Genomic DNA, 288,358 nt, shown 5'->3' with positions numbered 1-288,358 from the left:
GTGGGATCTGATTCTGGCTTCATACCAGCCACTACCACTGTAGTTTAACGTCAGTGGTATTGCACTTGATATTTTTCAGTGTGCTAACAAAATCAGCCCCTGAACAGTTACATTCATTATGTAATGGTGGTCCATTAGTGACATCTGAGAGCCAGATTCCACTAACCATTTATTTCAAACTTAAAAGTCTTTCTGAGGCAACAGGTTTAACCCCTAAAGATATTTTTGATCACTGTGGGTAGAATTAATCCACTTCATTTTAGATGCCTGAGGAGTAATCCAGGTGTCTAAACACGGGTGTCTAGAGCCATTTGAGATCTTCTAGGATAGCTAAGCCACCTACATGCAGTTAGCAGGAATGACACAGAACCTACCAGAGACCTGTATCTTTCTTTACTAGCGACTAGAGGTGGGGTGTCTGGGACCCTTGAACTGACATTCAACACCTAAGTTTCAGCAAGAGAATCCCATTTTGAAAAATATTTATTAGTACCAGTATTAGCATTAGCACTGGTATTATTTAAGTCTGAACTGGTTTCATCAGTGTCCTTTTAGATTCAATAGGAAGAAGTAAACACTTCAGGATGTAATTCTTATTAATTATTTTGCATATCTACACCTAGGTCAAATGACATACCAGCAGCAGTCATTTCTTTGCACTGAGTACAAAGAAAACCCCAGTAATTGCTGGTCCCTCGGTGCTTTCAATCACTTTACATCTACTGAACATGTAACAACTGAAAGCATTATGATATCATAGGATTCAAGTAACTTCCTTTCTTCTATCTAATCTAAATGGCCTGGCCATTAGTTACTATAGCACTGCATGATGAACACAGAGGAAAAGAGTAGAGAGATAGTTAAAAGATGGCTGTTATACACTGATAGCACACTTGAAGAGACAGAGAGAAGATTCATAACAAGGATGAAGGATGTATTTATTCTGCTTCACCATGTGTTATGTTACACTGAAGCATAATCACAATGATATTACCAAAATAAAATACATCAACAAACGTGCAGTATCTCCAGGTGCATAGTAAATGTAAGAGTGTGATACATGAGACAACTGATAGCCTCAAGTGTACCTCTCAAAAGGGGTTATTTAAGATATTCTGTTCCTAGATGAACCATTTGTGATCACATGCTGGTTTGTAAATGGTTTACATTGAAAGATTTGTAGATTAGCATTTTAATACAAGACACTTTTTCCATCAAAGACCTTCACTCAAATCTTGGTTTAAATAAATGAAGTGTGTTTGGTATGTCACCCTAACCCTCTGTAGATACTGACTATATTACATATGCTAGAAAATTGCCACCACTGGCAATCCAACAAGGGAAGTCAAGCTCTGCTGATGAGTCAGGGACGAGGTTTGGTGAGATAAAATGAACAGAACAGGCTCAGCTCAGGACACTGATTCCATTCTGCCATCAGATGTACATTATTGATCTCAGCAGTTTAAAAGAAGAGCGTGCATTTGATGTAGCTGGCAGCAGCCTTCCAGTTAAATTGCTCTTCAGCTGGCAGACTATTCTGTGAGCTTTCTTACAGAGCAGAGCAGTAAATGCACACATTTTTTTGTATTTCTCGCAGTAGCTAAGACAGTGAGTAATCTGAAGAACTATTTAAACATTTTCAGTCACTGCCTTAAACAGGTGTAAATGAAGCCTGCGTGCTTGGATCTTGCTGCTTACCAACGCCTGGTCACCACACTGAGTGTGGTCTTCAGCCCAACAAGATGTGTCAGAGAACATGCTATAGAGAAAATTAGTGAGTCCATCACAAATTTGGGCCTAAAGTGTTTGGGAAAAAAGTCTTGGGGATAGGATATTGTTCATATGTGATATACTTTGGTCCAGATGGTTCATAAATAGATTTCTATTGTAAAAGATGCAGTCTTCTTCCTTTCTTTTTCTTGTCACTCAGATAAATTAAGAAGAAAGGGAAGAAGACAAAGACAAGAAAGCTTTTCCTAAAAAGGTAGAAATGTAAAATATCGCCAGAAAAGTATTATGAAAGAGGTAGACTTAAAACTTAAAGATACTTCTGTGCACCTATTTGTACCCGCTCCTTACAAAACCACTCCTGCCTCACATGTTGTTAACATAGTTTGTGTAAAGAAATTGAAGCATGTGCTTGTATGAAATTATCCCATTATTCTCTAAAAGAATTCCCAGCTGAGGTCTTAAGAATGGCATCACAAACAGCTAAAATCTGAGGGAAAGCGGAGAGAAGAGAAATACCAAGGTTATGCAGAAAAGGAGAGACAGAGAGGGTGAGGAGGCTCAGAAGAAAAGTAGCAGTTAGGAGTAGCGTCTAAGAAGGAAAAGCCCAAAAGACAGAAATAGCTCTTAGAAAAGGGAATGGGAGCCCAGCCACGAGGACGAACAGCACTTGTACAAACTCTCTAATGAGAGCACAGTTCAGGTGTCTATAAGAGATTTTCTTGCAGGAAGATCTTAATGGACAGGGAATCCATTGATGGAGACAAATACAGGTGGTGTGAAATGAATCTCCTGGGCAGAACACTACCGCCCCTACAAAGAACTCCCTTTGAAGTTGTAGGTACATTTGTTAAGACAGTCTACATGCTTATCTGAGCAAAGACCATGTTTTTGTTTTGTATATATATATATATAACATCCCACACAGGGGCCCTGATCACTAGGTACACCCTCTCGGTGTTAACATGATACCAGTGATACCTGACAGAATCAAATGCAGTCAGCAACTGAATGGCAGGAGAAAAGGGGGGGTGGGGGGGGTGGTGCTGGATGGCTGTGCAGATATTCTCCATCCAAGCACACCGTAACAAAGAAGGACTAAACGGGAGGAGTTTTACCACCTCCCCTTACAGCTCCTTCCTGGCCCAGGAATGCCACACCTAAATAACAGCAAATGTTATTGCAACTGCAGAACAGGAATTAGCACGGTCGTGTGCCACATGTTTGTAAGCACTCATAAAATGATTACAAATGTAAGAAAGTAAACAGCATGGTTATGTCATAAATCACTGTAGTTTGCAGAAAAGGAAGCTGAACTCAGATAACTTAGGAGCCAATTTTCATGGATGCTTATCACTGCAAGTACATTGTGCCATGTCTTTCAATTGTTCCTCTGCAGAAGGCTGAAACCTTCACAAGCAGGGTCTAAAAGTTTGGGCTATTCTGCTTATATAATTTCCAAATCTGTTGTGCAGCCACTGCTGTTAACTGGCTGACATGATGCATGACCCCACCAGAGGGTAATAGCTCAGCATGCTGCATAAAGCCCACTTGAACTGTTCTGGCAAGAACAAGTGAGTCATTAATTATCCCACAGCTGAATCTATTGAAGACTTATTAACACTAATTCACAAGAAAGGGGCTTGTTTTACTCCCAGCAGGGATGGAGGAGCTGAATTAGACTGTTATTAAAAGGCACCTAATATTAAGGCAGTGTCTCCCAAAGTAATGCAATTTTAAAGTGATATTAGTAAGATCATCTGAAATGTCCTCAACTTCTCTATAAATATTACTATTGTATTACTATGCAATTACTGTTCATTGCCAAACCAAACTTTCCATATGACATTTAGAATAACCTTTAGAGCACCAAAAATTACCCGAACTTATTCCAGTTATTCATGGCCAAAAGCTAAGTCTGCCTGTTAGGATTTCTTTAACATTTGGAAACCCAACAAAACACTACAAAGTTAGGTTTAATTGTATATTTGCATTAAAATAGCAGTTTCTGCTCTAGTTGCACCTGTTTCATCTGTGTAAATCTACATGAAGGCATTATTTGGGGATTAAAAACACCTTTAAAAGTTCTTTAAATCAATAAAAATGAATTAACAAGAATGATATAGCAACTTGGAAGTCTATAATGAGCTACATTTTCAATTTTTTGAAAATATATCTTTAGACCGTTAATTTAAAACATTTTTAAATACTTCATAATAAAAATACCTTAATTTTACTTTTTAAAATTATTCATTGCTTAAACAAACTTTACACTTTTAACTTAGATATTCCCTGCCATGATCCTTTAATACAGTCTGGTGCCTGTTGGCATGTTTTGAGAAAAGCTGAAGTATCTAAAATAGAGTTAGCTGAAAGTTGCAGTCCTGAAAAGCGTGTGGATGGTGCACAATCATAAAATTGCAAAATCCTAAAGAAATTTTCAGTGCACCTCACTTTTCAAGTAAAAGGTTCCCAAATTATTTTTCCGGCCAAAATTTTTAGCATTTCATTCAGTCTTATAAGCAGCCTGGTACAAACCTCATGCCTGACAATGAAGCATTCCTTTGCTTATATTCATTAACAAATTATTCTCAGGGTGTCCTTAACTGTAGTTTAGGAATAGAGTATCTATCTAGATCTCAAAATCCTGAAGAAAGAAATGGTCCCCAGCAGAGGATGGGATTCAGACACTTAAACCCTCTCGCTTTCTCATACTTCTTGTGCTAATGCTTGGAACCATTAGCCTCCCAAGCACACCGTTTGCTGGAACCCTGTCCTGCGATCCCTAACCCCTGCCCTGCTCCGCTCCGGGAGCCTTCGTGCCTGACACACAGCTCTGGGGTCTGCTTCAGGGAGCAGGCTAAAAGTCAGGCTCCTCAAAACTCACTGACTCAGTTCTTTAAATGAGATCATTTTTCCTGACAAAAGAGAAAACCTTCCTTGTAGGATGAAATAACTTTGTTATTTGAATCACAAGGTTTTTTGCATCCAGATAGAAAAGATTTCATAAGATTTCTTTATCATACCAAAAATGTGGATAAATACTGCAGTTGGCAGCTGGATTGACATAATGCTGTATTATGGTTTGTGGAGTCAATACTCTGTAACACTTAAAGCACTATTTATATAGTGGAAGGCTGTGGTTCTTTAAGAGAGACAGAATGATCACTTTTTAAATCTGAATAGATGGTTAAAGAACAACAAAGCTTTCTCTGAGCTGTTCGAAGAGCCTCATAATAAAGTGATTATGTCTGGTTGTCTATTACAAAATCTTCCTGTTACTGAACCACTTTTAATATCCCATACTGAAGCTGCACACTCAGGATCTGCAAGCATTTCCAAAAGTGGCCATGAATTTTCAAACTGATTATAGCAACCTGACAGAAACATTTTTAAAACTTTGACCCAGCAAAGTGCTGAGCAGTTTTCTGAGGTGTTGGGCAGTCTCAAACCCAACTGTTTTTAGGGAGAGCTGTGGCTACTCGCTGAATTTTAGGAATACTCAGCATTTTGCAAGATTTAACTCTGAAGATCGTAATTGAAAGTCAATGAGAGTTTGTTTCCTAAAGCTCAGTGTCTCCAAGATATTTCAGTACTTGAAATCAATGGAGTCAGCTCCCTAAGTGCCTTTGAAGCTCCGAGTTTTCACTTTGCAGAGTGCAGTGCCATGATGCCTGGCTCCAGCACAAGTGTCCATAATATCTGAAGGATATACTGAGGGATTTGCATGCCTGCCATCTTCTGCAACATATTTATAACTGCCAAGGAAACAATAAGGTGGAGGGGGCCCTTAGTAATAAACACAGAAAATTAATCTTTTATGTGTGCCATTTGTAGAAGAGATATCACAATTTTGCAGCGTTAAAGTAAAATGGAGAAAAGGAAATAAAGTTGACATTGGAAGATGACAGAGGAAACCTGGTTTAGGCATCCAGGTGTGTTTGCACTCCTTATTAAAAGCAATACAGGTGCATTCCAGTTATTTCATGTGGAAATAGTATGCTACTGTTAAAAATTTCAGCTTTACTTTGAAAAAAATGCATCACTAACAGTACTTTTTCATAGGTAATACTAGAACCAGGCATTCAGCAGATATGGCTCATTGCCCCCAAAAGAGTAAGCATATGAAATCTGTGTACCATCTGGCAGTAGATAAAACTAACCAAAAATTCACCACTGCCGTGTTTGAAGAGCCTGATAAGGCATTCACTGACGGTACCGGCTCCAAGACCCTCATCTTCCACGACTCCCCTCTTCAGCCCTTTGCAAAGCAGAGGGGAAAAGGAGGCGGCCACCATCAGCCCAGTAGCCAACACAGGGAGAAATTCAAAGTCTTTCCCAGATACAGTCTCTAAGGTTCTGCCTGGCAGATGGACCGAGCTTTGTCCAGAAGCTTCCTCAGGAACTGCCTCCTCCAGTTACACTCCCAGCAGCACAGGCTCTGCCCTGCATCTCTCAAACAGTGGAAGAGGAACGCTCACAATCCAAGTATTGGTAACTCCAGCAGTATTGCCCCCAGCAAGGTCATTATTAATCAGAATATTTTACAAAACCTTTGTTAGGATGTACTAATAAACCCTGTTGTACATGTGCCAAGACTTAGAGAGTGAGTTTGGGTGTTAGTCTGAGCGTCCCTAAGGAATGACATGCCCTCCAGAGAGGCACCCAGAGCACCGGGCTTGCTGGAGCCCCAGCCTGGTGGGGCTGCCCTCCTCAGCCGTGTCCTTGTGGAGAACATGTTCAGGAATGAGAAGCTGAAGCTATGAGTTTGCAATGGTTTCTCTTTTTACAAAAGCAGAGTTTAGCACTACAGTTTTGAATTAATTTGGGGTAGGCATTTTGTCATGCAATTAAAATGCAATTAGACCACTGTCCTCTTGCAATATTGGTTTTATTTATAATCTGCTGCTTAAGTCAAATTGTTTTAATATGATCTGTCTCTTGACTCTTTCTCCAAATACTACTTTTTATTACCACATGTATTTTAGGAGACATTTAATCTCATTTTAAATAAAAGGAAAAGAGAAAGTGAGTGCAACACACATAAAAGCAGACATTAACAATTTATGCAGTAAAACTAACCAGAGTACAATCAGGATGACCTCAGTAGCTATATTAGAACCATATCTAGGAATGTCCTACGTGGCTACATGTTGTTTGCTTCTGTCCCCCAAATGTTAGCATCTGGACAAAAATGAGCACAGCCTACGCTCTCGGCAAATAAGACCCAGAGCACTCAAACCCAGCAGAAATGCTCGGACACCTGGAGCAAAGGAGTGAAGTTATGGTTCCACCTGCCCTACCTCGTCAGCCGGCAGACCGTGGTGCTTGCCATGAAGGGTTTTGGCAGCTGTCACTGCTCTGTTCTTTCCTTCAGGGACATTGCATTTGATTTCAGATAATGCTTCCATCAGCTGCCACAGGAGCTTCTCTTCACGCAATGCATAGCAACCTGGAAAAGTTGTAAAGTTACAATTTATCACTAAATATTTGTGAGCTTAGGTCTCAGCTGAAGATGATGAGTCAAACGAACTCTAATGGGTGACTCTCGTCACTTAACTCCAGCCTATGACCAGGGATATCTGGGTCTGCTACATATGGATGGGATTCACCACACAAACCTCACCAGCTCAAGCTACACCTCATCGTACAGCCTCACGTGGTTAGAAATTAGGATAGGAAGGAACTCAAAACTTCAGCCTAGTTGTCTGAAATTTGACCTCAGCTAGCTCTACTTCCCTTTCACTTTTAAAAGCAGGAACAAATCTTTTCTAATTAATTTAGAGACACTATTGAGGATTTCTGTTCTCTAGTATAAACAATTAATGGTGAAGCACATAGGTGTCTATCAAAGTAATATTTTTAATATGTCCACTTCTACATATCTTTTTTCATATGTACAGTTGAAAATATTTATGTAATGCAAAGACAATTTAAAAAATAAGTGTAGATATTTGTGTATAAAAAACTAAGCAAAGCTAAATCTGAAAAGCTTACTGGTTTGGGAAAAGCATAGAATAATTTTTATTGCTCTCATATTTTTTTGAAATGATTTGAACAAAGCAGTTCTCTTGTCAGTATTTATTTATACAGTGCCCAAAAGTGCGCTTTCTGCTCTTCAGTTGCTTGTCAATATGTTTATTTATTTAAAAATCAATCTTTTCACCATTAAATCTACTGTCGGTTGCAGGTTTTGTACATGTAACATTGTAGTGTTGCTTATATATTTTTCAGAAAAAAAACAGTTATCTTGTATTGTTGTAACCACTTCAGTGCCATCTTCTACATAAAGCATTTTTAATAAAACACATTTTAAGGGTGGTTTGAGTCACATGGGACCAGCAGGCAGTTCATTGTGATGGCTGTGAAGAGATAGCTAGTACACATTGATTTTAACTTCTGCAGTAATAAACACAGTAAAGATCTTGATTGTTAAAAGCCAGGATACTACAGAGGAAAAAAAAAAAAAAAAGAAAATAAAGTTTAAAAACTAGTTATAGATTTTTCAAGGCTAGAGCTCCCTGCTTCTGGCATCAAACGCATTTCACCATCCAAAAAAGTTTCACTCCTACTTTACCTGTTAGCAAAAATCACACCTAATGGCTTCTACAGACTCAAGTAACAAATGTAAGACTCTGCATTCCTAAACAAGCACGGCATATCACAAGAAGGAGTAGGGAGCCTTGATCTAGCAGCAACTGAGGCTGAGGTAGCTGCAGAGAAACAGAAAGGAAAAAAAGCAGAAACTGAGAAACAGGAGTGAAAATTCAAGGAAATAACATGCTCATCCATCGGCGAGTAGAGGCTGGTGTTAAATGAAAGGAGAATATCTTCAGAAATGCCCTTGATAGATGGATCTCCGTGCTTTAAATAAAGCCATAAAACATATTATACAGTGAAAAGTGTTGAGGGAACAGCTGAAGCAGCAAAACATTCCCAGAGTTGCTCATGAGAAATATATTTTCAGAATGGAACACAGAAGGCGCAAAATATTATACATGCCTTTTTGTATTAGCAAGTGATATCTGGTGTTAGATTTACCCCTAAACTATGTCAAATAGTTTCACAGATTTTTGAAGGATTACCTGATGATAGAATCCTAACTGATAACAAAGACAAATTTTGCAGGGAGCTAGAAGTCACATAGCACAACACTCCGAAAACTGATCTAGTAGAATATATTTATCTTGGGCCTAATATGAGCTGTGGAAGCCGATAATCAGGCCACCAAATTAGAAGCCAGGGTTAGAGCTGCCGATCCCTAACCGTCAAAGATTGCAAATATTGGCCTTTGTCTGCAGTACCACCTAGTGTCAAAAACTCTTATCTCTCAGCTGAAAAGAACTCGATCGAACTCCATCTATTCTCCTTTATTTCCTTGGTCCAAAACAACACCAGACTCTGCAGGAAGGGTGCCTGGAGGGCCTCTTTCATGATGGCGAGCCCAAGGAGGTGTCTTTCACACTTTTGCTTGCTTTATGGGAACAGAATTTGGGGCCGAAAAGAAGTTTGCATTTTTGGCACATCAGACAAAAACCCCTCCAATATGATGCACAATTTTAAGTACAGTTAGCTTTTTCCACGATATAAAGCAGCAGAAATGCTGTAGGGCTTCTCTGAACTGGAAGTGCGAGAAACCCTACAGTGAGCGAGGCTGTTGTGGCACAGTCCACGCGTTGTTTTGCATTTGTGGGCAAGCCCCAAAGCGGAATCAGAGAACTCTCAAAAGAGATGCCCCCCGCCTGCACGCCGAGGGAGTCCTCGCGCAGAGCCCAACAGAGCCGGCAACGCGCCGAAAATTCACCCTTCCGCTCCCCGCGCAGTTAATTTGCCCGTGTACGTTTTCTTGCCAAAACAAAACGTTCTCCCGGAGATCCCGGTTTTCCAGATTGCCTAGGGAGGTGGCCACGCAGGGAGCCTGCCTCCCCCCTGCCCATCTGGCAGGGATGCCTGCGCAGCACGGGAGCGGGCGAGCTGGGCAGCCCCGGAGCCAAATCTCCTGCCTGCCTGCCAAGACAAGGCGAGCTGCCTGCCTGCCAAAACTGGGCACCCTCCAGTATACTGGGAGCTCCCGGGCAGCTGGCAGGCTGTGGGAGAGGGGCAGCCCCGTGTTCCCGGAGCCCTAGGGTCGGAGGAGTGGGAAGCGGAGGGAGCCGGACTTGGTGGTCGCCCACCGTGGGGGGCTGCCAAGGAGCTGGGCAGGTGCTGAGCCTGGCAGCGGGGAACTAGCCGGGTGGGCAAGGTGGTGGCTTGCACCTCACCCAACGTAAGCAGGGCCTTCTGGATCTCTCCTCTCAAAACCTGTCTAGTGGAAACCAGTTTCATCCCAGAAATTCTTACCTGCTCTGTTTGGGACTGCCCAAAAACGTGGTATCTAGAAGAAAAGTTCATAAAGCGACCGCAGGCACAGAAAGCTCACAACACGGATTCAAATTAAGCTGGAACAGATACAGCAAATGTGAAAGGACACACAGCAGGCACATTTACTAAACCAGAATGGAGCGTGTTGACTGTGAATTCCCTGGAGATGCAGCCAGCCTATGTACGTGGGCCTCGTGACTAATGAGTAACTGTCGTGACGGCTCCATGCATAGTTCGTAGATTTATTTATAAATTTAATACAAGAGCAGGCCAGAGAAACGAGATAAAGATTAAATATATAACAAAAATTTGTAGCAACATCAGCTAATTGCATAGCTGAGGCAGGAGGTGTTAATTACAATTATAGATGAGCCAGCTAGTAATTCACATTAGTGAGCATAGAACAATTATCAACCTGCTGGTTTTCTTGCTACTCATAACATACATGTTTTCCCATTTTTGATGGAACATAATAGCTGCATTGAACAATATAACAGAACAGTAATAGATATAATGCCTATTTAGGTAACCTACAGCTGTGATGTGCAATATTATCACAAAGATATTCTGTTTCATTTGGAATAAGTCACTATCCAGAAAGCTAAGTATTTCTACTGCTAGGCTTGAGTAGAAAAAAACATCATGAGCATTTCACAGATGGACAGACACACTTTGTTTCTTGCCTTAAGATTTACAAACACAAATTAACCTTGACTGGACTTGAGGCAAAAGTACAGTTTAAATTACACACCAGTAAAAAATTAAATCTAAGAGTATCAACTACAGTACATCTGTTTCTAAGTGATAAATTGGAAGAATTTCACTGGCATTTGATTGAAAAAATATAGTCTCCAAGCCTGGCAAATGTATTATTCTTATGAGCTTCCGACTGGCTTGGTTTAACATGGCTTACCCAGGAGAGACCGTGCCATCATTGTGTTAGCAGCCTTATCATATAACCCATCATCATATGGGGTACTAGAAAGAAGGCATTAAAGACAAGGTGACCTTCTCAGGAATAGGTCCCTTAGTGCTTACAAGTCATAGCCATGTTCTTCACCATGCATCAATTCCACTGTCAAAGCACTGGACGCACTGTTAGTGTACAGCTTCCCAGGGGAAGGCTGAATGCTGGTATAACCCAAAAATCCTGTAGATAGGGGACTGGCAAAACTATCCTTTCTCCATTTACAGAAAAGCAAGGGTCTGTTTTACTCTACCAAAAGTTTGTGCTTTGTACTGTGTACACGCTACAGTGAAAATCCTTTTCAGTCAAAGGGGAGATACGCATTGGTAACTAGACTTCTTTGGGATGAACTTTGCACATTTGTACTTAGAAGATGCTCCACTGGTACATTCCTGACAGTGCTGTACCCTTGATCACTCAAGCCTTAAACAAATGTTAAAAAAAAATACTATTTACTTCATACTGAAGCAGAATATGAGTCATATTTTGAAGATGTAACACTGTGATTTCACATGCTTTCCATATATTTATGCCATTAGTTCAGTCACATTGAAATTCAATACGAGGATATCAAGCAACTATGCAATTTTTGTCTGAAAACTAGTATCTTTCTGGGCAGATGTTTATCAATTAACAGGTACAAGTGGGATATTAGAACTAAGCTACATGTTTTCTGCTTGTTTAACAATAACTGAAGCTGAATTCAGTATTGTATATGCATTGAGAGAAAATGAAATCCCTCCTAGGTTAATGCACAAAACAAAACTTCACAACATTAGCAACATTATTTTCTTACTATTCATGATTTGAAATATTTGTAAACTTCAGTAGAAGGAATAATGGCTAGAACCAACTAAATATTTTGAACAAATTCCATGACTATTTGCTCAAATTTTAAAAGAAATTTGTTTTGAGTTGCATCTGCACCACTTCTGTGTTTCATTTCTGGATTACATTCAGCAAAACCACCTGCCCAGCAGAAGATTTGTGTGTTACATAAGTCAACATAGCTGCTATTTTGAGAGCTTAGCTGAGATATAAAGGGAGCATACCCTTCATACTTTCTATGCAGCAATAAATATACTTAGAAATATGATATATCTATGTGTGCTTTTTCCTGCAAGTATATGTAGGTTATCACCCTGTCTTAGTCTGGGATTTTTTGATCATCATGATTGAAAGGAACTGATCAAATATTTCTGACATTATATATTGTCCTGGACTTCCTAGATCCCTGAAGGTCTGACAGTGGAATGGGGATCACATTAGTGCCATAAGCTGATAAATACTCATGGACAATGTTAAATATCCAGAAAGACTTTGATACCAAAATTTTCTGTGAACCTGAAAAATGATAGTTCATAGACACACTGTGTGTTTTTCTCTCAAGAAATCTCCAGATGAGGCACTAGTATTTTCAAACCTTTGACTCTGAATGTGTTTCAAAGCATGTTTCCATCATCCCTGTGTTGAAATTCTCAGTATCTCCATGGTGGCACTGGAACTCGTGTGATGCCAGAACAGAGGGCTACAAATGGGTTATGATTTTCATCTCTACTTCTTCCCTTTCTAACACTCAGATTTAGCAATGTTTTTACTTTCTTTGTTGTTATTGAAAGATAATTTTCTTGACAATAACTATAACTGCATACATCTCAAGCCTTGTAGATACTACACTCTTAATCCAAGGAATAATTCCAAGTGCAACCTCACCCTACCAAACCCCATAAATCAAACTCCTCTACATTCCATTTCACCTCAGATGAGTGATCTGTTAGAGAAGGTGAGTGAAATTCAAGTACCATTGTTGCTAGAAATGGTAAAGGCACAGAGACTCTGGGCCACTAAAGCAAAAACTCGCTGCTGCCCCGAGTACCACTTTCACTGGAGACAGATGAAGACAGAGGAGTTGTCTTATTCTTAGGTAACCCCAGGTAACTCAGACAAGTCCAAAGTTTAGAGGAACATGAGAAGGGTCCTGGCTGGCCAGAAGAAGTAAACAGGAAATTTGCCAAGTGTAACTATCTCAAGATAACTAAAGAGGTATTCGACACACTTAAATACTGAAGAAAAGGACTTTACAGAGTTTAAGTGTGAAGTGCTTTCCCTGAGTCACTGGAAAATTCTTCACTGACTTCAGCAAAAGCAATATTTTACCTTTTCTACTCATGCTTGATATGGATGTAACTACATGTTCTATAGAGACTCATGAACAGCTAAAATGTAAGGAGAGTTTCAAATTGTAAATGTTATTAATACAGAATAAACTTTAGAAGTAATACATTGGGATATTTGTTATAGATAGTCAAGCATAAGAGATGATCAAATCTAAATAGAGCTTAGAGATTAGTATTGGCTATAGCTCAGATATAAGTACCTTCCTCTGTATCTCAGCATCATCACTGCCAGTCACTGGAAATCAAACCCCACATCGATATATTTAAAAAAGGAATTATTTGTCACTTTTTCTTTGGTGCCTGTTCAGGTAGAAGTTGCAGCTTCCAAGGTATTTTATAGTGAATGAGGTTAACTTTCTCATCCTTGGACAACTCCCTCCCTTGAAGAAATTGTGATGCCTACAACTATGCTAGCTGAGTCCACCCCAGCCATGAGTTCCTTAATGACATTCTCAACAGCTTCTTCATCCCCTGTCTTTCAGTCACGTATAAACTTTTGCTTCCTATTCCCCCAAAGCTGACAGGTACTTCGTATTGCTGTGTTCTGTTCCCAGTTCTAATTAGCTTTGCAGACCACCAGATAGTCCTAATTCTGCCCAGCTGAGGATGTGGCCCCAAATGCAGCTTTTAAGACCACCGCACTCACATACCACCATGTACTTGGAAGGCAAAAGTCCAAGAAACATGAGTTTGATACATAATTATAATGCCATCCTAGGACAACAACTAAGTAGACCATCTAATGAGTCCTTAGTTTGGCCATACAGCACAAACCCCTTGAGAAACTTCTGGGGAAATAAAAGCAGTAATGGAGCCACTAAAGAAAAGCTAGATCTCCAGCAATGCATGATAGACAAATTCCTAAAAACTTTCCGTTTTGTGTGCGGCTGTAATTCAGTTCCAGAAACTCCAGACATAAATTCCAGAGCAAGCGTAGATGTCATCAGGGGGTGACGTGTGAGAGGCGAGATAGTGCTGAGTCACAGGGGACTTTCCACACAGGCTCTGAGTCATAACACATGGGTATCTTTCACTTGTGAACATCACATAAAAACGGGCAAAATTATTGTTGCTTTTTAAAATTGTTGTTGCTTTTTGGGGGGTAGGAAGACACCCATTGTTAAGAATAGGTCCAGTGTAATTCTCATGGGGTGACACCACAGATGACCCAACCTGCAGTAGCTAGTCATCATTTGCATTTTGTTTGTCTAGGCACAGTTGCATTTGGCTTGGCATTGCCAAATGTTATAAAAAGTAGTCCAATGGCAAGAACCTATACTACACCAGAGGAGTGATCTGAGATAGCTGAAACGCTGAGCACAAGCCACTTCCAAACAGGAGCTGCCTGTGTTGAGGAATTTTTATGGTACCCCTCGAGGTGAATTAAACATATTTGTGCTTAAATATACAAGAAAAATTTAATGAACAATGCATTGGGCAGTTGTACCATGATATACGGTTCTACATGGAGTCTGCAGAGATGTTCACAAGCAGATTCCTCATATATGTTTGCACCAGCACCAATCCCAAGAGCGGTTGCATGGGGCACCTCAGCCCACTGTGAGCCCAGCTCCCAGCCCAGCTCTGCAGCCCAAAGGTGGCCCCTGAGCTTGGACCACTGAGCGTTCCAATTCCAGGATGGCTACAAGACAATGCTGGGGCTGTTTCTTATCACCAAGGGAAGCTTCACTCCTTTGCAAGGACTCTGTTCTGTCTCTGGCATTCCTGCTTCCAGCCATTTTAACCTCTTCTTGAACTTAAGCCTTCTTGCCCTCCATGCCAGATCATTCCTCAGTCACAAAGCATAAAAAAGGTTTTGACATTTTGAATCCATGTCTTGACACAGGCGTATTACAGCAAGCACATATCAGGCAGGCACAGCAGAAGTTCAGTGCTGTTTAGATGAATGGAAAAAGAGGAACACAAAATGCATTACAGAGAAAATTAGGGCAGAATACATCTGAAAGCTTTTAAAGAAATTAGTAGGGAAAAAAGCCTGATCACAAGACAACAAAAGAGGTAATTTTAAGACTTATTTATATGTCCTAGTTACAAAATACAGCACAAACTCAGAGTTACTAACCAGCCTTTTGGAGCTCTTGGTGGCTGGGGTTACAAGAGCATCCCTGTAGTGATCCTGCCCAGAAGACCACTGTACCTTAAGGAATTAGTGATCCAAACAGCAGTTAACCTGAGTGGGCACAGGCCAGTGCTGCGCTATCGTGCGTGTAGAGCCTGGTCTTCAGACCTGTCTTGTGCTGCCCATACCCCTTGGCTGCAGGATAACCTCATCGTAAGAGAGGAGCCTGTGGGCAGCTCCCACACGGTACCACCAATTACACCACCTGCGTGACCTTGCCTTTAAAAAGTGCAGCATGGTGCTCTCATGCGAACATCCTTTTTTTCTGAAAGTAGAAATGGTTAATAAAATTGTTTTCTTTTAAGAAAGACCGATAAGATCTCAAATGACCAAAAAGGAGTAACCTTTCCATGGATGGGATCCGCGCCATGCCCTGGTTGGAGACCTGTTTGATGCCGTGCAGCTAAGGGTTCCCAGCATGTGAAGGGACATGGGATTATCTGCACTATCCTCTTTTCCTTTATAGTGTTAACACCAAAAAAAAAAAAAAAAAAGGGATTTTAAGTGATACTTTACAGACTCTGAGTGCCTTTCTTTCTGGGATCATAAGAAATCAGCACCTTCTGGTCCAAAACAATACCACACTTGATTTCTGTAGCCTGCAGTAGAAAAGGAGGATTGTTTTTCATTTGTCTAAGTTTATGGGGCTTCATTTTCCTTCATTTTCAAACCTCTTAAAATGTATCAGAAACTACTTACTGGGCTAAATCAGGTTTTAAGGGAGACAGTGGTCATCGGTGTTTTCTGAGCATCCAAAATTCAGTTTTGCCAGCACTAGGAAATAGAAATGTCATTTTGTTTTAGCTCCTTGGCACTTATGATCACAGCATGTCCAATTGCTGGCAGAAAGACAGGCAACTGAAAAGCCCTGACACACTGTAGTACAGGCATCCATCATTATGTCACCTTTCGCTTTCACCTTTTATTAAAAACTAAATTAGAAAACTGACTTAAATGTTATCAGATTTGGTCAAAAGCTAACCTCTGGCCACAGATCTTGCATGCAAATTTTGAAGTAGAAAGAACAATTTCTAAGGATTTCATAGGATAAGACATGGAAGGCGAGCTTATAATGAAAAACTACAACCCCTCTTCAGTAAGTGACAGTGGTGTGAAGCATTATTAACAGCTCTATTTACACTATGGGGAAAAAATAGACCAAAAAAAAAAAAAAAGAAGATGCAGGAAGTTTCAAATAAAAGCTAACATGAGTTTTGTACCTAAGATAACTCTATTTCACTCCAAAAGTTTAAAAGTTGAAGTTAAAAGTGGCTGCTAAAATAGACATTCTTTTGATATAAGACGAAGTGAGAGAAAAGATCTAAAGTAAAACATATTTTCAGATTTTTCTGGAGCTTACCATGGTATCATTTTTGCTATTAATAACTATTCAGAAGTGCACAGCACAGACACTGAAGCCCTAAGGACTTGACTAAGTGTGCAGAAGAGCATAAACAGCATGTCTCAAGTTGTTCTCTTTCCTTCTCTCCTAGTTCATGGGAGAAAGGAAATTAGATCTACTCTGGACCATCACTGGTAGCAGACTATTAGCCCTTGATATACTTGCTCAGGTAGGACTCTGCAGGCAGAGATAAGACTTTGACTTCTAAGACAGAGCCCTCGCCCCTACCACTGTGCTTACAATACTGACATAAAACTCCCTGACCATTAGTGTAAGTCCAATAGTTTGGCCCAGGTAGTTTTACAAAACAGGTCTGAAAGAAACGTAATTTTATTTTTTTATTTTATGTATCACCTTATAGAAAAGTCTGACTGTGACATAAAATACTCAGAGAGGTTCAGAAACAGTTTCCATCAATCATTGGTGTTTGATGGGGGGTGTTTTTTCCCAGTGTTTATATTATTATTATATTATTATTATTATTAATTTTACTTTTTAAAGATCAAGACAAAACTTGGTCTACAAAAATTAAGCCAGAATTTATAGGCACTTATTAGTTTTCCTCAGCCCTTGGAAGCATACAAAGTTTAATGACCTGTGAAACATTAGGCAACAGGAAAAGATGAAAGATGAAATCCATGCTGGCCTTTATTACTCCCATATCCTCAAATATAATGCACACAATTTATGTAATATAATTAATAGTGATTTCTTCCTCCAAAGGTCCTAATGACAGCAAGACAAAAGGCTTGCTATTGTCAGATCTTATGTTGCTGTAATTAACTGTTCAATCTATAAGCAACTCTAAAAAAGGTCTGCTTACAGGACCTGCTCCTAGTATTTAGTAGTATGTACTACACACAGGTTCTGCCCCTATCTGGAATGCTACAAACCCGATATGAGGCTAAGAAATGTGCTTTTTTTTTTTTTTTTTTCCTAAATTGAGCCCACAGAGCAACCAAAATCACCGAAGGCAATCTATATTGTTCTAGTCCTATCACAAAGAGCACTTTCAAAATGACCCATTCAGAAAGCTAATGTTCCCTGTAGTACAGGGAAGAGAAAATATAATGAATTGGAACCCTATAATACTTTCTGATAAAAATCTCATTTATTAGACTACTTCAGCAGGATCAATCTTATCAGAAATCAGACTGCTTTCAGAATTGACTGGAACTGCCATTACCTGGCCCACCAAGCAGAGAGAAAGACTATGTTCATTTAAGCATGAAGTGTCCATCGGCTTCCCTGTATTTACTATAAATATGACCTGAGCTTTCCAAGAGGTCTTCAACCATTGTTTCACTAAGAAAAGAGCAAACAGATCACTTCTCATATGGCTGATGGTATTACTGAAGTGCCTGCCACATGGCTCGCTGCTGGACCTGTAATGTGTAATAAGCAGCTCCTTTTTACAGCAGCAATGCCTCCAGACGATGCTTTAAGATAGCTTTTTCTTGTGGAAGGCTGTTCTGGTTTACAGGCTCTGTACCGTCATAGCTGTATCGGCACAACGGCACTGGAAACCAGTCCCCTTCTGAAGGAGATACAATAACTATGTCCACATTAGCAAGCCCTTAAGACAAATAGGAGAAGATCTGTGGAGTGAAACAGTGGCAGGGACTGGATATCCATGGCTTTTTTATATTGGACTTTCCTTCATCTTGTCCCATTACGCAAATGCTCATTTGCAGCTAAACCTCATCTTCCAGTTTTTATTTCATCTAAAATCTAATTCATGTGTACTAAGGCCACCACACAGTGTGAACTGAAGAAAGCAATTGGGGGATGTCAGGAGATTCATTTCAAAAGTTCACTCCTGATCTGAACTAAACCACTATGTCCATATTGTCCATAAAAACAGGAGTTTTCCTGCTGGTGTATATTTACTTCCTCTTTAAATGACATAAAGTCCATTATGTTCTTTTTTGCTCATACAAAAGCTGAGATTTTCCATGCCCATATTCAAGGCCAACCTGCTAGACAAGTAACTTCAAAGGCAAATCAGCACAAAGTATTTCTAAACATGAGACAAAGACTCCTGCATGTACATCGCTCTTGTAAAAATGGTAGATATATTCATCATGCCATAGACAAGCAGACCTGCTGACACTTAATGCCATTTCTGTGTTTTCTGATTTATTAACATTATGTAAAATGCAGCACCAACCATTCAGTGCATAAAATTTTTATTTGTTGGACATTCAGGAGAAAAAATGCATAGAGAACATAAAGCCTCTATAGGTATGTGTACGTATATAATCTTTTAAACTATGGTTTGCACAGCAACTATCACTAATTTTAGAATTCATCCAGTCATATTCTTTCACAGAGCTTTGAGAGTATAAGAGTAATCTCACATGTACACAGGAATGATAAATGTATTCCTCTGCCTCACAGATACTATTTATACTCACCAGTGCAGTGCCCATCATTTTTATGTAATGCAATGCATTGTAATGACTTCTAAGTAAATAAATACTTTAAAATAATATAAATCAGAGAACTTCAGGCAAGAGCTTGTTGGAATTTTCAGTGAAACTTTATTATTTAGGAGAGCCCATTTATCAAAGGTTTTTGTAGGATTAGCATGAACAACACTTACTGGGGAAGGCTTTTGGTATCTAATATGGACACACTAGAAATACAGAAAGAAATGTGGACAACAGAAGCACTTGCAATCGCAGGAGGTCTTTCTATGTACCAGACTCTTAGGAGCCCTTCTTTCTCATGATACTTTTTTCTGTGGGTGGTACTTTTCTTATATATGCAATTAACTATTTATTAGTCCAGAGACAAAGAAAGGCTATCACACGTATACTAGAGCAGTGGTGTCCAAAACTGTTTTGATTGCACACCCCATCAGAAAAAATTTCTGAATGCATATACTCAATATAAGTTTATTTATTTATGAATTATATACATTTACTCCTGCACTAATATATTACATATATTATAAAACATACACCAAAAAAAAAGAAATATAAAAGGATGAGATAAAGGTAAAATAAACACTATTTTAGAAGTTATTTTATTTTATTTGTTAATGGTATAAAAAATATTTTCTTCCTACACCTCAATGGATTGTCTTGAGCACCCCTGAAGTGTATGCACACCCTACTTTGGAGACCACTGAACTTGAATACCTACCTTGAAGACATGAGTCCAACTCCCTTACCTGCATCTAAAAGAGCAGGGACTTGGTTTCCCACAGAAACTTCTTCCAAGGAGTCCTGACTTTGCTATGGCAGTTAAGATGGTAGTACCACATGCCTTTTGTCCAAATTCTTCTCTCACACCACTAGAAAGAACATGAGTTGTTGTTTCAGCTACCATGAGCCTGGATTGTTTGCAAGACAACTCACTAGATTTTCAGTATGAAGTAGTGATGACATGTCTATATTCAGTAAAACTGCCGTTATCCAACCGAATGACTCAGAAAGAGTTATCTGTCTTTACTTCTGTAAGAGCATCAGTTACTCTCAAATTATTATTACCCAGCCACCTTTCATACATACTCAAATAACTCTCAAATGTAGATAATTGCTCTTAAAGTTGCACACAAGAGAGGTTATTCAGTCTTGTTTAAGCTCAGACATAGTTGCTTAATACCCTTCTCTAAATCCCAAACAGTAAGTCCCCAAAAGCATACATGACTTTCTTCACTGGATGCCTGTCTCTGCTTGCCTGATTTCCTAGCTGCTCCATTCGAGTCGCTAATACATGCGCAGAGTGCCTTTTCCAGAGAGATGGGCACCTCTCTTTTCCCTAATGGGCCATTGCTAACCAGGTTTAGCACACGGTAACCCAATCTCTGCCTGTGTAATGGGAAGCCTGAAAAATTAGTTGCGGTCAACAATACAACTAATTTCATCTGCTGTGATGGTAGGTTGTACACCATTTATATAATGACTAGCTGTTAGAGAACTCACCTATGGTTAGAAAATAGAGCAGCCTGAGCTCGTCCCAGGGGATGTGGGATTAACCATCTGGCTTTCAGTTATCGTGAGGTGGAAGATAGGCCATCTGTCTTCAAAACTGATCTCCTGAGAACAGAAAACAGTCAGAAGGCGGGCCAGGCTAGGCCTGGTCTTTAATGGCTAGACAATTCATGGAACAGAGACATTTAAAGCTCTGATTATGGTCCTGACACATGACTCAGAATCTCTTTTTTTAATAACAAGTGTTCTCACTGCTACAACCAGACCTACCCCTGGCTGGCTCTTCACCTGGTCCTGTGATACTTTTCACAATATAAGGGTTCAAGATGCAAGAGAAGGCATGGAAACTTCATTTATACGTGCTGGAAAAGAAAATAATGCTACTTTTAGTCAGTAAATTTTAAGTCACATAATACATGAATATGAAAAACTACTGATGAAACCATAACTATAGCTTTTTAATACATCATTGTGAAATCCCAGATATGATGCAAAGTCATAATTTAATCATGGCAGTAATAACATTACCTTCGGTAATCAATTAACACAAGGAATTTTACATTGCTGATATAAAATCATTAATATATCTTGTCATTCCAGTGTATCAGCAAGTACTTCATTTTGCTATGGAGTCATCCTACTCCGCTAGCTAAGAGGCAGCTCGCCATAGGGGGTTCTTGCTTCCAACGGAGAGCCTGGTTCCAGGCAGGTACTGAGTACTCTGCCTCCCTCTTAGGTATGTAAAATTGTAGAGGTTTAGCTCAAAATACAGAAAAATGGTCCTATTTAGAAATTAAATTCTGCTTCACATAAGTTCACATTGTGTTTACCGCTGCCTTTTCTGAACATTTGGGTGAGCAAAGCTTCATCTATACAAATGCCCACAGAAAGCCATTTCTGAATCCATAAAATCCATGTATTTTAGTTTGGTGCCAAAACAATAATTGTCTTAAGTGCAAGTAGAATTGGAGACTGGTTATATGCTTCAGAATGAATCAGAAACAGTAAGATAGGTTTTGGCTGACCAGTCATAGCCTGCATATGAGATTGTGCTTATGAATTCCTGAAGGAAGAAAACACTATTTTAGTCCTACACAAAGTGATCTGATCACATGCTCTTTGACCACTTTGAAATATTAAGAATTATGTTAAAAACCGTTGGCATGTACAACAGGTAAGCCATGAATAGGCACACTGTGTCCTCCCAATAATAAATAATCCAGAATTCATTCTCTGCCACAGAATCTTGTCTAGAATACTATCATGCAGAAAAATCCTGGAGAGTTATTTTTAGAATAAGGATGACTTTGGATTACTTTTCTCCCATACTTGACTTCCTGAGGCCCCCTGAAAGTATGAGAAGAGATGGCCAATGGCCAGTTGTATCACACAGCTCTTCCTATTCAAAAGCACTTAATAAACATAAATTAATCACTTCAGACACCACCAGCGTGTAGCAGTATACAGGCCAAAGTTTGTGGAAAACATTTAAGTGTTTGTATATTGTCTACCTACAATATTGCAATTAACTTCAGTATACTCATATATGGATACTTACTTAGATGAATTTGCATATGAAGCTCTTGCTTATCCTGCTTGCATGCATTCTATGTATTTATTCAATGTAACTAACTCATTCATCATTCACTGAACACTCAGTTGCAATAAAAAAAGCTTTCTTCCACTGACACAATATGTATGTATATCTTCTTGCCACAACTGTCTCCAACTGCTTATCCCGTTCACTCCATCTCTCCCACTCACATATCTCTTGAAGCTGGTCTCTGTCTCTGATCTCCCTCATGCCTGTCTCAGATCTTCCTTAAGTAACTAAAGTTCTGATTAATTCCTCCCCAAGGGCTGCAGGGCAGGTGATGAACAGGGGATTTACAAATGTTGGAAGCAGGGAGGAGCAGCAAGAAGGAAATCAAAAACATGCAAAGGATTCAGAAGATCATGGAAAGGAAGACAGTGCATCAGGTGAATGGCAAAGTATCAAGGATAGTGAGGAGTTTATCTTCTAAGCATTCAAATTTTCAGAAATAAAAAGTTATGTATTAGTGGCTTTCAGATTAGATCTCAGACTATTGTTCAAAATACATATACATACACATACACATTCCTGTCTTCAGGGCAGGAAGCACATTTGCTTCACAGTCTGTGAAGCTCAAAGAAATCCTCAGTCCTGAGAAAACAGAAGTACCTATCGACACCAGCATGTCTAGTTCATCTCTAGGAATGATGATGATACTTGGTCTCACTGACTGCAGCAGCAGCCTTTATTGAAGAACTGCTAAGAATTCTAAACGTAAGACAAACCCCTGGTTTGTCAAAAATGAACATGGAGGGAACAGGGGATAACAAAGAGAGCAGGCACAAGCAGAGGCCCACTGCTTTAGCGCTCTTCCGAGCACCAAGAAAGACAGCTAATGACCTTGCCAGTACACCTCAAGCCTAGACTTGAAAACATCCACGGCCCCTGTATTGTGTCAGGGCAGATATTGGTGTTGGGTTTTTGCACCTCCTAATATGGTCTCCTCAAACTTTGATGGTTAAAACGTCTCATAACACTGAAGTCAGAATATGTTACATGTTATTTCCATTTGTAATGTCAAAGTTACACAATAAACCAAAATAACATTTTTCTGTTTTAAAATATTTCTCCAGTAGCAAGCCACAGATCTGCAACAGTAACTGGCACTGTGATTTTTTTTTTTTTTTTAGATCCATTTGCAGAAAATTAAATATGTGTTTTATAGCCACTTTTATGCTTAACATAACGGCAGCTACATCAAAAAGTTAGTATAGCTCTGGTCCAAGCTTTCATACGTTATTCTCCAGATGACAGAACCAAGTCCCTTAGAAATGTTTTCAAATAAATATAAACATTTATTTAAAGTAGTTACTCACAGAACAGGTTTTTTTCCTAGAAATATTACCTGCAGTCTGTTTCTGGAAGCAATACCTTTGCTTTAAGTGGTTTCTGTAGTGTTTGCAAACTCTTCAGACTTACAGTCCATTGAGAATACAACTGAAACTGCATGTTGTCTCACCCTACACCACTTTGTAGTATTGCCTACAAACGAAAGTCAGACCAATTATGGCTTGAATGCTACCAGTGTCACACTGATAACTGACTACCCTTCTTCGTTCTTTTATTTTTCTAACACCTCAAGCATAGGATATGCTTCCCTTTCAAGCTCCAGCCCGTTCCTGACCTAAGAGCTCGAATTCAGTTTGGAAATGGTAACTCTCACCCCCGTTTATTCCATGAGGTCAGCCTCCACTGTCCACTTACTCAGTTTTCTAACATTTTCACCTTGTCCCATGCCAACTTCATGTAGAATTTTCACTAAGCATTTGCAAAGACTTTCTTTCTCCTCCTTCAAGTCACTTGCTGAAACTTTGATTTCAGCTAAAATCACTCTCAGTCATGCTAATCCAGATCTCACTGTGTCTTTATGCTCACCCATCTTAAGCATCCTTTCTCCTGTCCTGTGCATATACTGTAAACTGCTTAGGAACTATCTTTTTGTTCTGATTTTGTGTACTACCTGACACAGAGATTATGAGTAGCATTCCTATGTGCAGATAGGAAGATAATATATGATGAAAAATAGTAAATTTTGTGAGGAACATCAAGAAGAGAGGCCTTCATAGGAGAAGAACAGTATTTCATAATGCCCGACTGAGGCTTTTGATCAGTATCTACACAAAAAGAAGAATGCCATCCACTAAGCTGATAATACAGATGAGTCATTAAAAGCATCCAGGAGACTTTTTATGGTAATCATTTGACTTAAGTCAGACAAACCTACGTAATATGTGGGGGAAAAAAGTTCAAGATAGCAAGGCAGAAGAAATAAAGAGGTGGAGAGTTTTTTTTAAAAAGAATTATTTTGTTTATCTAACATGGAGTTACACCATAAGAATGTGATTTTTTTCCACAATGGTTATTCCACATTCATATCAAATTACTTGGAAGATAAAGAGCTCATTTTATACAGTCATTGTTGTTTACACTGTTTAAAAATTCATGAACTTACTCTATAAGCCCACTTGCTGAGATTCATGCTAAATATTCTTCCCTGAAAAGTGCCATACCTGCATAAAAGAAAATCGGTTATAAATTGGGAAAAAAGGTGCAAAAAATGATGCGCAGAACTGTTTCTGTACCATATTTACCTGTCTCAACTTACACTGAAGAAAGTACTATAATTAAATAACTGTGGGCTTTATCAGAGTAATTTCTTTTATAACATTAATGTATATCAGACATATGGTGGTACATAATAATAAGCAGGATGTGCCACAATGCTAACTTCCCATGAGTCCTAGTTTGCATGTATGCTATACAGAGTGTTCTACAGAAATAATAGAATAGTTTCATTGTTTGTTTGTTTTTTTTCTAAATGGAACACTCTAAATATCAAGCATTCTTTACAGAAAGCATAAAGTTAAAATAATATTTGAGGGCAGCATTAGAGAGAAATGATCAATGGGAAGAACAGTTTTTCTTGTTTTATTTATTATGGTAGCATTTGGGGACCCCACACTTGGACCAGAAAACCATTGTGCTTGGAACTGTGCAAGATTATTAAAAAAAAGAGAAGAAAACATTGCTGATCCTATAACCCCAACTTCATCATGACTTGATTTTGATTTTATAACACATAGGTATTCTGAGCTTTGTACTCCACTCAGAATGCAAAGAACACATGCGCTTTGTAGTCAAGTGTAATTTTTTTGCTTTATTCAAGCTATAACAGGAAAGGTCTGCTTATATGTACAAGCACTTTCAAAAGGTTTAGATAAAAGCATCTCTCTTAGGTAATTCATAATACTTTTTACACAGCAAGATGAAAGAAGTTTGCTTCCTAAAATTGGGACAGAACATCAAGAAAGCATGTAGATTTGGTTCTATATGCAATCCGAACAATTTTTCAATATTAAAAGTCATTAAAATCTTGAAAATCTCTGATACGTTCAAACCATAAGGGTACATCAAAACTATTTATCTGGAACACGACATTACAAGGAATTCCAGCTGTGGTAGACCTTTAACTTTGTGAAGATATAGCAAAAATATTGAAAAAATAATGGTATGGCACCAACCTCAATGTATTATTGTCTATGGACATTAAACTTGTTAAATACAGCTAAGCCTGGGGTTTGCATGATGGCAGAAATATTTAAGAAAAGAAGAACGTAAACAGATGAGGTAAGTTAGTCATTGTATTGGACTGAGAAAGTCCTCCAGAAGTTTCATCAGGAATGCTGTTTGCTAAAACATCTGCCAAAATGAGAGTTTTCATCTCCTTGGAGCTTTGCTCACTCTATGCCTGAATGACTCCAGGAAAACAAGATTCTCTGCTTAACTATCTCAGAAAGCAGAAAGCATGCAAAAAAGTTACTTTAATTACCACTCAATAAAAATTAATATTCAATTTTGTTGAGGTTTTCTTCATGCTCACAATACTCCGGTGGCAAATACTGCTCTATCTTATGTACCAAATGTCTTCTTTTTCTTGTCTGTATAAATATTATTTTCAGTCTGGCCACAAAGAGGAACTGACATTAACTTCAGTAAATAATTTACCACCAATAAAAATAGTTGCTTTCTGGAATTTGGCAGAGCAAAACATTGAAACCATAATCTTCTGCAGTGGTCATAACCTGAATCAGAAAAATCACCATATAGATGTAAACATCCACACTAAGTTTATGGCATGTTTATCACTTTATTCACATGCTCAGCATAGTAAACCATGCACAGTTGTTGAGTTCCCCTCTTGTATGTGATCGGGCAAAACCATAAACCTCAACTTGTGATATTATACATCATTTTAATGATCATGTTAACAGAGTTATGATTAGGACATTATTTAACTCAATACAATCTGTCCACTTGCCTACTCACTAATTAGGGGGAAAAGATAGAAGTAATTGTGATGAAAAGTATCACAGATAAAAGGAGAATGCAAGGCTACTTCAAAACCGTGGAAGTTCCAATAGTCAAATGTTATTGCTTCTGAGATACTGACTTCCAAAGCAGCATTTGTGATGTGTGGTGCTGCAATAATGTCTCCTTAAGGGCTAGGAGATCGGTAATTATTTTCTGGTCAAATCAACCAGTCAAGTCTGCAAACAGCAAATCTTTCTTTCTTGCTGCTGCTCTCCCTTGTCACCTTGTCTTGGCACATTTCCCTTTCCCTTCCTAGCCAGCAGCTATTTGAGTAGCATACTATTGCAAATGCCAGTGAGGGTTGTTTTAAGCTTTTCCGAAGGTGTTTCTCATTTTTCTTTTGCTGGTCAGACAAGTTAATTTGCAAATATGTAATAATTTAAGCAAGATGGGAGAATAACTGAGAAGGAAATTGAGTGCTAATAGCGTGATTCGTTCTGATACACAATATTCAAGACAAACCAATTTCTTTCTTCCCACTCTGCGGGACTGATTGGACATACCGAAGGTTAAGATACCAATATGGTTGTTTCGGTCAACACTCTTCTTTTGGAGCTAGCAATGACACTCGCTGCTGCGTTCCCAACATCAGCTGGGAGGCTCCCAAGGAATCAGCAAAAAGGTTGCAACACACTCTCCACTGGCTTCATTGCACTAACAAACGGGAGTTTCTGTCACACGCCTTTCTCCCTAGTACGAAACCCAAGTGAAGCTGCGGTAGCAGTGCTTCTTAGCAAGGTACTTCTCTGGGGTACCGGAAAAGGCAATTTTTGCCTTACAAATGCGCTATGGCATCTTTTCCAAACTGAATCCTTTAGGTTTAGTTGAGAATGCCTCCAATGCCTATCCACTGTGCCATGGTCCAAGGCAGGGCGAGAAGGCAGGTGCAGGCACAACAGAACCCTCTTCTCGCCCAGAAAGCCATCTCCGATGGCTCCTCCTTTGCACATGGGTAAAGAGAGGCAGAATGGCTGCACCGCTTAGAGACTTTGCAGACTTTGACAAAATTATCCAGGCGAAGAAGTTGAAAAAAAGCCTCTAAGAACGGGGTGGACAACGGTGGATCAGTTAACCTTTTGGATGAATCACAGCTGTGCCTTCTCCATAAGTTGCTCAGCTGCTGAACGCAGGCTGAACACAAGCTGAACGCTCAGTGAATGCACCGGTTAGTTAACTGATGTTTCACTTGAAAGGTATATTCCTCAACTGACCTATCAATATCAAAGAATTTTGTGAATAGTTTTCTTAAACCTTTTGTGAAAGTATTGCTTCCTCTTTTGGATGACTGCTTATTGCTGGTTTACATCTTTTGTAGCCGCTAACCAAAATAACTCTGTGGAGTTTTAAATATTGCAAAGATATTTTTAATTCAGAATTACCAGTGTCTCTTTCCTTGCCTCTTTTCCTGTAAGACCCTTTCACTATCATGTATCAAATATCTGTTGTGACCATTTACACAAAAACTGCATTAGCTATTGCTTTCATTTGCCCTTCATTTCCCTGCACTTCATGAATTTACAAGGAAAGATGTGTTGGGGAGCAGACAAAGGCATATATCTGGCATATCTATTTCTCTTTGGCTCATGTTAGGAGTGGAGAGCCAGGAACTCAGTGGTAAGCATTAGAAGTACTGCATCTGAAACATTATTTCTGAAAGCAGAAAATTAAAAACTTCAGCTGGATTTGTGAAGCCTTTGAATGAGTGTCAGAAATCGGACTATGCAGCCCTCACTAGTACTTTATTTTATTTTATTCTTTCTAAAGATATGCTGCTCAATCCATCCTCCCATGCACAATCACACACACACAAAAAAAAAACGTATTCTAGTCCAATGATGGAGTAAATCCCATGGCTAAAAAACCCAATATACAGCTGTGAGCAAGTGATAAAGCTACCTGCCAGCTCAGCTGTAAAGGCACGTAGGAGGGGTTTTTTCCTCCCTCTGGAACAATGTGAATAGGGCTGTGATTGCTACCTGTGGAGTTTTATCACATAAAGCAAAATGCCCATGTTGTGTTGCAACATTTCATCAGTGTCTCATCACTCTTTATTGGATATGTAATGACAGTTCAAAACTGCATGGCAACCTTCCTTTGAAATATGATGATGTCAGGGAGCCTGACACCATGGCAGTTCCCTCCCTCCTTTTAAACCAAAAGTCCAGTCCTGCAGAAGTTTCATGTGAAAAATTCTGAATCCAAAGCAAGGGTTTTGTCAAAAAATGCTGATTTGCTGAAATAAAAATACTTTGTATAAGCATCTTGGTTTCAGCAATGCATAGCACAAACATAGGCTGGCTTTTAAGCAGAAAAAAAATCTGGTTCTGGTATCTGATCTCTTCCTAGCTAACCTGGAAGGCAACTTGGACCTTGGGTCACAAGTTTAATGATTTTAAGAGGTTAGCGATATCTGTATGAAAACTGGAGATCCTAAGGTTTTCAGGTCTGGATCTGAAGAAGACCCCACTATGTATACAGGACTGGGGTCAGAGATCGTGGCAATGAATTTCTGTCACGACTGGACTCCTGAAGTCGGTGAGTGCTAATCCACAGCACACAGCTTGGGAGCCTGGAGAACACAGGTTAAGCGGGGACTCAGGGCCTCCACACCTCCTGGTTTGAATTTGGGAGCCTAGAGAAACTCAGAGCAGCAGCCTAAGCCAAACTTTTCAGTGTTTATAGACTCTCAATAGTTAGAACAGGAGTTCTTGGTTTCAGAAGGGCTTCCCGAGCTGTACTCCCCCAAAACCACTGGAAAAATAATTGTTCACAGTGACAGAACATGTAATGAATCCTTTGTTAGAGGGCTAAACTCAGCCGTTATAGACAGTGTGCTTCCTCAGGCTGCGAACAAGGTTCACAGAGCCTATGGACCATACGCCAAACCATTATTCTTCTGAGACTTTTGAAGCCTTGTATTGTCTATCATGCTTGGATTGGTGTCTGAAGATTTTAGATGTTGGTAAGCTCCTGCAAAATGGTTACTCACGATATATGGCCATTTAGTGATTTCAGTGGACTCCACGTGAGAGCCTAATGTGCTTCTGGATTTTTAAAAGCATTAAAAGTTGCCCTCACTCTATTCTCACGTAAGCCAAAGGGGCACCAGAGACATTAAGTCAAGATAGTGTTATGTATCTTTAAATATAGACCTCTATATGCTTCTAGGGATATGGTTAGTAACTATCAGTCATGATTTTACAAGGATAAAGATTTTACAGGCTGGGACCTATCTAAATATAAATAATCTGCTGAATTTCATGCAGCACAACTGCATGTAAAAGTGTACATAGGCCCCGAAGAGAGTAAAACTCATCATTCAGCAAGGTGCCACCTTATGATGGATACAGATAAATTAATTCTTACACTGTGAACAACAGGTTGCTTAGCAACAGGCAAACGCAAGATAGACTAAACTGGTATATTATATCCAGCACTTCAAAAAGGCCAATTTTACAAAGCTCACGGAAATTTGAACACAGACAGAGCTGTTTAAAAGGATTCCAAAGGAGGGTCTCACCAGTGCAGTGTACAATGGCACTAATACTCACCTCTCTCTACTGGAAATACTTGACCAGACACATCCTTCGGTCGCATGCCCTTTCCACAGACTTGCCCTATTGTCACACCCTGGCTGACCCAGATCATTCTCTGCTGTCATTTCTAACTGATCAGCCCCCAGCTTCTGGAAGAAATTCTTGTTATTAGTCCCTAAATGCATGACCTGGCACTTTTCATTATTAAATGTAATCTTATTCTATTACAGCTGTCCTTGAGGTCATCCAATTTCTTCTTTGTATTGATAATACTTCCCAAATTCTGTCATCAGCAAATTTCATTACCACATTCCTACTATTTCTGCCAAGATTGTTAATTAAACTATTATATGAGATCAACCTCCAAAACCAATCCTTGAGGAACTCTACAGGCAACCTCCATCACAATTCTTCTTTCAACTAAGGTGTTGTCATATTGTCTTTAGCCAGTTCTCCTGTATTTCTCTCCATTTTCACTATTCTTCATTTTAACTAATATCTTCCCAAATGGTGGTGTACTAAATGCGCAGATGAAGATCAGATAGAATGTATTGAATTTCCGTTATTTTCCAAATAATCTAAGAGTGATAAAGAGCTTTACATTGGCATGGCTCATAGTCAGCAGTCTTAAACTGGTTAGCTGGTAAACCTAGTATGATTCATGTTCATATAACAAATACCAGGACAGTGGGGAAATTTCAGAAGAATAGGTATGTGATCTTCTCTGGTAATATCCTTAAAGAAGTAAATGTTTTAGACACCTGAATAACTAGGTTGTCATCAAAACCAAGCAAAATTGTGGAGAAACCCAGAAATGCTGAAAAAGGATTTCTCCAAAACCTTAAGATAGGAATATAGTCAGAAATTTTGATTTCATGGAAAACGGACCTCATCAAACAAAAGTGATTTCATTCTTTCATAAGACTGATGAATGGAATTGTATACACTTAACATGTAGACTTGGAAAGCACTTGGCGTGCTCTGCATTGCACTGTGTTTAATAAATGAGCATCATACAATATCAATAAAGCACATGGTAAATAGGTTAAAAGCTACCATGGATAGTATATGCACTGAATCTTAGGCTGACCTTGGAGTCACCTAGAAGGATGTGTACTGCCCTCTCTGGTCTGTATTACACATTGTACCACCCAGCAAAGCCACCCAGGTTATGGTTTTTTTGTTGTTGGGGTTTTTTTTATTTCATGGATTGGAATCAGAGAGATGAACGGAGATTAATTGGGGTGCAAAAATGCCAGAAATCATTGTTATTTGGAAACTTTTAATACTCAAAGCTTGCATATGCAAGTGAACTTGAAATACCTTTTGAAAAGGTAGGAACTTATTAAGGAAGCAAAGTCAGATTCATCCTGGAAATTCAAGAGAGTCTCTGAAAGGGGGCTGGACCATCCCTGTGATCAAGCTAAAAGACTGACAGACAAGGACATCTGAGAACTTGGACACAAGGGCAGTCGGGTTAAGATCCAGTATAAGATGCTACTTACTGAAATACATTCAAGAACCGTTGTCACTGAACAGTTTTCCATTGTCTGGGAGTGTTTTTCAGGCAGTCCCAAAGGAACTGGCTCAATGACTGATTCTATTCAACATTTTCATTAGCGAGCTAGTTAAAAATGATTACATGTGACCATACAGTTAGCAGAGTGATAAATAATGATGAGGAAAAGGAATCATGCAGAACAATCTGTCTCACTTGCTAATTTTGGCCTCTATTTAAACAGCATATAATTTAGCAATGCAAAATGCAAGGTTACATTTGTAGAAACCAAGAATAGAGGTAAAGCCTACAAGTATGACAGACTGTATCCTGAAAAGCTGTGACTAAAAAGCATCTAAGAATCATAGTAGACTAGCAACTAAACATAAACTCCTGGTGCATTGCTGTCACTGTGCTGTATACAGTACTGGTGAGAGTAATCAAAGGAGGTTGCATCTAGGAGTTTAGGAGTGCATCTAGGACGTCTACAAGTTACGTCCAGAAAAAGTTGTTGAAAATTCAGCAGTACAGAAAGAATACAGAATAATTTGAAGGTTGTAGAAAATGCCTTTCAGTGAGGGACAAAACAGATCCATCCAGTTTTATCAAAAAGACAAAGCTATGAGGTGATTACAGAATATAAGTGCATTTGCAGGGAGAAAACGTGAGGCACTCGGGCTATTTAATCTAAGGAGAGAGTAAAGCAGGAACCAGTGGCTTGAAGTTGAATCCACAGAAACTCATGGGAAAGCTAAGGCACAAAATTTCAGTGATGAGAATGTGTAACCATTGAATTTTCCCATTGCTGACAAAAAGCTTCAATTACAGAATTGATCTATTTTCAAAGGACATGTCTTAGAAAAACAATGTGAAATGCAATGACCTGTTATGAGCAAATAGATGATCTAGCAATTTTGGCCTTAAATTTATGCATGCCAAACAAATGAAAACATAGTCTCTCTATCATCTGTCTGACATTCTCTGTATTTACCAAAAAAGACTATGCAAATATTTTTTGTATTTAAGAAATATTATTAGTGTCACTTTCATCTTTCTCCAGCAGTAAAACAAATCCTCTAATACCAGGAGTACAACGGTGCAGACATCTAAAGAAGAGTGAAACGATCACTATCACATTGTAGATATGTAATAATTAAGTATAAATTGCTTTTTCACAAATAATATGACAAGTGCAAGGTCTGATATTTCAGCAATGACACGTTTGATAGAAAGTACTGCACACATTCCATTTCCTTTCCAATGATCTGCCCTGCCAATGGCATACAGCTCCCATTTCTACACTGATGGATTACGAAATACTGGACCTTAATCCTGTCACTGGTACATTACAGAATATTGCCTGTTCTGGGCTTCAGGCCATATTGAAAGAAATTCAGTATTTGTGGTGGAAGTAGAAAGAATGAAATATTTCTCTAGCAAGATATTTTATTCCCCTGCTTTTCAAAAAAGAATGTGCATCCTGAAACTAATCAGTAGCTTAGAATGTTAAAAGAAATCCCAACAGAACTTTATGGGCAAAGTGGAGTAACAGAAATCGGTATCAGATGGATATTACAACCACATCATCATCTGTGGTATACGAAAGACTTATGAAAGTATGCATTTAGGCCTTAAAAGAAAAGCCAGTGGATACATCTGAAGTGCAAATGAAGTACAGAATTACTATTGATGGCAAAAGAGAAGAGAAGAGAAGAGAAGAGAAGAGAAGAGAAGAGAAGAGAAGAGAAGAGAAGAGAAGAGAAGAGAAGAGAGAAGAGAATATTTCAGTTGGAAGGGACCCACAACAATCATCTTGTCCAACTGCCTGAGCACTTCAGGGCTGACCAAAATTTAAAACAAATTATTAAGGGCATTGTCCAAATGCCTCTTAAACACTGACAGGCTTGGGGCATCGACCAACTCTCTAGGAAGCCTGTTCCAGTGGCTGACCACCCTCTCAGTAAAGAAATGCTTCCTAATGTCTAGTTTAAACCTCTCCTGGCGCAGCTTTGAGCCATTCCCACACATCCTATCCCTGGATCCCAGGGAGAAGAGCTCAGCACCTCCCTCTCCACGTCCCCTCCTCAGGAAGCTGTAGAGAGCAGTGAGGTCGCCCCTCTGCCTCCTTTTCTCCAAACTAGACAAGCCCAAAGTCCTTAGCTGCTCCTCACAGGACATTCCTTCCAGCCCTTTCACCAGCTTTGTTGCCCTCCTCTGGAGGCATTCGAGGACCTTCACATCCTTCTGAAATCGTGGGGCCCAGAACTGCCCACAGTACTCCAGGTGAGGCTGCACGGATGTTGAATACAGTGGGATAACCACCTCTTTTGACTGGCTGGTTATACTCTGTTTGATGCACCCCATTATGTTTGTTATATGATGCAAATACATAGATTGTGTGATCTATGCCAGATGTGGGATAGATATCCATACAAGTTATTTAGAAAAAATGCAGCAGATTGTGATGGGATCCACTCCTGAGCGGGATGGCAGACAAACTTATCAAAAAGTGCTGCCTTACTAATCTTCTCCTGAAAATCCTTAGGTTAGTCCTCGATACTGTACTTACAAGGACAGGTAATGTTTGGAAGAAAATGACATTAACAGTTATTTTGCAAAGTCACTCCAGGAAGCTAGAACTAGTTACAGAAAGCACTTGCCACTGGTTAGAGGTCTTCAGGAGTCAAGTTCAAGGAGTACTTTATACCAAATATTAATACTCCACAAAAAAGCATATGTGCCTCGAGCTTCTGTTGGAGTGGATTAAAAGACATTAAGACACTATAAAAACATATAGAAGTACTTTTATGTTTCTCATGAAAATTCCTCTTCAATTAAATGCTTTATAATGGGTAAAGGAAAGACTATTTTTGCTTCTTTTTCTAAAGTTAATGTCTGGGTTTTCTTCTGACAGGTTCACGTTGAAAGATTAGCAGGGTCTGTATCAAAGGCATATAGCAAACTTAACAGCAAAAGTTACTTTTGGGGAAAAATGAAAACAAACGCGGGGGGAGAGAGGGAGAAAAGAAAAGGGAAAGGGAAAGGGAAAGGCAAAGGCAAAGGCAAAGGGAGAGGGAGAGGGAAAGAAGGGAAGACTCCCCAGTGGCCAACTGAGAAGGGAAGTGATGGGAGTTTCCAGGTAAGTGTCCTCCCCTAGGAGGAGTCCAGCAACTTGGCTGAAAGTTTACAGAGCTGCAAGTGAAAAAAGCAGACTACAGAAATGGAAAGAGATGGCCCTTAGCACTACAAAGGCACTGTGCAACGTCATGGATACATGCCAACATTAAATTATAGAAAAAAAAATCTCAGTAATTGTGAGGAGCAACAGAATTTGAACTCAAAGAAAGTTTCTTTGTTTTGTCAATTAATTCAACAATTCCAGTCATTGGGGAAAAATGTGTCTTTTCATTTGGCTTCTCAGGTGCTAATCGATTCTTAATTATCTTTAACTCTATTGACCTGCTCCCACTGTTTGTGCCAATGATATTCTACAGAACACAATATCACACTTGGAGAGAGCAAGGGATTCATGTATTATTCACTCTACATAAATATATACTGTTACCCCTTTTTGACCTAAGAAATTAGCCAGAATTTGGGGCTGGCAGGTTGCTTGTGTGAGATGCTGGTAATGCAATCTTGGTTTTTCACATCAACATTAAAAAAATACAAAATCCTTTTTCTGTGGACATTGAAGGAAATAAGTCTCTTAGTTTACAGCTTTGCCCTGGAGTTCTCAGTCCCAAAAGCTGCCTTTCTCAGGACCACATTCCCAAGACCGGCTTAGGCTATGCATGGTACTTGCTTGGTAGCTCCTCTCTTTTCTCCTCTGAGTTTTCTGCCTTAACACAACAGCCAAAAAAACCTCACCAGCCTTTCATCTGCTTTTCTTTCATACCCAGAAATATGTACCCAGGTTTGGGACTGAGGCCGCAGTCTGGTTCTTTGAAGAACTAACTGCTTTTTTTTTCCCCCCAGTGGTTGTGCTCCTGTCTCTTGATGCAGAAACAACACATTGGGAGGAGGTGAGGGGCTTGAGAGGTCGAAGCACAAAACATAAGAGGGAAAATGCTGTTGTGTAGGCAGAGTAGGGAAGAGGACAGAAGAAATCACTGTACATAAACAAAGAAAAAATAGATGCCTCTGGAAAACCCAGGAAAGAAAGAAAATAAACTTGAAGAGATGAAACTGAAACTGCAGATTCATTTGAGCACTTACCCATGTTCACAAGTCTTTTTCTCCCATGGTACCCACAGCCAAATGCAACAAGCTTGTAGAAGACAATCCCTTCCAATATGCTGTACTGAAAAAAAGTATTCCTAGTTTTGTTTGTAATGCTGAGAAAAAGGGGAAGGATATTCTGAATTTGTGCTTTGTTCAGCTGAAGATCGAAGTACCTTTCTGTTTTCTGCTGTCCATTTCCTAAGCTAACCTGATTTCTCCTGATCAGAGATTGAGCGATTTATTCTGGCTTCTGCCAAATGTCACGGCAGCCAACAATCTGACAGAGCCTACCCTCACCTCTTTCATGCTCTGCGATTCCTATGAGGGCAGCTGGGACAGGTGCTTGGAGAAGGGTATTCTGACTTTATCGAAGGGAAAGGTTGAGGTCCTTAGGTCACATTTTTTTTCTTCAGCTTTAATGGTTTCATACCAAACAGGAATCTGGCTTCAGAATTATGATGGATGAGTCCTTTGTCTGACTCGCCGATCTGGACAGGAGTGAGATAAGTGAGAACCGGTCTAGCATTTTAAACCAAGGTCTGTAAAACAAAGAAGCATTTTTTTTTCTGTTGATGTAAATAAAAAAGAAGGTTACAGGGAGACACACTGGATACACAGAAGACTCGGTGATATACCTGTAAATGTGCACAGAATGAAAACAACCCCTGCACACAGAAGCCAAAAGGAAAAACCCTGTCTGACATTTATGCTCATTTAGAGCCTGTTTCGATAGATGAGGTGGGATTTGAGCGGGTACTTAAATTCGGTGCATATCCTCTCCTGAGGTCTACTCTAAAAGTGCAGTTACTCTAGTTCTCCTGTGCAGTACAAGCGCAATAACAGCTTTCAAAGACTGCCAGGTAATAATATCGTGCCAGGAGACATGTCACAAATAAACACTGAATCGAAAGAGCATTCGTAGCACCTTGGTATATCAAGCATTGATCCAAGTACTTCTCACAATTTAGAAGTTTAACCCTGAACTGTATATATTTTCAGAATTTAATACTTTGAAAGGGATAAATCCCTCATCAACTATTGTCTTCCTCAAAACTTTGGACTTTTCCAAGGATAGTTACATAACTTTCTGTGTGGTAACATGAACGGTGATAGCATTTACAAATCCCTCTCCAAAGCAGAGATTCTATTCTTTACTATAGATTTTCCAGTGTTTTAAGTACCTTCAGATATTCTGCAGCATACAGTCAAACTCTTTACAGGAATGTGTGCTTACGCAGCTGTTGCTGCATCAGGGCCCATAAGCTTGCTTTACTGTATGGGAGCACGAATATTCTACTTTAATTCTCTCTTTACTGCTTTCATCTAAACAACATTTTCTCCTCCTGGTCCATGACTAAATATGCAACTAGAACTACTATAACCTGAAAAGAAGTGAAAGCCAGGTGGAAGATGAGGATGTGTCCAGAGGAAAACATGAAAGAGGAGGTTCTTGCACTCTAAACGCAGCATGAGTGGAGACCTGTATCAAGTGCCCCTACACAAATGGATGCAACGTGGGCAATGTCAAGAGGAATTACAAGTTCTTGCAAACCTGCAGAGAAGTGTTATCACTGGGATAGAGAAATGTGATGGGACAGCTCACATGACTAAAAGTGCTGCAATGGCTTTTTGTCCGATTTTTTTACATCAGAGGACAGACCAACACGGCTGACATTGTGGTATGTATCTGTTACCTATTACCTGATCAGGAATACAAGAAGATGAAAGCTTCTTTAGATGCATCACTTTCACATGCCCTGGTATGGGTGGGGACTTCAGCCACTCTGACATCTGCTGGGAGGACATAGAGCTGGGTGCGAACAATCTGGGAGATTTCTGGTGTGTGTTGACAAGTTGAGTTCCTCCTGATGAAGGGGATAAACTGACGAGGGAGATGCTCTGCTGGACCTATTACTCTCACATAACTAAGAACTGGCGAAGGATGTGAAGGTCAAGGGCAGCCTTGGCTGCAGTGACCTTAAGATCACGGAGTTTAAAATTCTGAGAAAAGTGAGCAAGACAACTAGTAGAATCACAAACCTAGACCTAACGAGAGCAAATTTCAGCTCATCAGGAATCTGCTTGGCAGGATCCCATGGGAGACATTTTCAAACAAAAACTGAAAACTTGGGGAAGCAGCTATTCACTTTTTAAAATATTTATACATTTATACAACTTCTACTATGCGATGCCCATACTTTCACTACAGTGATAATAGTACAGAGTAGAGAGAGAATCGTTAATCACCATCTACTCAGCTCTTCAAAAATGTGAGCTGAAATTAGAAGACTATGCTAGACCCTAAATATGAAGACTAAGTGGTGGTTAACATTTGCATAATATATGTAATATAGACAATATGGAATATATAATGCATGTATTCATTATAACGAACATCTAATATATCCATGACAATTTAAAAAAATCCATGTGTCATAGTTGGGCCCTAAATATTATACAACCATGAAAACCAAGGCAGGAAGGCTGTTAAGAAGATGTAACACCTGTAAATGCTCATCAAAGTGAATTTGGGGTTTTCAAGACTTTTGAAAGTCTAGCCCTTGTTAAAGTATAGATTAGGAAACATACCTCAAGTAAGCAAGTATGGACAGAGGGTGGGGCAGGCTATACAGGAGTCGTAAGTTTTTAAGCAAGGAATGTTACTTCTCTAGGCTTATTGTATACAGTAGAGGGAGAACATTTTCTCTAGAAGGCACCTCACAGCAAACTAATCTAGGCTGCTACTCTGAAGTATTTCATGAAGGGATCTCTACCAATACTGAGGAAGCCTAGAGAAATTAGCCTCCTGTGCCTGAAGTTAGTCATTGTAAATACCCCCCGCTGTCCTGCTTTATACTATGTCTTTATATGAAAGTAGATCAAATAATTGGACTGTTATAAAAATATGGCAAAGGTACTTGTGCAGATAAGGAAGGCTTCTTTGATGTAAATTTGAATTTTGAACTTTAGGAGATTCATGATGATATTAAACTAAATCAGAAAGAATCCCTGTGGCTGGAAAGACAAAGATAAAAGCAGAGTATGGATTTATTCTACCTCCATTTCTCTCTCTTTGACCATTAGTTGAAATCCTAAACTAATGAGTAAAGGAAGAAAACTAATGGTAATATTTAAATATTAACATTTTCTTACTTTAAAAAGCTTTTCTTACCTTTATTTACCATTTATCATTCCATTTGTGTAGGGAACATTTAGACCCTCATTCTAGGATACTTAAGAAGACAAGAAATACACATTTACAATTTGCTTGGGTACAAACTTCAGGATCGGATTCTTTGTAAGTCAGAATTTAAAGAAGAAAAAAAATTTTACTGGACTGTAAGACAAGCTAGCCAAATGTCTAACGAAACTTGTTTACACAGCACTGTAATAAAAATACAGATGTTATGTATGTGTATCCTAAGCACGTCACATCACCAGTCTGAAACATTTTATGTCACTCTGAAGGTCCTTTAGACAACAGTTTGAAGCCAATTTTTTGCTTACACTGTGGGGTTTTTTTTCCTATTTACGTGCCTTAAATATGTACAAGGTTAACTTTGAGAGAGGTGATGCATTCCCTCTGTGCTCTCCATATTGGGAAAGATATTTTGGATATGTATCTGTTTTATCTTTATTTGAAAGGATTTCACAAATAGATTGTTTTATACTTCTCTTCATGATCAAAAGAGAAAAAGACCTGAATAAGACATGATCAAAAGAAATTTAAAAAGAATCCCATAATAATACATTTGAGCATAAATAAATAAATAAATAAACAAATGTAAGCCAGATAAGACTGAACAGACAGATGGCAAATAAAAATCATAAATAAATAACAATAAACTTATGACTGTGCATAAGACCTTTCATGCAGTACAAAGAATCTACAAAGACAAAATCAGGAGCAAATAGTGTTTTTACTCCTTCTATGTAAAAAAAAATTTTCTGCTTAGAATTGAAAAGATGTTTAGTAAAGATATCTTGTTTCTGCAATTTTGCATGGACTATTGCATATCTATTATAACTTGATATGCAGAACAATTTTTACAAGGGAAAACCATGAGAATAGCCAGCATCCATGTGACAGGAATGTCCTTGGATTCATAAAAGAAAGGCAAAAAAAAGAAATGTTGTAATGCCAGTAGCTTTGGCGCAACATTTGGTATAAAAACATTGAAATTAAAATATTGGTAAGTGCTTAAGCTCAACAATTTAATCAATACTGAATACTGTTTCAAGGCTATGCCTATGTCTTTAGGAAGTATGACAGTGCAGTAGATTTCAAACCTGTAAAGATTTAGGGATACTTTTTTTAGTGAGTAATTGTACTGAATTCCATGGAATTTACAGGATAGAAAAGTTTATTTTGCTTACTATGCATGGTCTAAGGCAATTAAAATCCTGTAAATATTCACTGATTTATCACTGGGGTAGACCAATAATAAAGACAATCAACATGAGGTAACAAACTCATTGTCCAGTATTTATTTACTATTTTAAATAATCTCTAATATGCCCTAGACAATAACCATATTATGACATGGAATTCACTCAATATCAAATAGGGGATGACCTGCTTGTATAGGAGGTGAATTTAAAAGCTTTATGAGAACAATCTCTATGGATTCTTACTAAAATCAATGGATAAAAGAAAGTTCTCAAGTGAAAAAACAGAGCGGTTTAATTAGGGTCCAACTCTGAACCATCCATAGAAGGAGCCTTTCAATTAGCTATAACACAAGCCTAGGGAAAGTAGGGAAAGATAGTTGTTATAAACACCCTCCTCTGTCAGTATAAAATTGGAACCATGGCTGCTGAGTGGTTATTACAGCTTAGGGTGCAAAACCTTAAATTAATTATCATTAGGTCTAAAAAAGAGAGCAAAAAATCCCCTAAGGTTATATCCAAATGGATTAAAGTACAATGGGCAATACATGGTTACTCACACCTTCTAGTCCTGAACTTCAAAATAATGACTAGGGAATGCATTTCCTGGGATGTCCCAAGTGATTTACAGATTTATCGTGATTTACAGATTTATCGTTCTTCTCCAATATTATTATTACCACTGAACCCTGAGGCCACTGTCAGACCATTCAACAGATAGTGTTCAACATCTTCAACAGTTTGAAGACAAGAAAGACAAGTAACATTTAGAGTAGGGGATAGAAGACTGAAGTCATATAGGTGTATGCTAAATTACTTATCTACATCTGGCAATGTCTTGCGTTTTTATAGATAAGATTGGTGGGACTGCTTGTTATTCAGGTTGGTTGACATTTCCCATTATGGTATTCCACACTTTGCTGCATATAATCTTGCTAAATTTTATCCGTTTCAACTGAATCTTTTCAATTCAGAGGCCAAACTCTTTCGGAAAATCTTTGTCAAGCTGATTCAGCTCCTCCTGAGGGTAAATATAGGAAAAGTTATACTGCAAACTCAAGGAAAAACTATTCTGAGGGCTACTTGCCCTGTAAAGATCTGGTACTGAAATGCTTCGACTTAAGGCCTATTTCTAAAATGTGCCTTATCTAACTTCATCCAAATATATCTAGAATTGTCCAGGTTGGAAAGCTCGGGATGTTGCCATTTACACGTGCTCTGTAGAAACTTTTGATCTTAACAGCTTTGGCTTGGTGTAGATGCTTTCTTTGCTGGGTGAGCCTGCTTCAGTCAGTGCAGTGTAACACTTTCCATGCAGCTGCTAATTTGGATGCCTGTGGGCCATGAGGAGTCCAGGAGCAAATTCTGTACATCTGTACACAGCGCAGGAGCGCTCTCCTCTGTATTCACTGAGCACTGAGGAACCGTGGACATTCAAAACTGGAAGAGAAACAAGCTGAGCCTAAATGGGTATGAGAGGGTGAATTAGGGCCAAAAAAATCCCACCTGAGGGAAGGCAGTACAAAATCGGAACTAGGAGTGCTGTGGGTAACAACAACCGTACAATGGTCGAAACTAGAAAGTGAAGCCACAACTGCATTGGCAAAGACACAGCAAGACAAAGAGAAAGCCAAGAGCCAGAGAACAGGATGCAAGCAGGTACAAAGAAAGAACCAGGGAGGTTAGTGAGCAAAATTAGCTGGCAAGGCATTGGGGCTGAGATTGGGAAGGGATCTGGAAAGGGCAAGCATGAGGCAGTGGGACAGATCTCAGGAAGAACTGGGGTACTGGAGGGAACCAGGGCAAGGCACACACCGTGCCACGGCTGTAGGAATGCACGCACAGGAGGAACGGGAAGAACAGCTGAGAAGCAAAGACAGACCCGGGACTAAGCAAAGAAACTGGGGAAAAGATAGGGTCTGACTGCACCAGAAGGTTAAGAGTTGGGTAGAGAGTACAGGAGAAGTCTGGAGTGAGGGCAGTAGTTGAATAATGCCCTGCTGCATCCTCTCACCATGGAAAAGGCAGAGGAAGAGTTCTGGGTAAAGCTCACCTGGTCAGCTGAACAGTCTCCTGTTCAGGACCTATTTAATAAATTACTTAATAAAGAATTCATTTGACCATCAGGTAATGTAGTCAAGTGGCCAGAGAAGGAACACCTATTCTTTCTGTGCTAATTTCAAAGCTCTAAGCATAATATCTCAGATTCTCAACTTGCAAAAAAAGGCTGCACCCCAGTGCCAAGATTGGGGTCTACAAGATTGAAATTCACTTTATTCTCCACATCTGGCAGTGACAAATGACCAGTATGGCTAGAAAAACTTAATGTACTACTTAATCACAAATTACTATAAACCATTACTGTGGGGTCGCTATGGAAAAGATGATGTAAGTTTTTTGATTGGTTTATAAACATGATTACTTGACTTGGTCATCAGTAAAAACAGGAAGTGGCCTTAGTAGCAGCTTCAAAAATTCTCTGTTTCTCTCCTGTTTTTAGTAAAATTATACAAAGCTACACTTTTCCTTTGGAAAATAACACACCTTCTCAAGCACATGCAGCAATACAGTAGTATTTTCTCATTTTCTGGTTTTATACCGGGGATGTATTTATCTTTCAGTATGATAAATAACAAGTTCTACATAACTCTGCACATTAAATGACGCCACATAGAAGTGGCAATGCTGCTTCATATTACAAGAATATAAATAGATAAAATGTACGATACTTCAAAGTATTTTCGGGAACTTCAAATTTTATTATTGATATGTAAATAAGTGGTAAAACATGACAAAGATAAGGCAGTTTTCAGTGCTATAAAATTTATACAGACTAAATTATTTTCATATATATGTGAGTGAGAGGAGGAAGAGGCAATGCCTCACAGATCAAACACATTACCATAATTTTCTACATGCCCTAAGTTAACTACACTGACACAGTAACTTTCATTCACTTCTTCAAAACATTTCAGCTTTCTGATAAAAGACCTGAGAAATGCGTTCCGCATTTCTCTTTAAGATTTGCTTTCTAACCCTCCAAGAGACTTTCTTATCTTTCTACCATGTAAAAAACAGGGTTTGTGCATTACTAAGACAATAACATGAACCTCTGGCCCTTTCTACTGCCTTCCATCAGTCTGTTTGAATATCCCTGCCTACAGGTTTTTATCTTTGCTGTTAATGTTGCCACTAAATACCATACCTAGCAAAATCTGAGAAAGTAAGCACAACTTCCCAAGTCATAACATGAATTTCATATAACATATAATCAGGAGCACATAGTAAATGATCAGAAAACAGAAAAAATCTGTTCTCTCATCTTATAATGGCCTAGCATTTTAGGAGATACTTGGACTTACACAATTTTAAATTGCAGTTGTGATTGTCAGGTTAATGGCATCCTTTTGAACTTGCTATTTCACTTAGAGATAGTTTAAGTTTTGGGCTTCATTCAGATATTGTCACCGTTGCAGGATTTTTCCCCTCTTTGTCATTGCAACAAGGATTGCTTTTAAAAAAGTCGCATAATTAATTTGCTAAAACCTCTTACAGTAAAACCTTTTAAAATGTTTTTAATGTATTTTTAAAAGGAATGCTACAAAGTATTATACTTATGTTACAATACATATATGTGTGGATAATTACTCTGCTAAGCACTCAGTTTAAAATAAGAAAAGGCTGTAACATTTTGCAAAGCAGTTGTTCTAGCTTTGCTAAATTACAACCTTAATTGTAACTCAGCAAGTGTTTCTAGGCGTCTGAAACAAACACTATGAACAGGATGATTCTGATTACACATTTTTTTTCTAGAGATCATATCTTCCTTCTCTACTTCACCTGTCTTGCAGCCCTGACAAATTCCAAAGCAGAGGAGCACCATCTAGTTGTTTCTATACCAAAGCTGCTGCTCTTTCCATTAGAAGTATGTACTGGTTTTGATAGTATTCTTTTCAGACATTGTTACTAACAATAAGATGTTAAACAATCATAATTGCTTTAGGTATATTTAAGCATGAACTCTCTTTCTACCGTTTAATATTTATTTCTACATGAATACAACAAAATACTCAAACAAGGAAGAATTTAGCACATTTGATTTACTTGGCTCTATTGTGTGTGCTTGCAAGTAGGATTTCGTGGCTAGACAGAGGACACCTCAGTATCTTACATCGCAGGAATGATCTCAGGAATTCCTTTGTCCTGTTCTCAGACATGTGAGTGAGACCTGCTAGCACAGTCAGCCTCTGTCAAAGTCCTCAGCGAAGGGGAAAGTAGCAGATGTATGAGAAACACCTTGCTAATGTGGGATACACCCCCGTGACTCTTCAGCCTTTCCTAAAGCAAACACCTCACTCAGGTGGGTTTAGCTTTTTCACTTTTAAATTTAACCCTAATATTTTTTTACAGTTTTTAGGGCAACACAATTAGGAATTTTAGTCCTAATTTTAGCAGCATTCTCCTTATTGAATACAGCATAGGTACAGCAGATTACCCAGACTGCAGAAAAGTGCAGAGTCAGGATGTTTGTTGTGATCGACTCACCTGCAGACTAATACTGCAAACTATCCACTAAAAAATTAAAGTGGATAATTTTGCCTATGAATTCTATAGTTTGTCAGCATGCTTCCATGCAGTACAGTATTAGTACCAGAAGAAAATAAGTACTTGGTGAAAATGTAATACCTAAAGAGACCTATATAAGTCTGCCTATAAAAAAAGTCTGGCAGGAGAACTAAGAAGGTCATTGTATCATTTTTACCATTTCCCAAGTGAAAATTATCTTCATCCTGAAAAACTTCCTAAGGCTGCATATCCAAAGGCAGTGGAGACCTACACTATATTCTAGACATTAATTTAAGAAATCCAAAAACACTACAATACACAGAAGAAAAACTATCTTGTCATAGGCATATTTCTTTCCCCTCGGCTGTTAAAAAAAAAATATCTCCAAGTTACAAACTAAACAGGCTCAAGTGTTGGACTGGGATGAATAAAATCAGCTATGTATTGACCTATTCTCAGAGACAACAGAATACAAGTAAACCAAAGGTGGAAAATTGTGCACAGGTCTGTAGACTTAATGAGTGAGTTGCTATGGGACAGCAAGGAAAAGCACAAAGCACATTTATATATGTCTCCAGTGTTATGGTAGAGCTTGTAGAGCTAAAGAATTAGTAATTGACTGAAGAAAAAAAGGGACTAAAAAGCTTGAGAAAAAACACTCTAAGTCATTCAAGGTAGAAGTTTGTCTTAACCTGTTATATAATTCACTTTATAGAAGTTGGTACCCTGGGAAACAGATGGATGCTACAAATTCAATTCTTTGAAAGAACTGTTAGAAGCAGCTTTCCGTGACTCCTAATGAGGTCAAGGTTTAATATGAAATGAGCTAAAGCATTCTAATATTGGAAAAGAACACTTAAAGTTAAAATCATTAAAATGTATTTTCATGAACTAGTGCTAATGGTAGGAGTGTTGTCCTTCTTTGGCTTTGCTTCTCTAGGAACCACTAAGCTAGAGAGACTGCAGAGATTGAAAGAAAAAATCTTTTAAAACAGCAGATGGCATCTCATTTTCTATTCGGATCCTGGAACCCTGCTGAACTTTCATAATCTGGAAAGTGAAGATTATCCTGACCTGTCAGACAAATACAAATAAAAATAAATAAACAAACCCAATAATAATAAACACAAATATAGGAGAGCTGGTAATTTCACATTTAAAATAGTTAAAATACCCAACACGTTTTATAGAAAAGTATTAGGACCATTGTGCCAACACCTCCTATGCTTCTTAAATCAAAGCCTGGTAACCCTGAATTAGTGAAAAAGAGCCAGAAAAATAAACAGAGGAAATACTTCAATACAGGTATCAGTCATCTACCCCCACTGGAAGTAGAACAGTGTGTCGGGATATTAAAACAAAGTCACTGGCAAATCTCCAAGATAACAGCTGTACCATCCCCAGCAAAGTCATACATCATAACAAACAATCTCTGCAGGAATGGAGACCATCTAAATAAAACCAAAAATGGTTCCCATTCTCTGCTTCTTGGGAAGATCTAGAATGTTAGCCAAGACTTGCTAGGTTGCTCTTGAAGATCAGCCCAGCCATGGTGCCCCAGATCACTATGTGTTTTGAACATCTGACTTAAACCCTAAAGAGTGGGGTGTCCTTGTACAAGCAAACTTTTCCACAGATATCTGTAGGATGCAGCAAGGCCTTCTTATTGCTTTGTCAACCCCTTTTTGTCTATACTACACAAACTAGTTGATTCACCTCACTGTCCTGGATGCTGCTGCCTTTCACCAACTGCACTGACCACATCGTGTCACTATGTGAAAAAAAAGAGGTCATTTGTGAGACAAAATCCAGCATGGTAATGTCCCATTTTATCCCACTCCCAGTCTTTATTCAGAGTGAAAGGTAAGAATTGTCCCATGCGTCTCCAATGGCGTGTTAATTCCATATCTACTGCCAAGTTGAGGAATGAATATCAACCTTGTTGCAAGCAAGAGAAGACTACAGTACAGATATCTCAAGCACTCAGAAATGCCACAGATTCTGCAAAAACACTCAAGCCCACTCTGTGGGCAGCAGGTTCATACCAAGGCACCAGAGTTGTATTTGTTTTGAAGAGGAGAGCCGTCACTCCAGAAAAACTACGAGAGAACAGAAAGAACCTAGCTGTTGAGCTGTGCCAAGGGCTCAAATTTTCTGCCTAAGCTATGGGTACACTTACCACAAGTGTCTCACTTTCTCTTCGCGTGACGCGGACTGCTGCAAACTGCTGTTCACTCTTGGGTTCACAGAAGCAGCCTGGGCAAGGAGAATGAATGCTCTAGAACTGACCTCCTCCCTCCCACACCTTCCTCTTCCAACAAACACCCCAGTGGGCTGCTGGCTAAGAACCAAGGGGCAGGAATCTGCAGAGGAACTGGCATTGCTGCAGCTGCTGTTCCTGGTCCAAAATGAAGTTTCCGGGCTTTTTTTTTTGTTTGTTTTTCAAGAGGGAAAAGGCAGGACAATGGCGAGGTCAAAAGAGCAGCAAGGGAGGTGTTATGACAGTGTGTCAAAGGAAAGTATACTCAGCACTCTGGCAATGGGGGATAGTCAGTTCTACTCTGTTAGGGGGTAACACTAACATTTTTGGTTGATTTCTGGGCTTGGGTGAGGGTTTTTTATGGTCTGTACAAAGTCTCTGTTAGCTTGGCTTACTGCCACAATGTTTGTTTAAGGAAAGATTCAGTTTAGACCTAAAGTAGCTGCTACGGTGAGCAGAGACTGACCTCTTTCAGGTAAGAGAGAGAGGTGGTGTTGCTGGTGGGCAGGAAGCATCAAGGACATCATTGGTGGTGCCAGGCAATACTAGCACATGCAATTTAACACTTTTCATTTCTGATACTAAGTCCTTTTTTCTCTCCTTTGTGTAACAGGAATTTAGCTGAGAAATGCACTCAGTTAGTGGTGGTTTTGCTTTGTAAATGCAGTTGGCCAATTTGGTAAGTTTACTACGTGGCTGATGATTCTAGTAACATATTTTTTTCCCCTAAAGATTTTTATTTTTTTAATGTTTATGAACAAGTGTCGTAGCCAACAGTCATTGCCAAAGACTTGCTTCCTTACTAACAATCTTACCTGGACCTCAGCCATGTTCCTTCCCTGCTGCTCTCTCATTTCTCTGAAACCGTCTTGCTCTCTCTGCTTCCTCTTTCTCTGTTGAAAATACTGTTGATGAGAGAGGAAAGCACTCTCTCCTCAAAGAATATCTACAACTCTATCCTGTTTATTCCATGTTCAGATTGACCTCCTGGTCAAAACAGCATAGCTGCACCATTTTATCACAATAAATTACAGCCTCTTGAAACAATGAAACTTGAGTTGAAATGTTTCTGCTGAGTATTATAGGACATAAGGGCACCTAGGAAAAAAGCAATGAACAAACATTAATTAATTCTTGCAGCATTCCTATGCTATAGGGAAGTAGGAATGATTAAATCAGACTGAGAAAACAGATGCATCTCCTGTTATCTTGAAAATATATCATTGCAGGTTTCTCACATTAAGAAGTAAAAAAAGTTTACATAAACTCCCCCCACACTACCTTGTTGGTACCTGTTTATATTCAGAAATGAAACGCTTTGGTCATTATCTATGAATCACTTTGGTTACCCTTGAATTTAGTAAATAATGTCTTTATCTCTGTTGGTCAGATAGCCTACTTTCAGTGCAGGAGAGAAAGAGCAATGTTCCTATGATGTAAAATAAAACTACTGCAAAAATTGCTAGCTGTGTTTCCTTTTTAGTTTCTAGGTGACTTCTGAAACTCAACTGAGATTGAAAAGTTATGTAAGAATAGTTTTTAAAATGAAGAAACTGCTTTCCCTGCAGCATTTCAGATTAATGATGCTGCTGATTTTCTCTTTGTAACCAGAAGCATTGATCAGCTTCGATTCATGTAAAGATCATCTTCTGGTGTGCTTCTTTCTTGTGATGTGATGGATCTAATCTAATTTTCTAAAACTCAATATGCTTGTTTTACTAGCAGAAGTTTTTTTGTTGATTCTTGCTTCCCCCCCCTGCCCCCAAATTATGTACATTTCTTGTTTTCACCAAACATAACTTTTGCAGCAATCCATGCTATATCCTGGCTTCATAGTCTGGCTGTAGTGATCCTGATGTTATGATCACAGACAGGTCTGGGACAAGGACAAGATTTTCCTCTTTCTCTCTGAGACCAGATATGAATGAAGTCCCGAATTTCTTTCTCATGCAACATAGGGTCAATCTGGAAAAAGCAAGGATCACCACTGAATAATGCAAAGAAGAGAGGCCATGTATAACATAGCTGTCAAAAAAGAGGCTGTAGTTCATAATATGCTGTCTTTAACAATGAAGCACACTTAAGAAGTTCCTCATCCTCAGGAGCTCCTTCTGGCCCCTCCTATTTTCTCTGAATCAGATCACTAAAATGAAATAACATTGTTCAAAAAAAATGGGTCTTTAAGGAGAAGACATTACCTTTAACCTGAACCCAGCCAACAATGCATCATGAACATCTAACAGCTTACTGCCACTAAGAGGGGACAGCAAACAACAGTGGTATTACCATATGTGTATGGAAGGGATAATTTCTTAAGCCTGTTTCACCTTCAAAGTTATTTTATCATGGATGTACTGCATGAAAATTGTGTGCCCAACTACTTAAGGACTCTGCATTTAAAACAAGATGAGCAAAATGTTATCCCTGGTGTTGTCGTAAAGTTCAAAATGCCCCTGACATTTATCATCCTGAGAATTACAATGAGCCTAATTTGTAGTAGACCCGCTAAACTGTTAGAAAGTATACAACATCCCAGTAGTATTTTCTCCATGTTTCTAGTAAGACATACACATACTGGATTCAAAATTCTCCCCTTACAGGGAGAGAAAAAGACACAGACCTCACTCATCCTATTGTTTCTCCTGAGCTTTGCTGCTCCTGAAGTTTCTGTAAGAACACTTTGTCTCTTCCTCAGACTCAGGAAACATTCACACCATTTTTATAACCCAATATATTGCCAGTAAGAACTCCTTGTTCCAATAGGAAGGCAAAGCAGATGAATTTCACATCGCTGAGTATATTCCTAGAGCATGAATCCTTTTACAATCCCATTTGAGACTTAATATACTACTTTTTATTCAAGCAAGTACAGTGATGCAACTTTTTTCCTAATAACATATTCAATTCCTTTTTGTCTGACACAATTTTGCTGCTATCTGCAAGCCATACCTGAGAGTGCAATGAATTATTTCTTTGCCCCAGCATTCTGCCATTTTTGTGAATGTTAGGTTTAGGCCTAATTTTTCAGAACCAATTAACAGTTTTAGATGCTCAATCCAAACTTCTCTACATGTCTTGCTTCAGAGGAAGGCAGATTCTTATTCTAAGAATAAGAGCAACTTCCCAAGATAAAAGAAGCCAACATAGGCCATGAACATGCAATGAATTTGTCATTCCACTGTAGCAATACGTATACATACTTTGCCTCTTGTAAACATTTCCCTGCCAGCCAGTGAGAAAGGTTAATCAATCATTCACTTTCTTCTAGGTTAAAAGCAGTTACTTTTTGGCAGTTACTGGACAAGTTGCTGTGCTGTAAATTAACAGATTAATACCATAGTGACTTCTCTATAGGCCTATACCTTAACAACAAAAATGTTCTATACAGTTGCCACACTGAAATTTAGGCACCCAAAATTATCATTAAAAGTCTAATCACAGCTCTAGAGCCTACTTCCTGTGCCCAAAGTGTTTTTACTGCTAGCCTGAGTCTCAGGCCTTAATTTCCAGCCAACAAAAAACAATGTAAAAATTTCAACTGGATGAACAGAAATGACTTTTGGAAATGTTCTGTAGCACTGCTGAGCTGCATGAAAGAATAATTTTTTAACTTTACCAACAGGCATATAGAAATGCAATATATGTGTGGCAATTTAATACACAAGATACAGCAAGAACAAGGTAATCTTTTAGTTCACATGTGTCTAGCTTCGTGTTACACAATATAACAGAACTGCTTTATGTGAAAGAATACAGAAACTAAAGTAGCTAGATAACCACCTCAAAATTATCCCATTCTTGGACTTTGTCCAAAACAATCTTTGCTCTAAAACTTTGGGATGCCTAATGAAAGTCAAGTAACAGTTCTGTTACCAGTCTGTAGCTTTCAGTATTTTCCACTCTGCGGACCTCTACAGCTTTTCCAGCAGATCTATTTGTCACTTCAAATTTTCACATCCATTGGATTACTGCATAACAAATACTGTTCCTATTGCAAATCCCTAACAAGCGTATCTGTAGGTCACAGGGTAGAAACACTGTCATAATAAATATAATTCATGTTAAGTGTTCTGCAAGCATTAAATTAATGACTCTGATCACTTTTAACTGGGGAGCACCCGTTTATCTTGTTTCGTTATGTTTTGAATAGCCTGACAAAGTTGCTTACTCTTCTGGTAGGTTTTGTTGTATTCTGATGATCCAAATATATTCTCTCTCTGCCTTGCTGAAAGAGAAATTTGAATCTAACTTCAAAAAGCTGAAAAGCAAATGGGTTAATCGTTAGTACTCCAAGTCTCCCATTGGCCATTTACCTTCTTCCTTATAATCCACTTCTGAATTTTATTCCATTTAATATTAGATGGGCCATATTCATTAGTGACTTCACTAGAATTGCATGAAAAATGAGTGTGATCCCTGATTACTAAAAACAGATGATGAGCAACAGGAACAACCAAAATGGATTTGCTCTACTTGAACATAAATGGACGTTTATCTAGCATTTGACATTTGTTCTTTTGTTGCTTGCCTACTTTCTGCTTGCACATGTAACAGTACTGAGAGTTATACTTAGTACTGTTGCGCTTCTTCCATCCAATTACTGTGATAACAGACTAACTAAGCAGAGCTAGAGGCACGCAAAAAACTTTTTGCAACTCTTTTTCTAGATACTGTTTAAACATATTTGAGGGGGAGAGGGGAAATGGACAAGCAGAATGAAAGAAAAAATACCCTTCCAGATCAATTATATTTATTAGAATGTACAGCACTAAAAGGCTATAGATAATGAGAATGCCAGTTGACTCTATCAATAATTTTTGTAAATGCTGCACTAGAAACGAAGTGCTCCGTAACATCCTGGAAGACATCATTGCCAATGGTGATCTGTTCATAGAATCATAGAATCACAGAATATCTCAAGTTGGAAGGGACCCGTAAGGATCATCAAGTCCGACTCCCTGCTCCTCGCAGGACTACCTGAAACTAAACCCTATGACTAAGAGTGTCAGCCAGATGCTCCTTGAACTCTAACAGGCTTGGTGCTGTGACCATTTCTCTGGGGAGCCTGTTCCAGGGACTGACCACGCTCTCCGTGAAGAACCTTTTCCTAATGTCCAGACTGAACTTCCCCTGATGCAGCTTCATTCCATTTCCTCGTGTCCTATCACTGGTCACCAGAGAGAAGAGATCAGCACCTTCCCCACCACCGCCCCCCTTGAGGAATGTGTAGACTGTGATGAGGTCACCCCTCAGCCTTCTCTTCCCCAAACTGAACAAGCCAAGTGACCTCAGACGCTCCTCATAAGTCTTGCCCTTGAGGCCTTTCACCACCTTGGTTGCCCTCCTCTGGACACACTATAATAGTTTGATAGCCTTCTTGTATTGAGGCACCCAAAACTGCACACAGTCCTTGAGGTGGGGCCGCACCAGTGCAGTGTCAAGTGGGACGATCACCTCCCTCGACCGGCTAGCTGTGCTGTGCTTGATGCACCCCAGGACACAGCTGGCCCTTTTGGCTGCCAGGGCACACTGTTGACTCATATTCAACTTGCCGTCAACCCAAACCCCCAGATCTCTTTCTACAGGGCTGCTCTTCAGCCTCTCGTCCCCCAATTTGTACATATAACCAGCATTACCCCATCCCAGGTACAGAATCCAGCTCTTGGTCTTGTTATATTTCATACGTTTGGTGATTGCCCAGCTCTCTAGTCTATCCAAATCTCTCTGTAAGGCCTCTCTACCCTCGAGGGGGTCCACAGCTCCTCCTAGTTTAGTATCATCAGCAAACTTAATTAATGTAAGTTCGATTCCTGCATCCAAATAATTTATAAAAACATTAAAGAGCACTGGCCCTAAAATGGAGCCCTGGGGAATCCCACTGGTGACCGGCTGCCAGCCTGATGTAACCCCATTTACTAAAATTCTTTGAGCCCAACCCATCAGCCAATTGCTCACCCAACTGTGTGCTGCACAGTTTATCCAGAAAGATACTGTGAGAGACAGTATCAAAAGCTTTGCTAAAATCCAAAAACCCCACATCTACTGGCTTCCCTTGGTCAACCAGATGGGTGACCTTGTCATAAAAGTAAATTAAGTTGGTTAAGCAGGACTTCCCCCTCATGAATCCATGCTGGCTATGACCAATGACTGCGTTGTCTCTCAAGTGCTTTTCAATAACTCCCAGAATAACCTTCTCCATAATTTTACCAAGCACTGAAGTGAGACTGACAGGCCTGTAACTACCCGGGTCTTCCTTCTTTCCCTTCTTGAAAATTGGGACAACATTTGCCAGCTTCCAGTTGACTGGGACCTCTGCAGGGTCCCAAGACCATTGAAAAATAATGGACAGAGGTCCCACAGTGACACCAGCCAGCTCCTTCAGTACCCTGGGATGAAGCGCATCGGGCCCCATAGATTTATGCACATCCAGATGGACCAGCAAGTCTCAAACAAGTTCAGGGTTGGCTGGGAGTTTAACATCGCCCCAGTCACAGTCTTCCAACACAGGGCTCCAGGGGTCCCAGGGCCCATCATTGGTGTTGAAGACAGAGGTTAAGAAGGCATTAAACATCTGCTTTGTCTATGTCCCTATTTGTGAGGTGACCAACCCCATCAAGCCACAGACCAATGTTACCTCTGACTCTCCTTTTGCTATCAACGTATTTTAAAAAGCCTGTTTTGTTGTCCTTCACAGTGCTGGCCTGCTTGAACTCTAATCAAGCTCTGGATGGAAGAATTTTCTCCCTAGAGTGGTGAACAGCATCTCTGTAGTCCTCCCGTGTTGGTGTCCTTGCTTCCAATGTCCATGCACTTTCCTTTTCTAAGTTCTAGAAGAAGATCCCTGCTCAGACAAGCCAGCCTTCTGTGCCACTTGCTTGATTTCCAACACTTGGGAGTTGCCTGTTCCTGTGCTCTTAAGAGATGGCTCTTAAAAAGTGACCAGCATTCATGGACACCAATACCTTCAAAAGCAGATTCCCAGGTGACGTTACTAACTAGCTCCTTCAGCAGCCTGAAGCCTGTTCTCCCCATATCTAGGGTTGAAGTTTTGCTGGCAGTTTTTCTCCTATTGCCAACAATTTGAAACTCAACTACTTTGTGGTCACTGTCACCAAGACAGCCACTAATTACCACTTCACCCACAAGTCCTCTGTTTACAAACAACAAATCTAGGAGGGCACCTTTCCTAGTCAGCTCCCTTAGTACCTGCACCAAGAAGTTACCTTCAACATGCTTCAGAAATTTCCTGGATCTGTTTGTGTCTGCTGTATGATATTGCCAGTGGATGTCTGGGAAGTTAAAATCACCCATAAAGACAATGGTAGTTGATCTAGACATAGCCCTTAATTCCTTGTAGAATAATTCATTGGTGTCATCACCCTGGCTGAGTGGTCAATGGTAGACTCCCACAACAACATCCACTTTATTTGCTTTCCCCTTCATCCTTACCTGAAGGCTCTCAACTGTGTCGTCGCCAACTGTAAGCGCCACACAATCCAACCCCTCTCTTACTTTCAGCATCACCCCCTCGCCTTGCCTGCCCTGCCTATCCCTCTTGAAGAGCTTATAACCATCCATCACAGCACCCCAGTCACAAGACTCATCCCACCAGGTTTTGCTCATGCCAATGATGTCATACCCCTGGGACCGGGCCAAAGCTTCTAGCTCCTCTTGCTTACTCCTCATGCTGCACACATTAGTATAAAGACATTTCAAATGCGCTCCAGTGTACTGAGTACATTGTGGACCTCACTAGCACACTGTCCCTGAAGCATAGGTGTGCTGCCCACACAGTTATTTCTAGTGAGCCTGATTTTATTCCTTTCTCCCTTCAAAACTAGTTTAAAGCTCTTTCAATGAGCCCTGCTAACTCCTGTGCAAAGATCCTTTTCCCTCTTTGAGACAGGCATACCCTGTCTGTTGCCAGCAGGCCTGGTGTCATGTAGACCAACCCATGATCAAAAAACCCCAAATTCTGCTGGTGACACCAGTCTCAGAGCCAGGTATTGATATGCTGAGTTTTCCTGTTTCTTCCCTCGTCACTCCCTGCAACTGGAAGGACAAAGGAGAACACTACTTGTGTTCCTGATCCCTTAACCTTTCCTGATTGCCCTTGGACTTCTTACTGCAACTTCATCACTGCTTACATGAAAAATCAATAACGGATAATAATCTGAGGGCCATACCAGGGTAGGAAGTTTTCTCATCACATCTTTAACTCAGGCCCCAGGGAGTCAGCAGACCTGTTCTCTAAAAGATCAGGTTGCAGGTGGTTTTGTTCCACCTTTAGAACACTGGCCTGATCTACAGCACGAGGTGAAAGATGTCATGGATTGCTGTGAGGGTACAGTTCCACAGCAGCTTACACTGGTCCAAGTCAGATGTGCTTCAGCCCCTCCTTCAATCACATGGCTCTGTCCCCTGGTTCACACAGGCACTGTTGCTCAAGAAGTTGTGCGGTAACCTAGTTCGGGGAGGTGATCTAGCTGAAAATTCATAGAATTAAAGGATAAATCCAGTTGGAAGGGATCTTAGGAGTCTGTCTAGTCAGGTGCAACACTGAACTGAGACAATGTTTGCTTGGGTCTTTGTGCACTCGGCTCTCGAAAACCTCTGAGAACTGATATTCCACAACCCCTCTGGGCAACCTGCTTCATTTCTTGGCTACCCAGCTCCCTCAGTCTCTCCTCAAAGGACTCATGTTTCAGCCATCCTGATGGCCCTTCACTGAACTTGCTCCAGTTCACCCATTTCTTTCTTGTACAGGAAGAACCCAAACTGGACTATATTACTGCCAGACTATATTACCTGCCCAGGTGTAGGACTTTGGATATATCCTTGTTGAATTTAATAAGGTTCCTATTGGCCCATTCAGGTCCCTCTGAATAACAGTCTTACACTCAGGAATACTGACCACACCTTCCAGTTGGAGTCATTCACAAACTTAATGGATTCCTTTCTTATAGCATCAAGGCTCTCACAAACTGGAACTTCAGAAACATAAGAATATGTATTCTGCATCAGAGTTTACCTAACCCAGTAACCTGTCTCACATAAGAGTCTCAGCCTATTTATGGATTCAGGATTTCCTGAACTAGGCATAGTTGTGATATATTTAGTGGCTCCCAGTATATTTTCCTTCCAGTCTCCATCTGAATTCTTTGACCACTTCTGTCATCCACAACACCTGGCTGCCAGGAGTTCGACAGTTTAAGTTCCTCTTGTGCGGAAAACCCCTTTTTTCATTTTGTTATGAATCTGCCTTCTGCTGATTTCTTTTGATGCCCCTACTGCTTTACTGGGAAGAGAGAGTAAACAGCCTCTCCTCAGTCTCCCTCTCCAGGCCACTTATCATTCTATACACCCCTTTTTATATGCTCCCCTCAGTTGACTGTTTCCAAGTCCATTTTGAGGCCCACTTAATCATACAGAATCTACCACATACCTTTGATTATGCCAGTCACGCTTCTCTGAACCTGAACTCTACTATACCCTATGTAACTTAGGAGACAAGATCTGCAGACAGGATGTGGGCAAACTATAGTTACAAGTGTAGTAGTGTTCCTTGTTTTGCTGTCTATTCCTGAAGAGATAGTAACAGAGCGCTCCTTTCCTGTGTGTACCACTTCATCCTTAATACGTGTCAGAAGCTCCAGTTAGCAAGTAAAAAACTTTAGATGCCTTCAAATGAGTTTTGGTCATTCATGTCAGGGAGATAGAAGAAGTTCACACTTACCATTGCTCTCTTTGCTGCTATGGGCACTGCTTCAGGAGCTGAGTCAGCTGCAGCAAATGTGAATCAGTGCCTTTCCTGCTCAGTTCACAGCCTGAACTCCAACTTTACCCTACCATCACTTTTCCTGAGACTCACATAAACTGTGGAGCTCACAGCAGGAGATGGAAACCTCTTAAACTGCTCTCACATGGATCACCAAGACCTGCGTGAACACACACAACGGGACAGTGTTTTTAAACGGTACCTTCTGGGTTGCTTTGCCAAGTGAGAATAGGATCATGAAGCATTTTGGATACTTGTCCTTAATGCTGTCTTCCATAATCCAGATCTGCATCTCCACAGAGTTGTATGAAAAGCAAGCAGCCTGTGCTCAGTAGTCTAGTTCTGCATTGCTTGGGAAAAATCACAAACCTTCGGCACAGAATATTAGTACAGAGGTCAGATAAACTGGCTTTCCCACCCCTTCACAGCTGCAGTCATAGCCTGAACTGCAGGCAGTGAAAACTGTTCAGAGGGCAGATGCATAAGCCTTCCACACCAGCACAAACAACACAGACACCTGCTTATTAGCATGTTGTTGAGTCATGCTCTCAATTACATGATGGGCTGTTATTTTTCAGCATGGTGCTGTGTTTTTCTTCCGTGATAGGCCTTTGGGGTCATAGTATGTCAAAGACATTGTCTTACTGGGTGAGCTAAAACTTAACAAGGGTAGGTTTCTATTCTATTATCAGTGTTTCACAAACTCAGAATAAAGCTAGTGCTGTGTCAGCAGATTAGCTGTGGATCTGAAAGGCATGATTTCTTAAATTACAGGGCAGAAAGAGAAAATAAAATCGGTGTCACTGCCTCAGCAGAAAGAAAAAAAAATTAACTGCTTTTTCCTTTCCTGAAGAAGGTCTCATACTTCATGTCATTTTCTTGATCATGAACATCAGTACTGGAAAATGAACAAAGTCATCTCATTGATGAGAACATTTAACAATTTGGTAAGACTACATGATCCATAATATTACACTTTCTTTGTGACAAGAAATAAATGTCTCTCATAATTTTTTCCACATTCCATCAAACACAAATAAGGAGCGAGACTATCAGTAAAGGTTTTTGACAATGATAAATACATATCCATCTGACGAGCTTATGGAACTTTTTTTTCCCCCAATATTGCTCACAATGGCTATTAAAAAAACTCTATTTTTTCCTTTGCTTGTTTTACTAATATATACTAAAACTCTATATAATATATACTAAAATAAATAGGGAAAATAAGTGATAAGAATTTCTCCTTGTCTGTTTAGATCGAATTACTCTGTAAAACAGAAAAGCTTTCATTGTTCTGTGGAACAGAAGTGGAAAGCTAAAATGTGCTTTTTTAAGCATCGGTCAAAGAAGGAGAACAGGAAAACAAACAAGCCACTATTGGCAATCTCAGGAGACATTCTGCTTGTGGAGAAGCAATGAGACTACATTGCTTCTGAAACTACTGAGGCATGACTCCTCTATCTTATTTACAACAGTTCAACACAAACTACTGCCAGCATGTGTGCCAGTTTACTATGTGGTACGAAAAATGGCAGCGTCAAGTTGCCTGTCACTAGTACGGCCTCAATTTTGAGCTTTATAAGCACCACTTTCAGCTGGTTTCCTGGCCTGTAATTCCACTGTCATCAAAATTCAGTTCTATCCAGCTGGAGGTGGCCATTCCTGGGCTCAAAGATGTGTTCCTGGTGCTAACTGGTCAGGAACAATTTTGCTGACTTCTATAACAACTAGGACAGGAGAAAGGAAAAGGCATTTAGGGGCAATGTGTGGCACAGGGAAGGGACAAGAATTGTCAATTGCATAAATTAGGATTTCTGAGATCATGCTAGCATATACCTCTTTTTCATAAGAAAATTGTTTTCTAGACAAAGGTAATAAAGATCAAACATATGTTGCTTTAATAAACCATTTGATGTATGTTAAATTATTACTGCACATGAAGGAGGTTTGTTCAAGTCCTAAATGGGGAAGGCAGAAAGGGATAAGACACGTCACAGCAGAGGGAGAACTAAACAAGATTCTAATGGAGATCCTGAAGGAGCAGTTAAGACCCAGTCATAGCTCCAGTTAAGTCTTAGATCCAGTTAAGATCCCATCTTAATTACTATTTTAATTATGAGCTTGGAAATAAAGAAAGTGTTTGCTAATGAGATTTGCAGATGGCTTTATTAAAACAAAGGCAGACAGGAATACAGAAACAACTGGATGAGCTCACATACTGGAATGCAATGAAATTAGAAACTAATAAACAAGCAGCTACAATGTCAGATCTCATCAGCTGGAAATACTAGTCTATCGCAGAATGATTATGTGGCCCTGAGAAAAGGCACATACGATCCTAGGGTTGATTATGTAAAGTATGTCTAGAAGTCCAGTATTAACGTCATGGTACATGGCAGCTAAAACAATATACAATTTTGTATGCTACTTAAGAAAGTGCCATGCAAACTGAAACAGGCACAGACAATAACTGTTAGGGTTACCGAGAAAATGAGTCTACTTTGTCAGAGGAGACTATGATAGTTGACGTGGACAATCAGAGGTGCTTTCTGGGGCTTCCTCCATGAAGGCAACATGCAAGTTTATACCTCCTCCAAGCACTTTTTCCCCATCTCTGTATCTGTAATGGTCAAGTAGCATTGTAGAGAAGATTAACTCCAAACATGTTTTGGTATACAAGCATTGAGGTGTTAAATACACAGATTGGCTGACTGGGATTTACTACTTTAGGGGAAGTAATACACTCCAGCTTCTTAGGTTTATCTGAGACTCATGACTCACACTTGGAAATTTAAGAATGAAAAAAAATACTAAAGGTTAAAACTGTTGTTTGTCCAAATTGGAAACAGGCCCATAAAGCCAACCAACCAACGAAACAAACATCTCCAATCAATACACAGAATTAGATTCTACTTAATAATAGCAAACCTCCTTAATTGTTCGAGGTATCTTTCACATGCTTAATGTCCAGTCTTAGGGAGTAATTCATAGCCCACCATCTGAACTCGGAAATTTCTGAGAAATTCACCTTGTCTCTGTGGTACAGCCTTACAAAAATACCATCCCAATGATCCCTTCCAATTCGTATCAATCAATTAAGGACTAGCTGAGAGGGAATCTTTTGAATTGCCAAAGAAATACTTGAGAATATAGCTCCTTTTTATATTTTACTGAATTTAAAAAAACACTGCATTGTAGGGTTTTTTTTAGACCTTCAAGATTGTTTGGATGCCTGGGAAACATTTAGGTGTTCACAGGACTTTTACTTCCTTGGGACTACTACTTCTTTTTGATTAGGAGCTCAACTGAAATGTAGCTTTCACCAGTCCTTCCTTTTTCAATATAATGTAACCTGTAAAACTCTTTCTTCCCAGTGCAGCATTCTATAACCTACCCTAGTAAGTAGACTGTACAGAAACCATGTCAATCTAACAGTTTATGCTACATTCCTAACTTTATAGACACCATGAAATTGCGCAACATCAACCCAAACAACAAGCCTATTAGAGGGCACTTACATTAAGTTTATTTCCGCCCCATTTGTTGTAATTTTCAGGAGTTCATTATGTCACAAAAGCTAAACCAGCCTGATGTATTCAAACTGGTAAAGTAGCAGCTGTAAAAATATATTGCTGCTTTCTGTAAGTACTACAGGACAATAAATGCTAAGGAGGAACTGACAGAAAGACAATACTGGCACAAGAACAGACAGCTATTTAACTACCAGTGGAATTTTCAAGTTTTGTCACCATTAAGAATGAAGTTTTTGTAAAGCTTAAGTACCTGTGAGGTCAAAACTTGACCAGTTTAAGACAAAACTGTAAATTCATTGTATGTATAAATTGTATGTATTTGTCTCTGCAATAAAAAGGTGGGTATCCCAAGTCCAGTGTTCTCATGAGTAGTCCTAGTCTGCCCTGATAACAAGCTGTACCATCTTGCAGCTACTACTCTTCATGGTCTCTACCAAGGTAGAATCAGAGCATACAGGTATAATTGTACATTTCAGCATATTTCCCTGTAGAGTCTAAAAATCCTGGTACTACTTTTCACTTAAAGGCTCAAATACAGCCTGCATTTTTTTTACTGAAGGTCTTCAGTCTTGTATCCTAGATTAAGTACTAAGCCTGGACACGTAAGTACAGATTGATGGATTTTAATTATGCTGAAATTTCCCTCTCTCCAGATTTTACTTTTATTAGAACCGCTGGCTGTAGGATCCTGTTTCTTGTGTCAGCTCTGGTCATGTGGATTGAGTCGAATGATCCCACTGACATGGCTGGAAAACTAGCCACAAAACCCGTAGTTTTCATGGACATGGTGAAGATAGTACCACTATTTTCTTATGGTGGTGTCACAACCCGTGCTGGACAGACCAGGGAGGGGTCATGCTGAGTCCAGAATTCCTTCAGGCTAAATTAAGGTGAAGCGACACCAAACAATCAATTAAACATTTTATTTATGGCAGAAGCAGCCTTAACTTGGAAAGCATAACAGTAGGTGGCGGGGTTTCCCACAACAGGAATTGGCATGAAACTACCTCAGTAAACCACAACTGCATATATATCAATTCAGGGAAGAAAATAAGGAGAGCCCTCCTGTTGAGTCACAAGGTTCAGAGTGGACCCCCTTGCTTTCTAGACACCTTCTCAGAAAGGAGCCTTGGGGCAGCTAGATCCACTCCTAGTCCCAGACGTAGTCAACAGTTTTATGTCTAAAGGGATGAAGTGTAGCACTTATGGAAAAAAAAGAGAAAGGAAAAGAGAAAGATTTCACCAGCCCTGGGTCCAGCATCAGTCCCGCCAGCCTAGAGGTCCAGTTCCTAAGGGCACATACATTTAGTATTTCAATTTGTGTCCTTTTATCATCCTTGCCCCTTCTTCTGGTGGGCACTCAAACTCATTAGGCTAATTAGGTGTCATGCATGATTTGTGTTTGCAGAACCTTTGGGAAATGGGTTGGTGGGCTTGGGGGTCGTTTGGGGAGTAACTTCTCCCTCCCTGCAGGCATGACCACTGTTTGATCTTTGGCCATACATGGTGAGCTGCCCTGCTCAGCACATCAGAACAGGGAACTGCGCATCCACTGGCACCGCCTGGCCCGGCCTCCACGTCCTGTTGCTGAACAGCATCTTCACCTGAGGTTCACTGCTATGCAGGTTCGTTGTTATGCAGAACTTGCCCCACCACAATGTTTGAGACATTAACTCTTTCAGTCTCTCACAGGTGGTAGTATCCTAGCTGATGTGTTAGCACATTAGACAAGTTCCTATCCCATACCAGTCCAAAGAGACTGTGTGGGTGTGCCCAGTTTTGAACTAATGTTATTTACACATACTTAACAGCATTTGATCTGCTTGACAATTTCCTGAACACCCCAGTTTCATGACCTGTGTTTCCAAACTCCACTGAAAGCTCACAGCTACTTATTCTACCCATAATCACCAATTTAGAAATGGTTCTGAATCTAAGGAAGCACTAAATGAGTGACAAGACTCCCATTAATTTTAGTGGGACCAGAGTTTCAGAGATTAAATGCTGCCTCTTCAGTGTTATCATTTCTATATCCCCATACACAACAGAGCTCTCAAAGTGTTGAGAACTGAATCCCTCTGACAGCGTACATTTAAATCTCCCCTACCTCTACTTCTGGAATTGCCTTCAGACCAATGTTCATAGACGCTGCATTAAGGCAAGACTCCCTTTTCCTTGAGCTACAGTTGAGAACCTTTGTAAAAATATTTTATTATCGCCTAGCAAAGAGCTGTGTAACATACTGACAGAAGTACAAAGGATAACTAAATACATACAGACATATATATACATATATTGACTGGTCGCTTTATTCACATAGTGAATACATAAGTGAAAGGAAGTCTGTCACAGGTTCAGAAGACCTAAGAGCTTGTGCTCAACACATGCCATAGATCTGGGGTCATATTAATGCCCTGGAAATTAAACAAACTGTATCAATGCTAAAATATTACATACTAGATGAAGATATCTTAAATAGCATCGGTATAGCAACCTGCTTGGTAGACTTCTAAAGGTCAAGATTTAAGTTTTGAGACTGTCCATTAAAGTAAGAACAAGTGTAACGGACCACAGCAAAGCCTTTTTAGGTCAGCGCTGTCTCTCCAGTGGGAGATGACTGAAGAAAGAATGAAAGAAAAGAAAAACCCAAATTGTTCACTATACCTTGTCAGAGTGCAGCAGTCTGCATGCAATTCAGGGCTTTACTGAGGTGAAGGTGGTTTTGTATGGTTTTGATAGTCCTAAGATGGATTTCAAGAGTTTGCTGAATTTGCTTCTAGAAACCACATGGTTTGCCAGCACTCTGGACACACTTCCACAGCCTGATGAAGTGCAATGTGGAAACATCTCTTCTGAGAAGACCCCATCTGCTAGTTTCATTTGGTGCCTGCTAGTTCTTGTTGGGAACGCACCGCTCCGTGTTCACCTTCTCCACACGCTCATGATTTTAGGGACCTCCAGCACATCTGCCTTCTGCCATTCCTTTTCCAGGCTGATGAGTCTATGTCTAAATAGCTACTTCTCATACGGAAATCATGCAGTATTCTTGTTTTGAATCTCTACTGTTTTTCTATTTCTGCTGTATTATTTTTCAGACGAAGAAATGAGGACTGCACATTGAAGATTTCAGAACAGCACTGATTTATACAACTATATAGCAACGCCTGTGCTTCTGAGCTGTGAGTTGCATAATAAAGCTATACAAGCTGCATAATAAAGTTGTGCAGCATCGTTTTCCTTTAAAAAAGATGTGCTCCTTCTTTCTCATTATAAACCCTATACTCACTAAATCCATTATTTTATTATAAATTTTATCAGGTTTTCCTGGGGAAGACATCAGGTTTTCTCTCTCTTATTTCCCTCTGGTACCACATTTGCTACTCTAGCGCCAAGGCCATTTCACGTAACAGTGAGCTTACTGTAGCTAATAGTACAGTTGCCCTCAAGTAATTTTGGATGCTTCAGTAAATACCGCCTGGCCGTGCCCGTTTGCTAATCCCCATTTTGTTGGCTTTCTCTATTACCTTTTTCACGTCAGACACTGCAGCTGAGCCACCAGAGAGTTGGAAGGACACCGGCTCTCTGACGCACCTTCCTGCAAACTAAAATTCTTCAGAGAAGCCTCCTGAGGACTCCTCACGGTGGACCTAGACCCAGAAAACTCACTCATCGTTTGCCTTTTCAAAACACTGTTTTCAGCAGCGTCCGGCCGTCCAGGAGACTCCCCCAGCGCTACCGCTCGGCTGGAGCTGACCGGACAGAGCACGCCTATCCCCCACAGAGGACTTCCAGGACGCCAGAACTACTCTGCATCCCTGACTTCGGTGTCGCAGAACGCGGCACCGGCGCCGCTCCCTCACACCGCCCGCAGGCTCCCCCTCACCCGCCAGGGCCGCTCAAGCCCCCACAGAACCGCTCCCGCCACACCGCCGCCAGCGCGCGGGCCCAGCGCGACCGTTAGCGGCGCAACGCGCAGGCGCGGTGGTGGGCCCAGCGCAGCATACAGCACGCAGGCCCGGCGGCGGTGCGTGGAAGGGCGTTTGAACGGTGGCGGGTACCGGAGCCCCTGGGTGCTGCGCCGCTCATGGAGCCCGTTCTGAAAGGTACCGGCTCGTGCGCCGTGCGGGGCCAGGGCCGGCTGAGGGGAGCCGCCGGGCTGGGGCGGGCCGGTTTTCCAGCGCCTGGCCCTGCACCCCCGTCGCCTTTGCGGCCCTTTTTTTCCGGTGGTTGCTGTCAGAGAGCGGCCGGGCCTGGCGGGCGAGGGGCCGGCTCGGCTCCTTCCCCGCCCGGTTCTCTCCCTGCGGGCGGCCCAGCGCCGAGTCTTGTCTCGGGTGGGCCTTCAGCTCGATCTGGTGGCGTGGCCGTCCCCGCGGGTGGGAGGCAGTCCTTCGCCGCGGAGCCGCTCTGACTGATTCCGGGCGAATCCGCCCGAAACCCGCGGCGGGGCCTGCCGGTCCGCGGCCTGCCCCGATGGGACGCGGGCTGTGCCCGGCGGCAGGCCCGGCCGGGGCGGGTGGCCGCTGGCTCGGGCAGGGCTGGAGGCCTCCCTCAGGTCGGGGAGGGAGCGAGTTCCCCTTGGGGGGCTCCCGGTACGGCGCTGGCTGGAGCTGCCCCCCCCCCCCCCCCCCCGCGCCTCTGCCGCCACGCGTGGGTGCCCGCCTGGCTCTTCCTGGCCTGGTCAGTCGTGGCTTGGCGCTGTGTGGTTTCTTCCGCGTCTTTCTAAATTTCAGCCTCACTAGGTTGCCCCTCTGATGTCTGTTTTTCCCCCCCGCTATCGTCGCCTTCGCTGATTCCTTCTAGCATACGTTGCCCTTTGCAGGAACTGAGCTCTACGCAGAGCTCTTCTAGTTGAAGAAAGCTCCAAACCCTTCCTTGTTTTCCTTTACATCCACTGTACAAAAACTACAAAGTGCCTGTCTTTTGTTGGAGTATATTTGATTAGCTAAAATTAGCTAATTATTGTAAATTATACCTTTGATCCTATCACAAGCGCAGGCAGCTTTGAAGTAATGTTCCTCCGAGTTCCTAGTTTGACCTTCATTGAAATGCTCCAACCTGTTTTTCTAGGAGAGTTATGACGGTTCTAAAATATTTGATGTTAAGAGGAAGGTAGTGTTTTTTCAAATGCAAGTGCGATATTTTTCACAATAGAGCAATCAAGAAAAAAAGGAACTCTGGCAACAGCTGCCCTGGTCCAGTAGTAGAATGAACGAACACAATAAAAAGCGCAGTGGAGTAGACTTGTCTTAAGTTCTTATGTGCACCTGAAGGCCTAGTACTGATAATAAGATTTTTCCCTGTAGTTTGGCTAAGGAGGTGGTTTGTGTTTCATATTTCTCTTGTATGTTAAAGTATTTGTAGCACTTATAAAAAATGTTAATTGTTATATAAGTACTTCAATTGTTGGAGCATGAGCCTGATTTTCATTTAGAAAGAAGACAGATGACACTACGTAACAATGAATCAGAAGGACATACCTAGTAACGAAGAAAATTAAGCAGTGTTTGCTAAGGATAACCCTTTTAAATTGACACTTTCAATTCTGTTCATGAGTTTTGAGAGTTGTCTGGCCTGCAGTCTCTATGAAGTTGGTTTTGTTGAACTGGCATTCCTCCGGTTTTCTGTAACTTTCCTAATTCTTCATTCAGAATGGGAAATGGATGTGGCCAATGGAGCTGTATGTCACTTTAGTGCTGGTCCCGAGTAAAATTAATGAAGGGATTGTTAGGAGTTTCATTTGTTTATCCCTCCATGTCAGTACATCTGGGTTCCTTTGTTTGAAGACCTTCTCAACAAAAGCTGATTTAATTCCTTGAAAAGATTATTAATCTGGTTGATAAAGGAAGCTACTTATATACGGTATACCTAAAGTTACGTAAAGCAGCTGACATGAAATTGTATTAGGCCCTGTGTAGTTAATTTGGGGTGATTCAGTATAAATAAGGTGGAATTTGAAGACAACTGGAAATTGTTAAGTAATATTCCTGCAGTTTTCTGGGGGTTTGGGGAAGGCATAATTCGGTTATGTTTATTTCATTATGTTCTGTAACTTGTGTTACATCAACCTGTCTTAAAATTTTTGATTAACCTGAAGATTAGCAGTGATTAAGTAACGATAAGGGTAAGCAGTCATGTAAAGGTACTGTATTGCTTGTTAAGCTGGTAATGTGTTTTAAAAAGACCAAGTGAAAAGTTGTGCAACTAGTGTCAAACTACTAAGTTTGTTCCATTACAACTAATTTAAGGGACAGAAGTACTCTAAAAAGAACATTCTACTGCTAACATCTGATACTCAGTTTATTAAAAGCTGTGTTTGCTACTGAATGCAATACGAGTAAAAGCAAAATTTTGCTGGAAAGGCAGTTTAACCAGTTTTACCATAGTATTTTCTTCATTAGCTGTTGTTTTCTCTCTTCCGATCCAGGTATTTCTGCATTTGTAGAAGTTTGGTCATCTAACGGAACAGAAAATTACTCGAAAACCTTTGAACAGCAACTTCTTGATATGGGAGCAAAAGTAAGGAAACTGTTTTGAAATAAATAGAATAAGAAAGCTCTTAATTACAAGCTAGCTTGCTTGGTCTGCTTGTCATGTATATTTCTTTGTAGTACGAGTTTTTAAAGTGCAGGAAGGAAGATAATCACAGACCTAAGAATAGGGAAATGCATTTAAAGCCTCCCTATATCTATAAACCTCTTTGTATATTAATATGATAGCATGCATTTGTCGTGAAGTATTGGGCTTGCCACGTGCTGTGGGCAAACCAAATCTTAAGTGTTAAAAACATGTGGTACAAGTATGTATGTTATGTTGGTTTCTTTTCTTTAACTTCTAGGTAGCTGCTCTGTTGTTAGTACAATGTTTTGTAACCCAAGTACCACAACATTTGATTCTTCCATTCACTTTCCTACAGATGTGGTTCAAGTCCAGAAAGTGCTAGTAAAAATACATCTAAGAGTCTTTGTATATGTCTCAGTGATTTTTATTCCCCGCGTCCGTTCCCCCCCCCCCCCCCCCCCATCATGTATGGTTGACTTGTAGGTGCAAAACACAATTAATTGCCAGCTGTATGATTTGAATCGGAGACCACAATCAAACTGGCATCTTCCCTTCTTGCACATTATCACCCATTAATGGAGATTTTTACAGCCCACATCATGCTTTAAATAATACTTGCGTGAAATCCCCCTGCTTTTTAAGTGGGCATGTGTAGGCGTATCCTACTGTAATGTAGGAAGTTTTGCTTATGTCCCCAAAGCCTCTCTTTCTGTATGGATTTAGCTGAGACAGTGCAACAAAACAGTAGAATAACTGGTTTTATTACAAATACAATTCTCAATAAATAACTTGAGTAAAAAATATTGTTATTTTGTGCTGTACTGTCAGATCTATGTAATTCTGATGATGTTAGATTTTTCTCACAGAAAATATGACAAAGCATAAGGCTTCAAAATTCCTCAAGTTGATCAAAAAGTAGCTGGATATGGTGAAAGGTATAGGCAGATGATACAGATGAGCCTAGTTAGCAGATCCCTATGACTGAAGAGGGGTGGTCCCGCTCCGTCAGTACTCCAGACACTTCCTTCCCTGTTATTGGGCTGAGCACATGATAGTAAACTGACTTGGCTCAGTCTGTAAGGGAAGAAAACTCTCAATTAGTTTTTTGCTTTTTTTGACATCTCAAGCTAAGGTCAGGTGAGCGGTAGAGGATGTCCAGGGTAAGGGAGGAGACAGGAGAGATGAGAGGGAGGTGTAAGGTGGTGCTCCTCCATAATTTGGAGGCAAAGCTATATCAAGCATCTGTCTCATTAGGACATGGGCTGTGAGCTGGATACTATCATAAGTGAGTAAGCATTTGTATCTGGAGTCATAACTTACTCCAAAAGAGATTCATTGATCCTGTATACCTAGATACTTAACAGTCATGGGTTTTTATCTTCCAAGAAGCAATAAATCAGCTTGCCACCAGGAATTTTTAGAAAAGCTGAATAGTGTTCTTAAAGCCAAATACAGATCCAACATGTTGGGAGCCAAGTATAGTGATGCAATTGAGACCGCAACAGACAGCTACACACCTATTTCCATTTGGCTGTTCTGAGAAGATGCTGCTTCAAAATATGAACTGTACTATCTCATCATGTCAACAGCCACAACAACCGATCAAACAGTTTTATGCATAGGATGTTTAGTCTCCACAAAAGGAAACCTTGGTTGTGAAGAACGGAGTATCTAGAACTAAAATGGTTATCACTTAGCTGTCAATAGAGGCTGATAACTGAAGATTTGATCATTGTATGACACAATGAAAATGTCAGATATGATATTAGCTGTAGTGACTTAAGTTTTCTGTATTTCTCACTCTTTAAAGTGTTCCCATATAAATTTTTTGTTTGTAGTAGCTTCAGCCTTCCCTCAAAAAAGTGATCTTTACTGATGAGAATTAGTTTAAAGGATAAGGTTAGCTCTACTTTTTAAGACTGTGATTTCTTTGCTAAATAAAAGATGTAATTTGGCGTTTCTTTGGATAGTGGCAGCTACTTTCTGTACTGGCTGTTGCTTAAGAAATGATGTTGGGCTACATAAATAAAAACGTTGTAAGATTAGTGATACAGCTGGAGTAGGGAGATAAAAATGGTAACCTAGAAAAAAGAAGTTTGAAAACAAAAGGCTACTCTAGCCCTCTAGCATGCATTGCATTGGCTTGACTAATGAGACTTGAGTTTTGATTGCTTGAGGCTTCTTGAAAAGATGGGAAAGATCAAGAGTCCTTGACAATCTCTAGAATAACTTTTTATGCTAATGGTTTATACATTAAAAATGGACTGCACTAGCTAGTTTCATTAGCATTTTCTGATTATCAGACTTAAAGATGAGCTCTCTGTGTACTTCTGCAGGTTTCAAAAACTTTGAACAAGCATGTGACCCACGTAGTCTTCAAAGATGGACGTTTGTCTACATGGAGAAAAGCACAGAAGATGGATGTAAAAATAGTTTCTGTACTCTGGGTGGAGAAGTGAGTACTTGTAAATATAATGAATGTGATACTTTCCAGAGATAATGGAGTCTAGTATTGTTTTATTTAAAAACTTAAGTACAGTACCTGTTTTTTAAGGTACTTGAAATAGTGATAAATCAATGAGTAACTGATAAATTTCCTATGACATTATTCCTATTGTAAAGCATGTTACTTGCATAAAAAGGTAAAATGTTAACTCTTGAAAAATGAATGTGTTGAAGTAGTTCTGTAGTATATTTGTTAATCATTCAGTGTTCCATTCCTTTGCTCTCAGGTGGCATGAATAGGTACTGAAGAACAGATATTTATGTTGAATAGAACTCTTCCATTTTCATACGAAAAAGCACATTTCATCAGGGACATTGTCCCGTTTCTGTACTTAACTCCTGTAGACAGAATATCCCCTAGTAAGAAAGAAAGAAATCCATATGTAGTAGTCTGTCTTTTAAGACATTTGGCAGGTTCAGAACAGCACTGCTTGAAGATTCTCAACTACCATATGGAAAAAGTTAAATTAAAAAAAAAATAAAAAAATTTCAGCTGTGCAGCCAGTCCACAAGAATTTTTTAGTCCATAGGTGCTTCTCTGAGTTTACAAAGTGGTTGTGAGGCCTAACTTAATTTCAGATGAAGTATAAAAACACTTACAGTGTTTAAGAATATGTATGCATTCTACTCAAACACTCCAATGGATAAATTGCTGTGATGATGGAAATTAGAATAGAAATCAAGTAAAGAGGCCCTTTCCTATACAAATTGTTATATGCATGGAGAGATAGAAGTGTACTAAGTGCAAAAGTAAAAAAGGAAGAAAAAGGGGGGAAAAAACCAGGGCGCAAAACTGAGCTCTGTAGCCACTTAAATGTAGGTCAGTACAACCACAAAATTTGTGATGCAAGTCTGTTAGTCAAAAAAGAAATTAATGCAGTTCTGCAGAAGCAGGACTTTTCTTTTTTTCTTTTTAAGAATATCAGATATAGAAGTTACAGCTGCACAACCCAGCCAGCTTTAGTACTGAGGGAGAAACACCTTAAGCTCTCAAAAATGAGTGATGCAAAATTTTATTTATGTAAATATATCTTTCTGTCACCTGGTGCTATATGAGTGCATAAGAATGATGGTCATTTCAGTAGAAATCTTTGGTTATAAAATTAAATATGCTTTTCAGATGGCTAAGTGTATAAATACAGAATTTGAAACCTTAGTCACAAGAACTATAAACTATTTGAGGACTTGGATGTGCTGTAGTAAAAAGGATCCCAGAAAAGTCCAGGTGAGTAGCATCTGCAATGGAAGAATGAAAGCACCTTACAGGGGAAAGCCGAGGATGTGTCATGCAGAAATGCTGTCTGTGTAATAGCGGTTCCACCCCAACACTCTCTGCACTACTGGAAGGTACTAAGTGGATGAATGTTCTAGAAAGCTCAGACATAGAGACAGCTGGGTGTGTGATACTGTAGGGGACAGTGTGGAGCTTTGAGATCCAGGTGTAAAAGCCTCACGAAACTTTTAACTGTTTGTTGCTGGATGCCAACAACGAAGGAAAAGACAGGAGAAAGGATCTGGAGGGAAAACTTAAGTTGTTTGGTAGGAAAGAGAAGGCTAACATCTTCCTGGTATTCTTTTGAAGTGTTCCTGGTATCATGCTCTGGACAAGGCAAGGCCTTGCTATGTGGTTAGAAGATGAGGTTCGTTGGAATTGGGGAAATAATCAGAAATAGATGTATTTTATTGCAGGGGGCAGGGATGACACCCAAGCTGTGAATTATGATTGAACTTCTTGTCGTGGTTTAACCCCAGCCAGCATCTAAGCACCACACAGCCTCTCACTCACTCCCCTCCCATCCAGTGGGATGGGGGAGAAAATTGGGAAAAAGAAGTAAAACTTGTGGGTTGAGATGAGAACGGTTTAATAGAATAGAAAAGAAGAAACTAATAATGATAACACTAATAAAATGACAACAGTAGTAATAAAACGATTGGAATGCACAAATGATGTGCAGGGCAATTGCTCACCACCCGCCGACTGACACCCCGCCAGTCCCCGAGCGGCGATTCCCTGCCCCCATTTCCCAGTTTCTATACTAGACGGGACGTCACCTGGTATAGAATACACCGTTGGCCAGTTTGGGTCAGGTGCCCTGGTTGTGTCCTGTGCCAACTTCTTGTGCCCTGGCTGGGCATGAGAAGCTGAAAAATCCTTGACTATAGTCTAAACACTACTGAGCAATAACTGAAAACATCAGTGTTATCAACATTCTTCTCATACTGAACTCAAAACATAGCACTGTACCAGCTACTAGGAAGACCGTTAACTCTATCCCAGATGAAACCAGGACATTCTCTGTAATCTTTTTCTTCTGGCTTTTAGTTTAAAGTTAATGCCGAACGGTACACAAGAACCTATAACTTATATTGATGTATACTCTAGGCAGAATTCATAGGAATATTATATCCTTGAGCGAAGTATAGGTCAGGAGTGGTAGAAGCTTACATAAGAGATAGTAATGAATAGTCTTGCTAGTCAGGATTATTCAAGTGAGGCACAGACAATATAAAATTAAAATGAGTCTGTCCTAGCATATATGCTAAAGTTTTTTTGTAATAAGATGAGGGAACTGGAGTGCCTGACTTTATAAGCCTAGTACATCAATATCTCAGAAATTTGGTAGGCGGAAGACAGTCTGTTGAACCCTGGGACAATGTAAATGGTCTGTACGAGTAAGATACTGGTCCTGTATGAATGAAAGCTTAGTTTGAAACCGATAACTGTGTAAGCAAATAATGCAGAGTTCATGTGAGTTGATGTTTTAGCATCACGAAAAGAAGATGGCTTGAGTAACCGACTGCTCCATTCAGTAGCAAGTGGAACATTCTCAGAATAGTCAGAAATGCTATGAAATGTCATTTCAGGAAATATGATAGTAAAGGACAACTTTCTAGTGTAGCCTGGGGTTTGGGTGACTCCTGTTGGAGTGCAGTGTGAAGACAAATAGGTATTGCTTGGTCTTAATTGGTTTGTGGATGGTTGTTCAAATTATTTCAAAGAACTTCTTGTAAGTATGACCACAGTATAAGAGCAGTGTTCATGCTGGAACAGCAAAACACAAGTTCTGTGACAGTGCTCAACTTTAAAAAAGGAGTCTACTTAAAATGAAAGAGCTTCTGTTAAGAAGAAGCTAAGACAGTGAAAGGAATAAAATTCTTGCTGGTGTCAAGGATACTATTTAAAGCATAAGTCCTCTTAAGTGTATTAGAAGGAAGATGGTCATCACATTGTGTAAGGGGAAAATTAAGATTTTTGGGGCTTAGAGTAAATGTTTTCATGGCATTATCACCTCAGCAGTAGTCAAAAATTAAATTAAATAGAACATAAAACCTCATGTAGTGGGATGACAGCATTTTATAGTGGAATGTTGTGAGAGGATGGCAACGAGCATAACTGAAGTTATAAAATAGTTTTCTCACAAGATGTGATTGAAGAGACAAGAATTCTTCAACCTGGAAAAGAAGTGGGAGTGGAGGGGGAGAGACTTTTGTGAACACAAAGGTTCATATGGAGAGGCTGAATAGGGAATGAATGTATATTTTCCTTTACAATAGAAGAATTGTAAAGCATCACATGAATCTGTTTGGAGGCAGATTCAGAGAAAACAGTAAATTATGGGTTTTAGCAAAACATTGTTAGACTGTAGAACTCCTTGTTGCAGAATCATAGTCAGCAAAGCTTTACATGGGTTTAAAAAAAATGCTGAAGCAATTAAACATTTGGTTTTATCAAAAAACAAATACAGTGTTGCATCTGACCATCTCTAAACCAGAAATCTGTGAAACGTAGCAAAGTAAACTGGGAATGTTTGGTTGTGTTTTCATGTGCTCTTGGGAATCTTGATATTGGAAACAAGATCCTGCAGTACATGGTATTTAATCTGGATGCTGCTTTTTGATGTTTGAGCTCTAAAAACAGCAGACAAGGAAGCAAATCATAAACAATTACTGCAGCGACTCTTCTGCTTTGTGCCAAATACTTTCCCACTTAAAAGCTAGTGGACCCCTACTTCCAAACTGTTATGTGTGTATACTAGTGTTATCTTCCCCTGAGCAGTGCTTGAGCGTCTCAGAGGAACATGCCCTATGATTTGAAAAACACGGTAATACTCGCTTTTCTCCATAAAAAACAGCACTGATTATTTGAGTACAAGGGTTTGTGCAGTATTTAGTGAACATTGCCTTGTTGAACTCCTACTGGATTTCCAGTGCTCTCTCCAATGATCTGCCTCAAACTTGTATTGGAAGCTTCTGCTTTATCGTATGAGCATCTATTTGAATCTAAACTGAATGCAGTTCTACAGTTTAATAGGAAGTAATTTGATGGGGAAGACAATTCTTTTAAAATAAGATAACAACTGAAATTCCAAAAAATTCATAACTCCACAGTAAATGTATTTTTAAATTTAAAAAAATGAAGTGTGTTGTTTCCTTTTTTTTTGTTTTCTAAAAATGGTAGATATGTCTAACTTTAAAAATAGTGCACAAAATCATGGACTAAAAGTCATGCAAATAAATTGTAAGTTTAATGCAAAATAACTGACAGCTTTGGGTTTACAGAAAACAATTTTTTAGTGCTTCAACTCAAATACCTTAATGAGCAACCTAAAGATATCAAAACCCACAACAAAAAGAACCCTACATAAACTAGAACTGCTACAATCTGTGTCCAAATTAAGAACACTTAATACTTCCAAATCAAACCCATAATTGGGAAACACTGCCTGTGTATTCTTAGTATGGTAACTCATTCATATCACAAATAAGATACATAAATCTTTTACATTCAGATTTGTCTACAAAGTAAAATATTCTTCTAAGATATTTAATGGCCAACTTTTCTTCTGTCAAATTCTGTGAATCAATGAAATCTCTGAATTAATGTAAATTTTAATGTTGTCTACATCTATGCTGATTATTTTCCAGAATTTAATAATAGCTACTGAAGTCCAGCATGTTGAATTATCTTTTCTATTTGATGCACCAGAGAACTCTGAATTCACATTTGTAGTTTCACAAATACATGTAGTGGTGTGGCTTTTTGTTCAAAACTCAGTAAGCATTAATTACAATTCTACAGATACTAACTTTATAGTGGTTACATCACTAGGTGTCACTAGAATCACAGTTTAGAATGACTTCTGGGGAAATTCTAATGTAGTCTATTTAGGTTCCGTACTCTTTCCCATAATCAGTTCTATTATTTATTGTTTGAGAATAAAACTGTATTTACCTATTTTGACCAAAAGAGCTTTAATTTATGTATTAATAACCAAATTCTTGTCTCAGCATCATCCTTAGTGTTCACATATACAGTAGATTGTATCATATTCCAAGATAACATTGGTCCTACTGTTCTCAAGTCAGTCTTTGAATATGAAAAGACAGGAAAATCGAGGGGTAAGGTATCAGTTGGATTTTTGGGTTTGTAACTTAAAAAAAAGTTCACATAAATATAGATTGCTCCTCAGTAAGGGGCTGGTTTTCGCATACAAAGAGAAGGCAGAAAACTGAGACTAATAGGCAAGATGTAAAAGCCAGGATCAGATGAAGCCTCCTCCCTCATTTGCCCAAATAGAAAAATATCCTGCCCTCCCTGCCCCGCCATGACATTCTGTAGATTGTAGTTGGGAGTTTACTGTCATCACAGTGACCAAGTTAAGGTTAAGTTTACTAGCTAGTGAACAATGAAAGCCTACAGTCCTCACAGAAGTCAGGGCAAGATAAAAGCTTCATGAGAACCTGGCCGGAAGGACTTAATACAGTGTTTTTTTGAATGCATGGAAAATAACGTATGAGTGGGAATCTTTGAGTTTCAAACCAGCAATTTAGAGGGCATCATTAGTACAAAAAGATTCTATCATGTCCTGTATTTAGTGTGTAATATATAGGGGTTTTTTTTCTTTTTTTTTAGCATTACAGTAGTTATGCTAAAGATACATACTTAGGAAGGGTTGGTGTTTCATTATTACAGGGCTCAGATGACTCTCCTTGCAATAAAGGTTCTCAGTCTTACAAAAAAAAAACAAAACCCAAACCAAAAAACCAAACCTGCTCTAATTTATTATACAGGTGTCGAGAAACTGGAGTACATGCTGATGAATCCTTATTTCCTGCAGTAGACACTAATGAAGGTTTACCACTACTAATCAAAAAAGTGAGTATGTGATTTTTTTCATTTTTTTTTTTTTAATATGCCTAGAGTAGTAAACTTTTAAAGTTTGAAATTTACTTCCTGACCTCAGGCATTTGAACTCTTTATTGTCAGAACATTCTGTAAACTCTGCCTATCCATCTGAGTAGGTTTTTAAAGGTAGGCTGTGGCTGTGGTGATGTGACATCTTATCTGAAGAAAGGGAAATGAAAGTAGGGGTTTTATATTTGTGAATAAGGAAACGGAAGATTTAAATTAAAATTACATAATGATTAATCAAAAAAATATGACTGCAATGTGGCTTGTGTTTCACTGAGTTGTAACAAACCCTTAAATCCTGATATTTGAAAAGAAAATCTTTCAAGCCTTAGCTTTACTACAAGCAAAAAAGAAAAGATGGTGACTTAGTCTCCTTTTAACTAAAATCTAACCTAAAAAAACCTGTTGGATTATTTCTTATTTCATATTAAAGTTTGCTTTGGAAAACGTTAACTTCTACAATTATCTGTGACTTTCAAGGAGGTGATAATAAGTAGCATAAACACTAATAATAAATACTGTGATAAAGTGGTAGGCAAATAAGAAGTGTAGTTACTTCTGACAGTTTTATACCATGTAACTAATAGTTCTGTGTGTCTTGTAGCACAAATGTATGCAGCCAAAAGACTTTGTTGAAAAAAATCCAGAAAATGATAGAAGGCTGCAGAGAAGACTGGATGAGATGGCTAAAGAATTAGCTCTACAAAAGACGGCAATTAATGCTGGTAAGAACAACTTTGAACTCGGATTGAAATATCTTCAGTTACTTCTTTAAAGCACTTGATGGGTTTTGGCTTTTCGTTTTTTTTACTTTAATGCATCTCACCTTAAGAAATAAACTTGACTTACTTTTTACAGAGTTCTTTGCAAGTTTGTGGTATTAAAGCATCTGTGGTGATGTTAGGTATAAGGAACCTAATTTTTTCAAGCTTTTTTGAAAAAAAAATACAACTTCTTAAGCTGTTACAGCATGTAAATATTAATGTACAAATGCAATTTCTTTGTGTAGAAACTGATGTACCAGTTTTACTATTTGAAGACAATGGTTCACTTATATACAGCCCTGTTAATAAGATCAAAGATCGATGCAGTGCAAGGGAAAGAAGAATGAAAGAGATGAAGGAAAAAAGAGTAGATCTTTCTCCTACTGGTAAGAAGTTAAATTTTACTTACCCGTGAGCATGCACAAATGGCTACCATCTTTATTATGGAATTTTTCGTGCACTTGTCTTGCTTTGGCCTTCAGAATTTTTTTCATGTCTTTCTTGATTGCATGGCTTCCCTTCTTCCCAGGTTTTGAGTAGGTGTGAATGCCTTTAGTTTCTTTCTATTGAAGGGCACAAGAAGTCATGGAAGACAATGATTTCAAAAAGGAATTTCTTAATCACTAGCCTGCACAAGAAGACTAATGTTTAAGCTAGACTTTCTAAACTTGTAAACTGATATTGTCACAGCTTGGTTAAACTTTACAGTGAGACTCTAAAACTTATTTCCTGTTAAGTTTTAATGCGAATGCTGTACCTGACAAAGGTTGTAATATTATTACTCCCAGGCCAACAGTTTAAAAAGGAGTCCAGAATTTATCTATATAGGAACTGAATAACAGGATTAAAAATTAAATAAATTTGAATTACCTAATTGAATAAATCTAGTTGACTTCAAAATGTGGATCCTGGTGAATTAAATCTAGATTGCAGTTTTCAAATATTTTTTTAGTGTTTGCATTACCTTACTGTGACAGTATTAAGGTCGAAGTCATTAGGTTTTGTCAGTTACTATAACAACTGTTGAAATGTGGAACATGTGTTTTGGGATGGGGGGAAATCTGTAGTGTTTGAAGTTTTAAGTCTATGTCAACTAGACTGTCAGCTTATTTCAAAAATAATGGTGGGAGGAAAGTAAAGAACCAGTGACATATGGATGAAAAATTAAATCTCATTTAGGTATTTGTTTTCTCTTTGAGTTTTAAGGTAGTACCTTCAAACATTTTGAAAAGCATTTCTGCTACATCAAGGCTTTGCTGCTAATTGCAGAGTTTGACAGATTCTTTAGTAAAATGCCTCAACTGGCTTAGAAATGGCTATAATATTTTCTAAATGGTTTGCCATCATTCTTTAGTTTCAGAAAAATGTGTTGCTGAGTTATCTAGAAGAAAATTCATTAAAATTGTAGAATATCTAATAGCTTTTTTTGTTAGTATGTAAATTTGAGATACTGTTGAGCAGTCTATAATTATTTATATAGTTTTAGTTAGTTGGCAAAGCAATGACTTGTCTCTTACAATTGAGCCGTTTTGAAGTATGAATAGATGGTGTGGAAACCTGTATGTTTGCAAATAGGGCTAACTAGTTTATTATTTACAAATTTCTAGCTTCACAAATGTCTCAGATACCTCCAAGTAGTTCACCAGGAGACTGCCCGCTGTCTACTCGTGTCTTAACTAATTCAGAAGATGCATTGTTACCAGGTAACTAACACAACTTTATATATTACAGAAATTGAAAATAATACATGGGCTGTATATCTTTTGGAAAGTACTGTATAATGAAATGGGAACTGTATATATTTGCTCTATCATTTATATTTAAAACTGAATTATTTTAGCTTTTCTTTTGCAAAGTACGTGGCAGTAAGAATTCAAGGAAAATGGAGCATGAGGAATCACATTGGGTGAATGCTCTGCCTTACTGCTGTGTTGCTTGCCTCGCTTCCTCCTCTTTCCTCACACCATTCCTCATTAATGGCTTCTTGTCCTGGCATGGTGTCAGTCTTCTCTGCTCTTACAGTGATCTCGTATAGAACACAGAGTGCACACTAAACAGTGTGATGTGGGAAGCAAAAAAGAGAACGGAATGAGAGACACCTCAGAGAACTGAAACATCTTCCAAATTTTCAATCAAAAAACTTGAATTTAAAAGGAAACCTGATGTGTTCTCCAGCTTAAGTGTTCAGGGATTGAAGAAATAGCAAGAGTGAAAATAAATCAGCTTTTAAAATGTTTTATGGTTGCAGATGAATTCAAGTCATTTGTTATCAAGGTTCTTATTCTCATAAAGTTAGGGGTTTGTTCCTGTGTTTTGGCATAGTACCAGGATGTAAGGTAGAAGATCATTGTCAAGGCTGTTGAGCTACGTCAGTGGGCATCTTAACAGCATTAATCCTGTATGCAATGGGTATGTACTTCAGACCTCATGTCTTCTGTCAGTCACATGAGCAAAAAGCTGAAGTCAGATGACTGGTGTTTGATCTCAGTAGAAAAGTAAGGAGAAGACAGTCTTTAGAATTCATAATGAGGGCCAACTGAGTGGTCTGCCTACTCTGTTCTACCTCAACAGTAAGCTACAGCATTGTCTTCACGCAATGTTAGGGAGAAGTAACAGCTCAATATTGGAAGTAGCATAGCTGTGCCAACAAACTGTTTTATTTTGGTAACTTAGTTGGATGTTGATGAGGTTGAACATCGTGATTTGAAAGCTTTACCTTGAATATGTCCTTCCAGCATTACAACTGCACAATGTAATTTTACATTAAATAGACCTCTACATCCTATGACAATATTCAGTGTAGCTTCCATCTCTGAATGCTCTGTGACAGTGTCCCTTTTGTTTGTGCTTGCGAGACACGTGAGAGTAGGTTGGTTAATAATGGTTAAATAAGTTCAAGAGTCCAGTTTAATTTGGGGATTGAAGTTAAGGTTTTTTCAACTGTCAGTATGGGAGTCTGATAATGTCATGTGAAACTTCTTTCACCTCCTTAGATTTCATTTTTCTGAATTTAGCGAGCTACAACATATGTTTAAAAATATTATTTATATTGAGTAAACAAATAACATCAAGACTTCCTGTAAAACCTACAGGAGCACTTACAGAAGGAGTATTGCTGAAATTTTGCACTCAATGTATATTTAAGCAAAAGCATCTCTTGCAATAATCAGATTGTAGAACAACTGGTTTTTTAAAAGTGTATTCTGAATAATCAAAGATACTAGCTTGTTTCAGAGTAATTTATTGTGGAGAGTTATAGATTCTGTATATCACCTCCCCCAAAAATCTTTTCACAGGAATAGCTACAAGAAATGATCAATTTTTCCACATTCTAATTATTTTTCATACATTGTGTCAATGTATGTGGTATGATACTATGATGTTATATTTCATTTCATCTTAACTGCAGAAACTACAAGGTGGTGGTAATGCTGTGGTAGTAAAAATTATTATTGAGTTTCCAGTATTACTATAGCTAGCTTTATCAGTGTAAAATCTTGGTGGTTTTCTCCACAATGCAAGAGTGAAAGGGAGTTCCTCTGCTGCTTTGTTTCAAGAAAGCAGAACAGGACTTACAGATACTTATTACCACATACGAAGATATGACAGCTAAAGCTATTGTACCTTCTTATCAACATAGAATGTGCTTTGTTTCTAATCTATTTTCTGTTTAGTTTTTGATGAATTGCATATAATATCCAGAGAAGTGGCCAAATCATCGTTTTTGTTCAGTAATTTCATATGTATTTTACTAAGAAATTTGGTACTCTTTCTGTTTTTTTAAATGCATTTATATTGCCACTTTTCATATTTTGCAGGAGAACAAATGGAAGACTGCTTGAACTCAAGTTATGATTGTATTTGGGGAACTGGTAAATTGAAGAGACAGAAAACAGAGGCCATAAAACATGCCTGTGATACTTGGACCGATATTCATTTATCCATGAGTGCGTCGGTGAATTCTCCCTCATACAGCTATGAGCAGAAGAGCTTGACACCAAAACAAGATAGCAGAAGAAGCTTAAAGAAATGGATATTGCAGCATAATTTGAATGATAAATTGTCTTTAGAAAAGAAAGATCTAAAAAAGTTTCCACAGAAAAATCAGAAGGATGAAAAGAGCATGACTACTTCAGTTGCAAGAGAAAGGTCCCTTCTCCCCATCAAGGGCTTGGGTGATATTACTCCTTCCAAAAAAATAGTCAAGTTAAATACTGTTCCTGCTTTGATTGGCAGTCTCGCTAATTCACCTATGAACAGTGAAGACTTAAATTCATGTTCATTGGTTAGAAGCGTCCCTGTTGACAGAAACAATTGTATTCTTAAAGACAAGAAGAGAAAGAAAGTACAAATGCTATCTAGTTTGAAACTGGCTACCTCAGAACTGGGTTCATCAGAGTCTAAAGAGTTCTTGCAGGCAGTAACTACATACAGCAAGTCTTTCTGCACTGAAGACGCATCTTATGAAGACTTCTTTTCATCCTCTGATTTGAATGAAGATGAGGTACAGGTACAAGTACCAAATGAATCACAGAATCATCCTGAATTCTGTTGCAAAGATTCTTTTACAAGCATGGACTCACTCAATGTGAGTTTCTCTAAGCCACATGCTATTTCCAAAAAAAGTAGGAAAAGGTCTATTCCAGCAAATGGTGTTTCAGTAAAGAAAAACTTCAAACCAGCTGAACATCCTGGAAGTGTGCCATTAAATTATATGTCAGATGGCAAAAAAGCTGACACTGCAGAAGCTCTAGATTCTGATGATGTGAATAGGCTGCATCAGCAGGCTCATGAAAAATCCTACAGAACTGATGTGAATTACTATACTCAGGCTACTGGTAAGTTGCTACATAGAGACGGAAAATGAAAAGATACCATACTGCATTAGGTATACTCATGCAACTAAATGGCAAAATGAACTGCCATTCCTAAGGGAAAAATATTTCTGCATTACACCCAAAGAAGAAAATGCTGCAGTACTGACTTACTAATTTTACTCAAAAATAAAGTGCATAGGATCCAAAAGAACATCCATTTGTTTTCCCATACGTTACAAACACAAAGAAGTTACCAAGAGATAAGGAAACTGTGCTCACAAAATGCAACAAAAGTATGTGAGCATTCTTTTCTCCAAATGCTTCGTATTCTGTAAACTTTCTGCTAGTACTCAAAATCTGCTTAAGAAACCAAGGTCTGTCTGGTTTAAATGTTGTGGTGCTCTTGTAAATTGTTTATAAGTAATTCTTCATCATAGGATCTCTTGTTCAAATTATTTTTATTTCACAAGTTAAAATTGCTACTTTAGATTAATTGCAGTTAAGGGCATAAAATCTCAGTGGAAAAAAAACATTTGAGTTAGCAATTTCTAACTTGTGCTATGGTGAAGATTGAATTAGACATTTGAGGGCATGTGCAACAGTTGCAATGTAAGCAACCATGGCTTTTTTATATGGAACTGATCTTAGATGCTAGTAATAATTTTAAGAGCTCTTTTTTATATTTGAGCGTTTTCAATTTGGTTTAGCCTAATTATTTCAGTGTAAATGTGTACTAGAATATTGAATCTCGGGAACTTCCCTGCAAAATGTTCCTAACTTGCACGGGGGTAATCACTTTCAGATTTTGATATTTTTGAGCTCTGTTTGTCAAGCTTTACATAGGGTTAAATATTTGTAATTTATGATTGTGTATTTTAGTAATTTGTTTTCCCTAGGAAATCATGAAGCAGTGCATCAATAAATTATATAAAATTAATTATTAACTTAAAGGGCTCAACAGACTTGGTATCAGACTTATGAAATAATCCAGTGGAAATGTCAAACAGTGACTGTGCCTATATCTGTGGGTGATAAGTTGCTGAACTGTGAGCTGCTGTTTTGGGTTCACTACATCTGCATTTTAATACCTGGAGTGCATCATTATAGCACAGTTTAAAAAAAAAAAAAAGATTGATGCAGGTGTATGTTATACAAGTATAAATGTACACCCGTAAATGTATGAACCCACTGTGTGTGGTTTTTGCCATGTGGCAAAGCACTAGAAGATGATCCTTGAATTATGTATTTCTTAATGTCAAAGAACAGTCTGTTTTTCATTAAGCAATCATGAAAACAAATGGAGAAGGAGAAAAGGTATACTACTTTTAAACTTAGGTATGCCAGTTAATTTTAGTGTTAATTCTAACTTTTAAATTCTAGTGATTAAATTATGTTCAATGTTCTAGCATGTTATGCTTTTATTTTCTTGCTGGACAACTTGTTTAAGATAACAGATTTTGGAGGAGAGGAAAAGGAAGATTATTCAGCAAACAAAAGTCATCTCATGTTTATACTTTTTATCCTTTTTGTTAGGAGCTTTTGTAAGTCTCAATTTGTGTTTGTAGTGATTTTAATAATATTTGTGATTTATCAGTGATGGCCATCTTCCCAAGTATAATTTATTCAGCTTCATGCATGTGTTGTGTAGTCAAGTAGAACCTCAAGTTTGACAGCTCAAATGAGCTCACGTGAAAATGGAAGGAATCAATAATGAAAGATGAGTTGTATTTTCCCTAATAATGCAAGTTCAGTGGAAGAAAATTAAAATCTTGTTTTAAACTTAACTACTGTGACACTGTGTGATAGAATAGTTGATTTTTGTTAAATATAGGTTTAATATTTCCTTTTTTTTTTTTGCTTGAATGTAAGTTACTTCTTGTCTGTGTTAATTAGTAAATAAATAGTGAATTGCTTTGTTTTTCTGTATGTTGTACGTGATTTGAAAACTGGTAAATACAGTGTATTATTTTTAAAAGCTAAAGAATTCTTTTCATTCATTGTGTGTATACAGTTAGGAGTAATCAAATATCAATATAAAATTTAATTATATCTGTATGTTTTAAATATCAAACATTTTTCTTGCCCATTTTTTACTTGTGTTTTTAGGTCTATGGCACTAATGTCAAGAAATGAGATTTGATGAGCTTTCTTTCCACAGACTACTTGGAACATTTGATTTTAAAGTAGAAGTATAATATGCAGGCCAATCTGAAACTAACTTTGAAGTCCTAATGCTTATGTTGTAGCAAGCTTTCAGGTCCTTTGGTAGGGTGCACTCAACACTGAAGGCTATCCAGTTGTTCAGCTGAACAGCACAGGCATAAACATGGCTACTTCTTTTCATCTTACTCCAAGCCATAAATCAAGTAGAGAACGGTCACAGATATAATAGTTGAAATCAATTAGGTATTATAAGTATATTAAAAGATGCTTGCCTATTCAGTTTCACTTTTTCTTTCTCAGCTTTGTTTCTGGAGATGAAATAATTTTTCTATCCTTCTGATTAAACCAGCCATACCTGGCAAATTTCAGTGCTCTGTAATCAATAAGTGCTGTGTAACTGGCTTTTGTATGTCAGTGCCTAAATTTTTAGTGGTTATGAAGTGAGGAAAACGGTGGCTTTTCATTGTCATGAATGTAAGTTTATGGAAATGCAATAATACTATCTTTTGTGAAAGTTAATGATCTACATTACTAGGAGAGTCTAAGAACTTTTTTGTCATTTTATAAATTTTGTCATGTTATAAATTGCTTTACTTTGAAATCCAGTCCGTCTGCTTTTAACGTTTTTTTAGTAGAGCTGTTGGTAGGGTAACTAAGTTGGCACTTGAACCACATGGCTTAGAATGCCAATACTTGCTCAGATTTGATGAAATTTGAACTGGGACTTGGCATTATTTCCAGTCTTAAAAATAAAGTTAGGACTTAGCCAAGTAAATTTTAGATATATATGGTGAATGTGGGAAGCAAGTATTATCTTATGTGATAAGATATGTGAGTGACTGTGTGGTGCTTAGTTGCTGGCTGGGGTTAAACTATGACAGTTCGCCAAAAGACATGAACTAAGACCCGTTATACTGTAATTAATGTAGTTTAATGTTAAGATAGGGAATCTGGAATACCATTCTGTTATTTGGTGCAAAAATGATGAAGTTTAATTTAGATTAATGAGTTTTACCTGAGGTTCTAGGTGCTAAGTGCTTAAATAGTGTTTATGTCTTTAAAAACACACGTGACAACTTCCTTAGATTTCATGGGCCTTTTTTTTTTTCTTCAGTTTTGGAAGAAAAGCTCACTAAAAATATTGAATTATGTCATCTATTGACATTTTATTACATCCTTTTAAAGAACAAATGAGGGATGAAGAAAACTTTTTTGCTTGATTCTTTGTTTTGTTTATCTTCACAAAAAGTTTAATTGTAACTAATTATTAAAACAAAAAAAAGGACAAGTATTTCAACAGAGGAACAGCTTGAGGATTATTTTTATGTAGTGTAATTTACAAAGCATGATGACACTTTTCCTAGAACACAAAACAAACTAGATAAAATTGTTTTAAACCATTAGCAGGTTCTTGAGAACCTAGTGGGCACACAAGCTTTCAGAAGACTGGAAGAAATTGTGTTCTGAATAGCAAAAACTTGGCATTTACCCATGCTGGAATAATAACTACAATAATGATAACAACACAAGTTATTAAATATTCTGTGCATATGTACCTGAAAGTTTACCAATAATGACAAATTCAGACTTACTTTCTTCATAGTTGTGGTAAATAACTCTGTGGATAAATACAAAATAGAAGATATGATATAGCTTAATTTCAGTGACACTTTGTTATGATATTCTTAAACCAGAACACTATACTATAGATAAAACTTTTATTAGAGAGGCATGATTGATTTGATTGAACAAAAAGTAGCCCATTGTGCCTAATCATTACTTTGCTTTAACTCAAAGGAAATATCAAAGAGTTTTAAAGATAATATTCTGGTTCAAAACTTCACATGATCATGAATAAGTAAAAGCTTAAATTGCAAATTAAAGTCAGCCTAATTTGTTATAATACTTGAGAGGTATCAGAGTTGTTGATTTTGATACCAGTCATTGAGCAGTGTTTTAGAAGAGAATTTAGGGGATCTGATAGACCACAGTGGCATGAGTTAGCTGCATATTTGACCTAAATTTGGGGATAACTAACAATGGATGGAATTGCTTCAAAAAATTCTGTCGACTTTATCTGAAATACCCTAGGAAAACCTACTAGAGATGAAAACTCCTTACTTGTGACTGAGCAACTGCTTTAAAAAGCAGCAGTAAGGGTAAAGAAGACAATAGACAGTGAAGCTTGAGACGTACAGGATGGAAAAGCTGGAAAGTGCTTGAGAAGTCCTGATAGGAGGGAAGTAGGAACTGGATTGCAAAGAATAGTCCTTATTTATGTAATGTAGAGGATCCCCAAGCTGATAATCAGAGGACATGATGGACCTCGTCCCCTATTCCTACTTTCCTGTAAATATGAAGAACCAGTGAGAGTGAACCATAACTGGAAGGAGGTCCAAGCATACAGGTCTTGAAACTTTAATCCCAAGTGGGACAAGGGCTATGGAGCTTGAGTATTCAGGCCAAGACTGGCAAAAGGAATATTGCCCCACTTCTCGCTGCCCCTGCAAACCCACCCCTCCAAAAAAAAAACCCCAAATGGTGGGTCATCCTTTTACAGTGACTGAAATAACTTACTGGAAATTAACAGAGACATATCTTGGTTTACCCCCATGTGCTTGGGGTACTGCAGTGGAGTAGATGATCTCCTGACATCCTTTGCAGTCCTGTGGTGGTTGTGTGTTTGTTTTTTAAGATTCAAAACACATGTTTAGAAAAATCTGTTTTCTACGTAAAAGGAATTAAATTTAAATTTCTTAGCATTTCTTATTGCGTGGCAAGATCTTTTCTCTTCTTCTACTTGCCATCAGTCTTGCTCAGTGATTGAAGATGATGGCCCTCAGTGCAATACTAAATAAAATTAACATAGTTAAGTAATTAGTTTCTCCCTTTGTTAAATGACACTTTGTATTTAAATATTGAGTTTAAATTAACAATTGTACCCCAAAGCCATGTTTACGTGTATTACAGAAAAATTACTGTAATACTGTGTAAATTCACATGAAACTTGTAACTTCAGTGGTGAGAAGTGATTAAATTTTTACTAGTTTAAAGGTTTTAATTTTAAAACAAGTAACCAGTAATGGAAGATGTTTGTCATCATTTTTTGTGTTGTAATTTGTTGTTCTGTCACCTCAAGGATTAAGAGTTAAAGTAGCTGACAGAGGAAAACCAAATGATTCTTAGTTATATATGCAGTCAGACTAGTAAATATGGATAGTACCCTATGGTATTTTCTAAAAGTAATCAGAAGAAATTTATTTGGAAGGAGGCTGAATTTAGGCCACTTTCATCACTAATTATTAAATTTTCTTTAACTGGTCTCTTGCATTTCTCTGAAATGAAAATTTAACAAATGTCCTAAAGTAAACTCCATTGAATTAATTTGGGAAAAATGCTCTACTTAAATCTTCAGTAATTAAAACTTCATTGATCAAAAGATAGATCAAAGTTTTTCAGCTTATGCAAGCAAGCTAATTTCTCAAATGATTCTAGAGTTTATTATTTAGTGCTTATAAAAGTCATCCTGACAGCAGTGTTGAAGAGTTAAATATATGTTAATTCACAAAATACATGATGAAAAATACTGCCTTTGGGCAGCCACATTAGAGTACATTCTTATGGATGGTGCCTTTTTATAAATTATAGGACTGATACGCCTGCATGTGCACACAATCCTTGCCTGCTAACAGCTTGCTAGATTTGCTTGCAAAGTGTTTGAAAACATGTTTGAGACCTTCGGGTCATTTCAGATAAACACAGTGTGTACTGAAAGCATTGACACTTCAGTAAGAAAGGAAAAATCTAGCCACCACTGCGTCAAACTTTCAAATATCTCTGTATTCAGAGAAATTGCGTATTTTGTAATAAATAGAAAGCAATTTAGCTGATTCTCTACATGTAGTTAATGTGTGGTTTTCAAAACACTGGAAATTGGGAGTTTTACAACTAGTTTATTTACAAGATCAGATACTGAAAGATGAAGTCAGATGCTTGAGTGTCATTCTTGTTTCCATAACTGAAATACAGTGGAAAAAGAACTGGTGCAAATTATTAACTTAGGTATCTTAGTTGTACATAGCTCTATATGCCCTGATAAAATAATTGGTGGCAGTTTCATTTCACAAGATTGCATTTTTCATTTCAAGTTTCTAAATTTGGTTTCTAGGTGATGAAAATGAAGTTTCAGAGTGTCATGTTACTGATGGCTCTTGCAAAGTTTTTAATGAACAAAAGAAAAAGCATGATGAGGGGTTAAGAAAAACTAGAAGACTCCAAAAGGTCAGTTTAACAGGACATACTGTTTGTTAAGCTCTTTCTTTTTTCTTGGAGGATCATTGAGTGCCTTTGTATGTACAAAAAAAAAAAAAAGCATTGTCTATGCACTACCAATTTTAAAACTTGCTGAATCTCATTTTCCTTGAAATGTTATGCAAATGGTGTTCAAAGACAATACGTATAAACCATGGAACTCAGCTTTCTGGTAACTTGTGGTGGCAGAGTGTGCCAAGTTGATATGGTAAAGGAGGTGGGTAAGCCAGCTCAGACTGGCTTAGTTGAAGAGCTGCTGAAGTAACCTGAAAAGATGCCTATCCTTTTTGGAGGAGGTACGGGGTAGGGGTTTTTGTTTGGTTTATAGTAGATCATCCCTAGTGGATGTTTCCGCAAAATAAAGATTTATGCGATATTTTCTTCTAGGTTCAGGTAAAGCTAAATTTCTTAACTTACTATTTGAGCTCAGTTTGCATGTAAAAAGAAAAAAAAAAAAGTGAGAGGGTTGGGTCAGCACTGAATCTTTTTTAGGTGTTTTTCCCTTGTAAAAGTTTTTTCTAAGCAAATATAAAACCGATCAAGAGAATAAATAGCAGTTCTTTTTATCAGTAAGTAGCACGTCATACAATTAAAATAAGCACTGAATTGTTTTGAGAATTGGAAGTCCTAAAGCACTAAAAGATGTCTGAGGTAATTATGTGAAATAAATGAGACGTTTTATTGGTGGCTATTGGTGGCATTTCAAGGAGACTGATCACAGATTTTGATCCTCTTTTATGTAAAAGTTGCGAGCAGGTGCAATTACTAGGCTGTTCAACCTTTTAAACATCCTGAGGATGAGATATTAATCTCCATGGACCAGTGGTCTTCTCTGGGTTAAAATTATTATTTGACTTCTTGCCTGCATCTTACTGCTTCTTACTTTTCTTAAGTATTTGTTCACTTCCTTTTCCTAAATATATTTGTATAACTAATAACTGTAAGCATTATGTAGAATGTATAAATCAACTTCACTCTAGATCCATGTCCTATAGAAACATTGTAAGACAGTCTACTTTTTAGGCTAAAGCATCTATCCAGAACAGTTTCATTTCCTGCCAGAGAAATCTGACTAAAGCTGCTAAATGTATATCCGCAACCTACATTCATTTGCTCTTCCTAAGGCTATCTGCAGAAATGGTGCTTGGAGGTTTATCAGATTTGTTGGTACCGATTCCTTCTCCTGTGTAGTTATGCTACAAGAGCGTTATACAGTAGCGCTAGTTTTGATTCATTTCTCTTAAGATCCCAACATAACTATTACATACTGAAGAGAAACAATAACAATATGAAGTTCTTTTTTATTATTCCCCTTCTTCAGACCTGGCCTTGCAGTCAAAGGTGGTATCTTTGAATGGTTCTGCTTGGTGTCTGCTTGCAAAACGTGCTCCGTGAGGTTTTTAACAGTAGCAAAAGCTAAGTAGTAGCTGGAGAAAATTCCTATTCAGTGTTTTGAGATGGCTTCTTTCATCCATCTATTTCAGCTGGATCACTTTTTCAGTCGTTGCAGCTTAAACATTGCAATATTTTGCTAACGTTTGACAACATGAAAGTGAAGTTAGAACATTTTTGTTTGTTTCCTTTGCCCAAAGCAAAAACTGTATGAGAGAAATAGCACAAATATGTTAAAAAATAGAATTTTATTGAATCGTATTATTATGATGAATTTTTTAGGGTTTCATTTAAATCTTAAAGTTTATGCTAAAAATACAAGTGCAAAAGAAATGCCATTTCGTAGCTATTTTAATGGACTAATGTTTCCAGAATTGTGACTGAATCTCCAGATCTTTATATCTAAAAAAAACCCCCACCTTTTAATTACAGTCATTGTAGAGTATATGCAGTTTTGTACTGAATAGTTCCAATATGAGGCTTTAGATCATATTGCTGGTGTTCTGGGAATCTGTTTTAAGTGTAGTCTGTTAAATTCATTACTTAGCTGTAAGTCTTTTAATTTGGGAAGCAATGCAAATTGCAGTTAGGGGTTTTTTTTCATAGAGTTTGAAATCTAATACCTCTTTTGAAATATTGTAGATGTTTGCTGAATGTAATTCCTAGACAATGTCTGAGCTGAAACTTTAGTTATAACTCATTCACTACAGTGAACACTACAATTATAACTCATTCACTACAGTGAATGCATGTCAGTAGGCATTTGGAGTTCACTATGTGATAGTAAATATTGAAAAAGCCATACAAAAATATCTTTAGGAAATATGACTAGGCGTAAGTATTAACATTATTTGCTTCTATGGTTATTTCAATTTGTCATTTGCAGTTTCTTTAATTTAATAGAAATCAAGCCATAGATTCTGTGTTTCTCTGCTGTGCCATTGTGTTATGCATTTGTTTTCTTCAAAACCTCAAGCAGGTAGAGTTTCTTGTATTTTGTTTTAGCTGAAGTTAAAATCAAGAATGACTTTGGTCAGGTACTTTCGTATCAACATTTTAGATTACAAGTACTCATTTTCTTTCTTTATCTATATAGGCATGATTATTGTACTCTTAACATGGAAGACTTCAAAGTTATCTGAAATTGTACTGTCAGCTAACAAAACAGTTAACAGTTTATAATGGCAGCTGCAGGCATGTTGGGGGAAGATAAGATTTTTCAGGAATCTTTAATGGCTTCAGGAACAAGCTTTTTGGATTTAAAACACCACCCCTCCCCCCAAAAAAAATCCCAGGAGTTTTGGGGTATTACACATATTCAAATACAGTGCATAAAGATAGGCTCATAAAACTGGCCTATAGGTTTGAACTTCTTAATTTTGAGACACAACAACCCATAACTGAGGATAGTTCCAGATTCTTTTCATTCAGGGTTGGTAAGGATAAACACTGGGGATTAATGCCTATGAATGTCAGCACGTGGCTTCCCTGGTCTAGCAATCTAAGTTGATGATACTGGATTGCAGGGATAGAATAAATCCTTTGTGCATTGTGATGCGTTTTTCAATTATTCCGTGGAATCGAATACATAGTTCTTTGTTGCTTTGCATAGGGAGGACAAAGTGAAATAACTAAAAATCATAAAGCCAAAAATGTATTCAAACAAGTTAGTTACAGTGGTGTTAATCTGTTGGTATAAGGGTTGAGTGCTCATTTCATTGCTTCATGTCACAAAAATATTTGCATTTATTACAACACCTGTTGCATGTCACAAATGTAAACATTTCGTTCTTTAAACAGATCAGAGAAAGACTTGTGAATAACCAGTTAACTGCCATTTTGCTTCAAATAAAAACTTGTTTCCTATTTTTAGAGGGATATGAGAGGTGACATATCTTTTAAAGGATCTAACAGTATCACAACACTAGAAATGCAAACTGCAATAAATTTTACACTCAAAAAACCCCTTAAAATACTGTCTTCTGAGTGAATACAAGAAACTCTTCAACCATGTGAAAAAAAAAAACCAAACGCGTTAAGCATCATGAGGGATAAATAAAACCATATTTTCACAGAGAAGGCAGTATGGACTTAACTGAAATTCCTTTGGTCTTGTTTTTAAACAGATTAATCTTGGCTTGTATTTCTGTAGCTCTTGGTTTTGGGTGAAGGTAAAGTTAACACTGAACTTAAGAGATTTTTTGAAAGAAGAGAAAGTTTTTACAAAGAACCTAAGCTCGTGCTGTGGAACAATTAGTGGGAAGCAGGGCATCGTTAGATCCTGTTCCCAAAATCCTTCCTTTTGAAAATATTTTATTCGTGTTGAAACAAATTTTAATATCCTGAAAAACCTGTAACTATAAACCATGAAACATTTTGCCAGATGTTCAGGAAAGTAACTTTATGTCTGTTTGATATGTGCAAGGTTTGTAGACTGTCTTAAACAGATTGTATCAGTTTAGGGGACAACATCTTTTTGTTTTCCTTCCAATTTTGACTTTGTAGTTGCTTTGAGTAGGTATATATTTTAAACACTAATGCTTGAAATGTTACTGACTTTGAGCCACACTGAATATTAAACTAGTGTCAATTAGACAAGGTGGAAGCATGCAAGCTCATTTATAGTTAACAGTGAAGAAGCTGGAACTACCTACACGTTTGTGGTCTAGGGAAAATACTTGATGTAATGGTGGTGGTGGACAAGTGGTTATTGAAATTATTCAAATTGATTGCTTCTGGGTGTAGTGATGAGATGAGTGACTGAAGCTACAAATTATAATATAGAGTGCTTGCATGGTACCATTGAGAAACCTTGATGGTATTGACCAAATGTCTGGTGGTGTGATTTTATGCATATCTGATTTGATCCTAGAATGTTTCTTGTTTAAAAGATGTCTCATTTTACATGAAATAATCCTGAAAGTTTCTGACCAACTCTAGCTGATGACAACTGAATAGTTGATTATTGTTTAATTGTAGTTACCTAGCTGACTCAACATAAAGTTGAAGAAACAAGTTGTTGGGAAACAAGCTTTTGAGAAAACTATATTGTCAGACAAGTAACTTTGAAAGTGTCAGTGACAGAAGGATCTAATGTTACACATCACTGCAGAAAACTTGCTTCCTTGGAATGTCTGAAATATGCTACTGAACGGGACATTGAAATCCAACAAGAAAGTTTATTTTTACTGGCAAGACACAGCGTATGCTATTCCTATAGCCCAAATATAGCTGTGGTCATTTGTTTGTTCCAAATGTCCAGGTTTTGTAATAATATTTGCATTTGAGAACAAAATGTCATATCAAATAAGTAATGTTAGTATTTGTTTCATATAAATGGAATATGCAGATACTAATTTGATAAAATAGTTTTCTTTCTTTTGCTATAAAGTAATGAAAAAAATCTAAGAACTTCATATTGGCCTAATGTATTTAAAAAACACTGAATACTCTAAGAGTGATGTATAGGAAAAACTTAAATAAGTATCAGCAAGGTTAATACAAGATGGCTGAAAGCACTGAAAATATTCTTAGTAAATATTTGAAAAGCAGTCTCAAAATACTGCCTGTGACTTAGTACTTACTGGTCATGCTCAAGCTTTTCAGAGAATAGCACTGTAAAGGTTGCCTAGTATCCCATGGTTTGAGACAGTTTTAGAAGTCCTGCTGTATGTTTAATCTCATAAATATTTTCACTCAACCTTTGCAAGGCAGTTCTGGTTCTGGACTTTGTCCAGCTTGTGAATTTGTCCCTCGTGGTTCTCCCGCAACTAGTTGAGGGCTTCCAGAACAGAAGCTGTACTCTTGGCATCTGCTGCTGCACCTTACAGTGCGTGTCCTAATGGCAACAGTTTATCACCACTTAGGGATGCTACCATTCCTGCCAGGAAAATCTCCTGTAAGTGGACCTAGTGGGCTGATTCATGGCCTTGGGTCCCTAGAAACCATTCTCTTTATGATCGGTTTTGTGCTACCTATTCTGGACTACCTACTGAAGTGCTATGGTCTATTTCTTAACTTGAAAAAAGTGTCTTTTCAGGTCAGTACCTTTCTATGGCAAAAGGCACAACCTCCTCTCAACTCAAGTTTAGGATGTTTCCTGTTGTCCCAGGGACACTTGCAGCTGTTGTTCACACTCTTGTATGGGTTGCTGTTTGGAACATTGGAAATAGGTGCTATGACAGTAATATAGGAGGTGGTTGACTTTGCAGTTTGTCATCTTAGCAGGCAGGGTAGTTCAGATCAAGGAATTGAATTTGCCCAAGTTTTTATATAAAATTGTCACTAAATTTCTGTTCAATAAACAGATTAACGTATTGGTTCTTTTTCAGAACCTTATTCAAGAAATAGAAGCTTAAGTATACAGAGAGTTTTGATTTTTGTCTGCAGAGAATTAAGAAAAAAAACTTCGCTGTTTCTTCACTCCCGAAGATTGGTAGGTGTGGTGATTTTTGGTCCAGAGACTATTTATGAGGTCTCACATAAAGTCAGAACATATTTTTTTATTACTACTTTTAGGCAAGTAGGAAATTGCTTGAGAGCTATCCATGGTGAACAGTAGATCAGGATAAGCACCAAGCATAAAATCCTAGAATTCCAAGTTATTTGAAGTACATCTATACCATCTCTATCCTTTTATTTTAAAGTCTATGGCTTTCTTGGATTTGATGGTGGAAGGGAGGCTTAGGTGCAAGAATGCAACTCTTTCGGGCTCAGAGCATGAGGGGAACAGTGCGTAAACATTGTTCAAGAAGTGAGAGCATACAGTCTGTGCTTGAGACATCCATACCTCACTGCTGAAGATATGTATGTATGCTGTAACTTAACTCTAGTTACTGGTAAATCACAAGTCTTTTCTAGTTTTGGGGTGCACTGTTACATTTGACACCGAGGTCATTAACTGTCATGCCAGAAAACCAAATGATCCACTGGACTGCAGCTGGTTTGGCAAAGAATCAGGGTAAAAACTGAAACTATTTTCCCTCTTGGCATCAGAAACTACCAGGAGGAAAAGCAACTGCTGGTTAGATCCTCTTTTTTTTTTTTTTTTTTTTGGCAAATTTAACTCTTGGAAAAATGAACGCCCTACATAAAACTACTGGTATCTGGCATGACTCTATAGGCCAGAAATCCTTTAGTTGATGGAACTGCTTTCTAAATTATAGCCTCACAGCTCTTAAATTGTTGAAAACCAGTCTGAAAGAAAGACTTCCTAAACTCCATTTCATCAGCATTTGACATGTCTTCATTAACAATTCTTTAAAATAATTTAACAAATAGAACCATTCTTTTCTACACTGAAATTAAACTTTTTATGGATTAGTGGTGTGATCTTTGTAGAATTGAACTATGAGCTCATAAGTCTGCGTGGAACAGAGTATAAATATGCAATCAGTTAAATAGAAAAAAATCTTGCACCAGATTACTCCTTAATAGATGCACTACTTCCTACTAGTATAAAGAATCAGAAATGCTGAAAACAGTGGCTGTTGATCATAAGCGTGCACTACAAAGATTTGAAAGATTTGTGTGCATGTATGATTAGTTTGTAATCCTTCAAGATCCTAAAAATAAAAAAGTGCTTGTTTCTTTTTTTTTTAATTATTATTCTACCCTTCATAATATTGCTGTTGCATCTCAGAGCCTGAAATAAGTATTGTTCGGTTGTTTACCGTATTGCCTAGAGGGCAGTAAATCTTTAACTCGGGTTGTCGACTATCGTCAAGTGGGTTACAATCTTGTCAGCAGGGTATTTACTGAAGTTTAGAGTCTTGTATCTTAACACAAACTTAACATAAATCCAGGCATGACGTGTTCGGGAGTATCTTCACCTGAAATTCCACTTACAGTCGGTGATCTCCAGAAGACTTCAACTATCCAAATTGACTTCAGGGTGTTAATAATTGTGCAAACCCGGTATTTAACAGTTGGGGTGATGCAAAATGGTTCTTTCCCTCTTAAAATGGTTCCATCCCTACAGCCTGTGCAATGCAAGTGTGTCTCTTCGTGCCTCAGGTGCTTCTGCCCAGTGTGTGACCCGTTGTGAGCAGTGTTAACTGAGCCACTGATGCCATTTTAATGAGCCTTCCATAATGGGTGGCAGCCACCATTACCAAAAATGGGATGGCTGGCTGGTGAGGGCTTAAAAGTCAAACCATCTGTTTCACTGAAGCTACTCTACTGTTGCCCACTACCCTTGTGGCTTGGTTTTTATCTCACAGTTAGGACATAGGGTATCTCAGCTGAAGCTTTTATGAAGTGCTTTTAGTTGGCCATAAGTTAGCTGTCCAAAGAAGTTGTTCACTTCATTGGATCGTTATGAAAGCATAAACAGTTTTTAATGTCTGAATAGATGAAACAGATTCACTCGTACATCATGCATAATTTTTTGTTGAAATTATTCACAGAAGGATACTAACTATTTCCGTTAACCTTGGTGAAGCTGGCAGGCGGGGGGAAGAAGTGCATGTTGCTTAAAATTTCAGCAGAAAAAAATTAACTGCCTGGCTTTCTTACAGATCATTTGGAAAGGTGAGTATACATAGGGCATTATTTGGTGCTAATGACAGAATTAATTTATGCCTTAGTGGGGTCTTTAAAATGTTTCTGCTTACATGTATGAGTTTTCTCTGTAACATAGCATTGCCCCATGATAACCCTCGTTCCTCTTTCTCCCATCTTGTGATTTTTTTGGGGGTGAGGTAGTGTCTTCCCTTCACCCAAGCTTTAATTTTCTGTTGGAATCTATACTATGAAGTAGCTTTCTCCTCCCCTTAGCATCTCACTTCTTGAGATTCCCTTCTGTCACATTGGCAGTCTCTCCCTCTCTCTCCTCATGTTTCACATTATGGTCTAGAGGTGAAACTTTCCTAATAAAAGACAGTTGAGAACTGGGCTGCTTCTTTTCCTGAGCGATGCAGACTGGGAAACCAACCCCTAATTTGTACCTGTTGGAAAGGCTTGAGCTTCCCATCAGAATGGGAATCACTGCTGCCTGTGCTTGCAGAAATATGATATAATGCCTGTTGGCTTTTTTCATGTCATGTTTGATTGACTTGGAAATTTTTGGTTGCAGTCGAAGGGGTGGAAAGGATCATCTGCTCTCCCCTTAATCTTTGTCCTACCAGAAACAGTCAGTCTCTAGTTTTGCTAATGATCACAGCCAGATAAACCTGTCCTTTGAAGTTGCAGAATGCTGTGAAAGCTGTCCCTTGCTATAGTTTTGTATCCCCCATGGCTGATTTTTTAAGATAATTGTTAGCTATTATGGTTGCATGTGGAAAACTGAAAATGTCAGTAAGTTGTAAACTGTGACACTGCTAATCTGAAAAGTCTGAAGCTATTCATCATCCTTAATCTTGCCAACAGAAGTTCTAGGGGTTCCGATATCTGTGATTACAGGATTTCTCTTTTTTTCCTCATCTTTGGCAGCAAAGGAAAGCTGATGCCCAGGCACCTGTCATGGCATCTTATTTTTCTGTCTCCCTATAGCCTGCTTTGTTTTTTCATCTTTCCCCATGGTAGTATCAATTTAGTTAGGATGGGTGCATTTTTCACATCTTTTAGGACCAAAGCAGAGGTGCTATATTTAGTCAGAAAATTACAGTTGAAATTGAGATTGCAGCCAGAGGAAACTGGAAATATATCAGTATCAAAGGACTGATAAGAGGAGAAAGGCCAGACAGAAAGTAAATTGCAGCTTTGAATAATTGCTGTATATAACTACTGAATAGTACTCATTCATTAAAGTTACCAATTATTTTCAGCTATGAGCCACAATTACTTGAATAGAATAAATTAATGTAGCACAATTTATCGATTGTTTCTAAAAACAGCCTTAAAGTTTTGGATCCTCATTACAACCTTCCTAGATTAATGCAGAGTGAAATTAACCTGATTGTTGAATATTCCCATGCTACACATGGCTCTGTTTTTTGGCTCATGTATTAATAGGACTGAAGATTGTTACTTCTGAAATACAGTTGCAAAGATCAAAAGTGAGTATACGAGTTCTGAACCAATTTCAGAACCATCTGATTGACCTGCAATAGCCAGAGAAAAAAGGATTGGAAGAGTACAAAGCAGATAGCATAATAATATTGTACTCTCCCTTACACTTTATTTGCACGTGCATGCACTATTTCCCCTTGCCTCCCTCGCCCCAAAAAAGTCCTTTATCCCTGGTATATTGGGCAAACTACATAGGGTATCTTGTTGAGTCCTGAAGGTGAAGGTCTTTTTTTACTCCATCACAGCATGCATCTGAGTTTGAGAGTATGCTGAAAGTTATTTCTTTCAGAACTTCAGTCAACTTTAAGGCATACGAGGAGCGTATGGACTAAGTAATATACAATTCAAAAGTCGTATTTATTGGTTGAAATCCATTCTTGAAAAATATCTGAGGTCTGAGTTCTTGACCCAAAGACAAAATGAGATCTAATATACTTAGGGTAGAATTTAACCCATCACAAATGTAAAACTATTCTTTTCAAGTCAATTCTTAGCATGAACACACTTTATTATTGAGAACAGGCCTGGAAAATCATATTTCATGGTCACATTTTAATTCACTTGTCACGTATGAAAAATGGTTCATGACATTCTTAAGGAAGCAAAATTTGAGTTCACTTTCTTGAAAAGCAGGTTGTACAAAACAGGACTTTTACTGTCCTTCAGCTCCAAGATACACCTGCTCAAACCTAGAAGAAAGAAAGAATACAATGTGAGGTTGGATGCCTCTTGTGCTGTAGGTCAGTTAACATACAGAAAGTATCATAATGTCTTTTAAGTACTGGGAAGATTTACAAATACTGTTTCTTTTGAGCTACCAAAATGCATGTTTTATATTTAAGATGACTTAGAAAAATCTTGTTGTCAACAGACTCTAAAGAAATACTTCATGCAACTGTGCTTCTAAGAAATAAATAAAGGAAAGCTGAAGCATGTCATTTATAACACATCCTGTATTCCAGACCTAAAAAATAATTCAGAAGGAAGTATGTTCTGATTTAGAGTACAGATATGCAACTCTTCAGGATTCAGAGATTAATGATAAATAAAAGGAGCAGTTAACTTAATACCACCTCTCGCAGTGTTTTATTAATAATAATCCTGCTACAAATGTGTATTGGAACTCATAGTGATGCTCACCAGATGTCTTTTTTTGCTGGTCAGAAAAGAAAATGCTAACTCAGAAACATTTTTTGCAATAAAAGCAATGTAAAATAAAACAGACACAAAGAGCATAGAAGAAAAATTGCATAGCAAGGCAGGGGAAGCAATTAACTTGAAAAATGTACAGCTGAAAATTAAAACATAGCTTGGCTAAGTTCTCTGCTTGTTTTACTGAAGCAGTAAAATACTGTCTGCTTAGCAAATGACCTCTAACTTGCAAAAATATGCCGTTCTGAATGCAAATGAAATAATAGTTTGGAAGAAATTAAATTTATTCTGGTTGCTACCTTTTGTATGCATCCTTCTGCATTCTTGAGTCTTTGAATCACTTTGAAGCTCACTGACAGGACATTTGCCCAGAATACTCACTGTACCATCTTGTATGCTATGTGTTGTAGCATAAAAGGTATAATTCAAAAGCTGGCTTTGCAGGGTAATGTCAGGACAGGCTGCAGGTTCCCCAGTTTGTGCAGATCCAGTATTTTCACTTCCCTATAAATAAGGTATTAAGGAACTGTTAACAAACATTTCTGCTCTGAAGCTGAAGAAGCAGCTGTACAATCTCAAGCTGCTCTGGCCTTGGTAATATGCTGCTTTTTTTTTTTTTAATCCAAGTTTGGCACAAGTGGTGGTCTGATTAGTAATATTTCCATGACATTTCATTTATAAAAATATGTGAGGAAGGGTATTTTTCTGCACATTCTGAACAGGCACATCAGGATGTGGCTTTGGAGCTACTACTATACAAGGACCCCAAGAACTTAGTGCAATTCTTTCGTGTGGATTTAACTCCAGACTTGTAGCCAAAGAGCTTCTTTCCGATGGCAGTAAGGCTTAGCTTCAGATACTGAAGGAGAACATCATGACCATGCTGAAGCATACATAGAGGAGGTTTTCAGCCCAGAAAGATTGGAGAGAAGAGTAAAACCTTGCTTTTAAGCCATGTTTTGTGCCTTTCCAGGCTGTCACATCCCAGGATCCTTTAATGTTTGGTTTATGCAAATCCAACAGCATGTATTAAGATGGTATGAGGTATGTCCACTCTTGTATAATGTGGCCCCATGTCCGATTTCAATGATCTCACCTAACCTGTGCAGTAGAGTGCCTAATATTGCAGTCTTTCTGCCACAAGAACCCTTACTCAAAGTCTTACTAGATGTCTTTTTCAGTGTATATACTCCAATTCTGAGTTGATATTACTTTAATATTTAATACTAGTTATATTAATGTTATGATAGATATATTTAATATATATTGCTGCATTGTTGTTATTTTTGCTCATACTCTTTATGTACAAAACTCAAATGTGGAATTGAAGCTGTGAAGTTCTTAGAACTTCCAAGAGCAATTCAATGTGACTGCTTATTTGTAGTTGAAAGTAATGTCGTAGAAGGTCTTTTGGCTAAGAACACAACAAAATTTGATTACAGGCTGTTAGGCCTGTAATCACCTGTTAGGCTAGCGGTAGGCTAAGGCAACATCAGTAAGTATTGCTGGCAACATGTTAGAATTTGGAAACTTACATTTTCAGAAATACTGCATAGAATTTCTCTCAAAGAAATATTTCAGTATAAAAGTTCCATCCTTTCTTCATTTGGAGTTTTATTCCATTCTATTTTTGATTGTTTTTACATTTTCACATTGTATATATATTCAGTTCTGAAGTATTGTATAGCTTACATAATGTTGTCTGAGAGCATGTTTATCATGAATGTAAAAAATTATTCAATATACTATATTTTGTTGCTTCTGAAGACTTTTGAAAACAGTATCTGGGTTTTATGTTTTTCAGATTTACTCAACCCCAGAATTAAATTACCATGTGTATGTTGAAAAGACTATGTCTTATGTTATCTTTAATATCTAGCTTGTAAATGGTATCTAAATTGTTTTATTTATGCAAAGATTGTTCATATAATGAACAGTCATGGTGCACGCTATTAGTCTACAGTCTGTTAGTCTACAGAGATAATTCCAAGGAACTCCATTCTTAAATGTGACAAATTGCTTGAACACTTAATGGAGAAATGTTCTGTACTGGTAAGAGAGGACAGATGGAGTTGCATCAGAGTATGTTCTCTCTTCTGTTCTGTGATTCATTACTGGGTAAAATGAGTTGCCCTCGAGTCTTTTTTGGCCTCTGCTACCAGCTGTAATCTGATTCAAAATATTTTTCTGGTCTCAGCTCAGTACATTACTCAAAGGAAACTGAATTTTAGCAGAGACTTTGGCAGCTTACCCCTTGTGGTTGTGGTAATATATTGGGAGGGGCAGAAATGAGAGTGATTATTTCTTATGGAACAGTAGTTATCTAGAGAAATAATTTGAAATTCATATATTGATTTTGAAAATTAGGAGTTGTTTGAAATCATTGTATAAAAGTCAGTCAGTCTACTTTTTCTACAACATTAAAAGGTGGATGTATATGTACCTGTGCATGTTTATGTAGCTACAAGTAATTCTTAGCTAAAATTTTCAAAACCTCTTCTTACATATATTTGTTGATAACCATGTTATGTTCAGTTATATATTTCTCTCATACTCTAAAATTCATGTTCAGTCTTACCTTTGTGCATGCTGGAGGCTTTCATGGTCATTGCTGATGAACAAAGGCTACTTCTTCCTCTTCTGACTTCTCTAATGCTACTTCTTAAAAAGCTTATTTAAAGTCTGCATGGGGCAAACTCCTACTTTGCACATAAGCAAAGGGGGGTGTTGTAGAGGAAGGGGAGGGGGTGCTTTTTAAGGTGTCTCAGTCGCTGGTTTGAGGATTGGTGTACTTTTTGAGTATACCTTGTGTGTTATATTACTTGGAGAACTTTTATTCACTAGACAAGATTTAAAAGTGAAAGAATGTTTACTTAAAAACTGGACTTAAAATACTGAAGTTGTGCCAAGAAAAAAAAAAAATTTAAAAAAGCTACACTATCAAAATAAAAATAAAATTATTAAAATTATACTTTAAATAGGCTCTTGTTTCTGCAGCGTCTCAGCCAGTTTCTGCCTTTCTTTTGGAAGAAAATGGAATAATTTTAAATTACAGGTTTTCTTTGTTGAAGGTAAGCTGCCTTTTCCTTTCCATCTGATCAGAAGGAAAATGCAGAAGACAAATACTATCCTTTTTTCTGTGGTGTCACAGACTAGAAATCCTTTGCTTTTTGTTTTTACCAATGAAGACTTACATTCCTGTCTTCTGCTATATTGGATGCTTTGATACTGGACGTGAAGAAAGGCTTTCCTTCCTTCCTTGTCCTCAAAGTTTAATGTTTCTAGTAGATGTGTTAATTAGTACAGCCTCTTCCCCAAGTGATACTGTAATTATGAAGTTGTTTAGTCCTTTTAATGGAATAATTTCTAATTTAAGGTTTTTTTCAAAGAGGAAAATTTTTCAGGTTTTTGATGTTTTCTTGTTTCTTTCACATCTCTAGCCAACAAGGACACTAGTTATGACGAGTATGTCTTCTGAGTAAGTATTAAACATTTGACTCTTTAGTCAGCACACTGTTTAAACTTGAATGTTGATAATCTTTTTATGTCTATACAAAATGAAATTTATCTTTGGGCTGTATATTAAAATTCTTTATTTCATTCTGTATTCTAGCTAGAAGCACATACATACATGTATATGTCATTGCTACCTATAATGCGTGTGTATGTTTGTGTTGCTATGGTGCAAACTGAAGTAACTTTCTTAGGTGAGCTCAACCGGGCTTCAGAGCAATGAAACTAAAATCTTAAGCAAGTTTTGTATTTTTCTGAAGGAAGCATAAAAAGGAATTTTATGTAGTAAATGATTCAGACTTTGAGCCCAAGACTTAGCTTTTTCCTCATACATTTTAATTATTTCTATTTAAAAAGTCATAATCTGAAACATCAGTTCAAAATGTTTTCTTTCATATAAATAGTTGCTGAAGAAATATCATTTGTAGGCCTTCTGGCCACTTAGCTTCAAAACATTAGAAGCAGCTGCCACTGCATATTTTGGGGGAGAGTTAATAATTTTCTGGCATGCTCTTATCGTTCTCTTAAAAGTCTTACAACATAAAGAACATCCAACAAAAATACAATTCCATATTTTATACTACACTTGGTCACAGTTTTTTGAATTCTTTTTCAAAACTCAAGATATTTCTACTACCCACAAATCTGTTTCAGGTTTGAAGTAATTAAATCTTGACAGTTAGATAGATATAAGTACTCAGAAACAGCACTTAGTGGCTATCCTTTTAGAAATTCTTTGTAAATGGTTGTCAATAGCTGTTAACAAGTATACTAATATATGTCAGAAACATAAAATGGAATTAATACTTTTCTTGTCTTTAATGTGACTGGATGCTGGTGTGCTGTAGTTCAACTCCAGCCAGCAACTGAGCACCACGCAGCCACTCGCTCACTCCCCTCCACCCAGTGGGATGGTGGAGAGAATTGGCGGGTGGGGAAAAAGTAAAACTTGTGGGTTGAGATAAAGACACTTTAATAGGACAGAAAGGAAGAAAATAATAATGATAATAACAGTAATAAAATGACAATAATAATAATAATAAAAGAATTGGAATATACAAAACAAGTGATGCACAATGCAGTTGCTCGCCACTCGCTGACTGATGCCCAGTTTGTTCCCAAGCAGCGATCCCCCCCAGGCCAACTCCCCCCATTTATATACTGGACATGACGTCACACTGTATGGAATACACCGTTGGCCAGTTTGGATCAGGTGCCCTGGCTGTGTCCCTTCCCAACTTCTTGTGCCCCTCCAGCCTTCTTGCTGGCTGGGCATGAGAAGCTGAAAAATCCTTGACTTGGTATAAACACTGCTTAGCAACAACTAAAACATCAGTGTGTTATCAACATTCTTCTCATAATAAATCCAAAACGTAACACTATACCAGCTATTAGAAAGAAAATTAACTCTATCTCAGCCAAAACTAGGACATAGTAACACCAAGACTCTAACATGTACTTTGCAATTCATGCAATACAGGATCACTGAGGAGGAGGTAAAGATAATAGCTACAGTGCAGATAGAAGTCGTGGAAAATAGAGGCTGTGATCTGCTGAAAAGAAGAGAACAAATCCTGGTAGAGATGGGGAAAAAGTTCTTTTGTTGAAAGACGTTATTAATATATTATTACTTTTATGTTGCTTGTATGTTGATTTTTCCCAGCCAATTAATTTTTCATTAAATAAAAATGGTGATAACAATTGCTTTTCTTCAGAGCTTCATCAAGATTGTGCTTTTGGCTGTCTACGGTTGTAGGCATTTGTCGACCTGTAAATGGGTGATAGGAAAGGGACTCCTTCTGAAAGAACTAAAGAATAGAAAACAGTCCTCCAAAGTACAACCCAATGGCCAAAAGCCAGTTCAACTACCCCATAGCTACAGCCTCAGAAGTGGTTCGTAAGAAATTCGGTTTAGAGATCATGAGTTCAATGGCTTCATGGCATTGGGTTTTGAGATTATATTAAATGCTACTCACTGATTCACAGCCAGCGGCTACCTGCTATTCTGAATCACAAATTCAGTGAGATTTTGCTATAAATTTGCATCCATCAGTTTTTCCAGCTGACTGAAGTATAAACTAGTGAGTTTTCACTGTAATTTATAAAATATCTTAGATTCAATTTTTGTACAACAGGACTTCTTCCTCTCATTGTAAGGAATTTTGTGTAGACATAAGCGAGAACTAAGAAAATGTTCAGGCAGAGCGTGGAAATGTGGCCCCCGAGCATGCAGTCTAGGCAGGGGCATTCCCTATGGGTTGCAGCATTGCAAAAAAATTCACTTGTAGGCTATGTCGAGTTAAAACTCATAAAATCAAAAGGGAATAGTAAATATTCTAGTAACATTCAAAGCCCTATAGCCAAGGCCAGAATTCACACTGGACTGAGGATCAGTGGTTTGATTTTCTTTTTTAAGTGTCTGCACATACAATATCACCTTTTGACTTAAGTGTGAAGTTAATTTGTTACACTGCTTTTACTATTCATTTATTTCTTTGAAACTTCTTTAAAAACAGATTGCTGCATTCTCTGTGAAGAGTTTATTGCAGTTTTGTTAGAGTTCCTCTAAGAAGTGTTTGGTTTAGCTGGGGTATTTGGGGATTTTTAACTGAGTTACTTTCTTTGGAGAGAAATGTAGTGAGAATGAAGTAACCCCAGAGGCTTCTGGAGATGTTCTGAGTGCGCTTGCATTATGTCAGTAATTAACTTAAATGTTTTGCCTGAGAGGATCACCATTGTGATAGATGTGACTGTGTTCAAGGTTGTGCTTAATTGTTTTATCTTGTATAGCACGCTATGGACGTTTCCAAGTCAGCTGGGGGGAGCAGACAGGGCACTGAAACTGGGCTTTCATTTACAGATCTTTAATGATCATTTATAATAATGATTTATAAAAGTAATAATTAATAAGAACAATACATTGTTCTCATGCAACAGCTTTTCTCTAGTGATACCAAGATCTCAATGTTTTCACGATGATGTATTTATGTGCTTCAGCGTAGCTATGTAGAGAACTTAAATCAGAATTCCAGTTATAGGTGGCCATTCTGGATTTTATATTTAATTTTATACTTTTAATTATAATTGTATTTAAGGATGAGTGACTTTTTAATTGAAATATTGGCTCAGATATATAGGTAGCAAGTCAGAACTTTAGGAATTGTCTCTAACTTTAGACATAGTATTATATTCTGATGCTGAAAATCTGATGCTTCCTAATGAAAACCTCTCAAGAGTGCAGTGTCTAAATGTTTACATTTCCTGGTAATTCTTTTGTTGATAGCACTGCAAAAGCAATGAAGAATGAGGCTCTGTTGTACTAGGCATTGTACACAAACAATATGTTAGATCATTTCTGCCTCGAAAGCTTCTCTTTAAACACACAAGATCGATGTGGGGCACAAAAAAAGCATTGACGTCCAAGTAGATATCGTTGTGTGATAACAGAAAAGGGTCTGTTTGGACTCTGTGGGAAGGCTAATGAATTTAGGGCTAGCAAGTGGGTAGAGGCTCAGTAAGAAAAGGACAAATGATTAGTGAAGAAAGAAATTAGGTGAGTTTGAGTTAATTTGTGTTGTGTGTATATGCTTTTATAATTCTGCATATCCATTCAACATTGTATGTTTTTCTTTTCTTCTTTTTAGGAAGCAAAACACAGTAATTCAGGTGGTGAATAAACTTGGAGACTTTTTGTTCTCAGATGATGTATGTGAAACAACAAGTCATGTAGTTACAGGGAGTCCTCGTCGTACCTTGAATGTTATGCTGGGAATTGCTCGTGGGTGTTGGATTGTTTCTTACGAATGGGTAAGAAATATTTTTTAATTTTATTACAGAATAAATTAAACTTATTTTGTATAGCTGAAATATCATGCTATAGATGTAGTTATCTGAAGACTGTTACGGTCTACTTTGGGGTTCTCAGAAGTTCTTGGTGATTAATTTCCCTTGGAATAAAGGGGTTTGCATCTTTGGTCACCTTAACGATCCAGTAATATGCCTTTGTGGCAGAAAAGACCAACAGCATGCTTGGCTACATTAAGAGGAATGTGTTTGAGTGGGGGGTTTGGACAAAACAATTTCCACAGGTCCATTCCAGCCTCAACTATTATATGACTCCATGTGTCCGTGAATGAAATACATTTAAATATCTGTCCCACACTTAGCTTTGTATGGAGTTTTAAACAAGTAGCAACATAATTGCTACAAGTTACTTTCTTGTAACAGGGTAGTCAAACATGAAAGCTGTATATTTCCTTGAGAAAAAGCTTCAGATAACTACTAAGATAGCTAAAGATGTAGATAACTACTATAAAAATCCAGTAAAATAGTATCCTATCTTTGCACATAAGGCAGCATTTGGATAATCAGTATTCAGGCAATTGCTGTCCTGGAATTTCATTGCCCATTTTATGCATTGCGCTTCTCTGAACCAATCCACGGTGAAAACATCAACACCAGTACTGACTAGTAGCAATGCCAGATTTTCTCCAGCTGTCCTACAGTCTACCTTTCAGACTCATCACAGGATCAGCTATACCCTTCATATAATACCAATAAGTTCAATGAAATTGTTCCAAGGATTAGTTTGTTCCTGAAAATATTATTGGATCAAATGTTGAAGCTGTCTTCACTAATTTTATTGGGCTGCTCTTTAGACAAAGTTCTGAAGTTACTAGGAGAGTCACATGAGAAGGAACTAGAGGAAAAACTTCAGAATTCAGTTCTCCAATTCACAAGTTTGTTCACTCTTACAGTATCTGCTTATCTGTGAATATTGCTGTTTCAAAATTTTTAGAACTGTGCTTAAATCTTTCACTGAGGCTGGGCACAACTTTGTCCATAAATGTCTAATCCCTCAAGTAATTAAGTCATTTATTTCACTGAAAGAAAATATTGCTTTGAACTCTTTTAAAAAAAAAATTTCTTAATCTGGTTAAATCTATGCATCTTATCATGTAAGAGCATTATTGTCTTATTTCTAATTGTGTCACTGGCATAATTTTGCCACCTTTTTACCCAAATTTGTTAACGGAATACTTTAACTAGAGAAGAGAAAGCTGAAGCCTTACTTAACCTTCATGAGGAATTCTGTAGAAAATTAATCAGGAGAATTTCCTTCAAGCAAAATAATCTCTTCCTTTTATTACTGCTAAAATACTGAATCCTTTAAATGCCTTCCTATACTGTAGTCAATCCTACCATAAGTACTTTCATTGGTAAAAAACTTCAAATTGGATATTAAATTCAGTTCAATGTTCACATAAAATAATCAATCAGTCTGGAGAGATCTGTAGTACCTTTTAAACCAGGTATTAATTCTGAGCAGTGATGACTGTCTTTTTGAAGATGTTTCTCAACATTTTAAGAAGCTGAAATATTATCTACCTCTGCCTTTTGACTTGTAACATGGAGACATAATATAGGCTGCAATATTTTTTTCTTCTTCTGAGAAAAACCTAAAATGGTCTTTTTAAAGATGGATTTTGGAATAATAGCGTATTTACCATTAGACATTTAATCTTCATAGCACTCTATTTACATATTTCAAGATGAGTTATACAAGTACAAATACGGTATGATCATTCAGTGTGCTAGCTGGATGGGTAAGAGGCTTTAAATAATGATTAGTCAAAGAGTGTGTTTTCAGACCCTTGAGAACTTGTTGTTTGACATAAATTTTCCTTTATAGTGTGAATGAAAGAACATAGCTGGTGTGGATATGCAAAGGAGAACTTTGCTAACCTTACAGCTGTATAACACACAGGACACTTGTTGGAGCTCCATGCCATACAGGTTGCCTGCTACTGAATTAGATAAAATAGTCCATACTTGAGGACAAAATTACGGAAGATTCATCAACATGACTCTAGAGTCCAAAGCCAAGGAAAACATTCTTTAAGGTTGTAAGAAGTCCACAGAAAAACTATGTTTTTCCCACTCTTCTCTTCCCTCCCTATTTCCTCCTTTGTTGTGTCCTCTGTGACCAGCAAGACTGCATTCTACTAGAATCCGATACATTCTTAATATCTCAGTGTTATCAGGTGTATTTTTCCTAACTTATGATACTCCTATATCCAGCATTAATGCTTGATCCATACTGTACTGCTTTGTCGTTACATTTTAAGCTAAATCTTTTGTAACTGCAGATTTGAAAAATTCTAGATAGCTCTTACTTGTCAATATAAACACTTTTATTTTCTGAAGTATTTCAGCTTTTCTTAGTCTGTTTCCACATTCTAAGGAACTGTTGAATATGAAGATATTACTGACTTATGAAGAAAAAGTACTTTACTCAACAATAATATTGCAAATCATAACTTGGTTTTGTCCTATGTGAATTTGAAGCACTTTTTTTAGTGTTGCTATGCAAATACACTGCTTGAAAATTTCTTTGGCAAAGTCAGAAGCAAACTTTCAGTGACTTAGAATGGAGAGGTCTTGCCTTTGTGTTCATGAAAACTGAATGTTTTAGTGAGTGGTGACCTGATTATTTACTGCAGGACCTGTTCGTGAACTCTGTATCTAATTTTCTTTTTATCTATGCAAGTAGATATGATGCCTTTGTATTCAATTCCAGAACCACAATAGACAAGCATTAATCCATCTTGTGTTAAGATAAACAAAATTAATTTCCAAAGAAAATTCTGTAAATACTACAAGGATTGATAGAGGTTGTTACTGTAGAATTGGCCTGGAAAATGAAATGGGATTACTTAATCATAACTAATCTTTTGGGTTTATGTTTTAATCTATTTGTGGTGTTTGCCAGTTACTCTTGGTACAAACATCATTTTGGCGCTATAGGACATGTTGTCCACATTATACAGCATGGTACATCTGTTCCTGCTCAACGTTATTTACAAAGAAATTATTTTCACACAGCATGTCTCTAAAAATTGTATTAGAATTTACAATTTTCTTGGTTCAGTTAAAGCTGATTTATACTGTGATTAAAGGAGAAATGGCTTGGATTAACAAGTTTCTTTTATTTGCAATAAATATATACAGCTATGAGTATAAAGCTAACAGCTTTCAATATTCTTATTGTAAATTGTAAAAAGTAATTGTAAAAAACATACACAGGTACCACTTTAAAATTTATAACTTAAAATCCTAAGTTGCCGTCTTAACTGTATGTTTTTAAGAAGTTAGTATACTTTCCTTGGCTAAAAACAGCAACACATTACTAGGTTTTGAATATTTTTAAAGGTCCTTGATTTATTGATGTGCCTAACTCTTATTTTTTAGGTTTGGTTATGATATAATGACTATAGAAATTATTTTTGCTTTTTGTACAGTTGTTGCATTTTCAAATATTTGGTTGTGCGTTTTCTAAAAGTAAACATAATATTCTTTGAGTTTTTGTTCTAAAGTTCAACAATAAGTTTGAAGATATGCTGCCTTTCATTATCAACAAAAAAAATCACTGTTCGCTTCCAATAGCCTGCAAAATTGGACACCTCCCCTCACAAGTAAAACACCACTTGCCACATCACACAAAACTCCAGCTTTTGTAGCAGTTCATAGTAGAGGTTGATGGTTCCCTTGAAAGTTGTCAGGCATCAGCTACTTTGGACTAAAGACTGCAGAACTTGGTTTTGATAACAAAATTACTTTCTAAATTCAGTCTGCAATGTGCTTCTTGAGGCAACAGATTTGGGGCAAAAGAACCCTTTACAGAAAGTTATTCTTCTACATATAATTAGGCCATTTTATGAGATTTACATTACTAGTTTATAATCAGTCAGGTCAGCTTAGAATCTTGTTTAGTTACTGAGCTGTAACATTGTAAAGGATAACTTTATCATGCTTGATAATCTGTGATGCCAGTTTTTGTCTAAGGGGATTATCTCTTAATACCACTTCCCAAATTTCATGAGGTAAAGTTTTAGAATTTAAATTAAAACTAATAATATATGGATTTGTGTGGCATCTTCCAAAAGAATAAAAAAAATACAGAATATTTCAGTTAATTGTGAATCAAGCACGGGGATAATTTTACGCACTGATGAAATTCTGCTTGTTCTAAGGTGAATAATACAACAGTTCAGTGGTGCATGGCTGTGCTAACAGTGAGAAACAGATGTCATCTATTTGAAACGGCTAGAGAACTGTTTAGGGAAAATGTGACTGCCAGAGGTAGAATTAACCTAAACGCAAGGATTTACTTTCTAATAAATTCCATATATCGCATTTTGGGGGTATACGTACTCGTCTTGTTCACTTAATACTACCTGTTGCTGTAGGAGCAGCAGGGTGTTGGGGGGGTTGCTGTGGTTTTTAAGGTTGCATGTATAGATCGTGTTGTGGACAAACCTGGCAAAGAACTTACCAGTCTCTTACCTATATGAGAAGCTTTATGGCTCAGCTCACGTTGATGAAGCCAGAGAAGAAAATAAACTCCTCTTCCATCAGAGCGTGCTTCAGAATTTAGACTATCTAAAAATTAGTAGGAAAATGCCCCTTATATGACGCAAGGGCAGACCCATGGTAGGAACATCAGTCTTTTTCCATCTTCCCACAAAAACAAGGCTCTTGCCACTTGAGGGATAGTCTCTGAACACTCTTTTTGAGACTTTTAGTATTATAGTCTACCAGCTGTGACTTACAATGATAAACTGTTTTGAAGAATGGTTTAGAAAAATCAACACAGGAAAAATGATGGATAGAGAAGTTTTGGAAAAGTTTTACCAAAAAAACCACCCAACCCTAAATATAGTGTATTGCAGAAACTGAATATATAACCATTTCAAGTAAGTTTTTTTCTGTTAACCATTTTGTGATGGTCTCGATGAGAACAGAAGTCTGCCAGTAGTCCAAAGCGCTAGGATTGCTAGTCTCCAAGGCATCCAGCTGGATTGATACTGGTTTAGGGGGTTGATACTGGTCAAATATTGCTTATCATCTTCATTAATGATCTGGATGATGGGGAAGAGTGCGCTCTCAGCAAGTTTGTGGATGTTACAAAACTGTGAGGAGTGTTTGATAGACCAGATGGGTGTTCCCAGAGGGACCTCGACAAGCTGGAGAAATGGGCCAACAGGAACCTGATGAAGTTCAATGGTTAGCTGAACCAAGAGAACAGAACTGATAGAGTAGGACTTCCCTTTTCAAATCTTTACTCTAATTTTATGTACCGTGATGCAAAAAATTGACTTTTCTAATATCCTCACAAGGTTTTAAAATTTAATGTAGCTATGCATAGAAATACAACTTTGGTATTCTAATGGTTTGTTTCTGTTGCAAAATTTGTATCTTTCTGATTGTTTGATTTTTCAGCAAATCATTTGGTTTGGGTAAATGAAATATCAAACCAACTGTTGCAACTGCACTGTTACTTCTACTTAGACATTCAAAGAGTTTGCTATTTTAAAAATTATGAGAGTTCTACTTACCACTTAATTTATTTTAGGTTCTGTGGTCTTTGGAATTGGGCCATTGGATCTCAGAGGAACCATATGAGCTTTCATCCATCTTCCCTGCAGCTCCTGTAAGTTTAATGGCCCTTTAAGCTTGTGAAGTTTCTTTTGTTTATCTGGAAAATGACTGACCCTCTAAATAGGTTTTGTGAACAAGAAGGCCTACTAGAAATCTTTTTTCTTTTTTTTTCTTTTTTTTTTTTTTTTTTAAGCAAATACTGTAAGGAGTTATTTTCTCCTTCATCCACTCGTTTTTGAAGGGTGTGCAAGAACTTAGGTATGCATGGAAAATGCAAAAAATTGATTCACCAATTAATGTCTTAATAAACAAACTTCTTATTTAAGTACAAATGTCCTATAATTTCTTTGTGGCATAATTTATTTCTATCCGTGCTTTTATATAAACTGAAGAGATGTGTTATCGCCTAATGGAAAGATTATTCAGGTCATGGCCTCAATATTTTCAGTCCAAAAATGACTTTGGCAATGTAAAATCACTGTGGGCTTCTAAAACTACTAAATAGGTAAAATGAAGCATTTTTCCTGCCTTTAATGATCATTCTTAAGTACTGAATTGTGAACTAGTGCAAAAGTGTGTATGTGGGGGTATGGTGTGTCTGTGTATATCCAGGTGTATCTGCACTCCATGTGTTGTAACTGATTAAACTAATTTTATTTTGGTTTTAAAACAAGTAGAATTCTAGCAGGTTACTAGTCAATCACTCTAATAGGTTTGCCAAAAAAGTTTTCACAATTTCTCCTATATTATAGCAGCTAGTTAAATATATTATCATCTGCTACTTGTTTCTCAAAGTTTCATATGGGCTTTGAAGAAAGAACATTTAATGGGGTTTGAACTTTATTTTTACTATAATTTTATTAAGAACTTTTAACTTTCTAAATTATAACTTATGTAAATTTACATCTTTGAGATGAAGACTTTTCATGATTATATGCTGTATGTTCTCAAAGTGTAGGGAAACTGTAACAGTTATTCTGAAATAAGCCCAAAGAAATTAATCATCTATTATAGTGTAGTATTTTTTCTAAAAGGCGAAAGCAGGTGTTTTATAATAAAGCGAATACGTTAAGAATGGTAAAACTTAATGTGAAAAATGTGTTCTTTCCCCCCTTTTCTGTAATTGTATGAAAAAAGAACATAGTACTTGAAATTAAGCTGTTTTGAGTTTTCTGTTTCTTCTCAGACTACCTTTTTAATAACCAAGTATGCTATCAGTAACGACATACATGGCATTCTTTGGAAGTGATTCCTGCTGGGGTTGTTTTTTAAATTCTGTTTACAGTTTTTATTCCTAAAGCAGAAGTAAGGAGGGCTTGAGAGATGGTGAGAAGATAAAATTGAGGGAAGTTACGGTTGTGCTGAGAATGTGAATGGTCTCTGTTTGCAGTGTGCTCCTCTTGCAGAGGAACAAAGTCAGTGTCCAAGGTGACATTTCCATCACTTTTCCAATCGTTCCCTTCTTGAGTCATTCTGGTTTCTTACTTTAACAGATATCTTATTTCTAAAGATATGATTATTATTTGAGCATGAATGGTGTCTATATTCCCTTTCTTTTCTTGTTATTTCTTTTCTGCTTCCTAAGAAGTATTTAGAGAAAATGGAAGTGCATTCTAGTCTTATATACTGTTTATTTGATTACAGGAAGGAATTAAAAGAAGGGGTTATCTTCCTGTTATGTTTTAATTATTTGTACCAAGTCCAAAGCAGTTGTTGCAGCCTTCTTTTTCCTATTATTGCATTCCTTCAAAAATATCCTCCTCCCACTTCACTTTGGTGTTTGCAGTTTAAGCCATGCAATCTTATTTTGATAAAATGTCATTTAAAAACATCTTCACTCTAAAATTTTACATTTGTGTTGATAAATTACTCCATTTTCCCTAAAAATGAAAGTCTCATTAAACAATTGATCTGTTCAATGTCTAACTCAGTATCTTCAATCACTTTCCCAAAATAGTCATCAAAGAGCCTTAAGCTTTATAAAGACCTTTTTCCAGGAAATTGAAACTGCCGTGCAATATTTAATTATTCTTGTCATATAGTGTTTTCTTACTAAAATCATGAAGGTTAATATCAACCAGAAGTTAGCAATATTTTCCTTTGCCAGGTTGAGCATTCATACTGTGCCAGATTCCACAGATTCCATCATGGGTTTTAAGAAGCTTTTCTTTTTTTTTCTTTTTTTTTTCCTTTTTTTTTTTTTTACATTATTGGGCTACATATGCTTACTCTCTCAAATACTGGGAGTATTTTCTTTAGTTGTCTGATTAAATGCAGTGAAGCAGGAAATACAGTAATCTAGACTCGGCATTTCTATTAAATTTCATAGAATCATAAAATATTTTAGATCAGAAGGGACCCCTGCAGGTTGTCCAGTTCAACGCTTTGCTCCAAGGGACTTGTCCAGTCCACCTTCATGGTAATAAATGAATAAATTAAAAAGAAAATCTAATTTCCCCAATTCCAACTTGTGGTTGCTGCTTCCTGTCCCTGTCTCTTGTCCCATTGCGGTGCACCCCCCAGAAGCGTCTGGCTCAGTCTTCTCTGCGTCCTCCATCAGGCAGCTGTAGACAGCAGTAAGGTCTCCTCTTTCCCTTCTCCACGCTGAAAAAAGCCAGCTGTCTCCGCCTCTCTTGGTATGTTGTGTTCTTCTTGGTATGTCGAGTTCCTTTACTAGCTTGGTGGCTGTCTGCTAGCCTTGCTTTTTAAGACATTTCTTAGAAATAAATTCATGAAAGCAATTTTGTGAAGGTTTTGGTTGGTTTTTTTTTTTAGTTTGGGATATGTATATCCTTAGAAGTTTGCTAGGAGAAACAATAAAATACTGAAGAGTAATCTTAAATGAATTGAGATTATTTTATGCGACTCTTCAGATGATGACTGTTAATATACATTTGTTAGGTTTATTTAAAATCAGATCATGAAGTAATTGGGAAGTATTTTTTGTTTCTGCTACCCTTCAGTAACGCTGACACACATTTTCAGTGAAGAAGAATGGTGGTGGAGTGGTGGGGTACTCTGACAGCAGCTTTAATAACTGTCAGTATAAAATGAAGAGTCTTCTTCCATCTTTCTCAAAAACATTTACTGTTTTTTAAGACACAATACCTTTTGTTAAGTAAGCCTCCAGAAATGTTGTCTGGGGTTTTTGTTTTGTTTTGGTATGAGATATGTTCTTGCCTTGTAACTAATTCAGTCATCTGCTGAAATTAGAATTTTACGAAAATATTACTTTAAGGCAAAGACTAAGCATGAGAATTAAAACCTAAAGTTAATTTGGGGGAAAAACTCCACAAAATTATTTTCTGTGATTTATGAAGAAATACCATTTCAATCTGAACAGCAGTGTACAGTATACAATATTAAAGCATATAGTAATAAAAAAAAGCAAAAATCACCCAGTAGAGTAATTTATTCACATTGTGGCATACATTGAGGGCCTACCTATGGAGAATTCCTAGGGAGAAGTCCTAACCTTACTGAAAAATAAAAACCAACAACAGTATGACTTTAGATAACTTTCAGGGGGTTTTTTTCTGCTGTTTTTGAAACATAGTAATTTGTATCTTAAGTCGTGAGCATAAATTTAATTGTATCAAAGTATATGCATACATATTTCCTTTAGGTTATTTTTACAAAATGTATAGATGTACTACAGCACCAGGTGATAACTGATTGTCATAGACAACCGGACATCTGGTGTTAATGCCGTTGTCTCGGTTTATAAAATACTTATCAGTTATTTTACAGGTAAATGACAAGGAAAGAAAAAAAGTGCATTCTTCATAAAAATATAAAGAAATACATACTACATCGTAATTTGCAGGGATTTTTGTAACTTAAAGATAGAGACTGTAATAAGTACAAACTGAAAGAAATGGTGATTTTTGTACACGGTATTTCCCAAGAATAAATGCAAAGTAATTAAATGCTATTTGTCCTCTGTTAAATAAAGTAATACAGACTATTGGAAAAAATCCCCAAATAAGAGTAAGAAGTTGTTTAGGAGACTATGGGGGGGAAAGAATGTATTCTTTAACTACAGTATTGAGCTAATTACAGAACAGTATTTTTTATGTACATAAAAGGCAAACATGACACAGATAAATAGTTCTAGATCTAGTTAAGTGTTTTATATTAGAGTAATGTTTAGAGTTCAGTGATGAGGCAAAATGCGTATTTCTAAAACTATTTTAGGTATTTTTCACAGTTCCAGTTATTTACTAACACGTACGTAACATAAATGATCAGTAAAACAGAGTCCTTAAGTTGTCTGACAGTTTCTTCTATGTTCTTTTTATTCAGTCGTTTGGCCAAACCACTGTTACATCAGGTTGATACTTTAGACTTTGTGTCTGGTTGAATTATATGAGCTTTGGGTGATCAAGGCTACTGCAATTCAGGAACTGTACGGAACTGATCCTTTCAGAACACTAGCGCATGTTTTCTGGGCTTGAAAGTGAGACAGTTTGCAGATGTGTGTTTATATGCTCAGCAAATGAAGTCTTTGAAGACTATACAATACATAATTCACATAATGCAAAAGCACTTAGAAATCTGCTGGTCGAATCATCATAGTTGTGGCTTTGAGAGAGTATCCCGAGCCTTTCCAGTAGTACCACTTGATACCATTGAACTTGTTGTTGTTCTGTCGTAATGGATAATACATTCCGTTGAGGTTAGAAGGACCACATGCATCAAACCACCATCCTGCAAGACAGAAAGCAAAGAAAAACATCAGCAGAGGTAATTTTCAAAATAGTATATAAGGACGCTTCGTTGTCCTGAAATGAGAAAGAAATTTAACCCCAGGTTTTCATTCTTACTATTTGGAAGTGTCAGTATAAAATACTTGCCTCAAATGCGGAAAAGAAGGGTGTCTATGCATTAACTACATATTCTTGAAGCTTATGTAATACATTGTAGTTTAAAATTGAGAAGGCAAGGTGTTCAATCAAGCTTAATTTATAATCGCCATCAAACATTATTGTTGGCAGTCTGAGGGCATAGTTCAACTTGTGCTACAATGATATTGAGTTGTCTTTGGTTTTTATCTGCTCTTTGAATTTCTGTTCTTCACAGATTTGAACTCCTTTCTTTATTCTTTTTAGAGGATTAATTCAGTTATCTGTTTCGGTTCTCTGCGCAGATCAGTTCAAAACCTCTCTGCTGAAGCTTGGTAAGAAGGAAAAGGAGAAAAAAGCCGCCCAAACTTATTTTGTATCCTTATGGCCCTGACCTGTTAGTGGGTCATAAGGAAAATTTATTTTTATTAATAAGATAATATTTTTATACTTCTGTTATGATGGCGATAATGTGTGTGTTCTGTTTTGCAGGGCAGTAATCCAATTATCCTTTTGGATAAACTGAAGCTGTCTTTTGTCTTGCCACTTGTGCTATAGGGAAATGAACCATTGCTTAAGAGATAACAGGAAGAGAAGTCAAATTCACAAAGCAGTTGTTTACATTTCAGAATGTGGAATTCTAGACTGACAAATTACGGAATGGCTTGTGTGGTTCCAGATAAAAATATCACCTGAACCTCCAATAACTAGTGAACAATCATTAGAAAAATGTAGATATCTCATGTATGTGGTCTATCTTTGCCATTTCATAATTAAGTTGAAATATGGAATTAAATACTTGTAGCCTTCTGTGGCATGTACAGTATACAGCAGCTTTTGGGGCTTCTCTTCTCCTCTGCATAGTTAGGGAAAGAGTTTGTGCCTAAAGAATCAGGAGCCATTTCACTGACAAACTGACTCTCTAAAACAGGTTTTTGGGGGAGAGTTAAATGTTTTGATAACTGAATGTTATCTCGCTCCTTGGAAGAAGAATCTGCTGTCTCTCTGATTAGTTCCACAATTACAAACTTTCTTGTACACCTACTCTAGAGACTTTTTTCCCCTCCAGTTTTAACTTCTCGTTTTACTGTAACTAACCTTTGTCAGATGATAAAATATTTCATTTGGAGACGCCCTACTAGTGTTTCTATCTGTGAGTTTTGGACTTCTTCAATAGTCAAAATTTACTAAGTCAAAATTATCACTATTTATCTCATAGACAATTTCAGTGCCAATAAAAATAGGAAGACCGAGAAACAAAAAAACATTCCTACCTCCTGTTAGCATTTGTGAACATTTGCAAATACATTTGTCATTGTCTGCATCCTTTGTGCTAAAATCATTTCCTGGTTGGCTTATACTACTTATTTTGCCCGCTGTCCCAGTAAGTCCTTTAAGGTAGATCCTGTAGGAGTGAGGAGTGGAAAAACAATTATTATGGGGAAGTTAATGGTAGCTGATCTGCAAAATAATGATGGAATAGTTTGCAATAAATATCCTGTTCAAAGAGTTGAGTTCTTTTCTGGCCAATGTGCTGTACTGCTGTAAGCTGTTTTGCAGCATGTTTTCATATAAGCAGAAATGGTCAGCACGATAATCTAATAAACAGCCTCCACATTTGTAGAGATGACTGTTTAGTTCATGTCATATAAGAAGAAAATGAGAGCAGGTAGATAAGAACTCCTGGACTTTTTCATATAGATCATGCATTTCTTAATACTGTAAGTACAGTGTGTGCAATTATTTTTTTAATCAAGTTCAAAAGTTTAAACCAAAACTTTTTTGATTCCTATTTTGCTGTTAGCAAAACATGGCAATGTAGCATTACAACTTTGCATCTGTGAGAGCTAATAGCATTACCTGGATTACTAATTACCAACTAGAAACTGATATTTTAGGAGTTTCTCGATATTTCCCCTTCTGCTTTCCTAATTACTCTTCCTTGTCACATCCTTCATGGATTTATTAGTGTTACCTCATCACAGGTATTGAAGTTTGCTTCAGTTCCCTGGTAAGGAAGGCTTTCAGTGAGGCTGCTGCCGTTTGGATCTGCTTATCGGGTGCAGATGCAGTCTCAGTGGGGAGAGACACAGAGCACCGAACTAGGGAGGCGATTACACAGCTGTTACTGTGTTACCTTGAATTGGAAGGACTTGAACCCTCTGCTCCCACAGTTATCTCTTTGGTGATTGCATTTCTGTATCAAATAGCTCGTCCTTCTCAGAGGTATTCTATTTGCTTAAGGAGGAGATCTGACTCTGTGAGGAGAATTAACTTGTCCCTGGATCAGTCTTCATCTTGCATGTAATTCTCTGCTTATGACAGAAGTTGTCTTTGGTAGTTTAACAGATTATTTTAAGCCATTTTGTATTCCCTATTTGAAAATATTAAGAATGAATGAATTTTTTTTCATTTAGGTTTCAAAAGATCAGCTCATTACAGATTTTTCTCAAAAATCTCCAAGTTAAATATTCTGTTTTTTCTTAAGCTGAGTTCAAAATTCTCTAAGCCAATTTCTAACATAAATGGTATTAAAGGTTCCAAGTATAATGTACGAGCCTAGGCTTGATTTTCAAATACCATCTGAAGTCTAATCTAAGCAGAGTATTATTCATTTATTATTATTATTCCATTTTTAAAAGTACAGCTTAGTGTAACAGAAGATAAGAGGCAGTGGATGTAAATTGAAACGAGAGGCTCTGACTGGATATCAGGAAAATATTTTTCACCATGAGGACAGACAAGCAGTGGAATAGGTTGCGCAATCTCCACCTTTGGAGGTCATCAAGACCCAAGTGGATGAAGCCCTCAGCAGCCTGGTCTGACCTTACAGCTTTGAGATCAGGAAGTTTGACTCAAACTAAGTGCATTCTGATCTCAATTTTTCTATGAATCTGTGAAATTTCAGTTTTATGGCTCAACTCATAATCTTTCCAGCATTCAGAATGTATTAATGTTTTTAATGTAATGGAAGATGCTCTTAATTGAATACTTTCTTAGGTTTATTCTCTTCATAATGTTAAATATACTTTAAACCATTGCTTTTTATGATGCATTCCATGTTTGGTTGCATATTAAAATAAAGTATCTATTTACAGACAACCATCTTAGTTTTCAGTAATTATTTTTTAATATTGTAAATGGACAAGGGTAATGACCCATTTTGCAAAGGTTGCCTTTATAAGTATTTTAAAGCATTACTTTAAAAAAAAATCTCTGCTGTAGATTCTGACTGTTTCCAGATGAAAAAATATTTGCTTTGGAATTGAGACAACTGTATACTACAAAGGCATTAAGATCTAACATTTGGGGCCGGGGGTGAGGAGGGGAGATGCTGATAGTTTTGGATTGCTTTGCATATAAGATTTGAGTTGAAATAACAGCATCAGTTCTCTCAGGTGTCAGACTGACTTTGTTTACAACAAATAGTTGCCAGAAATCTTAGAGGAATTCATTTTAATTTAGACAATTTTTCCATCCAGTCACCTAAAGATTCCTGAATCTGTAAGATTCTTATGAAGAAACGTTTCATGGAGCATGTAGTAGGAAAGCATCTGTTATACTGTAGAGACTCTAGTTTCTTCTATAACCAATTGAACGATACCTACTGAATTTACAGAGAGCCTGGAGAATGAAGTATGAACTCCCCATATATTTCAGCTGTGGCTGATACTATCAAAATGTATAATACTATGATACTATTTAAAATGTATAATGCTATGATAATATTTATTTATATACAAAATATTTATTTAAAATGTGTATTATTTCCTATTTTAACCAAATATGTAAGCAGAAATTGTGAAGCTTTACATTTTACGGAATGATGGGAGCTTAAGTAATAGGTCCATTAAATTCTGGTGTTCAAATTGACATGTTTGTTGGGGGGTGAGACTGGACATTTGCTATTAGCTTTATTTTCACAGGTAGGAGAGTTATTCTTTGAGAGTCCAAGTCAGTGGGTCACAGAAGAAGGTAGCATTGCCTCAGTGTACTCTTTGTGACAACAGACCCAGCTCCTACTAGCCACTGGCTTGAGTGGAGAATCTCCTCGCAGTATTATTCATCTTAGTCATCCACTTTCCAGAAATGTATTTATTGTGGGAAATCGGGATTTGATAGCAACTGCAGAGAGGTCCCTATTGCCCTGAAGACTGTGCGCCGACATCCGCTATATTGGCACATATATCCTATCTTATACCATACCATCTCTTCATCTTTGTGTATCTTGTGTGTTACACTCACCCAGTGTGCACTAGTAAAATACACATTCTCTCCATTGGGAAAAAAATTATTGTTTTAGGCAAGAGGTGAAAAATGGAGGAAATACTATTTTCTGAGTGAACTGAAAAACAGTCATAATTTTTATGAAATAAGGTCATGAATCTACACAGTCTAGACTGATTATTATCAGATCTTTTTTATTCAGATCTGATTTTTCTGCTTACCTGTATTTTAGTTCTTCACTTGCTAGAGAGAAGTGGTCATACAATGAATATGCCTCATTTCCTTCCCAGTCTTTCAGTTGTATCTTAAGAACGTAACGCTTCTGATTAGTCAGTTGAGAAACAAACTCATTTCCCAGCCAGTACTCCCCAGCAGGATCACCAAATCCCTGTAATTCAAGTTGTATATTTAAATAGCTTTGTTTTGGGTTTTTTTCTGAGTTTGAAATGATTGCTTTATCAGTTTTTAGGTTTAATAGTTTTCATCCTGTCAACTAAGAATTTTACTGTGTCTGTGAGGGTTATAGATCTGTGATATTTCAAAAAGTTAATTTCAGCAAAGACAAACTCAGGAATTTGAAATCGTGAATCAATATTACTTAGTAGATTTGGAGCAGTTTCTACTGTTGCCACTAGAAACACAAATATAAATAACTCAAAAAATGTGTACATATCAGGGAACAGTTGATTAAAGGAAAGTGAGGTTTCTCTTTAAAAACAAACATCACACTTGCAAGTCTGCTTAGGCAAACAACTTGTACTGCTGTGACATTTTCTAAATGAACGTCTAAGGACAAAGACAACTTTTTAAACCTGCTTACATTCTAAGGATGCTATCAGTGTAACTTTATCATATGAGATTTCAGATAATAATAACTAATATTAAGGTTTCAGAAAACATCGGTTACCATCTTGTACTCTCTCCATGTCCGGTGGAAGTCCACACTGCCATCTTCACGTCTCTGAATAACTGTCCAACCTCCTCCACCAGTTTCCATGTCACAGTAGGCCTACCAGAGGAAGCGTGTAACAGCGTAAGTCCATGCAGTCATGGGAAAACAAAAATACAAAGCATGTACTTTGCATAATTCGATATAGTGGCAAGTTTTAAAGTGTAAAAATTCAAAATGTGCATTAAGGTAAAAATGCTGGTTTTCATAGCTTTCATACAAATCCATTGTGGTTGTCCACAAATAAATGTGATTCCTCAGTGGATATCAGGCTTAACAGAACACAAATGACACCTTGAAAATAGCTGATAGCTGGTGTTAAAGGGAGAAAAAAATGAAGGTAGATTCTGATTCTATACTTCCCTGTAGCACTGATATTTTTGTGAGTTTCCTGATGAAATATTTCTCCTAAAAGTTGTTTTCACTTCTCAATCCTTTTTGTGAGAAACCCATTCTAATTTCCCATGGCTTGCCAGAGTATACATACTGTTAAATTCAGGCACTGAGCAAACTGAAATATGTTTTTATTTCCACTGTTATTGTTCACTGCTTTTGCAGATGTTCTGACCCCAAAGTTAAATCTAAGTGTAGAACAATTAATTACTATCTGAAAGTTAAATCTTGAAGACATGTTATTATACAAACTGCGATGAATCTCTTATATTCTAGAACAAAAAAGTAACAACTATCAGATGTTTCCAAATATTCATAAATCGTCTTTGATTTTACCAAGTTATTGCTAAACATTCGAAAGGATTAACACGTAATAGGCAGTTCACTGAACAGAGTTTTAGAATACCCAATAAAGGCACCCCTGGCACAGTAAAATTCAAGTTTATAGGTGACTTGTTCAGTCAGTCTCCTCCTACATTAAAGTAGAAAGTGACTGATTTAAATAGAATTCTGGTGTATGTTCACTGTAGTGGCAGAGATAAAAGGTATTACTGAAGGTGCCAATACACTGGGGAGATACTGATGGAAAAAAAAACTTTGGAAAATTTAGAGGGAATTTTGGAGCGATGTTTGGGAGAAATAGGTAATAAAGTAACAAGAAAATCTTGTGAATACTTAGGACCATTTTTCTTGAGAAAGGATTTTAAATTGTTGCTTCTAATTCTGCTTTTCTGTAACTAGCAGAATTTAAAAGTAGATGTGTGAAGTCCGTGGAGTTAAGCTGGTGTGAAATAGTATAATGAAAGTCAAACTGAAATCAGTATCTGTTTAAATTGCATGTTAGTACTGATACTAATTTTAAGAAAAATCTTAAATTTCTTGTACAAGTATTCCTGTCTGGAGAGTTCACAGTTAATGCTTTAAGGTCTCTCATTTGGAAGTTTAATATCTATTTTTTTTACCACTTTCTGCCAAGATACTGAAGTTCTATATCCTCTTCAGAATTATTTCACATCTTTGAAATGTTTTCGAATTATAGTTTGAGGATTAAACTATGTTAACTTCTGACCTGTATTCTAGATCTTCTATCAATTAAGTGAAGTTGCATCTTCCCATACAGTAGTGAGGCCAAGATTTGGCTTCTTACACTTTGATAGGATATTTCATCTGTGCAGATTAATTAAAAAAAACCCACCTAGACTGGAGTGTTTCGTTATGAATTTTGATGTTTCCTTCTTTGTTTAAAAAAAAAATCTCAGTGATATTCCTTCTTACCTAACTTACTACTGCTGCTTGTCACAATATGCCTATAAATGCCCCAAATCATGACTGAAAGACACTGAACCTGTATGTCTTTGTCATCCTCTTCTACGGGAGACTGTCTCAGCAGTGTTAGCAGATAGCAATTTTTAGTTCTTTGAAATTCAATCCTAGAAATTCACTAAAAATGTGGGACTTCAGAGAAGCCAGAGTTTCCTTCTGTCCTGTGGCAGTGTTTTGTGCATCTTCTTAGGAAGAAAAGCATGCTCCTTACTAAGTTTTCAATATAGCTGCCTCTTTTAGGGTTTGCATGTATGTGTATGTGTATGGTACATATGTTATACACACACATATTTACATGCATCAAACAGGGTATTTACAGTGCAAGCAGTGGCATATATACTGTTTAAAGACTTTTGAAAGGAAAGAAAGCCCTTAGAGCTGCAAATAATAAATATGTTAGTGTTCTGCAACACATTGGAAATCTGAAGCAGATACTGTATTTTGAGGTTGTATCTAGACTCTCTGTTCAACATCAGAGAATCCTGAGATGTTCAACTGGAGATTTTTAGGAAAGATAAAAAAAATAAAGAAAAGAGTTGGATTAGGGATTACTTGTTAAAGTATGTCATGTGAATGGAATTTAATTGAAAGCAACTTTAATTTGTACTGATGTATGCAATTCCTTGCACCTCATAGCCTGTTTTTTGTTTGATTTTACTAACCTCTGTATTTAATGACTGATAAAGATTTGGTAATAGTATATAAATTAAATTTAGTAAAAATAAAAATTGCCTTGAAAAGGAAAGGTTGAAGATAAGGTATTGTAAAAGATGATCAATCTGCTCTAGAAAGCTAATTCATGTGATGTGTAATGCCTATGAGAAAATTAATTTCCACAGGAGGCTATGAAGAGGGGTACTAGGGATGGGCTAAAGCAGATGCAGATACTTTTTATTAAGCATCGCTACAAGTTAAAATGCTGATTTAACAGTGGTCAAATATCATTGGCTGTAGAGAAAGTTGTTGACTCTGAAGCTTCACCCCCTGAAAGGACAGTATAAGCAGCCAGACTGAGAATAGAACTGTTTCACCCTTCTCTAAAACACGTAGTTTTTAACCACTTACAGAGGGAGGCCAGGTATTAATTTACATGGGCCACTGGTCCGGTCTGATGTTGCTATTGTAGACGTTAGTTGATGGTTTTGAATGTTACGTGCAATTTCCTTGATGCCTATCATCTAAATATCAATTCAGCTGGAACTATTACTTTGAAGATATAAATGCTTTAAAATAGCACTTTAATTAGTTCTAATGAGATTAAAATATTCTCAAACAGAGAATGACTGTGAATGTCTTACATAAAATATTCCTGTTACAGCCAGTATCCATTTTGTATGTGAATGGTAAGACAACTAGCTTTTATAGACACTATAGACTCTTTGGGATAAATGCTGGGGTACTGCAAATTTGTTCCCAAAGGGAGAAGCAATTTAGTAGGAACTGAAACACATAATAAGAAATTGAAGAAGTCCATAAAAATCTCACGTAGATTTTTCTTACCAGTAATGATTTTAAAAAGTTTATGTGAATTTGGGAGTATAATTTTTCCACACCAAAAAATTTCATGTCAGCCATCTGTAAGTACTTCTAAAAGATGCCACTTTTATGGCCTTAGGAAGGGAAATTCTCTTCTTTCTTGGGTGGAAAGTGTGGCACAGGCAAAGAGAATATACTGGTTACATCATCTCCTTCTAGTGTCATAGTAACTGTTTTAACAGATGAGAAGATTATTGCTGTTTGAGATTTCAGTGTATGGTTTATAACTGCTGTACTTCGTGGTTGCACACTTGCTCCCCTGAACTAGCTAAAACGTGAAAATTCTTTTTATCACCTATTAGGTAAGCATCATACAGCAAAACGTTTTCCTTTCAGGCTTGACTGGCAATTCAGAACCCATCTTTCAAGCCCTCACACATGCAGCTTTGCTTATGAAATCATTCCTTTGCTTTCCAGATCATTTCCCTAGAAATCAATTCTCTGACTACTTACTGTAAAACCAGGAACTTCAAATTTACATACACACTTGATTTTTCATTTGGGAAAAAATAAAGTCAATGAAGAAAAATGGCAGTAAAGATTACAGAAAGAAAATTAATGAAATAAGTTGATCTATTTTTATTACTCTTTACTAAAAATACTTAAGTGAATGATGTATATTTATAAGTAATTTTAAGGAGGGAGATGGGTTATTCAGTAAAATGAAGATTAAGGAAAAGATTTGCTTAGTTTAAAATAAACACAATAAATTGCTGTGTCAGTCTGCAGAGGGAACAATTTCTTTATGATGTATGTGAAAGATGAGGGGAGAGGAAGCATTTATTTGGACTATAACTTCTTTTTTTTAAAAAAAAATCATCATTCTCCAGTGAAATGATATGCATGTAAGGCCTTCTCTAACACTCATTACTAGAACAGAACTCTTCTGACCTTTCAGCCTGGCCTAGGTTTTATATTCAAAAGGAAGAAATGTAACGTTTCATAAAACTAATAAAAATAGATACCAAGATTAGGCAGGCAGCAGGAGTCTTCAAACAGATGCCAAAAAGAATAAAGAGATTAGCCTCTTAAATTACCACAAATTGGCAGGGGGAATATTTGATTCATCTTGTGAACTGCTTCAGTACTTACAGTTCTAGCAGCTGTAGCACTGTGAGAGCCAAGGTCAGCTGTTTATGTTTTTCACCTTCAGCTAAAGATCAGTGCTGTAGTTTTGAAAATGCTGTAATGTACGTGCAACCAGCAGTAGCCCCCTTTCCGAAGATGATAGGCATGTAAGCTGTGAGCAGTCAATTTGACGTCTTCACTGTCTAGGAAGTTGACTTTCAGAGCAAGTAATTTTTCTTCTTTTTTCTTGTATATTAGGATATTTGGGGCATAAGTGTTTTCAGACCTACTTTCTGAATGAAGATCCACTACAGTTCATACACCAAAGCAAGTGCGGTTGCCACATCAGTGCAATGTCCCTTTGCATCACTTTTGGCTGTCGTCTGAACACTTTTGAGTCATGATGCTCAATTATTTTCTATTCTGCTACCTCTAGCCCTAGAGATGTGACTAGATAAGAACTGCGGTCTTAATTTCCTTTTTCTGGAAAAAATAACTACAGGTGTGGTTTATAATGTAATTTAACCTAATGCCAAAAGAAAAGACATTGTCTGAAAAAGACAGACAATGTAAAATTCACCAAAAAAAAATCTGACCTTGTACTGTATTGGAGAAGCTATGGGTATGCTCCTTTTTAATGTTTGGGGTTGGAAACAATTTGTGTAGGTGTATTTTAAACGTAAGCTCCGTGGCATGGGCTGCTTTTGAAATGACTAGCTAGTTGTCTGGGTGATCACTTTTTAGGAAAGTTATGCAAAACCATTTTGTTGGTAAATTCAAATTTGCCCAAATCGCTTTCTGCAAGAAAGTTTTGGTTAAAAAGGCCTTGGCTTGGAATGTGTGTCGGTTCTGGGACAAAAATTCAGCTCAACAGGGGTGAAAATGGGGAAGAGCTTAGCCACTGCTTCAGCCACTGTTCTAAGATTCGGGGTGATTCATTGGCAATAGTTGTGGTTAACGGCTGAGCTAATATATTAGCGTCATCCAGACTCAACTATTCTGCCTGGCTAAGACCAGGAGAGGTTAATTGGTTCAGGTGACTGCTGTAAACATGAAGCTGTCGACTTGTCATGGGTTTGCCTCTGCCATTTTTCCTTGTGTCAGCAGTCTTTTGCTGTTTTTCCTCAGTGTTTTTAAAAGGACTTAGTTTTTGTCCTGGTGCAGAACAGGAAAGCTTGAAAGCTTGAAAATATTAATGGAATGAAATAATTGTTTTCCTCTCAGCTCTCGTATGTAATTCTTTAGTTTTGGATTATGATGGGAGACAAATTAGTAAAGTGGGATCAGTTACAGATTACACAGAAGTTGTTTATAAGCCTGTTGGGAGGTCAGAAGGTGTTACAACAGGAAAAGACAAAAACATAAACAGCAGCACAGCACTTTTGGCAAATAAAAAAGGTCATTCTGTTTCCTGGTCTGTGTGGCCATCCACTTCATAAACAGCTGAAAACGTTGTAAGGTGTTGATTATCCCTAAACCTTCACTTCCCCTGACAACTCCTCTTATGTATTTGTATTTGTATAAAAAATCTGCATCAGATTAAAACTTTTTAGTCTCTTTATTTTTCATGCCATATAGTAAGTAAAACCTTCACTGTCTTTTTAAGTGTCTTTTTCATTCTATCTGAAGTAGGCAGACTAAGATTGAAATTCTTTAATATTATTAACATAATTACATTTTAACTACTTTTTTTTAACCTAGTCAATTACCAGAATGGGTATTTTTGTTAAGTGTTTTAAGCCTCCGTGTTCAAATGTAAAGCATTTTATATTTTATAGTCTAGGAAATTTGTGACTGTACTTTTGTTTCAGTGATAGAATATTTTGGTAGGCTTTAGTTTCATAGAAATGTGTGTTACTCTGGCTACTCAGATCATATAAATTGCCTAAACGTTTATGGCTTTGAAAATACAGTGCTAAAGTTTGACAGAAATTTTCATTCTGTAATATAGCACGCACTTGTGTCTGCTTTTAGAAAATATGTATGCTCTGTATATTATATTTGACAGTAAAACTAAAACCAAAGGTAGAAGCTTGTAACAAGTAATATTAAGACATTCAAGGAATGTAACCGTTCCTGAGACGTCCAACAAAGACTGCTGCAACCTATTACTTTAGAGCTGCAGTAGCTTGCATCTCCTTTAGCATTTAAAATTGTGATTGTAGATATCTATCTATGCTATTTAAATACCATTCTGCTTCATGTGTAATAAAGCACTTTATTGCATCTTATATAACTAATCTTCTTGTGAAACAGATGTATTGACTATAGACTAGAGTATTCCAAAGGAAAATCAGCCTCTTTTCTTTTTGTATTTCTCAAGAGAAACAGACTGCAGATATCATCATTTCTCTAGATATCATCTGAAAAAATTGCAGGGTTTCTGTATTGTATTTTATGGAACTTACCAAACAAATTGCTTGTTACCTTTAGTTGAGAGCTTTGTAACAGTAAAGATCACTAAGTCTAGCTTGGGCTAGATGAAGTTCTGGCACTTCAAAGACTAGTCACTGGTGAACTTAATTTCTAAACCTTCACTATCAAGACTTGCTTTCTCTGTCAGAGTTTTACCAATTGCTTTGCCACACGGGGCCTCATTTTTCTCTGCTTTTGTACATTTTGTTAGGGTTTTTTCCCCAAGTATTTCTGATACAATAAACTAAAGCCTTAGGAATTCCATAAAATACTTCATTTTTTCTAAGGAAGTGTCTACAATATGAAATAATTAAATAACAACATTAGAAAATTGTTTAATGTTTGTCTAAGAAATATATTAAGCATTTTTGCTATGTACATATGTCCCTTAGCCTCCTCAGCCTGCTGTGTCTGAAAAGTTGGAAACAAACATTCATCATTTGAGCCCCACTCCTCAGAATGCTCAGTGCAGTTTTTGGTTCTTTATCCTCACAGTCTGCCTGGGACTTTTCTCCCTTTCAGATTTTCTTGATTGTTTCAACTGAATTATACTATCTGAAGCTTTATCATTTTATTTACTGCAGTAGACAGAGCATCTGTCAGGCATCCAGTGTTTCATCCGCTGAGTGCCATTTTTAGCTGAAGGTCTCTTCTATAGAGGTATGATGTATTGCTTTAACTTAAGTTGACGTTGAAGTTCATTTCAGTTAAACACACAGGGGGGAAAAAAAGTCCATAGAGGAATTTAAACTGATCTAGTGAAACCACTGCAAACTCTCACCTTTTATTTAAATCAGAGCAGTATTTTCCTAGAAAGTCATCTCTGTTACCCAGTGTTAGTTGTGCTGATCTAATTGCTAATCTAATTGTTACACAAACGCCCTTAAAACTCTGCATAACAAAGAACTGGAACCCATACTTGAGTCCAGTAGTAGTAGATTGCTTACATGATTATGCACCCGTGAGTACTCTTCCATGCCCCTGATTTTACCTCCTTTTGACAACTGAAAGGACTTGGGTATATGAAGCAACTAAGAACTTAGAGGAGGCAGGAGATTGCTGATCATGCAGAGCAATTGGAGTTGGAGTTGGAGATTTTATAAAGAAATTACAGTACTATATTGCTTTAATTGCATTAATTATGTGGAAACAAAGAATGAGATTCTGGCATGCTGAGGTGAAAAACAAAACACTTATTTCAACTGAGCCAAGATTTCACCTGAAGGACTTTCTTCTTCCTGTGAGACACTCAGATCTGTAAGTGATGAAACGCTCATAAAAAACCATGGTAAGTAATAAACTTCACTCTTAACTAGCCTTTAAAATAGCATATTTAACCAGATCAAATAACTTTTTCACACACAGTATGCCTAGGTAGCACTTTATAGCCACACTACCTTCTTTTCTTGTACAGTGTTTGGAACTGTTAAAGTGTAGATTCCACTTGTTGTCAGTCCAGATTTGAAAGCTTCAGCGCAGTCTTTGAAGCTGATTTGTTCCTCTTTAGCTATGAAGTTGTTCTTTGCTGTTAAAAATACAATAGAAATTGAAGGCGTTAAGAGGAGATGAATAAAAGTTAATGAGAAGCAATTAATTATGTAATCAGCTTAAAGCTTTGCAGTTCCGAAAAATATGCCTGGTCCTGAAAGAAATGACAGATCAAGGTATTAATTATATGTATTGTCACTTTATGTTATTTAGAGACGTTATTCTGATATGGGCATGGCTGCTTGATAGGTTGAAAAGTGCTGACACTACTATGTGGAATAAGACAACTTAGGACGTAGCATCTCATTCAGTTGAACACTTTCTGCTTCTATTCTGCCTTGACTCCTACATCCATTACAATCTGGGCATGCATTAACTACTATTACAAACATATCTAACTAGTCAACCTATTACATTAATAATGGCCTTTGGCCAGCACTCTAATATTGTCAAATCTAACGTAGGACTTGTGAAATCTAATGTTAAGTGTTATGAAGTCTTTTATAATACAGCTGACTGGAATAACTACTCTTACAAAGTTTTAGCTAGTATTTTTGCCCCTATGCTGAGCAGAAACAACTTTGTATGTACCAAGCTGAAGCTTGGTAGCTCAGGCCAACCCACTGAGGAGACATCGCTTCTGGAATTCATTTGTGTAAAAAATACATTTTAATATGGCTAAGGCTTCTTATTTTACAGAACAATCTAAGGCTCATCTTTTCGTTCAGTTCTTTATTAACTATGGAGGTTGGAATTTCCTGGCATTTTGCCTGTGAACTGATATTTCATATTTGACCCTTTTGGAGTTGGTTCTGTGTATTTTCCCTTTTAATTTAATCTAACAAGCACAGCCAGTTAGTACAAAGTTTTAGGTGCCATATAAATACATGTTTATATTACAGTTGTTTATTTTGTTCTTTTTAGCTTGCTTATTCATTATTTACCTGTTTACATGCTTTGCCTTAAATATAAAAATAACACGTTCAGTGTTTTAATTGCTTTTCCACACTCTATTGTTTGTATACTGTCTTAGAAGCTTTCCCTGCTAATTTTGTCTTTTTGGCAAACATTCATTATTTTTTCCACTCTGGGTTTAACAGTGTTGTAGCCAACATGACTTTGACTTGTTTACTTATTTGTGCACTAGCATAGCAGATAACATCAGTAGGAACATGTACAGCCTTGGTAATGGTATTTAAGGGGATAGTGTCAGTTATTAAGACAAAAAACTTGGGATTTACTTTGTTTAGAAAAACCTAAAACATCATATCATTTAGGGCACTACTGAAAGCGAGGACTTCTGAACATCCTTTTCCTTTTTTGTGATCCAACTTATAGTAACGTAGCATAGTCTGTCTATACTGTCTTTTAAGTTGCAATGACAGCTATTTTAAAATCTTCCTAGTATTTAATTTTAAATCTTTTTTTTCAGAGATTCTACATTCTTGTGTATTTTCCACCCTGGGAACTTTACGGGCAAGCATTCCAGATTCTTTACTTTTTTATATACAACAGCTCTACCTTCTTAATTTGTCAAAGTTCCATATCAAACATAAAATTCAAGGTAAAGAATTCGTTCATTTGTTTCAATCCCATTTAGCCATAACTTTCAGTTTATGGTTTGTGTGGGTTTTTTATGGAGCCTGTGAATCTGCATAAATTTGGAAGCTATGCTCAGTGGCTACGATTTGTTGCAGGGCTGTCAGGCATTCAGGGGTGAGATTATTGCCTATAAAATTTGCCAGGCTGAGGAATTTTTAGGATAAACAGGAAAGCTTCAGTGAAAGACTGTGGAGGACTTTTGGGAGTACCTGCTGCCCTGGGCTGGTGCTTTCTGTTCTTTGGGTGCTAAAAATTGGGCCAGTGCTGATTCCTTTGCCTTTAATAGCCACTATAATTTGTCCTTTCTTTGATCAACTCTGTGTGCACAGAGCAATGAGAGGTGGCAGAAGCAAACTTTGTGAGCCAGGAAGAAAAACTACAGGCCTACATCATGCAGTCTAACCGAGATATATGGTCAAGGGAGCGTATACTGCCAGATGAATGAATGCCATGTGAGATGAATGGTACTTGGCATCTCTGTATTTTGTTGAACCGCTGGAGAAGTGGGCAGGCAAACCAATATAAACCACAGAAGATGAACAAGATGTTGAAAAGAAACCACATAAATCTTGTGGTTGTTGTTGTTCCCCCCCCCCCCAAAAAAAAAAAAAAAGGTTAATTTATTCAGATGCAGAATTTAAGGCAAAAAAAATTATACTTTTTAAGAAGCAGAAGTGTGGCGAAACTGGCTTTAAGACTTTATAGGTAATAAATGTACACAGATTAGGGAATGTCACTCAAAGGATATAAGCATGTCTGCTTTTACTTACAGTTTGGTGTAGATATCATAGTAAGCAAGTTATGAACAGTCTCCATCAGGTCATGTTGCTGTTTTTGCAGAACTGAGTTGTTTACTGTAGCTGTAACTAACTGTTTTTCTAGTTCTTCTATAATAGAATTCTGTCTGGCTACTAGGACTTGAAGCTGATCTTTTTCATCTTTTATTGACTTCAGCTGAAGTGTGTGCTTGTCTTCCATCTCAAGAACTCTTTTTTCTAGAAAGCTAAATAAAAGATTACAGTTAGGCTCCCCAGAAACAATTTTGAGCTGAAGTAAAGAGAATCAAGCCTGTTGCAGAAGTTTCTTTCTTCATAAGTACTCAACTTCATTCTCTGATGCCATGCATGCAATAGAAAGCTAAATGAAAGCTGAGTTTAGTTTGATATATATGCTTTAATTTATTATAGTAGTACATCAATAAACAACATTAAAAGCCTGCAGTACAGACTATAGTAGATAAAGGGTAACAATTTGGTGTTTGATAATTCAACACTGTGAGAGGAAAGATACAGTGAAAGATTTCATGGTTTTACCCTATTAAAAGATGAAACTTATTCAAAGATGAACCTATGAACTCTTCAAATAATATTCAAATTATAATAAAATATATACTTAACATAAATACATGTTACAGCATTAAGACAGGGAACCGTGCAAATAGTTACTTGAAGATGTGTTACCCATCTCCAGTTCTGGAGCTGGTGTGAGTACTGGCTGGAACATTATTTCATTGGTAATTGTTCTGATGTAGACTCTGGGAAAGCTGATGTTAAAAGGTGCGTGGCCAGAAGGGAGAAGTTCACCTAAAATCCATTGCCATTATTGAAAAAGAATCCTGAAACTTATAATTATGTTTCAAGCAGATTAGCTCAATGTCAGATTGTCTTTTGTTAGGTGAGAAACAATGCTTTTGTGTTTACGTGGGTTTTACAAGGGTAGTCTAAAGTCTGCTGAGTTCAACACACAAAAAAAAAAAGGTGACATTTTACAAGTCAGTATTTAGTTTGCTTTCCATTTGATAAGGATGCTTGTTTTTATTAAGCTGGTAGATAAAACCTTTAGGGAGCATATATAAATGTAGTAGAGTAGTGAACAAAAATGTCAAAACACGTCTCCTGGGTTTTTAAGCTAATTCTTTCAAAATAAAAAGCACTTTGCACATATGGTTCTCATTGAAAAACACGGCTTTGAAGGAGAAAACTTACTGTTATTGCTGCTTTTAGATTTCTCTGTAAACTATTTATTGCCAAAAGTAAAATAAGCCCCTGGTGATATGAAAATGAAACTAACTGGAAAAAAGGTATGAGCCTTTGGACAACAGCTGAGTACAGAAACTGATAGGAGTAATAGTTGGATATTGGTCTGAATTTCAAAAGATTGACTAGTAAGGAACGTTGAATTTGTGTAGTATTTGCCTTTTCTCACCAGGTTAGAAAAAAATTGTGGCAATGACCCAATCGTGTATTAGGATAGCTGTGTACTATATGGAAATAAAAGTTCAGAGATGTGGTTGCACCGGGTTAGTTTGACTCAGGTTACAAAATCCGCAACTTCATCTGGGTAAGTCTAAAGAAGAATATAAATTGGCTACAATGGAAGTGCTGAGAAGTATTTCAGTTCTAACCTGAAGTTCTTCATATAAATGAGAACTTTAGAGAGTGAAGAATTATATATAAACAGAACACAAGAAGAATAAACCTGCATGATTCTCTAGGCCTTTAATAATATATGACCTTTGTAATGAGCATAGCTGGGTGTGGGGAGCTGCTGTACAAGGCCTTATTTTCCTACTTGAGTACATTTGTTTCTAAAACCGTCAGAAGGACACTTCAGGGAATAGCATTTTATTGGGTTGATAAGCAAACTTACCTGTTTTTTTCTTGTAATTTAGTTATCTCATTGGTCTGATCTGAAATCTGTCTTTCTAGTTTGTTTGTTGAAAGAGAGTGTTCCAAAAGCTGAAGTTCAAGTCTGGTTGTCTGGTTTAATACCTAAATAAAATTTATAAAAATATTTGGAAATCAAGATAATTTTTAAATAAATTGTAATTTCTTTATGTTGTGAAATCATGCAAAAGTCTACTTAAGCCTATAATTAAAAGAATATTTTTGAACACTTGATTTGGGCACAAATGCTCATAGAATTAGAATGAAGACGATGACAGAGTTGCACTAATTTTGTCGTTACACTACCATATACCATTGGGAATATTTCAGTAGTTTGCTACATTTCTGATCAATGGATAAGAGTTGCTGTGTACTTTAGTTTTGTTGTCATACCTTCCCCTCTGTTATGATATTCTTATTTCATTACTGGAACTATTATCGTTGTTCAGAGAATAATTTAAGTTGAGTTGCTTTCTCAATCTGGTGTAGAAAGTAAGCACTTTGCGTATCTCACTGGTTGAAATCTTGGCCCAGTCCTGAAATCATTAGATAGTTCCCTCTTAGCTATTTTCCTTAATCCCAAATTATATTTTAAAGTGTTTATCAGGTGAACCACACTTTTGTTGATTCATTCCTTGCATTTTCATGTTACCTTTTCTATATGCATTGTTTACTGTCTAAATTTATTTGCATCTTTAAATGAAGAAATGCAGATATTAGGAAACATGGAAGATACTTTTTGGTTTGTATTGGGTTGCATTACTTTGAGGCATGTTTTCTAGAAATATTTTCTCATTGTTTTAGAACAGCTTTTTTTAATTCAGCAGAATTTGGCTTTCCTTGGCAGGAAGAATTGATTACTCATGTCCTTCATGTTAAACAGTCATTCAGGACATGATTTCACACTTAAGTGTAATTGAAAACTATTGCCAAAAGTAAGTGTCCTTGAGAGAGCAATTGTTTGGTTAATTTCCTTATTTTGTTAATTAAGCCCTTAACCCAGTCACCAGTAATTTCAAGCAGAGAAGGAAAGTTACAGTGATGATTTTCTTCCTCTAAGCAGAAAATAATTGAATAATTTCCATAAAGACATTACTGTGAATGAGTAAATACATTCCCCCAACATAGGCAAAATACTGGGCTCGTGAATCATGCAGTTAGAAAGTTGAATTCAGTACGCCTGTGAGCTATGAACTATCAGTTTATCAAAGAGTTCACAAAGGCTTGTCTTAGGTTAAAAAATATAATTTAATTCATCGGATGAATTCTACAGATAGTAAAACGTCTAACAAGGATTTTAGGTTTTGCATGCTATTTACATTATATAAAATGTTATGTGCTGCATGCTTTATTCATTATTTGTTTGGGGAATTATCTGAATTTTCCTACTGTGTTAGCAAAACTACAAATACGTACCATTGTACATCGATTATATACCATACATATACCATATTAAAATCTGCATTCTATTTCACATAATGTCTTATTGTAGTTAATGCTTTTCAATTAAAGCAATAATTAAAGATAAACACATTAATTTGTTTAAAATTATTTAGAAAATAATATGTACAGTAGCCAAGTTTACTTCTGTGTGAATCTACTTTTCTAGTAGCCTCCTCCTAATCCCTTTTTTCTTGATTCATATCTGATTCATTTATTTATCCCTCTGTTAAATAACAATAATTGTGCTGGAACTGAATTTATAGTATTTGCGAAAAGATTCATTAAAAAGACCCATTTTTCTTGACAAGAAGTTTAAAAAAAAAAAAAAAGGAATTAAGTTTAAATATAAAAAAAGGAATTAGCTTGGTAAATGGAACAAAGGCAGTTTGAAGGAACTCCCTTTTAGCTAAGATCTGGTGGCGAGAGGTGAATAATAAACAGAGATATACAATGAGGGTTGTAGAAAAGCATACTAGTACCCAAGTGATGTTTGGATATAGTATAGTAGGTTTAAGTACTTTATCTATAAAGATGAATGTAACAATTGTCTTGCTAGACATACTTCAACCCCTGCTGTAATGGAAATCTTCAAGAGACAACAGTGGAACTCTGTATCACCGAATACTAATGGTTCCCTAAGCTGAGCAGAGCTGTTGATTGTAATGATTGACTTCTAATCGTCGAACTGAATAGTGTAACACTAAACTGTGTTAAATGTATAGTTGTGGGTGTTTGGGAAGCAGAAGCATTTTTAGGTTGAAATTCATTACTTACTTGTGCTTCAACATCTGTTAATTTGCGGGTCTGTTCAGCTGTTTGATTTAGTAAGTTTGTGCCTATTTCAATCATTACTGCAGTCTGGTTCTGCACTGCAGTTTGCTGGATCTCTACCATTTCTTTCTTCATACTGTCTTGGATGTAATTCTCAAGCTACATGGGAAAGGAAAGAGAGAAGATAGTTGCATTCTTTAAATGTTGGAAGGGGGGGGAAGTACAGTAAGCCTGCTGGCTGCCTTGCTAAGCAAATTTGTTCCTTGTCCTTGTCTGCTATGCATTTATGTGAAGTTTCCCAATGTTAAGCTCTCTGAGAGGAAGGGTGAACATGACAAGGAGTGTGTGGCCACCCATTTTTCTAAAGGCAGGAACGAAGATTTGCAGGAGGTAGGTGGAAGGCGCGGCAGTGAGAATGCTCGCGGGCACTCGGAAGCTTTTCTGCCTTAGTGCTCCCACCATCGTCACCGTCAGAGGAGCTTCACCAGCTTTGGCAACAATGGGAACTTTTTAGAAGACCAAAGCTTAGGAGTTTAGTCGTCTTCCTGTATCTAGACTTAAATATTTTCAAAAGCATTTTTCATCATGTGACTAGAAGTCAGAGAAGAGGTCTTTTAACACTGTTATGTGCGCATTTTTATCAGAGAGAATTTCAAATAAAGACATGAAACAGTAGGAAAACTTATAAATACTTTAAATGCTTAGTATTTAGGAATGCAAGAACTGTTTTAAATACTTCATTCTGAAGTCATTTCTGTGTCTAAATGAATAAGGTTTTTTTGGTAGTCTTTTTGTAACAGTACACTGCTTTCGAGGAAAGCAAGGAGAAAATAAGTAGGAAGGAGAAAATTCAAGTAACCTTTCACGAAGTCTTTCTTTCCACATATCTGGATTACCAAAAGCAGGCTGATTTTTCTCCATGCTTCTTTAGTATCATTTTCTCAATAACTTTGCAATTATTTCATATTTCTTTCATGAGTCATTGCTTATGTTTGAACTCTTAAAAATCCAGGTCATGTGATTTATTTATTTTTTTTTTTTACTGAGGAAAGTTCTAGAAATTTCTAGAATCAAACTTCTACTTCACTCCAATATTGTTCTAGCAAGAGAACCATAATCATTTTGGGGCTTCATGCTGTACCTCCAAAAAGGATGCTAGCTAATAACAAATTCCTAGAATCATTTAGCACAAATTATAAAACATCACCAATACCTAATCTAAGAAAAATGGCTGATAGCTTGATTCTTTAACAAATATTATTTTGATAATGCTATCCTGATATGAGTAATGGCCTGTTGTGAGGAGGAGCTTTGGACATTATTGTATGGCCATTTTCCATATCAGTGAAGAAAAAGCAGCTTATGATTTAATATTCTATCAAACCACTGCTGAGATCTAGCTGTTCCACTTCTGACCAGCTAAGGATCAATTGGCAGATCAAACAGCTTGGAATGTTTCCCCCTTAAACACTACTTGAGCAAGGACTGGATTATTTCTTTTCTGACTTCACAGTTGTTTTTTTAAAAGTGGCAAATGAAGAAAACGAGGTGTATTAAGTTAAAACCTCTAAAACTGGAAGTATATTCTCAGTTTGAAGTAAGCATTACTCTTTTTGTCCGGTGTGACCAAACTTCCAAAGCAGTATTTGTTCACTCCATTCTCCCCTTGCAGCTGGTGAACTGCAATGCACAACAGCTATTTCAGATCTGGCACAAGGTTTGGCCCACACCTCCTATACTGCTGCATAAGTGTACTTACTTCTCAGGTGTACCACAGGGATTTAAAACTAGCTTTTAAACAGCCCTTAGATGCTCTTTGCGTAATAACCTTTTAGAATACCAAAAGTAAGCGTGCAATCAACTGGGTTTTGGCATGATAATTTAACAGGGTTGTCTTCAATTGCCATCATACTAAGCAGTTAAGGCTTTTCCCTATTCACAGTTCTTAAGTGTTACGTTTTTGCTTCTGGATATTCCGCATTTTCAAAAACTTCCCCACCCAGAGACATATCTAATTTGACCAAACATGTTGGAATTTTTTTAAAACTTTGGTGATATCTTTTAGGTCACCTTCTTCTTTTCTGCTGAACTAAGATCAGTGGCTGTTAATTGTGTAGTAATGGTAAGACATCTTTGGTCCTTGATGATTAAGCTATGAGATGTCTGAGTATAGTGATAATTTAATTCAAAAAGCAGTGCAAGATGGTTTTTAGTGCACCATAGTCCAAGGAGATGTGCAAAATTCTGAAGGCTTTTATATAGATAAAAATAAGTAAATTTTCACTAAAGTTAGATGCTGCTCCGTGAAGACCAAGAACGACAATTAATATGTCTCCCTCTGAAAAGGCTAGAAATCTGGGGATTAAACAATCTATATGAGTCCAAATTAACTTTAGCAACTGAAGCTGGAGAACTGGACATCACTATAGACAACTTGGAAAAGACCTTTGCTCAAATGCACCTCTATTAAAAGAAAATTAAGGGAGATCTCCAGAACTCATTTTATTTGCCTTAGTACCACAGTCAAGTATTGTAATGCTTTTATAACGATCGAGGATATGGCCTCGCCTGGCAGACCTAATGCACATCTGCCGTTAGAAGGGACATTGGGTTAAAAAAAAAGACATACAGAGAAAAAAAAAAAGAAAAGTGAGACATCTCAGGTATCACAGAGCTACCATATGAGAAAGCGTTGAAAATATTGCATCTTCTTTAATTTAGAAAAAGGCCCACAAAAAAAAAAAAGAAAGAAGGCAGTAAATAGATGACCAAAGAAAGACTGATCAAGAGCTTTGTTTTTTTCATAAAATAATTGTGGATATTAAACCTCATTCTTCAAGGTTGGTTCCTTGTTCCCTAGAGAGGGATCAGAATGAGAATCTGAACAAAGTCATCTCTGCAAATAGGATTACAGTACTGCATGACTTCTTTGAAAATGTTATCACTGAGTTATTCCAAAGCAGGCTACTAGAAAATGAGTTAATTCTGGGCTTAAAGGTAAGGTAAACATTTTACAGTAGACTAAGGCAATTGCCCAGTTCAAACACCCAGCTGTAAGGTTGCTCTGATTACAGTACACAAAACCTGTGATTACAATTTGAGGCATCTGGTGGTTCTGGTTGCCAGATTTTTATATCCCTTGTTACTGTGCTTGCAACCTTAGAAAGCAGTTCTGTTTGGACACACAGTTCTGCATTTTCATAATTTATCTTATTTGAAGATGTGTAAGTATAAGCCTATCTGCAAGTATCTAACCTCTTTCATATCTCATTCATGTGATGTATTCTAAACCATTGAAGTATTCTTTTGACTCCAGTTTAACGGTTTGTCTTCACATCCATTTTTCAACTTAAAACATTAAATCAGTAACTTAGGGAACATAGCATTTGTGCTTACTTGAAAGCATGAAATATGAACATCAAACATTTTTAAGATTTAAGGCCAGTTTCATGATCTGGTTTATTTATGCTTATTTAGAGCAACATGAAGCATCAGAATGATATTGACCTATCAAGTGGCTTTGGAGCTTCTTGTGGGGTTTTTTTGCCTAAAAATCCTACAAAGCATGATTACATAAAACTCTCTGTTCTTTCCTTCATATTCACTAATCCTGTCCCACTTCTGTGCATTCTCTGCATGTACACATCATAAAATCTCTTTTCCTGACCTGAACCAAGACATGGACTCATCTCTCTTTGCTTATATTCCCCTCTCTCTTCCACAATGCAAAACTGTGGAAAGGACTTTTTACAACTACATTTTGTAATATTTTTTTTTTAGTGGCAGGTGCTTACTTTTATCTTTCTTTGAAGATGAATAAAAGAATTACTTTCATCCAAAATGCCCATCATCTCCCACTGACCTTAGCGAGAGCAGAACATATTCCCATTGCCTGCTCCCGGAAAAGGAGACCCTTGTGTTTCCCCGAGAGCGAGGTGGAAGAACTTGCTCAATACAGGCTCCAGTTAAGGCAGCCAAGGCTGAGCTTCATCGACAACACTGAGGATTAGCAGGCATTTTGCAAGACTGCAGTTCTTTGTGGCACACTTCTTTGTCGAGTACTATTCATCAGCTCCTGCCAAGGGGCCTCCTTCCTTTATAAGCAGTAGCACACTCAGAATTTCTGAAGAGGGGAGAATAGCTTGGGTCCTTTACAAGAGGGAAGGGCACAGGAATGAAATGCTCCAGTCCCCATCCATGTGTTGGGAAGTTTGGCAGTTTGGTTTGAACAGCATGTTTGTCTTCTCCAATATTTTGCTCAGATGTGGAAGGTGCAGCAAGGATTATTTGCCAGATTTCTCCTTTGCCACATGGCTAGTTATGGGAAGATAATTTTTAATCTCTTTAATTCAATTAGTAGCTGGTGTATAAGACTTGTGTTGATATATGTTAACCTTGATTACATGATGGTTATTTTGGACAAAGTAATTGTCAAAACCTAATAGCTGACTGTTACTGATGCATCTTCTTTCAGAAATTCTGCTTTTGAGGGAGTAAGTCAATCAATGAATCCTATCTTAAGGAAATTGCAGGGCAGAGGGAAAGAGGTATTAATACATTCAGATTTGAAAGGAGGAATAGTTAGTTGATAGCATTTCAGTGAATCTTCATGGGATTTTTTCATGAAACATTCTATTTTTTGTGAAAGACTTTGGCTGGCATGTATTCTTGAAAAAAGTAAATATAAATGAAAGCACAGATGGGAAAAAGCATGTCTCTTAAAGTATGCTTAAATTGCAAAAACAGCTAGGAAAACTGAAAAAATAATTGCACAATTAAAGTTTGTAATATAGTTATGGTGATGAATTTTTAGTCAGAATTCTCTAAGGTCATCAATTTGGGGCTGTCATGCTTTATTATTTCAAATCATATAAAATCATAAAATTTGACGAAAGTACTTTAGCTAAGTTGCCAAAAGAACATGGACAGATCAATCATATTGGAGCACATTCCAAAACATTGCTTTTATAGCCAAGATTGTCTTTTTTTAAGCAAGCTTTAAATTGGCAAGAAAGAAAAGACAACATGTAGAGAGTATGCGTTAAAATAAATTTGGTTTCTAACCATTGGCAGAGATAGTACTAATCCTTTATGAAGGGTTGCCAATACTTATTTGAATGAAGAGCCTTCCTGATTGCTATCATATAGTTTGTGTCCACATTACAGAACAATTTTCCAAAGAATCAGTAACTTCTGCATCGTGTAGACACTTTAACTTCCCATTTTTTTCATTTAAAGTTATAAATGAGGTCTTGGCTTTTGTTCTCTGCTATACGAATTAAACGGTCATGTTCCTGGCAGCGTTTATAGCTGTATGAATACATACATCCCTTCTTTGCCAAATGCTACCCCATATAAATGGTACAAATAGTACTGGCTGCTAGTTGCATTTTTATAGAATTTGTCAGTTATCGGAGCAGTCTTTCCAATAAAGTTTGGTGATTTCCTTAATGTTTGTAATCTGATTCTGTCAACTGTAACATTTATTTTCAAAGAAAAGTAATGTTAATTGTGAGTTCCTCCATAGTGCTGTGTCCCCTAGAAGGAGTAGATAAATGGCTGGAGCTGCATGATCCTTTGTATCCACCCCTAAGATCATCAGAATCTATCCAGATTTTTTTGACTTGATTCTAATATGGATTACTAGACTAAGCAATTTACCACTTTCAGGCAGTTCATCTGTAAGTTTGAGAAAATTCCAAAAGCACTGGTTTTAGGCTTTCTTGCAACTCGTCCACTGAAATTTGAAGATAATCTTTATTCTTACAATAAAGCATCCATTCTAAGACTGTACCTGCTAGGAGAAAGAGCAAAGAGGTCAAAGTTTATCTGCAGACATATCTCTATAGCCCTGTATTTAGATCAGCAGGTTCACTCCATGAAAAATGTCATTAGTCCCATAAACTCAGCAACTGCTATGTGTGATATACTGTGTGAAGCTCCACTGCATTGGCATTGTTCGTTCCATGTAACAGCTGATTGCTGGCCAAATGGAGAGGTCATACGTCTCCATACGGCCCCTATGTGTTCCTGCACCCTTCCTTGCACCAGCTCCCACATGCGCTGTTGGACTTTTGACTTAAGCCTGGAGGCACTAACCTAAAAGAAAAACAAGGGACAATTTCCTGTCAAGTTTGTGGATTGCACTTAGATGTCAGAATTGTTACTAAGATAACTGTGGCTGTTGATAGTGTAGAAAAGTCATTTTAAGAAGTAACATGATTTAAAATTATACGCTACAGTTTTAAATCCAGACTGCCTAATGTTCTCCTAGGGATATCAGTGCATATGAGGTTCATTATCTTCCTCTGATTGCAGGGACAACTGATTGTTCTCCTGCCATTAATTTGAAGTTTTAGATCCTTCATATTCTTGGCAGCAGCAGTCTGATAAATATGGAATAACTAAAACTAGCTTTCTTCATATTTTCAAGGGGGAAAACCAAAGAATATGCATAAGATTTCCATGAAAAATGCTATTTCTATTCAGACCTTGATTGTGCTTAGTAATTAATTTACAAAATAGTTCCAAAGAACTTGTGGAAGTATTGAACAGGTTGTATTACAACACATATTGCATGCTTAGTCATCTAATGTAGATACAGAGAAACTTGCAGGGATAATGACATCTGTAGTGTTTTTCCTCTAATTTTTGTTTTGAATTTCCAAAAGTGGAGTAGATCCAGTAGAAAACCTAGCAACAGAAAATACATTTACAGCTAGGCATTTTTAAAATATGCATTGAAGCTACAGTGTTTGACATAAATTAAGCTGTCAAAAGCTTTCTGAGTTTCTGTTTTTGCATCCCTACTAAAAATGTCCTATGCTTTATTCAAAATTAATCTTTGTGAATTTAAACCAAAGGAACTTCATCAGCCCTTCCAATACCTGTGATCATCATCCTGACAATTTGTTTCCTAAGATGTTTAGTTTATACACAAAAGTGAGCGAGATGGAAAATTAACTCAAGCATCCATAATCAATTTTGCTTAGTTCTAGTGACAAGGCAAAATAAGAAAACCGCTGATGAGTCTCATCAGTTCCTTTTCGGAATATTTTTTTCAGAGTACAGATGAGACCTTCCTACTTCTCATACTCCAGATGTCTTGAGTTATCTTTAACCCAGTCATGCTTGGTTCTTGGTTGCCTTGCCCTTGTTTCAGACTGGCGGTGTTCTTTGGATTGGGGCTGCGTCTGGTTTCTTGATGACTCATCTGAAGTAGAATTTAGCCCACAATTTGAAACATTTTTTTTCAAACTCTGTGCCAATGTGCAACTGTCTTATTGTAGAAGGTCAGCCATATATGCCACAGAAACCTTAAATTTCTGATTCACAAATACATTTTTGTATATAAAGACAGAAAATACAGTTTTGTCAACCACTATTTTAACAGACTTCGCTTTCAATTAAAATACTAAATATGTGAATTGTTTATTTGTAGTATAATTAAAGTCTGCACACTAGGAAGGATTTCTTGGGATAAGCCTATCTTTTTGGATTCTACTCAACAGGATAACAGCGAAATGTAATGTAGTCTTTATGAAAAGAAGAAAACACTCACAATTTCATCACAGCAGTTCATGTAGGCAATATGAAGTATTTTACCTACATATATATGCCACGCATGCTGCTTAATATGCATGCATGTATGTAATGAATGGAGCACCATATTGCCAGGCTCTCCGTGTGTGCTTATATTTGTATTTCCACATCACTGCAATGTCTTGGTGTTATGAAGACAAAATACTGTAAAAATTTCAATTTTGCAGACAGTTTTGTTCTCTTTAAAATAGCTTTTCATACTTGTTTTCACAGTCCATCAATGTTGCTACTGCTTAAAGTTAGAATAAAAATGAAAAAATCACTATCCCTTCCAAGATCCATTTATCTTGACAGACCTAAGGGAATACATTTTTAAGGGTATTGCATCAATCCCCATCAATCAGACCTTAAGCTATTTTAAATCAACTTTTAATAAAATAATATATTTCTCTATGTTTTCTGAAAGTCAGGTATCAATTTTAGTAGCTTGTAAGTTTTGGAAAAAAGTAGTACACTGCAGAAGAAAAACAGGCAATCGTGTCTGGAAAAGAGACATTTTAAATTGCCTCTTTTTTTCCTTTTTTTTTTTCTTTCTTTTTTTTTTTTTTTTTCTTTCTTTCCTGGGGCAGGAAGTCCCAGAGGACTATGTGGTGTTTCTCAAGGGAGGGGGAAAAAAATCTCTTGGGAATGTATATGGGAATGCTTGAGATGTCTCTGCGCTATTAGCTTCTTACATGCCCCATCGAGCATGTCTGCCTGTCCAGACCTCCAGCTAAGATTTTTCTCTTATCTCATTTTCCTGTCAGCAAACAAAAGGTGAAAGTAACATCATAAATGAATACTAGTTGAAAGTGAGCTGTGATTTATTGGAAAATATTCAAGCTAAAATTGTGTCATAAAATACAAAAGGTTTAAATGCTAACTCTTAAAATAGTAAATACAGACTTTAAAGTAAATCATATGCAGGAGATGGTTCAGTTAATCCCACTTGTGCACTAAATGAAAGCTTAGCAGCTTATTTTCATGTCTGATTACATCTCATTTAGAGGAAGCTGTTTGTTACGCTTGTATAATTTACACTTTCTAGCAGAAGGAAAGAATTCTCTCCTTCATTGGCAATAATCTACTTGAATAAAAACCAAATATTTCATTAATATAACATGAAACTAAATGCATGCAATGCCTTCATTGTCTGCACAAATATTTATGAAGAATGACTTTCACTCTGTGTTCTTGACTGGAAGTATTTTGTAGCTGATCCTAAAAGGTATTACAGCATGATCATACTTTCTACTGCATGCTTTGAACTACCTACAAATGTTACAATCAAAATGGTGATGAAGAAAAAGCAAAAGAGTGCACAGGAAAAGGGAAGAGACTTTGAGAGCTGAAACTATCCCAAAGGCTGTCTTAGAGTTGAGCTCCCACCATTCCAGACACTGAGCTTGTTTTGTGCACGTGATACCTCACTTGTGCATGCATTTTCATGTGGGTTGTCACTTAGAGGATGACTTTGCTTCTTTATGCTATATATGATGCATATACTTTTACTGTGCATTTTTTTTACACTATCTTCAGAGCTAAAATCAATTATTTGGTGATTAACCATTCACATTAAGAGTTAAGGATATTCATTAAGGCAGTAATCTAAGATTCTGAATCACCGTTTTTCAGGATCACAGCTAAGTGGTATTTCTCTTAGAAATCAGGGAAGGAATTCATAAAGTTCCCATTAGTCTAAAAATAAAGAATAAATAAATAAATAGTGTGAGTCATGAATGGCATTTTGCCGAAGTTCAGTAGCACTGAAGCCAGGAAGACAAGAAGCCAATGATGCTTCTGCCATTCACTGAAATGAATATAAATATTCCACATTATGTGCAACAAGCCACCAACACTGAAAATTAGGATTCCTTATTTATGAACAATATAAGAAATACTGCCAATTGCTATTTAATTTTTAAATGCTAGGGTATAGCATTGGGCTATAATTTCACAAATTGAATATTCAAACTTCGTGGAGACAAGCCTACATGTTTTCAGTCATATTTTGTACTTGCATGCTACCATCAGGGAGTAAGCACTTTACCAGACTGGTGTAAAGATGAGACTCTGCCCTAAAAAGCCCACATTTGAGTGAACACTTGCTATTCCAGGTCTAAAGTAATCCTTTCCCATTTGTGTATTTTTTCCATTCCATTGAGCAATAGGCTGCTGAAATAAACTTACTATCAGGTATGCAGGTGGGGGTACTTGCGACATTCTTTGTGACAGACATTGGCTATGTAGCCTTATAAACTTTATGAAATTTTTGGTTAATTTATATGTGCCACAGATTTTTCTTAATATAAAACCATTTATCTTTTTACCTCAACTTATAATATCAGGTGAATTTTTTTATGCATTCCTCTTTCAAGAGAACAGCTCATGATGTGGTAGAGCAAATCATAATGCAATTTTTTGAAGAAATATGAAGTAAATTTCTCTTTTCAAAATACGTTATTGGGGCAGTGAAAAAGAGCTAGGCATTCACAGTTCATTCTCAGCACTGCTTTCTAGGGAAGCAGTCATCTTGCATTCCACTTCCAACCAGAAGGAAGAATGATTCGGAGTTCAAGGATCAAACTAGTTAGGAAGCAGTGGAATACAATTAGTCTTTTTTGTAAGCTATAAAACTGGGTGTCTCCTGTTTCAAAGCTGTGTTCACAGAGCATCTTTCAGCATGAAAAATCATTAGATTTTTTTTAAACTTCACAGATAAAGGAAACTGAAAGCAGTTTGAGTAGTTCTTAAACTTTGCAACATGCTGGCTTCTAAATATAGTTTAGGAGCTTTTGTAAGAATTGTTTTTTCTTGAAGAAGCCTCAATGATGATGCTACCAAGAGAGAACCAGTCATTTGAGCTGAAGGCCTGCCAATTTATGAATGCTGAAGACTTTGACACAGTACGTGCCAGCTGCTGATTTCAGTTTTGAAGGACTGAATTTCTCTGCTAAGAACTCACACACTGATTTTCCTGTATATTTGAAAAAAAAAAAAAAAAAAAAACACCCAAAGGTGGTTTCCTCTCTTAAGTGCTGTAGTTCTTTTTTTAAGATATGCTGCATCTTGCTCGCCACTGTTCCCATTGCTAATATGCTAGCTGGGCAGGGAGGGTGGTGTGTCAGAAAAGCTGCTACATTTTCATCACCAATCTGAAAATTCCTCACTTGCCAGACCAGAGCTTTTGGAGAACTTTCATGAAGTTTCCAAAACACTGGGCAGGGGAAGCAGGGCCCCAAAACCAAAATGGCTTTGACTGCGACTACAGAGAGCACTAAGGGCTGCCTTCAGTAAGGGAAGCCCGGGTGGTCACCTCTGCTTAGTTAAAACACTGAGCATCTTGATACGTTCTTGTCAAATGCTACTTATTTATTTCCCTTTGCTGTTTCATTAGCACAGTTAAGAGGCTTTAAAGCAAAAGCTTCTGAGGAATTCCATGCTTCAAAGATAGAAAGCTACTGTGTTAAGAGTGGACAAACACAAATATTTGGAAATAAGATCAGCATGTATAGGCAGCATATTGCAGAAACAAAACGTAGTGCGTGACGCAGAAAAAAAATATTTTAAATTGTGTAATCCTGATTAAAAAAATACATTTTTAGCCTCAATAGATAGGATTATCCATCTAAAAGCAGGCAATTTAGTTTGTTGGAACAGAACCGAGAAGAAAAGTCTTACCATCCATTGCTTCCAAAAGTTCCTCTTTGTGTCTGGTGCCCCACTGAGCACTCAGGTGGTGATGGAAGGTCACCTCTTGAGCTGAGCTCCAGTCACTGCTTCTGAAAGCCTGAAGCCAGGCAGCTGCCAGTTGGTGCCTTTCTATGAAGACCAGAAACTGGAGCCAGATCCTCTCAAAACAAGCAATGCTATTGGCATTGATTGTAATAGAAGAGGAGGAACTCTCAGCAAAAATGGCTGAGAACCAAACCTACACACTATAGGATGGGTATCGTATGGGAGGAAAGTGTCCCTGTCTATCAAGATCTGATGGGATGGGCCACTGAAGAGGGAGACTTTTAAATGCACTTTCCAGAAACTCCCTTGGATGCAAGATTCTGCCCCCTAGATGAGTAACCACATCTAGCAACAGAGAAAGTACGTCATCAATACTAGGTGCAGCTAGCCAGAAAAAAAAGCTGTCTGTCTTGATACCCAGGAGAGTACGCATATAGTGAGGGTTAAAAAGAAATTTAACAAGGAAAAAAGAAGCCAGAACTGAGAATCCTGAATGACAAGGGATGTAGAGAAAAAGAAGTTCAGACTGGACAGTTAGGAAGCTGAATGGTCTTAACAAAGGGAAAGAAGAAGGGAAGGGGAAAAAAAAAAAAGGAACTGAATCTGTTAAAAATTTATGTGTCAGGGATAGGAATTCATAAAGGCAATGAGCTGCAAAAGGGGGCTGGAAGACTGATCTTAAAGCTCGATGAGGGAAGGAATTGTCTGGTTGGCTGGAAGGTTAAAAATATTACGAAGTTGGAAGGAAATTCACTGAGGAAAATGGTGAGCACGAAGGACTTGACTGGATGAGACTCTTGGGAAACGTTACTTCCACGTGGACTTGAGAGGGACAAGAAAAGGAAAATGTGTATTTCCTTGTGATTAATATTATCACTCTTTTTTTCTATTCCAATAGCATCCTTACCAGTCAGAGGTAGTCCACATGAAGTAAGCCTGAAAGCACATGTCTGATTTACTCCATTATCAACTTCAATTAGTTAAAAAAAAAAAAAAAAGTTTCACCTTTTGAGTCAAATGAGCTTTTAGATACATCAGATGAAATCTCAGTTTCCCTAAGAAGTCAGTGGGAATTTTTCTACTTGCTTAGAGCAGAGCTAGGTTTTTGTATGCTGTCCTCAGAGCCTTTTTAAAATAATAAAGTTTACCATAACAAAGAAGCTGAACTCAAGACATGGATAAGTTTTCTCTAGATGCAAGTCAAATAAACTTACGTGTCAGGAGAAAAAAAAATAGGGTATTATTTACTATATTTAAACTTTCTTCCGCAGCTGGTAAACTGTAGCTGTCAGAATCCTTGCTTGGCCATGGTAAGATTTCAACAGGGTCAGATTGTTTATATTTGTTGCAGTTTATACTCTTTCTGAGGGTTAGGTTATTAGTCTTAGGGTTTACCTTCTAGTTATTTGAACTTTGTTTCATCACGTCAGAGTAGTTTTCAGAAAACATTCCCACTAAAGCTCCAATAGCAGTTACAGCAGAGTTTTTTAATTTACTATTACTTTATAGTCAATCATTATATCTGACAGAAAATCTAGCATCAGGATGGAAGTTTAAGATAAGTGAAAACACAGGGATAGTTAATATGGTCAAAGTTCAGACCTCACGCAAGGAAGCTTAGTTTTATTTAAGTCAGTTCCTTAGAAGCAGAAAAATACAAGATTTTGTCTTTTTTTACTCATTCACTTAAGCTGTCTTTCACCCACTTTATCCATTTTTTTTAAGTTGTATTAAGAAACTGGAAGTTGCTGTTCCCTTTGAATAGCTGAATTACCTTGTTTATAGAAAAGCTTTCTGAAAAGAAAAGCAAAAACATGGAAATTGTTTCATTAAGTCTTCACTAGGGAATTTTCTTGAATATTGAACTGTCTGAATGGACAGGATATTTAGTAATTCAATAGGAAAGTATGGCAAGCGTGTTTTCCATGGCTACATATATTTCAGTCTTGACCTGCAGCTTTTTTGATGTTTGAATGTTGACCTTATGCACAGCTGAGATTGTCAGTTGACAGCTGATAGTGTGGAAAAGTGAGGCTACTGCTTCTGACCGATTGGCACATTCTCTTTAAGGGGCTGGTTTATATTTCACTTTGAAGCTGTGGGTTTGGACTAGTATCTTGCAGGTGGTTACACCTGGCAAATGGAAAATAGGGAGGAAAGTTGTTGCACAGAACATAACGTAGTTCAAAGGAGAGGACCTAAGGGAAGTATATGAAGAGTCTTAGTGTGATGTCTGCAAGTTCTGTGGAGGAAGACAAAACTAAAATGATTTTTAGGTGCCAGCTCTCAAAATTAAACCTCTCGGCTCACTCAAATACCTGAGTGTAAGACTATACATCAGGTCACACGACGAACAGCAGGCCTCCGACGCACTGACGTCATATCATATGTAGGGGAGCTGGCTGCTGGTGGGGTAAGGGCTATGGCTATTGCCCAGGAAATGTCCTTTCCACTGAGCTGGGTGTCTCCCCATTCCCACACCCTGACAGAATGGAACAAAAGAGGCTTTTTCCTTCCAGGATCACGCACGTCAGGTGCGGGCCTGAACCAAAAAGCGAGCATAGCGATGAAGCTGATACGGTGAGTACAGGAGGTGAATGACTCTGAATGCTTGCAGCGTGAGAATGAACAGGTCTGCAGAGCTCTTGTCTGGATGGGGCTTGATACACTGCTCAGTCGTTTTTGTACTCCGGATTTGAAGAGGATTCTACCATTTTTAAAAGGATACAATTTTTCGTTTTTCCAAAGATGAGAACTTTTAGCTTTTCTCCCTGTCAAAAAGTTCTATTAAGTGGAGTGATAGTTAAAGATCAAACATTTGCCTAATGCGTTTTCATGTGGTTTTCACAAACACTTTATTCATTATCGTATAATGCTATGTATGCATTGCAGTGTAATTATAACATTGCTACTGAAGTAGCTCAAATGATGACAGTTGTGTGATTGTACTGTACCACACCAGAATGCTCTAATATCTTAGTTTTGACTTCATACTCAATTACTCTGGTCCTCATGTATACTTTAGCACAGCTTTTAAAATGCACATAGCTATTTTCAATGTCTTCATAATTGCATTATTAAAAGGTACTACAGAGTCTAAAAACTGAATGCCTCTTAAAGAATTTCAGTTGCTAACATTGAAAGCTGTAATGTATCAAGCAAGGCTTTTTTTCCCCCTTCTGGAAACTTAAGTAATAAGATGTCATAGCTAGCTATTCAATAAAATAGTCTGTTAAGCTCTCAGCTGTGTTATCACAACCCACTCATTTTAATCCCTGGCCAAAATCAATGATAGAAAGTTGATATGTTGTTTCCCAGAGGGTAAAGCAACCCTATATAGTTTCTTTTTTTTTAAGCTCTTATCATGATGCTTGAGACCTGAATACAAATACAAAACTGAAAAGATATTTTTTTCCCTACAGTATTAAAGGGAGTTTGAGCAAAATTAGGACACTATATGTCACTTGGGTTTAACAGGAATCTCTAGAGACAGCTGAATTGGAAAGAAAGTTGCTGACATCTAAGAACTCTGAAGTATTTGCTCACCTAGAGAGGGAAATGTTTCACCCCTTACAGCTTCTGTGAATAACGTAACTCTGTGAACAATACTAGATTTCCATCCATACTTTCACTAACAGAGAGAGAAGTTAACAGAGGGAAGGTTGCATATCCTATAAACCACCTCTTTTTAGCAGTAAGACCTTGTTATGACCTTAGTAGGCTCCTGAAAGATTATTAAAAAAACTGATAAAGCTTCGTATGGGCATTATAAAGACAGCAGAAAAGTTCCTGTAGCTTCCCTCTCTCTGTCCAGACTAACCCATAATGTGCTGGAAGTTGGAATGAGAACAGACAGATATCTCCTAATCATACAAATTGCAGGATACGTTTGCTGAGCTTTGTAAACAAAATCTTAATTTTAGGGTTAACCTGTTCCACAAGCAGATAAAAACTAATAGGATTTTCAGTAATTACTTGGAATGTAATAAGCATTTTTTTTTTTTTTTTTTAAAGGCATTTAAGGAGTAGTAATGTATTTTCCTAGGCAGCTTGAAAATGGACACAGGGAGTGTTTGCAGAACTATTTAGGTGTGGGATTTTTTTTTATGCAAAACATGGATCTGGATTTTGTAACCTGAAGAATTCTTTAACATTTCCTCTGAGCTTGGTTTACTTAGAATAGACTTTAGGTTCACCAAACAGTATTTCAATTATTCTCACTAGAGAATAAATACAATTCTTTTTTCCTCTGCCCCATTTCCTAGAGATATATCTGTTAAAGGAAATGAAATGATCACAGTATTTCCAGTTGTAAAGCACTTTTTAACTTTTTGTATGTGTGTGAGGTTATTTGGTTTAATTTGTTCCACTGTGGAATGTGCCCTATCTCTAAGGCATTTCTAAGTATTAAATTACTGTGCCGTACCTTTTTTTTTCCTAGATGCTCCTAGGTTTTTTTCACCTGTAATTTATATTTGGCTATTCTGAGAAATTTAAAGAATAAAATGGCAGATAAAATTGTCTGTGCTTATTTCTGAAACTTCTTATTCAGTGCCACAGAAACTCTCCTTTTCTTGAGGGTTGTATTGATACTTATGGTCCACTGGCAAATGCTCTTCTCAATGGTGTAGCTGTTATTACCAGTGAGAGATTTCCTAGGGTGCATTTGGACTACCAAAATATTTTCTGTGTGACATCCCTGTCTCGTATACTAGAATATTCATTAAATATTTTTTTATTCAAGAGCTGTCTTCTCCCATTTCTTCTGCAGTCTGTACAGGTATCTTTAAGGCTCCCATCAGTACCTTGTTGCTAACTAGATGCCAGAACCTTTTTTTCTCCCTGAAGTACAACTTGCATCTTCTGTTCCAGGAAGAATTTTTTTACTATAAGGGTGGTGAGATACTGGAAGAGGTTGCCCAGAGAGGTTGTAGATGCCCCATCTTTGGAAGTGTTCAAGGTCAAGTTGGATGGGACTTTGGGCAACCTGGTCTAGTGGAAGGTGTCCCTGCCCATGGCAGGGGGGTTGGAACGAGATGAGCTTTGAAGGTCCCATTCTGTGATTCTGTCAGGATATGGGAATGGGGAGACACCAAACTCTGTGGAAAGGCTACCAGTCCTGATTTGACTCTTGTACCTAAGCTGTTTGAACAAGTGGGAAGCATAATGTTTATCTGTATATTTCTGTCATATTTGCAGCTTAGTCCACATTCCTACTTTCTACCTATTGCCTCTTGATTCTGAGGCTTACAAACTTCAGTGCCAAAGTGGTATGCCAGGATGAGGGCCGTGCAGCATGCTAGCTTTTGCAACTTCTTCAGCAATGCTGATAAATCTGCCTCTTCAAGGAGGATTTCTTTAAAGTTTTCCATTCCTCTATTTCTCTCTCTTCCAGGCTGAAGAGACAGACTGCACTTACTCTAGGGAGCTAATTAAGGTAGACTGAGTTACCTGATGAAACTCTGGGTTTGCTAAGCTCCGGAGAAGGATCTGCCAGAGGCACCTCTCTGGTTGTAGACCGTAATCTAATGTCTGACACTGTGTCTTCTAAATCAGTTGGCAGCATTTTGCACGTCTAGCCCTATGATAATGGTAATGGTAGAAGAAGACAGTCTTACATTGCTCCCATCCTGGCTTTCAGCCAAACCTATGTAAAATCCCATGAAATAACAGATACAACAGGCAGTTCTTGTGTTAAAGTATGTAAAAGGTTGTTAAATAAATAGTGGCTTACTAAGCTGCCTTAGTTTACTGTAAGAAGTATTGTAAATCAAATAATGTATAATGTGGGTGGTATATTTTCAAAAGCACAAATACTATAGTATGAAAAGGACAGTATGATAATCACTGAAGAAACTAGATATCATAATTTGAAGGTTGGAAAGGGGTATCTGTGTCTTCTAGGCAAAATTCCGTTCTAAGCAATACATACCATGATAGCTTGTTTCTTGTGACTAGGAATCCAGCAAATTATGTCAGTTGTTTCCCCTGGTAAATTATGGGGAGTTGCATGTTATCGAATTTGTTCATAATTAACAACAAAAAAGGAGCAGTGAGAAGACAACTGTCCGTAAAAGAAACATCATTCTGAACCTTAGTTGCTCTGCAGATTTTCTAAGATATTCTAAAGGTTATGCTGTTAAGACTTATAAGTAAAGTGGGTATGCAGACAAAAAGGACTGGAAACTGTCAATTCAAGCATCTCCAGGCTCATTTCCTATACGTGCACTTGAAGAAAGAGAAAAAAGAAGGAAAATAAAGCACTTGATGTCAAGAATTAATGGAGAAAGTCTCCCAATTTGCTGTTTGGACCAAAGATGGTAAGTTTCTGATCATATTGATAACAAAGAAAGCACATGAAAATATATCTTGAATGCTAGTAAGAGACTGGTTCAGTAAAACAAGCCTCTGTTTCTCACATTTTTTTACTGATAACATCTTGGAGATGGCGAGCTCTCAACTTCAGATCTTGTAGATCTGTCCTAGAAAATCTCTATTCTTCCTTGTTGATTTTGTACAATTTCATACCTGTATCACCAATTTGGTATTTGTGGAGTGATGCAGGAATAGCCTTTGCAACATAGTTTTTAAACGCATGCAAAAGTGTCATTTCAAATCCCTTCACAGAAATTCACCTACAGGAGATGTAAAAATAAGCTGCATAGTCATATCATTTAAAGCAGCGTGGAAACTTTATCTGGTAACATGTACTAATCTGAAAGTAAAAAAGTATTTTCTTTTGGGTCCTGCCAGTACTCTTTTGCTTTGCAAATACATAGTTGATAGACAAAAGCAAGCACTTTTCACAATAAGTGAAAACAGATGCATTACTTAGGAAAGGAATGCAGCTCTTGATTCACAGTCAGAATAATCTCTTGCGTACTTCAAAATCCAACACTGTACAATGTAGTTGTCCTTGTCCATTGTATGCAGATAGTTTTGGATGACGGCACGTCAGAATATCTTTTCTTATTTGAGATATGAAGTTTAGTACAAGTATGACAATACTTACAACCTCTCATTGGTAATTACTCAGCAAACATTACAAGAATTCATTCCCATTCATCTTAAAACATCAGATTTTGTTGTGCTTGGGGAAGAAATGTGTTTCAAAGTGACAAAGGGGTTTTAGCTTCCAGGATATCATGATAAGGAAAACCAAATCTCAGTTCAGAGTATCCAAAGATACTGCATCTCTATTAGCAAAGTGTCCCCCTCCCAGTCTGCTGGGATGGTTCAGGATGAAGTTCTGGTCTTAGGTTTAAATGTTGACTCCTGGCACAGACTTTTATTTCCTAGTCTTTTGATCTGCTGATAAACTGCAAATAAATTACCTCTATTCCATATGCTATAATGCATTTGATCATACATTGTTTTCAGCTGTTTATAACAGGAAAGACTAAGAAAATAAGACCCCCTTCTTTTACACTATTGCTTTGGATACAGTCGTTATCTCCTGAGTCATAGGATCTAGTTTATGTACCAAGAAGTGAATTAAAGTCAGCATTCAGTTATTTCAATGTCTTAATACCTGAAAAAATGCAGTTTCTTGAGTAGAAATGCTGTGATCCAAATGGTAAAGCTGCCACTAATTCAGATGGAGATTTCTTGAACTGTGGAACTTAAGGGAATTGCCTGTCTTCTAGGAATATCCGAAAACCTGATGTTGTTTTTATATAAAAAAATTCCAAAGTATAACAGCCAACATACATGTCTACATTTAAAATTTCCAGTCTTGTATCTCAGCTGTATACCAATCTGCTATCCTCTCAAATTAATTGAAAATCTTATTGTTGAGAGGTTTTTCCTCCCTGCCCACACACTGCATTAGAAAAAATCTTACACTTCAATGTACAAATTGACCCCAAACTAGGGAAAGTCCAAGGAGAAAGTTCATTTTGGGTATATTGCTTCACAGTTGATCTGGGGTTTTGGCCCTTGGTCTACCGCATCGCTTACTGGCTTCCTGCTGAACACTGGGTTAGGTGGGATAGTGGTTCGTTCTGGTATGTCATCTGAACGCTTAAACATAATCTACTTTTGAAGAGACATTCTCCAGCTTTATCTATGGTACATACAGTAGTGGCATAAGGCATTAATGCAGTTCAGACCAAAAAAAACCTGGGTTTTCATGAAGCAGCGATTTGTAGCAATTGGAGAACTGTAGCTCCTGCTCTATGCAGGAGCAGATCAGGAAAGAACCTGGACCTACGTAACTCATTTTCTTCCTATTGTGTTTGTCCATTAACCAGATGAAGCGCACACTTCCCATGCTGTTCCATTCATACAGCCCAGCGTTCATTCAGAAACAGAATGTTTCCTTTAGTTGATGGATTAAAGGCAGGAGTGGGGGGAGGAGTGTAAAAATGTTTTGGGATGTGCAGTACTTCAGGAGCAATGTTTAAAGGATAATTCACACTAGAAGTTTGTAATGTGGTTTTTTTTTTTTACACAACTTCAAAACAAAACAGGTGCTGCCTCTTAAATGAGCAAAAATAACTTTTTAAAAAGCAAGACCCAAAGCAGTTTTTTCTCCAATTGCTGAGACGTTAATGTCAGGTTATTTAAAAAATTTCTCTTATATTACACTTTCGATACAGTATAAAAACTTAAGTGAGCAATTCTATTTTGCCCTGCCTTGACTAATCTAGCATTATATTTTGGCTAAGTTGAAATATGAACCTTGGAATGTGTATTAGTGACCTTAAAAAAACCAGCAAGTAAACTCCGTAAGCAACTTTAAAGGTTATTTTTTGCTTTTCATCTTCACTTGCAGACCAGGTGTCTCTAGCAAAGCAAATCTGAGGAAAAGCTACTTTTGTTGGAGTCTCTTTGTGAACAAAACGGATGACATAAAAAGCAGGTGTTAAAATAGTGAAAAAGGCAAACAGCAGTTATTTTACAGGATGTTTAGCTGTGGAACAGCCAGAAAAAAATCAGGCTAATCTAAAGCATCTTATTTGGAAATCTTTGCTCAAATAAAAGAAACATTTCTCTGTCTTGTAAAACAGAATCTGCCTTTTGATCCCCCAAAGAATGGGTTAGATATACTTATCCTATTCCTCTTGTAACTGATTTCCCAGGGACTAACAGGAAAAAGCATAGTTTTTACTAAATAAGGGTGCTGGAATTTGCTTACTGGTTTCTGTTTACCTGATGCCACTTACGATACTGTGTTTGCCTACGTAAGTGGCATTTAGCACTGGAGTCTTGTGTGTGATTTTACTATTTATGTTAGGAAATTGCTTAGCAGCTGGGTAGATTAGACTGTTTTGCTTTGTGTGTTTTTCATCCTGCATTGCACATCTGTTAATGTTGGTCCTAACATTACAATAGTGAGGACTGTAAATTACTAAGTAGAAAGGTAAGTTAAGTATGTGGAGGGAAGGATGTTTGCCTGTGAGATTAAAAAAACAAAAGGTACTGAACTGACACTGGGTTGTCTAAATTAAGCATCCTAAACCTATAAAGACAGATTAGAGGCCCACATTGCAGCCCTGAAGTGTATGCATTTTGGATTTAAGCTTCAAGGTTCATTTTCAGGTAGATGAAAACACTGTGCTTTCTGCTTTGAAGCGTGACTTCTCTTTCTTACACAAATTCCCTGGCAGGTTTCTTTGGTTGTATCACGCTAGTTCTGTAACTTTGTAGGCGATGAGAGAAGCGAGCCCTCATGCAAAATTATTTTATAGTCGTGTAAGAAGTGGCTACCCATTGTAGAGAATTGTGAATTCTCTCTGTTCGCCACAAATACTTCTTTCTTTATGAAAAAACCCTTATGACTTCACTGGAACATTTACTTGGAGATCCTGTGTCAACAGCTCAGTTACATCCTCAAAACATTTATTGCTTGGAAGATAGGCATCTTGGTATGAAACATAAACACTCGTAAATTTGCTATGCAGTTAAACTATACTATCACACTTTTTCAGGTACCCGTGAAATATAGGTTGATTAAATCAAAATCCATTGAACTCTATAGCATTTAGAATCAAATGAGTTTCTATAAAAATGTGGACTAGTGATCAGGTTTGTTCCCCAGTGATATGAAGAACATATGCTGTATGAAAATTTTTTCTGCTGTTTCAGGTCTAACTTTACAAATGTTGCCACTTTGGCAATAAGCATGTCATTTTCCCTTAGCTGCAGTGGAGTTGCATTAAAGGAAGCTACGTGGCATCTGCAACACCTTTTCCAGAATATTTTTCCCTTGAATATTGTATGTTTGAGTGGAAATGTTACAGGATGCAAAGGATATCCGCTAATGAACTTTCTTGAAATTCTATCACTTCACTAGGCTAGTTTCAGTACAAGTCAGGCTTGCAGTCTTTGCTTAGAATTACAGTTCTTTACCGGTGGGGCTTAATATGTTAATTTCTGCATGCAGGTTTTGAAATCTTCTTTCAGATAACATCTTTCCCACATGCCTCAGAAAAGAGGTACATTCTGCAGTCTTTAAGCCGAGATAAAATAGCCCCTGTCAGTTATTATAAATTAGTAGCTGGTTCTTTCCCGTCAGAAATTTCAGACATGCTCGCAGCCTGCCTGCCTGTGTGTAATTACTATTTGTCCAAGCAGCTCAGATGTAACGACAAACTTTAAAGCACGAGCTGTGCAGTTCTCTGTTCCTTCCTCGTCAGTAAAATTGTGTCCTCAGGCTGCAAAACAACTTTTTTTTTTTTTTTTGATTGAAAGGCAGTTCGGAAATTTGGCTCAGATGGAGAACGCGTTTTGTGGATTTAGGAACTGTTAGAAGAAGAGGGGGGAAAAAAAAAAAAAAAAAAACAAAACCGACGGCGGGATGTAGCGGACAAGATTTTGGGGATGGAAACGGCGTTATCCTACCTTCATCAGCCACTGGGTGTTGTTCTCCATGATGTTCTCGAGCAGCTGCAGCCTTTGAACCGAGTCGTCGTAGTCCAGGGGCGCATCCCTCTGCACGGCGTTGGACACGAAGGAGGCGGCGGGGCGGCAGTTCTCGGTCTCGGGCAGGAGGAAGGTGTAGCTGCACGCCCCGTGCTGGACCTGGTACTGCTTCTTGCCTACCGCCTCCGTGCTCTTACTGAAGGAGTTGTATCCCGAAGCTAGGAAGACGCCGCAGCCCCAGAAGAAGTAGGCGGTCAGCTGCATTTTAATTCCGCCGGGAGCCCCAGCAGCCCCGAGAGCTCCGCCGTGCCCCCTCCGTGCGAGCCCGGCCCTTAGTGAACGGTGGCGGGGAGGGAGCGCCCGGCTGCCATGGGGCGGGCTGGGGGGGACGGGGGGGGACAACGGGGACGGGACTGTCCTGCTGCCAAACTGCAGACGAGCCGGCTTCTCCCCCCGCGGCCGCCGTGCCCCGAGCTGTCAGATGCGGGAAGGACAAACCCCCAGCTGGGGGACGCGCCCCCCCCCCCCCCCCCCCCTCCCCAAGGCGTGAGGCTTTTTTTTGTGCCGGGGCGACGGGCTCCCTCCCCGCTCGGCCGCTTCCCTCCCCTCCGAGCAGAAGCTGATAAGAGCGGGTAGACGTGGGGAGGGGGCTGCTCCGCCCCCCCCCGGGCTCCGCCAGCGCCTTCTTAGGGGGGGGGGGGGGGGGGGGGGGGGGGGACGGGGGACGGACGGGACGAGCGCTCCGCGGGGCTGCGCGCAGCGGTGCGGGGGGACGGGACAGCCCGGGGAGGGGGGAGCCCGGCGAATTCCAGCAGCACGGCTCTAATTGAGAATTTCCTAGACAGAGCAATCAGTTCCGACAGCCTCCGACTAGGCTGCTAAATTATTCGTGGTGGTAATCCTTTTTCAACACTCTCCATCCCCCCCCCCCCCCCCCCCAAAAAAAAAAAAAAAAACCAAACAAGTTCCTGGGCTTGTTTGTTCTTCTTAAAAAAAAAATTATTTTTTTTTTTAAATGTGCTGAACCAAGATGTAATTTCGTTTGTGTTCAACGCATTGTGTAATTACAGCAAAAGACCCTGTCCTAAGCGTACAAAAGCAGGCTTGGGCATGTCCTTGCAGAAAGAACAAGAGAGGGGGGTTAATTAAAAGTTTTCAGCTAAACACAGACTTTGTGTTTTACCGAATCTCTGAGACGGATACTCTTTTTTTGGCATGCCTTTCAAGAGTTAAGTGTTTTCAAGCTTTTTTTTTTTTTTAAGGCTTTTTTGGTCTGTATTAAATGGCTAACTTTGGAAGTGCTAAGCTTAACAAGAGTTACAAATCACAAGTCAGCTGGGACTGGAAGAGGCAATAACTATCCAGAGGCGGTGGCAGTAAGGCATGCCTCAGGAAACAGCATGGCTGAGGAGCGGTTACCCCATCAGCTCTTGCTAGCCCAATTCTGTGCCCTTGGAAGTGGGAAACACCTGTAAAAGGTGAGGGAAACTCTAATAAAGTAAGTACTTGAAACGTGTATGTGAGAGCAAAAAGGAGCTTCCCCCTACTTCCCACTCCCGTGTTCTCTGCAATGATCAGTGAGCTTGAAAAAGCGGAAAATTACTAACCAACTAACTTACCAAACCCTGGTAAAGAGTTGCTTCCACTGACATTTTGGAAAAGATTACTTCTCTGGTTTAGAAAATGTCTTCTTGAAACCAGCATGCTAAGATGCTGACTCCTGAAGACAAACTGCCTGAGAGTTTTCCTAGGTCTGGATCTCGAAGCTATAGATTTTTCTTAATTAAAATAAACAAAGGGAATACCACGCTAGGCAAACTAACATGAATTACAGACCAAAGTTTCTCTTATACAAGGAAAATCCCAGCGTGCCTCGGGATCTCTTAGGACAGACTTTCTTATACAACTTGCCATATTTCACAGAGTGTGGCTTTTACTTTTTACATTGTGGAACTTGTGTTCAGGGGCTGTCAAAAATAGTTGTAGCAGCTAAAATGCATGCCTTACATCGTTGGAAGCTGTTGGGACTTCTTTACATACTACATAGTTACCTCCAGAAAGGAAAATCTCTAGAATTCATTTCTGGAGACTTCCAGAAAGATTCTAATTATACTTGGACTTTGACCTGTGGAACTAATTTGTCAGATTTTTTTCCCTGTGGAGTATTCATCTGCCATTGTTCATCCTTCCAGCCAGAGGAAATGGAGGAATATGCTTGTAACTTGGGATACAGTCAAGATTATATGCTACAAAATGTACATATTTGGAGGGTTTGGCATATAAATTATGCATTCTCCATCCCTTCCGCTTTGTATTGCAATAGCAAAGCAAGTTAATGTGACGCCTACCTGCATTGTTAATGAAAGTTCAAAACCTTTTTGGATACTGATTTCTGCTTTTTGATGTATTGAAGTCTTTCAAAGACTGTTTAATTCCATGTGAATAACAGTCTTTTGCGAGGTAGTTGAGAAACCTGCTATCATCCAATGAAGACAGCATGTAGGTTTAGATTTATACACTAGACTGTGTGAAGCTTTTCTGGGTATCTAACCAGACATTCAAATTCAGTATTTTCTGTTATTTGAGTATTTTTAATTAATTTGCTAAATTAAATGAGAATTTCCTATTATGACTTGTACTTGTCTTTAAATTGGTCTGTCCCCTGCTCGCTTTTGCTCTCACAGCTAGCCCCAAAAATACAGGGCCCTCAATAGAGTAGTGCCAAAAGTAAGATTGCTCCAGCCCTGAAAGTATCTGTCTCCTAATGAGGAAGAACTGGAGGATAATCTTAATTTTTCTGAGTATATTTGCATGGATTTTTTTAATTCTTTAGTCATATATTAAAGGTAAAGGTGAGCCTGACCACTGTAGTCTTTTAGAAGTTTTCGTTTTAATTATTAGACCTCTACTCAAGGGACCGTACGTATATAAAAAGACAAGATTTAAGGGATGCAGAGAATTCATTAGAGAGGATCTCCATGAGAGGCTTGATTAAATCAACAGGTTTTGAATTGCTATGAAGCTTGCCACCTGGATGCCACACCAGTGAGCCAGATCACCAACGTAATCTGGCAGCTTGAATTTGCTGGGGTTTTGCGGAGAGGCTGGAGTGTCTCTAAAGGTTTGAACTGGAGTCTGGTTTCCTTTAGAAAAGGCCCATGCCTGACCCTGGGAGGCCATTGAGCCGTAATGGGGCCAGGAACAAAACTGAACTTGGAGGCTGCCTGACAAAGGCTTGCTGTATCTTGGACCTCCACTAGGGAGAACTGTGGTTGTATGAATACTGGAAAGAGAAACTAGTTCACCTTTTACTGGGTTTTTTTTGGCTGGGTTGGGGTTTTTTGTGGTTTGGGGGTTTTTTGGGTTGGGGTTTTTTGGGTTGTTTTTTTTTTTTTTTTTTTTAGTTTGCAGTGTTGGGGTTTTTTTGAATGAATGAATGAATGAACGAATGGCCAGTTGCTATGGCAGCTGTCAGCAATTCCAGGAAAAGGTATGGAAAGTGCAGGTATTCTGAGAAGTGACAACAAATGACTAATGGCAAACCCTTACCAGCACAGCAGGCACCACCAGTTGGCTCCTTGGCTGTGCTTCTTATCCAGCTCTTGGGGTAACACCTTGAGGTTCACCATGGTAGTGTGTTCCCCAGCTTTTCCTTGATACTTCCAGGCTGTAGGGGCAATAACTGAAATACAACCCCCAACACACACACACACACACACACACATATAACTGAGGGAGGATTTTGCTGTTTCCCCATCTGGGTCCAACAGGCTCCTTCTGCTTTAATGAAGTGCTTTTTCCCACTGCCCAAGAAAGTTAGTGAGCTTTCACCTTGCCAACAAAATAAATATACATCCCTTTAACCCTTCACTACAGGATGGTGCCGTATTTGGTGCATCTTTTGGAGCATTTGACTGTGATCCTTCACCCTTTCTATCCCTTTGGGAGCAGCTTTCCCAGCTGTGGAGGAGGAAGTGGTCTTCTCTGCTTCCCCAGGGAGTCAAAGCCAGTCAGAGTTCAGGGGGAAAGAAAGTAGTAACAGCTAAATTTAGAAAACTGGTGTGAAAAGTAAGGCGAGTTAAATACATTTTTGTCCTTGAAAACTGAGGAGGAGGAAGGAAGATGCCTGAATACAGCCTTTTTACTGAGCCTCAGAGGCATAATAACAAGTCTGCTCGCAGGGCAGGGCAGGGCTTATTCCAGAAAAACTGAATGACAGAGAAGATCTGTCTCCTGTCAATTATGAGAAGGAACATCTCATTGTTAGACATGTTGAAGTAGGAAGGAATGTAAATAATTTGGCATGGAATCTTATATATGCCAGTATGAAATTGAGTAAAAAAGTTGTAATTCAGACCAGTTGCTTCCTCCTGGTGTTTTTACCATGTTCTTTTTTCTGTTCATCTTTTATTTCTGCTGTCGATACGGAGTGGTACATTTATTCTGCAAACTGAAATATAGCTGCTTAGCCTGTGATTTCCTGCTTGCTTTATAGTGGAGTGTATATAGTATTTGACATGAAATAACAAATGGTGGCTTGGTATATTTAAAGTACAAATTAGATCTTTCCCTTTTTAGAAAGAAGATACTCACTCTACACAACTCACCTTATAAGAAGAGCTGAAATGTATATTTTGTCAAAACCAAACATTTAGAACGTTTTGCCAGATGTGTTGCAGGCAATTTCCTTTCCTGGGAAACAGTAAATTCCCTTACTCAGCCAATCCAGTTTTTATTCCATAACAGCATATGACTAAGCTGCTTTGAGAGGGATGCCTGAATACCACTAACATTATCTTTCCAATTATCATTTTACTTACAGCTGCACAGCTTCTGTTTGACAGGCAAATGCAGAGATCTTGTGAGATCTCTGATAGAAAAGGAAGCATAAAAGTTTTTGAGGTAATGTAAGAAAATGTTGACTTGGCATTAGTCCGCTATCTGCAGTCTTTGCCACCTAAAACTTTCAAGATGTTGATTTAGTAGATAAGCGAGTTCTCATTTCAGCAGTTTTCTTGGTTTAGCAAGGGAAAAATACGTAATGAAATATGTGCAAAATACAAGCAGAACAATGTAAACAAGTAGGGTTTGGTGCTGCATCCTTATAGGGATATTTGATCTAGGTATATAAATGAAAATGCTGTAGTGTGAGAATATGGAACTTCAAACCTGAGACGAAAAATTATCTGAAACTTGGAATAAATTAATGAAGTATTTCATATATTCCTGGTATTTACATTCCTCACATTTTGACACTCAATGTTAAGTCCCCACCTTTGGTTCCTGGTACTTTAATATTAGTTTATGGTAGTTCCATTTGCTGGCTTCAAAATATTTTCTTTCACTGGGAGTATTTTAGCATGTTTCTCAGGAACAAATGTCAACAAGGACAAGACTTATGAACTCGTAACTTAAAAAACAGGGAACAGGATCTTGGAGCCTCCTAGATTTTTAGTCTGCTGAAAATCTTAATCTGTTTTGAGAACTTACACTCTGTTTGGAAGGCAGGAGTGCCAGATTATTATGTTTTCTGATAAGGCAAAACAAATTGTTTTCATCAAGACCCATAGTTCAGTTCTTTAGCACTTCTAAAATTAATGGTAATATCTTACCAATCGTTCCTCCTTTCCCCACCGTCTGCCTATTATGCTTGTTATTCAGCCTGAACTTCTCCACCGGTCTCTCATGACTTCTTTAACAAAAATCTCAGGATTCCCCTCACTTTCTCAGCTGCTGCTTATTTCTAATCACTCAGAACATCTGGTGTAACGTCTTGTGAATTCAGAGTCATCTTTATGTTCCGTCTCTGACGTTCCCTCACGTCTCCTTCGAGTGCCCTTCCTTCCAAGGGAGGGCATTTATCCAGTAATTCTCACATTGTACTTTTGCTGAAGGGACAAGAGGTCAACAATCTGATCCCCTAAAAATTTCAGTTACCACTCTGTCTTGGTGACTCAGTCTGTTTGTTCCCATCTTGCCTTGTAGCATCCAATCCATCATTTCAGTACACGGTATTTTTTGTGGATGCCACGCCATTAGTGGAAGCATAATGTGGCCAAAACCAGACTTCAGTATCTTCCCTCAGCAGCGCTTGCATGCTAGCCCCTTTTTCTCTTTCACACTTGATACTGCCACCATCCTTCAATGCATTTAAATCTATAATCTGCAGGTTATGTTTATATTCCTTTGGCATTTGTTTTCTCCTTTTTTTGATGCTGTGCATTTATTAATGTCTCTCAAATTCCTCTAGTGATCCTCATTATCGACACATTCTGTCTGGTTCCTCTGTAAGACTTGAAATGTGACTTGCTTTTAAAGCTTATTGTATTAGTTCTGCCTCTCTTAGGAAATTACATTCAACTTTATTTTCATAAGAATTGTTAGACAACTGCCAGAGCTTCACACAAGCAGACTATCTACTTAATTGCTTCTAATTGGTTTTCATTTTTGGAAGCTCTAAATTCAGCACCTCTCCTACCAAATGTATCAGCTTCATTGCTTACTTTCCAGGCACTGACTGGATTGGCTTTCTGGGACTGTCTTGCTTATACTTGGGATGTCTTTTTGCAGTTAATCTGACATTTAACGTGACCATATCTTCCACTTATAGACTTATTGTGATATCCCACTTTTGTTATATAACATCTGCTCAAGGCTTTTTGACTGAAATTATATTAACATTAAAATAAATGATATACTTACATATATACGTACTTACATGTGTATAGGCTTAGTATGTTGTAGCCACTACACCTAAAATATAATTGGTCATGTTAATTTAGATTGGGACTTTGTGGTATCACACCTTGAGCAACAACGATAACATGAATGAATGTTTTTTGAAATTCCTGTCATTATCATTTCCACATTCCAAAACCACCTTAAATGCAAAATGTTCTCCGTTTTTACTGTTTCATTACTTTTATAGTGATTTCCTTTATCAATCCAAATTTTCAAGGGATATCTAAAGTAGAATACAGAAATATCTATAGAACTGTAATCTATATAAATAATGTATGCAGATTTCTAAGAAGATTCTCACAATGCATTAATGAAGTTCCTATTTGTGGGACAGCTGGTAGTTTCTTTCACTGTGACTGTTTTTTAATAATGAATGTTATTCTAAATCTTTGAAAGATAAATCATCCACATACAGAAGTAGGAAATGAGTCCCAGGATTACGAAGAATAGTTGCTGTATGTCCTTCCTCCTTAACATTTTTACATTGTTTGGCTATGGTGCCTAAAGGCTGTGCTCATCCTCTTCGGAGTTATGTGGTGACAGCAAACTTCAGCTGGTAACAAGTGTAATTACATCTTAAACTCAAATAGCATGAGTTCAAAACCAACATGGAAATTACTGCTAATGTTAAGGATCTTACAGTTGGACTGCTGAATATCTTTGACAGTGTTAAGTGCTGTGCCCTGTCTATCTGCTACACTGGGCAAAACATAATGCAGCACTTTTTTTAAACAGGTTACCATTGGTTTGAAACTGAATGAAATAACTTGCATGCTTTGTGTAGCAACTATGTGTAGCTCTAACAAGGCCTTTAAAACCAGTTTTTAAAAATTGTTTCTATGGCACATGTATATTTACTCTTTGTTATTGAATTACAGTGAAAAAATTAACAGATAGTCTTACTCTACATGCTCATATACTGTTTATGTGCTCTTTGAAAAATATCTTTTTAATTACAGTTTTGTGCATTTGGATAATTTAAGCCTAAAACCTTTATGTAAGGTTTTGACTTTCGTTGTGTAATGTGAACGTTTTATTATGTTGATGTGAAAAGGCAGCAGACTGTGAAAGAATCCAGAAGGCTTTTGGAAAATGAGAAATCTGCCTTACTGACATCTTAAAGAAAAATGCATATGCCGTTTGTTTAAAGGAATGTATTTTTAAAATGTCTAAGCAGTTGACAGTAATCTAGCCTTACAAATAACCTCAGTCCATGTGATTTAAACCCTTCCTCTTGTAAGCAGTCATTCAGGTTAGCGGAAGGTTCTCTCATCTGGTAATAGCACACTTATTTGATAATAACAGCATGTCATACTTCCGAAGAGCATGTTCAAGTTAAGAATCTGAATTCAAAGATAAACTGATGTCAAAGAGAGAATGAAAAGGAAGTGAGAAACTGTGTAAGAGGAATAAACAACGCTTTCAGAGAGAGAGAGGACATTTATGGCAACAGTAAGGTACCTAGTTCCTGACATCTGTTTCCCTCAAGAAAAAAATACAGTACATACACTAACCTTTTTATGGAGAGTGCAAGAAAAATATTTGCAGCATAATTTCATATATTCATATTTGTTGAACTGTACTATGGATGTGTAATTTGAAGAGGAGAGAGCAACTGCAAACTATTTTTGCACTCCATAAAGCTAAATCCTTGCTTTTTTTCAATACTAATAAACATAGTTCAGTAATAGTTCTCAAAAATAGCGCCCACCCTCTTGCTGATTCTACCACAAAAAACTGGGCATTCTTTTTGTTGTTGGTCTTACTGCTGTATGAGCGAAGGAAGGAACTACAGTATTTTTTTCCCTGGTTAGTGAGGCATCAGAACCCATGATGGGACAGGAGAAAGATTACCTGCATACTTGTATTAAGATTAGGGCTCCTTTGAGCTTGGACTCCTTGCCTCCGTACAACCATCTAGCAAAACTCCTATTGCTGTGTAAATATTAACATAAGTACCTCACTGGCTCAGTAACTGGCTGAGTTCTTTATCTCTCCAAATAAATCATTTGCTAGAAAGATAATCCTCCATCTCCAGTGGAATGTGTACAGAAGATCAAATCTCTTCTGAGTATCCTATCATTAAAATGGTATATTTTCTTCCCAACACAAACCAATTAGAAACTCCTCGTCCTGGTCTTTCACTTTGTCTAAATCTGAATTATTACTTTAGTAGTTTCACTACACAGAGGAAATTCAAATATTTGAAAATCTTTCTTTTGTCCCACTAGAAAGGCATGTATAGGAAATTCAGACCGTCATTGCTGATGTCTATATTGCTTGACCGCGAATCCCCATTCAGGCTAGCCACAGCCAGACTGACTTAGATTTACAAATCATATCAAACAGTTCAATCTTAGCTTACTAGCTTCAGTTTAATCTTGATTATAGAGGGTCTTGCTTGTAGTTGTATGTTCTCACTTGCTTTTTAAGTCAATATCTTCAGTCAAACCTGTGATCAGATAACAAATAAGGCTTCATCTTTAGTGTTAAATGATATATTATCAGTTGTTACTGCTTTGGCTGTAGCCTGTGGGATGTTATTAATAGCAATGTCCAGTGAATAGCGTTTTTCTTAAACATAAATAACTATATATAATTCATCAAATTAATGATCAGCTGATATTATTCTACTAATTTCTGCCTTCCTTTGCCTGTTCACCCACTCAAGTATCATTTTCAAGAACAAAAATGCATCAAGTAAAGTTACAATATTTACTAAATGATGCCGTGACAATTAGAAGAGTATCTCCTAACTCAGCCAGTTTAGAATATTTTTCTCTTATATTAATGAAGAGTGTATCCTTGCATAGAGCGCTGTTTTGGGTTTGTGTGGCGGGGTTTTGGTAGCGGGGCAGGGGCTGCAGGGCCGGCTCCTGTGAGAAGCTGCCAGAAGCTTCCCCGGCTCCAAGTCGGACCCGCCGCTGGCCCAGGCCGAGCCCGTCAGTGACGGCGGTAGCGCCGCTGGGAGAACCGAGTTCAGAAGGGGAACAAACCTGCAGGGAGTGAGGGGATCGGAACGGGAGAGGAACCCCTGTGCAGATCCCGAGGGGAGTGAGGAAGGAGGGGAGGAGGAGCGGGGCAGAGAGGAGCCCACGCCGGAGCAGGGGGATGGGTGCCCCCCAAGATGGCCGCCGCTCCCTGGGAGAGCCCGCGCTGGAGCAGGCTGTGCCTGGAGGACTGCAGCCCGCGGAAAGGACCCACGGTGGAGAAGTTCATGAAGGACTGTCTCCCGTGGGAGGGACCCCCCGGTGGAGCAGGGGCCGAGTGCGGAGTCCTCCCCTGAGGAGGAAGGAGCGGCAGAGACAAGGGGTGAGGAACTGACCCCAACCCCCATTCCCCGTCCCCCTGCACCGCCGGGGGGAGGAGGGAGAGAAAACCGGGAGTGGGGTTGAGCTGGGAAGGAGGGAGGGGTGGGGGGAAGGTGTCCTGAGGTTTGGTCATACTTCTCATTATCCTTGTTTTGATTTGATTTGTAGTAAATTAAATTGATATTGTTTTTTTCCCAAGATGAGCCTGACTTTTGCCCGTGACCATAAGTGGGGAGTGATCCCTCCCTGTCCTTGTCTCGACCCACGAGCCTTTCTTTATATTTTCTACTCCCCATCCCACCAGGGCTAGGGGGGAGGAGTGAGAAAGCGGCTTTGTGGTGCTTTGTTACCGGCTGGGCTTAAACCACGACAGGAGTCAAAATGGCCTTCTTTGATTAAATACAATGATCAGGTCACCCAAGGCTTCCTTGTAGCATCAGACATTTCTGTTGATCAGAAGGGGACTCATGAGTAACAAGCTTAGATGAAAGCACCTCAAGTTGGGCGAAATGAATGTCATGAAGTTCACTAGACAGCAGAAATGCTGGCTTCATTCTTACTATAAAATCCTCCCTGATGTAAATGGCACTGGAAGGCTGGGAGCCTTTTCCAAACCACTTTTCTGCAGAAGGTGGTGAGAACTGAGGATAAAACCATCTGATTTCTTATCTTTTGCTAAAAGTTCTTGTTTCACTTACTGAAAGAAGTGATGGTTATTCCAGATTTCAGATGCATTTCTTTCTCTCAACTTAAAGTGCTGTTGTTAGTATATTAGCAGTATTTTTTCATTTTGTTGCAATTTTCAGACTATTATATCCAAACTTTACTGTTTTGACTCTCATCTCTTTCACTAACAGATTCACTTGGACTATGAATTGATTAAAAAACAGTCCACCAAGAAATTGGGTCTAAATAGCTTATTGAGCCTGGAAAGAGAATTCTTTTATGCTGTAGGCACATTTTTCCAGGGTACAAGCACTATACCTTTGGTAAACATCAGTTGAAATGTTTAAGAAGTGCCTGTTCTGGAACCCCATTGCAGCCCATGGCGAGGAAGGATGGGCTAGCAATGGACTGAGTTTTCAGCCAGCTGTGAAGTATTCCAGGCAGGACTACAGCAGGTAGGGAAACGGTTAGGAGTCATGGCCTAAGCTTTGTTTTAATTTCATACCAAGTATAAATAAATTTTTTCTGAGGCTAAGATCTATGAGGCTGTAGAAACTCCTCTCATGAGAAGTGGTGGAATCCCTGTTGCAAGAGTAATTTAATATAGCTGGGCAAAACACTGAAATATGTGAAGGAAAATCCTGTACTGGCTGCAGTAAGAATTAAGTGACCTAATGAGCTTTTTCATCTTTTAATTTCTCTCATTAAACCTCATCGCTTTGCTGAAAGAAAGAAAAATGTTTATGTTGGACCTCCATGTGAAAAGTGCTTATAGAAAAAATATCCCTCTTCAGATGATAAAAATATAATTAATGTATTTGAAATAATTCTTGCATTTTCTCACAGCCATGAAATTAAAACTGTCAGCCACAAGCTAATATTAATGCCTGCAAACTGCTAAACACAATTATTTCAATATAATGCAGCAGTGGTTTTAATATTGGTAATTATTATGGTTTTAGATTTCATTGCAATAGTGGAACAACTTCATTTTATATTATTAATTCTACCAGTTGTGTGCAAAAGAGTATAGTTAGTCCTATTACTAAAAGCAGCAGAGTGAGACTGTGCTTCATAGACTATTATTGCTCACATGTGAATCTGCTTGGCTGAGATGTTTACAACCAGACAAATTATTCTCAACTATCAATAGCTTAATTGCTACTTTTGTTTTCAGATTTTTAATACTTATTTAAACATGTTTACAATGAACAATGTAAAAAATGCACTTCATAGACATCATCAACATAACAAGACACAAAGTTTACATCACAATTAGACTGCACTTGGTTTTTCGTAACTTGAGACAGATTTTTTTTTTTACTTTTAAAACCTCTGGTTTGGAACAGTTATTCTATGTGAAGCGGGCTCCTTTGTGTCCATATATTTTACCTTGCTGGTTCTACAAAAGGGTAGAGGAAAATCTGTGCTCACCTACACCTTACCTAACTGCTGGCCCACAATTTTAGACTGCAGTACACCCAATAAAGAAAAATAACACATACTTTTAAGATAGCAATTTCAATAAACTGATAGCCTGGAGGACTAAGAAAAAAATGATGCTTTAAGGGCAAACTGTGGGCCTCTCATTTAGAAGTATCAATCAGAACCTTTTTTTCTGATGTGTCTAGCATGCACAATGGTCAGAAGCTGCTGAAGTAAACAAAATGTGGGTCTGTTCTTCATTATTATAATTTGCAGATACCCTGTGCCTGCTCACAGAGGATGGCCCAAGGCTTTTAAAGCTGTTAATGACATGAACAGTGGCCAAGAACTGTCTTTATTTGAAATACAAGTGTATTTTAAAAGTAAACCAGAACGTGTGAATCCTCAACCAGTTGCCATTTGCATTAACTTTACACAGTGAGGATTTTTTTTTAAAGATACAGATTTCTCACCAAACATTCACTCGACTAGTTAAACAAACAATTGGAAATCTTTTCAAGAGGTGTCACCACTAGTTAAAATATTGGCTTTCATGGCTGCTCCAAATGCGAATCAGGCTTTAGAGTAAGTGAAACTTGGTTCCGTCTCATTGATTTCTCAATGTTCATAAATTCATTAAATGCTCATTCATTAAATTCCATCTTATTGCTGGCTCTTCCATGTCAGAATGAGGCATCTGTTTCCAAAAAATGATGTGGCAGATGGTTTAGTAAGTATTGCCCTATATTACAGCTGGGGGAATGAAGTAATTTTAATGAATGGAAGACAAACAGAAATGAAGGTATTCAGAATTAGAAATAAGGCAGAGAAGGTTTCTTATCTTCTTATCTTGTCTTTTTTTTTTTTTTTTTTTTTTTTCCTCCCTAGTTAATCTTCTCTCATAAAAGTAGAGTTGTGAGTCCTAAATACTAAATGTTGGAATTCAGGACAGTTTGGGACTGTGTAACAGCTCTGCATGTGGACATCAAATACACTGTAGTTGCTACTGCATCTGCTGTACATGCAGGTTTATCCATGTATGCACTGTGTCATTTTTCCAATTTACTACGCATCTGAAAAACAGCCTGGTTTCTATGAAAATATGTGGAAAGCCATGCCCCATATGCTTTTCATATGAGACACAAGACCTGACTGTGTAATACAGGACATCCCCTGTTATGTGGGACATCTGCCAAGCCCAGCAGAAAGAAAAGATACAGGCAAGAGCACAAAACCAGAGAGATTACTAAATCCTTATTCTGTTTTTAATGTTTATATTCTGCTCTGGTCTCAGCTGTTATGGTCCACTTTTAACAACTTCTCTGAGCTGGAGTAGTCATATATTCTCTACTTTCTAGTCTATTTAATGCTTCATGGTTAACACTTCAAAATGTTTTATGTTCCTAAGTGAATGACAGTCAGATTTTCAAAGGTAATACTCAGCATAGGCTTCGAGTCTTTCAAAAATCCTAGTATGTCCCCCTTTGCATCTTTAGGTAACACTGTATCTCTGATCCATACGCATGGAAAAGCATAAGAGCCTTTTAATATGTTATGTGCATGAGTAGGTTATATTTGAAAGCTGAAGTGCAGCTGTTATAAATTTTCTCAACAGTTTTGAGGTAAAAAAACAAATTTTACCTTGTTTGAGGGCATACCAGCGTTGCCAATCCTTACGTTACTCAGCCATTTTGGTCTGTTACATCCTGGACTGTGAACTAATCAGATTTAAGAAAAAAACTACAGTTTAAGTTTAGGGGAAATAATGCTTTTCCTCATGGTTACAGAAGCATGAAAATGTTACTCTGCAAAATGGCAATAGAAGGAAGCACATAAATAAAAAACATAATTTTGTTTTTAGCATGATTTTGGAAGCCAGAATCCTGATTTCTAGGTAGTTCAGTTAGCAGTCCTGGACATGTAAATTCCGCTGAAAGTCTCATTGTAAGATCTTTCCTTCACATTTCCAAAATATGAATGTAAAAACTGATAATAGTCTACAGATTTGATGTTGCTTTTGAGACTTTTTTTCTTGTATCTATTTATACATCTAATACTGTTCAGCTCCTCTTTATTGGCATGTATGTGTTCATTATACCTAGTGAGAAGCAAGTCTCAGTACCTTTGATACTTTTGAAAACTTTGAATCAAATTGGAATTGGGTGTCCTGCCTACAGGAGCACAATACAATCCACAGTTGCATACAGGTTTCACTTACTAAAACTTACTCTGGTGGCTGCAGGTAGAAATTTTATAATGTGCAGGCTAATGCATATGGAGTTTCTCCTAAGCACTTCAACTCCTCATCTAACAGAAGGAATCCTGAGAATATTTACCTTCATTTATCATGTTTTCAGTATTAACCGTGTTGCTAGAGATGGCAGAAACCACCTACCTGGCATCGTCTCACTTTGAATACTAGGTCAAAGAAGGTGCTACCAGGCCATTGCTTTCTGCAGGTCGCATGCTGCTTCTCTGTCTAATATTCTACTGCTGTTAGGTTGTCTGTGTTACAGCTGCGAAACTCAGAATAATCCCTATATTCATTCAATACATTGCTACAGACAAGAAAGAAAGGAACTTCTATATATTCAGGATGAGAATGCAAATGACTATTTTTATTTAATAAAGACAGATTGTTGAGCCTGGCACTAATTTTATCCTTTATTACCAGTGAAGACATGAGAACTTGAAGTACATCCTGCTTCCATACCAGGGAAATTGGCTCAAACTGGAAGGAGGAAGACATAGCGAAGTTTTTTGTGGACTGTGTCCTTTAAATGTTAGTTTACAAAGGCATTCTGAGTCAAAAGGCCAACTTTATCCAAAAGATGTTTTTTAAGACATACGTAGCGTATTCAGATATGCGTAGCATATTCAGACAAAACAGCCAAGATGAAAGAGTTTCAGAAACCTGCTGGATTTTATGGATGCATCTGATTATTGCTCAGGAGCCCATTCTGGGAAGGATGCCCACCTACCTGTGTGGCTTCTCTGGCTGATGTACCAGATTTATGCACCTGAGCACAAGATCATGTCCTGTAATGAGTTACAAATAGCACCCCAATTAGCTGCTAAAAAGAGCTCTGTTTTAGCTACACAGCTGATTCTCCAGGCTGTGTCTGTAATTCCTTTTTACCACTTTGTAGTCCTTGCTTACAGCACGATGAACTCATAGATCTCGCTAATAGGATCCCCATGCCTCGCTACGCTTTGGTCACAAAATGTTTTCATCAGTTACTTTGTTTGTAATTTTAATGTATGCCACCAGTTTCCTCTCTGCATTCAACTGGTTTGGACTAACGTGGAAATGAAAAATGAGTGAATGTAAATTTTTTGCTAAACGAAGGCGCTAAGTGTTGACAGGATGGCCGATTCCAGCCCAGACTTTTCTCGGCATATAAACATAGAATACATTTCATAAACCAAAACTGCAGTTTTTGTTTGTTTGCTTTTGGGTTTTGTTCCAAGTTTCTTGAGAGGAGATGATCCTTAAATGAGAAGAAACACTAGGATGTGTTTCCATAAACTTATATGAGAAATACTGTGATAACAAGGCACCAAGAAGAGCAAGCAAAACCTGGAGTAAGGAAGCTGAATTTAATGTGTAGATATTAAGAAGAACAGAGCCAGGCCAAGTCATCTCTGCAGCCAGTAGTCATTGCTAGGAAGAAATAGAGGTTTATATTGTTCTATTGATATACTTTTGGTAGATTTCTGGCTTGCTGCAATTGTAACACGTTCTACTTTTACATGATTGTCTGAACTGTAACGTTCCATTTCTAGAAAATCAGCATTTAAGGAAGCTGTGTTATCATATAAAAACACAATCAAAGTTTTATTTTGGTCTTTTTTCCACGGTAGCAAAAGCCTGGTTAAGTTTATGTGCCTTTGTCCTTTTTTTCTCTTCTGGTGATATTACACTGTGATTGTGTTTGCCTGCATGATTCATTACAAGCTTGCTGGCAGATGGTCACGTATACTTTGCAAGAGTGCTTGATGCTAACAATAATCAGCTTTTAGCTTTTCTATATTTTTTCCTAGGGTAAGTAATGTATGTTATCCTAATGCCTAGAAAATCATGCTTGTTTTCAGTCACTGCTGTCTAAATACTTTTATCCTTCCGTAAAAAAGGTTTCTCTGCACGTGTTCAACCTTTCATGAGTGAAAGTTAAATTGGACGTATGGGTGGTAGTGACAGAAGAATTAGTGTTCCGTCTTCCTTATATGAACAAAGTGGAAGAATAAGTGTTTCATGAGACCAGTATGTGCTAGAAAACCTCCTGGCTCCTGCATATGAATGATTTTTTGTTGGTTAAGCTGTTGGGAGTCCCACAGGAGCTATGTAGCTAAAGCTTCAGAAATCCTGCTTTGTCTCAGTTGATCCCCACACTTGTTATAGGAGAAGGAAATGTTTATGTATATTTTATTGCATAACAGTAAATCAAGCTTATGTGCAATGTTTATCTGTAATGGTTAAAATGCTGTCAGTCCAAAATACATTCCATTTATTTAAATGGTGAAATCATAAAGAACTACTTCTATGTAGCACAGTAAGATGTGCGTATCAAGTAATGTTGTTTTGTATGAGGAAAAATGTGTTGAATTATGTGCACTTATCATTATAATATGATACAGACACATTTCATGGGGGTTTTTTTAATACCAGGACTAACATTTATTTAACAGTAGTTCTAGATGGAATAGCCGAAGAAAGCACAAGATGGTGGAACTTTGTGGGGAGTGTTTATAGCTCTCTTATGTTGGAAAAGAAAAATTTCTAGTCTAGTGGGTTTAGTGGAGACAGCTGTTGAGATGCTCTTGTTGGCTTTTGTTTATCATAATTGTAGTACACTATATCTAGGCAATAAATTAGTTATAAATCTGACTCCCTCAAAACACAATGTCATGCAATGGTTCCAGCAAAACTGAATCTTAGTCATTTAATTAAAGTTCCCTTATTTTTAAGAAATTCCTTGCTCTGTTTCTTCATTGAGTCATAAGCAAAAGGTTGCATTGCAACTCTAGTTACATTCTTGTAAGAGCATATGACACTGAAGTCCAGGACAAGGTGTCTGCAGTGTAGGATCATGGCCTACAGACTTGATATGGTATTTTTCTGAATGTAATTCTCAGTTACAGTCTTACTCGTCTCCTGAGAGCATTAGAATGTACGTTTTAGCTGATACAGCTCCTCTTCTCAGACTCGTTCATAGGTGTGTCTAAGGTTTGGTCTTAACTGCTGCATTCTGTCCTCCAGAATCAAGGCTGAAGTAATTCACAGCTAATATGAAGAAAATACTCCATGAACCTGTGCCAATTCTGCCTGTTAGTCTTAGTTTCACTGATATAAAAGTTGTAATAGGCTCCTTTGATTCCTAAGTCCTGTACCTTTGTTCCAACTGCAGGGAAAAAAAAATAATTTTAAAATTTATTCATAAGATAGTTGCAGAACCAAATTCCAACTTCAGCTGATTTATTTTGCATTGTTTTTGATTTATTGTGCTTGTAAGTATATGTATTTATATATAGACATACTTATGTTCTTGTTCTTACTGTTTTGTGATTTATTATGTGTTGATGAGATTCTGCTGTAGACCTTGGAGGCTTTTTCAAAGGCAAGAAGTTCCATTGTAATGTTTTTCTTACAATGATTTATGTCTTGTGTATTGAAGTTACTTATCAGAACTATTTAAAAGATCATCTAAATTCACAATTTTTAAAAACACTGTTATTTAATATTTGCCTAAAGGTGGTCCCAGAGGCTGCAATCAAAAAAGGGCCTCACTTTGCTAGTCAGTATATCACTATTATAAAGGCAGTATTTCTTCATTATTTTCCAATGAACATAAAACCAGACTTTGCATCTTAACACATTGTACAAATCCAAAACAAGAGATAGTGTCTGCCCCAGGGATCTTTTGATCTGCAGAAGAATATTTCCATCCTTCTTTTCCTGATCTGGCTGAAAGGTCACGCTTTACCCATATTCCATTTTACCAGATTTATTTGCACCCTGGAGGCTTTATCAAATTCATTTCAGGCAGAGGACTCTGGCAATAGTTGACATGAGGGACTTTCACCTGTGGAGCTGATTCCAGGCAGCCTGATTCTGCTGACCTTCAATAGTCTTTGCTGCATGGCATGACTATTTTTAAAGCTATTGTAGAGAGAGAACTTTAATGGGAGTATGTTTGCCTGAGGGGTAGACTGAATGAGGTGGAATTTTGTTGGCTGTTTTAACAGTAACTGTTCATTAATATCTTTTAAACTAATACCTTTTGGACAATCCAGGGAAAAAGTGTAAGAATTCGGTTTAATACTGACTTCCTAAAATCAAAGGAAATAAATATTTAAGAATCAGCTTAAAAGGATCCTCACTAGCATGTTAAAACTGAAAAACTTGTCTTAAAGCTTCAGTGATCTACCAAAAGTTTTGCTTAGCCTCAGAGATACCTGCCTGAAACGAGGTAAGTTTTAAGTGCCTGAAAGAGCTGCAGTTTCAACACAAAGCACGGTCAAACTCTACAGGTTTTGTTGAGTATTCTTATTGAAATTCTGGGTTTAGGCTAACATGAAGGAGGTAAACAACAATGATGTTCATAAGTTTTGCACAAAACTTTGTCATGTGAAATTATATAGTTGAGTTGATTGTGGCTTAGAAGAAAAACTATAATATAGGAACGGCATAAATAATTGAAAGCCCTGCTTGTCCCATCCCATTGAGTTTTCGGTGTGGCTCAGCACATGCTTATAAAACAAAAGATGTGCCTCCTTGAAGCAGTAGCATAGTGTGATCCCATCATGTTGCCAGTGCTGCGAGGATTGGGCTAGTTGCTGCTTACTTATGTAGGAGATGCTTGAAGGAGACACATTAGTTCATCTGACATGCAATTAGACAATGTTTATCTTGGGTTTTTCTCTTTTTTCTCAAGTTTAGGATTTTTTTAACTGGACTACTTCTATTTTCATGCTCTCTTTGGAGGATGTTGCAGACATGGTAGTGGCTATTTTTGTTAGCAGAAGTCTTCAGCATCCTCTACTGGCTTCAACCATTTACAGTGCATGTTTCTTCTATGGCATTCCAGATTTGTCTAGAACACAACCCCGAGCAGCCAACTGGGGTTTTAACTGCATTTGCCTAAGAACTTACCTTTGTTTTATAAGCAAAAGAAGCAGTGCTCTCCACAAAGATATAATGTGCACATGGACATCTTTTAGCAATAGTTAGTTTACTTGTCCAAAATGGCATTTGTCTGATTAATTATAACTCCTGTTATAATGTCATTTTAAGTTTGAACTTCTGCCATGGTGAATCAGCACTTCCAATTCTGCAGTTAAATAAATTTAGGAAAGAAACCATATATGTTGTAATATTTAGGCTGTATTGTACTTAACCAGACAATTACGTTATGTTGTGTTTGCAGGTCTGGTGTTTAACTTTTCCTGGGAAGTTGTCTTTGTCATAGTAATTGCAAATGAGGTAGACAGAGCTCTTTCATCTGGAATCTAAACATTAACAGAAACTGTGAAAATTATGGGAAGAGGGCATTGTAAAGGATTCTTGTTACTCTGATCTCATAGATCATGCCGAGGAAAACACAGGATCATTTCTGTTTAAAAAAAAAGATTTTCAAATGATACATTAAAGAATCTAGCAAGTTATAATAATAGGTGAATTTTGCTGTACAGAATAGAGTATTTCAAGCACTCTGGTGTTCCAAAGATGGGTTTTGAATCACTTCACACAGATGGTATTATGTTTGTATGGCATTGGGGGAATTGATTATTACCTTTAATAGCTTTCATGAGACACTATTAGTGAAAACCCTGTTACCTGTGTTTCAGCTCAGAGAACTTCATGCCATAATTAAGTGCACTTCAAAAGCCAAATTAAACTGAATGAACGAAGTAACCAGTAAAGATGTTCTCTTGAGCATTCATTCTTACCATGATGAATGATGCTTGTTTTTCTCTTCTCTTTAATTAGAATGTTTCTACATTTGCCAAAGAAAATGTTGGAATCCGGACAAAAACTGAAATTATAGGAACAGGGCTTGATGTAATAGCTTATTTGTAAAGGAAACACAACTTGTTTGGTATTTTATTGAAACAGGAAGTTCAGAACCTCAGTACACACAAGCACAACAAATTCTCAGGTGCTAGTTGAGTCATCTGTTGTTGGAAGTAGTCTCATAGAAGGCTTCCCCTTGATTTAGTTTTAATCTTCAATTAACAAAGGGAAGGAAATTACATACAGATTTAGTTTTAGATTACGTGCAAAGTTCTCTGTTGCTTTTTAGCTGTCACCCTGATGTGCATGCTTTGTGAGTATATCATGTTGGCACAACCAGAGTGTGTCTTGAGTGAATATATTCAGCTTTTAATGAGCATAAGAAACCCGATGTATTTATTTATGAAATAACGTAGAGCTTGCTTAATCGAAATACTGTGATTTTTCCTTCTTCTAGTCATCTCACACCTGATTTCAGCTCTACTGTAAACTGTAGAAGTAATCATCTGTGATAAGGTGAAAATTGATAAAACTACTGTTTTAAGTTTAGTATGGGATTATTTATTTTTTAATTGTCATGTTTGTTTTTGATAAGAGGTCTGTTATACAGCAGAGAAGAACACGATGATACCATGTAGTTTTGTTTAGCTGTGAAATCTTTAAAAGGCACTTGGGAGTTTATGTGCGTATCTTCTGTGTAGAAGACTTAGCTTTTCCCTTCCTTCAAAGTCTGTATGACACTGGCCTCCTTTAGGTGAGAAGGATTTTACTGAATTCCCTCCAAATCCCATCTTTACTGTTCCTCTGTTTAACCCCAGGAGTACTGCAGTGTTGTGCAGTGAGTTTTCCTTTTCTTCATCAACAGTCTGAGCAATGACAGCTTTGTAGCTCTCCCAGTACTGGTCCGTAGCATAAGGATAACTGCATTAGCACTTTAATCAATAATGTCATTTTAAGAAAAAATTCCATGGGTAGCATTAGAACCATCATGTCAGCTCCTAAATTTTGAAGTTAATAGAATTTTAAAATATGAATAGACACATGATCCAGTGAGTGTGCAGGACATTTTTAAACCTTTGCCCTTGTGCAGGACTAGCTAGATCAGATTCTTTTTCCCCATCCTCTGAGTAGTGTATATACTGTAGTATAGTTCCTATGCACACAAACAGTACCTTCTGTTACATGATGGTAGTTTGTATTGTTATAGGGCTAAAGCTGTATGCCTGATATGCCCACCTTATTCCCACTGATTTTAGTGGGAATTCTGGATTGGGACAGAGCCAGAGATGGTAAATATTTATTTACAGACTTTTACTAGAAAACTAGTGTGTAGGAGAGGAGTTATTGAGCATTTGTACTTTATCTAAACTATCCAGTTGTTTAACTAGAAAATAACTAGTAATTTTTCTTGAAGACCATGACTGTTGCTGTGCTTCAGAGTAGTTATCCTGCATCTAAGATCAAATACCCAGTTGCTCATATTGTATATACAGTACTTGCCAAGTATCCTTTGGTTTTTAAACTGCAAATGCTTGCTTATGCAGTGACAGCCTCCTGAAAAGGCTTTCTGCTCTCACTAAAGCACTTCAGGTAAAACCCAGATAGACTAAAAAGTAGTAGCCTCTCTGTCCTGCATCATTCTTAGACGAAGAGCGGTAGGAATATAGGAAAGGAACTCAGGAAGGAGGACAGGGTCAGCGCTTTGACCCTACAAACTTTGCCCAGCTAGCATGAGAAGTTGCTGAAAGTCCACTACCATAATAAGTCTGCCTAGTTCTCTGTATTTAACCATGTCATAGCTGGTGACCTCAAATTTAAAACAAGACAAAACTCCGTAATGAATTTATAACAATATTTCTTTTTTTAAAAAAGTTTTTAAAAAGATTTGCAGTAAACGGAAGTGGACTTTTCTGTGAATCGGTGATTTACTTTTCAGTGAATCTTCCTGCCACTTTAGATTTGCACTTTAATAGCTTCACCTGTAGAGTCACCCTTTTATTTTATCTTCATTAAGATAGTTCCTGCGATACCAAATGCAAATATCAGATAAGTGAAATGAATATTGCTCCATTATCTTTGTCACTAAAAAAATTAAATTAGAAATGATAGAAAAGAAAAAAGTGGGAAAGTTATCACATGTTGAAATCCCAAATATATTTGAAATCCTAATCAGGAGTAAGATTATATTCTAAACAAGACTTCTATTCTTAAACTTCTAAGCTTCTTATTCGCAGCAACAGCTGAGATCAAATGCTAGACTTTTGTTTTCCTTCAGCATTTGATAAGGTTACTGACCCAGTGTCTACTTTGCCTCCTGTAGATTCCTGAGAAGAAAGCAGTGAGGTAGTGTGCTGTAAATGTGTTTGGTGTATTAGCTCACAAGCTGATAAGCGTCAACTCCTCAAAACAGATATTGGAATCAGTTATTTTTAGAAGGGTGTCATTTGGTACCATGCACAACTTACCCTTGTGGTTTGTAAATTATTTTTTCACTTTATTAAAATAAGCCCTTTTCAAATGCTTATCATTAATTTGAAAAATGCTCTGGTTTAAAAAAAAAAAAAAAAAAGAAGAGCAAAGAGAATACATTTAGTGACAAGTACTTTGCCTTTACCCTACCAACTTTCAGAGCTTTAAAATCACTCTGTATTCACAACATAAATTGTTCTCACTCGGCTACAGAGAAGACCATCCCAGCTTGCTGTCACAATATAGTCAAAGTTCGTTCTTCTGTAATCATATATTATTGTCGTGCTAAAAAGTGCAAGAGTTCATGAAAAGAATCTTCAAATAGAAAAAGTTAACCATGTCCTTTGTTTAGCACCTATGAAGAAAGCGGTGCTCTCAAAGAAACTTTTCTTCAGTAATTGTAATTTATAAACATGATTGATAAAAAGCACCTGGTCAAATATTTAAACACCTGGGGTGTGGGGTTGCTGTGTGTGCTGGCAGCTCCACTTGCTCCTCTTAGTGCTGGCGGATTAAATGTCTTTGCTTTCCATACTTCCTGGGGGATCTTTTCTCCAATTTGTGACATAGATTAATGAAGAAGAGTTGTTATTACATGTAAAGAAGTATTGCTGCCAAGGAGTACTAATCAGGGAAATTGTAGACCAGAAGTGATTGTGATAGCAGTTCTATCAGGAGTTTCTGAACGCAACCTGAACCTGGTCTAGTTTTGCAGTTGGCGGCATTCCACAGCAGTGGCGTCCAGTTGTGTGATGCCAAGTAATCTCTTTGAGTGGGTTTATTTCAGTAGTTCTCAGACAGTTTTAAAGACTTTTCTATGTTGAACATTGATGTAATTTCAACTGACCCTTTAGTTCATACTTTAAAAACCAAGCAATCCCTGATAATTATTGTTGTAGTGCACGTGTTTCACTGTCAGTACAGAGGTTTGCATGTAACTTCTGAATGCAACTCTCCGGGTTTCTGCTGTGCTCAGTCATTACCATGCATCTTTTTTAAACAATTTAAGAAAACAACAGCTTTTAATTATACATCACTTTTTCACTAATTTGTGGTCTGTTATGTTGTAATGAATTGGGTGCTGAACAGAAGCATTTTATGGGTTTGTTGATGAGGGAATACTTTAGGCTGCCCTACTTAAAGGGTATGTTTTTCCTCTGTTGATAAAAAAAAAAAAAAAAAAAAAAAAAAAAAATTAAAAGAACAAAGCAATTTTTTAAAAAAGTAATTTGCTGATGCCTGTTTTTTTAAAGCCAAGTCCATTTTATTTGTCTCACTGCAGCATATCAAAAAAAAAGATTGAGAAAAGTCAATCCTAAGAAAGCTGAAGGAAAACGAACTCACTGTGTTCAAGCTTTGACATATTTCATAAAGCTGTTGAAAACCAAACCATGAAAGCCAGATTTATGAGCTTTTTTAAAGTTATTTGTAGATTCCCAAGACGATTGTGTTCCCATCACTTACTGTAGCCTTTAAAACTCAAATGACGCTTAAAAATATTCATGTTTGGCACACACTGAGTTACTGCTGGGCGTTGCAATGGCATTCAGCTAAAACTAAAGAGTAGAGAGAAGAATGTACTCTGCCTTCACTTAAATCATTTCAGTCTGTTGAGGTAGAGCAAAAGGACTCACATACTCATATTTCTAAGATAAAACTAGGAATTATTTTTAATGTTAAGATTACTTTTATTGTGGGTTAATAAAACTGTTTGGGGAACAAGCCTTTGGGGAGCATCTGTGTAACCCTTCACATTTGCCAGGCTTTTCCTTTCAACAAGATCACTCACTTTGTTATTACTGGAATAGAAAACTCTTTTATTTATCAAAGCATTATTCATCTGCACTTTGCCAGGTATAGCAAATCTGTTGACAGCACTGGATTTATCATTACTGTTAAAGGCAAATGGAAGGATTCCCCATGTCCTTAAACCAGCAAAACAAATGTCATTCTTGAAGCTTGCTGCACAATATCCTGCGCTGATTAAAAAAGAAAGTTGGACTGTCCAAAATGATTCAATATCTGAAAGGTCTAAGGCAGCTGAAATGCGCTTATAATTTCTAATGTATTTTATGCAAATACTAGGCTTCCATGCCTCGTATCTTCATTATGTGTAGTATTTAACCATGGGGAATATCAAGTTGTTTTCCACGAACTGCAGCATGTTATTAGCTCATGGAATTTCTGTTTCAGTCCAACCTTTCATTGGTGAAATATACTTAGCTGGAAATGTATTATTTTGGTCTGTGTAAATGCAGATGTGTTTACTCCCATATCATTAAACATTGCTATTTACTTCATTAATACTTCATTCCTTAAGCTACTCTGCTGAAATTAATGAGCTATTCATAGATTACATACTGGTCTCATGCAATAGGTACTAGTCTGTTTAAAAGAAAACAACAAACAATTGCCCTTATATGGGTTGGGAGAGTTCAGTAAGCCTAGAGGATACTATATATGAAATATGGGTAAATGGTTGCAATATGAGGGGATAAATGCCAAGATGCAACTAATGTTCCTCCTTTCCTCTTGCCATATGAGAATGAACTATGAGACAACAATAAGGGCAAGTTGCAACTGTTATAAGAATATAGGCTAAATTTAGTTGAGGTCATTATTTAATGCAGGTAATAAATCTGTTTGAAAGAAGCATCCCATACCTGCATCACTACCCCATTACATCTGCCAGAAGTGACTCCATGCTCACTTGTGCCTGCATCTGTAGGCCAGTGATACAGACGAATGGAAAGGGATCTGCAGAGTGCGTGAGCTAGTACCGAGAGCACCTTGCGCACAACACACACTTCAGGGCTCTGGGCTCGTTCCTGTCCGCTCCCCTGAACTGAGCACATCTTCTGACTGCATTTCATCCAAACGGAGTGCAGTCTGTGCCCTTGATGGCTGCTCCACAGTGGGAACCAAAAGTACACTCAATAGGAATGACCAAGAGATTAGTTTCAAAAGTGAGTTAAACTAAACCAGTAAGAATGTAAGTATCTTTTTTGCCAAAGGTCTTGTGAGGATATATCCAGCAAGAACAGATCTTTGTCAGCTGTGAGGAAAAACATGTCCATGTATATATTACATACCTTTTAAAGTCATGGCTGGTTGTCTAAAGCAAATTATTTGGAGGCTGAGATTTTCTTGATTTGTACATTGGCTCAGCTACATTTGTTCAACTGTCAGCTGAGTTAAGGGAAAAGGCTTTCTGATTTTATTTTACTTCCTTTGTGGGTTTGAGACATATGAACTTGCATGCATTTAAAAACTGAGATAGATGGAGAGTCCTACCAGTAATGCCAGATACAAAATGGTGAATTCAATATGGCTCACTTACTTACTTAGATCTGCTGCACAGAGGATCTGTATGTGCTCAGACCAGCTCTTTGTCATACATGTAACGAGGCCACCACACCAGCACACATTGGCATAAAATGTACAACCATCCCATCCATATACTGCATTTGTCGTCTAGGATTTTGCTAAGCTACCAGGCCGGAAAATCTGATTAATCGTGACCTAAAGTAGTAGAACTGTAGATTGACTCTGTCAGGTTTTTTAATTACTAAACTGTCTTCATCTCAACCCATGAGTTTTCTCACTTTTACCCTTCTGAATTTCTCCCCCATCCCGCTGAAGCGGGGAGAAAGCAGCTGTGTGGTGCTTAGCTGCCTACTGGGGCTAAACCACGACAGATCAGAATTAAAATAACCTTGAGAGACATAAGGAATGATCAGAAATAAGTATGATGGAGTTCAGTAAGGGCAAGTGCAAAGGAGGGAGAAATAATCACCTGCAGATTGGCAATGCAGTATTTCTGCCAAAAGAGGAACTGAGTATTTTAGAGGATCCGAACCAATATGTGTCACCTATGTCATACTCCGATAAAAGAAGCAGGCATACTAGGATGTGTTAACAGGAATGCTATGCATAAGATCCATGAATTGTTTGCAGTGTGCAGAGCAGTGATGGGGCCTGAGCTGGAGTCTAGCTTTGGGCACTGCGCTTCAGGAAAGACGTGGATCCATTGGAGAGAATCCAGGGGAGAGTAGCAAAATGATCGGAGGTCTACAGAATATGACCCGTGAGCAAAGACTGAAAGAACTGTGTTTGTTTAGTCTAGAGAAGAGAAGGCTGAGGGGAGACATGATAACTGTCCTCAAGTATTTAAAAGGTTGTTGGAAATAGGAAGAGAAGAAATTGTTCTCCATGTCCCTTGGCACTAGGACAAGAAGTAACAGGCTGAAAATGCAGCAGAGGCAGTTTAGGTTATATTATTAAGAAAAGTTTTCTAACTGCGAAAGGAGATAAGCATTGGACTAGATTGTGTATGGAAGTGGAGAATTTCTGTTTTTGAGTTTTACTGGGATTCTTGGGGGCTTGTCACATAGAGTATATGTAACCCTGGTGGTACGCCAGTGATGCAGGTCTCAGAGTTGTATGTGCTGCACTCGTAAACTGCTTCGGAGTGATGCATGGCACAGTGCTGCTTTATTGATATTCGGGTGAGGAAAACACCTCCCAATTATGATTGGTAATTATTTGCAGAATTCTGACACAAATTTGCAATTGCAGTTTGCAGTCTTCTCACTGCCTGCTAGTCACTTGAGTTTAATTCTCTTGAAATATGTCAAAAACAAGGATGGACAAGTTCTTGAGGTATTTCTGAAGCAAAGTTTAAATTTCTAATCCTGAAAAATCATTCCTTTGTTAGCTCATCTGTAATGAAAGGGGGGAGGGGGGGGGGTAAATTTCAAAAAGAATTAGTTTATGTTGAAACCAAAAGCAAATATATTTAATTCCGAATCTTTTTGAAATTATAAACAAATAGTTATAGTAAAGTGACCATATCTTACAATCTTAGCAGAGTGTTTTTAAGTGATGTATATTGGAAATACAGCTCCTTGATTTAGAAGTCATACTTATCCTCAAAAGGGAAAAGACTTATTGTTTTACCCTGATTTGTTTTTTATTAATCTATAGTTGATAATGTTGATATTACATAGCATTTAAAAATAGTTCTACCTCTGGAAAACAAGGAAATTAAACTAAAAATAAGTGAATTTGTTATCTTTTTTCCTGCAAAAATTTGCTCTGCCGGAAAAAATGGTTCAAATATCTTCCAGTATAATTTTGAATATCCGCCAAACAGTAGATTTATTTGCCAAACATTTTCATACAGTATTCCCACTGGGACTCAGTCTTTCAGAGAATAAATTGGTGAAATTAACTTTTCTTATCAGTCTATGGGATTTGAGAGAAGCAAGGTTGTCTGCCAACACACAGTGGAAAGAAACAATATCAGCTAAATTGTCTGGATTCAAGCGTTCTTCCCTTCGCCCTCATCTTGGCCAGGAAACGCTTACATGAAGGACTATACAGAGGAGGGGAAGAAACTGTGTTTTGAAGAATTTTCCAGATAATATTGTCTTGACTGTATGCCATTTCTCCTTCTTTTACTTTCCTTTTTATTTTTCAAGACCGGACATCGAAGGTTTCTTTTTTTCTGGACCAAATTTTCCACTCTGTCTCCCTCTACTTCTGGCTCCTGGCTCAGTGCACCAGTCGTCTTCTGCTGCACAAATGTATACGGAGTTTGCCTGTACGTAATCTGCGTTTGTGTGCATGTGCTGCGGTGCTGATGTAGCCTTATCAAGCGTTCAAAAAGGACATTTTCACTTCTGTCTGTCTGAAGGCTTATGCTTCTCTAATTTGACAGAAAGGGACCTTCTATTTTAGCCAAATGATATTGATAACCAATGCAAAAGCATTGTTTCAGTCAATATTCAGAAATAAGGATGCAATACTTGTAAATAATTTCCATGAATGTTGCAAGTTGAGTTTTGCTCTGAGAATGAAAAACATCGCTACCAATAACAAATGCATTTCATGCCAAAGAGTGGAATAAGGTTCTGGGTGCTGTTGAGACAATAGTATGGTAGTACGGCTTGAACCAGTTGGGGTCCTGTATCCGTGTGATGTTCCATTAACTTAAATAAGATTCTTCAAAGCTGATGATCTATTTCTTTGTGAAACAGCTTGCTGAAGGAAGTTGTTTCCAGCTCCTAACATGCTTTTTTATACTGGACAGCACCAATTTATTTATCTAGTACAGCATTTAAATGTAATTTTGAAAGCTTTTAGTGAAAGCTATTTCAATTTTAGTATTCTCAATGTATAAAAAAAATCAGCAAACTGCTAAAATAAAACATAAGAAATCAAACTAAAATGATAAGCTTTTAATTTAAGTAGAAAATATATGTCACACATTGTTCCTACAAAAATAGAGTTGGTGTTCGGTTAGTTGTTCTATTCTCCTATTAAACCTGATATTTAGAAAGATGAAAAAGAGAGCATTTCTTCTTTGTCCTGCAGGAGTACTGCACTGTTAACACAAACGTCCTTGATCCCTGTAGGGTCCTGCAGATTCTGCAAATTCCTCACTGCAGGATAACTGTACTTTCAGAAGTCTGCATGCTGCAGTGCGCTGCTCTTTATCAGAAGCAGGCTGATGCTCCACTTGCGTGGATGTGGGCGAGCCCTTGATCTTTACATGTACATGGGGTTCCACATATGTGTTTTTCTTCTGAATTTTTACTAAATGACGGACTGTCTGAAAACGCATATAACCATGCAAGTGTAATGTTTTCTAACAGTGTTGCAGTTCGGAGTGCGTTCTTCACGAGGTCTATGTACAGAACTACAGTAACTGAAAATGTAAACGTTACTTGGCCAGTATATTTATCCATACTGATATCCTATGAATATTAAAATCTTAGAGCTTAATATTTCCCCAGCAACATCACCCAACTATATTAAATGAATATGCTATTTTATGTGTCTCTTTTTGTTAGATTTGTATGTTATCAAACCATAAAATCTGGGGTTTTTTTGTTTTATCCATTTTGCGGTTTTCTGTCGTTTAATATTTGCAGACTGGTGAGCTAATCCCTAAGACTTCAACAGTCAGATTCTTTTCTTTTTAGTGAAAATGAGCAATTTCTTATCAACTTCAAATTAAATAATACTTGGTCTTTGGATTGATATAAACCATAAAATATACAACCTTCTCTCTTCAGACATATGTCTGCAATTTTACCTTCTGCTGTCTGCATTTAATAAAATGTTTTTATTATTTTTGCAAGTAACAATAACCAAGATATCAATTACAGCTTTCCATAACTTCAGTAAATACTTCATTAAAAATAGCCTTTTCAAATAGGTGTTAGTAAGGTTTTCAATCCTATATTAAAGGCTCAAATAGTAATGATAAATTAAATCATAAATTTATTTTTGTAGATGTATTTCTCTCTGGTGAATAATTGAAAGTAAGAATAAAGATTTACCATAATGCATACATTGATTGTGTAATGCATGCACAAATTTTCAGACATGTATAATTATTACAGATGGTTACATTGTGTATATTTTTAAAGCTAGTACTTCACATTTTCAATTCTAGCCTACAAATACAATTTCTATTAATTTTAATAAATCATAACCATATTCTCCATTTAGTTTTTGTGAAGTAGTATTATGCTAATAGCATTTTAAACTGGAAGTTTTTTTCATGTGCTATTTTCTGGAAGTACACTGAAAACTGTGTGCTGTATATAGGACTTTAGCAGTTTCAATGCTGAAAAATTTCCAAGTACATCCAGAAGAATTGTTTTCTTACATTTTCTATTGCATGAATTCAAGTATCCATTCAGAGATGATACCTTTGTGGGACTTGACGTCTATCTCCTGAGCCTCATGAAAAGATCACACCCTTGGACTTTTATGGGGTTTTGTGTTTGTTCCCACACCCCACCCAGCAGAAGCTATTTTCATAAAGTTCTAGGCAAAGCTGCAAAGTTTTGGGGTTTTTATAATACATGCTCTTTTGGCTTGTGGGGATTGAAAATCAGTCACAGGGGAGACAATAATTGGTGAAATGGTTTTTGTGGGGTTTTTATAATGAAGAAAGGCTCTATTTCTTTATCATACATTCTCCTTAAGTTTTACTTCTGTCAAGAGTGATTTTTTTTTTTTTTCCTTTCAAAACTCAGGTTCAAACAAACATCTAAATTAATGGTACATTTATGAGAAATGCATACATGTAAAAGGCATCTTCCTGCTGTTCATCCAGCTAGTGAAAGAATGAGGTTAACACTGAGGATCTTACCAAAAAGAGTAAATAGATGCTTCTATAACATTTTGGTTTTCTGTCCATCTGCTAACAAAAATAATTAGAAAGGAAAATCGGTGCTGTCTGTTATAATAGGGACTGACACGATTGTAACCGTAACTCCTGACTGATACATATACAGTTTGTGGAAATAGTCACTTTTGGGGTCTCCTATTTTCCCAGGCTTGGTCTCTGCTGAGGAATTATTTATTTATTTGTAAAAGCTTACGCGAAATGTGTATGGTTTCAAAGGCACTGGGAGCACCCCTGGAGCGCCGTGAAGGCTTTGATGTTGCAAAGGCAGCTGAGTCAATTCAGGGGTAAGAGCTCGCTTGTGCCCTCTCATCCCACCGCCAAACCCTGTGTGGTCAGCTAGCTGCCTTTTCAGCAACTGGCTAGCGGTGTTTCTTTCAGGTTAGTGGGCCAGAAAGCAAAGTTAACCTTTTGGACTGCTCTCTGAGCTCTGAACGTAATTGCTGTGATTTTGCCCTATCTCTAAGACCTGTGCGTAGACCCAGCGTGCTTGAGCAAACCCAAGCGCAGCCTGTTGGGAAAGCTGTGGTGGTGGTGATCCAGATGAAGGGAACGTAAAGATGACATTCCATGGTGAAGCTTTCCTCTGATGCTACCACCGAGATGTACTGTGTTCTTACCCCGTCCTCCTCTCAAATGCACTGATAATGCACACAGCTGGAATTTTAAAGGCAGTTTAAGAAAATCATCTCTATACCATGTCAGCATTTCACTTTCCTGGGTTCTCTTAATATGTACTAAATGTATAGAATAAAGCATGCTATTTGTGGACATCTGCAGAGATAAGTGCTGTTGGGTCCTTAAAATTTGGATTTCCTGATTACATGATTAGCTGTGTACACATTTGCTTTTAATATTAATTTAATCTAACAGTTCTTTCTATAGGAAGATGTATCATATAAGTGATTCTTCATTACAGTGGCAGCAAATAAATCCTTTCAGGGGAAATGTTTGAGGAAGTGGGAATACAATTAGCCTTTCTAAATCATACTCCCTAAAATATGTGAAATAGCAGATTGCAACAATTTGTATTTGGTGTTGTCTATCTAACACAAGTTCTATTGCATTTTTAAGATAAAAGCTTCTCAATCCCAATAATTTTCATCTTCAAAATCTTAGAGTTCCAGGTTGACAAAACCAGTGTAGCTTCTGTCTTTTTAGTTAAATCCGATTTATTTTAGATAAAGTAGCATTAAAGTCTCTTGGTAATTGTCTTTCTGCTATTGGTTGCATCCAATTTGGGCCAATAAACAATTCTTGAGAGCTCTGTGTCAGATCAAATAAGATGGCATTGCATCTGTCATGAGGCTGTTCTGCGGTTAATGTGAAGAGATCGTTATTTTTCACTATAGTGCATTCTTTAATTTGTTGACCTTGCTTACAACAAGCACTTTTGTAGTTTCACAATTGTGCAGGTTTTTAATGCATCAAAATGAATTATTGCAGTCCTAGTAATATGAAAATCATGACACTGCTCTGTACATCAGAGATTGCGAAGTGTTTTATGTTCTTGAGCTAGTCCCATTTTAAGACATCGATTGTGGCCTCTAAGCCTCACAAGACCCATCAGCAAGGGGTATACTCGATGATTAGTTTTGTTTTTCATGACATCAAGATGCCTAGCAGAGAGATATTCATAGAAGAGCATTCTGCTCAGACAGAGGTAGGCAGTACTCTACTGCATCCAAACGCAGATGTTCTGCACATGTGTAAAGCATTGGGTGCCAACTTATGTACAGGAAGGGCCATCAGATATATTCAATGAGTTTGGGTCCTCCAAAATCTGCAATATAACTCTGCTTTGATCCTGTGATCAACAAAATTATTTAGCAGCTGTTTGACTTCCATGAGACAGGATTAGGCGCCATGTCATTCATAAACCTAAATTCACAGAAGAATAGAAAAGAAAGGGTGTTTCTTGGATTGTGCTTGAGTCTTTTGGGCCTGCTTCCTCCACAGCAGTCACTGTCTTTATAGCTTGCTGAATTCAGAACGCAAAGTATCAACTTAATTTTATTCTCAGGAGAGCAGCCAAGGAATTAACAATCAGAGAACGCTGGATTATTTATTGATGGAGGACATCTCAAAATTCAGATTGGGATTGACTTGTCCAAGAGTAGCAGAGGACAGTGGCACAGAACCACTGAGCTATGAAGTCTCATCTTCGCATGGGCTTCATGCTTTGCAGGTGCTTCATCTAGCTAGTTGATCAGAAGTGCTAAGGCAATTCACTTTGACTTTTATCTAGGGATCTGTGAACACGCCATGGAACCGTTTGGCTTTATAAACCCCTGTAAACTAGGTGAAGACTCTTACTTTGGTTGCATGCCTGCCAAGCACATATATTATTGCATTAAATTCTTAAGTGCCTGTCGTTTCACAGCAGGTTTGTGCCAGGACAGGAGGGAGGCATCCACTCAACAAGTAATTTCTTCCACTGTTGCAGTTACACCTCCTCACTGATGACAGTTTCACATTCAGGCGCCTCATGTAAGGCAGATATATACAGCGCGACCTTTCCTCTATGTAATGTGCTTGTGTCGATCATCTGTACGAAAAATTCCAAGCATCACATAATATGAAACATTTATTTTTGTTCTTATCTTACTATTAACTCCAGTCTCATTATAAATTTTCCAAACTTTGACAAGAGATACAGAATCAGGCACATTACATACAACAATTTGGCAGGTCAATGGCAACCTCACTGTAAGAAATACATGCTTGCTTTTTTTTTTTTATTTTAGTACAAAAATTTTATATTGTGTGCCATGATGTGTACACTTGTTGTATGCACTGCTTTTATGCACGTTATACCTAAAGAGGATGGCTTTAATTGTCCTGCCTGGTATATACAGAGAAGAAAATTTGCCTCATACAGGTCAAGCAGGTTTTTATTACAATGACCAAATGTTAAAGGCTGCACAGCATTCAAAGAGGACTTCTTTTTTTGGTTTTGTGGAGACAAAAGAGTTTACATGAAACAGTTTGCTCTGAGTTCTGATACATTTGCATCACTTCATACAACTATCTGAGGGAAACTGCGGTTCATACCTGTGGAGCACAGGAGGGGAAAAGAGGTCCTAAAGTAGTTTAAACTCTGAATTAGATACTTTTGTAAAGCTCCTCGATACAAACTGATGAGCGCTATATGTTGTAAAGGCTTTCATGGGTTGTATTTGTGCTGCAAGACTGTAATTATTTATAATATCCTTTAATATTTCTGTGTGATGGCCAGTGTTATAAATGTAAGAGTGTAAGATTATGGTGAAAAATAATACTGTCAAGTGCTTTAAGAAGTTTCATAGGTAAACCATCTGACCTATAACAATATAGTCTCAGTTCTGGTTTGGGAACTGTGTTGAACAAGTACAGCAAATTCTTTGTATAGTTTACCCAAGAGTTTCTGATAACCTGAAAAAGTAAAGTTCATACTCATGTACTATATTTCTTTTTTTTTTCTGAAATAAAGAAGTGAAGGATTAGTTTTATTTGAGTGGAAATGCAACACATTGGTTAATGAATGTCCTTGTTTCCTCACATACAGATCTGCAGACTTCAGCATCACCTATCAACAGGAAAATACCAGCAGAATCTCTTTTCAAACCAGCCTGTCATGTTTGTATCTCCTACCAGTCAGCCACCCTGCAAAAAGCTAATTGAACTTATACAGCTGTCAGGAGGGAAAATATGTAAAGCCTTACGTCAGGCAAAAATCTGTATAGGAAAAAAACCAGGAAAGAAGTACCAGGAAATAAAATGTTTATCAGAAAAATGGATATTAGGTAAGACACTAAATTTCAACTCATATAAAATATTCAAAAATTGACTGTAAATAGTTCACTAAACTGAGGTTATGGAGGGAAGAAAATGGAACGGACTGCTACAGTTAGGTTTTCAGGAAGGTTGTCTCCATGGTGAGGACTTTCTCTTACAACTAAGACTGCTTTATGATGGTCCTGGTACTCACCATTGTAATTTTGCCAAGAACAAATTTCATCCAAAGATTTTCAAATTTATCTTTTGTATGATTGTTTCATTTAGAGCAAACTAAATTATAGGGAAATCCACATAGGATAATTGATTTTTTAAATGGCATCTATTTCAATTTTAGATGTAGTAAGAAACATTTTTAACTGGTATAAACTGGCATAACACTAGTGAAATATGGTAATTGGCACCCTCTGGTAATCTGTCCCAAATTATATATTGTACATCTGAAAGACAATTTTCTGCAGTCTCTATATTACTTGCAAAAAGTTTCTTTTTTAAATCTGCTGTTAAGTTTCTAAGAGTCGTTAGTCCATCGCTTTTTCATTATGGACACCACAGTTGTAACAGTTATCTGTTTGCAGGGCATCAGATATAAAATTGCAATGTCCTCACCCTCAAAGAAAAGCTTTTGATAATTTATGTAGGATTCACAGCTTGTCATCTGATGCTCTCTCTTTTTCAGACAAGATAAGGGTATTTCCCAAAAAGGGACCTTTTACATATTAGAAAAAATCAGATTAAATTATTGTCATACACTATATTAAGCTCCTCGAGATAGTGCCTCACTCAGACTCTAGCAATAAATGTACTCGATGACTTGATGTTACATGAGACTAGCCATGCAAGTCCTAATCTCTTGACCATTTAATGCTATCAGATCATAATGACTTAAAACCTGGAAGAAAATACCACTAAAGAAGAAAGGAAAAGTGAGCCATAAGGAAAAATACTCATCTAAACGCAAATGTTATTTGATACTTTCTTAAAGTATAAGATAAAATTGTGAAGATTGGAGAGAGAGGCATAAGAAGGCAGCATTGTTTATTGTGCCTTTCTCTGGCTTCAAAGAAGACTTGAAGAGCAAGTGTGGCCAATAAAAAAGTGACCAGATGAGGAAACCAGAGGTTTGTGCAAGACTAAAAATATGATGTAGTAAATTAAACACAAAAGTTTCACATAGTAGTACTCCAGTCATAAATTCCAGATGGACAGAGGTATTGATCTCTTTTCAGAGATACGGGAAGGATACAGGCCTTTGAAGCTCAGCCTCTTTCTCAGCAACTGTTTACATAATAGTATGAACAGCGTCACCTATAAATTGCCATCTTAATCAAATAATTCAAGTCAGATCTGAAGTTTTGTCTAATCTTCAACACTTCAGTTGCAATCCAGTTGGTTTGTGGCTATCTGCTTTCTGCTGTTAATACCAGCTGCCAATTAATTCACTCAAGGTTGATCACAATAAAAAGCATAGAGGTAGATAATGCAACACCTTTTTTTAAACTTAAAGTAAATGGTAAGTGCTTGCAGTATTATCAGTTGACTCTTTGCATTTATTTTCTCTGTCTGGGTTCTCAGCTCCACCAAACTGTTCTATGCCAGAAATTGCTCTGAAGTACATTGCTGCTTTATAATCTGTTTCTTCTGCATTTTATCTTAAATAATCCTGCTTTTTAATTTCTTTTAGATTCAATCACTCAGCATAGAATATGTCCCATGGAAAACTACATTTTTCAGCTGTGAGCTAACTCAAGAGCTTCCATATGGTTGTAAGGAAACAAGCCCACTTCGGATTAAAAAAAAAAAAGCTGTGAATAACATTTCTAAGAAAATACAAGTTACATATTTTTAAATACAGGGAAATGGTTTCTACATTTTTATTAATTTTGTAAGTGTTCATCTTGTGAAATCTTTAGTTTTTTATAATAAAATAGTTCTCTAATAAAAGTCATCTTGCTTTTATTTATGTATTGAAGACCTTTGGACCTAAACATTGAATGAATCATTATTCACTGGGAGGAAATGGAAAGATATTTACTAATCTCTAAGCAAAATTGATCATGTTACAGTGCAGTTAAAAGATGTGCATGCAGTGTGGGTGAGCGTGCCTGAGCTAGATCTGGTGTAGACGGCAGAGCTGTGCTGCCAATGCAGACGCATGGATCCTGTAGGCTCCTCTAGTCTGAGTGCCTCCGTGGACAGCTGAAGGCCCATGTTGCTGCATCTTCATGACCATTGCTAATTACCTTTTTTTTGGTAGAACGATAAGGTTGCCCATCATGCTCAACTCACACCTGCTGGTGTAAACTTGCACTTCTAGATTGGGTTTTCAAAAGTAATTGAAACTCAGTAATTATGCTCAGGTGCATAGTTAAGAAGGTATTGCTTTATTTCAATACCTTTAACTGCATTTCAGACTGTCTACCTTATATCTACACTGAAACCATAAATAATTAGGTATCCCGAGTCACAATGAATTACAACAGCACATCATTCAAGTACAAAAATCTGTTGAAAATGGAACATATCATTAAATCCCCCGCCTGTTTTGGGTTTGTGTGGTGGGGTTTTGGTAGCTGGGACGGATGGGTTGCAGGGCCGGCTCCTGTGAGAAGCTGCCAGAAGCTTCCCCGGCTCCAAGTCGGACCCGCCGCTGGCCCAGGCCGAGCCCGTCAGTGACGGCGGTAGCGTCTCTGGGAGAACCGAGTTCAGAAGGGGAACAAACCTGCAGGGAGTGAGGGGATCGGAACGGGAGAGGAACCCCTGTGCAGATCCCGAGGGGAGTGAGGAAGGAGGGGAGGAGGAGCGGGGGAGGAGGGGATGCCCCTGCAGCCCGTGGGGAGACCAGACGGCAGGCTGTCCCCCCCCAGCCCATGGAGGGGAGCGGGGGAGCAGATGCCCACCTGCAGCCCGGGGAGAGAGGAGCTCACGCCGGAGCGGGGGGATGGATGCCCCCCAAGATGGCCGCCGCTCCCTGGGAGAGCCTGAGCTAGAGCAGGCTGTGCCTGGAGGACTGCAGCCCGCGGAAAGGACCCACGGTGGAGAAGTTCGTGGAGGACTGTCTCCTGTGAGAGGGACCCCCCGGCGGAGCAGGGGCCGAGTGCGGAGTCCTCCCCCTGAGGAGGAAGGAGCGGCAGAGACAAGGTGTGAGGAACAGACCCCAACCCCCATTCCCCGTCCCCCTGCGCCGCCAGGGGGAGGAGGGAGAGAAAACCGGGAGTGGGGTTGAGCTGGGAAGGAGGGAGGGGTGGGGGGAAGTTGTTCTGAGGTTTGGGTATACTTCTCAATATCCTTGTTTTGATTTGATTGGTAGCAAATTAAATTGATTTTGTTTCTTCCCCAAGATGAGCCTGTCTTTTGCCCGTGACCATAAGTGGTGAGTGATCCCTCCCTGTCCTTGTCTCGACCCACCAGCCTTTCTTCATATTTTCTCCTCATCCCACTGGGGCCAGCGGGGAGGAGTGAGTGAGAGCAAGCGGCTTCGTGGTGCTTTGTTACCGGCTGGGCTTAGACCACAACAAACCTTTAAGTATGCTTGAAAAATGTATGCCAATGTCTTAAATGTTAAATTCCTCTTTAGTCTGTGGTTTTGTTTTTAGCAGGTACAAGTAAGATTTGTATGTAAAGTATGTTGTGTAACACTTTTTTATCTATAAATGTACAACCTCCTTTAAGTATTTGCAAGGTCTATCAGAATGATACATCATCATCACAGAGAATAATGTATTGCCAAGTAACTTAATGGCAGCTCATAACTCACACCTCCCAAACTCAGTGCTACCCTCAGAGTACTGTCAGCATAAACAACAGAGTCCCTGTAGTAAAAATAATGATTTCAAGTTAATATTATGGAACAATCAAGGTACAATGGTTTCTAAATGTTGCCATTCTAGTGCATTGTTCTAAGTTCTGGAGCTTTTAAAGGGATTTGGAAGTACAATTTCTGTAAACTTGAGGAGTATACAAATTTTTTCTTCAAATTCAGCAGTGTCTGGGTGGCAGTCTGTTTCAGGCATAAATTGCATTTGTATAGTTGCTCTGTAAAATGTTCAACATACCTCTTAATAGAAAAGCTCCAAGTTATCATTATTTTATGGAAAATTAAACTGACTTTATTTTCAAAAATACTAAGCACCTGTATCTCAAAAGATTAAGATCTCGTTTGCAAGTATCTAAGAAGTGCTATATAGCTGGTTTTAGTATAGAAACTAGAAAATGTAATTTATTGAGGTCTTTTCCTCACTTAGTTTTCCGGCATGCACATTTTTAACAGCATCTTAGCTACGAAAACAATGCTTGATACTAAAATTGGTATGTTTGATAGAAAAATTGGTAATCAGGTCTGTTCACAAATTGTACTGTATATAATCAAAAAGACCATTTACTGCGGAGCACTCGTAACATGGTATCACTTTTCACCCTTGACCTTATGAGCCCCTTTATTAAGAAAGTAGTTGCCAAGTACTATAGACTAAAATATAAATATTTAAATAGGTTTTGGCATGTGAACATACGGTTCCCAGTAAATAACAGAATAATTCATTTGAATTATATTGCTTAACTTTGAATATTACAACCTCATTTATTTTGTAGTCATTTCCTAAGTGTACTACCCATAAAAATCTGTCACTATTAATTTATATAATATAACATTCTAAATCAGCTTTCTTGTAAATCTTCTTAAGATTAATCTCAGCTATTTAAATTGTAAATTCTTGGATCAACTTGTTGGTCTTTATTAGTCATACATGTAACAGACTTGACAACGAAAAGTCTAATAGACTTTTTTCTAGATTAAAATGTTTCGGATAATACAACGTCAATTTAGATAGTTTCATCTCAAATTGTATGGTTTGATAGAAATCCCTATCTATTGGCTGTACTTGCAAAATTTTTAGTACACGGGTAAATACAGCCAGCAGGAACTTAGATGCCTAATTTTAGTCTCACATTATGGGCAATAGGAGTGCTGTCCATCCATATTGACTGTTGCTTTGTAAGAGTACATAGTGAATACAGGAGAGGGTAGAATTAAATCCAAAGACTAGCATGTTGTACAGCAGAAAAAAAGAAATACTATTTCATGTTTACAGCCTGGAGTCTTTCACACAAACAGCTTCTGTCCTACGTACCCTAGTGTAAATTCTCAACCACCTCAGCGTTGGAAGGAAGGTGCTTTTCTACCCGAGATCTCAACAGGAAAAGATACCACCTGTGGTCACCCCCTCAGGAAACCAACACAGGAGGGAGAACGATGAAAACTTGTCAAATGATTCAGAGAAAATCCACCAACTGAAAAAACACTTGTACTTGATACCAAGGTCCTAAGGACAGTAAAGCACAGAAGAAAAGGCAGAACACCCAGCAACATGAAGCATCAGTGATTCATGGGTTGTTTCAAGTTGATCAGTGCCAAGATCTTTGCAACGTACAATGCTTAATGGACAGTCTGCCACAGTACAGCACAGCCGCACGCTCTCGCCTCTACAAAACAGTACCATGCTCACCTTATCAGGAACCTACTCTTCCCCCCCACCCCCCCCCCTTTTTTTTTTTTCTCTCAATCTTTTTTTGTGGACAGAGGTTGTCTTAACCTTACCTTTTTTATCCTGTGTGAATATTTTTGCCATTCATTTGTGAAAAATTGCTTAGCTTACCTGCTGTCTCTCCTTCTCGGAGAGCTCCTGCACCCCTGGTAAAGGCTGTGTCTAACAAAATCACATTAGCATGATTAAAGGTCTTTCTAAGTTAGCTTAATTTGATTAGAAATCTGTTTAAACCAAAATAAATTGAAAAGCCAAAATAAGTATTATTCCTTTCTGAGATTCACATTAGCCGAGTTAATTTTTAAAAGTAGTTTAACTTCCAGCACAGGTCCTATTTTAACTCATTTTACTTGCATCAGTGGTATAGGTGATATCACTTGGATGCACAGACCACAAATTTCCCTCCCCTCCTTCCTCTTCCAGAGATAAGAAAAGGTTTTACCACACTTTGCATAATTTACTGGGGACTCACACTGGCAAATACAGAAATACTGAGGACAAGCACAGGCATGACCTGGAAGAATGTGTTGCTTAAGCTGTTATGGTGCAAAATTGGTGTCGTCTTCAAACAGTATATCCTTAAAAATAAATTAGGATCTAAAACAATTTCTTTATAGTTACAGTGACGAATCATGTGAGATTGGCTAAGGATGTGTTTGAAAGCAAAACTGCCAGAAACTCATAATGTGGGTGGATTATACATCTCTTTTTTCCGCCCTTTCTCTGCTTTTGTAATCAGTTTTAGATTGCAACTGCATTTGGGGTGTATTTTTCTAGTGAGTAAAAAGCCTCTAAATATTCACAGTGATCCTAGCATATGAGCCATCTTGTATTGACTTCTTAAACTACAGATTTGTTGAGCTGGTTTTATGCTTCTGGATTTTTTCCTGATTCAACTATAGGCAACATTTTGGAGACTGTTACTTTTTAAATAAAAATAGCTACTAAAAACTATTGCATCACTTGATTTGCTGTTAGTAGTTCCACTATAATAAATTTGTGTTATCTAATTGATCTGTATAGAATGTAATTTAGGCATGACTGCATTATGTGTTGAAGCGTTATCAGCACATTCAGTGCTAGGAAGCTGCTAGCACACACATGCATTTTTTGGTGAAACCTATCATCAGCTTAGGGACTGTAAGGTAAAGGTGCTTGAAATTAGTATTTGAGCAGGAACTGTGGCTGTGTGGAGCTGTGTTTCTAACATTTCTAGAGCATAAAATGGAGGTATCCCAGGAACAATGTCTAGAAAGCTGATTAAACTAATTTTTTCCTCAGGAGCAACACACAACCCTGGAAAAAAAATGGAATATTTGCTCAGACTGAAAACTGAAAAGCGTGAAAAGTCTGAGTCTGTGCCAGCAGTCTGACTTCTTTAATGACAGCTCTAGTAACAGAAAACCAAATGGCTGTAGTCCTATTGCATTAAGCAGTTTTATTTCTGATCTCCTTTTATTGCTGTATTTCAGAATCAGCTCTTTGCATGATATGACCAAATAGTTGGCTCTTGGAAGAGCATCACCTTTACTACAGCATCGTGCAGCAGCTGACAATAAGGAGGTATGAAACTGCCAGTAGTTAATAAATAGCAGCTGGTGTTGTGGTTATCAGCACAGGTGTCTGCTAAGAGCTTTTGCTGGGAGCTGGCAAAGCAGAGTTTTAATTCTGTTGCTACAGATGTGGAACAGCCCTCTAAGCACCCAGGAGTGGCTCAAACTCCTGCGCGGGGCTGAGGCGGTGATAGGTAGCAGCCAGGTGTAATGTAAGACTGCAAGTTTCTCTGAAGTGACGGAGTCGGCATCCTTCAGAGGGTGATTTGTGGCATAGTGCTGGAGGCACAGCCCTCCCAGCCTGCTGAGAGGTCTGCACCTTCCTCGGCCCTGGGAATCCTGAGGTCACGCTAGCTGAACCGTCCTGCGACTTCTTCTATGCCAGCTCGTGGTTTTTGCCTAGTAGCTTTTGTTGTCTGGAAAGCACCTGAACTATCACTAGATAGTAAACCGCCCTGCGGTGTTTATTTCCCAAAGGGATTTATCAATGCCCACAATGTCTTTCATGTTGTTCTTTGATATATAAAAAAAGAGGTGCAGCTACATGTGGGGTGGTGAAAGGTTTGGTACTACCAGTCCAGGCAGGTTTGGGATTTGCTTGGGGCTTACTTTTTCCTTCTTCATGACAGATTTTATGGAACTATGCTGGTAGGACTTTAAAGAGAGAGAAAACTAGGTCTTTAAGGAAGGAGTGTGCAGAGGGAGGTGGTTTCACAATATTATTGCTGTGACATGATCTTTTAATAACAGGCAAAACAGCTGAAATTTGGAAATTCTTTTGTAAGTGGTTACTTTCTGCAGCACATAGGTCTCTCAAGACCTTGCTTTTTCAAAACTTTGGGTAATTAAAGAAATATACTTTTAAAATTGCAGGAGGAGATAGCTTTTACAATTGAGAACAGTTACAGAGATCATCTCGTGTCTAAATTACAACACAGGATATTTACACACAAAAATCAAAAGAATGCAGCCTGGAGCATGGTGTAAGTAAGGATGAAATAGCCTTGTCAGAGATAGAAAAACTTCCTCGATAAGGATATTGCAGACCCTGCTACTAGTCAGTGAAATACTGTCTGCAGAAGAACAGAAACAAGCAAATCCTTTCACTCAAGAAGCAGCACAGCTTTTATATTACACAGTGATTGGGCATCATCTTTTCCTCCTTCGTATTCTTCAAAAATAACTGTTTCTTGTATAGTGCCTCCAGATTCCTTAGTCTTGTGTCAATCAAGTTCATAAAACATAGTCTGTCTAACAGAAACTTCAAGATGTATCCTTCCCTCTCTGCCAGAACTACTGTCCAAGCCCAGAATTATAGTTTTCATCTTGACTGCTGTTCTTTTCAGTCAACACTTGCAATGTCGGTTCCTCTTGTCCACCAAATTCCTGTTCCTAAGATTATTTGTGCAGTTCTTTGCCATCTTCCCTATTTTAGTCACTACTTGTTTCATTCAAAACCTTATTTTCTCTTCCGAGCTCTCATCACTGTAGTCCCACCTTTGCTATCCGATCTGACATGTATCTACTTTTTGGTTCTCACTTTTCTTTCATTAAAGGATACCAGCCTTAAGCATTAAATCTTGTGAGGAGAGAATGGGATGGGATGGTTAATAACCATTTTCATGCTTTTCTTTTCAGGCTTCCCTCTTACCAGTTACTGTAGAAATCCACTGTGTAGTCCTTCATCCTCTCCCTGCCCTACTTCAAAGCTCTCCACTTCTTTACCACATGTAGTACACAGCAACTACCTGGTTAGGGCTAGGCAGGTAGAAGGCTATAGTCTGAGCTTCTGATGGGCCAAGAACTGTATATTTGCTGTTGTATTTAGATGACGTTACTCTATTCCATCTATTCCAGCCCTTTGGTTCATCGGCTTCCTTCGCACATTCCCAGAGGAAGCTCTCCAGCACACTGATGTGTTTGTGAGTGGACAAGTGCCTGGGACCATCAGATTCTACCTTGCCATAAAAATGGAAGAGTTATACCAGAAGAGATTCCCATCGTAGTAAGGTAAGACACAGGATATGTATTTTGCACAACCGTGTGCCTATTTTCAACAAATGGTAAATATAACATGTTATCCCAGAAAGACTGTGTAGACTCAAAACTATAGGCAACACACATGATATGCTTGAGCCTTAAATTACTTTTCAGGCTTTCTTTCAACTCGGGTAAGGCTGTTTTTTCTTTAGATCATTTTCAGTTGTTGACTTGGCTAAAAGTTTGGGGAGAGGAAAAGGAAAAGCACTTTCTGGATTTTGTGCTCTGGAGTGAAGCATTCCAGCTCATTCACTCACAAACCAGAAGTTCAATCAGGGGAAGTTTTACTAAGTAAGTAGTCCCTGGGATCTGGAGATAAGCCTAAAGCTAAGATGAATTGTATGTATGCAGTATGAAAGATGGCATGACTTTAAATGTTCTGTGCAACACGTAGGTAAAACTAAACCAACATCCAAAATTCTGCATTATACTCTTTAAATGTTGAGCAAATCCAGGGGCTTTGATTTTAACAGCTGTGGGGAGGGAAAAGGTTTTAGCTCAAGAAATGAACAAATATGGACCTGCTCTGATTATAGCCTAATGTGTCAATTCATATGCAAATCAAGACACTTGGAAACAGTACTACAAACTTGCAGATACTTGACCTCTGTGAAGAGCCTGACTGGTCCCTCTGCCACTTTTAATGTGCACTTAAAGAAATCTGGTGCTCTTCCTCCCCCCTCAGTGATGAGTGAATATTTCTGAATAACTTGAAATTCACACCCACTTGAAATGCTGACTTGGGAATACACTTTTTTGGACACATGCTTCATCATATTTCAGCTGTACACAAAGATAAGCATTTTAGAAGTTTGGAGGCAGAACATTTCCTCCTGCAGAAGAGAATTTATATTTTCCCTGACATTGCCCAGGCAACACAGGCTTGAATAAAAATTTGACGCTAAAAGCAGAGTTCTCTAGTCTGGGAATCAACTCTGTTATTTTATTCCCAGCTACATTCAGTATCCTACTTGACGAAGAGAAGAATGTCCTTCATAAGTGCAGGGATGTTGAACATATTTTGATGACCCATATAAAAGCTATTAGAGGGTATGAAGATGCAAATAAAAGAATCTGGAGTTGTAGAATGATCCAACTTGAGATTCACTTTTCCCTGGCTTTATCCTGTCTTTTCTCCTTCTGTGCTTTCTTCTTGTGTTTGGTTTGGTTGGGGGGGGAGGGGGGGGGTCCCCTCTGTTATTAGTAGTGGTATTTCATGTCTATTATATTTAAAAAGTGTTGTATGAGAGACTGAAACCCATAGTCTGTAAACAGTACTCTCCTGAAGAGTATCACGGCCACTTACCTACAGAATCAGATCTCCTCTTCTGCCTTCCCATTTGAAATTTTTTGTATACGTAGAACAGCAGTGGTGAGCCACACACAAACTATGAAGCTGTAGAAATCTCATGGGAGATAGGAGCTTGAATTTCCCCAGCCTAACAAGGACTTTGTACGCAAGTCTCCAGTTCTCTAGATGCCTTTATGAGGGTTACTCATACGAACTACTTTGCTATCTGACATGCAGTTTAGAGCATCTAAGTTAAAAGCCTAGGTGAGCATGAAGACAGCAGAAGCAGGAAGACTCCAAATAAATGTTGTCTGAATATTCAGCTGAAGTTTTCCAGGAGATTATATCATTAATGAAGAGAGGTGTCTATATCTGAAAGCTTCCTCTCACACCTAAGTTAGAGAGCTAAAGGTACAAATAACCCAAAAGGTGACTGCCCACTGAATTCAAGAAAGGTTTTTTACTTCCCACCAGACTAGAAGCATCTTCCTTTGCATTTCCAAGCATGCAGGTATGCAGTTCTGATCTCCCTGTATCTACAGATATAGTACATGTTGAAAAGGCTTAAAGAGGGGCAGCAAAGTCAAACCTACAAAGTGGCCTCTGAATGAGAAATGATTGCATAGACTGGGATTCTCCTGCCGGGAAAAGAGATGGCTGAGAGGGCAATGTTGCTCTTCACAAAAAATATCTTCACACAAAATACAATCAAGCTATGGAACTGAGTGGATGTTAGAAGTTTATATGGACTTAAAAACAACTGGTCACATTCAAATAAAAATAATCTGGCTCAGGAAGTTCCTGAGCTAGGAATTGTTGGAGGCCAGACAACTCTGCTTAAATGGCATGGTGACTCCCTCGATCTTGATGGGACCAATTCCAGGTGCTTTCTGGTCTTTTTGCTGCCAGGCAGCAATTATACAAGACATTATGCACCTTGCAAAACTAGTTGGAATTGATGCGTATGATGATCCACAATGGTTTGCAATGCTGCAGAGAGATAACATCCTTCCTGATGATGAACCATTACATGTGGTCAGGGCAGCAGATAAATTGTGTGTTGCATCAGTGGCTATGGCACAGTTCAAGGAAGCTAATGACAGCTAAGTCTGCTATGGCTTCATTTGTGACTGTCACCCTGAAATAGTGTGGGTTGAATCTTATGAATACCATGCTACCTAACCATCGTCTTTCCAACCCTGGAGGTGGAAGTCAGCATCCAAATAATCTTGGCAATCCACATTTGTGGTCCTGTCATTACTGCAACAAATAAGAGGTGCCTTCCCATTTTTGAAGTTCTTCCTAAGCTACTGAAAGACCATGCCTTGCCATATCAGCAGCACAAACCTCTCACTCTTCATGGACCAGAGACTGTGAAATGGGTATATAACCATAGGAAATGACTAGCAAAGTAGTCAGCATTGCCAGCTCTAACTCTCCTGGCACAGATGCCATGAGCTGTTTTTTGTGGCATGCAGCGAGTAGGAAAGCTTGCACACTCACAAGGACTCCCAATACAGTTGCCAACCTTCTCTGTGTCTGTAGTTAGAAAGGGAACCGTGCAGCTGCTGCAACTACAGCTGTCCCAGGGAAAGCTGAAAATGGCATATTGCTCTCACCGCACCGAGATGCAAACAGCAGCCTGGCTTGGCAGTGACGTGCCATGGCACCTTCTGCAATGCTGTTCCTTGTGGTGGCTGATTTGAGAAACATCTTTGCACAGGAGCTGCCCAAACTTACCCATAGTGTAAGCCATTCCACAGTACAGGGGCTTGGGCAGCGGCAGGCTGGGCACAGTGCAGTCCTGCAACACAACCAAGAAGCATCTGGCTGTGAAATGACTATTGGGTGCTTTTTCAATTTGTTGCTGTTCACTGGAAGTGTATTCCTTACAGCTAAGCCTCTACTGCTAAGTGCTCAGATTCAGTGCTATAGATGGTGGTATTGCACCCCTAATGAATCAGCTTTGGAAAGAATAGTTTTCCTGTCTATGTTGCTTCTTAGTTATTTACACATTCTTAGTAATGGCTAGGAATCATTCAGTGCTTGAAGTAATTACACTTTTTTTTTTTTTCCTCTGGAGCCATCTTCTTAGTAGCTAATGGTAACTACTGATTAATACTACTCCTTATATCTAAAATAATATCAGAATTCTTTTCAATTAATCAAAGAATAGTGTTCCAGGTATCTTTAGGCAGCAGAAGTGTTTGAACTTATCAATAAATAACTGAAGCCACACTTGATCTCAACTTGATAACTTTTTGCTTTTGTATTTTTGGCAGAATTAGCTTCAGTTACTGAGGTAAGAAAACCTTTGGTTTTTGCAAATCAGGAACAAGTGCTCTGCTCTGTCGTATCTAATACAATTTACTCACATCAGTGGCCTTATCTTTTTTCCAATTCTCTCTTAGAAGCTGGAGTCTGTAAAACCAGCAATTCACTTAGATTACTCCCTAGTTAAGACAGAATATATATATTCTTAAGCCACCTTCCAAATGCAGACTTTCAACTTCCCATGCAGAGGAAAAAAATGTGTACAAATGTATAATCCCAAGTTACGCAAGGAAAGTACAAATACAGGGGTCTCTCAGGAAAACTGAATGGTGCAAATCAAGTGTGGGAAAATGCTAAGAGCTTCAGGTCATGGCTGACATTTAAACTCAACACCTCTGTTTCTGCGTTGCTATTACTGGTAGTCAGTGACGTAAAACACTGCTTTGCTGTGGGTTTGATATTGAGATAATTTGTACAATGAGCTACTGAATATAGCTGTATTTACAGACTTAAACTCTTTCTGCAGAATATCAGTATGGGTACCTAGAATCAATGTTTCTTTTTAACTAGCAGAGTTGCACTTTTTTGTATGACCTGTGCAAGGGAAGTACTAATATCTGCCTCTTCTCAAGTGTTTTCTATCCCATTATTATTGCCCATGATTCAGGTAACTGAAAACCTGAAAACTGACAGCTAAATTTTGGAAGTTAGAAAATTCCAAAAGAAACTAGTGAGGTTATTTTCCTCTACAGTTTATTTCTGCTGCAGCAGAGAGGGTCAGAGGTGCTTCATTCTCGGGCATTGCCTGTGGTCACTTTAATAAGGGGAAAGACCAACATTTGAACTGGATAAGCCCAGGCTCTGTCAGTCCACTTCTCCTGCAAAACAGTCTGGTCGTCTGGTTTATGGACAAATGATGCTATTTAGTTTCCATCCTGTTTTTTAAATATGTTGCTGTAAAACATTTTTCTATATTTTAGGGAAGGAAAATGAGTTCAACTCTTGATAAATCTGAGGTCTGGAAAAAAGGGAAGCACACTGCAATAAGAGAAAGAAGTTTGAAAATACCCTTTAAAAACACCCAGCATTGTCTTAGAGAATACTTGAGTAATATACATATGGCTGCTAATAAGGCTGTAAATGGCTGCATTACTGCCAATAAAAGACACCATCTGGTAGGTCTGCCTATTAAAACACAGGTTCGTCTGCAACTTTTTAAGTCTGTTTTTTCTTGCTGCGGAAGGTTGATGAATCATTAAGAGAATCATGGCAGTGTTAATAAAATTATTTATGAAGTTATCAAAATGCCAGTTGTGATAAATTAGATCCTAAACTCAAGCCATTCCTAAACTGGTCTTTGACTTTGTCAGACCAACTTTACCCCAACTTTGGTCATCAGCCCTTCACACCATGAAGGGCAGTAAAAGCATGAATACAACAAGTCAAGCTCTGATGGCTTTCTTTCAACAGCGAAGGCTGAGGACTGACCTGGGGCAGTTATTCTGCGCATACATCAGCATGTGATTGCAATATCATCTGTGAAACCTGTTACACCTGAAGGGGGAGATGGGGGGAAAAAAAGAATACCTTACTTCAAAGGGTATTTTTTACCCCAAGAAACTTCTTTGGCCACTCCACTGTGGGTCGCTACAGAAATATAGCCAAGTTGGGGCGGTGGGGGTGGGGGTGTAGTAGGGTAAGATAACGGACGGACAGGCAGGTAGTTTGTACCCACACATATCCACCCCATATTTCTATTCACAGAGATTACAGGCACAGGGTAAGACAATCAAGACTTTCAATGCAAACATGCTTGTCCCAAAGGATGGAAGAACCAACAGAAGCACTAGCAAACAAAAATCCATTTTAAGTAAGAGATTATCACCTACCTGATTAGCAGCTTCACTGCGCAGCAGCTCTTTGCTGACACTAAAACCATAGCAAACTGCAAATGATACAAGGTTAAAAGACACTTGCACAAATTTCAGCATTAGGCAGGACTGCAGAGAAGCTTGGCTTAGAGCAAAAATAATAGACAACTCTCATTGAAATGAGACATTTAAATCCACTATTCAAAGAACAAAAAAATGGGGTTTTCTGAAGGTACTAAAAGATACCTCTTTCAATACTTGAAATAATCCATTTATCAGTGATACTAATTGAAAGATATTCTAGTCAGGCAGAGTAGAAAGTGTTTGGAAGATAGGAGAGGTTTTTAAAATAATAGTAATACTTTATGAGGTTTGGTTTTGGGGATTTTTAAAGAGACAGAGTTGATTTTGCACACTAACTTGATCAATGAAGCACAGCATGGGAAAGCACGCATCACTGTTTTCATGTTTGACATTATGCAGGTTACAGTAGGAAAAGCTTCCCCTTAAATGTTTAGTTATATTAACAGTGTATATGGTATTTTTGTACTAATGAGCTGCATTTCAATGTCTTTCTCAGGTTGTACGGGACATTTATGTTTAGATGTCAGTTTGTATCTGCTGATTTGTGTTCAGCTGTTAGTAGATTGGTAAAGAGATAGTCCTACAGAGATCTTCAATTACTATGACAAATTCAGGCTTGTTCCAGACAATTTTGACAAAAGCATGAAAAGGTTTAGAGATGATTAATTTTTGAAATGTAGTCAGTCACCAAGGTGCTGTGAAGACGGGGTGCCCCGGCCAGTCCAAGGAACCACCCCTGCAGCCCAGCCTGCTGTCGTCCACCGATGGGCAATGCCGGCTGCTGGAGCTTCAGCAGCAACCCTGCTGCAAAGCACGGCCGGGAACGTGCAAAACACTGCGGCTGGCGATACCCGGCTCCTGCTGATGCCTAGGGGAGCTCACTGAAGAGAGGGCTCATGCACAGACTTCCAAGGATTTAAAGCATAAAGAGATTCGATACAGCAAAACGGGTAAAGATAGTGGCTCTAACACAGAGGCAGCTGGCACGGGTTTCCTCTAACAGCCAGTTCGAGTAAGCCTCTTGCAGTGGAAGACGCTAACTTGCTTTCAACAGCCACGGCTAAAGAGCAAGCGTGCAGGTCCCGACCACCCTCCAGCACCGGCGCAGTCGGCAGGTGCTCAGGGGCACCCTCGGCCCCGGGAAAGAGCTCTTTCCTGTTTTCACAAGATGGCTTGTGCATTTTGCCGAATTAGTCTTTACCTCGCCTTCGATTTCTCCTAGTTTTCATCGGTCTCAGCTAGCCCCATCCCACACTCCAAAGTCTCATTTAATGTAACCGATGGATAAAAAGCATATGCAACTTTTTCAATAAGACTTCTGACTTCACCCTTTTAACCCAAAGAATAACTATAAATAGTTTATAATGTCTGGGATTTCCACAGCCTAAGTGCAGCTATAAATAGTTCTAAACATTTTCCCACTTCATGCTTTTGAAAAGAACATTCTCCACTTCCTTTCTTGGAGAACCCCTGGGAATAATGCTAGATCACAGCTCAGAAAATATGTATATTAGGAGAGTTTAGCAAAACAGAGCTAACAAAGTTGCTAACAGCAGCTCTCAAGCTAATTTTGTGTAAGGACAGGGTCAGGCGTCCTTTGCAACAAGTTCATATTCCTACTTCACCCCAGGACGCTCGAGCCAGCCGTTCGTGGTACGTCTCTATTCACTCGGCCCATCGGGGTATTTTTGGGGGGGTTGTTTGTTTTTCCATGGAATTCGCTGTTCTCCGTGCCTCATGAACGATGGCAGGATTTATTTGTATTTACTCGAAGCCTGTGTGCGTTCCGCGTTTGGTATTTTAAACACTGAAGCGGGACACGTCCCTTCGACTTATTTTTCACGCGTGACTTCAGCCGCCTCCAGGGGACGCCTGCCTGCCGGCGCTGAATGACCGACCCCCGCGGGCCGGGAAGAAGGGCCGGGAAGGGCCCCTACCAGAAGACCCGGCTCCGCGGACGCCTGCCCATGGCGGCCGCGGCCGGGTAGGCCCGAGCAGGCCCTGCAGGCCCGGGCCCGGGCCGCGCTCCGCGGAGCTGGGCCTCCGCGCTGCCCGCCCGCGCTGCGCGGCGGCGCCCCCTGCTGGCGCGGCGGGCGCGGCCGCAGCTGCCCGCCCTCCCGCCCGGCGGAGCCGCCACCGCCCACCCCCCCCCGCGTCCTGGAGGACGGTGCTCCGAGAGACGCGAAAAGGAGCAGGAATTCCCTTTCTGCCAAGAGTAAGGCAGCTTGGAAACGAGCTGGGAAGGGGAAAGGTGGTCAGCCTGCAGCTCGGAGCCCATGGTGCCGAAGGAGGAGGAAAAAAGGGGGTGGGGGGGAAGCCTGGCCTAATGGCAAGTTAATGTCCTCCTGCCATTCTGGCCTTCATTTCCTCCATGGTGCCTTTTTTATCTTGCTTTAAGGCCCCACAGTCCTGTCACTTAAAGAGCTCTGAAACCTCCGATACCTGTTTTACCCTTGGTGTGAAGATACTTGAAGTTGATGGTCAGAAAAGACTGGAATTTATCATAAAAAGGATGATAAATTATTTGCTCGGGGACAGCAGATCACATATCTCCTAATGAACAGGTATTTGCAAGAGGCAGCTACGGGGAATGGCTTCACACAAAAAATTTAGGAAGCGCAGACCAGTAGAACAGCTCAGTTTAGAGACCCAGGCCATTTATTCTGAGTGGCCCAGAAAAACGTGTGTGTGAAAAAACAGAAAATCCCATTATATCTTTTCAAAATGTAGAGCGGTTTGTTGAAACCATTTTATGCATGGCTTACATGTATACAAAAATCTAGATGAGCGGTAATGAGAGACCAGATTCAAAACAAACATTTTTAAATTGGGCCTAGGAACTGGCAGGGATGCTGAGTTCCTAATATTAGATGGCAATGACTTCTGTAAACAGGGAGCATGAGAAGAGAAAGTCCTAACCCCATAGGACTCCAGCAACTCAGAGAACCTCCATAGTGTAAGGTGTAAAGTGGGTGATGGCTAGTGCTAAGAGCACAGTGAAATGGTTTAACAGAGATAAAAATCAAGCTGAGATGCCTCCAGGAATTCAAACTTGCTTTCTTTTGATGCTTTAAATCAAAATAGTTTTAAATGTGTATTTATCTCATATACAAAAGGAATGCAAATTGCCTGTGATGTAAGTAAAACCAAGATGCTGACTCCTTGACAAGAGCCAAAGCTCCCCAAGTATTACTACTGCAGCCTGTTTGCTGATTTGTTACATGGAATGCAAACTCCGCACCCACTTAAATGCTCAAGCACTGAACAAAGTAAGGCTCACTTTGAAAATACCTCCTTTTTTCATTGACTCGATTTTAGTCGGTCCAGATAAAAAAAGTTGTTGAGATAATGGAAAATTCCTCATAACAGAGAAGATCTGACTGTGCCCGGGAACAGAGAGCTCTCTGCATGGCCACTTCTCACAACATTGTTGAAGACTTCGGTAGTTGCATGTAGTGGAGGAGACTGGATATTTTTTTCTTGAATCCATTGCAGACAGAATGTGGGAACATAACAAACTTTTGTATCACAGCTGATCAACCAAAAGAAATCATCCAATCACTGAGTGCTCTGTAGTCCACTCAAAAACACTCTACTCACCACAGATTACCTCTATATTAAGCTAACTGTGAGAAAAGAGAAGGAATTGCTCCATGGTTAATGATAAAAGACAAGTCTGTTCTCTTGACCAGGGAGCGTAGGTAGTGGCCAGCACGTACTCTCATTCAGGGTATTTTTGAATCAGAATTGAGATGCCTATACCAGCAGACCAGTAAAATGATTCTGCTGTTACAACAGTAGGAACACAAGCCCTAAACAGAACTAGAAAAATAACTACAACTTTGATACACAGCACTCCTCCCTCCTTGGAAAGAGCACTCAGAATGCACCAAGCAGTATGTTGCACTTGCAGTTTTGTGGGATAATCCCAGAAATTTCTTTTAAGTCAAAGAAGAAGAAAAAAAAGAAAAAAAAAAAAAAGAATTGTTATAGCTTCTGTCTTACTGTCACAAAGTACTCTGTAAGCACTCGTGCTCCTTGGCCTAGTTTCTTTTCCTTCCAATCTTGTTTTTCAAGTGGAACTCCTTTCCTAGTAAGCATTCATTTAAATAGTCATAGTATGAGCCATGGCCTCTGAACTGGCAATTTCATTCATCTCCCTTCTGTGCAGTGTTTTTCTTTTGCATGTCCCTATCTCTGAAGGGTATAATGCAATTCACTCTAATGGATTCAACTCAAAATGCTGCTCCCATTTGGCATGGAGCAAGTTCTTGCAGAACCCAAAAGCCAAATGCATGTTTTCCAAACAGAAGTAATATGCTGAGGGGGCTTGGTTCAAGGTTCAAGCCTTAACACTATTCTAGGTAAGCACTGTGCAGCTGAATGTGGAAGTGAGCTGAGTTAGGAACGGGTTAAATGATCAAGCTGAAATGTTATTTAAATATCATGAATTAAAAGCTCCAGCCTAGCTGCAAAGAATAAAAAAGGGCACAAGCTTGGCAATGTTCCTAAGGCAGTAAAAGCAACATTTAGAGAGAAAGAAATCTTTGTCTGAATGCAAAAAAGGAAACTCAAATTGGCAAAATGGAGCAAGGAAAATGTATCTGCGTGATAGCAAACTGACAGAATACAAATTTCCCTCAATACAAGGAGAATGTCCATGAATTTCAGCATGGCCACTGTCAAAGATCTCATAATATAGTCAAGGTGAAATCCCAGCAGTTTCATAGTCTATTTTTAAAACTGCATTTAATTTGTAATTGTTTCTGTCACATCTCACTCTCCTCTGTTTCCTATTCTGAGAGAGGAAGGTCAGTCACTTCTTCCTCACTTGTCTGTGTTATAAGAAATGCTGTCTGAGAACTCAGAGACTCTCCCGTTGGCACCAATGGGACTTTTGCTGATGATTTCAGTAAAACGGGAACATGGGCACCAGCCTCCCTGGAAAATCTGCAGCAAGTGGAAAGGAACCTAAACCTCTTGCCTCTTCAAAGGAAACCATTAGCCAGAGGAGCGAGATTACACTAGGCTGGCGTGACTGCTGACTGTAGCCAAAAAGGTTGGTCCCACTGCCTCCTCTGCAGGGAACCCAATCCAGCACAGGCACATTGAGATGGATCAGTTTGCTGACTTAGGAGCATGATTACCCTTTGTTTCTTGTTTCGATGGGCTAGTTTTCTGTGGAGTCATCTGCTTAATCAAGTTCAACTTGTGGTCGCCCAACATCTAAATCCCACCTCAAGGAAGCAATATGTGAGCACGCGGCTGTGGGGAGGGGGCCCACTCCGTATCCAAGTTAGGTATACTGTGAAATTGCCCCATAAGAAAAGTATGGCTAGAAGCCTCACTGCTAGACTGTGAAGGACCAGGATGAGGGTTTCTACAGGGTGCAATTAATGAGATTACTGAGCATCCCTTCTCCTAAAAGGCAAGCCTGCCATTGAAAACTGGGTGGGGAAAATTAATTCAATTTTTTGGAGGTTTGTATTACTTCAGAGTGCATTCATCCTCCCACCTCACCCTGGCAGTGAGAAAGTCTCCACAAAAGACTGTGGAGGAGAGATGTGTGCTGCTGCCCTGGAGCTCCAAAGCCCTTTAAACCTGTTAGACTAGGTAGACAGGGCAGGGAGGCAAGGTGAGCCCTGTCAGTCAGCGCGGTAGCTGACATGATCATCTACCCGACTCCACAAACCCCATGGAAAGGTTGCTTTGTCTGCATTTTTTTCAATGGGTTTACTCTGCCTGCCATGTCCTTGCCACCCAACCCACAGTGTCACTGGCAGGGGAGGACTAATAATAATTGAGCTATAGCAAATGCCATCACTTTCCATAGCTGGGCACTCAGAGCTTCAACCCAACGGGGGGGGAAAGGGACATTCCTCACCCAGTGTGAATACAGTCAAAACATGTCACAGTACTTCTAATGAAATCCTACTTAAAATGATTGCCTCTGTAGAACTGCCTGTAAGGAAAAACCTGAGAATAACTTGGTGAACATCTAGTTCAATTCACCATTGTTGTCTGTGACCAACGCCAAACATGTCCGAGAAAAGGCCATCACTGACATAAATTCCTGCAATCATATGAACAAGTAGAAATGTCTTCCTGACTGTGTCTGGGATTTGGCCAACAATACATTAATAGCCTTTGTAATTTTCTCATAGGTAGTGTAGCCACAGAGGCTCTCTACACTGAAATAACTAGGACTTTGGAGATTCCCTAAACAAGTTCCCATGAGAAAAGGGTTTCTGGGTAAGGTTTCAGGACTCTGATAAATTGCTCAGACTGGAATCTGATGACAATATTCCTTGCAGTGACAGAAAGTAAGAAAACACAAGATAACACTGGAAATTGATCCCTTCAGCTAGAAATGTGATATTACATGATCTGCTAACAGTTGTTTCTTTATATTTTCAAAGCAAAGTTGGATGAATGGTACCTATCTGCTATGCTCGTACTGACTGATGAAATGTTTTGGAAATTATCTGCTCATATACCTATATGCTTATTACAAGAGAAGGATGGAAATTTAACTGTATTCAGCACTTTTGTAGCCAGTTTTTTTCTTAGGAATCTAACTTTAGTTTTACAGGACTGGGTTCTGTGAAACTAAGGAGTATACTTGCGCTGCTGCATGGGAAATGTCTTGTTTTTAATGAGTTGCCAACTTAATGACCTGTGGGATTTCAAAGTTCCTTTTGGTTTTAAAGGAAATGATTAATATATATTCTGTCTTTAATTATGGTGTTATAATTGCGTGAAAGGAATTCCATTCATTCTTTTCTTCATTTAAATGTTTTACATTTGTGAATGTTAGACAACATATTCTCCTAAAAGGTCTGTCTGTAAAATAGATGTTTAATATTATTCACTTTCAAATGGGAGAGTAATGAGAATAATGGTGTTCATCAGTTTTGGGGCAGAATATTTTGATTCTTACTTTGAAAGGATACACAAGTTCTTTAAATACACAAGTTCTTGACTAAAATAAGGTGGATTTAGATGGAAATAAATGCCTGTCTTCAAATATCTATTAATGTGATACTGTCCCTTATTCTTTACAACAAAAAATATCTTATGAAACAGGAAATCTGCTGTCTATATTTTTGTTGATACTGTAATTGGCTACTATAGCCCACTAGCAAATGTCCTAGGATAAATTTGGATAAATGGCGGTTATACTTCAGAAAGCAAATCTTAATCTTACTGTTCTGCCTGCATAATCTAAAGATTTTTCTAGTTCTGATAATGATTCGTGACTTCCTTCTCCTGTTTTTGCCCCAAGTAATTGGGAGAATAAGTTTCTGGGGTTTTAAGAGTTTATATATGTGCCACGTACAAATCTCATTCCTGTGACTCAGACATTTTGATCCCTTGGTTATCAGCCAGATATTTTTCAACAACTTGTGAATATCTGGAAATAAACTCTTTGATCTGACTATCCCTTATACCTAAGGAGAGTCTGATTTTGCAAAAAAATTGATTTAGAAAAACCTTTTAGTGTGCACAACACCATGCCACACAGATGCAGAACACCCTTCTCCCACTACCTACTCAGCTTTCCTGTAGCCAGCACTGCACCAGGTGCTCATCACCGTGGATCCCTAATTTTCTTTCCCAGATAGTTTGGCCTCAGGACCAAAACTCACTCCTTGACATGGGTCATAAGGACAACATAGACTTAACTTTCTTTGGCATATGTCTGAAAACTTTGTTTCTTTGGGGTTTTGAGTAGTCCCCAGTCCTTTAGAAAACATGTGAAACCTGTATTCACTAACGTAATTCACAGCTTCTCACTTGCACCTCTCCCTCCTACCAGAGACAACTGGCTCTTCCCCCAGCAGCACCATCACCAAGAAAGGAACACAGACTAGGAAAGGACTACCTGGGTTGTCAAATCCCAGTTGTCTGCTACCTCAGGACCATGTCATATAATCCATTTCCAAAGTTATCAAGCTCCATCTTAAAACTACTTAGGCTTTGTTGCCTCTCTACACCTGTTGGGAAGGTCTCATTTCCAAGAGATAAGCTTCTATCATCTAACAGAATTACCTAGTATTAATCCTTCAATGCATCAACTTGCATTTTGCACAATTACATTTAATCCCACTTCCATTTCTCCAGGTCTCATCTACCCTGTTAATCTTCAGTGTTTTGCCTTTACAGAGCTGCATCATGAAAGATGTAAGTTTAAGTTTTATCTGATACACAAGAATTGCATTATTGTTCTGCTAATAAACAGAAAATGCTCTACTTTCCTAGCAAGGTTACAATGACCTTGTTTATTAGTTCAGAAAGGAAAATATGCACACTTCTTCCATTAAATAAGTGTGCCGGCATCTTCTGCTAGAAGTGATGTGCAAAGTAAAATTGCAATAATACATTGCCATGGGATTATGAAAGAAGTGTTGAAGTGATTTTCACAAATGTAATTGCGTAGCCAAAAAGAATCCTACTATGTTAACCAATATAACCTTATAACCTAATATATTAATGTAAGAAACAGTATGGTTATGAAATACTTAGAAAAAGAACTGGCAAAACAGATAACATAAAAAGTAAGGCTAATTTTCTACAGCTTTCCCACAGCCATGTTTCTAGAAATTCTGCCTCTAGCTTAACTGTCAGCCATGTCAAAATGAACAAGACAAGCAACTTAGAAAAACAGGAATGATAACTTTACTTCTCTTTAAGTAGGCCCATAGGTTTGATAATAATTTCATTGTGCCCACACATGAACCAGCACACCCCAGGAGCTAGTCTGATGGGCCATTGCAGTTACTGGCAGATGTTCCTACCTCTTCTGTCCTCACCAAGCTACTCAGCTTTGTGCCATTAAGAAATAACAATAGCACAGACCTACTTTTTGTGGCAAAGTCGCTAGAGAAAACATTTAACAGTATCAGGCTCAAGATCAGTCCTTGAGGAACTCCGCTTTCACACTAGTTCTCTTTTCTCTTTAGCCAGTTCCTCATCTTGCCTACAGTTCTAACGTTAATCTTCAGGTTCTCCAGTTAATTAATAATTTTCCATTTGGCACTATATCAGGTCCTCTACAAAAGGTGACAACTCTACTGCATTTTTTCAGTTACCTTATTACAGATATTAACCAAGTTTGCCTGGCGTGAACTATTGCTGCCAATGCAATTTGCATTTTATCCTCCTTTACAGCAACTTTATTCTCTTTAATATTTTTTTCCATCAAAAATAGATTTTAAAGTCCTGTGAAGTCAGACTGAAAGACTATCCAGAATACCCTTCCTAAATATAGCACCATGTATTGATACAATTGAAACCTTGCAAGCTGCAGAATCAATGTTATCTGTTTTCTTCACGCACACAGCACATTCTACCTAACCTCAGTAGACCATGAAAGCACTGCTGGTAGATGAGGAGTAATTTAAAAAGTCAATAAATTCCTCCATCAAGCATTTCAAGCAAGCTAATGAGAAATGAATAAATTTTGTATTGCCCAAAGTAGAATTGGATAATTTATTTGCATTTACTCTGGATTATAGTAGCAATCCCTGTTGTACCAGCTCCCTTCAGGCCCCTGTGGAGTTAAGAACATAATTTCTGCAGTCTGTGATGTTGATTCCCAGCTGTTTCTAACTTCGTTTCTCCAGAGCTTTGAAGAGATACTTGAAATGATTATGTCTGAGAGGAGGAGCTAGGTGTATCTCACAAAGAGTAAGTCTATGGCATATTATGGTCTCAGTTTTACAGTCCACAGTATATATGGGAGATTGTCCTTCCTTATTATACTGCAGCCACCTTTGAGAGAACAACCCTGCTCTTTCTTTTCTTTTTTTTCATACTGTTCCTTTCAAAATGTCTTCTCAGGTAGAATGCCAGTGGTCCTGGGTGTTCACACCAGGCTTATCACTTTGATTCCAGTGGTCTTGGGTATTCACACATGGTTTATCATTTTGATTCACCCTTTCTGGTTGCTTGGTTCTTATCTCTCCAAGCAAAAGCATTTGTAAAACATGAAATAATTATTCTGTTCTGTTCTGTTTTGGGGAGGTTTTCAAACTTAGGGTTTAACAAGTTTACAAAACAGGGAGAGTCAAGAAAGAAACAAGTAATATGAGAAGAGATTTAGAAAGTGTGGCATAGAAATAAAAGATGGAAGAAATCAGATTTGTTTGCTCCAGGATAAAAGAAGACTGAAAAGAATTCAGGGAAGAAGTCTGGTAATAACCTTCATGAAAGATGTAAAAGACTAACTAGGTATGTTTGAGCTTTTCTTAATGCAACAGGCCTAAAGCTGATAATCTCTTGCGATGTGTCAGTTTTGCATTTATATGCTTTTGTCTTAAGACAGAAAGTCATTACCAATGTCACCGACAGACATTTTGGGCCTGCAAATTTACTGTCAGTGCCTTTGAGCATTGAGATGGTTGTTTTCATGCATATACTTGTATATAAACTGTTTTATTTTCCTTTTCTTGAGTAGTTCTTTGCAGGATACAGAGATAAAGGTGGCCTATAGCCAAAGAGGGGGCAACCCTCTACCCTGTTACATCTATTAATTCACAAATTACAGGTGAACATCCATGGAATTGTGACTTTGTGCGTGTGCATCTTCTACGCAGTCTTTGAGTACTGTCTGTCTCAGATTATTCCTTTGGAGATGAACAGAAATTAGTTTTGCTGATGCTGGATGTATTATTAAAACATATATATGACCCTTTTTCTTTGGTGTTACAATGTCAGGTAAGGACATCACCTTCCCTTTACAGGGTGAAGGTATCACCTGCTCTTCACAGGAAGAGGGAATAGGTAGAGTGAAGATCAGCCAACTACTTCCAGCTCTGTTCTTACACCAGGGTCCCCTCCGTAGGTGAATGGCTTGAGCAACACGTCTAGCATTCTGAGACTGGAAACTGTGATGGAAGTATCATGGGAGGCAGTGAAAGGACTAACTGCAACTGCTGTGTCAGTCTCCTTTCTGTATGTTTATTGCTTCTTAAACAGGGGGTTATACATCTCCTTGTCTTATGCACCCAGCATTAAAGCAAAAGACAGTCTGGCTCTGAAAAGCTGACTAGAGAAGGGTAACTTTGCTTTGTGGAAGACTCTGTTATTTCAGAATGTGGTATCTTTCTGTGGGGAACAATACCCTCTTTAGAAAAAAAAGGCGTGAAACCACGGCTCCAGGGAACTGGAGGTGAACTGCCCCAGAGCCCTGAGCAATGGGAGTCCCCTCGCAGCAGGCTGCCCCACAGCTGTGGACACTGAGAGCTTCAGCTATCAAGGAAGAATGAGCCTGGAAGCCCTGAGAGCCACGGCTCCCGGCACTTCCCAGATCTCTGCCAAGGAACCAGGTCAGCAAGCTGTCAGGAAGCTGGGTAGGGTTCTCATTGAAACACTAGATTTTGATGACTCAGCAAATGCTCCATTAAAAACATGTCAGAATTTTTCCAACCAGCTCTACTCGCAATCTAAACAAATAAAGGGTGTGGGGAGGAAATACTGCCCTTATTTTACACCAGAGGGACTGAGGCAGAGAAATATGAAGTAACTTATGCCAGGTGCTACAGAAAGTCCACAGTCAGGAGGCAAACTTAGATTCCATGCCGTCCCTTAATCACAAGAGTATCCTTCCTCTAAACTTAATTAATTTGCCATTACAATGACCTTGTGAGATAAGTATTACTTTCATTTTACAAACGGGAAACCAAAATAACTTGTACAAGAGCAGATAGGAAGCTTGTATCTGAGCCAGGACTTGAACCCAATGTTCCTAAAGCTGCTAAGCTTTAGTAGCAAGCCTACCTGTTTCTTTCATGGACAAGGTACACAGACAAGATAAAGTCAGTCTTGAATGACGTTACTTACTTACCTAACCATACTAATTGCAGCAATGGTATAGATTCCCACAGCAAAATACTTCTGTCCTATAGTCTTGTTATAGTGAAGCCATACTGTCCATACAAAAATGCTGTTTTACTATGAATAAAGCCCTCAGATGTGGTTGTGCGTAGTACAGGACTAAAACTTTAGACAGAATGAGATAACTAATGCTTCCCTAAACACTCATATACACAGTCCGACTGGCTTTCCTGGTTCTGCTAAACACGAGCAGCTATACCTAGGCACGCTACATAAGCTGTTTTCCCAAGTCTTTTGTGATCCCAGGTTTCGTAGGCTTTTCTAGGTAAATATTAACTCATTCTTCAGCTGGATTTCCATTTTGAACACAGCCCTAATTGTAGGCAAGAACTGTAGCATCACCTGGTATTAAAGTCAGTTCAGTTTTTATTAACAGATTTTCATTTCAAATGTCAGAGGGCTTTTCTTTGTTGTCTTGTCTTTGCCTATTTTAAAATGGGGGGTTGAAATTTCCTAAACTGAATTCTTTTAGGGAACATAGCCATGGAAAATATGCTATTCTGCTGGTGTTAGTAACCTCATAACCTTTTTCTTTTCTACTACTTTTGGCCTTTGAACAGGAATTTGAAATTTGATAAGGTAGTGAGTAGCATTTAAGCTATGGACATGTCTTCTGCTGCTACTGTGAAAAACGGCTCAAATTTGGCAAAGTCACAGACCTTTGATAAATCTGTTTGCAAGTGCATAATAGAGAACCCAGAGTTTACCACCTAAAACACACAAATCCTGTTCTCACTGAGCAGGCTGTATAGATGCTGTCCTTTCTGAGAGACAGCATGCTTTGTCCCCTTTGGGCTGTCCAAGGACCAGCTGGAGAGCCACGGTACCTTATTTCTGCCATTCTCTCAGTGCTCTCCCTGCCTGCACCCAAGTGTCAGAGAGGAAGAGGCCACCCAAGTTACATACAAAGGGAATGAGAGCTTGACCAAAGGAGGGGAAAAAGGCAAAGCTAGATCTGCTGGTCAAGAGTGAAGCTGTGGCTGAGAATTGTTGAGGAAAGACTGGACTGTGACCAAGTAGGCAGGAAGTAAAAATTAGAATCACTTGAGCAAGGAGACTTTGACATACAGAAGAGTGGATAACAGGATTAGGAGCTCTCAAGGGAAATTAAGAGCAAACTAGGATTCACTAGGAAAAAAAGAGACTGACATTGTGTGAGAAAAGTGAATGGGATGCACAGGAGTCATGGGAGTAGAATTAGCTAGGTTTGCCTGGGAAGGAGATTGGAAAAAAACATGTAGAGACAGAGCAGAGCTGAGAACAAAGGATGCATTTTGGAAGGGAGACTGAGAGTTTGATGGGTGAGGGCTGGAAACAGGGGAAGGAGAAAACTTGGAGGCAGATGAAAGGTGATAAGGATCCAGCCTGATGCAAAAGAGTGTTCGTTAAAACACCCTTTCCTCCACTGTCTGTAAAGAGTCTTGAGAATCACCATTTCTCTAGGGTCATCAAGTATGTTTTAGAATGATTGGCGAAGTGTGCTTCTCCTCCTTTACTAGTTTGGTTTATTAAATGGTGACATATTATACTAGACCTGTAGCAGAGAATCTGCAAGTTATTTTAATGGATAAATCCCATAAGAGTTAACATAATGTCTCATGTGAAATTTGGGGATTTATTTTTGGTAAAAGAAGAATCATTTGCAAAATGAAACTTTAAAAGTTAATAAATGCCATAGGTAATTCTGGCTGTGCTTGCAAGACAGAAGTTATAGAATAGCTTTCATATGGGGAAAAACTGAGTAAAATTCAGCCTGGAAAACAGGCAGCCTAGAGGGGATATTACAGAGATCTGTAAAATCATGAATGGCACAAATAAGAGAGTAGAAAGGGATTTTGTGTCTTTTTCAATACAAACTCTAAGGTACATAAAATGAAACTACAATGAGGCAGGTTCAAAACAAAAGGAGATGATTCTACTGCTAGCCAAAGGATGTTGTGGAAGCTAAAAGCCAATACGGTAAAGGGAGGGATGGATAGGTACACGTAGGATAAATTTGTTGGTGATTACTGCTGTATGTATAGAAGTCATACCTGGCTCTGTACCCTGAACCACAAATGGTAAGCTGGGAGAAGGCTGGGAGAGCATGGGACAAGTTTGTCCCATCCTTACTTCTTCTGTACCTGCCATTCTTATTGACTAGTAGAGATGAAAAGTATAGCCAAATCCTCAAGAAGAAATTTCATAGGAGGCAGAGAACTGAAACTTGCCTCAATTAATGTACAGCTGAACTTGAGCTTCCCTCTCACTGCAAGGGCATGATGCAGAAGACTGTAAATCACACCACGAACACAACCGTGCCCACTGCCACCCAGGGACGTAAGATGGAAAATCCTCTTGTGGGACATGGAATTAGCTCAGAACACAAGCTGGCCCATTGTGGTTCCTCACCATATTCTGGTGGTAAGAGACATGATCTCCGGGCAGGACACAAGGGTGAGGAATGGAATGAGCAGAGCACAGGCATGTAGGCATGTGTTATGGGTTTGCGTGGTGGGGTTTTGGTAGCAGGGCAGGGGCTGCAGGGCCGACTCCTGTGAGAAGCTGCCAGAAGCTTCCCCGGCTCCAAGTCGGACCCGCCGCTGGCCCAGGCCGAGCCCGTCAGTGACGGCGGTAGCGCCTCTGGGAGAACCGAGTTCAGAAGGGGAACAAACCTGCAGGGAGTGAGGGGATCAGAACGGGAGAGGAACCCCTGTGCAGATCCCGAGGGGAGTGAGGAAGGAGGGGAGGAGGAGCGGGGGAGGAGGGGATGCCCCTGCAGCCCGTGGGGAGACCAGACGGCAGGCTGTCCCCCCCCAGCCCATGGAGGGGAGCGGGGGAGCAGATGCCCACCTGCAGCCCGGGGAGAGAGGAGCCCACGCCGGAGCAGGGGGATGGATGCCCCCCAAGATGGCCGCCGCTCTGTGGGAAAGCCTGAGCTAGAGCAGGCTGTGCCTGGAGGACTGCAGCCCGCGGAAAGGACCCATGGTGAGAAGTTTGTGGAGGACTGTCTCCTGTGGGAGGGACCCCCCGGCAGAGCAGGGGCCGAGTGCGGAGTCCTCCCCCTGAGGAGGAAGGAGCGGCAGAGACAAGGGGTGAGGAACTGACCCCAACCCCCATTCCCCGTCCCCCTGCGCCGCTGGGGGGAGATGGGAGAGAAAACCAGGAGTGGGGTTGAACTGGGAAGGAGGGAGGGGTGGGGGGATACTTGCTTCTCATTATCCTTGTTCTGATTTGATCGGTAGCAAATTAAATTGATTTTGTTTCTTCCCCAAGTTGAGCCTGTCTTTTGCCCGTGACCATAAGTGGGGAGTGATCCCTCCCTGTCCTTGTCTCGACCCAGGAGCTTTTCTTTGTATTTGCTCCTCCTCATCCCACCAGGGCTGGGGGTGGAGGAGTGAGCGAGCAGCTTTGTGGTGATTTGTTGGGCTTAACCCACGACAGCATGTTTCTGAGGTGGACCGGCTAGATGTTGTACAGCCTTATGTTCTGTGTGAGGGGCAGCCACGAGTCCCATGGGACAGAGGCACAAGAAGGAGCCCTGCAAGGCCAGAGTCAGGGATGGACAGCAACTACTACAGGTCTCACCTGAGGTTGGAGAGGATTGCATGATTGAAGGAAGCCTTCATGTCCTAGAGCAAAAGCAGAGAGATGCAGAAGGTTATGGCTATGGCCACTGTTAGAGGAAAGGCACACAGCTAGAGGACCTGTAATCTAAACTAGTCTACTTGCCTAAATAAGTCTAACTGTAACCTAAACTAGTCTACCAGTAATCTCATCTAATTATTTTTATATGTTATATTAAACAATTGCTAAGTGAATGCATCTTCAACATAAGAGATGCTCATTATTCTTACCCTGCAGGTCACTCACCTTGGTGATGGGAGGTATGAGTTTGATACCCTCAACAAACTGAATCCATGTCTAATCCAGTTCTCTGAAGTAGGAGGTGATGTTGATGTCTTCTCTGGCCACATTTTAAAAAGTGTTGAGTGTTACCAAACTCTTTGAGAGAGATCTGTGGGTTGTGGATCTCAAGTTGACAGATGTGTGTTTCTGAAATCCAGAATGAGATCCTGTGAGACCATACTTAGACCATCTGTAAAGGTTTACATTCTAAACTTCAAGGCAGTTTAATTTGTATCTAATGTTACCTGGTTTTGCTTAGTCTAATTGATAATTACAGTGAGTGGATGACAGACTTGTGAAACACCATTTTGTGATTAGCAGTATGAGAAAATCACTTTTCAGAGTTGGTGCTTAGCGACACAGCATGTGGTTCCTTCTAGAAGTTCAGTCACTGGTATTTTTCACTGTAAGATGAAAATCTGATATTTTTCCAGAGTTTGGCAAGTTTAACCACTTTAGAGGTGACAACCACTGGCAGATGAACCTAATACTAGAATCATCAGGTTCACACCAAGTAATTATGCTCACACCAAACAGACTGAGCTCCTTAGTCATGGCAGACTGATGCTTTTTTCCAAAATTGCAGGCTGCTTTATTCTTTTAAATTTCAAGGTTGTTCTACAGAAGAAAATAATGCCTTAACAGGTTTGAAGTCTTAATTTCCTAAATTGAGCCCTAATCACCCTAAATAGGGTGATTTTGCTTCTTTCAGCTGAAAGTATAATGCCTAGGAAGTAATTCTGCTGATATTTCAGTTAAAGGAGGTGTAATTAGGGCCTATGCTTTCATAGGACTAGAAATTACAAATTGTAGCAAAGATCAGAACATTTATCTTATTTTGCCTCGGTAGTCTAGAATGTGAAAGACCAATATTCAAATTCCTGCGGCACAATTCAGAATGATCTAGTATAAAAAGTGCCTATGAATCAAGAGAAGCAAGGACTTGGTGGCAGCGTCCCAGATCTAAGCACTGTGGCATACGCATTTCTTGAATTGACAAGTTTGAGTTTCATCCAGTTGCAGACATTTCAACACCAGATTACCATATCATACTGATAAAGTTATACTAGTAAATTTAGCAAGCCCTAAGCCATAGTACAGGAGGCTCTGCACCTTTCATGTGACTAAAAACTAAAACAGTATCTATACATTTGATAACATATACTTGATAAAGAGAGGGAATGTATTAAAAGACCCTGTTGAAAATATCAAATTATCAAAAGCAGAAACAAAGTGTGTGAACATGTGCATGTGTGTGGTATGGGACGGCGGCAGATTAAGAATGTGAAAAAGCATCACATGGAAGAAAAAAATAAAATTCAAACAGTGTAACAAAAAAGGACAAAGGGGGCATGTTAAAAACATGCAGAATGTAAAATACAGCAAAGACAAGTGGTCTTATTTACTCATTGCTAATATAGGAGAAAAAAAAAAACATTCAAATGAATCGAGAGGCAAACATTCTAATACTGGTAAAGACATGTCTTTTTATGTATAAGCCTAATGAATTGAAGGATCTCAGTGATCATTTTTATCACTGGGGCAAATGACTGAGTCAGATTCAAGACAGGAAGAATAGCCATGTATATAAGCACACAGACAAAAGGGCCCCACAAATCCTAAACTGAAAGAGTATTATTAAGGTTGCAAGGTCCAGCACTTAAATATATCAAGACATGCTAGATTAAGACTGTTTGTTTGAGTTCAACTATGAGATTAGGTACTACTTTTCCACTAGACCTCTATTGCATTTGGTGCATAGAATGTGCATTATTTCTTGATGAGGTTGGTATTTTATTACCCCTTTTGTTCAAGGTGTGTCTTCAGTTCTTATTTATTACATGATAGCCAAACTATCCTCCAGAGGCAGACTTATTCATTTCTGCGTAATCATTTAATATGCAAGTTCTTCAGAAGTATGAGTGAATTTATAGTCCTGTAAGGAAAGATATGATTTTATATACATGAAATCAGAGGCCTCAAGTTCATTCCTTGATGTGAAGATTATTTTTATTCCCTTCACATTCTTTTCACTGCAACTCCTCTCTTCAGGCTGTTCACTGAGTCTTTACCCTCATCTCACAAGCTCATACTCTATCTGTAAGCCCAGGCAGCTTAATTTCACCGTATTTTCCCCAAACCTCGTCCCTATCTCAGTTCACTGTTTATTTTACAGACTGCTAATTTACATTTTCCACTCCTGATCCCAGTCTCATTAGCCAAACACACCTAGTTGCTCTGAAGCCTAGCCTCTCTCTGCAGTTGCCTTTGTGAAGCAGCAGGTCTGGATCCACTCTCCAACCCGTCCTGCCATTCCAGCCACACCAGAGTGCTCATTCCTGCATAACTGGCTCTGCTCTGCTGGCATCAGCTTTACCTTCTCTTTGTTGTGTTGGATTACTTTCTCCTCCCTGTATAGTGGTGAATTACTTTCTCTTCCATGTGGTCACATCATAGGCATCACAAAACAGAACCCTCCTCCTCAATTTTCTGTCCAACCTAGCTTTGCTTGGTTTAGAGCAGAAGAATTCCCTGCCAAAAGAGACCGTGATGGGGAAAGTGCCTCTATTCTGGTAGTCCTGAGCTGAGGGTAACGTATGCAGTTACTCAGTGAGGACAGAAATGTATGCACTGATCAGGATGGGGAGCCCTGACAGAACAGCTGCTGTGACCCCTCTTGTTGCCACTTTCTGGAGGGTGGAAGGAAATAAAAGACCATTTAGTCTTGTTAGGGACACAGAAGCTATGCTGCGTATCAAATAGAGTTCTCACTGCAGAGCTCAGGACCCCCGAGGTGGTTCGAAGTGAACATTGCCACAGTACTTCAACCTAGTATCATTCCCCAGGCTTACTTTGCTGAACTGTTCAGGATACAATTTCCAACGCACATTAAAAAACAGCTAGCACGAGGTAAACAACAGCAAAGGGCAAAGCTTGTCCCAGTTAAAGCCTGGCAAAGGAAACAGGTCACGGAAGGTATTGAGCGTCCACTTCTTTTAAAACAATGAGATCTTAACAAGCTTCAGGTTAAAACTTTTTTAAAAACAAGGAATAAATTCTTCACTGTGGGCTAGAGCTTAGTAAGAAACTCCCTCTGGGAAGGTTATTACACTGTTGTTTTCTGCAAGAATTCTTGCATTTTCTTCCAAAGCAGCTGGTGCACCTACTGCTGCTGTCACCGGCTTGTCGGGGGTCAGAGAGAAGAGGACGCAAGGCAGGCCGCTGCCAGCTTTTGCGAGTACCCGGGGGAGCGAAAACGCAAACTGGTAAGCACGAAACGCGTACAACCCCTGCCCATCGCTCTGGTTGTAGCTGGCGAAATTGAGAAGTACGCTTTTCTTAGTGCTCCACTTCGGACTCAGGGCAGAAGGGGGGGCGGGGGCCGAGTAAGTTTTCTTCTAACCTATACCAAGTTAAACCCAACGCTAATTACAGCGTATCCATCACAAGCGCGGGCGCCTCATTCCGCACGGCGCCCAGCAGTCCTCCACCGCACCGTGAGGGACCAGCCCGGCACCCCCCCACCCCGGCGGGCTGCCGTACCCACTTCTGCGTGCCCGGGGGCTGAGAGGGGGACCGAGGGACGGAGCCCCGGGCCTTTGCCCGTGGGAAGCTCCCGCCGGAGGCCGGGGCAGCCTCGGCGGCGGGCCCGCTCCTCACAGGTGGCGGCCGAGGCGGAGCCCGGGCGCCGCCCGCCCCTCCCGGAAGTGGCCGAGGGGCCGCCTTCCTGCCGGCGCGGCTCCTCCTCCGGTGGAGCAAGATGGTGGCGGTGGAGGAGGCGGCGCGGGGGGAGCCGTGAGCCGGTGCCCGCTGCCGCGTCTCTCTGCCGGCGGCCGCCGCCGCTGCCGCTTCCCCGCCCGGCTCGGCGGGTCTGCTCGGCGCGGCCGGGCGATGCGGTCGTCGGGGCGGCCGGGCTGTGTGTGAGCGCGCTGCCCATGTGGGTGTCCCGGTGAGACCGGGGGGGGGTGTGTGTGTAGCGGGAAGATGCTGCTGTCGCTGGTGCTGCACACCTACTCCATGCGCTACGTCCTGCCCGCCGCCGTCATGATGGGCACGGCGCCCACCTACGTGCTGGCCTGGGGCGCCTGGCGCCTGCTCTCCGCCGTGCTGCCCGCCCGCTTCTACCGCGAGGTGGACGACCGCCTCTACACCATCTACCAGAGCATGGTGCTCTTCTTCTTCGAGAACTACACGGGCGTGCAGGTGAGCCGGGCGGGGACGGGGGACGGGGACCGGGGGGGGGGCGGTGCTCCGGCCTGGCCGGCGCCGGCCCCCCTTCGCCTCTCCTCAGGCCGCTGCGGCGGGCGGCTCGGCTGGCAGGGCCCGGCCGCCGCCGCCGCCGCCGCCATGTGTGAGTGAGGTCGGCGGGGAGGAAAGCGGCCGGCGCTGGCAGCAGGTGCGGGCCGTGGCCTGTCCCCGGCGGGGGCTGCGGATCCGCCGAGGAGAGGAGAGAAGAGGAGAGTCCCGTTCGGCAGCCGCCGTCGCCACGGAGCGTTGGTGTTGTGTTCGTTTTCGCAGGTCGGGGAGGCGGAAGGGATGCGACGGCCGTCGTGCTCTGCCAGCACTCGAGTGGCAGCCTGCTTTGGCCGCTCGAACCCTGTGGCCTGTGTTGCACGTCTGTAGTGTTAAATTGGCAGCAGATAAGAAAGCTGTAGTCAACGATAACCACGCTTCTAATACACGTACGAGCTTATAATAACTAGATCATTTAACGTCTAAATTATTACAGCTTCCCTGTTTTCACGCAGTCTACCCCCTGTCAGTCTCTGGCCCTTAAATTTTGCACCAGCCGTGGACTGCGGTTATTCAGTCTCTCAGAAACTGAAATCCAAGGTTTCAGGTTAATAAGTTGGGATCGGAGGCCTCTCTTGCGTGGCCAGAGGGGTATTTGCATTCAAATAATAATACTTCACCTATCTCACGAAGCGTTGGGTGTTTGAAAGGTTAAATATTTGTCTGTAATTTGAAGAGTAAATAAGGAGACTTTTAATTCTACGCTTAAAAAATAATTACGTAAATGACAGGTGCTCACTGTGCCTAAACCTGACTTTCAAAGTTATCTGAATATACAGAATTGTATTTGAAGTTAGTGTCAGCTGTAGGTGCTTGAGAGTAAAGAATAACAAGTGCTTACGTGTTGATTGGCAGGTGACAGGACTGATACAAATAAGCCCTTCATATTTACAGCTAAACCATTTGTCCACTCTCTTATGAAGCGTTCATTTCAAAATCAGGCTAGGTCTCCCTAATTCCCACTCTTGAGCAGATGTAGGCCTCACTTCGTACCAGCTCTCATGGAAACCCCCAAATCTAGCTAAAGATAGAAGAATCGCACAGTTTGACATCAGGCTAAATAGAACAGATACGAAACAAGTGAGAACTTACTTAAGTGGTAATTAGTTTTTGATTCAGCTTGTGACGCCTGTAACTTCACTCTTGCATCTTGTCCAAATTAGTAAACTTGTGTTGCGATTTACATCTCTGTTTAAAAAAAAAAAAGGAGGTAAAAGGGAAGCGGATTAAGTACTTACTGTTTTATCTGCCTACTTTTTTACGTAGTATATTTAATGCAGATATCTTGATGTCTAGTAACACACTTTGGTCATTAGCTGCTGAAAGTAGCAGTATAGTAGTTAAATTCAACCCATTCTAAGAATGAGAGCCAAAAATCAAGATATAAATTGTAACAGAAAACTTATTCAAATTTCCTACAAATAGTGTGCACTGAGTAGCAACCACTTTGAACTTTTATCATATAAGAACTTTACCACATAAGAACTTTTATCAAAAAAAAAAGCCTGTGACAAAAAGGTACAGAAAGGAAAATGCTAACCAAAAGAAACAAAAAGGCAGCCATCATCTGTTGACTTCTGTTTTCTTTTATTGCATTGATAAAATTCATCCACACGCACACAAAAAAAATGGTGGGAGACAGTACAGGTGATCACTTAGGACTATTAAAACAGAGGTGCTTTGTTACAGTAAGCAACAGACGATGTTAAGAGGAGATGATACATGCAAAGCTGAAATAAAGGATAACAGAAACAAATAAAAGAGTCCACAAAACCAATGTTGGCATATGTCATAGGATAAGTAAAATAATAACTGAGGCTGAAAGGTAAATAAAAACTTGGAAAATATGATACATGGGTAGAGAGGTAAGAGGTAGAATCTTTAAAATTCATGTATCGTTTAACTGGAAGATATCGCCCATTCGTTTAAGGAGGAGAGAAACAGAGTGTCCTTTCAGACCTGCTCTTGCAAACACTGAACATGTTTAACTTGAAAGTCACAGTGGAAAGTTAAGCATGTGCCTGAGTGTTTGAGATTGGGATGGTAACGTGAGAGCTACTGTGAATTGGCTGTTTTAAGGCCTGTAATTGGATGCAGAAGTGTAGCATCATTAAACTTAATCGCTTAATCCAAAAAACAGTGCAAGAATAGTAACTTGCGTGGCTTCATAAAGGCAGCTGTAGGGCTCTACCAGCATTAAAGCATCATAGTAGCCATGGGCGGGAGAAGTTCGGCATCTCTTTCAGATCTGTTAATTTATTCAATCGACTGAAGTGTGTTGGGTTATTTTTTTGTGACTGGATAAATGAGAGGCCAACAACCTCATCCATCAGAATACTGGAACTTGTTGCGTAGTCTCACTGAAGTAATTGGGATTATACAGATGCTTAAGCGACTTACTGAATCAAAGCCTTAAGTGACTTTCTTAGCACTGCCACTGTCTTACCCTATATAAGAAGTCTTTAATATTATGTACATTCTTTGGTTTATTATGCTTGGAGTGTTTGTGGTTTTTCAATACGATACTCACAACTGCCTTAGAGCATTATTTGAGATGTCTGATCTTAAAATACTAATTTTGCTGAAATTCCCAGTAATGTGAGTGGGGCCTATTAAGGACCATAAATGTAGATTATTTTTTGACTGAATGAAATACTACTGTATCTTGATATTCATTTTTAATTTATTTTGTCAGGAAGTGATGTTTCTGTCTATCATCTGCTGTTGGTCCAACAAGTGTCTATATCTGTCTCCCCCTCACGACCGAATGCACAATCATTATTTTTCTTCTTTTTTTTGTTCTCCTTGACTTGGATGTTTTTAGCCAAGTTTATTAAAACAAAAACTCTAGTTCATGCTAGGAAGGCATTTTATCTTAGTAGCACATTCTCTTCAGTTGTGAAATGTAACTAAATAAGGTGATAACCTGATCTGCATGACGGAAGATCTTGGAAGACTAGTAATTCCCTTTCTCTTAAGTAGTGGACTTGAGATCTAAAATAATTACAGAACTACAATTGCTGTGAACCCTTACTGAGTATTTATGCTCTAGAGAGTGGCTCATGAAGTAACTGTAAAAGTTTCTTACTTTCTCATACTGTAAATACTTCCCCTTTTTAAATTTTGGGTCACGCCTGGTTAAGTTTTCCAATGATACTAGAATTCTGTTAATGAATTGCCAAAAATAGCCCTTTTGGTGACTATCATGCAAGAGTCGGCTGTAGAAAATTGAAGAACCAGTATTTAGAGTACAAAACGCAACCCAGAACCCAGTCCTGTAAATGAGGTAAACTGGTCAAAGCCAGTATGACTATAAAGTAAAATCCTATGATGCTGTGTAAATTTGTCAATGCAATTGCAGTTTAGCAAATATTCATGTGTTTTATTAAGGAGCTATAAATATATAAAATTAATTCCTATGCAGCATTGTGACAGTGCTCTTCAACAATCTCCAGGATTATAAACTCATAGTAATGAAAATTTGTAAATGTAGTCCATTGGAAAGTGGCATAGAGAGAATGGCCCTGCTTTGGCCTTATGTCGCTTTTGATGCAAATGTAGTTGTGTTGCTTCCCACCTGTCCTGCTGTAAGCTGCAGAAGCGCTACAGTACTCTCTTCTAGAAAGAATATATATGAGATGCTTGAACTCTATGTAAAGTGAGTAGAAAGTCTTAGAGAGCAAAGGATGTTAATTTTATCAGTGATGAGCCAAAGCAGTCACTGACACAAACAGGTGCAATTCAAGTGCTTTGCAGGACTTGCATCTGCTTGTGCTAATAGTTGATTTGGCCCCAAGTTTCTAAATCAAGTAGCCTGTGAACTGTTGTTGTGTTACTGCTTTTGTCTTTACTGTGTTAGGGAAGTCTGCTCTCTTACATTTCATGCAGACAAAAACCGGTTGCGTCGTACCATAGAATGTGAAAACCAAAATGACTGCAAATACGCCTGTGATTAGGATGTTTGAAGGGCTGAAAGAACTAGTAATTCAAAATTATGAATGCTGTCATCTCTCTGTGACCCTTAGCATCTTATCCCAGTTGCTGTCAGGGTGATGAAATTAATGCCTATTGTGTTTGTGCACATGTTTCAGATCACATGGGGACTAAATGTTCTTCAACTTTTTCTTTTTTTTTTGTAATTGTGTTTGATATTTTGTATTGAGTGGCAGTGAAGAAATAATAAAGAAATCATCACCTCCGTCTGCTTCCTAAAGGATCGTTTTCCATCTGAAAGGTTCTGACAATTGAATAAAATCCATGACTGAATTAATGTGCATGAATTTTGTTCAGTGCTTGCATCAGCTCTCTTCCCTACCCCCGCTTCCTGCTGAATAGGAGTTTTTGGAAGTGGTGCTTTCATTAAAGGCATTATGAAATTCTGGTTTTCATTGTCATTATGGGACTCTGGAAGGGGCTGTGAGAATCAGATGCTACCTCAGTGTTGTTTAGCAGAGCTGTAGTATTTTTAACTATTTTAGAAAGTACAAGAGATCCCTTTTAAACAACACATTGTGCTTTCTGCATTGGTATTGAAGCTTGGACTTGCTGTGTCCCAGCAAGCTTGAAAATTACTTAGAGCAAATTAAAACTTTGTGGGAACATTGTGCTGCTGAACTCTTGATGATGCTTTCCAGTGGAGTAGAGCCCATGCTGTGTTTCGTGTCTTGGCTTCCTAGGAAATCTGTGAGGAGAGCTCGGTGTCTGAGCTTAGGATAGACACTTAGTCTTCTAGCTGTTCGCCAACTTGCATTGGAAGTGAGGGCTATGAGGTCTGTGCCGTCTCTGTTCCCAGGACAAAGTTTTCTTTACTTATTCCCTGCTTTCCCTTTTGAAGCTGTTCAGCCATCCAACAGGTAATTTGGGAGAGCCCAAGGTGGAGGTGGGAAGTAAAAGAGGCAGTGCAAGTCTAATAATGGTCAAGTCGCAGCATACTCACATCAGGGAGGTGCTTCTGGTTGCTGTTGGCGAGGTGGGTTGTCATTTCTTAGGAACCTGGTTCTTGCCTCTCCGCAGTGGGGCAGGCATCATAACCAGGCTTCATCGAGACAGGGCGAAGGTTTGTCTTTGAACTGCTTTCTGTCGGTAAATATGAGTGACAGGGTCTGACTCCCTGCGAGGTGAGGACCCATTTCCCGTGCAAATGCCATAACTGGAAGGTCGAAAGGAGACGTCACTTCTCACCCTTCTCCAGTTGGGTTTGGGAAAAAGGTGTTGGCAGTTGCGTTTTGGCATGAGCCTGTTTTTATGAACCTGCATTTGAGTTCCCTGAGCTCTCCTCCCAGTCTGGCAGCTCAGTAGTGGGAGAGTACTGGGAACTGAGTGGGAAGGTGCAGAGCTGCAGGCAAGGCAGACTTCCAAGGTTGGGTGGGAGCTGAGCAGCCTCCAAGGACTTGGGCTTTCCTAGTTCATTCCACGTGGCTTGCAGCCGCCAACTCTTGTTAGCACCTGCTTATGTTGCTGCTTTGCGAAACTATGTTAGCTGTTGGGAGGAGTGTTGAGAGGTTAAGATTATCATAACTTGTCATTTATTTGTGATGCTAGAAATATGAAATGAGGGACTTGGGGGAGTGGTAGAAATTTGGGGATTGGTGCAGTGCAAAGATTGAAAAGAAACTGGAGAATGTAGTGAAGTGAATCACTTCTTTGTGGTAAACTTTGTAGCAAGCCCAATGAAATTCTTCTTGCAGTGATACTGGCTCCATGAAGACGGTTTGCCCTGGCTCATGTCGTTAGAGATTGCAATGCACAGCTGTCTCCAGGCATGTATGTCTTTTATAGTATACAACAAAGTCCTGTGTGTTATTGTAGCAGAAATTAAGTGATACCTGCTAAGCCTGAGGGGTGTGGCTTTCAAATTGAGATGGATGCCTAATTTTAGACTCTTAATGTTCAACTGTGGTGTGAGGCAGCAAAAATAGATAACATTAGGTATGTAAGCTTTGTGCTCTTTCTTTTTTAGATACTGCGAAAGATTATCTATTTGCATATATCTTAATTTTTGCTCTGTCTGCCTTTGGCTGTTGTTCTGAAGGTGAAAATTAAGTCCTTCGTGACTGGTTTGTCGGGATATCAGCTACAGTTCTGGTGTGCTGCAGATTTGGCTCTGGGGCAATCTGGAAAGAATTTAGTATGGGGAGATTCCATATTTGGTGCTGGTCCTGATCATTCTCCACCTCCTGCTCGATATATGAAAAATAAAATAAATAAAAACTGAGGTCCGTTAGCATTTTTAGAAATCAAGTATCAGCTACCTGAACCAAAACTGCTGTTTGGGTTCATAAATTAGATGTTTTATGTGGAGATTTGGCTGGCATATGTTGTCTAACTCACAAGTCACAAATTAATCTGAATTTTATATCAGTCTTACCTACTGCAGTCTACAATTTAAAACTAATATGTATGTTTACATTCTAAAGTTAGATACATGTATTTACAAAAATCTTAAGTCAAGTATTTGTCAGGTAGGAAAAGCTAAGGAGTCAAAGGGCAGGTTTGAATGCACTTACAAATTCTGATTCCAAGTACTTGGCCCAGGAAGTTTTACAATCTCATGGTTTGATTTTAAATTTTTCTGTTTAAATATATTTTAATTTGAATACCTTAAGATTTTTAGTATATTCAGTTCTTAATATAAGTTGTCCTGATTTTGCATGATTTGTTGCATTTGAAAATACAAATGGTATTTATAATTTTTTTAAATTCCACTTTTTTTTTAACCTGCATGAGTTTTATACACTTTTCTTTTTTTGCATTTAACTGTGTTTTGGTAGATACTGAGCCATGGAGTTTTACAGTATTCTTCCATGCCCTTTCCTTCTGCTTACATAATATGTCCAGATACTTTATGTAAGGATGATTGTTAATTGAGAAGTTTTTTCTCCTGGTACTCCACCATCAGACATTGTTCTTGCTAAGAGGAGATTCTATTCATAGTTAAACATTTGACTCCAATTATTTCAAACTGTTTACCTCAGGCTTACAGGGTATCCTTTTTTCCTCAGTTTTAGTTGTTTTAGTTAAAGTAGGCTTAGATGTCAGGGATTTTGACATTACAATTATGAGGAAGCATATCTTCTCAGGCGAAAAATATTCTTTAATCTTTGTTCTGTCAATTTGAATTTATGCTATGAAGGGATTTAGGATAAAAAAACAGGGGAGTTATTTTCTTCTTTTGTTCATTTCACTTCTGTCACACATTACTTGTCATCTTCCCTTTTATAACTAGCTCCTCAGTGTGGGACTAGGAAATCATAGAGTTTATGTTAGTTTGACTTTTCAATGTAAAGTTAGCTACCTGTGATTTGGTCGAATCTGTATTTGAGCACACAACTGGATGTGAAGAAAAATAGTTATTTTGGGTGACTTTGAACTGTATGGTGTTAGTTGCACTAATTTTTCCTCTGGAACTTATGGATTGACTTGCAGAGTTATCCTGTTCCATTTTCTAATGCTACTTGGGAATCTGAGGGCATACTTGTTTCTTTTTTTGTGTAAGCAAACATAGTGCACAGTCCTGAGCAAGCTGCAGGTGAACTGGCTCATTTACACGCTGTGGTGGTGAGCAGATATTAGAGTGATTTTAAGAGTGGCTATTTTTTGAGGCTGATTCAAGTTTACTGTGTTCGGGTCTAGAGCCACATTAGTTGAAGCTAGCTCAGATACCCCTCTGCATGTTCTCTTCTGCTGTGTAATGGTTCCTTTGCCTCGCCTTGAAAGTCCATAGTGCTTAAATTCTAAGTACTTATTGAAAGTTATGTGTGGAAAAGCTTTCAAAAATCTTACTCCACAATCACAAGCAGAGGACGTAGGGGTGTAGAGGTTTCTTAATCATACCCTTTCCCATGCATGTCGACTCACTGATAACTTCACACCAGTTCTGTCTGTACTTGATAAAAACACTTATATGAGTATTACAAATAAAGATACGATCAATTCCTCCTACGAGTCCTTGGCATTTAGAAGCAAAGTTCCTATTATAAAGAGCTCTGGCTAGAGGAACACTGCAAGCTTGCCACAAGGTTTCCTGCTTCTGGCTGGTGTGAGGTGCACAAAGGATAACATTTCCAGAATGTGCTTAATGTACCAAGGCACCGTAGCTGCCATTTGGGGGGGGGGATGGTCAGGATGGGACATGGACATTATGTATTTTCCACTGCAGAAGAGTAATAAAGTAAACAATAGTTACATTAAATGTGGGTCAGTTTTTCCTTTCCTTTAAGTAAATTACAAAAAGCTGCAGAAAGACATCTTCAGAGATGCCAAAGGCTTATAAGGGAGACTATTCCTCTCCTAATGAAACAGATGGAATACTTCTTTCCACTCTTGTGCTGGAAGGCATGGTCAGGTTTTGCGTGATACCAAGATGCCAGATGTTCAGAAAAACCCTCCTGTTGAAATCTCAGCTTATAAATAATCTCCTTTCACATGTGCTCTCTATATTTGAAATATGTGCAGTACTTGCTAAAAAAAAAAAGTAACTACTGGTGGTTTATGATAAAAGTTATTTAGATGCTCTAACTTTGACTTTCCCAAGTGGTCACTGATTGTAATTGTGGGCCGCTCCATGGTCCGTGCCATAGAACCGCACTTTAATCAAAAGCAAGTTATTTGCAGAAGGAGCCAGTAAATTATTTAGGCACTGAAAATAGGATTTATTCAGAATTTTGATGGCAAAATCTTAAAATTATGTTTATGATAAGTCCTGCTTTTTCCTGTCACCAAGACTAAAACAGTTGAGTTCTATAGATGCCTTTTTTTAAGGTTCCTCAGATGGCTAAGGAGTACAGGCAGGAATGAAGTAATTGTGTGTGCTTAAGGCAAAGTTCCCAACCCATGTATAGCCCTGATCAAGCAAAGCTCCTGAATCTACATAGTACTGTCAAATGATATTTAACGTAATGCTGGCAGGACTGAGGATCTCAAAAAAAAAAAGTTTTAGCTCTTCCCTTCCCCCCCTTCACCACCACCACCACCCCCCCCCCCCCCATTTAAACAAAGAAACAAAACCACAAAAGGAATAAATTATGGTACCTCTCTTTGACTTAATGAGTTAGAGCACAAACTCAATTTACAGGATGCATCAGTTCAATTCTCTCTACATGCACATATCTCCACCACTTCTTTGAAAAAGGTGATTTAGCAGTTTGTTTTCAGAAGAGAGGATCCCCGCTCCATAGATCTACCTTCTTACAGCAGTGAGCAGTGCGTTAGGATGGGACAGCGTTTAGGATCCACATCTGCTTTCAGTAGGCTAGATTCTGGCAGTTCAAAGCTGGCAGGCTCACCGTCACAGATTTTGTGAATCCCCTTCTGCAGCACTGAGCTCACTTAGAAGCCAAGAGCTTCTGCTTCTGGTTGATGTGCCATGGGTAGCCACTGGAGTGGCTTTGTTGAATCTAGTCTGGGGCTGTTTTTTAAGTAAGCGTAAACTAACAGAAATTGCTCCAGCTTATGTGGTATTGTGGAAACTGATTTTCTCTGAAATTAGCCTTTTGCTCAGATTGGATATTCCAGTTAATCCGGATATTTCCCAGAACTTCTTTGCGCTACCATGTTCCCCCTCTCTAAATAATCACCACCTGAATCACCCACCCTCTGATTGAGAAGTTGCAAAACTATATACATCACTTTCTAGGTAATGTTGGACTAGTGTGAATGAAGTGGTTTGTGATGTCCTGCTCTAAATCACCACCTGAAGCTTTGGGGAGGACTGCAAGGAAAGGTGCACAATGCTTGTGTAGGATTAAGTCCTTCACATTTCAGTCCACTCTGCAGCATCTGTGAAAGCTGCAGGCAGGTGGGCATTGAAAAGAAAACTAGTCTGGTTAAATACATGATAATGCTCATCTGTTGACAAGTGTCTCATTCCTTTTGTAGGATTGGGGGGGGGGGGGTTGCCGGGTTTTTTTTGTTTTGTTTTTTTTTTTTAGAATTACTGTTAAGAGTGTTCAGAATAACAGGAGGGAATGTTGGCATCATTTAGCCTGCTGCTGCAACTAGATGGTCTGAGTATATACTTTTTAGTTAACTTTTCTCTGTATGAAACTCTTCCAGCTTTTGCTCTAAAATAAGTGGGGTAGCTGTTGCTGTTTATTTGATTTCCTTCAATAAGCTGATGGCGGTGGAAACTATCAAGATTTTTCTTCAGATGGCCCGCCTGCAGTGAAAATTACTTAATTCATTATAAAACTCTACAAAATTAGGCAACTAATTTCTTACAGCCTAAACATTTGCAAGTCTATTTTATGCTCAAATACAAAAAGTAGTCAAATATGCACGGAATAAAAGACTCTAAAGCTGTATTTTTACTGACATAGATATTATAAAATTTATTATAAATATTAATATATGTTTTCATTAGCTCACAAGGTGACTGCATTTCCTTTAAGATTTTATTGATTCTGCTAGAAGGAGCTTTCCCTAATTCACGGGTCAATTATCTTTAATTCATCTGAGAAACTGTAAAGCCTTTACAGTCAGCATCAGAACTAGACTTCTATACATGTAGCTAGTGCCATTGAATGAAGCATAACCACTCATGTTTTTAACAGTTTGTCAATAAGACTAAAAGTTAGCATGAAAGCAAAAATGTACAGACTTCATATTTAACATCAGATGATATGATTCAGTCCTGCATAATCCATATAGTTTGCTAATACGGTCTTCTTACAAAAAGGAAATAAAATTGCAGTAACTTTATTTTTTGAAGTTTTCTGCTTTCTCATTAAATCAAATGAATGATTTATAAAAAAATAAAAATAAAATTGAATTACATACAGGAATCTTCTCGGTATTCCCCAGAGCTCAGTCTCTTGGCAATGGTTTTCTTCACTGAACCCCGGTAAAATACATAGCTGCAGAATATTTGAGTGAAGTCTGGGCTTTAATAAAACAGATTGCATTGTGATTTTTATGGTTTGATGCTGAGCCTGAGCAGCAGACTTCAGACTTGCGCAATTAAGTGTTGAGCAGATAGTCTCTTTAACTAAAGAGGTTATGAGGTGTAGCAATAATATGACCATTACCTAAAAACTGTATGTGACCTAAAGGTATTTTTAGAAAAAGGATACTTAAAGGTAAACTTGTCTTTGGTTTTTTGGGGGGTTTTTTTTAGATCTAGAGAAAAAGCAACTAAAAACTAAAATGTGAAAGTCCTTTCTCCTGTCCTATACATATTCCTTATGCTGTAGGCAAGTGAAACGCCTATCTGTTCAACACAAATAAAAGTGTTTATCTTCGGTGAAGAAAAATAAACATTTTAAATTCTTATAGTAGGACATCTGAAAACCTGAGAAACTTGTCAGCACCAAGTACAAGCTCCCCATTTGTATCCTGTCTTGAGCCTGCTTCTTCTCAAGCAGGATAAATGGATTCTGTGATCTGAGGTGCTTTTTCTAGAAGCTCAAAGGACTGGTTGTGTCATCAGGCAGGTTTTTAGACTAAGAGAGAATTTAAACAACTTCCCATAAGATGCCTGCAGCAGTGCTGCAGAAGTCGGCTTGCACAGGGTTACATGTTGATTTCAGAAGCCATATCTGGTAGTTGCTTTTGGTGGTTTGTTGATGCAAACTCTGCCCTTTCACAAAATTATATCTAAACTTTTTAACAAACAGATGAGAAATACATCCTAGGATACTCTTTATTTTAACAAGCACTCGACGTTGTAGTAGTGCCCAGCTAATAAAGATGCTCTTGTCCCAAAGAGCATGCAGTCCCAGTTATAAAAGTAGTAAGGAAGAAATGGCGAAATGGAGAGAAGTGCATGTTGTGAGGATAGCACAGCTGAGTATATGAAGTTTGCTTGGTTGTTCTGTTTCTCCTGCCTTCTTCCAGGAGAGGGAAGGAATGTTCTCCTGCTTCTATCCTTCTTTCCAGTTGCTATGGTCTAAGCTTGAAGCTGACATTTTTCCTGATCAGAATGCTTCACCTTCTCGGCAAAGTGCCCCAGTGCACATCAGGTTTGTTGAAGTAACAGCAAAGAAGGGAGTATCATGCTGCAATTCACACCTAGTTTCTTTGAATAGAGAAGGGAGGAGGCTTAATAAGTCTCAGGAACCCAGAGTGAGTGTGCTGGTAGACATGTGGTAGGACATCAGATGAGATGGGCTGTGTTTTTACCACCAATAACCAGCTGTGTTGCCTTAGTGCCACTGGAGCAGAAGTGCCACATCTGCTTGCAGGTCAGCTCCTGAACTGCTCCCATTATCAGCCACATCCAGTTATCATATTAAGGTAGCCTCTTTGCTACGAGTTTGATGTGATCACCGGTTGACCTGCAAGCAGTTCTTCTGATAGCATGATTACTTTTACCTCTTGAGTTATTTTTGTCATGGCCCTGTTTACTGAGCTGATGTAGCTAGGATGTGATTAAATTATCTATTTAATTTTCTTTGTTATATACAGGTTTCATAAGCAAGAAATAAAACTCTAAATTGGGAGCATTCACCTTGTTGCAGTGAAAACCTATGCAAATTATGAGTTAGTCCAGTGTGGCTGCGGTGCAGGACTATTTTACATTGCTATGTGACCTGCCACATTAGCACAGCTGAATGTGTTGCACTGGAAGAAGCGGAGGCTGCTAGGGAAGCTGAAACTGATATCACCAGATCACCAAAGAGTTTCCATTTGAATACCTAGATCAGCCTGTCACTGAATTAGCAACTTCTCCCATCAGGAGAACTTGCTGTAACCTTCTGCCAGTGAATCAGAGCTTTCTGTGGACATGACACTCTGAGATGTGTCTTGTGCCCATTGAGTGTGTGAGCAGCTTGGTGTGTGGCATCCAGGGAAGCTGGGTACCAGTCTTCCCACAGAAGGGAATCTAACAGCATCCAGTTTCCTTTGAGACCTCGCTGAATTGAGTTTGCAGCACTGCTATGTAAACAGATGTGAAAGACCCATGTTAACAGTGACTCTATTACCCGTTCTCGTGAACTGGGCTATGAAGCAACCAAAACATGGCTAAAAGCGCACGTTTTAATGTTCTGTACCCAAGTAATGTGTGCAATGTTAGACTGTAAATCTGCATTTTAAATACTTTCCCTCAAATCTCTGCTTACTTTGGCTTGCTGTGTTGCTCTTCCTTTTAACTTGTTTTCTTTGCTTGACTTCGTTGTGCCTTTTATTTTTTTAACAAAGCAGCACCTATTCAAATGAATAGGTTCCTCACTTGCTTCATTGTGGCAGACAGGACATTCATCTTCTCAGTCTGTCAACCTGATACATAGGTAGAATGTATGTATACTGTGGCATTTGGAGACCTGTGCATAAAATATGTGAAACAGCTTCTGAAACTGGAAATTGCCTCCCAAGCATGTCCTGCACTGCTTCCCTGGTGCTGGCTGGCGAGTGCCCTGCAAAGGGGGAGACCACCCCGTCCGGTGCTCTGCAGACCCTGGGATCGGCACCGTTCTTCTGAGGAGGACTAGGAGTCTCGTGGCTGCTCTCATCTCTTCGGGTTGCTTCAGAAGGGGCGTGCACCCAACCTGGGGCTGTGGTCACTTGTTCCTGCATTGCTGTCCCTGGTAAGATCACTCGAGTGCTTGCCTTCGCTGTGGTCCCCAGATCTCTTCTGCACCAGCAGACTGAGAAGGAGCCAGAGGCTGCCCAGTCTCTGCAAGAGCAGGGAATTCTGCAGTTAGCTACAAAAAACAGCAAGGAGTTAGAGGTTTTCTGGAGACCATGAGGAAGAGTACTCTATCTGCAGCTATAATATACATTAGGTGCTGTGGTTCACCTAAAACTGTCAGATTCCAGAAATTGAAGGCTTGCCCTGAGGGGACTCTTCCCCTGCTTATCCACAGGCCCGTGAATTCTTCAGACATCAGCTCAAAGGGAAAAGGGCAAGGTTTCTGCAGGATTCAAAGCTCTTAACTGTTAGCCCTCTGTTGTGTAAGGTCTATGAGAATTTCCAGAAACACAGCAATAAAGCAAAAACACTTCATTCTCAGAAGGAGAGGTGGGTGGCTGCCCACAGAGTAGGTGTCTCCTGTGAAATCTGAAGAAGCCTCTAGAGAATGCAGGTTGGAAGTTGCCATTCTTACTGCTTGTAGTAACAGTATTGTAAGTTTGTAGCTCTCACTTCCTAGCTGTGAATGTCTGATACATTCACAGCTATTCGCTGGCCTTTCATGAACTGTGTAAGCCTTTTCTCGAGATTATTGAAATGGTCAGTGCTGAAGGGAATGATGTTGCACCTAAAGCTGTTGCATCCTCTTAGGCTGAGCTATCTGAGCAAACAAAATAGAGTTTTTGGATTTTCTCACTCCTTCCTTTGCTTTGAAATAAAATATCCAATTTTGCTGTGTTTAATGAGAACTAACTATAAATAGGAAAAGATATAGATATATATATGTATTTTTTTTAGTTCTGTACAACAGCATAGCTGTGTGTTTTATCATAAGTAAAAAATTTTGGTCCATTACATGTAAACATATGTAACTGTTATGGTAAGACATAATATTGTACATAGAAATTGCTTACAGTACCAATGAGCGGGTGTCCCTCTGGGATCAAAAAGTGAACTAGATCCAATCTTACTGAAATAAAAAATAATACAGATTAACTGTTACATTTGGCAGACACAATCATATGTGTGTTTTTAAGGGAATGATCCTGTATATTTGTTTTTACTCATGCAATATTCACAAGTGAATACTTTGAATTGTGGGTCTGATTACACTGAGATTTAGACTTTGTACATTCAAGTGGAAATTTTTACAAGTTGAAATTATAAATTGTGTATTTCAAATCCTGTTTCTTGTGTGGGGCAGCTCTCACAGTGTCAAGGGCAGATTTTGTTTTCCTCTTGTTCTTATTTTCTTACATTTTACAAAAGCACAGATAACATTCAGGACCTTCTGGTTTAGTGATGTGTTGTATTGGGCCTTTTCCCTTCCTCTAAAACAGTCTTTGCCAGAAACTGCATAGTGGAGTCTTAACTTGAAATAAAGGAAAACAGTATTTATGGACCTAGTGTGTAATACTGCTGGAAAAGTGTACACTTGAAAAATGAAGCTTTAACTCCATAAGTGAGAATATCAAGATAATTTTTTATTTCAGTGGAATTTTTGCACCTGAACTGTAAGATCAGACCCTCTGACTGCTACATTGCACTAAATAGTGTGTGGTACCTAGAGTGTCAGCAGTAAGGTTATAAATTCTCCTGGAACTTTAATGAGAAAATTACTCCTACAGCAAAATCTTGTTTGAATTTCTTAGATACTGTTCAGAATATACTTGTCAACTGACTTGTTACAAATAAAGTTCAGTTAAAAGTTATTGTGCGTGACTTTTTTTTTTTAATTCAAATAAGTAATGTTCTCTTTACTGTATGGTGGATGATCTCTTGTTCACGTATTTATTGAATATCTCAGTTTGCCAATATCTGGTTTCTTGCCTTGGAAACAAAATTTGATCAACAGTGCAGCTGCATTTTCAAAGAAGGAACAGCATTAATTTAAAACATACAGCTTTATGTGTTTTTTTTTTGCCTGGCGTTACCCATCTAGTATCACAGGCTAACTCACAGGTGGGCAGCTTTTCCAGAATTGCTTGTAGAGACCTTCTGATGTTAATCAAGATCTGAATATTTGTTAGATCTTCCTGATAAAATTCCCAGATGGTCCAGACTAGGGAAGTGGTGATAATAAATGGCTAAACATTCCAAGTAGTGCTTTGGGTTTTGGTGAATGGAGTCACTTCAAAGAGTGTATGTTTAATACAGCTAACTTCTAGAAACAAGGAGTACAACCATTGGATTTAGCAGACCAGGGAGGGAATGCTACCTAGAATGTACTAGTTAGAAGAACTAAGTTTCATTAGATAATGAAAATATTTATTAAAGGTAATTAAATGGCTGCATGGATTCTTTCATTCAGAATTGAAGTGGTTTAATTTCTCATTTTATATTTGAAATAGAAGTAATTGAATTAATTGATTTTAAAAGGTGACTTGGATTACTGCTTCACCATCTTGCTTTGTAGTCATGCTCTCAGAAGATTATTTCACTAGTATGCAATTAAACTGTCAGGGGCAGGAAACTACAAGGGTAAAAGCTGTCTTTAATATAATGGAGAAAAAAACCATAACAAAACCTGCTGGCTGGAAGCTGAAGACCTCTCAACCTCATGCTTTTTCGCTCGTTCTTGATGGTTAAAATCATGGCAAATGGTTGAGATTTTGTTCTTGATGTAATCCAGGAAAACTTACCATTTTAGATTGAATAATGAGTGTCTGGCCGAAGCATGTCTTATTCATTAAATGCATAAATTTAAGTGGTGGTTTTGTACATGTCTATGACTCCTCTTTACCTTTAATTATATTAATGTAGGGATCATGTTGATGTAGGTCACCTTCCATGGATCCAGTTCTAGGGCTGAGGCACAAGAACAGAATAGCTTTCTTAAGCCCTCATTAATTAATATTCACTGCTTTGTTGATAAGTTAGTTGTATGCATGATGGGTACTGATGCAGTGATGAGGTGTTTTTCTGTTAATGGTGCTACCTTGCTGGCAGTTTTCCTAGTAAATAGCTATTTACTGCATTGGATCTCATTACTGTCTAATGCAATGAAAATAAATAATTAAGTAACACTAATTTTTAGTTATTTTTTTTTTTTTTAGGTAATACTCTACGGGGATTTGCCAAAAAATAAAGAAAATGTAATATATTTATCAAATCATCAGTGTACAGGTTTGTATTATTTTTGTTTGCCTTAGCACTTTTATAGATTTGCTTGTCTGTTTACTGTGTCTCTTTCCACCCTTGACCTAAGGAGCAAGAAATTCTAGTTCAGAACTTCTAGTACAGAAAGCTTTAATGATATTTATATGTGCAACATGCGCTTTTTGTTTCATGAGTGGCAGTTAGAAACTAACGAAACGTTTTGGGCTTTTGTGTTTGCAGTTGATTGGATTATTGCGGACATGCTGGCAATTAGGCAGAATGCTCTTGGGCATGTCCGGTATGTCTTGAAAGATGGGTTAAAATGGCTTCCACTCTACGGGTGGTATTTTTCACAGGTAAGCCCATTCACTTTTTCCTTGCTGTTTGTGCATCAAATTTGTAAGATGTACTTTCCTTCTGTTTGTTGTATGTGCTGGGAAGATGTAGTTCTGAATTGGCATTTGTTTATTTGAACATGAAAATAGCTGGTTTCACTCAGCGTAGTTAGATGTGTGTTTCAGTTGAGAAACAGTTATTAAATAATCGGTTTACTTTTCTAAATGAATACTTCTTATGGATGGTGTTTACTACTAGAATTAGAACTGTAGAGTCTGTTAGAAGCATTTCAGAATATTCTAGAACTTTGTTCTTTTTACAATCCAAAACCCCACTTAGCAGTAGGTGTAAACAGACTTTTTTTCTATGTATGGGGGTTTTTATCATGCTGTAAATTGGGAATAAATTGACATTGCTGCCGTGTACTTATTTATTTTTTAGTTGTTTGCTTTTAGCACAATGTAAAAGAGGAAAATTGGACCTTAGTATAGTGTGGAGGAAAAGCACATCCCAGCCTCCATGAAAGTGTTGATGGTTTTGCTTTGGACTTCAGTTAAGCAAAAACCTGAGTCTAACAGGATTCCTATTACTACCTTTTACTTTCCCCTCTTCCTTCATAATGCTTCTGTTGTTCCTTTTAGTTTGAGAGCTCAACCTGATGTGACTCAAAATTACACAATTACTGAAGGAACCGTGGGTCATGGTCACTGTACAGCCAATATATGGAGTGGATGTGATATTTAATCAAAAATGGTGGAGAGCAGTGTCGATGGCTTTACCGCCCTAAAAATCTCTCTGAATTTGTCATGTCTGTTCTTTGCTTTTTCTGAAAGCAGGACTGTTTCTATATACAAATGAAGTAAAATGTAGAGGGAGATGTTTTGGGAAGTATTGGTATGTTTTGCTAGGTGATCAGAAATGTCTTCGCAGTATTTATCTCAGGATGTAGATGGGTGCTTAATTGTTAGACTAGAAATGGATTAAGTTTTAGGTAACTCTTTCAAAATGCCTGTTCGATAAGATTTTTCTCCTTTGGCTTCTGTCTTGGATTTTTACCTGTTCCCTGAACATTAATCTGCTTTCTGCCCCTCACCTCTGCCACCCAGGCAAAGAAAAGCAAAAAACACTTAGAAAAATATTTGTAATGGAATTAGGCAGTTTGATTGAATTGGCTGTCAGCCCTGCCCGAGAGACTGGGGGATATTGAGAGAAATACTACTATGGGTATGATTTGAACTATATATTAGTTTGTAAAGGAATATATGAAGAGTAGGCAACTACAGATGTATGTCCAAACAGGAGGCTTTACTCTCTCCCTCATCCTTGGCTGCACATTCCTCTGTCTCTCACCACTTGCACTCTTGCATCCCTAAGTCAAGTCAGATCAGTTGATTGCTAGAACCAGCAAAAGGGGGAAAGTTTTGAGTATATGGCCATGGGTGGGAAGAGGGGAGGAGGCAGAATAGCCCTTGTGTGGCTGTTGACACTGAAACTTTGCCTTCAAGAAGCTAATGTAAGTTGGATTGGGTTTAGAGAGCATTGCATGAGGGGAGGTACAGATCTATGAAGCACCTAATTAATATGCTGAAGAATAGGAAATGCCTTAAACAGTGGCCTTTCCCAGCAATCAGATGTTGCCTTCTAGCTTGGGTGTAGGCACCTGATTGGAACAGAGGTTCAGAGTCTTGGATCATGTCACATAAGGTGCCCATTGCTCGGGTGTGTGAATTGTCTCACCATTTTATCTTGGAGCGCAGGTAGTGGTTGAGGTTCCTACTGTCTGTTCAGTGTGTAAGAGGCTAGAGTGTCCCCCGAGATATTGGGAGATCCAGGTACGATGTTTTTGGCTTGATGGTGGAAAATGTTTGTTGTATTCTGCATGAGTGCCTTAGTGAGAAGGCTGTAAATCTAGGCTGGAGCATGGGTGGTTGCCATCTTTTCTCCTAAAATCACTATTTTTAGAAAAGAATATGCTGCTGAGAAAATAAGAAAACTGTTCAGTTTCTTTTTATTGGTGGGTTTGCTGTCCTAGTCCCCTAAATAAATACGGACTGTCACACCCTGTCAGACCTCACTGATGGTATCCATTGGGAGAAAATGGACTTGTCTGTTGTCTAATGCTTGTCCCCACTAATGACTCTGGTTCTCTACATTTTTCTTCCACTAAAGTGACTGGTCTGTCTCATGGAAATATTTTGCTCTTTGTCCTTGCCTGTAGTCATTACATTGGTAGTGATTTAAGTCTGCTTTAATTAAAATACAGACAGGATATATATTCCATCCGCTATCACGAGGTGTCCAGAAATGATTTTTTTCAAGATTTTGGAAAATTACTATTGCTATCTGGAATATCCGGTGCTCAGTTTCCTGACTGCTATATTGACTGTTAAAAGAAGGTTCCTGTGGAAATTAATATGAATGTAGCCTACATTTTTAATCAAAACATATATATTAAATAAAATCTGTTCATCTTTGAATTCCTCAAAGCATAAAACTTCTACAAGATTTAGTGGGGAATGATTTTATATATATATTTTTATATATATATATTTAATTCAGTGACACAAATGAAAGGCATCCTACTAACAGTGGTGATGTGTGTGTGTGTGTTTAAATGACTGAGACGGGATGCAGCAGGACTGCAGTGCAAGCTAATAGGTATTTTTATTGTTTTTATCACACCAAACAGTGCAAAAACATAAAACACTTCCTGCCCTTCCTGTTGATGTTCTGTCAGTGATGTCACTTACACTCCACTAAAAGTTTCCAGAGCCACGTAATTACGCCATGCTCACGGAATTCATATTCCCTACCTCAGGTAAACATCCTGTTTGGAAATAAACGTGGTCTGGATGTCCAGGAGAGCAAAATTCAGGCACAAAGGAAGTATATTTGTAAACATAATCCATTGTTGACTGAGAGAGGGCTTTTAAAGTACAGCGGAAAAAAATTATAACCTTAAAAACAGTACTTCCAGAAATCTGTTTTGAAAAGTGTTCATATATTTGATCTCTTACTGAAAAGGAAATGCAATACAAATTGGGGAATTTGAGCTATATACAATTGCATAACTAGCATTCTTCTTCTTCAGAGGCAGCTATCTAATAGCAAGAAAAGAAAAGAACCACTTAAATTAACCTGTTATGTTCCAGGTTTGATTTATTAGGTAGAGGTATTTCTTTTCATAAAACTGGCTTTATTATTTTTGGCTGGATCTGAATTTTTTTTCCCCCCCATCTTCTCCACCAAAATGGAACTACCTCCTATTCATCTTATACCACCTGGTGAGGTTGGGGTGTAATTTTGATAAATATTTTGGTATCCCAGAGTTTGCTTGACTTTTTAACATGGGAAGTATGTCTTTGTCTTTTCTGTTATTCAGCATCAGCTTGTTCACCCTTTTGGTTGTTACTGAATGTTAGCCAAATATTTAGCTAGTGTGGCATCTTGCCTCTCTTTAGCTTTGTAACCCTGCACCACAGGGGAGCTGACACGTTTATGTAGTTGGGGTGTACGCAGTGAATGATGGTCCTAGAATATGTAATTCACCTGTTCTTACGTTACATGGCTGTATACTTGTATTTACTTGAGAAGTACAAATCTGTTTCTGAGCATTAAAAAGTCTGAGGTGAGGACACCAAACCTGTCTTTGGTGTTGTGGTGTCCCTAAGCAAACCGCACAATAGTAACTTCATTTTTCCAGGTTCACAAGTTAAACAAGGAAAAGGGGGTTCAGTATTTTCCCAGTTTACTGCAGCTGGTTAGTAATTTGACAAATAAGGGCAGACTTTGATTCCAGCCTTCCCTCATTTATCAAAGCTTGACCTAGCTGAGTCCACACAGAATGATGACTTACCAATTACATGGAAGTCTTGTATGTGTTATTTCTCACACCAAACTGAGTTTGCCCTTCCTGAAAGCGGTTGTTGTGGTGTCACTGTACAGAATAAGACTTCTACTTCCCTTTAATGATGTCAGATCTTAAAAACGGTCTTAAATGTGGAGTGTGTAGATAACGTTGCTCTGTTTGCTGCACAGCTGGTGGAACATTTTTCTGTTCATGCCATTATCTGTCCAGGACTGGTAAACTGCTTGTGGGATGGTGCTGATACAATGCTCCAGCCTGCTAAAGGCCAAGCTCAGTGGACTGGGGAATTCTGTTCTTGGTTTTGGTCCCCTGCCAGCCAGAGCAGCACAGCTGAGTGTTTCAGCTGGCTACTTCACCATGGAAGGGAACCACAGACAATAATGTTAAGACAGAATATTTAATATGGAGTTAATGTACCGTTGACTTTCTGTTCCTTTTCACTGCAGCTTTTGGAGAACAACTTAAAAGTCATGTCAAATACCACTAGCTAAGCAGCTGCATGGCCAACTGTCCATGCTACGAAAAGCAAAGGCTGAAAGCACTTTTCATAACTGCCTCTTCTGCCTGCCTCTTCCTAACCCCTCAAACTTTATTCCTGTCCATGCCATCCAAATAAAATAATAACTCCCTGCACATACACCACCACCCTGTTTCTACAACGTACTCTATCTTTTCCTGAGATAAGGCATTTGAATGAGGTTCATCTCTTAGTAGTTTTAATCTTACTGTCACCTTTCTGTTAAGAGCATGTAAAACCATAAATAGACAGAAATTATCTGCCAAATTCTAATGCCAAGAGTCAGGGTGGGCAGAAAAGAGTAGTACCAAGTCAGGGAATCAGTTAGAAAACCCATAAAAACAGTGTACCTTAAAAATAAAATTCTCTTATTTGGAAGCTTTTTTTTTCCTTCCCAGAATTCATTGTATCAGTAGTTCATTTTGGAGCATATTTGGTGACAACCCCTTGTAGCTACACCGTAGATAAAACAAAGTGGTGGAAGAAGGAAATGATGAGGCAAATTTTATTTCTTTATAACTTCTTTCTTTGTGTGTACTTTGCCATAGTCCTTTTATGGACATTTTGTGACAAATTGTGTGGAACAAGTTATAAAATTAATCTTATCCAGAAAATGGTCTTTTTATAATGGTTTTCAGTAAAAATCCTTTGTCTTCTAAAGATTTTGTGTTACTTAGTCAATTATTATCTCAGTATATAACTTCTTTATTAAAAGTTTGATTCTCTAATAAGGTCCATGGAAGTTTTCAAGACCTATGCTAGTTACTTTTGTGCTATTCATTAATTTTGTATGTAGAGGTACAATACTTGTAATTCCAGTATTTGCATTAGCCACTGATTAAGAGCAGGCACATAGAATTGAAAACATTGACCTATAAGTATTTGTACATGAATAACTTCAGTTGTGTCATTTTCCCTTGATGTACAAGTTGAGCTGCTTGTCAATGTTGTCAGGAATAGAGAGATCCCTGGGGTGGGTTCCAATGCCATCTTCCAGTTAATTATTTAACACCTTTAAACAAGACACTTCAAGTGTCTTATGCTTTCTTTTTTTTTTTTATCTTATCTTTATTTAAACAGATTTTGTGAACTTAAGTACATGCAAATGTAAAATCAGTTTCAGGTGCTTTCTTCTTAGGAGAAAACATCTTATGGGCAATTTGCAGCATGAGTCATAAAGGTGACTTGTCATTTTTGTCTTGTTTGTTCTTCTCTCAACTATTCCACATTAAACTACTTTAAATATTTAATACTTTTTTTTTTCTCTGTTAGCATGGAGGAGTCTATGTAAAAAGAAGTGCCAAATTCAATGAAAAAGAGATGAGAGAAAAGTTGCGGGCCCAGATGAAAGCTGAGACTCCGGTAAGATTATACTTTCCTTCTCCTCATTTCTTTGACTTTTTTAATGGCAAAGGCTTACTGGAGAAATGAGCCATGCCTGATACCTACAAACTACAAGACAGTAATCATGGGTTTGTTTTCTGTCTGCATTTTTATGGTTACTTACTGTGATTAGAGTGATACCTCTAATTAAACTTAGGAAAATTGACTAGGCCTTTATGAATGAACTTCCTGATTCTGTCTGTAGAGGGCAGGGGGGATCTGGACTAAATCTTAGAGCATGAGCTATAGCACCTTCCTTGAGAAACCACTGCTAGTGTTCCCCGTGTTTCAAAAGACAACATTTTGACTACTGTATGCTTGCCAAAGACTGGTATTCTTGACTTCTGAAAGTCAAGAACCATTCTAACCGAATCATAATTAGTCATCCCAATGATCAGTCCTTTTTAATGGCAGTGACATCTTAGAGCTGAGTAACTTTGTCTGCTGCTCCTGGAGGAGAAAATAAAACAAAAAAACCCCGAACTCTTGATAATTTTCTATTTGAAGAATGATTGTTAGTGCCAAGTGACTTTTCTCATGACTCCCTGTATGGTTTGTGGCTCAGTGGTTAGAATCACTGTGCTTCGCTTCCATTACTTGCTGTGCATTAAAATGTTTTCTGCCTTTTTGGCTAGACTTAAGAAAACCAGCTCAGCAAGCCTTGATATAGAACAGTTACACTTTCGTTTTATTTAAAATGATGTGATTAGGACTTGCCACTCCAAATACTAAGTGGCAAAACTTCTATTAAGCTGAGGCTTGGGTAAAAGGAGTGCATAGGTTGTTTTGACCTTCATAATAGGTTTGGGTTTTTTTTCTTCTTTTTGGAGACAGTGTGTTTATGTTTGTGCATGTGTCTGTGTTGAAAAAGTAAACTGGCCTTACACTTGCTGAGAGGCTTAAATGAGTAAAGCATCCCTGTTTAAGACAGTGCTCAAACTCATTTTGTCTTGAACTAAGATTTAGCATGAACAGGGTTTTTTTTTTGTTTTTAATTAAGGTAAGAAAGTGGATCTATTTCCAGGTTTTAGCATGTAAGTTACAAAGGCCAGAAATACATTATGACAACTACACTTTTGCTGTCCAATGTCTAATCTAATGATGTCCACATGGAGAAGATGGTCATATTCAATAGTGGTAACTTGTGCCCACATTACCAGGGAGGGTCCTGGGATGTGAAAAGGTTGTGTTGCATCAAGTTATTTTCTGTATGTCTGTGGCAGAGATTCTACTTTCTGTAAAACTTACAGGAATAAGCAAAGACAAACTGCAGGATGTATGAAACGTATTTGTAGTCATCCCCCTAAGCAATTGCTCCCCCTGCAGAGTGCTGGTTAAGTTCGCTTTAGTTCATCTGGATGAAATATCCTAGCAGGATGTTTTCCTGCATAGGCCCATGGATTTCTTGCTAGCCAGAGTCAGCTTCTGGTTGAGTCTGGCTTTCTGGCTTCCTTATGCACCCCCTAAAGTGCAGGGGTGTGTTGTAATAATAAGGTTTTGATTGTGATAAGAGTCTTGATTTAAACTCTGCATTAAATTAGTCTCCTTTATAGAAATGTAGATTATTTTTTTTAATACAGTCTTAGGAGGATGTGCCTAGAAACTCATCTAATTCCATATGTCTTTGGAAACCTGCAAATGATGTTCAGTGTTTCTGCAGAGCTATAAATTGTCTGGACAGGCTAGTGTGTGACTTTAGCCCAACTGAAATGTCAAGGGAGGTTTAAGCATAAAGCTTTTATTTAAAGCTATATCCGCTGTGGGTTCTGCTTTCCATGGTGGATGTCTACAAGTGATTAATAAATGAAATAAATCCAAAAGGCTTTTTTTCTGGAATCATCTTTTTTCTCCCTCCTCAGTTGTGTGTGGATTGAAAGCCAATACCTGACCTATCTAAGCTAATGCCAAATGAATTTGGGACCACTTGGGTATGTTTGGTTTTTGATGTAATTTGGCTGTCTGGAAGTTCGGTGGTGTTGGAAATGGGCATAGAACCTGGACATGTTTACCGGGCAGTTGTTACCATTTTCCTTGTATTATCTGGGGTAGTGTTACAGAAGAGAAATAAGCATAACTGCTGCAGAAATGCATTCTGTTTTAAATCTCCTTCAGTCAAACCATATAGGGAGTGACACTTAAGTTTCACAAAACCAAAGCTGTCAAAAGCCTATTTACTGAGACAAATGTTTTCATCTGCTGGGATAAAAGACACAGACCATTGAGTTGTCATTTGAAGGAAGACTAAACTTTCTATAATCCACTTTATCTGAGAATTTAAATGTAGATGCTGTAAATGGCCTTTAACCTATAATTACTACTGGGAGAAGAAAGTGATAACCTGTGTCCTTACTACATTATTCATGAAGGAACTTTGCAGTTCTGCAACTTCGGGTGACATTCACAAGCAACCATATTGCTTTTAAAATGAAAACATTTTAATCAGTAAAGCAAGAACGCCCTGAACTCATCAGCTTCCTGCAAAAATAATTAATTTACTACTCTGGAATTTTTATTAAAATTTATGCACTGGATGCTACAGCTCAGGGTGGGCTTTTCCTCAGTTTAGTGAGCAGCTGTTGTTGCTTAGTCATTCTGCTTGTACATGGTGGAGTTCTTTTTTTAATGTAGCATTAGAGAAAAGCCTGCCTTTCAGCTGCTAAGGAAAGAATTATATGCTAATAGAGAGGAGATGGACGGGAATCTGTGTTAAGGGTCACTTTGTTATTTACAGTTTCTCTCCACATACAGTTTAAACAAAAGAATCCAAATGATTAATGTTCAGTCTGCTTGGAGCCATCGCTGTTCCCATTAAGAAACTGAAGACGTGTAGGAAGGCAGAACCAGGCTTCTGTTCTCGTTAGTGTAGCAAGCCCTTTACTGTTTTACTGGGGTTCTTTTTTTCTTTTTTTTTTTCTTTTTTTTTTTTTTTTTAAATAAATTGGTGGTGGAACACGGACAGGATAAATAAGGCTGCCTCTTGGCCTCTCATATAGTCACAGTGGAACTGGATTAGTGATCTGGTGTGCCTCATTTTGTGTAGGGACAGGACTGCATTATGCTCCTTGCTCACCTTGTCTTAACAACTTCTACCTGCCTGCCTTAAACAGCCCCTTTTCCTGCCCTGCTGTTCACAGTTGGTCCACCTTTCTTCCTAGATACAGTGCAGCAATATTAGACGTGTACAAAACTCTGATGCTAGACCGAAATGCTGTTGCACCTGTGTTTCCTACTGGGGATTTTGAACTAAAAAATTTTCTTATTTAATTCTGGAAATTACTTCGGTCCTCAAACTGTCATTGAAGTACACACTCAACTCGTTCATTATTGGGCATTTTGTTGGCAAAACTCACTTGAAACAATGTGATTTTGTTTAAAATTCCATAAAATCTTGCTGATTGTTAACAAATTGCAAACTTATGTCTTATTGTGAGAGCAGAGACTGTCACGCGGTTTGAAGGACTCTTTTGTGTTAATGTTGTTTAAATGTAAGCCATAACAAGATAAATGCATTTCTCAATGTAACAATATATCCAGCTGACACTTGATATACTCAGTCTGCTTGTTTTAGAAAGAAACAAGAAAGAAATAGATTTAGAAAGTTAATGCTTCTGAACTGCAAACTATTCGGTCTGATAACTGAAAATATAACTTACATTTCTTTTTATTGTGCATTGAGAGTAGGAAATCTGCATTCTGAGATGGGGGATTTCACCCACTACAGCCAATATTTAGCTGGTTTCTGTGTGTTTTGGTTTTGCCATTCATTGTCACAGAAAAAAAATCTTTGTTATGTGAAGCAGTGCCAATCAAACGGTAAAAACCCAGAGGGGGCAGATACATTAATACAACTGCTATAAGGCTTAATGTAATTATTTTGTCATGTAGTTGCTAATTTGCAAATCCCTAACAACTTCTTTGTAAATCCTGGGTGTCCTTGCCTGCTTTCCTCACATCACCTTTTGTATTTTGTTCCAATTATACCAGATATGTTTTCTCATACCATATCTTTTTCAGTTATTGATCTGAATGTTAATGTTTCTCATCTAAGTCACCAGAAGCATATTTTCTAGGCAGTGGTCTAAATGGATTCAGATATGAATCTGTCTAGTTGTCAGGATGCAATAACAATAATAGTAAAACTAAGGAAATGCATTATTTAATACAATTTTGAACTTTGTAAGTAAAAATACTTGTTTTCCCTTTGTCACCCACCTGGGTACAGCACAGCAAATTCAAGATACCGTTAGTCAGTAGTGACCACTTCTTGATTCCCTGTGTTCTTCTACAGAGTGGCAGCTACTCTCTCCAGGACACCCTCCAAAGCCCTGGCCTCAGCCAGGTCTTCTCTTTATTGCCTCTTCTCGCTGTATGTTTATGGTATCTGGGCTGACTTTGTTCTGTACTCCAGGGATTTGCATTGCTTCGTGCCCCTTTCCCCTGCTCCACCCATACCAGCCCCTTCTGTGGCACTCTGATCTATCTCAAGGACTTCCTCAGCTGCTCTGCTCCTCACTCTGGAAGCACGGCCCCTCTTGGTGCCATTGCTATTTCTTTTTTGCCTGGGAGACCTTGACTATACTGGGGAAATGAATAGAGTTGCTATTCCAGTGAAAGCAGTTATCATCATCCATGCATTTTATCTGTGGATCGTGGCAAGTTCACTGACATTATGCGGGGGACTCTGTGGGTAACCCCTGCCTCTTTTCTGTTTTTCTGGCTCCAACAAGAATCAGTAGGGTTCTACTAAATGAATCCTGATCCACTCCTTGAAACTTTCAAATTGACACTTACCCATTACATGGAAACAGGCATTAAAGTACCATGTAACTGAACATAGGGACCTACTCTGCTTGGGTTAAAATTGGTGTATCAATGAGTCAGGGACCATGGTAATGCAAAATTTTCTATGCCATTTTGAACACAAGAGCTGTATTTTGCAGTCACTGCGATAAAGTGCCTAACTTTTGTGTAGCTAATTGCCCTAAATGAAAAATTCTGTATAAAAAATTGCCTTAGCTGCAGCTAGTATTTCTAGGCAATTAAAATGCTTCTTCAACTCGACAGTTCTTAATCCAAGTTCAGGAGAGCTTATTTAGTTATTAAAATCTTATAGATTTGTAGTTCTTAGAATCTTTGGAAATAGTGCTTAAGGATTTAGCTTCTGCTGCCTGTGGTGGGAGAAGAGAAAAGCCAGTCATACAAGCAGATTTGGTAGGCTGAATTGCACTGGCAGAACATCTTTGTCTTGTGCAGGACTCTGCATGAGTGTAAGTAGGACATCTATTTACATTCATGAATTTTACTCAGGGATGGTAGTCCTAATGAGCTACATATTAGGTTTATATATGCTGAATTTAAAGCAAAGGCCACTTCTGTGTCTTGTTGGTATACCAATACTCAGATTCTGGTCAGCACACCTGTTGGGCAGCTTGTGTTTTAGAGGTGAATAATTAAAATATAGAATAATTAAAATATAATAATATATATTATAAGAATAATTAAAATATAATTTCAAGCCCTGCATTGTATTACACGCGTAGGACTGGAGTAAGTAGATCCTATTCTCTGTTGTGTAATCAGCTTTTGGTGGCTGATTATCTGCTTTGAAGACTGGTAATGTTGTTGCATGCTTTTAAGTGCTGACCTCTGTACCAAGAATAGTATTCCTATCTTGTGTGCTTCACTTTCTTTACTCTGTCAATGATTATGTGTTACAGCCACTGTATTACCCTTTGGAGCTGAGCATTCAGTCTTTCTTTCATGGGGGGAAGGTGGGAGGGAGCGGGGAGTAACCTCATCTTGAAGTGCTATTTTAAGGATCCAAATTATGTTATTTGAATATAAGCATATTTATGAAAAGAAAAAAAAATGCATCTGGATTTGAATATTATGTCCTTTCCAGCTAACGCTGAAAGTTTTACTTAGTCATTTAAATAACTCAACAGTGTACTTTATAGATGAAATGTATAAGTGACTGGGGGAAGTGTGGACTGCAGCTGGGTCTAAGGATTCCTGTACTTGTGCCTGTGCTTATGCTAGTGTCATGTTATAAAAAAGTAAGCACTTTGCCTCTTAAACACATTTTCTTTTGTTCTTTCCCCACCAAATCTGTATACATCTTGGGTTTCTGCTGGTCCTTGAATATTCTTGGACTTCACCTGCCTCTGCAATCTGCCAGTTCTCCTCCTCCCCAAACATGCCATGACAAGTACAGCCTTTCCTCTAGCTCTCTTTACTCCACTCTACTGACACTGGTTTTGCCTTTTTTTTTCTTCTTTTTTTTTTCCTTTTCCACGTGCCAGATTCTAGGCTATGTACTCAGTTCTCCTCTTTCTTGATCTCCTGCTGGCTTCACTGGTTGGCACAGTTCCTAGATTTCTTCCCTCCTCTGCATTTTAGCACATCTTTCAACCTTCCTCACTGTGGGGTGATTCTGGAGAGTTAACTTGCTGGGTCCTGTCCTTCTGCATTCAGCCTTTTCTCTAGCTGTTCTGCAATCATTAAGTGCAAATACTGGCATACACTGATATTGCATGGGCCAAAAGCACAAAGTTATATTCCTGTGTGTCTCTTTCTGAGTTTTTATTTAACTTTGCATCTTTTCATGATGTGTACTCCCACTTGTCAGTGTCTTCCTGTACTCCCTGATAATCCTCCTAGTACTGTTGTGTAAATCCACTATCTCTCAAATATTTCTTGAGATTCATTTCTGCAAGGATAACAAATTAAGTAGTTAGCCTAGGCATATTAGGCATGATTTTACTGTGAATGTGTCATGTTCAACTCCACTCTACCTACCATTTTTGGCCTTAGACTTTTCTTCTGCAGATGAGCTCCCAATATGAAATTTTCACTGCTTAAGTAGTGTTTTGCATCAACTTTGTATGTAGGAGATTATGTAAGACACACACACAAAAAAGAGAGATGGAAACTTCTGTTCTGTTTCAAAAGCAAATGGAAAATTCATCAAATTTCACTGCTTCTATTTGGGTACATAATTTTACACTCAGATATGCAGATACTTAGGAAGCCTTTACCTGTGTAATGATTTGAGAACACACAGACAGTTGTTGCTGAATAGGCAAGCAAACTAATTTACCTGGGAAATCTAACCTTGCAGGCATGCATGCTTAAAGGAATGTGACATGAAATTCAAATTATGCTAAACTATGAGCTTAAGTTCATAATATATTTAATATCTAATACAGTGAGATGCATAAAGGCACATAAGGTAGCTGATCTATCATAATTTCAATTAATAGTATTTCTGATTATGAATGGAATTAAATGTATATTTCAGTATAAGGAAAGACTAGATGCAAGATCAGTATTAAAGAAAAAATATAATTTAGGTCATCTGTGACATATTTGACTCTTCAAAATCTCCTCTTATCCCACTTAACAAAACCAATACTCTTGTTGATGTCAGCTGCTCCTGACTTGCTCACTTTTGTTGATGTATGCTATCTCCCTTCCTAAATCACCTGGGCAACTTTCTGTGGTGTACATTCAAAGAAAGTTATTTTGAACCTCAGACAGTAAGTTTCTTAGAGCTAAGAAATTTTAGCTCAAGTATTCTAATTTTCTTTGGATCTTTACAGTAATCAATGGTGTGAAGTAAATACAATATGGACCTATCAAGTGATGATAATTTCTGTAAAAGGAACTGGCTTACATTCATTATAAGAATTTGTCTTTTTTGTTTCTTTTTAATCCCACAGATGTATTTAGTGATTTTTCCAGAGGGGACTCGTTACAATCCTGAAATACCAAAAGTCATTGCAGATAGTCAATCATTTGCTGAAAAGGAAGGTAAGCAAAAAAAGTTTTGAAATCATCCTTTTGTTATTGTGTTAACATATGTTATATAATATGAAGATGATCCTGGCTTTAGCCTACCTGATTGATACCTGAGGGTTAGAATAGCATAAACCAGTGTTTCTCTTACCACAGAGTAAAATGAGGTAGCTTATGTATAGACATTTCATGTAGTTCCCATTGTGCAAGAGTATTAATTCTCAAGAAAGCTCTGTTTAGTTTCTGTCTATATCTGTGTATTTACGGACACTTCTTTTCTTGCTCCTTCAGGGACATAAGAATTACCTGCACTGCATAAGGGCACTGTTCTATCTAAGTTGACATCATAACTTCAATTACAGCTGTTACTCCATATAAAGAATATTTGCATACAGATTGTAGTGCCTTAAGAGAGAGAGTCTTCCATCACTTCATTTTTAATTACTGTTAGTACTACCATGGCTTGTTTGTTTTGTTCCTTTCTCACTTTGCAGTCTCACCCTTCCTTGGCTGAACTTTATTCTGTAGTCACTTTGATTGTTGGCATTGTCTCTATAACCACAGATGGAATTACTTCATCTTTGGAAAGGCTTGCAAGAAATCTAGGGGTCCCAAGCTTTTTCATTTTTTCTCACGTCATATGCACAATACACGTAAACTTTTAAGTCCAATGGTTCAGTGAACATGTTTCCTGGTTTTGTTTTTTCCTGTTGACGAAAAGTGAAATAATTCACTCTGAAGGTAAAGAATAACAAATAGGTCTGGTAAATTCATTTTTGTGACACACTGAAATGAATTCACAAGTCTGTGAATCAGCTTGTTGATATCATCAAGCTATTAAGTATTGTTAGCTCTTGTCTAAAAGGATACATGCTTTTCTTCTCCTTGGGAAGAATGGAATTTGTTTGCGTCTATAAGCAGGAGACCTTAAGTCATAATGTATTCATCACTTCAGTTTCCTGTTGGAAATGAAAGTCAAATGTTTCATTTAGGTTGGTGGTTCTTTGAGAGTTGAGAGGAGGGTGTTTGACAGGGGTTTTTTTCCCCTCTCCTTTTTCAGGGGAAAGAAAGGCCTTTCATTGTCATTATTACTATCTCAATAAACCTCTTAATGACAGTCTGCAAAACAGTAAAACACTGCTTTTGTGCTTTCACAGCACCTGTTCGTTTCTTCTCGTGCTTTTCTCTCTGGTATTGTTCTGCTTTTATTTTGTAAGGGTTACTCCTTTTAAAAACTCTCAAGACAAGTATTTATTACACAAGAAGCATCACCAATTCTAGTGCAGAATCCTCTTGATCTGCTTTTCCCCACTGCTAAAGCCTCTTGTTGTTGGTCTCTCTTCAACTTTTTATATGGAGAGAATGGGAAGCAGTCTGCATGGGAGCCTGCTCCCCTGCGTGTTCATGCAAAGATTGATATTCACTTGAATTAAGAGCATCCCGCATACAAGCATGCTGGGAAGCAGGGATGGCTGACACTGGAAGCTGCGTACCAAACTATTCTGATGACTAAGAGCCAGTAGGCACATACCAGTACAAGGCGAATACCAGTACATCAGGGAGCTGCGAGGATGGGGTGCTCTGCATGGCCGCTGGCAGGAGATAACGATGACTCCCTGGGGTCCCACCATGCTGCCGTGCAGTGGTGCTGGCCCTGGCTTGCGGCTTCCACCCAGCAGCCCCAGTGCCACCACAGTCCTGGCTGCTGGGCGTGTGCTGGGGCTGCAGCATGGGAGCTGTGACCAAATGCCTCACCAGTTGGTCGCGTGTAGGTTGAGTGCTGGCCGTGCTCCTTGTAAGCGTGCGAGGGCTGTTATGTGACACTGCTGAGCTGAACTAAAACCGCACAATTGCATGCTTGTCTAAAAGATCCCAGAGGCGGCTTGTTTCCTACAGTTTTAGGAGAGGTAGTAATGCCCGGTAGTTCTTCCAGTCAGAGGAATGAGGACGTACTGTAACTTACAGTTTAAAATTTGCACTTCATTCCTCGTGGGGATATAAAGAAGTCTGATAATGTAGTCTTGTTATCTTAGTATATTTGTCACAGAGCGCACTGCTTCAGTGGTGGCTTTACAGACATGTAGGGGAATTTTCTTGCTTTATACCTTGAAATGTAAGCTTTATAATTATTTTTTCCCTAGATTTTTGCACAATTTTATGTTGATAAAATAGTGCAAGTATAATATTGGAAAAAGTGCTTTAATTAAGAAGACTTAAACTTCAAATTCATGTTAGGACCAGGGATACTGTACCCAAAGATAACTAAGCTATTCCTAGAGCACAAGCAGAACTCATGTTTATCATGCTGTCTGAAATACTGGTTTTGTAAGCAGAATTATTGGGTTGAACTTAATTACCTGGTCTTAGTGTGACCAGCTGATGAGCTGCATCTCGTATCTTAATGTTCTTCTTAAGTAAACACCAGTTTTGGACACAGTTACTGCCTCTTTACAATTGGTCCTAGGACCAGTTCAACAAAAATAAATGTAAAAAAAAACCCAAAAGGCTTAGGTTGACATCCCAAGGAATATTTTGACATTGCTGGTTTCAACTATTATGTCTTTCCTCATTGATATATATATATAAACAAATCTTATCTGTCTATGAATAGGATGGAAGGATATCAAACAACAAAAGAATGTAAAGGTGATTGAGGTTGCCCTTGAAAGAGAGGCAACTTTTTAAAATACTGATAATACTTCATGTTACAGTTTTTTCTGCCATAGAACTTGGGTTCTACACAAAATCAGACTCCTAGCAAGAGCAGATGGTTTTCCTCTTTCTGAAACACATACAAATCAAACACACAGGGTAGATCCAATAGGTCTGGGTAGATCTGGGTATGAGTGAGTTGAAACTGAAGGCTACAAAGCACAGAGAAACTTCTTGGGAAGGAGTAGGGCCATGTACTTTCTTACTATTTTTAAAAGGAAATAAAGGATATCATACAGTAAAAAATTAAATCCATGGACTGGTCTTTCAAATATGTCATTAACTACCTTGCCAAGTTCAAGTTGAATGTACTGCCAGGTTTTTGTTTATTAAAACTAAACAATGCCAGAAACAGCTAGAGGTAAAAATTAATAAAATTAGAGCATTAATATTGATGGTTTTCATGTTGGAGACTGACACATGGGTATCAGCCTTCAGCACTGATAGATTTGACACACCAAAACTCTATTCTAATTAATGTGAACTCAATTGTATGATAAAGTTGTGTCCACAATTGTATTCAATGAGATACAGAAAGTTGATTACTTTCAGGAATACTGGTTTTATGGTGAGGAACTGAGAATGTTGTCATCTAAGGGTAATGCTAATACCCTCAGAAACTAAAGATTACTCATTCAACACATTTTACAAGTGCCAGAAAATTCCAATCAGATCAGATTCTTACCCAGGATAGAACAGGAAGCATTTTAAACTCAAAATACATTTGTTTGATTCCATTGGGGAAGGAAAGATACGCTTCCTGACATTCACAAATAAAAGCAAAAATTACCTCTCTAAAACTAAGTTGTATGGTTATTTGTGGTAGGATTAATGCAGGAGTTTTTCATAGAAGAAGTTAAATTCTGTGGAGTTGAGAAAATTAATCCAGTATTTATCTTTGTTGGCCAAAATAGCAATATTTGCTGGGGTTTCACAGCCACAGCAAACCCCATAAGCAGTGTTGCCAGAATATCAGATGAAGCCATGTGTGTTTTGGGTTTGTGTGGCAGGGTTTTGGTAGCGGGGCAGGGGCTGCAGGGCCGGCTCCTGTGAGAAGCTGCCAGAAGCTTCCCCGGCTCCAAGTCGGACCCGCCGCTGGCCCAGGCCGAGCCTGTCAGTGATGGCGGTAGCGCCTCTGGGAGAACAGATTTAAGAGGGAAAACCTGCAGCAGGGGAGGAGATCGGAATGTGAGAGGAACCCCTGTGCAGATCCCAAGGGGAGTGAGGAAGGAGGGGAGGAGGAGCGGGGGAGGAGGGGATGCCCCTGCAGCCCGTGGGGAGACCAGACGGCAGGCTGTCGTCCCCCCCAGCCCATGGAGGGGAGCGGGGGAACAGATGCCCACCTGCAGCCCGGGGAGAGAGGAGCCCACGCCGGAGCAGGGGGATGGATGCCTCCCAAGATGGCTGAGACTCCAGGGGAAAGCCTGCGCTGGAGCAGGCTGTGCCTGAAGGACTGCAGCCCACGGAAAGGACCCATCCTGGACAAGTTTGTGAAGGACTGTGTCCTGTGGGAGGGACCCCCCGGCAGAGCAGGGGCTGAGTGCGGAGTCCTCCCCCTGAGGAGGAAGGAGCGGCAGAGACAAGGGGTGAGGAACTGACCCCAACCCCCATTCCCCGTCCCCCTGCACCGCCGGGGGGAGGAGGGAGAGAAAACCGGGAGTGGGCTTGAGCTGGGAAGGAGGGAGGGGTGGGGGGAAGGTGTTCTGAGGTTTGGGTTTACTTCTCATTATCCTTGTTTTGATTTGATTGGTAGCAAATTAAATTGATTTTGTTTCTTCCCCAAGTTGAGCCTGTCTTCTGCCCGTGACCATAAGTGGGGAGTGATCCCTCCCTGTCCTTGTCTCAACCCACGAGCTTTTCTTTGTATTTGCTCCTCCTCATCCCACCGGACCCTGGGGGAGGAGTGAGTGAGCGTCTTCGTGGTGCTTTGTTACTGGCTGGGCTTAAGCCATGACAATATGTCAGGTTTTCTCATTTCTGTCAGAGGCAAATGAAACCCCCCACTTCCAAGGCCATGGGGATATGTGCCGTGTAGCTGGATTTGAATCTGATAGACCTAGTTGTCCTCTCCTGATGGAAAGTGGGTGGCTGTGTGAGATGGTTCCAGCAATTGCTACCAGGATGGGCTCTCTCTTTCTCCATGTTTCAGTATGGTTGGTGACTTGTGTTTCTAATATGACATTTTGTAAGATTCTGATAATAAAATTAAATATTTCTTCCTCTCCTCTATCGAAGATCTAAGAATGCAATAGCATGTGTTTTGCCCCTTGTCTCCTGAACTTCTGCCTTCCAATATTTAAGTATATAGTCAGTAATCTTAGCTTAGAGTTCCCTTTAGTTTTCCATTGTATGCAAGTAGTCGGCTAACATGATTCCCGTCCTCAAAATTTGATGCAGTCATCCAGTTGATTTACATATTGGTAACCCGTTTTAGTCTCTGTTCTATTAGTTTCTGCATCTCAAAAGTGCAGCAATTCTTCCACACCACTCAGCAGGCTTGAGTTGCTGAGTCCAGAGAATTATAATATGTAGGTGGCACTCATATTTTCATAGGGATTTAACTCTAATCTTGTCATAATGTTAGAAGTGGTAATTTTTTTTTATGTATTTATTTCAAACTGGAAATCTTTTAAGGCTGGGTCTTTTTAATGGTACTGGATTATAGAACAAAATTTCTGTAAAACCCACAAAATACATGATTACTATTTTTTTGTACCAGCTTCTGGCATAAAATTTGTTCCATTTACATGTTCCCAAAATATGTATGCATAGATTTCTGATCATTTTCTAGTAGTTAGACCTATATAATGTTCCAAACAACCACAAATTTCTTAGGTTTAGTAGAATATGGATTTTATCCAAATGTTAAGAAATGGCATTTTAAAAAATTGAAAATAAATAGGAATAATCCAAAACCCTCCTACTCCTAATGTTACTAACTCTGAAAAGTCAAAGAAAAAGGGGTAAGAAGCTTGTTAAATTTAACTTGGCTTGCTTTTGCTGAATGAAGACAAAACAATCTTCCCTGGTGAAAGGCTTTAATGGAATTTTGTGTTTATGTTTGATTTCTAACAGAGGTCATTTAATCAAGCAAACATTTCAGGTATTCATTTATTATCTCCCTTGTTTTTATGCAGAAAAGTGGCAAATGTAAATGTTTTTTAATGCTAAGTTTATCTTGACTAGTATCATGCTTTCTGCTAAGATGTTTGTACGTGCAGGATATGCTTATCTCGAAATTGCTTTTACAGGTCATGTAAAAAGAGGTATTTCAACGGAGCTAATCGAAAATGTTTCCCTTCTAGGTCTTGGCATTGGTTCTAGATTGTATTTTAAAGCAATCTGAAGTACTTAATATCCATAAATGTTATTTGGAACTGTCTCTAAAGAAAATAGCTTTTGGTGGTATTTTTTCCACAAACTTTCACGTAAGCAAGCTTGATGTAAAAGTGCACAGTGAGATGTGGAAAAAGGATATAATTTTTAAAAAGAGTAGGGCATGGACCTTGAGTAGCATTTGAGAGACGTACCATTAGGATGAAGAAAGGGTTTCTGTTATTAAAAATAGTCCTTAGGAAATTAGGTTTAGGAAAGCAAGAAGCTACCTTCTATTTCTGTAGATAGCCATCACAGAATAAAGTGTACCAAAGTGTGGTGTCTCTCATGTTTTGCTGTGGGATGGTTATACTCTTCTTGAGGGGATTCCTTGCATTTCTTGTACTTTAGTTCATGGTAACAGAAGACATTTTTTACAAGAGCATGCAATTTCATACTATCATCAGCTGAGTCCTATTTATGTAAGTCGATGGAATAGTAGCATACAAACGGATGGGCTCTCCCACCAGATGTCATTTTATAAGTCTAACTCTGGACTCTGGTTTCAATAAGTAAGGCTTCGATCACTTGGGGGGCGTTCCAGAAGGCTGGTGGGAACTCAGTGTTGGGTACTTGGTGCACCCCATGTAACTGCAAAGCTTTCAGTCTCATATCACTATTGCACACACACAGACACCAAAAAAAAAGGAAAAATAAGGATAGAAATATCTAATTGGTATTGAAATCAATGAATTGTTGTTCATCCTGCTTTCTGTTTTTATATTACTGTCAAGTAACATGAGTTGGGGGAGGGGGACCTCAAACTTATTCTGACATCCACTTTCAGTGAGCATGTAACTTTTGTTGTTGAAATGTGGTAATGCTAATGTAATACTCATAAGGTATTCTTGATTTCGAGCTGGGTTTTTTTGTTGTTTTCATTGTAAAATGTGGTGCGTGCACACCAGGAGTACAAATACAACTAATGGAATCCAAGTCTGAAAATGTAGATGGCCTGCCTGCACTGAACAGCTCTGTGAGTTTTTGGCCTGGATGAAGGGAAGAGGAAGAACGATCTTCTCCATAGAGTTGTACTCAGCTATTATATATGTGACTTCACCTGAGAAGTTAGATAAATGATGTTTTGTTTGGTGCTTTTTGTTCTTTTGTGTTTAGATAAAAATTCAATTCTATAGACATTAATGATTTGGGCCTTTGTACTTGCCAAACTAAAACCTTACTTTATTTCATTCAGTTTTCTGCAGACTTTCTGAAGTAAGTCTGCATCTTACTATAGTCTAGTAAATGGATCATATTTGAAGTACCATTGCTCACCGTATTTCTTCAAATTTTCACATTGTGAGCAAAGCTATAGCATTTTAAGGTAGAGTATTATATTATTAGATGTCTAGTTCATTTTCTTTGGCATTTAACATACAATCTCATGACCTCAAATACTTCGACTGAGAGTCCTAAGTTAGTATTGCACAACACTAAAAACAGTTTAAGCACAGTGTGTTTTGTGAATTGGATGTAGGCAGCTTGCCAAGGTAACTATACTGTAACTACTTGGGTTTAAATTCTGTTATGTTGATTTTAGCAAAGATCATCAAGTAATTGCACGAATGTGTGGTTAATGTTTTTATAAAACAGATTCTTTAAAAGGATGTGCTGAACTCTTGGTGGTGCTGCATGTTTGTCATGCACTGGAGTGTTTCTGAATAATGGATTATGGAGTTTCTTTATTGATTTTAATTAGATGCATGCTCATTTTGTGCTTAAACCTTCAAGAGTTCACTGGTAGCACGAGCACATGGAGTAAGAGAGGCTTATTCTACAGTTGCACTTCATAGATTGTCACTGACCATCTTCACCAAAATTGGCCATGAATTCAAAAAACTCAGCACTGAATAGTCTTAGATACCTAAATTAATTTGTCTAGAGGATTCAGTTCTCACTGAAGCCTGTTTTTCCTTTTTCTTCCCCACAGTAATAGTTTGGTTAAGGGGAAGATGAGTTGGGCAGGAAAGGAATGACAGTGTTTTTAGAAAATGTTTGGGAATTTGGCTCAACAAGAATTGTGTTGAATGTAATGTCCACACTAATATCATTGCTGACACAACACTAGAATATTCAGTGCTTCATTTACAGAGTAAACATTTGGAAACATAACATAATTAGCTGTTTGATGTACCAGTTCACAAGCTAAGAAAACACTACCACCATGTTATGCTTCAAAATATTTACATGATCCATATAACATTTTGCATCGACAGTTATCACTATTGCTGGTAAAGCTTAGAACAATGACTTCAGAAGGAGTGCTAGTAAATAACCTTTTATCTCTGTGTTCAGACAAGGAGATTCTTAGCAAATATTAAGAAATTAAGATAATGATTGATACCGAAATTTTCAACTCAAAGAATGTTACAGCAGTTTAGAAACTAGCATTATCTCAGTGTTCAGTAGATACTTTCATAAATTTAGGTCAGAGTATGCTTTGCCCAACAAGGGAGAGAAGTTCAGTACAAAATCAGGACAAAATATAATATCTTTTGAATTTTTTTAATTTATTTTGCAAGAAAGATATCAAAAGCAATACCACAAAACTTGGTTTAGAAAAATTTCTCCATCAGGAACGAATAGCACCAGTGGATGGTTCTTTAAAAATGGACTGACACATAAGCCAGTGAAAAATAAAGCTAGAAAGGAATAATTGCAATTTTGTTCTGCCACTTCTTTTTGAGAAAGATACACATCTTACAGCAAAATAGTGAAAATTTTTGCATAATACGCTTTTTTTTTCCTAGAAGAACTTCCAGATAAGTGTGGAAGAACTGTGTTCAGATCATGAGAAGATTTGGGGGTTTTTTTGCTTGTTTTCATTTTGAAAGTCATTGTATATTAAAATTCTGGAAATGAAGTACACTTTTGAGCCCAGTGTATTTGTATGTTCTTAAGTATGCTCTAGGTGGAAGTGGTCAGCTGAAGCAAACATGGATATGAAATACTGTTGTTAAAATTTGCGGAGTGCTGTTAAATCTGGCGTTCTTATGTCCTTGACATACCAATCTCTGTCTTGGCCTGGATGGTTAAAGAAAACAGTTGATTTCTGTGACTACGGATTTGTTAGTAGCCAAGTCAATTGTAATAGGTTGTTCACATGGAAACAGAGAAGACTTCCTCCTTGCTGTTGGTTGTTGGTGCTGTATTTTCCCCCTCCCTGCTTAGTTTTCTGCTGGGTTAGTGAGTTGAATCAGCTGGTGGGAGGGGGGTGCCAGAGCAATACAAGGTTAGCAGCAGGAACAAGCACACAGAAGAGAGCAGTCAGGGAAGCAACTGCAAGGATAAAGTGTAATGTCCCGTTTTCTTAGCAGTAAGTCATTGCAGTGAGCTGAAGCTGTCTTGAGTCTACTTTCCCAGACCTTTCCCAAAGTGAGGACCCTCTGAGTAACCATATCTAGCGTCCCAGAACATGACGTTAGAAGGAAGCAAAAGCAGGGAAGGCTAGAATCTATATTAGAAAATAACAAGATATATTGAAATTTCTGACAGTATGGTAGCTTTGGAGAAATGTGGCATCCTGTTTAACCATGTGTAGTTTAAGACAACCACTTTTTTGTTACCATGGGGCAGTATTAGGCTTCACTATGTTTACAAAATCGGGTTTTCCTTTGGAACTAAAATGCCAGATGAGCGTTAGATGTGCTTAAAATTATCTGTGATTATGCGTCACCTACCAAATCTGTTTCTCATGCAGAATTTCAGGAGGTGATGTTCTGTGCATTTATTATTTCTCAGTTAATTTGCTCTTTTTTTACCTCAGTTGGACAAACATAAACATTAAAGAGAAGTGTTGTTTCATCACTTATGGGCAACATTAAAACCATCACTACTTCTAGAGCAGGAGCTGTAAAAAGGACTTTGTTGAGCAGCCATTTTGTCATTACTATCTAAAGGATTTCTGTTTCATCTTCTACACGTGCCCAGTACAGCTTATGCAGTGTGCACACGCTCGCTTTCTCAACTGAGAATTGAGATTAAAAATAAACCTTTTGTGATTTTGAGTGGGGGTGCTGAAGTTCCTTGGCATGATGTTCCTTTTGTGAATATAATCCAGTTTACTTTCAAACACTATAATTATTTTATTTTTTTTCCCCTGTAGGGCTTGCTATATTAAAGCATGTGTTAACGCCACGTGTGAAGGCAACTCATGTAGCCATTGACACAATGAAAGACTATCTGGATGCAGTGTATGATGTGACTGTAGCTTATGAAGGTACTGTGGACCACAAAGGGCAAAGAAAACTGGCACCATCTATGACAGGTGAGTTGATGTATATTAGACATGCTACACCCATAGGCTTGTTAATATACAGAACCAACTTCAGGTGCTTTGTAATGCTCTGAAGGTAATCTCCGCAGTGCTTCAGCCATCTTGCCGTGCCTTGGTAGGGCATCGTTCATCGGTACCTAGGCTTTACAATAGTTACCTGTGACATTCCTGCCCTCTCCTTCCATTCCTTATTCCACACAGAGAACATTTCTGTAGTCAAATTCTGCATACAAACGCTCTTTGGCATGAAAATTGTTAAAATGAACTTGGGGCCATAGGCAGCAGGTGCCATTTACCTTCATGTTTCTTCTAGCACTGAGATTTGGGATCATCATAAATTCTTTCTTTCCCTCTGCTGTGCTACGTATGTGTACATGTGATCTAATTGCTGAAATGCATGTATTTTAAAGGGAAAATGTGTAGTAGTAGTAGTATTTTACTGGCAATTTTTCAAATTGCTACACATACCCAGTAACCTTACAAACACTTCACAGCATTTTGTGCAAGTGGGCTTCACTTGCTGTAGTATTTTAAACCATCTACAGCACCTTAAGAGAATAGTGTAAGTTAGTTTTATGTTCCTCAAGTAATCTAACCACAAAATAAGTTCTGGGTTTCTGCTGGCGAAAACTCTGGGACAGAGAGCGTTAGGGTTTGGGGTTTTTATTGTGCTTGGTGATGGATTGATTTTTTTGTTCGTTTGTTTGTTTTAAAAGTAATTCATTTACCTGCACTGTCAGTGGAGAGTCAGACGTCATCTTTCTTTCATGTTGTAGCTGAGCTGTTACTCAGCCGTATCTGTGCACGACTGTCTATTGCTAATTGACTCAGTGGTACTTTTGAGCAAGGGATCAGTGTTAATTTTGGGAACCTGCAGGGAACTTAGCTAACTCCCCGCTCCTCAGCTGGCCCAGTGTCACAGGGACTTGTTCCTTCTGCTGCTAAAAATAGTTCATAGTGCAGCTGTTTCCATGTCACTTCATTAGTAGGTGTAACTCCTCAAGGTGGTGTAAAGTTCACATGAACTCCTTCCAGGTGCTAGTTGCTTAGAAGTTCTGGAATTGTCTGTTTTTACATTTTAACCCTGTTTAAAATTCTTCTGGATTGGTGAGCAACAAAACTGTTAATACTGTATTAACTCAACTCTTGTGTCGTACTGTAAGATCTTAGGATCGGTTTATTTTATGTATGTTTTGTTCCCAACAGGCATTTTTAATGGCTAAATATCAAATGGGGTTTATGATTTAACATTTTTTATTCATAATTTTCTTCTGAAGTTAATTTTACAGATTTTATTATTTAAAGTTTTTAATGTTTGTTTTGGTTTTTTTTAAATACCTTATGACCCTCTTACAGACTCCTTTGAAGACTGGGCAGCCTCCCTCTTGTCCTGTCACCCAACCCTTTTCAAAGACCCCCTTCAAAACAAACAGGATTGTTTCCCCTTCTCTGCAGCATATCTTGTTTCAGGACTTAATTATTAGGCAGTTTCAGCCATTCTCATGCTGGACTTCTCAGTGCCTGATGGTTAATTAAAAACCATTGAACTGTCATTACCTAATGATAAGATGGCAAATGTTCAAATTCCTTATAAGACCTCTTCACCTATTGAACCTTCTGGTTTGCATGAAGCATGATATAATTATGGAAAGGGAACCAACAAACTGAATCTCCCTGTTGGCTGTTCCTTGTGTCCAGTGTCAAGCGGTAATCACATGGTTTGGGGTGGCTACTCCACATCCAGCCTTTTGGAGACTCCACAGCAGGCAGTCTAGGCATATTTTTCAGCCACCCTTAGTTAGGGCTGGGGTAATTATTATCTCAGCCTTGAGTAAAAATAAAGGCAGTAATACAGAATGAAATGCAGCCAACCAGTTGTTACCCATTACAGAGTAGATAAATGAAATATCCATCCAGGGCATTCCACGCTATTGTGGCATTCACATGTATTCCATATAATATAAATTATGTAGATTAAGGACACTTTATAAATTACAGTGTGGAACATAGTTGTCATTCTTTTAGGCCCTCCAGGCACAAAGTGGAGGAAAAACAATTTCTGTTCTAAGAGGTCAAGATCATTTCACCATTTGTTATGCAGAAGTCCAACAATTGGTCTGTTCAGGAACATAATATAACAAGAATTGAATTACGTGTTGTTATGCATTTGAGATTTTTTAGCATTATTGCTCTTTTACCGTACTAAAATGAGTTATAAAATGTCATTTTCATGTGCGCCTTTCATATGAACATTTCATATTTGTGTCAGTGCTGAATGAGAATTTTGGTTTTCATTCTCATCGGAATAAAATAGCAGTGCAATCCTGGTAATTTTTAAAAGATAAGGTTGACATGTCTTTTTCAATCTAGCAACTCTGACTGAAATTTATTGCATGGAAAACAAACTTTTGATAAACACAACTTTACTGGAGGACTGTATTTCCCATAGTATGACATTTCCCATGTGAATGAAATCTGAATTCCACATGGATATAATGTGTTTCTTGAGATGCATTTTACTTTCAGTTCTATAAATCTCAGTTCCTTAGAAGAGCCTGTGCCACTTCTGGAAAAACCCATACTTACCCAGGGATATGGTCAGCTCTTAGCTGCTGTCTCCAGTAGTAAACAGAGCAGGTTAAAAGGAACATTTTGGTGACTGTGAGTAGTACTACCATGCTTTATGAGAAATTGTGTTAGTAAACTGTAAATGGGAAAAAAATTCTGAAGAAAAAATCAATTGCATTTTAAATTTTGTAATATGGAGCTCAGTAGAAGTAGCCTTTCTTAGCAAAATTGGATTATTTTTTTTTTGGTCTAGCAAGCTTAAATATCATAACACTGACTTGCTCAACAGGATTAAAACAAAACATAGTATACTAACAACTAGAAAATACACATTCACCATCCTTTCTGCATTAGTGCTTTGAAAAGAACAGTGAATGCCAGACACACCTGACAACACAGTACCTTTTTAGAGCAGGCAAATTATTATAGTATATCCTTTCAAATATGTTACACTTTTTGTCACTATTTATGCATTTTAATGTTTTGTTGGCACTTTCCAGCTGCAAGTTGTTTGTTTTAGAAGACATCAAATTTGATTAGTCTTAGACAGGGACTAAGATTAGATTAGCTTTAGACAGGGATGTTGCGTTCTGCTGTTGCTTCACATCCAGTTGTGACCAACAGATGCAATTTTTTTCCTACCATTTATTTGTTATTCATTCCTTTTCATTCCAACAAGTTTGGATCTTGGTACGTTTCCAGTGGAAGCTTGTCCTGCACATGGCAGCCTTTCCAAAGAACAGCAATTCCCCACAAATTTCTCCCCTCTCACTACTGAAGATGGTTTGTCCAGGTCATTAATGACAGAATGTGATGGTCCTGCTTAGGGAGGACCATGCTACTAGACAGTATTTATTTGTGGTCATTAGAATAAGATGCAAATAATGATATGAGCACTGCAGCACAGCTGAAGTACATCTCAGGTACTGAATTCTGGAAGAACTATTTAGAAGGGAAAAGGAGGGGGAGAAGCTTTTCTGCTGGATTTGTTGACATTTTTTTACTACACTGTCATTAAGTAAAAAGTAGAAATAAGCTTGGGAAGAAAGAATGAGAACCTAGTTTTCCCCCTTCTGAATGAATGTCTGAAGTGTTCACATCCAGCTTTGCCTGGTGTTAAGGGGCAGATCTCATGGGACGTGGGAACTGTTGTCATTCCTGCACCTGAAAGAGCATTACATACACTTTTACATCTTTATTATTCTGCCTGAAGGCTTTAACATAACCAGATGGCATTTATCTGGCCATTGTAGATGAAAGTGTGTGTGAAATAGCAGCATGTGACAATGATAAACACTGAATAAAAATAGCAAGTACATGTAGACTCCGTCTTAAAGAAGTCAGGAATTCCTGAGAATAATTGACTCTGCTGTACATCAATTCCAGAACAAACACTTTGAAAGCATGTGTATGTGTGCATTTCTGAAAATCCGTACATCACTTTGGTATAATTTGAGGAGGTCAGACTGGCCTAACTTCCCTAGGGGAAATTACACTTTTCCAAATGCTTGCACTTTTGTTAGGACCCAGACACACAGTGAAGTACAGGACAATAGAAAAGAAACTGGAGCAATAGAAAGCAGTCTTTGTCTGGACTTTGGCCCAAATTTGATCACATCCATTGTCTTTCAAGGTCCAAAGAATGATAATAAGCACATAGTTATAGATAAGTTGAAAGAATTAAAAAACTAAATTAATAAACTGATAGTAAAACAGCCCAAAGTAAGATTTATAGTGATGAAATGACAAAAAATCTGTTCAGATCTCTGCTAGCTGTCATGTTCTTATTGCATGAAAGGGTATTGAAAAGTAAATGGCAATTATTTTAGAGCAACAGAAGAAAGGATGTAGAGTAGAACTGAGGCAGGACATCACTATTGGTGACATTTGCATCAAGTGTGGGATGACTTCTTAACATGTATAGTGAATCCCACATCAAGAACTTGTCATTCTGCATCTCTTCAAGCAAAATTTAAGTAACTACTTTTTGTATTTCAAATTGTAAATTTTCCATTGAAATATTTGTAGGAATTTTGATAACTACACTAGTTGGCAACATAGTTCTGTGATACTCTTTCATATGTTTTTCCTGTAAAGGAAAACCGTGGGTTTAGTTTGTGTAAAGTATTAAAATACAACTTTTTTAACATGATTTCACCAGTTACCACAAAGTAAACAAACTATAATTCAGTTTTAAACTGAATTCATTTTCACTTGTCATCCGTAGGACTAGATCTGTCATTTTTAGAACCCCTGTAATTTCCTATTTAAAGTAGTTCGAGTAACATGAAAACCTATGTGTTAATTTGTGGATGACTTATTTGAAATGGCACTTTGAACACAGATTTGGACATATGCATCAGTATTCTGAAGATAAGTACAGTCTGGGTAAATGCAAAGTATTTTCATACTGTAACAATTGAACATTGTGCTTCTGCTCAACAATAATGACATTTCACTGAAGAGCTGAAGAGCAGCATCAGTTTATGGGAATGTATGCAGGCCTTGCTGTTGTTCTTCATCGGACTCCAAAAATCAGAGAAAATGAAGGTCAGTCTGAGCATGAGTAGCACCTCTGTTTCTTTACCCATCTCAAAACCAGAACATGAAGATGACTGTATTTGGAGTCCCCGTAGCACCATTTCTTGTCTCCAATACCAACCAAACAGGGATGCCTAAGGAGGAGTGGAGTGTAAGAATAAGGCAAGCATAAATGATTCTTCCTTTTCCCAAATCACAAACACCTGTGGGTGCTGCATCTGTGTGTTAATAACACCCCCTCAATGGGGGTAATAACCCCCTTCAGCATCCCTTCGAGTCCAGAGTATGTGTTCCTCTGATTTGTAAACTAGGACCTTGTGCGTCTCCGTTATTCTCGAGCAGCTCCTGCTGAAGGCAGGTACCTGTAGCTTCCCTTTAGGAATTTGTGATCGGAAAGCACATGGTCATCAGAAAAGCTCTGCTACACAAAGAGGATTTTGAAAGTATTTACACTGGAGATTCATAAAATTACCCTGTACCCTGGGCCTCATGCACGTGTGAGAGGAAGCATTCCGCTCCCCAGGCAGCATTTATGTAAAACAGCTTGAGGAACTCCTGATCTTTGTGCAATAGTGTATCTAAACCCTGAGGATAACAAAAACAACTTTAATTTCTTGACACTGTCAGGTTTGGCCAGAAATATGTTGCTGCTTTGAGAGCCTGTGTTTATTTTTGCTTTTTTTATGCATCACAGTCCTTTTCTTCTACTCTGTTTGTGGTACTGTTCTGTGTTTATGAAAACAGACTGGCTGAAAGAAAGGCAAAAACATCAATATTCACAGTACTGGCATAGCTCCTAACAGATCCTGTTTATTTGCTAGAGAGAGCATTGTTTTGAACTGGTCCAATCCTTGTATCTTTTCTTGCTCTTTTTTTTTTAATTGCACAGTTCAGCAGGGTTTTTTCCACTTCTGAAACTTTAAAAATGTTCCAAGGAAGATACAGATATTTCCTAAATTTGCTCCTTTTCAGTTACCAGTGATGGGATACCCTTTGGATGTAATCCACAGACTTACCTTGATCCAGGGTCTGCTGCTGGCAGCCTATTGATCAAAACTGTTACAGTTTTGTAGGAAACCTCCTGCTGACTTGGCCAACATGCAGTATTTACAAATTGTTGTAGACCAGTACAAAGGCCAGAATGCATCTGTTAAAATAACAGATTAAAGCCACTGGAAGATTGTTTCAGTGAACTATAACATGCAAGTACTATAGGTCTTTACCAAATACCATCTTGTTTCAGCAAGACAGCTTACAATGACACTCTGCTGCTCTCCAGTGCTAATGCCAGTATAGAAAACTGTATGTACCATTTTCTAATAATATTTTTTAAAGATTCTTTAGATGTGGGCATCTTCAGGAAGGTATAGAAATATGATTATTTACCCTTGAATTTGCAGGATTTGTTGAGCTGTAGTTCTTACCTGCCATCTTCAGGATTATTTTTTTTTGTTAAGCTGTCATATTCTTCCCTGCGCTTCCCTTCTCCAAACTGAAAATTTGGCCTTTTTAATCTCTCCTTGCTTGTAATGCAGGTGTTTTTTCTCCTTAAATGTTTTAGGTGGCCTTCTCTGAGTCCACTACATCCTCCTTCAGATACAGAGACCAGAACTACATATGGTATTTAAAATGTGGATTCACAATCTTTTTATATATCTGCAAAGTGACTCACTGCTCTGTTCTCAATGTGTTTGCTGATGCTGTCCAGTATTTGGGGGGATTTGGGGCTGCTGCTGCACAACTGAGAGGATGGTTTCAGAGAAAGGTCAGCAACTCCCAAATTGTAACCACCAGTTCCAAGTTAAGCATCATGTAATCAGGGTTTCAGTTGTTTTTTCCCCAGGTTTGTTTATGCTGAAGCTCGGCTGCCACATTTTCACCCTGTTTGCTCAGCTTTGAGGTCCTTTTGGAGTTCATCCAGCGTTTGACTACCCAAAACAGCTTAGGACCTTCTGAAAAAGACATGACAAACTGGAGGGTTCACTGTTTGCTCCCTTCTTCAGCCTGCCAGTCATGACAGAATGAAACAAGTCCTAGCGTCAATCCCTGAAGGACCCCAGTTGCTGGGTCTTTTCCATCCTGAAAAGTGACCATTAAGTCCTTCCATTTGCTTCCTCTCCTTTAAGCAGCTTTTGGTCTATAAAACATCATTTCCTCTAATCCCATGGCAGCTTAATTTCTTTAATAGCCTTCAGTGTGGAACCCTATCAGAGGCTTTATGAAAATTCAAATATATCATGTTCAGTGAATCCCCTTTATCCGCCTGCTCCTTGACACTGTTGTAGATATCCAGCAAACTGGTGAGACAGGATTTCCCTTTACAGAATCCACGCCAACTCTTTTCCAACAGACTGTGATTATCTCTGTGCTTAGTGATCTTATTATAGACCCTGCTATCTTACCCAGGGATGTAAGACTCTTTGGTTTCTATTTCCCAGCATCATCTCTAAAGTCCTCGTTTGTAGAAGGGAAACTCCCCATTTTTCTGGCACAATGGCTGTTTGTGATGATAGGTTACACATCTTTGTTTTTAAATTCCACATTTAAGAGCTTTTGGATGAATGCTGTCTGGTCTTGGTGACTTCCTGACATCCAACTTGTTTATTTAGTCTAATACTTTCTGTCTGTTTACTTATTGATCTAGTTCCTTTGAGCGATCTGGTACAAAGAATGCAATGGGTGTAGGGATCAAACATTTTCAGCAAGAAAGAATAATGCAAACAAATATTCAAGCTTCTCTTGCATGGGCTTATACTTTACCATGAGTGCTGCTCTTCACACCTTTGTCATCCAGCAGTCCCACCACTGCCTTAGCTGGTTTACTGCTTTTAATACATTCAAAAAAGTTAAAATTTTTAGAGCATCCTTTGCATTTTTCAAGTTCGTTTTTAGTCCTCTTAATTTTATGTTTATATTTGGCATGAGCGGTTTTGTGGCTTTTCCTTATTTGGACAAGCTTTCCATTCCTCAAAGAGGAGAAGGTAGGAGTATAGTGGTAGCCTCCTTAATTTTCCCATTATGCCATACAGGTGGGTTTCAGACCCACCCAGACTTTTTCTTTTGCAGTGTTATAAATCTTTTATGTGGGTTTCTAATACAAGTTTTTCTGGGGTTTGGTATTTAGGGTGGTGTTTTTTTTTTTTTTTTACAGCCTCTAGGCTGCCTCCTTTTGGACTCTTTCTTTTAGGGTGTTTTGACAGTTTGCCTGGTTCCCCCCCCCATTACATAGTTCCTTTAATTTCTGCATTTGTGTGCTGGATTCATTAAGACTCTTTCTTGTGGGTTTTGCTACTAGTTGTTCCAGGAAACAATCTCTTTTTTTTTTTCCTCTGGTGTTTTTGTTTGGTTCAATGGTTTGTTCTGTTTTGGTTTTGGCCGGTTTTGGGTTTTTTCCCCCTCTACACCTCATCGTGATGAAGCATCGATGCAGTTTGATAAAGGTAGCTGGAATCTCACACTCTTGCAGCTCTCAGTCTGGCTTCACAGTTTCTGGTCACTATTATCAATTAATATATCTAATATATATTTTATTAGAGTCTTGGATTTCCATCCACATGGATTTTATTGTGCTTCTGTCTCCTTATTATCTAAAGCTATTATATTTCATATAATCCTTCATGGATGCTACCATTCCCTCACCTGTACATCTTATTCTGTCATTCCTATAAATCTTGTAGCCTGGTAATGTTGCATGCTCCTTCAAGGCCAGCGGGACACCTGTCTTAACAGGGGCAATCTCTTGGTGCCAATAATTCTTGTTCTGTCTTCGTGTTTAGGCTTCTCATATTGGTACAGAGGCACTTCTGAATTTTGCCCTCACGTTGAATTTTAGCCACATCCACCTCATATGTTACGTCCATCTGAACAGGTACTTTTCCTGACCTTCAGCTTTCCCCAACTGCCAGCTGAAATGCTAACTTTTTCAGTTTTCATTGCCAGCAGCCTGGCTTAATAATGATTCAGGTGTATCCCATTTCTTGTCTCAAAAGGTTCCCCAGCTTCTAAGGTGCTTACTTCTTATGCTGTGCCCCTCATGCATGACTCTTTGTGTGCATCTCGGGTCTTGCACAGGGGATTGGCAGTATTTATGAGTGCTATTCCTCAGGTCCCAGGCTTGTCTCCTGGCCGCAGGCTTCAATTTAGCCTGCAGAACATCCCCTCCATGCTCCCCTGTATCAGCAGTACCAGCAGGTACTGGTGGTGCCTGCTCCTCCCCTGCTCCCCAGGTTAACCCATCTAAACAACCTTTGCTGTACCCTGGATGTTTGCTTTCCCATCTAGTTCCACTTTGCTGTACGACTGCTTTATTTTGTTAGAGCAAGCTGTGAAATAGTTCCCTGTCAGCTCAAAGCATGAAGCTGAGAACGCAGCACTTAAATTTATGTGTGTTTTGCCAATTGATTGTTAATTTGGTGTACAAAGTAAATGGAAGTGGAGAGATGGGATTTCTTTGTTTGAGGAGGAGATAGTTTACAAACTGCTTTGGTGGCTGAACACTTAAGTCCAGACTAATGAAAATTTAAAAAGTGGAGAATGCATCCACAGTTCAGAGAGGATGCTGTCATGGTTTTGCCTGTAAAACTATACACACCACAACATGCAATGTTCTGTTACTGAAGAGACGTATTCTTACACGTTTGAAATACTAGTTACTTAGAATAAATACACATTATTCAGATTTCAGTTTCCTGTGATACCACTTTCAGTTTATTACAAAAGTTACAGGAATCTGTTAAACAGGAGAGAATTAGGGTCTCTTTAAGTGGACACGACTATATCAAGCTTCACTTTGTCCTTTCTTAATTTTGAAGGACTTTGGCAATAATTATATTGCAGTAGAAGAGCTGATGTAGGAGGTTGAAATCTGAGCTACTTTATTGCTGTTGTATTTAAAGTGCATCTAAAAATAGACTTCATTAGTAATTGAAAACTGGAATATCTATTTAAGTGTAATGCCACTGTCACAACTTTCTTAAGGGGCAAGGCAAACAATTGGGAGTGGTGGAATGAACTTCTATGGTAACATTAAGGGGAAGGTGGTCTGAGGCCACTTGTATGTCCCTTCTCAGTAACAGGTATGTCTGTGCTTTGGAGCTTTTCTCCTTCCCTCACTTTCTCTGGTAATGCTGTTAATTCAAAACAGAATTAATTGGCTTTTGAAGGTGAGGAGTTGAAACTGATAGAATTTTGTGGAAGCCCCAGTGAGCAAAGCACCCTCCCAAAACATTCATCTGCAATTAAAAACTCTCTGGATCCAGTTCCTTTCCTGGAGGCTGTTGTACCCCATTCATTAATCCTAATTCTGCACTGAATCCTTCAGTCCTGTGTTAGGGTGAATCCTGTCCTGCAGAAGGAGGGCCACAATGTCACAGTTTAAGAACAAAAAATGCTCGATCCACTTTATAATTTTCATTTCCTTCCTTCTGCTGTGTTTGGTCACTAGAAGTATTATAAACATTCTGCACTTGTATCTGTTATTTAGCCAGATAGAATGTTTTATTAGGAAATTCTCTCCCACACGAAAGTCAGTCCACTTGGCTCCCACGCAAGTTGTTAGTGTTCATTTAACCCAAATCATACTCGGTTCTTGATTGACTAATGCTGTCCCCAATATAATGTTTGATTATAATGCATCATTTGCACTTATGTTTTATCTTTTGAAGGAAAGTTCAGGCTTGCTTTGTCCTGCTGTTAATTACAACAAATTCTGCCACGTTTAGGGATCTGAAAAGCTTGTCAGATGTTGGCCTTAAGGGCTAGTGTCCCTGAAGTTGGATGTAATTTGCACATAATAAATTGCTTCAATAAAATTTTGTTTCTTAGCTTAATTACTAAGTCCTTTGGGAGTTAAGCTAATATGAAATTAAGGGTCATGGGAGCACCGCAAACCTTTAGAGGTTGTGGTGATAAAATCCAGCTGTTCCTTCTCAAAAACAACCTCTCGGTATGTTGTTCTTATCCACTAGTGTTCTTACGTGATTGCAGTGACATTGTGCATCTAAAAAAAAATAAATTGGATTAGTTGTGTTAAACCATGACAAGAATTGGATAATAAAAGACTAGTCAGACTCCCTGACTAGCTTGATTGCATGCATTATGATGTCATTTGCAGATGTCCTAGATGCCCAGGCTTTGGATAAAATGGTCTTGAATCAATGGGTGGGTGTCGTGGTTTAAGCACAGCCGGCAACAAAGCACCACGAGGCCGCTTGCTCATTCCTCCACCCACAGTGGGTTGAAGAGAAAAAAGTACAAAGAAAAGCTTGTGGATTGAGAGAAGGACAGGGAGGGATCACTCACCACTTATGGACATGGGCTAAAAGGCATGCTCAACTTGGGGAAGAAACAAAATCAATTTAATTTGCTACCAATCAAATCAAAACAAGGATAATGAGACATAAAACCAAAATTTAGAACACCTTCCCCCCACCCCTCCCTCCTTCCTGGGCTCAGCTTCACTCCCAGTTTTCTCCACCTCCTCCCCCTGAGTGGCAGAGGAGGACAGGGAATGGGGGTTGGGGTCAGTTCCTCACCCCTTGTCTCTGCCGCTCCTTCCTCCTCAGGGGGAGGACTCCGCACTCGGCCCCTGCTCCACCGGGGGTCCCTCCCACGGGAGACAGTCCTTCACGAACTTCTCTGGCATGGGTCCCTCCCACGGGCTGCAGTCCTCCAGGCACAGCCTGCTCCAGCGTGGGCTCTCCCAGGGAGCGGCGGCCATCTTGGGGGGCACCCATCCCCCTGCTCCGGCGTGGGCTCCTCTCTCCCTGGGCTGCAGGTGGGCATCTGCTCCCCCGCTCTCCTCCATGGGCTGGGGGGGGACAGCCTGCCGTCTGGTCTCCCCACGGGCTGCAGGGGCATCCCCTCCTCCCCCGCTCCTCCTCCCCTCCTTCCTCACTCCCCTCGGGATCTGCACAGGGGTTCCTCTCCCGTTCCGATCCCCTCACTCCCTGCAGGTTTGTTCCCCTTCTGAACTCGGTTCTCCCAGAGGCGCTACCGCCGTCACTGACGGGCTCGGCCTGGGCCAGTGGCGGGTCCGACTTGGAGCCGGGGAAGCTTCTGGCAGCTTCTCACAGGAGCCAGCCCTGCAGCCCCTCCCCTGCTACCAAAACCCCACCACACAAACCCAAAACAGGAGGAATCATGACCCTCTCTAGGGGAGCACCTGCAGTTGCAGGTCACACAGCCTTCGGCAAGGCTGTACTAAGTCTCAAACTGCAAGGGAGAGGAAGGCAGTGGAGAAGAGCATTGGGATTTACAAAGGTGGGAAATTTAAGATGAGGTTTTATGATCTTCACCTATGGGGACTCGGTTTAGACTGGTTGAAGAAGCCTGGTGTGGGAAGTAGTAAGAGTGGGCTTGGATCGGAACTTGGGCATAAGGTAGAAAACCAGCAGCAACGCTCAGAGATTTATGGAGGGGTTTTTGCTTTCTAAGCAGATGTGTAGAGTAGCTACATTTCAGCTTTGGTGGGAGAAGGTGTGTCTTTTGAAATACTTAGGTCTTCTTCCTGTTTTGTTAACTAGAGCTTATTATTGATAATATACCTTGTTGCTGTCTTTAAATGACCAAATATCAATTTTTTTTAAGTAGCATAACATTAGTTTTAAAATTACTATATAACTATTAATAATGCTATCTCATCTAACTTAGAATTTTGCCTGGTTTATAATTTTCCTTGATAATTTATAACTGAGATTAGAAATAACATCAGGAAAGAGTTGTTTGTTCCTATACAGAATAACCTATGTGCTGTGAAGCAAAAGAAACATATGCTATACAACGCACGGAATGTTTCAAACATCTCTTAAAGCTAGATCTTCAGCCCCAGCTGAATGTGCATAGCATAGATGGGTTTTATAGGAGTCTACTACAAAAAAGACCATATCATCTGGCTTTCAGGCATTTGTTTTCTAGATACAGTTGTGCATATTTTTAGAATGTTCGACTTAATAGGTAATGCCACTCAAAAAGAGGATTTGTACATCAGTGGATATTATAAGCATTTAAGACATGGATAATACATCTGTCATTTTAAAATATTAATAGTCTGCTTTTAGGTGCTCATATAGTGAATGACCTTCATATAGTGGCCTGGATAGTATCCTCAGAGAAACAGTCCTGGAAAATCCTTTCTTCCCATTAAAAGCAAGAGGAAAAACCTGCTTGTTACACATGAACCTGAAGACAACATCTAAACATACCATCATTCTGAACTCCAAGTACTTAACTCCTGCCATCTAATAGCTGTAGCTGGGAGTTGGTTTTACCACAAACTTTTTAGTGACAGTTGTATTTGCTACTCCATGGCTAAAAGGTGGACTTGTTTCTGGTTAGAGCCCTCAGACATTTCTTCAGTTGATGGTGCATGGGCCATGTTGTTCCCTTTACGCTACAGTGCCATTCAGTGAAGGGGTCTCTTTGCCCAAGGACTAGACAAAACTGCACACAGCAACTTACAAATTTCTGCATCAAAATGCCGTAAGACTTTACTGATCTCTTTATCTCTTCTTCTTCACTCCCCCTCTACAAGCATACAAACACATTTGCATGAACAGGCTTTTAAAATTCTTCAAGGCAATTTCTAGCCTGTGATAAGGCTTGCTTTTACAACAAAGTCTTTAAAAATCTATAATCCTTTAAAGAAAAAAAACAAATAGAGGGATGTCTGCTTTGGCAGATAATAATAAAGATGTACATGCAGTAACAATTATTCTGCACAGTCATTCCTCAAGATACCCTTAACAGTTATGGGTCAAAGTCTTATGTACATCTGCACTGTTGTCCAAAAAAATGTCAACAACCTGAAGGGACCACCCAGTCTATGTTACATTTGTTGCCTGTCTGTATTGTAGGAAGGCACTTCTAGTCCCTTTTCCAAATATGAAGATTGTCCAGATTTCTAAGGGCTTCCACCTTCACATCATACATCTCTGTACAGGGATGCTATGGTTACTGCAATACCCTTTGCTACTGATAAATGCAAATGATTACTAATACACAAATACTGGTGGTTTTTTCATCCCATGTATGGTATTTTTACCGCTTGTTAGTTGTAAGAAATCCCACATGGGTGTTTGAGTAATGGAGTTTTGTCTGTAATTAACGCTTGCTAGCTAAATTTTTCTAGGAACAAATAGGGGAAATGGGGGAGGGGGATTGTAATAGGGCTGTTGAGAGCTTTGTAAGACAGAAGAAAAATGAAGGGATGCAAAATGGAAAGCAGCATTTTGTTCTGAGTCTTTTGCCCTGTTATACTTCTTAATTATAGGTTATCATTTAAACTGAAGCCCACTTCCTCCTGGAGATACTTTGGGAAATCACTGTCATTCTGGTTTTGTCATCCAGGAGCAAACAAAATTTACATTTCAAAAAGGACAAGCAAAGAGGATTACTAACCTTAATTGAAGTTGCAGGCTGGATAACTTGATGACATCAAAGTTATTGCATCCCACATTACAGAATGAGTAGATTGTTGCTGAGGTAGTATTGTAACATTTTCAAGCACAACATTTTACGGTTAGCGGGGTGCATTTTAGGACAATTTTTCCATGCTGCACATGATAATAGGCCACCATTTCAAAAGTGTGTAGGCCAGATGGCTTCTAAGTTCAGTGAAGTGCTCAGGATCCAAACATGCAGAGGGGAGGCTTTTGAGAACTGAAGTTAGGCTTCCATGGCACTTACACCTACAAGGTCAGATTTTTGGTGTATTTTAGACAAATAAATGCCCTACAGTGTTTTTGTAACTCAGTCCTGTTGTTTTGCTCTCTTTTCAGAGTTTCTTTGCAAGGAATGCCCAAGAGTTCATATTTTCATTGATCGAATTGAACTGAAGGACATTCCAGAAGAGCAGATGTATATGAGAAGGTGGCTTCATGAACGTTTTGAAATAAAGGATAAGTGAGTAGCACTATGCAGAACTTTTGGTTTCAAGAAGCTGTCTTACTTCTTTTATATTAACAGATATACGCATGATTTCTGTGTTACCAGCAGTGCAAGCTGTAGGGCTCTCTGAAGAGAGGTGGTGTTGGTAATCCTGTGGATATTTTGTATAATAACCTTGTGGTTAAACCTTTTGCTCAGGAGGTTGGGATTCCTGGGTTTTAGACCTTCTTTAGACTGAAGAGCTGCATGTCCATGTTCCAGGCAAGACTCATATTCATCTGAATACCTTCCATTTATCATCTTGTAGCTGTCATGCACAGCCAGGACTATAAGATGCCCACAGTAGGCAAGCCAGCAAAAAGCAGTTTGATTCTAGCCTCATAATCAGTGTTAGGTTAGAGTTAGAAAGGGGCACGTCTTGATCTAATCTCTTCTGCCAAAATTGTTTATGTATCTTCCATCCGACAGCGATTGGATAAAAACAGACATAACCCTGAGATCCCTACCTTCACTTGGGAAATTAGGTGAAGTTGGAGTTTCATCTGTCCATCTTTGAATCGTGGCAGAACTAAAGTGCCTGGCACCCGCCAGCATCTCCAGATAAAGTCACTAGTGAGCATATGCAACAGATCCTGGGGCCCTTGTGCTCCAGAAGGACTTTGTGCCTAGATGTGGGATTTAAGTATTCTTTGAGAAATGATGGTTTAATTTGTCACGTCTGCAGTCCAGCTTAAGGGAGCTGAATCTGTTTACTCTCTTAAATCTTTGAATACATTGTGTGAGAGAGAAATTTCCCTGGTTCTTCAGGTATGTTCTGCTTTAAAATTATTCTGCCAGTCTCACACTCCATGGAAGTAAAACATGTTAATTTGTTCTGTGATCTTTAAATCCATATAGTTAACATGACTATCTGTAAAGGTGGCACTGTTACTAAAGTGTCTTAGAAGTTCAGGATCACTAAGTAATTTTCTTCACTTTTGAGAGGAAAGTCTGAATTTCATTTTATAGACAAGAGACTGATACATAAAATAAAAGGCTGTCCAGTGTCCCTTAAGTAGTCTTCTAGTGAAGACCAGCACAACTGAACCCTGATATCTATGTCTCATTGTAGACTCCTGTTGACTGGAACATCTTTCCTGAGACCAAAGCAGTCTGTCAGGTCAATAGAGATACCTAAAAGCCCAGAATATTCAAATCCATTTATTAATGGTTTTGAAAAATAGGGGGAAAAAGTTACTACTGCACCAGTGGTGTAGCATTTTACACTTTGCATGTTTGGCTTCCAAAATACTTAGTGTCTTGTGAGACCTCGTTATTTATTAGTTTATTTTATGAAGATACTTTTTCCCCCTCCTTTGGTGTTCAATGATTAACTGTGTGCTATTTTGTCCTGTGATATTGGCCAGTACTCTGGGCTTACCTGCTAAATGCTGTATGAAAAAGATTCTTTTCAATGTTTATATTCAATGTTAAAATTGGTCCCCGAGGAAAATCTGCTTTTATTGCTTACAAGGATTCAGATTGAGTCCTCTGACATGCAACGTTACTTTGAATGCATCATATTCTTACAGCATACTGATTGCTTAAACTTGTTCAGTTGAGCTGCTACATATTGTGAAACCATTTGTTAAATCATGTGTGTTTAAAAGCAGTTATTGGATGAAAGTAAGTTGCTTAAAACTTCTTACACTATTGTATAACTGACCATCTTCTTTTGTCTGCTTGTAGGTTACTAATAGAGTTTTATGATGCGAAGGATTCTAAAAGAAGAAATAAGTTCCCTGGGAAAAGTGTTCATTCCAAACTCAGCCTCAAGAAAACTTTGCCATCTTTGCTGTTTTTAGGTGGCCTGACTGCTAGTATGCTTCTGACAGAATCTGGAAGGAAACTTTATGTAAAAACATGGATATATGGGACTTTAATTGGCTGTCTGTGGGTTAGCATTAAACCATAAGCAGATGTTAGTCTCCAATCAGTGAAATGTGCAGTCTTTTCTTGCACATTGCACCAAACTTTTTCCTGACTTTATAGTAAACAAGTGTAAATAAAGCCTTATTGATCGAACATTGGAAACAATAGAATTTGTGACTTAAGCCTCTGTGTGGTTGGTCTGGGGAAAATAAATGTAGATTTTCAAATTTACTACTGATTTTTGCTGGAATAATGACAGATAAACTGAGTCATATGATAAATTGCTTTCCCCATGAACTAACATCCATCTCTATCTGCAGATTCGATGAAGTATGAGTTATGCATAAGGGTGTCTTAAATGGACCTGTGAATGTATTTACAGAGATTAATTTAGGGTATATATTTATTCTTCTGATATTCATGTTGAATTTTCGTTACTCTTTGGTGCATTGCAGCAGCTCAGTTGCATCTATCCCAGCTGTATCGCAACTAAAATCAAAACTTTTTTCTTTTTTTTTCTTTTTTTTTTCTTTTTGGATTTTGCTTTTCAGTTTTAGCTAAATACTGTGTTCTTTAAAAGGGACTATGTAAGCTGGCAAATCATGAGATGTCACCTGAAGCAGAATAAAATGTTCCTGAGAACTACGGTTCATGGGGAAGAAGCTCTGTTTATCTAGTGCATGATTTTTTATTATATTGCAGTATTAGCTGATTATTTTACATATGCAAAACATTAAATTTTACTGAGCAAACAGCTTATTTTGCGCACCCTGTATTTGTGCATAAAAGGAATGTATGCAGTATAATGAAATGTTAAGTTTTTGTTTCTGGCCTAACCAGAGCGTAGCCTACCTTGTGTCTGCGTTATCCCTAGCGCCTCGAGAGTTTCAGCTGAGCTCACAGACCTTTCATGTGTACGTGCCATAAGCAGAAGTTCCCTGTTACCTCACGATTTTCTGGAAGCAAACTCTGTCGTTTGGGTAATGCACAGAATTACTGTAACTTCAGGAGCGTTAAGGGTATGGTAACGAGGAACCTTCAGATGTTCCTGCTAAATCCGAAGCATGTGCCTTTTCCTACTAATCTGATCTAGCCTGATGTTTCATAATCTGGCAGTCACCTCCGTGCTGTAACATCACACTAGATTCTCGAATCATTCTAGGCAGTGCATACTGCAGTTGGATTGAAGTTACGGGGTTGATGTACACGATTTCCACAATAGACTAGTAGTGAAAGAAATGCATATCCTATGAGTATTTCACCTGCTTGAAAATATACTTCTAAAAGCAAAATCAACAAACCCCTACTACCACAAAGTCTGCAATTCCCATGGCTGGTATTTTTGTTGGGGAAATGCTATTTCCTGATATCAAGGGAATACTCTCTATGTACAGTGATGGGGTAGGAAAGAAGATGTATTTTATCTTCTTCCATTAGGGAACTGGACTCCCTGTATCAAAATGAAAGAACTGGAGAATATTTTTATATCACACTTGCAAGCTTTAAATGTGCATCTCTCTCTAGCTTCAGTACGATTTGTCTTGCATTAGAGTCCACTGTAAGTTAAATGTCTCTTAAGGTTATAAGTCAGTTTTTCAGATTCCACCATTGCCAGTTAATTAAAGATACTGCTTTTATTGTGTGGTGGTTTTTTTACAGAATTTTATAGAGTAAATACAGTTCCACCTTAAAATCATTCAGTACAACTTTCAGTTTGCAGTTCTGTGTCCTTCCATAATGGATTTTGTCACCAGAGTTATTTATATCGGTGATTGATTCAGGATATGTTGATGAACCATTTTAAAAACAATGACTGGGAACAATGTTGAAAAACAGTATTGTTATGAGGCTGTGAAACCAGGAAAAAAAAAGCCATTTTATGTAACAGCCAAATGTGCTCACATGTAGTTCTTCCTATTCTCAGCTGACTGTTTCCAGTGGGTATAACCAGAAGGCAGTGTTGCTATGTTAGTGTGATTTTTCAATCATGGAATGAAATTTTACTCTGACATGACTAAATTTCTTTGTAACAGCTAAGAATAACATTTAATTATACATCAAAAATAAATGCAAACTGCTTAATTCATTTGTAGAAAAATAACTGCTGTTTTGGAGATCTTAATTACCACAAAATACTGGATCTCTCTTGCTGTTTAAGTGCCAGGAATATAATTGACGCAGTGCAACAAACAAACAGGATGTTTATTTTGAACCTTATTCTCTATGTTAATCTTAATTATTTTTTTCTTGCCATTAATTTATAAAGTTTTGAAACTGTAATTTGCTGATGTATTTGGCGTTGGGAGTATCACATGCTATTTCTAAATATGCACTGATATTAACTTGAAATATTTCTTCATTAAAATACGAAGAGCCAATGCTCATTCAACTTTTCTGTCCTGTCCACTTGTTCAATTTTTTCTGCACTTTTATGTTTGTAACTTGGTTAACAGGAATTGCTTACAAAAAGGCTACACATGTCGTTTTAAGTCCTTGATGGAAGGATTTCTGTGAGAAACAGTCAATGGAAAGAAAACAACTTTGTGGGGTTTTTCCGTGCAGCTAAACAATGTGTTAGAATTGATTTGTACTTGTTCCAACGCAACGCACCGCCAGGTTGGTTGGATTGCAATAGCTTTTCACCCATGAACACCTGCACCCCTTGTTGCTTGTTAATAATGTTCATTAATGTGCAGTATCACCGTTCTGGCCAAGAATCGGGCTCCGTGGCAATAGGCCTTGCACAGACAACACTGGCAGAGAGCGTGGACAGGCCCAGGGGGTGGGAAGAGGTATTGCAAACAAACACATGAAGTATATCTCGGTAGCAAATGCCACCTAAGCTGTAGTAATGTATTAAACCTGAGAGGGACCTGCACCTTCAAAAACTTATTTTTCCAGCTGTGTCAGTGCCTAATAGTGACCTCCCTCCACACCAGTAGTGCTCTGTTCATATGCGTAGACTATATGTAACTTTTTACA

At 38.5% G+C, this 288,358-nt stretch overlaps 3 protein-coding genes across 6 annotated transcripts; 2 read left to right on the top strand and 1 right to left on the bottom strand.

The window, feature by feature from the left end:
- The first annotated feature begins 64,464 nt into the window (after positions 1–64,464).
- MCPH1 (microcephalin 1) lies at positions 64,465–194,703 on the top strand. 3 transcript variants are annotated; one of them, XM_049819370.1, is made up of 14 exons: positions 64,465–64,571; positions 66,893–66,984; positions 69,363–69,481; positions 75,604–75,688; positions 76,329–76,449; positions 76,734–76,874; positions 78,096–78,191; positions 80,307–81,326; positions 87,637–87,749; positions 101,774–101,811; positions 105,491–105,653; positions 111,262–111,339; positions 192,577–192,814; positions 194,491–194,703. In XM_049819370.1, exons 1-14 carry the CDS (start codon positions 64,553–64,555, stop codon positions 194,544–194,546), a joined length of 2,379 nt encoding a protein of 792 aa, XP_049675327.1. In that variant the 5' UTR covers positions 64,465–64,552; the 3' UTR covers positions 194,547–194,703. The 3 variants fall into 3 exon arrangements, with proteins under 3 accessions (XP_049675327.1, XP_049675328.1, XP_049675330.1); XM_049819371.1 differs by lacking the exon at positions 194,491–194,703 and adding an exon at positions 193,681–194,360; XM_049819373.1 differs by lacking the exons at positions 192,577–192,814; positions 194,491–194,703 and adding an exon at positions 158,031–158,112 and having other exon boundaries at positions 111,262–111,343.
- Positions 114,761–158,639, bottom strand: ANGPT2 (angiopoietin 2). Of its 2 annotated transcripts, XM_049819402.1 has the most exons (9): positions 158,177–158,639; positions 136,016–136,171; positions 133,782–133,903; positions 131,903–132,135; positions 129,440–129,567; positions 121,266–121,367; positions 120,580–120,746; positions 117,406–117,536; positions 114,761–115,997 (listed from the first exon to the last, which is right to left on the bottom strand). In XM_049819402.1, the coding sequence occupies exons 1-9, from the start codon at positions 158,459–158,461 to the stop codon at positions 115,837–115,839; spliced, it is 1,485 nt and encodes a 494-aa protein (XP_049675359.1). In that variant the 5' UTR covers positions 158,462–158,639; the 3' UTR covers positions 114,761–115,836. The 2 variants fall into 2 exon arrangements, with proteins under 2 accessions (XP_049675359.1, XP_049675360.1); XM_049819403.1 differs by lacking the exon at positions 136,016–136,171.
- Positions 194,704–227,098: 32,395 nt separating the features above from the next.
- AGPAT5 (1-acylglycerol-3-phosphate O-acyltransferase 5) lies at positions 227,099–287,769 on the top strand. Its single transcript, XM_049819407.1, has 8 exons — positions 227,099–227,451; positions 244,165–244,234; positions 244,448–244,563; positions 250,201–250,290; positions 258,033–258,123; positions 268,301–268,462; positions 283,357–283,480; positions 285,194–287,769. Exons 1-8 carry the CDS (start codon positions 227,233–227,235, stop codon positions 285,417–285,419), a joined length of 1,098 nt encoding a protein of 365 aa, XP_049675364.1. The 5' UTR covers positions 227,099–227,232; the 3' UTR covers positions 285,420–287,769.
- Positions 287,770–288,358: the final 589 nt, after the last annotated feature.

The sequence above is a fragment of the Accipiter gentilis genome, chromosome 16 (assembly GCF_929443795.1).
Source record: "Accipiter gentilis chromosome 16, bAccGen1.1, whole genome shotgun sequence".
In the NCBI taxonomy this organism is placed as follows: domain Eukaryota; kingdom Metazoa; phylum Chordata; class Aves; order Accipitriformes; family Accipitridae; genus Astur; species Astur gentilis.
The sequence above is the reverse complement of the archived record's forward strand: the minus strand, read 5'-3'. Positions and strand labels throughout refer to the sequence as shown.

Excerpts from the sequence above, each read along its gene's own strand:
- MCPH1 (XM_049819370.1), top strand. Across the intron at positions 81,327-87,636 it reads TTACTATACTCAGGCTACTG|GTGATGAAAATGAAGTTTCA; the intron begins GTAAGTTGCTAC and ends TTTGGTTTCTAG. Across the intron at positions 111,340-192,576 it reads CCATCTTCCCTGCAGCTCCT|ATCTGCAGACTTCAGCATCA; the intron begins GTAAGTTTAATG and ends CCTCACATACAG.
- ANGPT2 (XM_049819402.1), bottom strand. The coding sequence starts at position 158,461 with ATGCAGCTGACCGCCTACTTCTTCTGGGGCTGCGGCGTCTTCCTAGCT. Across the intron at positions 121,368-129,439 it reads ACACTGTACAAGAAAAGAAG|GCCTACTGTGACATGGAAAC; the intron begins GTAGTGTGGCTA and ends TTCCTCTGGTAG. Across the intron at positions 115,998-117,405 it reads TTCACAAATGCTAACAGGAG|GATGGTGGTTTGATGCATGT; the intron begins GTAGGAATGTTT and ends TCTGTCTTGCAG.
- AGPAT5 (XM_049819407.1), top strand. The coding sequence starts at position 227,233 with ATGCTGCTGTCGCTGGTGCTGCACACCTACTCCATGCGCTACGTCCTG. Across the intron at positions 227,452-244,164 it reads AGAACTACACGGGCGTGCAG|GTAATACTCTACGGGGATTT; the intron begins GTGAGCCGGGCG and ends TTTTTTTTTTAG. Across the intron at positions 250,291-258,032 it reads AGATGAAAGCTGAGACTCCG|ATGTATTTAGTGATTTTTCC; the intron begins GTAAGATTATAC and ends TTAATCCCACAG.